Source organism: Colias eurytheme, chromosome 29 (genome assembly GCF_061535395.1).
Source record: "Colias eurytheme isolate Ceu_HAF_F1 chromosome 29, ilColEury1 Martin Lab GWU primary, whole genome shotgun sequence".
In the NCBI taxonomy this organism is placed as follows: domain Eukaryota; kingdom Metazoa; phylum Arthropoda; class Insecta; order Lepidoptera; family Pieridae; genus Colias; species Colias eurytheme.
In genome coordinates, this window is record NC_143008.1 from 3109874 (window position 1) to 3353978 (window position 244105).

At 35.1% G+C, this 244105-nt stretch overlaps 15 protein-coding genes, 1 long non-coding RNA gene and 1 other non-coding gene across 31 annotated transcripts; 7 read left to right on the plus strand and 10 right to left on the minus strand.

Annotated features, from left to right (window-relative positions):
* Positions 1 to 3237: 3237 nt before the first annotated feature.
* Positions 3238 to 14347, minus strand: LOC149896129 (uncharacterized). Its single transcript, XM_090118427.1, has 5 exons — positions 14039 to 14347; positions 9316 to 9768; positions 8680 to 8721; positions 5674 to 5850; positions 3238 to 3853 (listed from the first exon to the last, which is right to left on the minus strand). Exons 1-4 carry the CDS (start codon positions 14224 to 14226, stop codon positions 5682 to 5684), a joined length of 852 nt encoding a protein of 283 aa, XP_089974553.1. The 5' UTR covers positions 14227 to 14347; the 3' UTR covers positions 3238 to 3853; positions 5674 to 5681.
* Positions 14348 to 16288: 1941 nt separating this feature from the next.
* LOC149896130 (uncharacterized) lies at positions 16289 to 27311 on the plus strand. The gene is made up of 3 exons (XR_016458412.1): positions 16289 to 16344; positions 20392 to 20539; positions 27173 to 27311. It is a non-coding gene; the product is annotated as an uncharacterized LOC149896130 (long non-coding RNA).
* A 479-nt stretch (positions 27312 to 27790) lies between these two features.
* On the minus strand, positions 27791 to 48229 carry Pdcd4 (Programmed cell death 4). Its single transcript, XM_090117807.1, has 10 exons — positions 47766 to 48229; positions 42261 to 42421; positions 38865 to 38966; positions 37989 to 38106; positions 37275 to 37434; positions 36619 to 36708; positions 35725 to 35857; positions 33571 to 33681; positions 31723 to 31862; positions 27791 to 30659 (listed from the first exon to the last, which is right to left on the minus strand). Exons 1-10 carry the CDS (start codon positions 48211 to 48213, stop codon positions 30587 to 30589), a joined length of 1536 nt encoding a protein of 511 aa, XP_089973933.1. The 5' UTR covers positions 48214 to 48229; the 3' UTR covers positions 27791 to 30586.
* Positions 48230 to 48907: 678 nt separating this feature from the next.
* LOC149896132 (uncharacterized) lies at positions 48908 to 50232 on the plus strand. Its single transcript, XM_090118102.1, has one exon. It carries the CDS (start codon positions 48974 to 48976, stop codon positions 50213 to 50215), a length of 1242 nt encoding a protein of 413 aa, XP_089974228.1. The 5' UTR covers positions 48908 to 48973; the 3' UTR covers positions 50216 to 50232.
* Positions 50233 to 51216: 984 nt separating this feature from the next.
* Positions 51217 to 62576, plus strand: LOC149896133 (uncharacterized). Its single transcript, XM_090117996.1, has 5 exons — positions 51217 to 51428; positions 57924 to 57995; positions 59299 to 59475; positions 60111 to 60225; positions 62070 to 62576. The coding sequence occupies exons 2-5, from the start codon at positions 57929 to 57931 to the stop codon at positions 62185 to 62187; spliced, it is 477 nt and encodes a 158-aa protein (XP_089974122.1). The 5' UTR covers positions 51217 to 51428; positions 57924 to 57928; the 3' UTR covers positions 62188 to 62576.
* Positions 62577 to 68161: 5585 nt separating this feature from the next.
* On the minus strand, positions 68162 to 92688 carry LOC149896134 (cilia- and flagella-associated protein 91-like). The gene is made up of 24 exons (XM_090118408.1): positions 92590 to 92688; positions 91852 to 91928; positions 91385 to 91448; positions 90187 to 90319; positions 87312 to 87425; positions 86691 to 86791; positions 86373 to 86439; positions 85730 to 85850; positions 85226 to 85394; positions 83981 to 84178; positions 81648 to 81821; positions 80372 to 80556; positions 79918 to 80064; positions 77413 to 77542; positions 76482 to 76573; positions 75459 to 75607; positions 74421 to 74590; positions 73506 to 73625; positions 72852 to 72938; positions 70802 to 70918; positions 70176 to 70298; positions 69665 to 69766; positions 68984 to 69097; positions 68162 to 68244 (listed from the first exon to the last, which is right to left on the minus strand). The coding sequence occupies exons 1-24, from the start codon at positions 92663 to 92665 to the stop codon at positions 68162 to 68164; spliced, it is 2913 nt and encodes a 970-aa protein (XP_089974534.1). The 5' UTR covers positions 92666 to 92688.
* On the minus strand, positions 81048 to 81123 carry TRNAS-GGA (transfer RNA serine (anticodon GGA)). Its single transcript has one exon. It is a non-coding gene; the product is annotated as a tRNA-Ser (tRNA).
* A 1057-nt stretch (positions 92689 to 93745) lies between the features above and the next one.
* On the minus strand, positions 93746 to 103723 carry LOC149896136 (uncharacterized). The gene is made up of 11 exons (XM_090117999.1): positions 103547 to 103723; positions 101881 to 101970; positions 101160 to 101294; positions 100479 to 100610; positions 99678 to 99788; positions 97899 to 98000; positions 96824 to 96968; positions 95877 to 95983; positions 95025 to 95141; positions 94373 to 94463; positions 93746 to 93942 (listed from the first exon to the last, which is right to left on the minus strand). The coding sequence occupies exons 1-11, from the start codon at positions 103589 to 103591 to the stop codon at positions 93770 to 93772; spliced, it is 1248 nt and encodes a 415-aa protein (XP_089974125.1). The 5' UTR covers positions 103592 to 103723; the 3' UTR covers positions 93746 to 93769.
* A 1554-nt stretch (positions 103724 to 105277) lies between these two features.
* LOC149896137 (uncharacterized) lies at positions 105278 to 111668 on the plus strand. Its single transcript, XM_090118409.1, has 11 exons — positions 105278 to 105982; positions 107000 to 107195; positions 107343 to 107511; positions 107810 to 108745; positions 108825 to 108888; positions 109038 to 109175; positions 109412 to 109898; positions 110194 to 110326; positions 110538 to 110643; positions 111092 to 111268; positions 111539 to 111668. The coding sequence occupies exons 1-11, from the start codon at positions 105278 to 105280 to the stop codon at positions 111641 to 111643; spliced, it is 3216 nt and encodes a 1071-aa protein (XP_089974535.1). The 3' UTR covers positions 111644 to 111668.
* Positions 111669 to 115437: 3769 nt separating this feature from the next.
* LOC149896138 (UDP-glucosyltransferase 2-like) lies at positions 115438 to 150574 on the plus strand. The gene is made up of 9 exons (XM_090118099.1): positions 115438 to 115580; positions 116207 to 116294; positions 117122 to 117290; positions 118200 to 118394; positions 119478 to 119697; positions 147515 to 147734; positions 148778 to 148997; positions 149697 to 149800; positions 150330 to 150574. Exons 1-9 carry the CDS (start codon positions 115440 to 115442, stop codon positions 150497 to 150499), a joined length of 1527 nt encoding a protein of 508 aa, XP_089974225.1. The 5' UTR covers positions 115438 to 115439; the 3' UTR covers positions 150500 to 150574.
* On the minus strand, positions 120049 to 125511 carry LOC149896139 (UDP-glycosyltransferase UGT5-like). Its single transcript, XM_090118094.1, has 4 exons — positions 124483 to 125511; positions 122368 to 122581; positions 121040 to 121259; positions 120049 to 120341 (listed from the first exon to the last, which is right to left on the minus strand). The coding sequence occupies exons 1-4, from the start codon at positions 125287 to 125289 to the stop codon at positions 120056 to 120058; spliced, it is 1527 nt and encodes a 508-aa protein (XP_089974220.1). The 5' UTR covers positions 125290 to 125511; the 3' UTR covers positions 120049 to 120055.
* On the minus strand, positions 128627 to 134566 carry LOC149896140 (UDP-glycosyltransferase UGT5-like). The gene is made up of 4 exons (XM_090118240.1): positions 133704 to 134566; positions 130579 to 130798; positions 129793 to 130012; positions 128627 to 128916 (listed from the first exon to the last, which is right to left on the minus strand). Exons 1-4 carry the CDS (start codon positions 134520 to 134522, stop codon positions 128646 to 128648), a joined length of 1530 nt encoding a protein of 509 aa, XP_089974366.1. The 5' UTR covers positions 134523 to 134566; the 3' UTR covers positions 128627 to 128645.
* Positions 150575 to 151480: 906 nt separating the features above from the next.
* On the minus strand, positions 151481 to 182991 carry LOC149896141 (UDP-glucosyltransferase 2-like). 7 transcript variants are annotated; one of them, XM_090118358.1, is made up of 10 exons: positions 182782 to 182991; positions 169344 to 169496; positions 168434 to 168521; positions 167442 to 167607; positions 166190 to 166384; positions 155404 to 155623; positions 154660 to 154879; positions 153993 to 154212; positions 153573 to 153676; positions 151481 to 153013 (listed from the first exon to the last, which is right to left on the minus strand). In XM_090118358.1, exons 2-10 carry the CDS (start codon positions 169488 to 169490, stop codon positions 152844 to 152846), a joined length of 1530 nt encoding a protein of 509 aa, XP_089974484.1. In that variant the 5' UTR covers positions 169491 to 169496; positions 182782 to 182991; the 3' UTR covers positions 151481 to 152843. The 7 variants fall into 7 exon arrangements, with proteins under 7 accessions (XP_089974484.1, XP_089974487.1, XP_089974486.1 ...); XM_090118361.1 differs by having other exon boundaries at positions 182778 to 182991; XM_090118360.1 differs by lacking the exon at positions 182782 to 182991 and adding an exon at positions 180095 to 180229.
* Positions 182992 to 186340: 3349 nt separating this feature from the next.
* Positions 186341 to 188283, plus strand: LOC149896142 (protein ZBED8-like). The gene has a single exon (XM_090118258.1). It carries the CDS (start codon positions 186458 to 186460, stop codon positions 188219 to 188221), a length of 1764 nt encoding a protein of 587 aa, XP_089974384.1. The 5' UTR covers positions 186341 to 186457; the 3' UTR covers positions 188222 to 188283.
* A 3976-nt stretch (positions 188284 to 192259) lies between these two features.
* Positions 192260 to 194228, minus strand: mRpL43 (mitochondrial ribosomal protein L43). Its single transcript, XM_090118162.1, has 3 exons — positions 194015 to 194228; positions 193481 to 193587; positions 192260 to 192660 (listed from the first exon to the last, which is right to left on the minus strand). The coding sequence occupies exons 1-3, from the start codon at positions 194149 to 194151 to the stop codon at positions 192353 to 192355; spliced, it is 552 nt and encodes a 183-aa protein (XP_089974288.1). The 5' UTR covers positions 194152 to 194228; the 3' UTR covers positions 192260 to 192352.
* A 1143-nt stretch (positions 194229 to 195371) lies between these two features.
* LOC149896144 (uncharacterized) lies at positions 195372 to 231578 on the minus strand. 8 transcript variants are annotated; one of them, XM_090118074.1, is made up of 16 exons: positions 231450 to 231578; positions 222988 to 224352; positions 212994 to 213145; positions 211216 to 211350; positions 210313 to 210455; positions 208840 to 209001; positions 207925 to 208158; positions 207228 to 207437; positions 206659 to 206836; positions 205689 to 205853; positions 204770 to 204895; positions 203759 to 203861; positions 199854 to 199985; positions 199043 to 199174; positions 198519 to 198619; positions 195372 to 196563 (listed from the first exon to the last, which is right to left on the minus strand). In XM_090118074.1, the coding sequence occupies exons 2-16, from the start codon at positions 224202 to 224204 to the stop codon at positions 196373 to 196375; spliced, it is 3381 nt and encodes a 1126-aa protein (XP_089974200.1). In that variant the 5' UTR covers positions 224205 to 224352; positions 231450 to 231578; the 3' UTR covers positions 195372 to 196372. The 8 variants fall into 8 exon arrangements, with proteins under 8 accessions (XP_089974200.1, XP_089974199.1, XP_089974195.1 ...); XM_090118073.1 differs by having other exon boundaries at positions 231331 to 231512; XM_090118069.1 differs by having other exon boundaries at positions 231319 to 231512.
* Positions 231579 to 234596: 3018 nt separating this feature from the next.
* Positions 234597 to 236321, plus strand: LOC149896145 (uncharacterized). 2 transcript variants are annotated; one of them, XM_090118078.1, is made up of 2 exons: positions 234597 to 234658; positions 235966 to 236321. In XM_090118078.1, exons 1-2 carry the CDS (start codon positions 234653 to 234655, stop codon positions 236206 to 236208), a joined length of 249 nt encoding a protein of 82 aa, XP_089974204.1. In that variant the 5' UTR covers positions 234597 to 234652; the 3' UTR covers positions 236209 to 236321. The 2 variants fall into 2 exon arrangements, with proteins under 2 accessions (XP_089974204.1, XP_089974203.1); XM_090118077.1 differs by lacking the exon at positions 234597 to 234658 and adding an exon at positions 235310 to 235474.
* Positions 236322 to 244105: the final 7784 nt, after the last annotated feature.

Consider the following 244105-nt stretch of genomic DNA (forward strand, 5'->3'; position numbering starts at 1 on the left):
CTAAAACCTTCCTCTTGAATTACTCTATCTAAAAAAAAACCGCATCAAAATCCGTTGCGTAGTTTTAAAGATTTAAGTATACAAAGAAAGGGACATAGGGAAATAGGGACAGAGAAAGCGACTTTGTTTTATACTATAGTAGTGATATTATATTGATTAATATAATATCCGCGTAACTAGACGAATAATTATTTTCCCAAAATTTTGATTTTCGTACATGTCAATCATTAGTTGTCAATCCTGTCAAATAAAATTTATTTTGTGTAAAACAATTAAAAAGGGTGAATAAACTATTGTCTGTAGGTATATTTTTTTTAAATCAATTATTGAAAAGTGCCATTAGAGCAGATACATAAAAATTCCTCAAATATTTGTGTTTACGCGTGCTTTCAGAAATTGATAAGGTATTTTTGGTGAGGAAACTAACCAAGAAGGTTAGTTTGATTAATTATTAAAAAGAAATTCTATAAAATGTAAAAATTCTGACAGTTATTTGTTGCGATTTCGTGGACTGTGTCAACAATATTGCATTGACTATTATTCAAAGAGTATAATGTATAATATATAACGTTGAAATTGAATCGGAGCCCCCTCATTCGGTTGAACCAAGCTTAATTGCGTTTTGAAGATTACATCCATTTACGTGATGCAATTAGCACACACAAGAAGATGCAGAAAATGTTGGTCTATTTACTATTTTACCGGCGACATACACGTCAGGTAGCCCAAGTCATACGCATGAATATGCGCAAGATGCAATGACATAATATTATGGTCGGCCAGATCTATTTTATTTTTATTTTATTTTATTTTATTCATAAAAGGCACCTTACAGCTGTTTATCTATTCTTTACATTTAAATGTAATCCGAAATGGATGGAAATTATTCAACTGCTGCTTTTTCCGGACAAATATCAAGTGACGGGTCGACATTACCACACGTGTTTTCCAGCAAAAAAAACCGGTCACTGTTGAGTTACATTAACGCAACATATCTTTGGGATTATTCAATGATGGATATGTATTCAATTGAATGACAAAAATCAGGCTTGCAGCATGCACACATTTTAATTTCAGGTTAGTCGAAAGAATTCAGGCAGATAAAATAGATGATTGTAACTATGTGTATTTGTAATACAGAAACCGATCCAGACCGACATTATGTTGTAATCACGAATATGATTCTTGGACCATGTGGCATTACAACCGCCAATCACCATGCATGGTTGACATCGAGTGTTTCAAAAGGTATCCACGAAAATTGACGGCAAAGACCATCAAAGACAACGATGGTTACCCAGTACCCGTGTATTAACGTGGATCGCCCGATGATAGTGGACACGTGTATGAAGTTGTCATAGAGTAATTATTGTTTTTTTGAAGTTATACTTTTTTTGGCGCGATGGAGAAAATGATGAGAGTGAACGCGCACACCGACACCTAACAGCATGCAGCATTCTCTTTAATCTGGTTTTGTTGTATTTCTCATAGACAACTATTAAAGTGACTAATCCCTGGTTTAAAGTTAAAAAAAATTGACGGCTGTATCCTTTGATTGCGTTGGCTTAATACGTTTGATTTTATCTGTCTGGAACGCGTAGAGTATCAAGCTGAAATTTATATCGAATACCTACTCAAGTCTACGGCCCCTAAATGCTGTGAAGAAATTAACCTTATAAGCCAACGCAATCCAAAGATACAGACGTAAATGCTGAAAATTTTCGCAAATTTCGACATTCGCAAGGGAATCAAAACCTACAGGGTGCTTCCTATAAACACAGAGTCTTGAAATTTGGTACAAAGTAACGTCTTATAACACAGATATTCCTATATAATTACGAAAAATATTATGAATTTTTAATTACATTATATAAAACAAAAATATTTTCAATAATTTTAAACTTAAAAAGGGAGTTGCCCTTTACTCATTCAGAACGCTTACATGTATTAAATTAAGTCAAGTATAATATAATATCTATAAGCTGTAATAAAATCAAACTCCTGTCTTATCTTAATGTCAATACAGCCGTAAACGCTGAAAATGTTCGTAAAATATAAAAAAAAAATATGTATGTATTATAAATTGTATTGACTACGATTTTTGAAGAGTAGGTATGATTTGGAGGGGAGGGGGTTGCTACATTTTCAGCCGCGTGACCCCCCCCCCCCAAAATGTCAGGCTAGGACCGCGCCTGTCTATACTCCCAAACAAGTTTTCTAAGTAAGTGTGCTATGCTACGTGCAAAGTACATCTCTAGTGGAAAAGCACCCTTACTCTCATAGGAGGCCTGTCTATATCTGTAATACATATTATGATTATGTAATACATATTATGAGTAATACACAGTAAGCTTAATTTTACTTACTGTGTATTATTCTGATGTAGAACCAACGCAAAGTTTAAAAATTTTCTGTATAATTTTATCCAAATCCAACCTGTGCTTTTTGAGTCTACTCTTTAAAAACATACACACAAATTTCCTCTTTATAATATTGGTATTTGGTATAGTGAAGTCCCGTGTCCCCAAGTGGGGTAATGCATTATGCATACATCTGTTTCATTGATCGATTTTCTTTAGGGACTATGTGATCAGCCTTCTGTGTCCTACCAGACTGAGACATTTTTTTCCTTCACCGGAAATCGAACCCAGGGCCCCTCGGTTCTACGCTCACGCGTGAACCACTGTAACCAGGGAGGCGGTCTGATATTGGTATAGATGTAACAAATTAATGTTCTATATTTATTCTTGTAAAGGTTGGTAATAATAAAACAATTCTTTCAAAATCTATATCATTTATTCAATAGCTATAACATATTATTTACAATTCAAATTCACTAATTTCTAGTTGATACAATAAGAAACCATATATTGCTAAGATCACAGCATTTTTGATATTCAAACTTTTATAAGTCACATCTAGAAAAAACTCTTTGCCTAATAAAGATGAAGTCAAGTAACAGTATTAGTAAGAAAGGAATGAGGATTATTAATGATTAAAGTACATATATTATGCTGATACAGAGAGCACAGAAAAAACGTTGAATATTAAATAGAAATAAATTAATAAATGTAAAGAAACAAGTTAGTAATTAATAAAAAAACAAACACAAAGCAAAGGTAACTTTTCAAACAGCAAAAACTTTGATCACTCTTAAACTAACAGGATTTTAATATTTTCAGCTACTTATTGGTACTACATTTTTATAAGTGCCTCATTATCTTACTTATAAAAACATTTTTTTTTATATTATTATTGCATATTTATTTAACGACATAACGCATAACACAATATAATTTCGCGCCAAACTATTTGACATCTTGACTTTGACATTTAATCACAGATTAAAAAAACATGAATAAATTAAAGACATCATTTTAAAATATAATTTGATGCGTTACAATTTTTTTTATGTAAATTATTTAAATAACAGGTTCAAATTACAAACATTATAATTTTCCTCAAAAAAAGAGTTTCTAAAATCCTTATTTATGCGATTTAATACTAATAACATCTAAATAGAAAAAATAACTACAATGCTAGTGGCGGTATACAAAGATTTATTTAAAAAAAAATCATTGAAAAAAATTATTAGTTCATTTCATATATAATTTTGTGATAATAATAATCCATACAATAAGTCTCTAAATCAATTGTATAGTAAATAGTTGATTCAATTAATTTTTTATACATTATGAAATACATATTTAGTCTCATTATGATGAATATACCCAAAAAAAAAAAATATTGTGTCTTCTTCCCTCCATTTTTGGGTTAAGGTGCAATTTCGTAAAAAAATCTTTAATTCCCGCCATAATTCGAATTCAGATCCTGCTGATTTCTACCTTCAAATCTGAAAAGAAAAAAAAGTTATTTTAATATGCTGTCATTTTTGAAAATATTTAAGGGTGGTGGTTTTGAAGTTACATATACATAATATATAAACATAGATCTATTAATACATAAGATTTTGTTGACTACTGGTCCGAATAAGAAAATTACTAAACATTGGATAGTAAATTATCATTTTTTATTTTATCCTTTCTACTAATCACAGAACAGTAAAAACAAATAGAAATGTGATGTGGGCGTGGCCCACGTGTCAATGATAAGTTTAGATCACCTAACTTGCTCTCAGTTGTGCGCAGAAAAATATTCGAGTCGGTTGTCAGCTGTCAAACCTTTTTTCCATATTTATTCATTAATTAGGACGTTGTTCGATAATAGAGTGCAAAAATGATAGCAGACGAATTAATATCATCATTTCATACCATCGGTAAGTCTTATTTTTATTTATTTTACATATATTTTATATTATAACTTCGCTTGTCGTAATTTGTCAAAATTGTATACAAATATCTAGTCAAAATGAACCTTAATCCGTAAGAAATAAAATATACCTAGGGATGTTATCTATACTTATAATAAATCTGTAGAGAGGCCAATTCTGTACATGAAATATATTTAAAAAAAAACTATGAAGGGGTGATAAGGGATCGCTACTGATGCCAAAAATGCAATCAGTAAAATTTTTGTCTGTCTGTCTGTCTGTCTGTCTGTCTGTCTGTATATTCGTTATAGAAACAAAAACTACACGACGGATTTTAACCAAATTTGGCACAATTATTCTTCATACTCCTGGGCAGGTTATAGTAAAAGAATCATGTAAATCGGTGTAGAAACACCAAAGTTATACATGAAATACGCTATAAGTCATCGCGCGTGAATACAGAATCATGCCATAAGGATTATTTTTGTGTATCAGTTGCCGCGTTCGACGCGCTTCGCGGCGGGAGCTATAAAAAGGCGGCGGGTCTGCACCCGTTTCGCGTTGTCATGGCATCACGTGTGAACGGCTGAACCGATTTCGATAATTCTTTTCTATTATATTCCTTGAAGTACGAGGATGGTTTTTATGTAGAGAAAACGTAAATATGTACCACGGGCGAAGCCGGGGCGGACCGCTAGTACTAAAATAAAACGTAACATGGTGCGTTAGGGTACATATTGAAATGCTGAATTTATAACCTAAGTCAGTTTTTACTCAAATTAAGCTGTCCAATCAAAGGCATAGTTAACTTGTAGTGTACTGTATAACTATCGGTTTAAATGTGTGGGTTTGGCGACACTGGTTTTCATACTAATTATGACATTATAGCACTTCTATTTGTTTTTAATGTTCTGTGCTACTAATACATATTATAAATGCGAAAGTTTGTGAGGATGTGTGTGTGTTTGTTACTCTTTCACGCAAATACTACTGAACCGATTACCATGAAATTTAGCACACACTAAGATTAACACATAGGATAGGTTTTATTCCGGAAATCCCACTATGCGGGTTTTCCTTTGAAAACGCGGGCGAAGCCGCGGGCGATAATCTAGTTTATTATAATTATAATAACTACAAGGTTTTTACTTTTTTAATGAAAAATTACGATTTTGTTTTGTTTATTTGAACCTTCAAAATTTTATTGGCAATTGGGCGTTGTCACAGTACTTAGTGGACAATTTTTCTTTTTTTAAAAATATATACTGGTGACAGACGGACGATCAGACATACTGACTGCAAAGACTCAAAAATAGGGATACGTTACACTTTCATAAACTTTATCATATAATTTAAAAAATGACCAAAAATCCCATAAAATATATACCTATAACAATACCTACCAAGGAGATCAATTGACGCTGGTCCGACAGTTGGGGCAAGTCTGCTGCTGCTGAAGCCACGGCATGATGCACGCCGAGTGAAAGTTGTGAGTACACGGCAGTGACATCACCTCCTGGTTCTTGAGGATCACCTCGTAACAGATGGTGCACTCTTCGAGGGTCCAAGAACGTTCGCGGCTGGAACACCAAACACTAGTATCATTAACCATTTCTTGAAGTGAAAGGGCGGCCGTACACGGACTGCTCTAGCAGTCGGTGGTTGACTGCTCGAGCTGTCGCTACAAACCGCGCAGTTGACGGCTTGAAGCGGTCGCGACTGCTGAAGCAGTCCGTGTACGGCACTGAATGAATGTCTATAGTTCACCGCGCGGTCGCGGCTGCATGCCGTCAGTCTCAACTGCTTGAAGCGGTCAGTGTAAGGCAAGAAGCTTCTATCTAATACACTGGAGATTGCACTATGACCATTAAATTGGCAAGTTGGTGTGAAAGAGATAAAAAAACATACAGGCGTCATTCAACGTCATATTTTCTTGTTACAAGTTAATGGTCATAGTGCAATCTCCAGTGTATTAGATAATATAAGCTTCTTGGTGTAAGGCCACCAAAACTTCTTTAGGCGCGTTGGGAGTAAAATTTCAAGGTCACGTCATTGCAATACCGTCAAGTCGTGGAGTAAGGCGGCGATTTTGGTATCTTTGAATGTTGCCAAAGACACAAGCTCTTTTTTTTGTAGGAGGATTCGACTGATTATTCGTATCATCATTATATCATCACATACAGTGTGTAGAAATATACAATTGGCCCTGGAGGGAAAGTACTTCAAATACTGGATAGCAAATTTTACGGAAAGGAAATATTCCTTTATTTTTAAAAAGAAATGGAACTACATTTAAAGATTTTAGAAAATTCACTTGCCGCGATTGGGAATCGAACTTGTTAAAAAGTGCTGGGCTGTCAAGAGTTTCTCCTCCAGGATCCATTAAAAATTTCCAACCTGCATATTTTTTTTTCAACTTATTAAGGCTAGGCAATGATGTTAGTTTCGCGGAAGAATTCCAACCAATACCCGCGGCCCCATCATTAAAGCGGCTCGACGGAACACAGTGGGTAGTCGGTAAGAATTCGACATAACCCACGGCTCCTTCTCCGTGGCTATCTATGCAAGATTTCCCTACTTAAAAAAAAGGCAGTGATATAAGTAAAAAGGTAGGTAGTTATAAGTAAAAATAATTAAATGACAGATCTGTGAAACATCTGAAAGGCATCGGTATCCCGTCACTGCATGCATCTGAACCGCGTCATGGTAATCTCTTCTTAGTCAAAACGCAACTGCCATCGAACTTCTTACCAAGATACTAAAGGCAGTCAAATGTTAGTTAAAATTATAATACACATAACAACAAAAAATTAAGGTACACAAACAGATCAATTATATCAATTTTTGTCAAAGTTATTAAATACAAACCATTTAGAAGGGAACCACCAGTCTAAAAACAACATGCCTGTTAGTCCACCATTGCATTTTGTACACAAAAACAATATGGCCACACAATTCACACACCAGTCAATAAATTAATGATTAAATAAATAATTAATACAACAGAGAAATCATACAGTTATCTATAAACTGTTAGCTTACGGTTACGTTTAGAAAGAGAGGGAATATGCTTGTACTCTATGCAGAGGCGGCTCGTGACAAAATTTTATGGGTGTTCACTTGAAATAAAACACTGAAAATACATGGTGTAAAGCAGTACATTTATCAAAAAAATTACTTATAAAGGAAATACATACGTCTTTCTTTTTGGTGTGCAAAAATATCTATAACTTAATGCGACAAGACATTCGTAAATGTCTGTTGTTGCTTTCATCACAACCACACAACCACGGTGTTTTCACATAATATTGTTCGGATTTAAACACACGCGTATATGTTTACGTTTTTGTCGTACATTTTTGCGTAAGGTCAAGTTCAGGCCGTGGCAGTCCCTTAGCTTTCAATTCAAGCCGAATTTGTAACGTTTTAACTTTTAACACACTTTTTAATGAACGCCACATTATAATTGTTCATTTTCACACTCACAAGTACCTAATACTGATAACTACAGACTATTTCAACACGTATCTTATGATTTTAATTAGAAAATTCCCGAATTTGCATTCGCGCGCGTGCATTGAAGTTAACTCGAGAGTCGAGTGTTTGTTTTATGTTTATAACTAAGGTTTATAATATCGCTGTCCTGTGTACGGGCGCCCAGGCGCGGCGGTAAAAACGAACCGGCAACGTTTGCGGGAGCGGCGCTCCGAATTTTGCTATTTTTCCATAGAAAATCTTCTGTTTCACGCGCGCAGGGCACTGGCAAACCCTCTCTTTCACTCCTATTGGATTTCGTATTAGGAAATGTACTAAATATTTTTTCATTGGAGCGCAATCGTGAGCGCTCCGCTTCGCGCGTTACTGTATAATACAGTATTATTCAGGTGTATGGAATGATGGAATGATAGATATATTCATTGGTATTGACACTAGTTTTTTACGATTACGATTGATTTAAATAGTAATAATTAACATTAATAATGAAATTAAGGAGTATGATTTTATTATAATTATTTATGGGAGTTCACTGCACCAGCGCTCCTTAGGGCGAGCCGCCTCTGACTCTATGTCTCTCTCATATTTTAAGTTGGCCATCGCCAATGCCCGTGAACATTTGCAGAGGGCCTCTAAATATTATTTCCAAATTTAAAAGTCAGGTGTGAGTAGTTTAAAAAAACACAAATAACAACAGAACTATTAAATGCCAATCTAACAGACAATGTGCTCAAAGTTTCTTTTATATATGTAGTTAAAACAAACGTTTTTTTACATGTCCACACCATTCTGGACACAAATTGATTTATTTCTAATTATTTGAAAGTATAAAATGTAGAACATAGGTGTTCAGAGTTATCTGTTAGATCGCATTATGTTAGTATCAAATCAAACTTAAAATAAAAAATTCTTACAACGCCTCATTTCTTCGAGATTTTCTAATGGATTCTTCAACTCTGAAATATTATTTTGAAAATTAGACTTGAACGTATTAAAAATGAAAAAAATCCACGTTTTAAAAAATAGTTTCTAAGAAGAGAAAGTATGTATGTAATCATTTACATTGGACTTTCAATCGGCATGAACTTTTAATGACCATTTTATCATATTTATCAATTTCAAGTGTTCGATCCGCAAATGGTACATATCGTCGTTCCCGTATCACAATGCGGGTGTCGAATGTGTGTTTCATCGCGATACGCGCACTGGGAAGCGGAAGAGATGGTCGAGTTTCGACCGTCATGCATAGTTTCACTTAAATGTATGTTATGATCATGATGTTGAAGAATATGATGGTTATGAGCAGACATTTTCAAGCTAATATAACCTAATTTTCAAGATCTTAATCCCTCTTGGTAAGTTTTTATTATATAACATAGAAAAAAGGAAATATAGCGTCCTTCTAATAAATTATGAATAACAACATTTCTAGAACGCCGTCATAAATCTGACTGAGAATTCTGTCAGGTCAGGACTGACTGACAGGAGCCATGATATGTAACCGGGCTCTTGGCAACAAAAAATAAAATAAAAATAAAAAAATGACTTACGGTCGTCGCGATCTACGTCTAAGCGATCCGATTAAATCTGTGAACCTGTTGAGCCCCGGAAATACATTGGGACGCACGTACGAAAACCTACGGGACAGATCATCTGACGTCATCTCCTCCCAGTCACTATTATCAGCGTCACCGTCAGAGCCACTGTCAGTCAGGTAGCCGATTTCATCGACCTCTGAGTACGATCCGGACGTGTTATATGATGATTCTGTATTCGAACTGTACTCGCTGACATATTCGTCCCGATAGTACGAGTCACTGTCCGACTCGTTGTCGTCAAAACCGTTGCTGTCACTTGCACCGTCACTGTCAGACATGTCGTTGTTACTGGATGCGTCAGACGCGGTTGAGATTATGCTCGTGTCGGTCGTCGTGTGTTCCGATATCGTGACGCAGTCGTCGCTGTCATAACAATTACGTGATGTGCCCGATGAATCCATGTTGCTGTGCGTAGTGTGAAAAAAGCCATGCATGAAAATGATGATATTAAGCAGTACAGGAAAAAGCATAAATAACATAAAAGACGTGCTCTTTTTTAACCGACTCCTTATAGATACTATTTTAGTATGTTTAATACATAAATAGTATTAGTACACATTTTTTTTTATAAGAGAAATGTTTTGAAAAAAAAAACAGAAAAAAGAACACGTAATTTAACTTTTAAAAGCATTAATTGAAACACAATGATATTACAAGTAAAAGGTGTAGATAGGTATGACCGCATCACGAAAGGCACGTCAAAATGTGTGGCTAAATTAGCCACATATTACTTCGGTTGTCTCTCTTTCTCTCACGAGTTGAATCATGCCATCTCACTTTGACATCTAAATCGCGTATAAGGTGGTTATTGTTGAAGATCGATTGTAGTGTTTGTAGCCTATCTATACCTTTTTAGTTTTTACTTACAATATCATTTTGGTAACAGACTTATTGAAGTGAAAGCTTTGCGCCTACTTAGGTGACAGAAAGCTATACAAGTTTTAAAAGTGTTTATTGAATCCATATGTTAGTGTTACATATAATGTGTGAACGACGTTAAAAAAACGACTTCAAAAACGGAATAATGAGAATAACTACGTTAAAAAAAAACGATTTCAAAAACGGAAAAGTAAAAAATAAAAAAGATTTGATATTATTAATTACTACATATTATTTAGTTGTGCTATTTACTAAATAGGTTTGATGTTGGTGCCAAGCCAATGCAAAACTTATGTTGTAGTAGATTTGATTTCATAATGCCTACTAAGTGCTTAGTGCCTCCTCCTTTTTAGAAAGTCGGTTAAAATGAATATTTTTAAGATTAAAAAAATAAGTGGGCGCGTCAAAGCGTGTCAGAGTGTATGAATACATAATTATTAACTGAATTATGATGTATAAAAACTATCTGGTAAATTATCATTAAAAGTTACAATAATACAATTGAAAACCTGTTTTTTTCAATTACGGTAGTAAAAAAAGCGTAAAAAACACAATTAAACTCGTAAAATTATTTTTTATCACCAATCTATACTAATATTATAAAGCTGAAGAGTTTGTTTGTTTGTTTGTTTGCTTGAACGCACTAATCTCGGGAACTACTGGTCCGATTTGAAAAATTCTTTCGGTGCCATTTATCGAGGAAGGTTATAGGCTATATTTCATCACGCTACGGGCAACAGGAGTGGAGCCACGGGGGTGAAACCGCGCGGAGCAGCTAGTCCTTGATAAGAGTACAAGGAGACAAAATCAAGTCTAAAGGAGTCGTTTACATAAATGTGAAGCTGATACTTAAAAGCGTATTAAAAGTAGCCTATGTGAACTCGTTTTCGACTTTTCTCTCTAATTCGATTTTGAAACTATACTTTCTTTAATACATTTATCACTACATCCATACTTAATATTATAAATGCGAAAGTAACTCTGTCTGTCTGTCTGTTACTCAATCACGCCTAAACTACTGAACCAATTTTCATGAAATTTGGTATGGAGATATTTTTATACCCGAGAAAGGACATAGGCTACTTTTTATCCCGGGAAAATGACGCAATCCCGGAATTCCCACGGGAACGGGAACTATGCGGGTTTTTCTTTGACTGCGCGGGCGAAGCCGCGGGCGGAAACCTAGTAGTATATAAAACAAAGTCGCTTTTCCTGTACCGATGTGTGCTTAAATCTTTAAAACTACGCAACGGATTTTGATGCGGTTTTTTTTAATAGATAAAGTGATTCAAGGGGAAGGTTTTAGTATATAATTTATTAGGTTTTAGACAAAGCGGGCGAAGCCGCGGGCGGAAAGCTAGTAAATTATAATTCACATTCTTATATATTATATTCATAATAAATATATTATCCTACTAATATCATGCGAAAGTTTGTGAGGATGGATGTATGTGTATATATTTCAGGTCAATTTTCACACACGGCACAATCTGAACCCATACTAAGCTTTCGCTTGTGTTATGGAAACCAGATGGCTGATAAACATACATATATAATTTTAAATAAATACTTATATCTAGATATTTAACACCCAGTCACGGAGCAAACATCTATGTTCATCACACAAATATTTGCCCCAAGTGGGAATCAAACCCACAACCTCTGGCTTGGAAGGCAGGGCCACTACCAACCAAGCCAACCATTCAGTCAAAAGTGTGCGTGTATGTTACTTTTTCACGCAAATACTGAACCGATTCTAGTAGGTTTAGGGTAGGTTCTTTGTAGGAACCTATATCAACCTTATTCCTTTTCAATAGCTGTGTTGGGTGGGCAGGGCGCCGTGACAAAAAACTGAACATGAAACTGCGCCGTGAAATGAAAAAGATTGGCAAGGGGGCGTCACGCAATATATTAATTACTATTTTTAACTAGTCGTAAACAAAAGCACGAAGCAATTTTTTTTTCTTTTTACTATGACAAATAAACAAAAGAAACTCATATTTTGAAAAATCTCACGTGAGATAGGGGGATGGGGGAGGGGGTTCAATAAAATCTCATGATATCTCACCAGAGGGGGAGGGAAGGTCAAAAAATGGACAAAAACACCTCACGTAATTTATGGACGCTCCCCAAGAAGTTATAAATTTTGTTAAAAGACATACTGATATTACTTTGAAACTATATTTCCTACTGTCCTTTTTAGTCCTTCATTTAATATTTTTCATTGCATCATGTAAAGGTTAATGACCTTTGTTTATTAAAATCATACTTCCTACTTGTATTATATTTTAATATCTCAAAAGTATATGATTGATGTTTGTAATTCTTTAAAGTAGAAATGGATAATCAGTTCAGTATGAAATCTTAATTCTTAATACTATTATAAAGGCGAAAGTTTGTATGGATGTATGGATGTATGGATGTTTGTTACTCTTTCACGTAAAAACTACTGAGCCGATTACAATGAAATTTAGCACACATATAGAGGGTAACTTGGATTAACACATAGGATAGGTTTTATCCCGGAAATCCCACGGGAACGGGAACTATGCGGGTTTTCCTTTGAAAACGCGGGCGAAGCCGCGGGCTGAATGCTCTAGTATTGATATAATATCTGGGTATGATTAATATGTTTTAACTAGAATTCCGCCCGCGGCTTCGCCCGCGTTTTCAAAGGAAAACCCGCATAGTTCCCGTTCCCGTGGGATTTCCGGGATAAAACCTATCCTATGTGTTAATCCAAGTTACCCTCTATATGTGTGCTAAATTTCATTGTAATCGGCTCAGTAGTTTTTACGTGAAAGAGTAACAAACACGCACACACACATCCTCACAAACTTTCGCATTTATAATATTAGTAGGATTAAGTATGGATATGATAATGAATATTATATGAAACTAGCTTTCCGCCCGCGGCTTCGCCTGCTTTGTCTAAAACATAATAAATGATATACATACTTAAACCTTCCTCTTGAATCACTCTATCTATTAAAAAAACCGCATCAAAATCTGTTGCGTAGTTTTAAAGATTTAAGCAAATATTGGGACATAGGGACAGAGAAAGCGACTTTGTTTTATACTATGTACTGATTTGGTACAGAGATAGGCTACATTGTCTGGATTGGCACACAGGCTACTTTTACCTAAGTTCTACACAAGAGAAGCAACATGTTGAAACATAAGATACAAGACAATGTGTGTAAATAAAAAAAATGTTGTGCGGTTTTATGAAACCACGGTAAAAGTGAAACTTAGGCACAAAACTATCGTATTTGTACGATAATTATCGTACGGTTCGGAACACTGCTTTATACCTACTCAGCAGCCGACCGTCACGCGACATGCGCTACACAGACCAAAAAGTTTGAGACGATGTAATAAAAGTTTCACTTTCAAAAATTCAGAATACCAATTTGTTTTACCTATGATAACAAAAATGACACAATTTTATAGATATCTCTTTTTCAGTAAATTTGCAAACTTGTAAATTCAGTAAATTTGCAAATTTGTTAACTGGAAACTGTGTCTTAGTTAATTACCTATCTCTTTTTTTTAAATCACTGCCAAGAGGGTAGGTTGCTAAAAAATGTCTGAAATCCGCTAAAAAGATTCAAACGAAATATAAAGTATGACGACACTTATTCATGTTTACGGTTAATGATTTGCTTAATTATAATTTCATAACAAACATTAATTTGTCGATATTATCTGGCACACGATGATTCTAAATTTACGAACTGTAAAATTAGAAACCACGCACCGAATAGCATGGAAAAATTAATAAAAAAACACTCACAACGCGTCTGGATGTTCTATTTCCCAATGGCTGGTTGATCCTGCGGAATCAGGGTTTTCGGGCCGCTTGCCAAAGAAGTAGTACAAGGCTGCGCCAACGCCAACACCAACGCCTATTGCAGCTGCTGCTAAGCCTAATCCTCGACTGGAGCTACTGTTTTTCGGGCCATCCTCTTGGCGAACACTCATTTTTGTCGATAACAAAGAAGGTAGATAAAAGATATTGCGTTCAAAATAAATACAGCCAGATGATAGGAAGAAAAGGCAGTGTTTTGAAAACGAATGAATTATGACATTGACGTATTCAGATGACAATTGAGTTTGACGGATGTTGGTAGTGGTTTACATAGTCTATGCTTGGTACTTCACAAAAGTTCACAATCATTGGCTGTTTTCCAATTACAGAGCATAGCATAATGCGACTCAGTGGCGCACAATGTCGACTTGCTGATGTAAGTGCTGATGCTTAATTGGAACGTGAATTAGTTTTCAAATGCACCAGCAGGTTGCGCTTAGTTCAGTGTTGAAAAAAAAAATATTCATAGAGTTAGCAATAACCTCATTAATGTGTAAATAAAGTGGTATACACTGTGGGTAGAGTCTGTCTAAAAAGTCAGTTTACATGGGTAATTTAAGTAGAAATTTAAAAACTTATACTGGTAACCCTGCAGGTGCTGTCAAAATTGTAAATTATAACCTAGCTTTTCTCAATTTTATTTAGATTTTCCTGTTTAATATTCGTATAAAATGCCAAAACCTTGAGCAGTAGTGCGAGGGAGATAATTTACAAGGTTATTAAGTTTTGTCAGCGTGAAAAAGCAGAACAAAGAGATTTGGTGAACAAAAACAAAGTTACAGAAAGAGTATCCGCCATGACCGGTCTGTAACACTAGTTGATACTTGTATTTATTTAATTTTTTTTTTCTTGTAATTTACATGTAATTAAGTACTAAAATGTGCAAAGGTGTGATCGTTTGTTTATTTGTTTCCTTACACAGAATATGATTTTTCAGGTGTTTCAAGAGTGACTTTGGCTCGTATTAAAAAAGAGGCTAGCGTAAATAACGGAGTATGGCGCACGCCTGGAAAAGGTCCTGGTTCAAAAAATGGACGCCCTTTGAAAATCAATTTGGATGACTGATAAATTCAATTCAATTTCTAATTGCATTGACTCTGCTTTGTTTTGTTTATGCAAGTCAAAGTTAATAAATGTATGTACATTATGCTCTGAAGGGTTTTTTTTATTTGTTGACTTTTCCTGTAATCCTATACCTACCTCAATTATTTTTTTAATCACTTATCATTTTTAATATTTTTATCAAATTTTAATATAAATATTTTTATTCTAAAGTATCTAGATTGTACGTATAAACCTCAGGTATAAACTCACAGATTAAGTATTAGTTACTACGTAATATAAACTATACATTATTTGCAGTGTTGCTAGGTTGAGTTTTAAAATTACCCTTTAAATTACCCATGTAAACTGACTTTTTAGACAGACTCTACATACATAATAATTGGTTGAAAACTATTTACGATTATTTTAAGTAATTTGGATTTTGACATTTTATTAACATTTTTTTCAATGTTTGTACCTTCATCCATACTTTTATATATTTTTTAACACAATTTGAATTAACTTTGATTATTTCGAAAAAACTACAATGAAACGAAAGCTTTAAAATTTTTTCTAATAATTATTAATATTACTAACGTTAAATCGATTGCACGCATCAATTCACGCTCGCTTATGAGTGCTCGATTGTGCGAAGCGTTGCTGTAGTTGAAACATTCAACGTTAAGCATTATGCCGCATAATGCGCTCTAGTGCTGTAATTGGAAAACGGGGATTATGTGCGAATAAAAATTTATATTTTCAAATAAATCATTAATATCACCTTAATTTGCTGCACGCCTTCATTTTAACGATATACTATTCATATAAATTAAGAGAAGTTTTTCTTTTATTATTTTTTTATTATGATGTCCATACGTGATATTCTATCGAAATATATTAATTACTATTCGTAAAAGTACTAAGTAATAAATTTTTGACATACAGTACATACATTTATTTCAATGTTTAAAAATGATTATAATATACTTGTACATTACACGTGTACATTGAAAAAGATGGTAATATTTTTAACATGTAGCAACATTGATATTTGTAATTACATTATATCGGGGGAATTACGCAGTTCTCACTTCCAGAATTCATCTAGTAGGTAACTTAAACTTAAACTTAAAGGTACAGTTAGCTGTTAGACCGTTATTTGGCTATAACAAAGAACTATAAAAGAGGTTAGTTTTAAAGATTATATACTTTTTTGTTCAATATTTTGTACCGTTTTATTCACAGGTTTTATTGATTAGTGCTAAAATAGTTAAGTACCAACTACCATATACATAGTTTTCAATTTTCATAAATCCATGTCACCGGTCACGATTAAGTTTTGTCTTATATGATATCACGAGGCTATAGTAAATCTGTAACATCATAATAATTTAGCATGTTGAATTCTGCATATTGAAGCATTTTTATTTAATCCGGATGCTCAGTTGATTTCAAAGTTCAAACGATACGTCGTATATTATCATGAAAAAAATTTGCCATTGGATACATTGTACCTATTACAAAATGGCCGATTCATGTTTAATAATGAATGTTAAAATTCTTAGCAAAGTCTTAATACGACCATGAATACATTTTTTAACAAGTATATGTAACAGACTCCTTTAAGACTCGATTTTGACTGATGGTCAGATTTTATTCAAATTTTTAATTTTGTACAGAATACAAAGTATCAAGAATCACTGATGGTACGGGAGCTATTAACGTTTTAAAAAAAGTCATTTTAGTATAGTTGGGTTTTTGATATACTGTTTCTCTTGCTATTTCGGTTAGAGTCCGGGCTGTCTGGCTGGCGGTAGTGGTTGCGTTTATTAGTGCGCACAGGAAAATATCCGTAATTTAAAGATTAATGCGTAATTTTTAATCTTTTGCCTTTAGATAGATCCATCAGACATAATTTTTTTATTGCAAGACGTTTTTTCGTTGTTAAATAGGTGCCATACGCAATTTTTTATTTCAAAGTAATTAAAATGTCATCGAAATAAGTGAAATTACATCAACATGAGTCCGCTTAAAAGGTAAACTGTAATAACTTTATTACTTACTTATATTATATTATCCTTTTTTAATACTTATATTGAATAATTAGTAAACTAATATTTTTAATAGATGGTTTCATATTTATTACACTTTTGGGTATTAATATGAATTTGATGGTTTTTATCAAGTTTACATTAACGTCCTATTTGAGGTTCGTTGGGAAAAGGAGGCACCATGGTAACGTAACGGCACCAGTCTTGTACAGATTAAGGAAAAAATTGAAGTTTTTTGCATATTTCTCGTAGGTTTTTTAACTTTATTGGATATTGTTAAGTTATACCTTTAGTTCAATGTTAGTTTAACGTAACCAATGTTAGAAAAAAGATTACAATGCATAAATAATGAAGTTATTTATAAATTAAAAAAACACTTTTTTGCACCAGTGATGGACAGTAAAAATCTAATGATGGACACCCAGTTTTGGACAACATCCAGTTATGAACACCCATTTATGGACTGTACCTAATGTTTTTTCTCCAGTTACTTACACTTGGAGAAGACTTATAGTTATCAATAGAATTTTGAAAATGATGATTGGAATATAATAAATCGGGGATGTATTTATAAAAAATAGTACTTATTAATTTTTTTGCATAGTTATAATATTTAAAACAGTCTTAATTTCCATTTTCTAGGCAAAAATTGGACAAATGCATCGTTAAATACGAGTTATGTCCGTTAAGAAACACCAATATGGGTTTTTTTTCTCAATAGGTAAGTCAGGGATGAAAAATATAACTAAAAAAAGTACTGCCATTCCATCCATTTTGGGACTTCTTCTTCTTCGTCATATCACTCTCGTCAGAGCGAACGTGGTCAACATGAGGTTTGGGGGGGTAGATGTTACCCGCTTCACGATATTCCGCCATATCTCTCTGTTTCCTGGCATTCCGCTACACTCGTGAAGTGAATCGCCAATCTGATTCCGCCAACAGCCTTAATCTGATCGGTCCATCGATATGGATTCCAAATTGTAGCACGAGGCAAAAAGCTTTTTTTAAACTTTTGTCAAGATGGTGTGGATGAAATTTAAGCGTGTGTGCTATATGGTGGTGGAATTTAGCAGCAGACAGCGATCCAAACAGTTCATCAGAGAACTCTCTATGATAGATGCGTTACAATACGCATAAGTATGCGACTTCTCTACGCAGTAATAGAGAATGAAGCCGAGAACGAGTCGCACAGCACATAATGACCCATTTTTCTAAAATATATTCTTCATGGGTAGATAGATATTATGTTGTTGGACCCATTAGTGTAATTTTAACAAAAAATGTCAATGTCCATTATAGGAACCAAAGCAAATCCAGTCATGGACAATTGTTGTACAATATTGGAACCCTTTGTTTGAAATGGTCGTGATAGGTATATTATTAATCAGAATAAAAAGACAATACAGAAAAGGGCATGTAATTAATACCTTTAAAAAAAGTTTATTTTCGACATATGTCCATAAATGGATATATCCATAGAATTAAATCCAGTTATGGACACTGAAGAATTTTATTTAAACAACATAACCTATCATGATACTAAATCGTGTAATATTTCATACAATTAACTACTTACTATAAATAAAAGTAATATCAAATTTTGCTAATATTTATACAAAAATTCTTATAACCAAAATTGTGTCCTCACTTCCTTAAGGATTTCCTTAGTAAAAACGGATTTCTTCGAAACGAGTCGCAGCAACTAAACATAACGTTCTGCCATCGTCTAACATTTTGGCCGAATAAGATGAAGTGTCGTATTTTGATAGCTTATGAACCAAACTTTTATTTTAAGTATTGCCAAATTATATAACGTTAATTTTGGTCTTAATATTTAAATTTAATATTTATTTTGTCCATTACTGGATGCTTGTCCACCACTGGTGCCGTTACCTTAGATTGTTGCTAAAAAATTGTAAATAGTAAAATGAATATTATACATAGTATATCCTTCACGAGGACTCATGTTGATGGAATTTCACTTATTTCGATGACATTTTAATGATCTAAAGGCAAAAGATTAAAAATTACGCGTAAATAAATGACTTTAAATTACGGATATTTTCCTGTGCAGATAAGATGCGCACTAATAAACGCAACCATTGCGACCAGCCAGACAGCCCGGACTCTAACCGAAATTGGAAGAGAAACAGTATATCAAAGAACCAACTATACTAAAATTCTCTCTTGTCAACGTTGGTAGATAGCTCCTATACCATGACAATACAATAATTTCAAGAGTTTTTAACTTAATTTTTTATGACTATATTTAATTATTTTTGCGTGATATAGTTAAGTCGATTAAAAAAAAATAACGTCTTACATCACGCGTAGGTATTTGGTTCGTAGGTAACCAAACTGACTATAAATTACTGGTCTGTGACCAAACTCCTTCGCAACGGCTTGGTCATTGAGGTACTATGTAATGGGCTTGGTCGATTTTTTAATTTTCTAAGTATATTCGGTGGGTTTGAGAATTATAGGTCGTATTATAAATATTTTTATTCCCCGTATTAGTTAATATTCAAAATAATTACCGAATCAGCTAGTGTTTGTAGGATTGGCAGAAAATTCATAAAGGCTGCTGCCTGCTTTACACGGGGAGAGAAAACTGTAGAGTAGAGTGGTAGAGTAGGTATTAACTATCCTACTTACTATACTAAGGTAGAAGAGAGTACTAAAATTAGCATATACAGCAGCCATATGTGTTATTTTGTATATTAAACACGCCATACTTTTCGTATTTTTTATGTAATATGATCACCTCGGCTACGTCCGGATAGTAAATAATACTTTTTTTGTTTTCGAAAATTCTATCCGTCATTACCAGGTCATTACTTATCATCATAATCCCAGTCGTTCTTCAGTTACAAGTTGTGTAATTAGCATAAAATATAAAATAAACGTTCTTTTTTGGAAGTGAAACTTCAAGGCGCGTTGAGAGTAAAATAGAATGTCGCGTCATGGCAATACATTATGGAGTAAAGTCGAATTTGGTATATTTGAATCTTGCCAAAGAAGTTTCACTTCTGACACGTGTGCTCGGCACACACGCTCTTTTTTATTGTTTTTCAAAATTTTACCAGTCATTACTTATCCTTATCCCAGCCGTTCTTCACTTACAGCACCTTACAGTGTAACTTAGCGATTTTCTTAAAATGGTCTATATCTCGAAAATGTCAGTTTTCAGAATGAATCACCTAGCACAAGGTCTTGTATTGGGTGTGTCGGCGCTAGTAGTAGCATTCGTGGTAATTTATGAAGTAATAAAGGAGCGAAATATGCCTCGAAATGAAAATGTACACGGCGAAAGAGCACGGAGGAGGAATTGGTGAGAATTTTTAGAGTATTTACATTTAATGGACCCTCTTCAGAATAGACAGCATTGGCCCAATAGACTACAGGCCCGTGTTGAAAAAATTATGGGTCATTTGACCCACCACCTGACCTATCTAGAATGATATAAGAGCATAAAATAATAAGATTCAGCACTATGACGTCACTTGTAAGCTGTCCACCTGAGTGCAGATGAGAATTCGAAGGTTCAGGTAGAGATTTTCTCCCCTTGTCTCCATGATTTTTGTACGGCGTTGCGGAATAATTGATTAAAAGTAGTATAGAAATAGTATGACACAGATGCCGTACAAAAATGGTGGTCCACAAAGTCGGAATTTATTTTTACAACAAGTCTACAACAAATGATCGTCAATGTTTGCCGCCATTACGGCGATTATGAATATGGCCGAACATAAACATTATGACCCACCACCACAGCCACTACACTATCGTGATTGCATCTACCTAATACCCCAGCCACACTACTCGACGAGTGGTATGGGAAGTGACGAGGAAAATAGGCAGAGGCATAGTGTGGCCACGTTATTCGTCATGCCACTCGTCGTGCTCATCGTCCTGCTCACTGCTCCCTATTTTGTCGGCTTTTGCGCGCGAGTCACAGGCAATACGAGTGCGAAATGAAGAGCGTCGCGATTAATCGCGCGAGTAGAGCAGTGTGTGGCCAGAGGGCAATGTCGCGGCGAACGGCAGCGCGATGAGCAGAACGAGGAGCGTAGTGTGGCTGCGGCATAAGGTATCTACTCGCATAATGCTGCCCATGGTGCGGATACGGTGCATTTTCATCAAACGAACATAGAAAGAGGCAGAGCAAGAGCATTCTTTGGTGATCTTTTGGGGTAAACTAAAACGCGTATTCGGTGTTGTTCAGTATTAGAACATTGCATAAAATCTTTTCGGACGCACTAAGAACAACGAAAGAATGCTCTACGCCTGTTTACACTAAGATAATTTGACATAGTGGGGTCAGAATGAACATTCGCTCGTTTGATCTAAATGCACCAATGCACCGCTAACACATTAAAGTTTGCCGCATGGTTGCCAACACAAAAAACTCCTTTATTTCAAAAAATTAAAAAAGGCGTCTGAAGGCCTAGTCAAGTGGCATACGCTTCATAGCGTTTCTCTTTCTACAAACTTTGACGTCAGAGAATGCTGAAATACGCTATACGACAGGTTGTTTTAGTTTTAAGAATATTAAATAAAACATGTATACATAATAGTAGTATATTTTATTCCTTAATTAGTTAAGTAGTTTATACCACCATTTATTTAATTCAGTACACACTTTTAAAAATACTAACAAAAAATACAATAATAAAAATTACAAACATAAAAATATAAAAGAACAGGTTGAGGCTGTAACGATGATCAATTTTTTCACCTATGACCTGCACTAAAATATGACCAGTTATCAGAAACTTTAAAAGGTTTAATATACTGTAACTAATGCAGTTTCATTATTTAAATCTGTGTAGGTAAATAAAATAATGTTTTGGGAGCGAAAAAATATTATACAAAACTACTTGGTCAGACACACTGCATTAGGTTTAAAAGTAATACACTTAAAAACTACACACAACACACTTTAAAAAATACACTGTAGGTTTAAAAGTAATACACTTAAAAACTACACACAACACACTTTAAAAAATACACTGTAGGTTTAAAAGTAATACCTACTGCACTTATGTACTTAATTTTAATTAGTCTTTATTTAGTAAGTAATTCAGTCTTCTAGCTTTTATAATAATATACTTAATTCAACAATTAACTAAATGACTACTTCAGTCTTTATAACCAAAATTATACCCGGCGCGGCCTAAGATGATCCCTATGACAGTTCGTCTTAGTGATTGCTCGTATGATGGATCGTGTCGATACTTTACTATTTTATAGGCTAAGGCGTGGTTTGCATTCAGCCACGTCGGTAAACATGTTTTTACAAATATTATAAAATGAATTTTTAACGTCTATTATGTAAACGAAACGGTAAGTAAAACGAAAGCTTTCCAAAACATAAAAATGCACCTTATCATTTTCTCGTAATCTTTAACCCGTTTAACACAGTGTATATTATTTTATCATGAAAATGGAATCCCCCATTTAATTTTTCTAAAAAACTTATATGTATTATCATAGGTAAGTAAATTAACGCGAACGGTAATTAATTAATTAATTATGCTGCGATCTTCTGTTCCATTCAATAGAGAATAAACTATAGCTTAAGCATGGAAAAAATGTGAACTCGTTTCCATTATCGAAATTTGTTTATCGATACTTTCCGCACTAGTCGATAAATGCCAACGATGTAAGTTTTGAAGGACGTAAACGTAAAGTCAGATTGATATAATTTCTCGTAAATGTTAAGAATTGTTATAATTCCAACGGAATATCATTGTAATGGCATAAAGCTACGTAAAAATTAATAAATGCCATTTTTAGACGCCTCCAATACGTTTATAATTTAATGGTGACGCCATTACAAGTTTGTCTCTTGAGAATAACTATCAGTGTCATAGGGATCATCTTAGGCCGCGCCGGGTATACATAATTTTGTTTTAAAAAATTAAACAATGGTTAATTATCAAACTTATTTGTCAATAAAATAATGCTCCCGTGAATCAGGAGTGCAGTGCTGGCAGTGCCAGGTGCTGTTCCAGTTAGTTGGACCAGGGAACCACTAGTTCATACATACTACACGCCATTACCATAGAGATACAAAAATAACCTATAAAAATAATCTATTAACTGAATTATTTAGCACTAGCTTTCCGCCCGCGGCTTCGCCCGCGTTTTCAAAGAAAACGTTCCCGTAGGATTTCCGGGATAAAACCTACCCTATGTCCTTTCTCGGGTATCAAAATATCTCCATACCAAATTTCATGCAAATTGGTTCAGTAGTTTAAGAGTGATTGAGTAACAGACAGACAGACAGAGTTACTTTCGCATTTATAATATTAGTATGGATTATTCTGCCACTCATCAGCTCATCTTAGTTGCTGGAAATGGGTCCAACCGCCACACTCGGTTCATCACCATCCTCTTGTTGCTCAGCCATATTAGGGGGAGGTAATTGAGCATCCTGTGCAATATTGTGCAGAACACAACATGCAATAGTCACCTTACTGGCAACACGAGGATGGTAATGTAGTGTATGATCCTTCAGCAAGCATCTCCAGCGAGCCTTCAGTATACCAATACATCGTTCAATACAATTGAGTGCCTGTAAATGGCGTGTAGTGTACACCGCTGTTCCAGAACCTGCTTCGGCATTTAAAATTGGTACCATTAGCCACGCTCTCTGTGAGTATCCAGAATCACCTAAAACAAATAATGTAGTTAAAGAGCTTTATAACTTCAATATTTTTATGATAAACTAGATTTCCGCCCGCGTTTTCAAAGGAAAACCCGCATAGTTCCCGTTCCCGTGGGATTTCCGGGATAAAACCTATCCTATGTGTTAATCCAAGTTACCCTCTATATGTGTGCTAAATTTCATTGTAATCGGTTCAGTAGTTTTTACGTGAAAGAGTAACAAACATCCATACATCCTTACAAAGTTTCGCCTTTATTATATATATTAGATATTAGATATATATAAGTAGGTAGGAATTATTTGATTTACCTAATAGCCACGTCAATTCACCATTTTCATGAAGTCCACGCATGTATGGTTCCACTTCACTGGATGACCATATGAAGAAATCAGGAGTGGCTCCACCATATTTCGCATTAACATTGATAATTTTTAAATTATCATCACATATCTGAAAAAAAAGTATAAAAAATATTCTATTTGCAGTTGCTTTGTTATTTTGTTTTAATGTAACATGATTAAAAACAATGCTTACTAACTAATAATACATATGCAAAGAAATATAGCTTACCATTTGCACATTTAAGGAATGGTATCCTTTTCTGTTCAAATAATTCTGTTCATCAATGTGGGGTTTTACGATAGATATATGAGTGCAAGCTATGCATCCTATTACCCCTGACAATTGAAATTTCTTTTGAAACCTGTAATTAGGTATCACATTTTATAATCAAAGACAATTACCTACATAATATATTAAAAAATATATTAAATTGTTAAAAAGACTTTCAAATGGATTTGTCATAATATTTTGTAAACCTTTAAAACATTTAGAATTCAACAGAAACAAACATTTTGTATTTGAATTTCTTTTAATACATATGGACTACTAGCTTTCCACCCGCGGCTTCGCCCGCGCAGTCAAAGAAAAACCCGCATAGTTCCCGTTCCCGTGGGATTTCTGGGATAAAACCTATCTTATTTTCCGGGATAAAAAGTAGCCTATGTCCTTTCTCGGGTATCAAAATATCTCTATACCAAATTTCATGCAAATTGGTTCAGTAGTTAAGGCGTGATTGAGTAACAGACAGACAGACAGAGTTACTTTCGCATTTATAATATTATATAGTATGGATAAGTACTTAATTGTTGAATAATCAATATGTGGTACTTATAATATAATTGTTTGTGACTACAATAGCAGCGACCATCTTCAATGCGAAGGATTAAGTTATTTATTAAAATTGTACAAAACATTGAATGTTACAAATAAATTAATAAAAACACTTACTCTTGTCGAATTCTTTCTCTTTCTTGGTGTGTTTGCGGGAAAACTATCCATTTGTTCACTATCAGAGGACTGTTGAGTGCCTCCACAACTTGCCTAATGCATCTACTTGCAGTGCGTTGTGGCAAATGTTGTGTGACACCCACAATTCTCTGATAGGATCCCGTTGCGAAGAAACTCAGAGCGCAAAGAACCTACGATAATAAGTAGAATTAGGATACGTAATATTTTTTTTATTTTTTACTAACAAATGGATCTGCGATATCCGAATTTTTATGCTAAAAAAAAAATAGATACATGTGCACAACACATGCCTTTCATTGGGCATTTAAAATATCGGACATCACTTATAAACAATCGCAGTGAAGAAACTGTGGATTACCTTTACTTCCAAAGGAATTTCTTTAGTCCCCCGTATTTTTGTTTCGTTACGTAGGCTGCAGCAAAGCTCTCTAAAAGTTTTTTTACTTAGCCTAAAACGCTCCTGAAACAATTGTTCCGGCATTTCATCGATTGTCTCCAATTGTCTCCGTCTGGACGTATATCTTTTTTGGCGCCTGAGCCAAACTTCTTCATCGTGCGCAGCTTTTAAAAGTCTCAAAGCGTGCATTATATGAAAACTTATTAAAATTTTATAATCACCAGGAAACACAACACGCAACTTCAACAGCTGATTATAAAATCGCCATTTTGTTTCGATTTCTACAAGATGGCGTGGCGTGCGCTAGTTATCGAAGTACCTACAAACGCCCCACAGAACGCCCACAAAGCGTTTCTCCTGTCAAAAGTGCCACTTGGCTAAACATTGGTGGCGCCCCGCGCCTGTCGTATGACTTTACGTTCCGTTTCATGGAATAGAAAAACAATGCCACTTGTCTACCAATTTTAGTTTCGTTACGCTAGGTCACGTGACGTATCTTCAGCTTATGTCAATCTCATACATTCTTTTATCTATTCTAATATACTTTACGCTAATAGAAAGCCTCTTGTCTAGGGGGGCTGATCTTATTAGTGCATGAGCGATGAAGTTACGATTGCTATATTATAAATTAATATGGATAGTTTGAGTTATTGAAATGGGACAAATAAAATTATTGTAAGCAGGGAAAATTATAATCATACCCAACAACACATTTAACCCAAAAACCGTACCCATATTAAAATATCATTAACTTTACCCTGGGGTACGAGTGTACCCCTATGAAAAAAAATAAGATTACAAAAATATTATTAACTTTTATTAAATGTTCATTTATTAAGGTCATTTTAACATTCATTTATGTCTTAATAATTTATTTTATTACGGCATTTTTATATTTTTTCTACAATTTACACACACTTAACGTTGGTGATCAAAATTTATGAAAAACTAGCTGCTCCGCGCGGTTTCACCCCCGTGGCTCCACTCCTGTTGGCCGTAGCGTGATGATATATAGCCTAAAGCCTTCCTCGATAAATGAGCTATCTAACACCGAAATAATTTTTCAAATCGGACCAGTAGTTCCCGAGATTAGCGCGTTCAAACAAACAAACAAACAAACAAACTCTTCAGCTTTATAATATTAGTATAGATTTAAACTTAGTGCACTATTTGCGTGACTGACGGACTTTTAACGTGGATATTCAAGTTACATCTCAGATTTTGAAACAGCAGTGGTCCCTGCGATAATAAATGCAGAAAGAAAGCTGGAAACTTATAAGCGCTTGTCAGCGCTGGTAACCCGCGTAGGAAAATATATGAACACGCGCCGATAAGCGCTGAACGGCGCCGACAAGTTCCGACAAACTTCAACACGCGCTGGTCTGCGCTGGGCGCTGCCATATACAATTTGTTTTGGTCTGCTTCAACTTGCTTCCTTTGTGTAGAACGAACCAGCGCTGACAAGCGCCGGGAAGCGCTTATAAGGTTCCAGCTTTCTTTCTGCATACGCCACGCCACCCGCCTAATATTCCGTGTAACACTATAATATAAAATATTGTAGTAATAATACTATTTGTTTCAGATTTTGAATGCAGTCAATATTAATTATCAATGAAAAAATGTAATTGGGATATTGGTGTTGGAATTGATATCTCTTAATATGTATCAAATATACTTGAATAAAACAATTTCATGTCAATTCAATAAATATTTTATTTTATGATTGTGTTTTAATTTCTATTTAAACTGTCAACTTAATTTTAATATAATAATATATACTTAAAAACCCTATTTCCTGTAAATTGTGCCTATATTTTGTTTTGTTTTGTTACCTATGTACCACAAAAAAATTTTAAACACGGTTTATCTTACAACAGCATAATAATTCTAATTCTAGTGCTGCTTGTAATTGAACTGGTCAAAGACCTAACCTAACATATTGTTGTTCTAACAAAAAACTTACACTCTGGGGAAGAAAAATAAAACAATAATTTCATTTATTGGTATATTTATTTGCTCAAGATATTTACACGCAGTCAACAATTTCGGCGGATAATTTCAAATGCATATATCTATATTTTATGTGTTTTTTACTGTGCAAATTGATTTTATTTGATCTCTTTGTCTATGGTACAAAGCTTAAGCCATTTCTTTTAATTTAAAAAATACATTCTTTCGCTCTCACACTTCTTTTTTTAAATACATAGTTTTGTTCTAAAAATGACTTTTTTCTTTTATAAGGGGCGTTTTTTCAATCTTTGCTTAAATTATAAAGAAACCATTTCAGAAATGTCTTCTAACTAGATGATCTAGAGGTTTTATATTTGAAAAATCAAGAAATATTGAAAAATCACCCCAAAATGGAATAAAAAATATCATATGTGCACAAAATTAAAGAAAATCATATTCATAAATGCATTTAATTCAGAAAATAATACAGCATTTTTTTCACAGAGAAACATAACTGTACTTGTACAACATATTTTTTACAAACAAGGTATTTTGGTATAACCAAGTATTCGTTTTTGTATTATTGCTAACAGAGAGAAATATCGCCGTCTCGCTCTCACTCATAAGCGACCACGTTAATGTCGTAAATGAAAATTTTAATTTAACTCAAGAAAAAGACTAGATTTTCCGTTTTTCATAATAAATATGCAGTTAAAAATTAAACACGCTTTATGATAAATACATTGAGTTACTATGTACTACTTACTAGAGAGGACATCGCTACTACACTATTTGAAACACGAGTTAGAGCCAATCGTCTCAAACAAATTTTTTTGTTACATTGATTGGTTTTAATTTCTAAGTAATATGAGGCAGAATATCTATCCACCACGCGCCGCGCACATATTTTGTTCGTGGTGCCCTCTCTATAATAATACCTCAATGTGTATAGAAGTTTAAAATGAGTCCATTTAAAGTCAAAATCAAGTCTAAAAGAGACACACAAACATACAGGTGAAACTAATAAATGCGTGTTAAAAAGATATTGTGTTAATTTCGCGGCATTTAGGAATTATACTTGTTATAAAGGCGGTTTTTCATATACGACATCAACGCAACAATATCTATGAAGAATTTTAAAAACACCTAATCTAACGTCCCTAGACGTATAATAAAAATATCGCCCACTGAACAGTGAATATACGATACAACTTAAATATACATTTAATATAGTAATTATATAGAAAAAAAACATCCGTGGCTGTCTGACGATCACTTGTCTACGTACTAGAAAAAAAAATGGCACATCGTTCAAACAGCCACAGATTAAACAGTCCATTTACGCGCCAAAAACACGTCACAGACAACGCGCGGCAGACCATAGCTAATAGACAATAAAACACAAAAAGGTTTTATATTTATTGTAAAATCCTTTTATTGTTTTTAATTATTATTGTACACTTATTGTACATATCATTTTTATAAGTTAAATGATATTTTTCGCGATGAAAATAAATGCTTGCTTAATTGCAATGATGAATTTGGTATTTTAGTTGCCAGTATGTATTGTACAAAAAAATATATTTTTCTTAAGCTTTCCTTCGTATTGATAGATTTTTTACTATAATATATTGATATCCATCAATTTTTACTATAATATATGATGTAGTGGGAATTTAGATGTTCCAGGACAATTTTCCAGGGATTAATAATGTTTTCCTTTTAATATTATTAAATGAGAATTCATACAGTTTAAAAAAATTACTTATACGAAAACGAAACAAAAACACAGCATAGCAGATATACTTTCTTAACATAGGTAAATGCAAAATTTGAAAAAAAAAATAGTGGGGTTAGGTGCAGATGCATTATACATCTGTTTCACTGATCGATTTTCTTTAGGGACAAGTAGGTGATCAGCCTTCTGTGTCCTGCCAGACGGAAACATTTTTGAAGTGAAAACTTCTTTAGCGGCGTTGAGCACTTTTTCTGTAATGGGTATAAAATCTTAAACTCGCGTCAGGACACGTGACCTGATCGAATAAGCGTAAGACAGATGGATATCAAACATGCTCAACGTTAATAATCAAGTATTCACTTCTGCCGGAACTCCCGGAGTGCAACCCGTCTTTTTTTCCTTCGTCTCCACCGGGAATCGAACCCAGGACCCCTCGGTGTTATGCTCACGCGTCAACCGTACCAAGGAGGCGGTCAATCGAATCAAATTTTCGAGTAGTTTTAATTAATTATTTAACACTATATTTCACTTTGTACTATAATTACTAAAAAATATCGATTCAGTCAACATTTAATGTGAAAATAAGTTATGTCTACGCATGTACTAAGTTACATCAAGTTTGATTATATGACTATCTGACAATCTTAATTGGCTGGACACATTTAGATGAATTCGACAAAAAAGATAGCTGGGTAATTTTTAGTTATTACGTCGTTAACTAAGTAAATGCTTAACGCTAACCTAAATACATAGTTACAACAAAAACAGTTTAATGTGGCCAATTATCATAATAAATTTACTAACTTACAATTTTTAATTGGAAGAAACACAAATTCGCGCGTTTTTTTGTATAATATATATTTACGGAGGTTAAAAATTATAATATTTTTTTATTGAACTTTTGTCTGTTTGTCTATATGTATGTCTGGGCTTAACTCAAAAACTACTGGATGGATTTACTTCAAAGGTACCGAGATAGCTTGAGACCCGAGGAAGGCCATAGGATAGGTTTTATCCCGGAAATCCCACGGGAACGGGAACTATGCGGGTTTTACTTCGAGAACGCGGGCGGAAAGCTAAAAATATATACATAATATATTACTAGCTTTGCCCTGCGGTTTCACCCGCATTGCTCCGCTCCTGTTGGTCTTAGCGTGATGATATATATCCTTCCTCGATAAATGGGCTAACACCGAAATTTTCAAATCCGACCAGTAGTTCCTGAGATTGGCGCGTTCAAACAAACTCTTCATATTTATAATACTAGTATAGACACACCGGTCTGTCTGTGCGTGCGCGCGTAACGATTTACTCTCTCAGTTTTAGCGCGTGATCTTTGATCGCACCACCGTCGCCCTCGGAGACGAAACGTTTGCGGCCCCTGGAAATAAAATTAAAAAAAATTAGTTTAAGGGCTGATTTTTCAATCCTTGGTTAAAACTTATTCGTCGAATAATGTGTATACAACTACCATTTTAAAAACGTATTCTAATTGCCCGTATTTGACAGTTTACGTGACATTTTAATATTATCGTGTAATACTTTATTGGACGGATAAGTTTTATCCAAGCATTGAAAAATCGGCCCTAAATTAACTAAAAAAAAAAAACAGGCCAAGTGCCCTTTCTATTATGTTGAAACGATAAATGTATGTTTTAACTATATTTCTACATTTTAAATGGTTTTGTTTTATGTACTTTCATTTTAATATGTTGTACAATAAAGAGTAAATAAATAAATAAAAATAAATATGTTTGTGCTATAGGGCTTGTTAAAAATAAATACCTAAACAATTTTTTTAAGACATTGGTTTAACCAAATTTCAAACTGTGTTCCCTGTGATTTTGATTTCCTTGCGAATGGCGAAAATTGCAAAAATTTCTAGCATATAGTACAGCTGTATCTTGACGAAAAAAAAGTCTCGGTCTGGTAGGACACAGAAGGCTGATCACCTACTTGTCCCTAAAGAAAATCGACCAGTGAAACAGATCTATAATGCATCTGCCCCTTACCCCACTAGGGGGCATGGAAAGAAAGAAAGAAACAAAAAATATTTATTGTCACATGTTACACACACTTAATAACTAAGTACTTATATTACTAAAAAAAATTAAAAATAGTTTACATGGCAATCGGGTCAGATTCAGCCATGCTTTGCCATGTCGGGCTTTAACACCTGAACAGCGCTGATTTTCAGTCTACTTTTGTCTGATTTTTTTAAAGTGAAACTTTTATTACATCGTCTCAAACTTTTTTGTCTGTGTAGCGCATGTCGCGTGTATCGCGACTGCCGAGTAGGTATACCTACTCGGCAGCCGACCGTCACGCGACATGCGCTACACAAAGCAGTGTTCGGAACCGTCCGAACAGTTTCACTTTTACCGTGGTTTCATAAAACCACACAACATTTTTTCAGTCTGATTTTCAGACCGGCAGACACTCACCGCGTGGGCATCCGCTTGAGCACCGGCTCCCCGAGCCGGAACCGCTGCTGGCAGCGCTCCACGAACCGGTCGAGCATTATGTACGCGAGCGGCACGTCCAGCACTATGTCCGACATGTCCTCCAGCACGCGCAGGAAGCCCTAACGATACGACCAATTCTATTCTAATATATATTATAAAGGCGAAAGTTTGTAAGGATGTATGGATGTATGGATGTATGGATGTTTGTTACTCTTTCAGGTAAAAACTACTGAACCGATTACAATGAAATTTAGCACACATATAGAGGGTAACTTGGATTAACACATAGGATAGTTTTTATCCCGGAAATCCCACGGGAACGGGAACTATGCGGGTTTTCCTTTGCAAACGCGGGCGAAGCCGCGGGCGGAAATCTAGTAATCAATAAAATAATAAAAAAATGTGTGCATGTAGGTACTAGTAGTAATCGTAATTGAAAAAAGTTAAGCAAAAGTGCAGTTTTATCAAAACGAAATATCATGTTATTCTATGTCGTCGTTACTAGGTTACATTGTTGAATTTCGTTGAACTGTCAAATGTTGCCTATTAAAATGGCTCTACTATAACTTCCGAACCGCCATTAAGTTTGAATCGAACTGTAAGTATAATAACAAAGTTGTTTTCATCACATGCACGTATGCTTGGGCAGGCGCAGCGCATTTCATTATCAAACTATTATCGACATTGTCCTAATTAAAATAAGATTCAAAATCAAATAACAACAATTTATTCGTCGCCACCAACACGCTCGCGCGGCACGCAAATCTCGTCAACCAAAAATCATCCGTTTTTTTTTCTCTTCTCTTGATTATTTCCTCTCATTCTTTTACAAGTAATGTAATCAATAACATGTCCCAATCATTGAGGTATTATTACTACGTATAGAGAGGAGACCACTAACAAATTCTGTGCGCGGCGCGGGGCGGCTAGTGAGTCATACACTTTGTAGATATTCTGCCTCTTATTACTTATAAATGTAACCAATCAATGTAACATATAAATATTGTTTATCTTATTAAAAAATATGAATAAACTTATCAATTAAAACCAATCAACGTAACAAAAAAAAAAATCGGTTTGAGACGATTGACTCTTAATCGTGTTACAAATAGTGTAGTAGCGATGTCCTCTCTAGTACGTAGTACATAGTAATTAATGGTCCCAATCCATCATTTTATTCGCGAATGTACACGTGTATCTCTCGAAAAATTTATTACATAAAGAATGACGATAAGTGTGTCGAGTAAACTCAGGTAGTGTGTCATGTATTGCGGGAATGCGCTGCGTTGCCCTTCGCTATATCTGCGCCAGCCCTTTATAACCTCATCCTTCTACAAATAGAGCAATAATTGAAAATGCAGGTGAAGCCACGGGCAAAAAGCTAGTATCAATATAAAAACAAATTTATAAGGACTTAGATACATAAAACTGAAAGAATAGAATAAATTCGATCGCTCTGGCGAATCACGAGTGGCCGAGTTGGTCAGGCATCCGCCCCGGATTGGTTCGAAAGGATGCGGGTTCGAGTCCCGCCTGGTGATAGAATTTTTTCTATTCTTTATAAATTTATATTTATAAAGCATTTGAATGCCATATAACCAAAAATATCAAATCTATACTAATATTATAAAGCTGAAGAGTTTGTTTGTTTGTTTGAACGCGCCAATCTCAGGAACTACTGGTCCGATTTCAAAAATTCTTTCGGTGTTAGAGAGCCCATTTATCGAGGCAGGTTATAGGCTATATATCATCACGCTAAGACCAACAGGAGCGGAGCAATGCGGGTGAAACCGCGCGGCACAGCTAGTTCAATATAAAAACACTCACTCTATCCATCTGATCGGGTGTGACGATGACACTCCGCCTCAACTCAGCGAGGAAGGTGCACAGTTGGTCTTCCACGCTTGAGTTTATAGCCTCCACCGCTAGTAGTACCGTCTGAAAAAGCAATATTATAATCTATATATGCTTAATATATATAAAACTCGTGTCACAATGTTTGTCCTCAATGGACTCCTAAACCACTTAACCGATTATAATAAAATTCGCACACCATGATCGATCCAACTTGAGAGATAGGATAGTTTAAACATGTAGGTACCACGGGCGAAGCCGGGGCGGACCGCTAGTATGTAATATATAAAATTGAAACCCGTTTCGCGTTGTCACGGCATCACGTGTGAACGGCTGAACCGATTTCGATAATTCTTATTATATTCCTTGAAGTACGAGGAGGGTTCTTATGTAGAGAAAACGTAAATATGTACCACGGGCGAAGCCGGGGCGGACCGCTAGTTGTCATATAAATAGCTACTTAGAGAAATACATATATTTTGAAATGGTGGCTCATCATCATGGTTTATGAGATACAGCCTGGTGAGAGATAGACAGACAACAAAGTTTGAATAATAGAGTCCCGTTTGACCCTGTCCATACGGAACCCTAAAAATAAAATCTATGGGCATGGGAAGGGGGCGTCGCGTCGTACTTTCGATAATGAATAGAACATAGACTTAAAAACAAGAAAAAGGATCCGCACATACAGACACACGGACGTCCAAGACAGAACTTTTTTAAACTGTTTTTTAACTAGTTTAAATAACAAAAATGACATCAAAAATATCATGAATGTTAAAAATAGTGTTTTTTCTTAATATGTGTGTGTATGTATTATCTTACAAGTGCAATGTATGATACATAAAGACATTTTAAGTTTGAAAAATCAGATGTTTTGCGCGAAGTGACAGTAGTACCCACCTCAACGCTTCGCTTATGAGGCGTGCAAAATGTTAGGAGAGTACAATAAAAGCTTAAAAAATCGTTTAAAAATAATTTATTGCGTTATGCCAATAGTCGTAGAACAAATGTTGTTACTTATGATGTAAACTATCTTGTCCTGCGAGGTTGCTGATGTTTTACAAGTAACCCTGTATATGTAGACAGAGTGATGTAAATTTTGACGCATTTTTGTTATTTATGTATTTCAATATTACCACACAGACCAACTCATATTAAAAGAGCTTTAATACTATAGGCCCATCTAGTACTACCAGATGGACTAGATTTTCAGACCTAGTCCAAGACCTCAATCATTGAAGACACAAAATCACATGGAATGCGGACTTACTTCAAAGATCACCTTGTCGTAATAAAATTGCCCGAATCAAATATTTTACAAACCAATATTTATAAACCACAGGACAGTTCTTTGGCATATTACTATAATATATAATGTTATACTATAACTAGCGGTCCGCCCCGGCTTCGCCCGTGGTACACGTTTACGTTTTCTCTACATAAGAACCATCCTCGTACTTCAAGGAATATAATAAAAAAAGAATTATCGAAATCGGTTCAGCCGTTCTCGAGTTATGCGCTTACCAACACATTTTGCGATTCATTTTTATATATAAGAAGATATAGATGTTAAATATGTAATTTGTAAAATTAAATTGTAAAACTGACATGATTAAAAAGAGCAACTATGTACTTTCTTGCCGGTTCTTCTCCGTAGATACTGCTTTCCGAATCGGTGGTAAATGTTAAAAATTTGTACCTAATGACGTTTCAAAAGTGCTTCTAGAAGAAGTCTTATTAAATAAATAAATGAATGAATGAATGAAAATAATTTATTTGCACCAAAAACAAGGAAACAATACGAAAAAAACACATACAAACAAACACGTACAAAAAGGCGGCCTTATCGCTAAAGCAGCGATCTCTTCCAGGCAACCTTTAGTCGAGGATCATGAGAATTACGTTTTATGATGAGGTTGATGGTGCAGAACACAAAAATCATTAAATAAATAAGTATAAGACTACACATAGTATACATACATATACATACATACGGATATTATAAAGATAAAAAGTAAATATTTAGTTGCTTTTTAAACTCATTCAATTCAATAAATGTTTGAGTTTGAGTTTAATCTACAGCACCATGTAGCAGCTAGCAGTTAGCAGCTCGTCCAGGGTTACCTCGTACACCAGCTCGTGGTGGAAGTGCGGCACCTCCAGGTCTCGCACGCAGCGCATCGCCTCCGCCAGGTCCCTGGAGGTGAGGTACTCCTTGAGGAGCAGCTGGATCTGACGAATGAGGGACTTCACTGGCCTGGGGGTGGAAACGAGCTTGTAGTCACTACATAGTATTAAACAAATTCGCTTTTTCTGTCCCTATATCCCTATACATGCTTAAATCTTTAAAACTACGCAATGTATTTTGATGCAGTTTTTTTTACTAGATATTAGGTTTTAGACAAAGCGGGCGAAGCCGCGGGCGGTAAGCTGGTGATAAATAAATAATAAAAATCTTTATTGACATAATAATACAGGTAAAAATATTCGTCTCTAATTCTTCCCTTCGTCTCCTAAACTAGCCAGAATAAATTTTAATTTAGCAAACATATTTGTAGCTACATTGTTTGTAGTATATTTGCTACAAATAATATAAGTAAGTAGTAGTAAATTTTCTGTAGGATTGCTAGTTTAGGAGGAAAAGCGTAAAACACTTAGCAAGATGGCGGCCGGGATAAAAATATTGTGACCTTGAATGTTTACACATTTATGCGTGTAACAAATATGTTAATCATACCCAATTATGTATATGAAAATGTCAAGAGACGTGCGTACGATTTATTATTGATAGCTTTTTCATTGGTTAACAATGATTGAAAAATCTGCCTAATTGGAGAAATTTTTAACAGTAAAATGTATCATGAAACAGGATTCGAAATCCCGCCTTTTACCTAATGTAGTAAACCGTTACATTTTTGCTTTTTGAAAACAAAATTTTGAGAGGAATATTTTGAAATTTGAGAAATACATGCATTTATTTTAAAATTCAAAAAATCTAAATAAACTACTAAAACCCACCTGATACCACCGCCAACGCCCCATATATTGTCCAATCGCACGAGCCCATGCTTCATGGACAACAACGTTTCCGCCCTGTGTATCGCTTGTCTGAAAGAAAAATATAATATTTTATAAGTAAACAGCTAAAAGTGAGCAATTTTTATCTTAAATTGTAGTTAAAACTATATTTTCTTGCATTTTAGATATTATTTTGGTTGGAGAATCTGTCGGGATCGCTTCATCAATAGCTAATGTTATTAAATTTCAAATTTACATCTTGAAATTTTTAGTTGTCACTTTTTGGTCTGTTTTTGTACTAGCCACCTAGCGGGCATAGTTGGTTGTGTGTACTAAATGCATTTACAAGTGTGTGTGTGTGTTTTGTCATACGGATATTTATGTGCGTGTTTGTGTGAGTTACGTTGTTTGCGCGCGTATAGGTGTATTTACTAGCGTGCCTGTGGATGTGTGTGTTTAAGAACGTGCATGCGTTTAGGTCTTTGCTTGCGATCGGTGTGTTCAAGTGTGTTTTTGAGTGCTTGCATGTGCATGCGCTTAACAGTGTGTATTTATGAGCGTGTGTATGTGTTTAAGTGTATATGTAAGTGCGTGCGTGCTTTTGGGTCTTTTCTGTGTGTGTTGTGTATATTTGTGTGTATGTCTGTATATCTCACCTGGCCGGTGCGTTCAACGGCAACTCGGCCATGTTCTGCAGGAAGCGCGGCGGCAGACAGTCGTCGGCGACGCATCGCGCTATAAAGTTGGACAGCAACACCGCCGCGTCGGGCGTGTCCAGTATTAGATCTGGCGCCTTTTCTAGGAGACGTTCGAACGCTAGAAGAATAAAGAAACAAAAAATTATTAAAATAAAAGACGTGTAGCACTCGGGGACTGCCGCGGTAAAGCTATTGCATGCTATGCCTTCAAGCCACACCTCCGTGTCCGTCGGAGTGGGGAGCGTGAGGTTTTTCGTAACTAAATTTCTGGATTCGGTCCCCAAGGCTGCGATAGAAGCTATGCAATAGCTTAAAAAAAATGGAATGAATAGCGAAAGAATTATGTAAATGTAAGAGGACTACAGCGCTGTAGAAAATAATTTAGATTTTTACATAAAAACCCTGTCAAGTGTGAGTCGTACTCGCACACGGAGTGATCTACACAAATTTGATTTTTATTGTTTGTAGTAAGTTTAAATTTCTATTGTTCGAGAAAGTTCTAATTTTAATACATATTAAAAATCCGAAACTGTCAGTCACTTTTACGCCTCATGGCCATAGAAGCAATTTAATTGTATAGTGGAAAACCCATCTATTATATTTTTCAAACTTTTAATTTTTTCATTGGTTATCAGTAGCTTTTAAAACAAAAACTATAATAAAGTGACTCACCATAACCAATATCCTTAACGGTAAAGATCCTTCCATAGAGATCAGATATGAGGACGGATGCCATCTCGCAGTGGGATGGTTTATGGTCCAGTGCTACTTCTATTATGGTCTCGCATACCTGTGAATATAATAATTATATTTATTGCAGGAAAAGCAAGTATTTTTTTAAACAACATTTATGATGACCCCGTGACCACGCTCGTTGTAAAGTGTTCGAAACGTCGGGAAAATAATATAATGAATACAATCGCGTTTAAAATCCGTTAAAAAGTCTTTAAATTTTTAAATGTATAATACTAGCGTAAAATCAAACACTAGAAAATACTAATACTTATGATGGTACATAGTATAAAATAAAGTCACTTTCTCTGTCCCTTTGTATGCTTAATTCTTTAAAACTACGCAACGGATTTTGATGCGGTTTTTTTTAATAGATAGTAATTGAAGAGGAAGGTTTTAGTATAAAATTTTTTAGGTTCTAGACAAAGCGGGCGAAGCCGCGGGCGGTAAGCTAGTTAAAAATAAAACTATTTTAAAAATTATTTCACGAATAGAAAACTACATAATTTCTTATTTACATAGGTAATAAATTTCATTTCCCTTATGTATAATTCAAATTTACACCATACAATATAAAAATCGTAGATAATATATCATTTTTTTTATATCTTAGTTTACATTAGGGCCGATTTTTCAATGCTTGGATAAAACTTATTCGTCGAATAATGTATATACCTACCATTTTAAAAACGTATTCTAATTGCCCGTATTCGACAGTTTACGTGACATTTTAATATTGTCGTGTAATACTTTATTGGACGGATAAGTTTTATCCAAGCATTGAAAATCGGCCCTTAATACAATAAAATCGCTTACCAAATGACTCTGCTTCGAGGGAACAAATTCAAGGAAATCCTCAGCCGCCGCGTTGGTGTCACCATGCTCAAAGTACTCCAGTATCACCGGTTCTGATTTACGCTGGAACAAACATACAAACAAATTATTTACCACTAAAGCAAGCCAATTTTGAAGTATTATATCTTTTGATCACTGACTAACTTTTTGGACAAATCGGTTGCAATGAGCAAATAAACGCGAGTCACACCGCGTGTTACAGCTAGTTTAGCGTAATTTCCTAAGAATATATATGTTATAGTCAAAGTCCGATACACAGTCTCTTCGCGGAAGGACTGGTTTATCCTAGGTTTGGCCAAAGCCATCAGGCAATCCCCGAAATACATTTCAATTTCGCCCTTTGCCTGAAGTATTTTTAGTCAAACCCAGGAGCTCCTAACTTTTCAGTCAAACGTCGAAAGTAAATTATTCTGTTTCGGTTTTGGCCTAGTCAATCCTAGAAGCGACTGCAATTCTCGGTCAAACGTTGATCTGAACATGTTTCAACAGGTTCATAATGTCTCTCGCGGACCGCGGTGTAGGTAGGTGTTCTATAAAGATTAATTTTTCATTTTAATTACCTAAGAAATTATTAAAACAATTAACATTAATGCCTCACCATGTCAGAAAAATGATTAATTTGTCACTTTAATTACCTAAGAAATTATTAAAACAATTAACATTAAAGTTAATGCCTCACCATGTCAGAAAAATGATTAATTTTTCATTTTAATTACTTAAGAAATTATTAAAACAATAAACATCAAAATTTTAAAAATGTTATTTTATTATACTTAATCTTATACAAACTAACCTCCGTATATTCCAAAGCATTTATTTATTTATTTTATACTTTATTGCACATCGTACAAAAGGCGGGCCTGATGCCACACGGCATTCTCTCAAAGCATCTCAAATATAAAAGTGAAAATCACGTAAGCTGACCAATGTCAGAACTGGCAGAGTTAAGCGGTTCTTAAGACTTGAAAGCTGCTTAAATGATAAAATGCTTCCAAATATACGAAGATAAGACACTTCATACCTATATCGGAGTTTGACTCGTCAAACCCCGATTTAATAAAATTGTGTTTTGACGTTTGCCTGACCAAATTAGTCTCTCCCAGGTTTGACGAAAATTGTTTAGTCAAAGGCCGAAAATTTACATTTGTTTGGGCTTTGACTAAGTCATTCAGTCTGACCTGAGGATTGACCAGTCCAACCTAGGAGCGCCGGAGCTTCGGAGTTTGCCTATAACATATATACATAATAATATATTGGACTAGATGCGCTCCGCGGATTTACCCGCTCCTATTAGTCTTAGCGTGTTGATATATAGCCTTAAATAGACTTAATCGACAAATGGACTATATAACAGTGAAATCATGTTTCAAATCGGAGATCCTGAGTTTATCGCGTTCAAACATACAAACTCTTGAGCTTTATAATATTAGTATAGATTTATCGATCCTGCATACATAAGTATGAAGGATCGATAAATCGGTATGTAACAATGAATAGACAATTTGCCAAGTGTTGAATTAAAATTCTGTACGAAGTTTTTGTACAAGCTCGTAATATTTGTTTTTTTTTTGTTATAAAATTGTATTTAGTGTTTCTTTGTGTTTTGTTTTAATTTTTGATACTTGGTGACCGTGTAATAATAATTTCGTTGTGTTTTAACTCGCTTTTATTAGCTTCGCCTATAATTATATTAAATTCAAACTTTTTCATTGTATTATTTGTTTGCTTTGTAATAGATAATTCAAAACAAAATCAAACTTTTATCTCTAACTAATTATGTACATACCCTGACAAATTTTTTATTAAAAAATACACACTTATATATGCAAAGGCGAAAAACTATGTCAAACTACAATAAAAATTCTCAACAATCAGACGTCTTTCTCTAACGCGTTATATGGCATATATATCTATCTCTAGTTGTGACACGATTATTCGAAAACCACTCGAGTGATAAGAAATCGGCGATAATATATTATCAGCATTATTCTTCCACTATTCTTATTCTTACTAATATTATAATTTGGTTTAAAAAACTAAAATAAATCTGAAGAAATTATTGTAATGTCACTGATCCTTTTAAGTGTACAAAGATTGAATAAAATCTGTCCGTTTAAAGTGGGTGAATATCGAATCAAAAGGAGTCGGTTACGACGAAGCTATTATAAAGTGGTGTTTGTTTGTTTGTCTGCCTTTCACGTCGCAATGGAGCAATTTTTAGATATTATTTTTCTTCTGGAAATATTTAGGATGCTAGAGATTGATAAAGGCTTTTTACCGCGATGAAAAATCTCATTTCAGTGGGAATTAGCTTTGTAACTCGTGGACGAAGCCGCGGACGGTAAGCTAGTATACTACATACATTAGTTTATTTGTAACTTAAAAAATTTACCAATTTTAACAGTTTAAGCCCTGAGGATTATCGATATAAAACACTTGATAAAAATTTAACATATATTAGGATTAAGATTACGATAAAAAAAACCTAACTTTAGTATAAATGCGACCGTACGTTTGTTTATCTTTAACGTACCAACGGGGCATTTTTAGGGTTCCGTACCCCAAAGGTAAAACGGGACCCTAATGCTTGACGTTGGGCGGTTCAAATTAACTTCATATTACTGTGATATATTCTATACTAATTATATTAAAATTATAAAGCTGAAGAGTTTGTTTGTTTGTTTGAACGCGCTAATCTCAGGAACTACTGGTCCGATTTGAAAAATTATTTCGGTGTTGGATAGCCTATTTATCGAGGAAGGCTATAAGCTATATATCATCACGCTAAGCCCAATAGGAGCAGAGCACTGCGGGTAAAACCGCGGAGCACAGCTAGTTCAATTATAAATTACAACCAAATCGCTACCGCTTATATTTGCACCACACGCCATCTATACGGGTCAACGACCTAACGCCGCGGCCAAGTGTGAGTCGCCAAATAATCACGCGTAAATATGGGACGAGCGAGATTAAGATAACGTCTTATAAACAGTATCGATAAATCTATAAATGTAAAACTGTAAATAAAATTGAAAATGTTATTTTAAAATAACTTTTGCTCATGTTAGTACTAATTATTATTGAATTGAAAGTCAACTGAAAAAGGTTTTTTGTTTGTCTTTGTTCCAACATGGTATTCATATCAGGAACGGCTAAAGCCTTTTAAATGGGACTTTGACTAGAAGAACGCTATAACACTTTAAATTTTTACTTTCATCAATGCGTGTGTGCCGAGCACACGTGTCAAAAGTGAAACTTCTTTTGCAAGATTCAAAGATACCAAAATAGTCCTCTACTACATGACGTGACGGTATTGAAGAATTACTTCAAAATTTTATTAGATTTTCAATCACTCACCACAATCTCCTCAGGGTCAGCTTCCACAATCACCTGCTTGAACTCAATGTCGCCGTTCGTGACGGCCTCCGAGTCGTAGTTGGGGTCGTTCTCGTCTTCAGCGTATTCCTCCAGCATCTCGGACCCTGGGAGACCCCAGACGCCCTTGCCACCAGCACCACCTGGAACGAATTGGTATTGGTATCGAAGAGGTTTGACTCAATGATGTACAATGTAGACTCACACCTATTAAAACGTCGATAGAAAATGACGGAAGTGCGTTGTATAAAACATTCATTAGCACCTTATTACATGACAGTAGGTAATATTAAAAGTATATATGCTCATTAGAAAACTCTGCCCTACAGACGAGAAGGCATAGTTTTTCTTCGGACAACTTTTGATTGCGATTGTGAGGCTAAATTTTTATTGTCCGTCAATGCGATGACAATTTCATTTTGTAAGGATAACAACACAATTTACAAAAAGTACTTGGAGAAGAATAAACTTAGGTTCACATGTCTGACAAAACACAACTCAGCCGGGTTGATATGGCCTATACGAAAGTTTGGTGGACCTGTCGTGGTAATAGAAATTATAAGTGATTTTGATTCTTCAAGTCTGTATCCGTGGCGAAGAAAACATGTTGATAATGACATACATAGCGAAGATTCATAAGAATTGCGTCTTTGCAATGGAAACAAAAAAAAAATATTCTAAAGATACTGATAATCTAGTCAAAAAATTCTTCAAGATTCAGACAATTACCACATTGATTTTGAGTCCCTGCAGTGGTTATAAGAACCACAATAAATATTAGTTTAAAATTAGCTCAATGGTATTTACGAAGCGAGCCAAGCCCTACGCTTAAACCGGGTCAATCGTTTGCAGCAAACGACATTGTTTTGAAGCGTCACTGATAAGACTCTAGTCGCTACACATAACAACAAAACAAAGATAACACATTAGCTAGCGTACGTGACTATCCGCCTTATTACCAAACACGGACTAAGGGTCGTTGCATATATGGCAGAGCACAGCACAGCGCATTTTTCATTGTCAAACTATTATTTTGTCCACATGATGACAATGTTTCCTAATCAATTAAACATCGGTATATATAAGTAGTTTAAATACTAAAAAATACGCTCCTTGAGTGTGTGACGTGTACAAACTACAAAGTTTGAATTAAATCAGTCCTTTTAAAGTGGGTCAAAATTGAGTCTAAAGGAGTCGGTTACATACAAATTACAAACATACAGGTGAAGCTAATAAAAGCGTGTTAAAAATAAACTAACCATTCCATTAGAGTTCATTAGAGAAAAAAAAAATTGTGATTACAATAATCGTAAACAATAAAAAAAAATTGATTCGCGTAAAAATAATAATTTTGATCCGTTGCCAAAAATCACGACGATAAGGAAATATTTAGAAAAAAACACCGTCTATCTCTAACCAATTCACAGCTTTTATCAAACTACGCAGTAGAATTAAGTCACGAAACTAGAAGTGCACACACTTTTTTATTTTTTAGGACACGTTTAAAATTACCATTTTACCATATAGATGTTTTCTAATCAATAGTGATCAACCATAAGTAATAATTATAAAGATAAATTACTATAAATATTTTTTTAAGTGAAACTTCTTTAGTCGCGTTAGGAGTAAAATTTCAAGGTCGCGTCATGGCAATACCGTCACGTCATGGAGTAAGGCAACGATTTTAGTATCTTTGAATCTTGCCAAAGAAGTTTCACTCCTGACACGTGTGCTCGGCACACATGCTCAACATAAAGTGCAATAAGTAAATAAATTGAAGTTATATTATGAGAATATACGGCACAGAAGGTGGCAACAACATAACTAAAACGGAGTTAGGAAATTTCCTAAATTAAATTTAACATTATTTTAAGATACATACAAATATATAAACAAATCTTGATTGTAATAGTTTGGCCCTTGCCCTAGGAACATACTATAGTGTCTCTAATTATTACATAAAACCCAATTTCCATAAAAACGATGGTCACCCTACAAAACTATAAAAACATACCATTTCACCTTGGCAAGATCGTAATATTATGTCACACTTGTTTACATCTAGTTATCAAGTTTGTAATAAATGTATCATTAATGGTTGTTTGTTTTCGTTTTAATATTAAGCTACATTTTTGATAAAGTTTATAATAAACACGCTTGTTATCTATACTAATATTATCCATACTAATATTATAAATGCAAAAGTAACTCTGTCTGTCTGTCTGTTACTCAATCACGCCTAAACTACTGAACCAATTTGCATGAAATTTGGTATGGCGATATTTTGATACCCGAGAAAGGACATAGGCTACTTTTTATTGCGAAATATGTTACCACGGGCGAAGCCGGGGCATTCCGCTAGTAATGTATATTTGTTAAAATATAACTCAGTGTGTAGCTTTATAAATATTTTTACTATTTAAAAGTAAGTTAAGTGAAGTCCCATGTCCCCAAGTGGGGTAAGGGGCAGATACATTAAGCATACACTGTTTCACTGATCGATTTTCTTTAGGGACAAGTTTGTGATCGGCATCTTTTGGCAAAAGCATGTCTTTCTATAGGTTATGTTATGGTAATGTATGGTACAGGTACATAAACTACATCACAGCCAAGTATCATCCAAAGCCGTTCAGTGATTTATTTCCACAGTGAAGCACAAAATATAGTCATAATATTATATTATATAAGCCTGTGCGTTAAATATGACCATCTTTCCGCCCGCAGCTTCGTACTTTGTGTCTAAAACATAATCTTCTTATCTTCTTCTTCTCTTATATATAAAAATGAATCGCAAAATGTGTTGGTAAGCGCATAACTCGAGAACGGCTGAACTGATTTCGATAATTCTTTTTTTATTATATTCCTTGAAGTACGAGGATGGTTTTTATGTAGAAAACCATCCTCGTACTTAGAAAACGTCAATATGTACCACGGGCGAAGCCGGGGCGGACCGCTAGTATACTATACTTAAAAAAACCCATCAAAATCTGTTGAGTAATTTTATAGATCTAAGTCTACAGACATACAGATGTTGGAAAGCAACATTGTATTATACTATGAAGTGAATTAGGATGAGCAAGATTCTACCAAAATATATATATGTATTTTTTGTATGACTTTGGTAAGTTTGAATATACAAGGAAGATTTAATAATGCCTTCTGTGCTGTTTTTCTTTTAGAAAAGTTTTGTTTGTATTTTTAACAGCACAATAAAGAGTATAAATAAATAAATAAATAAATAAACCCAAGCTATAAACGCAGAATTCTACTCTGTTGAAAGCTCCAGGTGACCTTGGCATGCTCAGGTGTGTTCCCCTTTATAATTACATACATTCTTACTAACAAGTCAAGGTATGCCTATAATAAATTTAAACTTCATGATAGAACTATTCTCTTGTGAATTTTATATTATTTTGAATGTTATTTCTAACAAAAATATTGGAAAACTTTAGAGATGTCAAGGGACATCCGGATGGAGCGCAGTTACTAAAATAACTGGTTTGTTTTCTAAGAGAGATAGAGGATACAGACAGGAAAACACATGCACGCCGCATATTACAACTATAGCAAAGTGTTGTTACATCTTTTGGTCTTAATTCCGCCTAGCCCCCTATTAGCAACACACAATAAGGAACTTCATTCCAATTACCATTAAAACACGGTACAATTAAAGTACAAAATTACTGACTATTATAAAATTACTAGTTGTCCGCCCCGGCTTCGCCCGTGGTACCTACATGTTTAAACTATCCTATCTCTCAAGTTGGATCGAACTGCACATGGTGTGCGAATTTTATTATAATCGGTTAAGTGGTTTAGGAGTCCATTGAGGACAAACATTGTGACACGAGATTTATATATATATTAAGATATATCTTTAAGACAAGTCTACCAAAATATTCCACAACTTCAAGCAAATAATATATTTCACTTGAGCGAGACAAAGATTAGAATATATTATGTAAGTTGGAATAAATTTACATATTTATAACTTAAACATACTAAAATATAACCCTCATTCTGTTGTAGACAGGTAAATAAGGCGATCTTTATCTATGTATGGTAATATAAAATTTGTATGTAAGGTATTACTTTTGATGTAATAAATTCCAAATGTGTTTTTGATAATGTATTCCTATTTCCAATATAATGAATTAATGGGTAACTAGTAAGTTAGGCATGTGACTATCACTACATAGTACAAAACAAAGTCGCTTTCTCTGTTTGTGTGTATGCTTAAATCTTAAAAACTATGCAACGGATTTTGGTGCATTTTTTTAATAGATAGACTTATTCAAGAGGAAGGTTTTAGTGTATAATTTATTAGGTTTTAGACAAAGCAGGTGAGGCTGGGGAGGGGAAGCTAGATTGTTTATATTATGTACTAGCTCTCCTCCTGCGGCTTCGCCCGCTTTGCCAAAAACCTAATAAAATATATACTAAAACATGCTAAAACGGTCTTCCTCTTGAATCACTCTATCTATTACAAAAAAACGCATCAAAATCCGTTGCATAGTTTTAAAGATTTAAACATACATACAAACAGAGAAAGCGACTTTGTTTTTACTATGTAGTGACATAAAAACACATGCCTAACTTACTAGTTACCCATTAATTCATTATATTGGAAGTATAAAATCCGTTGCGTAGTTTTAAATATTTAAGCATGCATAGGGACATAGGGACAGAAAAAGCGACTTTGTTTTATACTATGTAGTGATGTGTACATTGGTTTAAAGATATTAAGTTAATTCTGACAACTTTTAAGTGATTGGTTGATAATGATTTTACAGATTTTCTTACAAAACTAAAATGTTGAAATGTATAATCAAACTAAAATCAATTCAATCATCAGATGTGTTTTTATACGTATATTAAATAAGAATTTAGAATCGAGGAAACGTGCCATGACCGAAAAATACGACGTAGTTTCGTTCGGAAAAATGTTGCAAAACAAAAACACGATTAACCTTGATTTTATTAGACGAATAAACCAGTCAACCAAAACATTAACCACATGTTAAAATAATACGTACTTAAATAAAGTATTTTAAGCATAATCAGAACCTTTATTCTGTTTTAAGATTAATATCTATTTATAGTTATGTACGAGATATAAACAAGCGTGATTAGAAAAACAACCTTCGATTAGATGTCGAAAGTTGTTATTGCGTAATTTATAATGTCATTCAACTATGAATGACCTACGCCAATCTATCGATAGGGGAATATAAATATAATATCGTTGCAGCTTGTATCTGCGCACCGCTTCTGCGCTTCGACCTTGAAACCTTAAAATGTCGCAACCCAATACAAAACATCATACGATATGCCGGCAGTCGGCACGTAGTAAACAAAAATTATGTAAACACCCCAATTGCGACTCTATTCACACTAAAGAATAGCTTCCAGAACGTTCCTTTGTGGATGTTGAATTAATAAACTGTATATTTATACAAAATATTCGAATAATTTGTTTTATTTTACCTTTCTTGGGCAAGCCCCTGCCATGACCGTTGCGCGGCCTGCGGCTATTCTTCCAACTACGATATTTCGGCAAAGGAGTGGCGACATTGTTCACGGCGCCCTCCTTGCTGTTCGTGCGTGCAAATTTCTTATTTTTACGACGTAACCGCCCCGAATGAGACGCAGCTGCGTCCCCGGCGCCTTGCTCAACGACCGTTTTCGCATTTTCATCCACCGCCACGTTTTCAGAATCGGAAGCGACGCGTTCCACTTCCATGGTGGCGATGGCAACCGGCTTCGGTTGGGAAAACGAAAGTAAAGAATGCGCAATCGGGTTTAGGGAATCTATTAAGATTCTAGTAGGAACTTGTTCAAAATCTTTATGGGAACAGAGAAACGAATCGAACGAATTGATCACACGTATCCGCGGACGAAGTACTGCGTATTTGTTTTGAGAGCACATGGACATGAAGTTAGCAAAATAACATAGGAAATGCTATTGCAATGCTGCCAACATACAGATACGAAATGCGGAATGTCGTCATTTAAGTTTTGTCTACACGATTCCTAAAAACAGAACGGATCATTTTTTTAAAGGAAATTAAATATATATAATTATTATCACTGTAATTGAATTACTTAAATTAATGACAAATTCAATTTTTTTTCAAAACCTTGTGAAAAAAATGTTGTGTGGTTTTATGAAACCACGGTAAAAGTGAAACTGTTCGAACGGTTCCGAACACTGCTTTGTGTAGCGCATGTCGCGTGGCGGTCGGCTGCCGAGTAGGTATACCTACTCGGCAGCCGCGATACACGCGACATGCGCTACACAGATCAAAAAGTTTGAGACGATGTAATAAAAGTTTCACTTTAAAAAATATTATTTATCATTGTCTATTACCTTAAAACTCAAGAAAAGCTCGACTACTTAGTTATTTGTACGATTTTGTTAAGCCACACTGGAGCCACTTTTGTTCTTATCGAGAGAAAAAACGTAAAACGGGCAATAGGGCAGAACGACGCCTGTCGGGGCAGTTAGTATTCTATATTTTTTGGAAATTTTATTATGTTGGTAGTATGTGATCATAGACAAAGACAACTCTCAAGTCACAGCATTACTTGCTCTGTGGTCACAGCTGTATTATGACATTTCTTTCTTTGGACAATTAACTTTTTTTGAATACCTAATGTTTATTTAATGTAAATTGTAAATATCTTTCAATACTATGAAGAATGAAATTGATTTTAAAACAAAATTCCGTTTACTAAATTCACAAGAAAACAACGAAGAAATTATTTGGTCCTGTAGTGATTCAAGTGACTACGAAAACAGTATCAGTGAAAAAAATTATAACTTTACAAGAAAACACAATTATAGGAAAAGAAAACGTAAACCTAGTAAGAAGGCTCTGAAAAATATTTCTAATTTAGATATTACTATAGTAGATAGCACTCAGGAACAGTCCAAAGAAGATGGTAAGAAATCACCCATACTTGTGCCTAGAAATTTAATAAAAAAAGAGAGTAGTCATGGAAAAAGTAGTATTCAACTGTCAAATATCAAGGAAAAACGATCCACTTCTCCTATACTTGGCTTAAAGAACAGTAAAAATGGCAGTAAACTATGTAAAAGTCCTATTTTACTTCCAAAATCAATAAGTAGTCCTGGCGTCAGTAAAAAATTGTTTAAAGATGAATTTAAAGAGAGCACTAAAAAGAGATGCATATCACCAATTCTGAAAAGTATATCTAGTACAATAAGTGTGTGCGAAAAACAAGATATTTCAATAAAAAGTGAACCCTTGGATGAATCGTCAGAGAACTCAAATGATCTGGTCATTAAAAACAACTGTGATGACGATTTACCATTAAAAAACTCAGATCTAATTGCAAAAGTTAAAAATTATTTTTCAAGTAACTTTAGTTCAGATTCTCTATCCCAACTATCTATAAGTGAATATGCCACACCTAAAAACAGTTCAAAAACGAGCGATGAAATTGAAATTTCTGAAATATCACAAAAATCTTTGCCCATCAAGAATGAAAACTCCTCTATAAATTCAAATGTTGAATTAGAAACCATAGACAAAAACAAAAAAAGTAAATATAAAAAGGATGGACTGGCACATCGCTTGAATGACTTATTAAAAAAACAAAACGCAAATATTTGTCTATGGCAGCATGAAAAGTTTTTGGCGGCAAACTCCAATTTTTTAATTCCTAAGGGTGCATTCATATTATTAAGAGTAAAGAATGTTCACAATAAATTTGGATGTTTCTTACTAAATGCTATAAATGAGAAAGACGAGGAATTTCTTATTTTAATCAATCATCTGTATTGTAAAGATAAAATAGAAACAAATGTGATATTAAAACTGTATGAACCTTTTAAAGTATTACCATTCAATGATCTGTATAAACTAATTGTTAATGTCTGTAAATATGAATGCTTGTCGTTTTTAACTTAAATAAATTTAGTAATTCTGATGTATTTTTTTAATCTTCCTCAAAGTAAGTAAGTAATCTATACCAATCTATACTTAATATTATAAAGAGGAAAGGTTTGTATGTATCATGTATGTATGTATGGTTTTCACGCATAAACTACTGGACCGATTTTGATGAAATTTGGCACAGATAATCTTTAGATCCTGAGAAAGAGCATAGGCTACCTTTTATTGCGAAACTAATTTTTTTGGGAATAGAGAAATAAAAAAAATATGTTCCATTTCTAAGTTTTATGACTGCTACAGGATAAGAGAGTTAAGAATACATTTCTCGTTTCCGTGGGATTTTCGGGATAAATGCAAGCTATCTTTGTACAAAATTTAATCTAAATCGGTTCAGTGTCCAGTCGTTTAGCCGTAAAGAAAAGGCAGACTAACTGAGTAGGTAATTACTTTCGCATTTTTTAAATATTAGCTAGGATTCCTACTGTAAGTAAATACTAAATTTCTTTTTCTGAGATTTCGTTGGTAAAACAAGAATGAAAAAGTAATTTATTGAGAAATGGTGTCGTTGCTTAAAATATTTTTCAATTTAAAGCCTTAGAAAGCTTCCACCAACGCATGAACATCACAGCAACATGAAAAAAAAAACAATGTTCCGACTTTAAGAATTAATTTAATAAAATCTTCTTTAAATTTAATCGATTGTTTTCTATAAAAATAAGCTTTAACGTCATGAAATAATGAATCTTCACTCAAAGAGTAGATAATGTTAATTTTATTTATTTATTCTTAGACCTTAATATTTTTACAAACAAAGTCGCGAGCAAAAGCTAGTTTAAATATATCTACTAAATTAGTCGTACATTAAAAAAATTCATAAATATTTTATTACACTACCAATTAAATTCCCAACTAACTAGGTATGTCAATTTTCTACCAAATTTCATGACATCGGAAAAGCTCTACGCATGGCAATAACGAAGAACGACCGTGTTTCAGTCGTCACTCGTCAGTTCACACCTACGCAAAGCTTCTTACTTCAGTCAATAATTATCTCCCTTGCATCGTTCAACTGATGCGAATTTTATAACAATTTACATGTAGATAATAGTATTTAAGTGTATTGTGGTTATGTATAAAGTATTTGTTATGTTTTGGACGTTTTAACGGCATCATTTGTGAATTATTGATTGGCGGTTAGGACGTTTTGGTAACGGAACCTTTCAATCAGGTAAGAGCGAGCTTTCAATTATTTAATTCATGTTAATTTTATTGAAATTCGAATGCGTGTTTCGTTTAGTTAATTATTTAAATGTTGTTTAAATAAACAATAATAATAAGAGTACCTAAATAAATAACTATAATAAAAATGCATTAATGAAAAAATAAAAATATTTAAATTCAAATGAAGAACGTGTAGGTATATTTTTTTTAAATAAGTGGTTGTAGTTAGTTGACGAAATAATTTACAAATTAAAAAATAATAATAAATTAACTACTTACCCATACTTAAATATTACTGAAATAAAAAATAAAAGAAATAATTGAACTCATTTTCATAGGTAGTTACCTATATCAAATAGTAATTTATACATAAGTTTAATTTTTTTTAAATTAACTACGAATAATGAAGGTACCATAATCTATTTTTAGAATCTCCCTACTTAGTTGTTTGGTTGCTACGTAACCAAAAAAGTAATGTAGCTAAGTACCTAAGGTAACGGCACCAGTCGTGGACAAGCATCCAGTAATGGACAAAATAAATATTAAATTTAAATATTAAGACCAAAATGAACGTTATATAATTTGGCAATACTTAAAATAAAAGTTTGGTTCATAAGCTATCAAAATACGACATTTCATCTTATTCGGCCAAAATGTTTGAAGATGGCAGAACGTTATGTTTAGATGCTGCGACTCGTTTCGAAGAAATCCGTTTTTACTAAGAAAATCCTTAAGGAAGTGAGGACACAATTTTGGTTATAAGAATTTTTGTATAAATGTCAGCAACTTTTATTTATAGTAGTTAAGTGTACGAAATATTACACGATTTAGTATCATGATAGGTTATGTTGTTTAAATAAAATTCATCAGTGTCCATAACTGGATTTAATTCTATGGATATTTGTCGAAAATAAACTTTTTTCAAAGGTATTAATTACATGCGCTTTTCTGTATTGTCTTTTCTTTCTGATTAATAATATACCTAGCACGACCATTTCAAACAAAGGATTCCAATATTGTACAACAATTGTCCATGACTGGATTTGCTTTGGTTCCTATAATGGACATTGATATTTTTTGTTAAAATTACACTAATGGGTCCAACAACATAATATCTAATAGAGAGATCTAGAGAGTTCTCTGATGAACTGTTTGGATCGTTGTCTGCTGCTAAATTCCACCACCATATAGCACACACGCTTAAATTTCATCCACACCATCTTGACAACAGTTTAAAAAAAGCTTTTTGCCTCGTGCTACAATTTGGAATCCATATCGATGGACCGATCAGATTAAGGCTGCTGGCGGATTCAGATTGGCGATTCACTTCACGAGTGTAGCGGAATGCCAGGAAACAGAGAGATACGGCGGAACATCGTGACGCGGGTAACATCTACCCCCCTAGAGTGATATGACGAAGAAGAAGTCCCAAAATGGATGGAATGGCAGTACTTTTTTTAGTTATATTTTTCATCCCTGACTTAAAAAAAACCATATTGGTGTTTCTTAACGGACATAACTCGTATTTAACGATGCATTTGTGCAATTTGTGCCTAGAAAATAGAAATTAAGTCTGTTTTAAATAATATAAGTATGCAAAATAATTAATAAGTACTATTTTTTATAAATACATCCCCGATTTATTGTATTCCAATCATCATTTTCAAGATTCTATTGATAACTATAAGTCTTCTCCAATTGTAAATAACTGGAGAAACGACATTAGGTACAGTCCATAAATGGGTGTTCATAACTGGATGTTGTCCAAAACTGGGTGTCCATCATTAGATTTTTCACTGTCCAACACTGGTGTAAAAAAGTGGTTTTTTAATTTATAAATAACTTCATCATTTATGCATTGTAATCTTTTTTCTAACATTGGTTACGTTAAACTAATATTGAACTAAAGGTATAACTAAACAATATCCAATAAAGTTAAAAAACCTACGAGAAATTTGCAAAAAACTTCAATTTTTTCCTTAATCTGTACAAGACTGGTGCCGTTACGTTACCTAAAGCAGTGTTGGAATATTTTTCGTTGAACTCTACTCACATAATATTTTTTAAACCGACTTCAAATAAAGGAGGTTCTCAATTTGACTGTATTTTTTTGTTTATTACCTCTGAACTGTTGACTGGGTTAACCGATTTTGATGATTACCCGTTCCCAAAAACGACAGAGGTTTTAATTCGTGCAGTATTTTTTAAATATATAGATACACCTATTATTATTTTATGTTCATCAATAAAATTGAATAACACAGACTTATTTCTATGTTTATAAAAGTAAAGGGAATGCACGCTACTGCACTAATAAGTAGCATAGAAAACGGCTCGCTATATAATAGCTTTTAACGTACTTACATAAATAAAATGAAACAATTTATTTCACCAATTTTTTTCCACTGGCGGCTTCGACGCGCCTTCGACCGCGTAGTCAAAGAAAACCACGCATAGTTCCCGCTTCCGTTCACAAACAGTACCTACATACCTACAGACAGACATACTTACAGAGTTACTTTCGCATTTATAATACCTTATTTTACGATTTTCATAGTTTTCATTGATCAGGAACTCAGGCGTGAAAACATGCACGTGATAACAGATAGGCAGAATTATAATACTTACCTATAAGTAACTAGGTATTTTCGTCTGAATCACTCATGCATTCATTTGTACCTACGATCGCAAATTATTACTATCTAATCAATAATCATCATCATCATCGATCATCATCATCATCAGCCCATTATGTTCACACTGCTGGGTCACTACGCTGGCCAACTGCCAAGTGCGGATTGGCAGATGTCACTACTCACTTGTCGATCTTTTGATTCTTCGACATGTCGGTTTCTTTCCGATAGTCTCCTTCACCGTTCAGTGTTATTAACATTGTATTTTTATGTGCATAAATAGTCTATCTCGATAATACACGGGCTCCATAATGGCGGTAGCCATAAGGAAGTTAACCGGTCCTTTGAAAGGCTTACGTGGGGACACAAGTCCAACACACAGAGGCCCTTTAGAGAAAATTCTCTGTTGTGGGACATCAATATCTATTATTATTGTACATATTAGAATTTTATTTTAAAATCCTAATCCTCCCCGTAAAATTGGTCCAGTCATTTCGGAACTAAACGTAAAACCAAGCGAAGTGATGGACAAAAATATAAATCAGTCTGTTTTATTACACGTTCTTTCTATAAATATAAAGATAGAGGTAACAGGCCTTCCGTACATAAATCAAACTATTCTGTCTTATTTCTCAGTATATTAATAATACCATGACTTAAAATAATTATTTCTTCAACAAGGAAAATTATCTATGGATAGTTAATTTTTCGCCTATGATGAATTCGCGCTCCTTCATAATTCAATTTTGATATTAAAACAAAACAATTTACGCGAAATGAAGCCATGACAAATGAGATACATTTATCTAGTGTAGTTGTTAATCTATCACATCGTTGATGATGTCAGAATTTGCGTGAACGGTTTCTGAACGCATGTTTGGGGCGCGGGAAATAAACAACATGGCCTCTTCTTGACATATTAAGGTCTATTAACTATGCTTTGTAAACATTTTGCAAAAATATGCATGACCTTATAAGATCAAGTCCTAATCACTACATAGTATAAAACAAAGTCGCTTTCTCTGTACCTATATCCCTATGCCTCTGTGTGTGTTATATCTTTATAGCTGCGCAACGGATTTTATATATTTTTTTTAATAGTTAGAGTGATTATACTTAGAGGAAGGTTTTACTATATAATTTATTAGGTTTTAGACAAAGCAGGCGAAGCCGCGGGCGGAAAGCTATTTATATATATATACCTATAATAAAACGAATGAATGAATGAAAGCTTTATTGTACACACCAAAATAAAAATAAAACTATAAGTAACTGTGCCCCGCGGTTTTACCGCATTGCTCCGCTCCTATTGGTCTTAGCGTGATGATATATATAGCTTACTAGATTTCCGCCCGCGGCTTCGCCAGCGTTTTCAAAGGAAAACCCGCATAGTTCCCGTTCCCGTGGGATTTCCGGGATAAAACCTATCCTATGTGTTAATCCAAGTTACCCTCTATATGTGTGCTAAATTTCATTTTAATCGGATCAGTAGGTAGTTTTTACGTGAAAGAGTAACAAACATCCATACATCCATACATCCATACATCCATACAAACTTTCGCCTTTATAATAGTATTAAGATTAAGATAGCCTTCCTCGATAAATGGACTATCTAGCTGAGAAATAATTTTTAACTATGGAGCATATTCCTACCATAGCTTTCCACCCGTGGCTTCCGACTAGAAAGAGATGTTTCAGGTTTCACCGCGTTAAAAAGTAGCTTATGTCATTACTGCATCTTCTTTTTGAATTTAGATCTTGCGAAAAAAAAAACAGAGAAAAACTTTTTCTAAGTTTATTTCGGTAATGAACTGCAACAATATTTTTTCCTTATAATGTATCTATAAATGCTTATAAATGTATTATTATTATTTTTTTGACAATGTTTGTTCAAACTCATCAAAATAGCTTAAAGCAAATGAATGTAATTTTACTCAGAGACAGATTAATATCTCAAATAGCATATTATGTACTAGCTTTCCGCCTGCGGCTTCGCCCGCGTTTTCAAAGAAAAACCCGCATAGTTCCCGTTCCTGTGGGATTTCCGGGATAAAACCTAGCCTATGTTACTCGTGGATAATGTAGCTTTCGAATGGTGAAAGAATTTTTAAAATCGGTCCAGTAGTTTATGAGCCTATTCATTACAATCAAACAAACAAACAAAGTTTTCCTCTTTATAATATTAGTGTAGATAATAAATAGTACACACTTAAGTACACACTATTTCTCCAAATGAACCTCAACATAACAAGCACAAACCTAGTTACTATAATAGTAATAAAATAAACTTACAATGTAATAAAATGAAGATTTATGTAATAAGTAATAGGTAACTATAATTTCGTATTTGCTCATGCACATCAAATGATCCAAATATAAATTATGAAGTGATCTAAAGTAAACACATTACGGTTATAACTTTCGAGGTCGGTATCTCAAACAGTGATACGTTGCATTTGATTTTAATAATGATAGTTTAGTGAATATATTCTTTTGAATTAAAGTTATGTAGCTGATTTTAGACGCGATTTATTCATATTTCATTATATTATTTACTAGCTGCGCTTCGAGTTTTCACCCGCAATGCTCCGCTTCTGTTGGTCTTAGCGTGATGATAACCTATTAGCCTTCCTCGATAAATGGGCTATCCAACACCAAAACAATTTTTCAAATCGGACCAGTTTGAGATTAGCGCGTTCAATCAAACAAACAAAGAAAGAAAGAAACAAACATTCTTCAGCTTTATAATATGTATTAGTATAGATATTATTTATACAAAATACGGCGGTTATACAAAAATAATAATATACAAACGTGGTTTTTGTATTTGTAAGACATGTAACTTTTAGACTCCCTGTAACCACGCTCGTTGAACAACATAGTAGTTAGGTATAAAACAAAGTCGCTTTCTCTGTCCCTATGTCCCTATGTATGCTTAAATCTTTAAAACTACGCAACGGATTTTGATGCGGTTTTTTTAATAGATTGAGTGATGCAAGAGGAAGGTTTTAGTATATGTTGCTGTTTTATACTATGTAGTGATATGTATAGATTTTAATATTTGAAACGTTGTAGAAGAATAAAATAATCAAGATATTTGGACGTCGTTGGTACCACGGCCAATTACGAAAAGAGAACCATATAGATTTGGCGCCTAACTTTATTGTAACAATATTTTCATTTTTTTGTACTGTAATAGCCAATAAACTGTGGCTTTTTGCCAGAAATTCTAAATATTTCGTCTTTATAACACAAGTTGATTAATAACGAGTGAACAAAAAACATTTCGGTTTTGAACTACTCGTAAAATTACTCGGTAATGATGATATAACAGCCCCCCTATGCAAGTGGCTTTCTGTTAGCGTAGCGTTCAATAGAATAGACTACGAATGTAGAAAGCCACTTGCATAGGGGGGCAGACTGAGATAACAACGTTCAAACGTTCGAACTATGGAAGGTAAAAGTAAGGAAAGTCATCTCATATGATAAAGCTGTAAGCTGTAAATAACAGTTCAAAAACCTTCCAGAATGGTAGACAAAGGGTAGCAAATGTAAACGAATTAAAGTACGCCCTGTTAAAAAGTTTATTGTCGTAATAGTAGTTACTAATTATTGTAAATTTTGACTACATGCGTGTAGTACAAGATAATTGCAAGATAATGTATTGAAATAACCTTAAAAATTTAGCCTGACGCTAATGTGGCGCCACCCTAATTTAATGCATTTTGAAGTACACATTTTCATTTATACAGATGATTCGTAGTTCAAACGACAAGCCAGCAAGCATACTAGAAAGCAGAGGATCTACTCTATGGTCACAACATATTTAATTGAATTGATATACATTGACTGTTTTGTGTTTGTTTCAGTTACAATGGATGTAATGAGCAGTCGATGGATTGCGTGTGCAACTTTAGTATTATGTTCCTGTATATCAGTAGGTAAGTGTATTTAGTTTATATTATTTAAATTTCAAGTTTGTAAACAACCTACACTGATGTACAAATGATCTGCATCTGAATACAGATAATAAATTATCAAATTGGTATTTTTTTATTATTCGGTTGGAATTTACTTAGTAAAATAATTTATAACTAGTATTTTCTAGTGTTAGATTTTACGCGAGTATTATACATTTAGAAATTAAAGATTTTTAACGGATTTTAAACGCGATTTATTCATTATATTAGAGACGGGCAGAGGTGTCTCCCCGTGACCACGCTTGCTGTAAAGTGTTCGAAACGTCGGAAAAATTATATTATAATGATAATATTGAATCGCGTTTAAAATCCGTTAAAAATCTTTAATTTCTAAAAATAATTTATTGTTCTGAGCATTTTTAGAAAAGCACCTAAAACATTTTCTTCTAAGGACTGTTTAAAAGGTCTCCAGCCCCCCTAGTCAAGTGGCTTTTTGTTAGCGTAGCGTTCAATAGAATAGACTACGAATGTATGAGATTGACGTAGGCTGTAGATACGTTTATCTACAGCCTACGTCAATCTCATACATTCGTAGTCTATTCTATTGAACGCTACGCTAACAAAAAGCCACTTGACTAGGGGGGCTGTTTCTGTCCTGTTTTCGGCTAATAAATCACATTCACATACGACACACCACAATAGTCTACATTTTCTGATTCCAGCAAATATCATAGACTCTACAATCTTTGTCCATTTCCCTACCAGCAGATATAGTACGATTCAAACTTAATGGCGGCTCGGAACATCGTACGATCCGATGCGGCCACAGATCACAGAAACTAAAGGGAGATATGGTTAGGGGGCGGGGCCGGTGTCGCAGCAATATATACAAAAAGAGAACAAACTGTAGCGGTGCTGTATACATACGTCACTTACAATCTAGTGTGCGAACGAATAGTCGCTCTCATATTTTTGTGTGATGACACGCACATAACGCGAAGTATTGTTTTGATTTTGTTTACTGCAGTTGTGTGCGTAAATTTTTTATGAGACACGGTTTCGTACTCAGCGCAAGCGATTGGAATCTCTCTAGATCTCTATGGATGCGGCGAAAACAATTTTAGATATCAGCGAGACGTTAAGAGACGGATATCTGCGCGCACATGCATTCGCAGCTAACTTCCGAACCGCCATTAAGTTTGAATCGAACTGTACTCTATACCATAACTCTGCAATCTATGCCCATTTCGCTACCGCTACCAGCCACCAAAAACAATATCTTTAAATACCATAGTTTATAACTCTATATTCTATACCCTTTCAGTGCACACCATAGACTGCTTCAAATGCGTGTCCATGAACGGCCGGTTCCCAGCCTGCGACGATCCGTTCCACAACAACCACTCGCTACAAATGCTGGAGTCGCCCTGTATGGGCGGACGGAAGGGGAGGGATGGCTTGTTCCCAGCAACTTCTTGTATCAAGATTGCCGGTGTTTTTGGTGAGATTTTGTTTAGCTGTCCATTAATTGAATAATTAAGTAACAAAGTATGCATGTGTAAGTCAAATTCAAAAATTTATTTAACAATGCTTCTTTTAGTAGCACTTTTCAATTGTGATACATCATAATAGAACAAAATATGACTGGCTCGAAAAGCAATTGGAGAGTTTGGTAAATTAGATAAATGAAGGTGTTACAACTAATTTAAAACTACTTAATGACTAGAAAAACGTTTTCTTGTCTTCATGTTTGGACGCATGTTCTCTGATGCTCTTTGTGAGAAATTTAAATGTGGTTGAAAATTTTAATAGTCGTGAATTTTTCTGAAACTTTTAGAAATAATTATATTGATAAAAAGAGCGTGTGAGCCGAGCACACGTATCCAAAGTGAAACTTCTTTGGCAAGATTCATAGATACCAAAATCTCGCCACTCCAAGTGACGGTATTGCCATGACACGACCTTGAAATTTTACCCACAACGCGCCTAAAGAAGTTTCACTTCAAAAATATCAATGAAAATGTTATTATAATACCGTCGTCTTAGAAATATTGGTACAATAGAATATTCCATATAAGCTTTGCTTAGTTTAACAATAGATGGCGCTGTCTTCAATATTTTTTATTTGTTTTCCAGATGACACAGGCGAATCCATAACAGTGCGTGGTTGTGGTCTAGACTCAGGCACAGCCACTACAGACACGGAGATTATAAGGATGTCGCATTGTGGAAGATTTTATTATAATGACAGGTAAATATAAGGAGTGAGGGTAGTTTGAACATGTAGAATTTTAGCAAAAAAGTTTTAATTAACTATCTCTTAACTTTCTATTTTCCTCGCCTATTTTTAAGGCTCTGTATTTGTTCATGAAATAAGAATTGATTGGAATAAACAAGTACACTGTACAAAGTACAAGGGTAAAGTGAAGATATCATACAGCATAAGTGAAAATCATTAGAAAATTGCTAAGATAGCTAGAGTGTAAACAAACAGAAGCTAACAGATCGAAAGACAACTTTTATTTATTTGTTAAAAGTATAGAACACTAGCTTTCCGCCTGCGGCTTCGCCCGCGTTTTCAAAGAAAAACCCGCATAGTTCCCGTTCTCGTGGGATTTCCGGGATAAAACCTAGCCTATGTTAATCGTGGATAATGTAGCTTTCGAATGGTGAAAGAATTTTTAAAATCGGTCCAGTAGTTTATGAGCCTATTCATTACAATCAAACAAACAAACAAACAAACAAACAAAGTTTTCCTCTTTATAATATTAGTGTAGATAGTGCATAGTGCTTAGAACTGAGGATTCCTGGGTTAAAAAAGTACAGTACAAAGACGGTTATCCGAACTGATTGGGACCGGGGTCGATTCGGATATTCAGATATCCCTACTAATATTATAAATGCGAAAGTAACTCTGTCTGTCTGTCTGTTACGCTTTCCAGCTTAAACCTCTCAACCGATTTTGATGAAATTGGGCACAGACAATCTTTAGACCCTGAGAAAGAACATAGGCTACCTTTTATCAAAACACCACTAGCTATTTGGTAATAAAGAAAAAAACAGTGTAGGGACACAGAAGACTACCTACTTGTCGGAATTTCAACATCCATTGTATTCAGAACCTTTTTATTTGTGACTATAACGACGATATAGTTTCGTTCAATATTAATCACAAAGATAAAATATCAATTTCTATTCAGCTTATCGAATTATTAATTTCCTTTCGATGGTTTTATCTATTAGCTACAGTAATTATATTAGTAGGATAGGATAAGAGAGTCGAGAGGCGTAAAAACTCATACATGTATATTGAATAAAATATAAGAAACTAGTTGTGTCGCGCGGTTTGACCCTCGGATAAAACCTCGGATACAAAAAGCATTTCTGCGAATTATAATCAAAATCCATTGTGTTTGATTGAAAGAGTAACAAACATCCATCCTAACAATTTTTTTAATATAATATTTGGTCTATTACACTTATTCCTACACGAATCTTATATATAAAAATGAATCGCAAAATGTGTTGGTAAGCGCATAACTCGAGAACGGCTGAACCGATTTCGATAATTCTTTTTTTATTATTTTCCTTGAAGTACGAGGATGGTTTTTATGTATAGAAAACGTAAATATGTACCACGGGCGAAGCCGGGGCGGACCGCTAGTTCTTTATAAAATAGATACTATTGTGCACCCCGGATTCGTCTGTGGTTTCAGTCGAAGATTGGTCGGAACATTTCCATAAAGTACCACATACAGACAAACATTATTTTATGCATATTATGAACAAAATTTCTACCGACTTGAAAAAAGGAAGAATTTTTAAATTTAGACTGTTTTTTTTGAGTTCGTTATCTCGGAACTTTCGATTAGGTAAACTGATTTTTATGATTATAAGAGCTAGCGCGCACGAGCAACTTTGTCTCCGCAACTATTTTGTCTCTCCACCCATGGGCTAGTATGAAAGTGCGCGCACGTAGCGACGCAACTCCCCATACAAATTGATGGGAGAGACAAAATAGTTGCGGAGACAAAGTTGCTCGTGCGCGCTCGCTCTAAAGATTCCACTTATGTATAAGGAAATATTTTTTCACAGATACGTCCACGGCTGCCTACAAAGTTGCAATGACGCCGACGCCTGCAATACTGCATTTAAAATAACATCACCCGTCTCTCTCTTACTTATAGTTTTACTAATTGCCATGAAGAGCTAACAGATGTAAATAGCAATGTTCTACTCCAATTGACATATACAGATAAAAAATTGGCCATATTGTTGTGGTTTTAGCTACAAGTAGTGCTCTCTTTCGCACGTATGTATAGACGCAGTGGTAGATAGAGATAGATAGCTAAAATTGCGTCCATGATTAAAGAGGAATTTTTAGCTTTTAGTAAAAAAATATTTATGTTAAAAATGTAAAAGTCGATGTAGAAGCTTTAAAAGCTTGTAAACGGATGCTCTCGAAATATAAATTATTGATACATTGAATATTTTTCTTTCAAGGATGTCATATTGGAAATTAATAACATTTATGAAAAGATAATGAATAAAAATGTTTCTATGTTTTTTATTCTCAACAAAGTTACGGAAATTGTACTTGTTATACAGGGTGTCCCAAAAAGTAGTGATGAACGGAAGCTGGGAGGTAGAGGACCAAGAGGGCTATCCGAATCACCCCCATGTGTGTTATGCGATTTTTCGTATTTTCGGAGTTATTACATTTTTTTCAATTTTTCATCTATCGCCGAGTACGATGCGATTTTTATTTATGGTGACGTGAATTATTGCGCTAGATGCTTGATTTTTTTTGTGTGCTAAGCTGAAAGATAGGCCAATTCAGTATGGTAACATTTACTATCGTTAGATCTTCGAATGGAATAAAAAAAAGAATTAAATGCCGAGAAAGATAAAATTACCCAGTATGTTCATAACTTCAAGAGCCCATAAAAAAATAAAATCACATAAAAAAGGTTTTCCATTTGGCTTTTAAAAACTTGCTCTATCGATCAGGTAGCTACTCCAAAAATTTCATTTTATTATTCAGAAGGCTTCAATCGAAAAATTGAAATCTAAATGTGGTAAGTGCAAAATTTTTATTAACATGATGATCATTAAAACCAATAAATAGGTGTTAAATTACCAGAATTTTTTTAAAATAGCCCCGCTGTTGCTCAATGCAAGTGCGAAATCACCGTAAAAAGTTGTCTTTTTAATGTCTAAATGCTCTTTTATCATTTCTAATGGTTTCTTCTGATACTATGAATTTCCGGGTTATTTCGTCCAAATTGTGGCATTCTCTCAAGTAGCCGAGGTCTTTTTAGTATCCCCATTGAAACAAATCAATGGGGTTTAGGTCGAGGGACCGTGGAGGCCAGGCTTTAAAGCAGGCGTCACCGGCGCATGCGCAGGCTGCAACGACCAATCCATCTTTCAGGGTATTTTTGCCCTTTAGCCTGGCCTCCACGGTCTCCGGACATAAACCCTATTGATTTTTTTCTGTGGGGATACTACAAAGACGAGAGACTGCCACAATTTGGACGAAATAACCCGGAAATTCATAGTAGCAGAAGAAACCATTAAAAATGATAAAAGAGCATTCAGACATTTAAAAGACAACTTTTTACGGTGATGTCGCACTTGCATTGAGCAACGGCGGGGCTATTTTAAAAAAATTCTGGTAATTAAACACCTATTTATTGGTTTTAATGATCATCATGTTAATAAAAATTTTGCACTTACCACATTTAGATTTCAATTTTTCGATTGAAGCCTTCTGAATAATAAAATGAAATTTTTAGGGTAGCTATCTGATCGATAGAGCAAGTTTTTAAAAGCCAAATGGAAAACCTTTTTTATGTGATTTTATTTTTTTATGAGCCCTTGAAGTTATGAACATACTGGGTAATTTTATCTTTCTTGGCATTTAATTCTTTTTTTTATTCTATTCGAAGATCTAACGATAGTAAATGTTACCATACTGAATTGGCCTATCTTTCAGCTTAGCACACAAAAAAAATCAAGCATCTAGCGCAATAATTCACGTCACCATAAATAAAAATCTCATCGTACTCGGCGATAGATGAAAAATTGAAAAAAACGTCATAACTCCGAAATCACGAAAAATCGCATAACATAAATGGGGGTGATTCGGATAGCCCTCTAAGTCCTCTACCTCCCAGGTTCAGTATATCACTACTTTTTGGGACACCCTGTATAGTTTTAAATAAGTTAGTGATCTATCTAATTCAATTGCATTTAACTCTGTGCCTCTTATTAATTATCATTTTTGTAACGATAGCAAAGAAATAAAGTACAATATTATGGCAGTAAAAACTAATTCGACAGCTATTAAGTTTATTTCAAATGAATTTGATAAAATATGTTTGAAAACTGCTCTTAAACATTTGGTGTTCCACAAGGGTCTATTTTGGAGCCGTATTTATTTATAATTTATATTAATGACCCAACATCGAATTTCAAAGATATTTGTGACGATTTCAATTACTTTTGTAACAGTATTATTGTAGTAATATATAATTTAAAATAAAATATGCCATTTGTATAATCAATTGGAGTTTAGAATACAGTAAGTATATTTAAGTATAGAGTAGGTACATAGAATAGTTCAATTAACCCCATAGGGCTGTCGTATCATTTCGGTGCTTGTAACATAGTTTTGTTTAGAAGTTTCAAAATATTATTAACCATAGACTATGCTTTGCTTCAAGCATTGTCTGTAGTCTATTGTGAGATCTTATAAAGTGCGTTTTGTGTTTTATATTGTTATATTCTTTTCTTTTTGCCAGAGATTTTTTAATCTGTTTTTTTTTTATTTATTTTATAGTTACGTTAATACTGTAAACTAGCATCATACATTTTAATAGGTATATAATAGATTTTCATCATCATTAGTAATAGATAAATGGTTCCCGACTCTATTGAGAAGAGGAATATTGTGTTTAATGTTTTTCTGAAATTTGCTGCACTAACACGTTATTATTGGTATTTAAGTATTCTTCAAGTATTGTTATTGTATAATTTATTTAACTTTATTTTTAGTTGATTATCGATAACAAAAAAATTAGTAAATTCATTAAATACATCGCTAGAATTCGGAATTCCACCGGTATCTATGTTAGGTCCAATGATAATATACGATATATAATTTTAGTTTTCTGAAAATTGATTCGACCTCTGCAGACTGGAGTTTATATCTGATGTTTTTTTTTATTTATTTTTAACGCTTTATTGTACATTAAATTAAATACTAAGGAAAGAAACAGTGAGATGTATTAATAACATCGGATAAGCTTATCACTATGCAGTGATTTCTACCAGGCAACTATGTTCTTCTCGTAATAACATGAAAAAACTGTATGTATTTTGAAAAATATGAAGAATTTATAGGTACTACAAGCTATGCTTTATTGTACTAGATAGAGTTGCGTAAAATGACTGGGACTATTTTTATAATAATAATATTTTCCTTCCCGATTCAAAACTTCCAATAATAAGTACTTATATTTTAGTTAATTCATAATGTAATAAAGCTTTAATGTTATTTTACACAATACCTAAGAATTAATTTTATATGAATACTATTAAGGCTTTTCGTTTGCCTCAAATGTCACAATAATTAATAAAAAATATTTCAAAAAGTCTGGTAGCTATGGTTGTAACAGTGCATTTACATCAAACGAGCGAATGCTCATTCTAATCCCACTATGTCAAATTCTTTTAGTGTAAACAGGCGTAGAGCATTCTTTCGTTGTTCTTAGTGCGTTCGAAAAGATTCTATGCAGCCTGATACTGAACAACACTGAATTCGAGTTTTCGGTTACACTAAAAGACCACGAAATAATGCTCTTGCTCTAGCTCTATGAAAAAGCTATCATCTATTTCAATATCGGTGTAGTAGTTTAAAACGAGCTTGTACCACGTAAACAAAATACGAACGGTAGCGAAACTCCGTAAAAAACGTACCGCTAAGTATCCTTAGATATCTCGTCAATGCTGTTTGTGATTCAGCCCGGCTGAATCAGCCGCTTCGAACGTTTTATATGGAGTTCCCCTACTGTTTGTATTCTGTTTACTGTGTTTGTACCTTCTACTTTCACACATCGTCGAGGATTTTATTGTAAAGAAAAAATATAATAACGATAGTTCAACGGACTTTTTGAGATTAAATATTATGTATCTCTATGTCTTTACACTTAATATTTCTATATGAACTGCATTTTGGTATAACCAATTCACTCAACTAGTCATTTTTTAATTTTAGTGGAACTAATAATGCATTTTTACACAATTTAAGTTTATATGCCAAAGATTTAGGTTTATTTTAAGCTAAATAATATAGGAAATCAATGTTTGCTACTAGATTTAAATATTATGTTCTTTATTGTATTATTTATAAGGGTCAGTTTCCATTGAAGGAACGAGCGTACAACTATTATTTTGTTTTATATAAAAAGTATTCAGTATTGTCATAGATGTTTTCATAATCGACTTAAAAAAAGAAAGAGGTTGTCAAGTCATCTGTATTTTGTTTGTTACCTCCACTTTTTACTTGAAAGCTAGTACCTTCTGGTCTATAAAATAATGGAAATTCACCCTTAAATTTCATGTATTACAAACTATTAGCCCACATTATAATTTAAATTGCATTTATTATATGCACTTCACTTTCACAATTATATTGTCATAAAATAAAATACATAAATAGTTATATTAAAAAAAATGCTTAGCACTAAGGCAAATGTACAAAATAAAAAACCAGTATGTATTAAGCAAATTTATTCAACATTTGTACACAGTTCTTTAAAAAATGTATATATATGGATGTAAAATATACACTTGAACAATTTATCGTGTTTTATTTCATCACTACATAGTATAAAATATCTCTGTCTCTTGTCCCTTTGTATGCTTAGTTAAATCTTTAAAACTACGCAACGCGGTTTTTTTAATAGATAGAGTGATTCAAGAGGAAGATTTAGTATTTAGTTTATTAGGTTTTAGACAAAGCAGGCAAAGCCGCGGGCGGAAAGCTAGTTAAAATATATAGAGTAAGAAAAATCTGTTGAAAAAGACAGTATTTGGATCTTCTAAACTGGCGATATAAAATCGACGAAAATTGAAAAAAAAAATGTCCGCCGAGCACACGTATCAGAAGTGAAACATCTTTGGCAAGATTCAGAGATACCAAAATCGTCGCATACGGGCCGGCGCAGACATATGAAGCGCAGCGCAGCGCATTTTTCACTGTCAAACTATTATCGACATTGTCCTCATAAAAATAAAATGTAAAAGAAAGAAAGAAAGAAAGAAAAGATATTTATTTCTAGATATAAATGTCTTTTCTTTCTTTCTTTCTTTCTTTTACAATGCAATAACAACAATTTATTTTGGGTACACGAAAAGTAGCGCGCTGCGCTTTTTTGAATGTTATTTCCACTGAGGACAATGTCGATAATAGTTTGACAATGAAAAGTGTGCTGTGATTTTGGTATCGCTGAATCAAAAAATTTTTGCTTTTTAGTTGCTAATTAATTGCTAAAACAACGATTTTGTTGCTCAAAACGATCGCTGAAAATCAGCAACAGTTCTAGTTTCATTAAGGTGGCGTGTAAAAACCGGTAAAAATAATGACTCGTAGGATAAATGTAGGTGAATTAGTTGCTGCAAAATTATTGTAGATTTTTTTAATAGTGCCAAAATGAAAACTGGCCATTCTAGCATTTTTTTTTCAATTTTAGCCTTTTCTATATCGCCAGTTTTACAGACCTCAATATTATAGATATTTAATATTTTACTTGCGGTCAAAACCAACTTTCAACACTTAATAATTATGATATATGAGACTAGCTGTGCTCCGCGGTTTCACCCGCATATTGCTCCGCTCATGTTGGTCTTAGCGTGATTATATAATAAAGCTTTTCCTTCCTCGATAAATAGGCTATCTAACACTGAAACATTTTTTTCAAATTCACCTAGCAAAATCTAGATGTACTACAGGTAAATGAAACTCCGGAGTAGGATAAAGTACATTATGTATATATTTTTCACAAAAACATAATTTAAACAGAGGAAAATAAGGCATGTACTATGTATTTTTATATGAAAACGAAGTACAGTGAAGTGAATTAAAAATAAGAACAATTATATAAAGCAAAGTTAAAAATATTTTAATTTATCTGGTCATCATCAGGTTCAGTTGTAGGATCAAAAGAAGTGTCCGTGTAAGCGTAATCTTCCGTTGTTGGACTATCTGAAATGAAATAAGAAAAATAATATTGTTATTAAATATGTAATTAAAATACTAATATAAGTAGTTAATAAATAATAGATTTTATGTTTTGTGTTTGTATAAATTTTTGTGTGCTATGAATATTATACCAGTTATCTATCTTAAAAAAAAATCTAAACAAATGCTTTAAAAAAAGAGCTTGTCTGCCGAGCACACGTGTCAGAAGTGAAACTTGTTTGGCAAGATTCAAATATACCAAAATCGTGGCCTTACTTTATGACGTGTTGTTATTGCCATGACACGACCTGAATGAATGAATTTTGCTCTCAACGCGTCTAAAGAAGTTTCACTAAAAAAATATAATTAACTAACTGCACTCCGCGGTTTCACTCGCAATGCTCCGCTCCTTGGTCTTAGCGTGATAATATATATAGCCTATAACATTCGTCGATAAATGGGCTATCTAACACCTAGAGATTTTTTCAAATCGGACCAGTAGTTCCCGAGATTAGCGCGTTCAAACAAACAAACTCTTCAGCTTTATACTAGTGGTCCGCCCCGACTTCGCCCGTGGTACCTACATTTTATTTTATTTTTATTTACTACATGTTTAAACTATCCTATCTCTCAAGTTGGATCGAACTGCACATGGCGTGCGAATTTTATTATAATCGGTTAAGTGGTTTAGGAGTCCATTGAGGACGAACATTGTTACACGAGATTTATATATACATATATTAAGATTAGTGTAGATGTATACCCATAGTCCTAGCGCTTGGTGAAGGTTCAGTGTCACACTTGCAGCGTCGCATTTCTTCCAAAAGACGTAGTTCTGAAGGAAGCAGTTTCGATTTCTCTTCCGATTTTTCGGTATCTAAAAAAGGGAATTCCATTTGTGATTGAGTAAAATTAATTTTTAATTTTTATTAAGGAACAATTTTTTTAAATCTTAATAGATTTAATGGGGTATAATGTTTTAAATCATGAAATATTTATCTAATTCTAGAAGAAATATTAAATTGTGCAAATAATTAAACACAGAAAACTGTAGACATTCATGTTTATGATTATTGTCTATGTCCTACTAATATTATAAATTGCGAAAGTTTGTGTATGTGTGTGTTTATTACTCTTTCACGCAAATTCTACTGAACCGATTGCAATGAAATTTAGCACACATATAGAGGGTGACTTGGATTAACACATAGGCTAGGTTTTATCCCGGAAATCCCGCGGGAACGGGAATTATGCGGGTTTTTCTTCGAAAACGCGGGCGAAGCCGCGGGTGGAAAGCTTGGATTGTATAAAATGGATAATATTCACTCACATTCAGAATCTAAGTACATATATTAATAATTTTAAATGTACTGTAATCAAGAATAAAAGTTCGACAACATAAATTATTATGACAATGACAAAAATTATAATAATAATGACATACCAAATTTAAGCTGTTTCACTTGACCACATTTGCAAGAAGGATCCGCTTTTGCCGCTTCTTCTTCCGCCCTTTGACGTATTTCTGAAGGTAATTCTTTAGGACCTAGAGACAATATTTATTTATTTATTTGTACAAATACATATTATAAATATTTATTATAATTTACATTAAATTGAGTATTTTGCAGAAGAAGAATTTAAGTACCTAACCTTTTTTTGAAAGTGCAAAATAAAAACTCGTGGAACAAACAGAAAATCTTTTTTTTAATATCACAAAAAAAATCTCGTGGAATAGACATTAAAACGGGTTTCTTTAATAAAAAAATGTGTTTTTTTAATCAATAATAAAGCGGAAGAGTTTGTTTGTTTGAACGCGCTAATCTCAGTAACGACTGATCCGATTTGAAAAATTCTATCGGTGTTAGATAGCCCATTTATCGAGGAAGGCTATAGACTAACAGGAGCGGAGAAATGCGGGTAAAACCGCGGGGCACAGCTAGTAATATACTTACAAGTACATTTAGGTTGGAACGGTTCGCTTCTCTGTAGAGCGTCACCAACGAAACGTGTCATCAAATGGCGGTAGTCAGCCATTTTTATTGGCCGAGTGTATTCTCCTGTCGCTATGGCTATCACTGGTAAACAAATACATATAAATCACTACATAGTATAAAACAAAGTCGCTCTCTCTGTCCCTATGTCCCTTTGTATGCTTAAATCTTTAAAACTACGCAACGGATTTTGATGCGGTTTCTTTTTAATAGATAGTATTGGATAGTAGTGATTCAAGAGGAAGGTTTTAGTACATAATTTATTAGGTTTTAGACAAAGCGGGCGAAGCCGCGGGCGGTAAGCTAGTATTAATTAAATGGTTCACTCTTAAATATGCTAGTGTATAATTTATATTAATTTCAAAAGGGATTTTCTCAAATATTCAAAAATAAAAAAAAGACGTGTGGCACTCGGGGACTACCGCGGTAAAGCTATTGCATGCTATGCCTTCAAGCCACACCTCCGCCCGTCCCCGTGGGGAGCGTGAGGTTTTTTCGTTACGGAATTTCTCGATTCGCTCGCTCTCAAGGCTCGCGATAGAAGCTATGCAATAGCTTAAAAAATAAAAAATCGTAAAAAATCTTACTCTCGTCAATAGTTTCTCTAACTTCCACAGTGATATCCGCCCGTTTACGCAAAATGTCTGCCACTTCGCGTTCGACGCTCGTCCGTTCGTATGTTTGTCTCCTTGATCTTATCACCACTGAAAATAGAAAATAATAAACACTAATAATAGACAATAATTTTATTTTTTTACAAATATTATTATACAGTGTGTGTTTTTTATGAAAAATTGTCTGGTAATTAATGGATAACCTTCAAATTCCTTAAAATAGTTGGCGTATGATATTATATTACAAAAAAAATGTGTGCGTGTACTAGTGTACACACGTAAGAAGTGAAACTTCTTTATGACCTTATTTTTTCAAAAAATAATTTACTATACTAGGGCTTCCCAAACTTATTTGTACTGTGACGCCCTTGGGATTTTACTATTTTTCTACGACGCCCCTCAACCCAGCCCCCAAAAATACTAAGCAATTTTAGTAATCAGTCGCCTCATCTAATTGAATGGCAAATAAACCGGAAAGGTTTCCCACAATTTGCTCATTAATATCTTCTGCTATGTCACAGTATTACCATTATTTCCTACAGTAGTGCGACGAATGTACTTGTGCAGAGAAACGGAGGGGAACTGGCGGGGGTCGGGCGACGCGGGCCGCGTAAAGCAAACACGCTTAGTTTGCTTTACCTAGCGCGAAAGGATGACGCAGTCGTATTTTTTGTTTAATAATTTTATTATACATAGGTACTTACATATTCTATTATGGCGCGCACAAACTGTTCGGTTTACGGATGTAAATCTACATTGAAATCCCAGAAGGAAACAATATTTCAGAGAGATTGTATTAATTGTATCTGTTGAATTAAAATCAAAGCTATGTATATGTTGTCCTCATTATTTTCTAATCAGATTGTACATCTCAATGCGAATGCATTACTTAGTTAAATGTTATAATATACAATTAAGAACATCCAAAAATAAAGTGTCCACGTAAATAATATTTAGCAGTGCAATATCTGTAATTATATATTTATGAACAAATAATTACATCAGATTTAATAATCGCAATTATTTTGAATGTACATATGAATAAAGATTTCATCATAATATTAATAATCACAATTGTTTTATTTCCCATTTGTTGCAACCCTAGCGTATTTTCGTGTGGCAGCGTAATTACCTACGCTGGCGGCGGCATCGCGCGACATCAAAGGCGATTCCTTACTGTAGGAAATAATATTGTAATACTGTGGCTATGTCGTGAATACGGCGACTTATCGTATTATTTGAAAGAGGTACATTTTTTATTTCTTTAGCTGCCGATTCTCCAATCATCATGGATTCATATCAACCGCTGCAGGTAAAATCAATTCCTCAGCAATCGTGTGTAGTTTCTTACATTTGGCAACACGGTGAGCTACCATGTAAGAGGCGAGTAAAGCTGTAGTAGGAACTGATGCTCTTGAAAACCGTGGACTGATGTTTCACTTTTCAGTTCTCGCAATTTTCTTACAAAAGTCTCTCGGCTTACCTTGTTAATGACTGTGAGTTGATTCCAAATGCAGTTTTAGTTTTTTAGGAAGCATAGGCTATTTCTTCTATTTTTTTTGAATAATATCCAATGTCAATATTAAAATTCTGCGTGCGTAATTAAACAAAACAAAAGCTTGACTGAACGAAATGAACACGCAGGACCGCATCCCGCGCCGCTCGCTGCCCGGGATGTACCGGGATGTATGAATGACAAAATGTACGTGCCCGGCGCTCACTCGATATGGTTGCGTCGACATGCGACGCCCCTGGGACAATGTGCGACGCACAGTTTGGGAAGCCCTGTACTATACAGAAATACGAGCAACTTTACAGAAATACGAATCACGTGCGGTAGGGATAAGAAAAAGACGGCGCGTAACGGAAAAATGTTACGCGTAACGAAAAAATGTTACACTAAATTTTTTCCAACCCCGATAAAGAAGTTTCACTTCAAAAACTGAAAAAGGTTGTGCATATTTTCGAAGTCTTCAAAATAAATTTTATAAAAATACTACAGTTTATCAATAAAATATCTCACCATCATTGAGTAGATCGTTGAGCCAACATCTTATATCGTGAGACGGCGGGAATCTCTCGTCCCGACTCTTCGTTACAGATGGCCGACCTGTTTACATGAAAATTATTTTTTATAAAATAAATCAGGGGATTTATTTTGTTAAAAATAATTTATAAGTATTAAATATTGCTTCGGACATCTTTTCAGTGTGACTGTGAGTTGGTCGTTGTTGATTATGTTAATGACTATCCTTGCTAATATTATAAATGCGAAAGTTTGTGAGGATGTGTGTGTGTTTGTTACTCTTTGACGCAAATTCTACTGAACCGATTACAATGAAATTTAGCACACATATAGAGGGTAACTTGAATTAACACATATAGGTTTTATCCCGGAAATCCCACGGGAACGGGAACTATGCGGGTTTTTCTTTGAAAACGCGGGCGAAGCCGCGGGCGGAAATCTAGTAAATAATAAATAAATCTGTTAATCGATATGTCATGTCCTTTTGGTGTCTGTAATTTTTTTTTTTGTATTTCTTTATTCTGTTATAATTTGAGTGAAAAATAAAAAGTTATGGTTCAACGCACATTTTTTTCATTTCCTGGATAATTTTTCGCTATGTATTCTGAAAATCCCTACATTTTCCTCCCAAAAACAATACAATCAACTCACTCCTAGTATACTTCCACCGCTTGTCGTCCCTCCCACTTGTAGCTGTGGGTGTATGTTCGTCCGTGCAAACCTCGCAACGGCATGTATCGCCGATCGGTTCACCACAACGTGTGCATGTATCTGTAGTAAATATTATATATCTGAATATTATATTCAGAAACAGAAAAGTCAAATAAACAGAATAAAAACAGATTTTTTTATCGAATAAATTCGTAGAGAAGTTGTTATTAAACAGCAAAAAGCCTCCAAAATAATTAGATTTAGCAAAAATAATTCATAAATAATCTGAAAGATTTGGGCTCATCGAAATGATGCAAAGGAAAAATTCATTCTTTAATTTACGAATATTCCCAATTTCAAAAATTAACACTGAACCAATACCCACAAGATTGTGCATTATTTCTTATAAATACTAATACTATAAAGCTTAAGAGTTTGTTTGTATGCTTGCTAATCTCAGGAACCACGAGTCCGATTTGAAAAATTCTTACAGTGTTAGATAGTCCATTTATTGAGGAAGGCTATAGGCTATATTATATCATCGTGCCAATAGCCCGGTTTACACGCACGCTCTTTCGCGCGCGATTCGGCTTTCACGCGGGAAAGAGCGAGCATTAAAACGATGACAGAGAGAACGAGATTGCGCGTCCACTCCGCACACACTCCAACGCGCCATGCTTTCCTTCAATCAATCGCGCGCGATTATCGTTTACACGCACAATCTTTCCTCTTTCCTCAGCGCGCGTGCTTTTCCGCGTTCAATCCCGCGCACTCAATCACGCGGTAAAGAGTGTGCGTGTAAACCGGGCTAATGAGAGCGGAGCAATGTGGATAAAACTACGAGGCACAGGCAGTTCCATATAAAAACCTATAAATAAAAGATCTACTGCAGGTCTACCATCAGCCCCTACTCACCAGATGTCATCTCCCGCTCGTACAGCATCCCAAACACGCTGCATCTGGCAGCTTCCATTCTGCTCTGCTGTACAGCAGCCAGGTGCAGTCTGGATGAAGATCTGTGCACTTCTGGGAGCAAAAACTGCTGGACCAACTCGGCTACTAGCTCGTTCTGTTCTGCTGTTGACCTGGGTTGGAAAAAATTGGTTGTTTGTAAAGTAGGTTTACGATCGAGATGTTTACGTGATAACGTCTTATTGGTGGCAGCGCTCGAGATGAGACGGGAGATCGGTCCGTCTCTCTCTCGTTATACCTGCGATCGCGCTCGTGAGGTTTTGGTGTGACACAAGTTTCTGAACATGCCACCCGACTAAAACTATTTTAAAAACGTTATCACGTTAAAAAATGTTTTTTTTAGCTATATTTCTTCTGAAGAGTTTGTTTGTTTGAACGCGATAATCTCAGGAACTACTGGTCCGATTTGAAAAAATTTTTCGCTGTTAGATAGCCCATTTATCGAGGAAGGCTATAGGTTATAATATATCATCACGCTAAGACCAACAAGAGCGGAGCAACGCGGGTGAAACCGCGGAGCATAGCTAGTAAGATATATTTATGAATTATAACTGTCCATTAATAGTGTCCGGATCAAAATGTAGTCTTACTGACTTGTCTGTCAAAATTATAATCAGCATTATACCTACACACACTGCGAAAAATTTCGTACAATATTTGTGAGTTAAATTCGGTTTTCAACCAAGAAACACGCGGATTTTCTCAATAGCACCGTTGAAACGCTCCAATTTTAGGGTGCTTTTTTGTAAATAACCAATCATATCGCTTCATTCAGTTTGAAATTGAAGCGTTTAGCGTTTGAAGCGATACTATTGCTTATTTACAAACACATTCCTCGCACACAAACATACAGGCGAAGCTAATACTAGCGTGTTAAACTCTCTATTCGACCGCATTTTTTGTTTTACTACTCCACAACTCTCAACTGGCTGAACCGATTTTGATGATTTCTGCGTGCTAAAATTCCCATTCCACACTCACATGGACCCATGTTCCTTCAAGCTACCCTCGATCCTGTCAGCATCAGCCATCGCTTTGCTGACCGCATCTTCTTCTGCAGCCAATTCCACTCCTTGCTGGAGTATCTCTTGGAGGTATATGTCCACTGTATCCTGGGTAACGCCAAGAATCTAAAGAAAAAAAATGCAATGATATTATAAGTTAAAGGCTTAGCATACATAATATAAACTGACTGAGTTAAAGCCGTTCCGTATTAGACAAATATAGAATACATAGCTTTACGCCCGCGGCTTCGCCCGCGCAGTCAAAGAAAATCCCGCATAGTTCCCGTTCCCGTGGGATTTCCGGGATAAAACTTATCCTATGTCCCGGGGTAAAAAGTAGCCTATGTCCATTCTCGGGTATCAAAATATCTCTATACCAAATTTCATTCAAATTGGTTCAGTAGTTAAGGCGTGATTGAGTAACAGACAGACAGACAGAGTTACTTTCGCATTTATAATATTAGTATGGATACATTCAAATTATAAGCCGAAAAGAGTTAGCAACATGACCGACTAAACTCAGGCCGGTTGCAGAGCTTCCGACCATCAGTGCGTGGAAATTCGCGTGCGTATGGCTATGAACAGTTTTATGAAGGTCTGACCTTTAGATTTTACAACATGACATGTAACATAATTGTTATTCATGACTGAACAGTGAACATTTTTAAAAATGTTCTTAAAAGTTGTAAAGACTAAAAAATTGTAAGTGTTAAAAGAGCGAGTTCGAGATTTTTTTTTAAAACAATGAATGAGTTAGTGGGTAAATTCTACTAATATTATAAACGCGAAAGTTTGTGAAGATGGATGGATGTTTGTTATTCTTTCACGAAAAATCAACTGAACCGATTACAATGAAATTTGGTATAGCTGAAGACCCAGAATAAGACATAGGCTACTTTTTATCCCGGAAATCTCACAGAAACGAGAACTATGCGGGTTAAAATTTGAAAACGCGAGCGAAGCCAAGGCGAAAATTTAGTCCTATATATTTTTAACCTACCTGTTTAAACATTTCATCATGCTCTCTTCTTCTTTGTTCTTCTTTCTGTCTTCTCCCAGCTTCTGCCGCTTCCCGCATCGTTTTCTCTCGTACTGTAAAATAATACAAAAAAAATTGGTTGTCTGTAAAGTCGGTTTACTGACGATAGTTGAACGTGACAACGTCCGATTGTGCTTCTTTGTCGCTCGTTCTGCGCTCTCGCTCGCACTTCAAGCCTTACATGGAACGCCTCAGAGCGAGGTAACGCCGCATGAGTCATGTTGTTTCGTGCGTGCAGCCGGCTCTATCGAATTAAAAGACGTTGTCACGTCAATAATAATTTGAAAATATTTACATGGACAACCCTGGGTATTCCATCATTTAGGAGGAGATTTATTGAAAAAAAAAAAAAAAGAATTATGAAGCGACAATCCTGAAGTATCACTAACATATGTCATTATTTTTTTTAATCTTAATACTATTATAAAGGCGAAAGTTTGTATGGATGTATGGATGTATGGATGTATGGATGTATGGATGTTTGTTACTCTTTCACGTAAAAACTACTGAACCGATTACAATGAAATTTAGCACACATATAGAGGGTAACTTGGATTAACAGATAGGATAGGTTTTATCCCGGAAATCCCACGGGAACGGGAACTATGCGGGTTTTCCTTTGAAAACGCGGGCGAAGCCGCGGGCGGAAATCTAGTTATACATATTATTAATCAGCACAGTGTAATGGGAATATAAAACCGAGTTAAGAGTTTGTCAAATTTCGACCACCAAGTACAATTTCCGGAAAAACCTAATAAAATATATACTAAAATCTTCCTCTTGAATCTATTATAAAAACCTCATCAAAATCAGTTGCAAAGTTTTTAAGATTTAAGCATACATAGAAATACAGAGAAAGCGACTTTGTTTTATACTATGTAGTGATACAAACAAGCAATGAGTATGAACGCGTGATGTCGTCTCTCTTCTTTAAGCCTTCTCAGTTCTTTCTCCAAAAAGTCCAAAGCAGCAGACACGGCACCACCGCATAATTCTTCGACCAATGCTGTAATGGCGTCTTCCTAAAATAATAAATAAATAATTATGTAGTTATAAAAAAATAAATGACACGCTTATGAAATTAAGGTATTATCACCGATCCTTGATAAGTGTACAAAGTTTGAATTAAATCTGTCCGGTAAGGTGGGTAAAACTCAACTCTAAAGGAGTCGGTTACATACAAACAGGTGACGCTAATATAAGCGTGTTAATAATAAATAAATATTTTTTTTTACATCGACGTGCCTAAAAAAATTTCCCTTCAAGATTATACCTCAGTAGTAGTTTTTAACAAATTGACGTAGTTACCATAAATAACCAGACTCAATCGTCTATTCAAAGTTCGCCAAAAAGTTCGAGATGCGACGTATAGAACATTCATTGAAGTTAACACCTTATTTCGTGGCAGAAATGTTCAAAGTCTATTGCATCGCTCATAAGAAAACTCTGCCTAACGCAGAGTTTGGCGAAGGCAGAGTTTTGCTTCAGGGAATTTTGAGTGTGATTGTGAGGTTAGTTGTTTATTGTACGTCGATATTTCAAAATAAAAAATAGCCTCTATTTAGTATCAGTGGCGTGCATTCCATAAAGACATAAAGACACTGCCTACCCTACCATTTATCAAACTCTGATCAATATTTAATATCCATAAATGAAATTCACAACGTCATTATAATTTATTAATTACGCCATGTAGTAATGAAACAAAATATTTCAAATATATTTCAGATCCATCTATCGGTATTTTGGTGGCATTATTATCTAATTTCTATATGTACACAATACACATGCGCTGCACTAGCGCCGCCACAGGACTCAGTACGTCACGGGACGGCAAAGACACAAACTATCCGTGTCTAAGTTTTTATATGTGTGCTCTGCGTGTCTACGCATATTTTATATGTGTGGGTGCCTATAAACACGGCACACTGATGTTTAAAAACAACGCACACCAACATGCAAGGTAGGCAGTGTCTTTTTACGAAGGTATACGAATTAGGTACGAACCGAATTCGGAACCACATCGAAATTCGAAACTGAAGTTGACTATAAAAATAAAAAAAAAATAAAATAAATTAAATAAAAATAAAATAAAATGCGACTATGCGACCAATTTAAGGAGTGTGATAATTTATACATTTTTGTAGCGGTAAAGACCATCCGCAAATAGTATCATTATTCGTTTGTTTTGTTTTGGAATTATTAATTATAAATTTATAACAAACGATATTTAATATTTTACTTTGAGGTTAAATTTGTTTTTTGAGAAAATTAATAATGTTATCTACGATAATTTGCAAGTGAAGTGTTTTGAGAGTACCTAACTAAATAGATTATGTATATCATGAGTGTATTTTGTAAGATAATAAGTAGTGATGCAACGAATACGAATACGAATATTCGTATTCGCCGAATACTAGACATTTACCGAATATTCGTATTCGGCGAATATACGAATATTTAAAAACGAATATTTTTGTACATGAAAAATCGCGCGTTAAAATATGACGTGTGCAGAGACTGCTGATCCACTGGCCTTTTGGCGAGAAGATGTCAATTTTCAAAGTCAGAAAAAACTCGCCCAAAAATATTTTTCACTGAAGCCATGTACAGTCGCTTCGGAAAGACTTTTTTCAACGGCTGGAAACATCCATACTGAAAAAGAAAATCGCCTACAACCAGAAAATCTACGAATTTTATGTTTATTAAATAAAAATTTGCCTATTGTAAATTTTAATTATTAGAAGAGAGAATTTTAATCATTCATTAAATAAATAAGTCTTTTATTACCAAGGCGAGATATTCGTATTCGTATTCGTATTCGCCGAATAGTAGGTTTGATATTCGTATTCGTATTCGTATTCGTAAAAGTAGTATTCGTTGCATCACTAATAATAAGGTATAATTTAACGAAAAATTCTTATTTTTGTTTTATGAATAAACTTTTATCAAACAGAGACTTGTGATAGGAAAAAGGCCGATTTATACCGGAATTTGTAATACACAACGGTAAAGTTAATCAATAATCATTCATTTCATAATATAGAACACTAGTTAGGTATCACTGGAATATGAAATAAACATTGCAGTATTAGTTTTTATGACTTAATATCATTACAATATTTCTGCCTACCCTGTCGAAAAGCTCTGTGCACGCCCCTGTTTAGTATGTACATTGTTATATCCCAAATTTAGTAGTGTGTGCTTAATTTTACTTCACGCAATACCAAATTATAATTGTAATAAAGTATCTTCGTTCATTAATAACAACACAAGTGGCAAAAAATTATCCCCACGTTTAGAATTTTTGGCTTTACGAATCGATTTTATTTTGGCTTTACCAGTTGTTAATGTTAATGATCGAATTTACACATAATATTGTTTTTTGTATGTATACCTTTTGTTCAGCCTCCGTTCTCAAGGCATTATGATCTCTCGCTTTTGTTTCCTCTCTTGCTATACGAGCTCTATCTTCCTTTTGTAACCCGTGTGTTGTTTTTAGTTCTTCCGTCAATTCTGCCGCCCTGGTACGTCCCTCGTACATCTAGGAAAATTATTATTATTATATTTTGAAGTGAAACTTAAAAGTTACTTGCTTGACTAAAGACAATTATTTTTTAAGTGAAACTTCTTTAGGTGCGTTGAGAGTAAAATTTCTAGGTCGCGTAATGGCAATACCGTCACGTCATGGAGTAAGGTGACGATTTTGGCATCTTTGAATCTTGCCAATGAAGTTTCACTTTTGACACGTGTGCTCGGCACACACGCTTTTTTATATTTGTTTTGCGTCTATTAAAGTCAGTTAAGAGGCTACAATGACAAGCTCCAAAACTTACAACTCCAAAACTCACCAAATTCTGCACAGCTCTTCCCCTCACGATCCTCTGCAGCGTCAGGGCGGCTTGGTGGGCTTGTTCCTCATCATCAGGCACAGCTTCCACTTCTGGTGTTGGGGGTCGAGGGGTTTGTACTAAGCGACGGGGTTTGAGCACTTTTAGGGGCCCTGCGCTGTGACCTTGTGCACCTAGACGGGCCTCTGGAATAGATTTTCTATAATTTTTGATAGATTCTCTATAACAAAGAATGTCGATGTTTTAGTATGGATGAATAATCTATACTAATATTATTAAGCTGAAGAGTTTGTTTGTTTGTTTGAACGGTAATCTCAGGAACTACTGGTCTCGATTTGAAAATTTTTGCGGTTATAGATAGCCCATTTATCGAGGAAGGCTATAGGCTATATGTCATCACGCTAAGACCAACAGGAGCTGAGCAATGCGGGTAAAACCGCGGGGCACAGAAGCTAGTAATAAATGTTTGTGAATTAAGAGGCTGTGTGGACTTCGAACTTCAAATCCGAAAAAAATAATTGTTCGTAACAACACGGGTAAGACGAGCGAAATGCTGGACCAGGTTCAAGGAAATTAATTGAATTTTTGATACAAAGATTAATTGAATTTATATTTTTGGTTTTATGGCATTCAAATGCTTTATAAATATAAATTTATAAAGAATAGAAAAAAATCGATCACGAGGCGGGACTCGAACCCGCATCCTTCGCGCCATTCCGGGGCGGATGCCTTACCAACTCAGCCACTCGTGACCCGCCAGAGCAATCGAATTTATTCTATTCTTTCAGTTTTATGTGTCTGAAGGGACACACCGCGCGCCATCTATTGAGATGATTAACAACCATTTCAACCAATATGAAGCACTTTTCAGTGAATACAATATTGTAACGATGGAACACGACCTTTTTTGTTGAATTTATATTTTTGGTTTTATGGCATTCAAATGCTTTATAAATATAAATTTATAAAGAATAGAAAAAAACTTTTCCCATGCATGCACGCGCGGTGTGTCCCTTCAGACACATAAAACTGAAAGAATAGAATAAATTCGATTGCTCTGGCGGGTCACGAGAAGAGAGACGAATGGCGCGAAGGATGCGGGTTCGAGTCCCGCCTCGTGATCGAATTTTTTCTATTCTTTATAAATTTATACAAAGATTAATTATCAAACAAATACAGTTTCGCATATACAATTTTAGACAATATTAGAGGTATATGTTTAAGGATAGATTTTATCCTGAAAATTTACATAGTCTAGTACATCAAAAGTACTAACTCTTCAAATCACTATGCAGATTCTCTAGAAACTGTTCGCTCCACTTGGTCTCTCGCTCGCACAGCTGTGTGACGTCACGCGGCAGGTGATGGCCTGAACAGCTTTTGGTGAGATTCTGCCCGCATTGGTCAAGCCATGGGGGCGGTTCCGATATTATCTTGTGATCTTCGAGGGCTGTGAATAAATAACATGTTATAAATCGCATTCCTAACTTATAAATGCGAAAGTAACGCTGGGTTACTTTCGCATTAGTAAATTCTTCAGGCCTCAACCACTGAACCGATTTGAATGAAATTTGGTACTTGAGAAAGGATATAGGTTTTATTACGAAAATATCACGGGAATGGGAACTATGCGGGTTTTTCTTTACTACGCGGGCCAAGCCGCGTGCGGAAAGCTAGTCACTTATAAAAAGGTAGTCAAGAACGTTCGAGTCATGTAATTGAAATCAGCACCTTATTTCGTGGCAGTAATGTTCAAAGTCTTTTCTATCGGTCATTATAAAACTCTGCCTAATATGTACGTAAGCAGAGTTATGTTTCGGACTATGTATAAGCGTGATTGTGAGTCTAGTTTTGTTGCATATTTTTCAAAAAATAATAATTTACTATATGCAACTTTACAGAAATGCGTCAATCACGCGTGGTAGGGATAAAAACAAGATGGCGCGTAACGAAAAAATGCCACGCGTAACGAAAAAATGTTACACTAAATTTTTTTCCAACCCCGATAAAGAAGTTTGTTAGTTGTCAAGTTGCATAATATATAAAAAATATTTTTTGAAAAATAAGGTCATAAAGAAGTTTCACTTCTTACGTGTGTACACGCACACATTTTTTTATTTATTTATTAATTATACTCACCCAGTAACGAGGGGTCGTACACAATCTCCGCGTGCCTCCTGCTCGCCTGGTAGCCGTGCCTCGCTCTCGGCGCGTGTGTGTCAGCTGTGCGGTCACGCTACTCACCCAGTAACGAGGGGTCGTACACAATCTCCGCGTGCCTCCTGCTCGCCTGGTAGCCGTGCCTCGCTCTCGGCGCGTGTGTGTCAGCTGTGCGGTCACGCTACTCACCCAGTAACGAGGGGTCGTACACAATCTCCGCGTGCCTCCTGCTCGCCTGGTAGCCGTGCCTCGCTCTCGGCGCGTGTGTGTCAGCTGTGCGGTCACGCTACTCACCCAGTAACGAGGGGTCGTACACAATCTCCGCGTGCCTCCTGCTCGCCTGGTAGCCGTGCCTCGCTCTCGGCGCGTGTGTGTCAGCTGTGCGGTCACGCTACTCACCCAGTAACGAGGGGTCGTACACAATCTCCGCGTGCCTCCTGCTCGCCTGGTAGCCGTGCCTCGCTCTCGGCGCGTGTGTGTCAGCTGTGCGGTCACGCTACTCACCCAGTAACGAGGGGTCGTACACAATCTCCGCGTGCCTCCTGCTCGCCTGGTAGCCGTGCCTCGCTCTCGGCGCGTGTGTGTCAGCTGTGCGGTCACGCTACTCACCCAGTAACGAGGGGTCGTACACAATCTCCGCGTGCCTCCTGCTCGCCTGGTAGCCGTGCCTCGCTCTCGGCGCGTGTGTGTCAGCTGTGCGGTCACGCTACTCACCCAGTAACGAGGGGTCGTACACAATCTCCGCGTGCCTCCTGCTCGCCTGGTAGCCGTGCCTCGCTCTCGGCGCGTGTGTGTCAGCTGTGCGGTCACGCTACTCACCCAGTAACGAGGGGTCGTACACAATCTCCGCGTGCCTCCTGCTCGCCTGGTAGCCGTGCCTCGCTCTCGGCGCGTGTGTGTCAGCTGTGCGGTCACGCTACTCACCCAGTAACGAGGGGTCGTACACAATCTCCGCGTGCCTCCTGCTCGCCTGGTAGCCGTGCCTCGCTCTCGGCGCGTGTGTGTCAGCTGTGCGGTCACGCTACTCACCCAGTAACGAGGGGTCGTACACAATCTCCGCGTGCCTCCTGCTCGCCTGGTAGCCGTGCCTCGCTCTCGGCGCGTGTGTGTCAGCTGTGCGGTCACGCTACTCACCCAGTAACGAGGGGTCGTACACAATCTCCGCGTGCCTCCTGCTCGCCTGGTAGCCGTGCCTCGCTCTCGGCGCGTGTGTGTCAGCTGTGCGGTCACGCTACTCACCCAGTAACGAGGGGTCGTACACAATCTCCGCGTGCCTCCTGCTCGCCTGGTAGCCGTGCCTCGCTCTCGGCGCGTGTGTGTCAGCTGTGCGGTCACGCTACTCACCCAGTAACGAGGGGTCGTACACAATCTCCGCGTGCCTCCTGCTCGCCTGGTAGCCGTGCCTCGCTCTCGGCGCGTGTGTGTCAGCTGTGCGGTCACGCTACTCACCCAGTAACGAGGGGTCGTACACAATCTCCGCGTGCCTCCTGCTCGCCTGGTAGCCGTGCCTCGCTCTCGGCGCGTGTGTGTCAGCTGTGCGGTCAGCAGCCGCAGTTGTTACACTACCACAGCCTCTTGAAGCTCGCTGTGCTTCTACAAGGCCGGTACGACCGCCCACCGCGTGGAGGGCGGTTAGCTTACGTAGTTCTGCAGAAATATATTCGCTTTTTTTTCTCGTCTGATAATTTATCCTACTAATATAATAAACTAGCTGTGCCGCGCGGTTTCACCCGCGTGGCTCCGCTCCTGTTGGTCTTAGCGTGATAATATATAGCTTATATCACTCGTGGATAATGTAGCTTTCGAATGGTGAAAGAATTTTTAAAAACGGTCCAGTAGTTTATGAGCCTATTCATTACAATCAAACAAACAAAGTTTTCCTCTTTATAATATTATTATAGTGAAGATTATCTTAATTGTTGTTGAGGATGGATGTTTGTTATTACTATATAGTGAACTGATTACAATGAAAGGTAGCTGAAGACCCAGAATAAGAAATAGGCTACTTTTTATCCCGGAAATTCCACAGGAACGGGAATTATGCGTGTTTTTCTTTAAAAACGCGGGCAAAGCGATGGGTGGAAATTTAGTAAGTAATAATCTATCTGGTATTTTATCGTATTTCCGAACAAAATGCATGGGAAAAGTTTTTGACAATTTCTACCATATCTAGTACTCAAACCTTAAATGGTCTTTTTCCCACATTAATAGGATCGATAACGACCAAAAAAAAAATGGCCTCTGCTGACTGTATTTTTTTCCAAAATCTGTGAATACAGTTCAGAATATCTAAAGTTATGGATGTCTGAGGAACATTTTCCTGTAGCTGTAATAGTCAAGGTCTTGATCTTAAGACGGGCCAGCCGTCTTAAAAATCCACCCTGTATACGAGTTCAAGTAGTATCTTACTTTGTTAAACTCAAACTCAAAACTCAAACATTTATTTATTCAATTAGACTTCTTCTTTACGCACTTTTCAATCGTCATAACGTAATTTTTAACATTTACCACCGATTTGGAAAGCAGTATGAAGAAGAACCGGCAAGAAACTCCATAGTTGCTCTTACCTTTTACCAATGGAGTTATGGTATATTTAAAAAATATGTAATGACGATTCGAAAGTGCTTCTAAAAAAATCTAATTGAATAAATGTTTGAGTTTTTACGATATACGATATCCATTTACAAAACTTACCCCTATCCCTAGTCCGTCGTATATGCTCAATCTTCCTCTCCATGTCCATTTTCTTACAAGCCCATAACTTGGCCAGTTTTTTGCCGACACGAGTCGTTTGCTTTTGTCGCTTCTCACTTTGCAACTTGTGCAAGAGAGATAGACGAATGTCTTGGAGTTCGTCTATCTCCTGAAAAAAGTTAAATTGAATTAAAACTACAACTTCAAAATGAAGATATCAAGATGATTAAAAATAATAATGATAAAATAGGAGCAACTGGTTGTTCAAATAAAAAAAGAATCATTATAATCAGTTCACCCAATCGAAAGTTCTGAGGTAACAACCAAAAAAAATACAGTTGAATTGTGAATATTTCCCTTTTTTTAAAGTCGGTTGAAAAGAGTCAATATATCCTTAAACGATCGACAAAGTACTGCAAAATAATTTAATTAAAACTTAAACATTTTACATTCTGATTTACAATAAATTCTAATATAAACCAGCCAATTTAAAAGAGCTCTTACCGCCTCTCTGAATATCCAGTCTTTCGTCTCAATATCAGTGATAATGGCGTCTTGCTTCTTCATCCATCGCGGAAATTGTCCCTTTTCGACTAATTCCGTCCATTTTCTCGCGTGACGCATCCTGAAAATAATTAATTTTTGGGGCGTACCATAAAAAAATATGGAAAAAAGTACACAATGACAATATAAAATTCCTTTAATGAGAATTGTATGACAATTGACAATGTATTTTTTTTTTCAAGAAATAATTACTTTTTAACAAAAACTAAATCCCATTAAAATAGTCATAACTGGACAAATTTTAATGCAACTAACCGGGAGGCACTAGCTTTCAAATAAAAAAAGAATCATCAAAATCGGTTTACCTGGACGAAATTTATGAGGTAACACTAACAAAGCCGAAAAAAATAAATAAAGTCGAATTGAGAACCTTCTCCTTTTTTGAAGTCAGTAAAATTATTACCACAACGCTTCGTATCAAATAGTATATCGTATACAAGAATTTCGCGTCGTGGATCTTTACTGTGACCATGACGCGTTGTGAGCTAATTTCCAACCGACTTAAAAAAATAGAACCCAGGTTTTATGTGTTTAATGAGCCATTTCTGATTTTGAGCGTAATATGTATAATATATATACGAACTTGTTAATAATCTCCGTTGTGTGGAAGTCAGCTGGAAGATCACCTGTCCTATATGGGCATCCGGGACCTGGACAAATGATTGTTAATATTACCTTCATCTTTATTCTATAAGGGGCCCTCTTCACAATGGGCAGCGTTGGATGAGTAGAGGCAATCATGATAGTCAGGCCTAAATGTTTAAGATCGGCCATCATTGTATTCAAAATCGCCGTAATGGGGGCAAACATGGACGATCATTTGTTGGGCCAACGCTGCCAATTGTGAAGAGGGCCCATAAGAATACAGAATGTATTTTATTATTCAACGTCATGGTCTAACCCCACTGTAAGTTATCCAAGTATAGTACTTCAGGCTTCTGTTCGCAGGTGTCTGCTTGTTTTCCGTCTGGTTGCCACGGGGTTGTCTGCGCTGAAGATTCTCTGGAAAAAAGAAAAAAAAAATTAAAAAGGCATAGCTATTATGTATATCTTTTTTTAAAGTATAGTAGTGCCTAAAAACTAAAAAACAGTCCATCGCTGCGTCTGTCTGTCTGTTTAAAAAAAACTACTGCCCCTAATATCGTTCAGTTTTCACTTTAAAACAACTTTGAAACTGCGGGTGTAGCCACGGGATCAAGATAGTTCATAAGAAATATAAATTGTTAACTACATATTAGCATTTATCTAATCAAGAGAGATGTTTTCAACTTTAAAAAAATAATTGTGTTAAATTTTATTGAATTCAATACTCGATAATGCAGATGAAATAAGAAAAAATACGTGTGTCACTCGAGGACTGCCGCGGTAAAGCTATTGCATAGCATCGCATCGCTGTGCCGGTTGGAGTGGGGGGTGTTAGGTTTTTTTGTTACGGAATTTTTACATTCGGTCGCCGCGCTCAAAGACAATAAAAGCTATGCAATAGCTTAATAAAATAAATGGTTATAATTTATATACTTACCTGTACAAACTCTGAGTGCCTCTATTCCTGGGTTTGGTTGGAACAGGTCCATAATTTGGTGTGGGCGGGTGGAAATCTGGAGTCGCGCTTGGCACTGGCAATAATTTCTTTGGGCTAAAATAGAGAAGAGGAGGAGACTTTTAAATTATTTATATTTAGGGCCGATTTTTCAATCCTTGGTTAAAGGAGATTGCCCAAGTTACTATGGCACTTGGTATCGCAATCAAACTTTTTGTGTCAAGATGAAATATAGCTCAATTTAAAGCTTGATGTTAGTACTTTAGACTAGAGTAGATAATTTTTGAAACAAAAAAAAAATCGCAGTCGGATGAAACCCATTAGAAAAGGAGGGGAATATGATGAAAATTAAAGGAAAAATAAATTACGGTCAATCCGAGTTCGGGAAAAGGGAGGGGGGAGCTTTTAAGAGAAAAAAATGGTTTCTCTTGATTTCCGACAAAACTACAAGTCCTACGGAAAAAAGTTCAATGGCAAAGTTGTAGATAATAAATAGATCTACAACTTTTGTATTGACAATTTTTTCACATAACCTCAAAATTTAGGTGAAAAATTCGAAAAACCAAGTTTTTGGTTTTTTATTTTTATCTACTTCAAAATTTATGTTTTTTCTACGAAATTTGGTGGAAACTTGCTTTATTATGTCCCAAATACACTGTAATTTATTTGACTGAAAATATTTATTTTTTCGCCTTATTTTGAATTAATACCAAAAAAACAACCTAATTTTCAATCGAAAAGTCACCCGTCAAAATATCAGCTTTTTTCAAAAACTTGGGGAGCCTTTTATTCATTGAAATCTCTACTTTCATATGGTGTAAAAAAAAATAAACATCACCATAGTAAACGTTCTCAGAAAATGCATACAAACAGTGTGAAAATGAGCTTTTACTAAATCAGGCACACTTCTCAAACTACCTGAAATGTTTTTATCGACATCATTTTGCTTTTGAATATGCTGTAAAATATTATACTTAGAACAGATAATTTTTTTTCTTTTGAAATATTACCGAAAAGCCGATACAAGAGAAGATATAGAGTTCGAGAAGTGTGCCTGATTTAGTAAAAGCTAATTATGACACTGTTTGTAAGCATTTCCTGAGAACATTTACTATGGTAAGGTTTGTTTTTTTTACACCATATAAAAGTAGAGATTTTGATGAATAAAAGGCTCCCAAAGTTTTTGAAAAAAGCTGATATTTTGACGGGTGACTTTTCGATTGAAAATTAGGTTGTTTTTTTGGTATTAATTCAAAATAAGGCGAAAAAATAAATATTTTCAGTCAAATAAATTACAGTGTATTTGGGACATAATAAAGCAAGTTTCCACCAAATTTCGTAGAAAAAACATAAATTTTGAAGTAGATAAATATAAAAAACCAAAAACTTGGTTTTTTGAATTTTTCACCTAAATTTTGAGGTTATGTGAAAAAATTGTCAATACAAAAGTTGTAGATCTTTTTATTATCTACAACTTTGCCATTGAACTTTTTTCCGTAGGACTTGTAGTTTTGTCGGAAATCAAGAGAAACCATTTTTTTCTCTTAAAAGCTCCCCCCTCCCTTTTCCCGAACTCGGATTGACCGTAATTTATTTTTCCTTTAATTTTCATCATATTCCCCTCCTTTTCTAATGGGTTTCATCCGACTGCGATTTTTTTGCACTTTTTATTATTTTTAAAGGGATCTACCCCAGTGTACTTTTATAAACGATTAAAGTTTTTATGTAAATAAGCCGCAGTTCGCGACAATAAAAATAAAACAAAAGTGTTATTCAACACTTTAAAAAATACTTTATCGAGTTTAAACTAACGATGAACATTAAGTTTTACATTTTTTACATAGGTAATATTTTAATTTACAAGACAAATGTGAAAACTTGAAAAGTAAATCGTAATAAACATTATTTCAAAATAAATAACGTCGAACAATGCGTCGAACACAATGACAGATGACGCAGGACGCTTGCAAGAGAGATAGATATATGTGTCAAAACAAAAACTTTTACTTTTATTTCTATTTATTCGGTATAATTACGACTTAATAGTGATAAATATGATCATTATAAATACAAATAGGAATTAACAATATCACAAATATGTGACACAACTAGTATTTTACCGATTCCATACGTGGTCATACATGTTTCAAAACACAAACTTTTACTATTATTTCAATTTATCCGGTATAATTAAAACTTAATAGTGATACATATGATCATTATAAATACAAATAGGAATTAACAATATCACGAATACATGGCACAACTAAAATTTTACCGATACCACCCGTGGTCATTCTCCTTTATTCGTCGAATAATGTATAAAACTACCATTTTAAAAAGGTATTATAATTGCCCGTATTTGACAGTTTACGTGACATTTTAATATTATCGTGTAATACTTTACTGGACGGATAACTTTTATCCAAGCATTGAAAATCGGCCCTTAGTAGAGTTATAAATTTATACACAAGAAAATAATGCTTTTGTTTTACTCAAAGATCGAAAACGCTCATTGAACGAAAAATATAGCATTGTAGTAATAAAAGATTTATAACGCGAAATAGATAATGAAGGTGAACTCTCTGGCAAGGTTTTTATTTTAAAATATTATGTAAAATGTTACATTGTTAGGATTTTAAAGGAGCAACTATTGAGTTTATTGCCGAGAAGAAACTGCTTTCCGAACCGGTGGTAGTTAAATTATTATTATTTTTTAATTATGACAATTCAAAAGCGCTTCTAAACGAAGTCAAGTGTATGTGAGTGAATAACTGTATAAATGTTTCAGTTTCAAACGCTATCAACGGGTTAACCGTTAAACCAAGGAGTAAATTAATAACAAATTTAAACTCACGTAGCACAAAACTTGAAGCGATCTTTCCCCGCCAGTTCGGGCGCGGGCACGTGTCTCGATTCCCGTACGCGCCGTACGTACGCGCCGTACGAGCGGTCCACGTGGTGGGGGAGACGACAGTTTGGGTGGTACACTGAGTATTGGGAGATTACACTTTTATAGTAAAAAAGCAATCTAATCTAATATATATATATGTATATATATACACACTAGCGGTCCGCCCCGGCTTCGCCCGTGGTACATGTTTACGTTTTCTCTACATAAGAACCATCCTCGTACTTCAAGGAATATAATAAAAAAAGAATTATCGAAATCGGTTCAGCCGTTCTCGAGTTATGCGCTTACCAACACATTTTGCGATTCATTTTTATATATAAAGATTAGATATGTATGGATATATGGATGTTTGTTACTCTTTCACGTAAAAACTACTGAACCGATTACAATGAAATTTAGCACACATATAGAGGGTAACTTGGATTAACACATAGGAAAGTTTTTATCCCGGAAATCCCACAGGAACGGGAAATATGCGGGTTTTCCTTTGCAAACGCCGGCGAAGCCGCGGGCGGATATCTAGTGATATTATAAGTAACAAAAGGTGTAGCCACTATAGATACTAACACAACAGGTTACAATACAGGTTACTAACACAAAATTTGTTTATCATAAGATGCGCAAAAGAAATTTCTTTGCCTTTGACTTTAGGATGTTAAAATATGGATTTATACAAATTTTTTGCCGGTTATCTTTAACTAGTTGCGCTCTGCTTTTTCACCCGCTTCGCTTCTAATGGTCTTAGCGGTATGATATAATATACACTTCCTCGATAAATAGGCTATCCAACGCCATCGGACCAGTAGTTCTTGAGATTAGCGCGTTCATACAAACAAACAAACTCTTTAGCTTAATAATATTAAGCTTTATAATATTAGTGTATATTCCAAGCCCCAAGGTGAAAGATGTAGTTAATTATACACCGATATATTATGTCGTAGAAACCATAAACAATAATGATTGAAATATGACATCTATCAACCCTCACTGATTGTAGGTATTTTAATTTACAATATACATAAGGAAATCACTTAGATATATTTTGTATCTGCTTTTAGGAGAACAATTTGCAATATATACCTATTATTTATTATATTCTCGTACTGTTAAATATTATTATCGCAATATAGTAGGTACTAACCAACTTGCATTCTTGGGAATTTTCGCAGTTCCGAAAACATTGTCTTGTAGACTGGTTGAATAACCTGCAAACAGAAATAAGCATAAAAACATAAACATTAAGGTTTATTTTGCTGGAGCAGAAAAATTTAAACGACAAAAACAATACGCAACAGATTTAGATGCCTTTTTTTCAATAGAATATAGAGTGGTTCTCCAGAAAGGTTTTAAATCTATACTAATATTATAAAGCTGAAGAGTTTGTTTGTTTGAACGCGCTAATCTCGGGAACTACTGGTCCGATTTAAAACAATATTTTGGTGTTAGATAGCTCATTTATCGAGGAAGGTTATAGGCTATATATCATCACGATACGACCAACAGGAATGGAGCCACGGGGGTGAAACCGCGAGGAGCAGCTAGTATAGTATATAATTTGTTAAGTTTTAGACTAAGGGGGCGAAAAGCTACATTACAATAAATACTGACCACTTGCGCAGACGCCATGGCTGCTTTGAAGGCTGTTCTAGCATAGTCTCTAGCCCCAGACACGATATACGCTGAATCTATTAGAAAAAAATAATTAATTTTTACTGCTAATATTTAACATGCAAAAGGAACTCAATTTATTTGTTTGTTACTCTCACGTCTTCGCTAATGAACCAATCATTCCAAAAGTGATAATGCGCATAGAAATCTTCATCACAGTTCGGTAACTGTCATATTCCCGGAGCGTCCGAACTCCGAAGACTATATCTATATAGAGTGGTTAAATGCATTTTCGTCATGTACGTACTGCCGCTCCAATCGCTTCAGAGAGGGGCCACTGAAAATCAGCGTTGCAACTATATTGCAGCTTATGCTGAGTGGCTACCTGACTTGGCTCCACTTTTCGGCTTCATTTTATTTTATTTTACTATTATACTTGTATTGTTTTGTTTCATGTTGTGTTGTTTTAATTTTAATTAAGTATTGTATTCTGTGTCAATTGAGTTTGTTATTATTGTGGAGTCAAATAAATGATCTTTCTTTCTTTCTTTCTTTCATGCATACTTAATTTAGTAAAATTTGTTTAGTCAAATGAAATACATTTTGCAAATACGACAATTAGCGAAGATTTGCATGAGCATTATTAATTTTGGAGTACCTACTTTGAATAATTAATTACTATACCTTGAGGTGGACACAATATAAAGAGGGTAAAAACATAAATAATTTAAAACTTACCATATAGATAGTCATGTACTCGCATCGGAGCTACATTGTACCGTCTCGGTTGTTCGTATATCGTCTCGCCACTCATTTTTAAAGATTTGTAGTGATCTCATAAACATAATCTGATCGACATTCCTCATACATTCCTTCACGATTATTGAATAAACAATCTCGTTGCTAAGCAACGGCTTAAACAATGGCCACAGACAATGTATGAAATAGTTGATATAAAATAAAAAATGAATTATTAAAAAAAACAATGCTCTAAGAGCTATTACGCACTGTCGACCAGTCGCCGGCGACTGGACTTACTCCTGGACGACTGACGACTGTGCGCAAGCCCCTATTTAAACTCTAGTAAGTCACAGTCACCGGCGACTGGTCGACAGTGCGTAATAGCTCGAATAGACTACTTACGTCAATAAAATAAAATCCACTTAAAATATTATTGTTTGTTAAATATTTATATGGTAGTGTTGGTAGTGACTGAAAGACAACTGCGTTTTATAAAAATAGTAGGTAGTTTAGAAGTTATTATTATCATAAAATAACATAGAGCTAACCAAGCTGACTACTTTTTACCGCAAAGAAATATCCACTCTTGACCACTCAGGCAAAGCCGCGTGTAAATCTTGTTACTAATAAACATAGGTAAATAAAAAACATCTTTAATCATATACTATATATCATAATCACGAAGCCTTCAAAGTAGCGTCTAGTTCAGCAAGTGTCGCAGTCGCCTTTCTCAGCTGCTCAGCTTGCTGCTTCCCGCTGTGAGTCAGTGCTGATAAACTCTCCAAAGTCTGTTATCCTTTATAAGTAATTTATAGGCTTTTTGAAGTGTTATACTACTTTTTTTAAATACGAAAGTATGTTTGTCTTTCTGTTTCGTCGCAATAGAGCGTTATTTGGATATTTTAAAGTGAAACTTTTATTACATCGTCTCAAACTGTTTGGTCTGTGTAGCGCATGTCGCGTGTATCGCGGCAGTAGGTATACCTACTCGGCAGCCGACCGTCACGCGACATGCGCTACACAAAGCAGTGTTCGGAACCGTTCGAACAGTTTCACTTTTACCGTGGTTTCATAAAACCGCACAACATTTTTTTTGGCTGATTATAGTTAGTGACTGAAAAACCTCATTCACATGAGAATTTCACAGAAAAAAACATTTTTATTGATATATATTTAATCACGAAGCCTTCAAAGTGGCGTCTAGTTCAGCAAGTGTCGCAGTCGCCTTTCTCAGCTGTTCAGCTTGCTGCTTCCCGCTGTTAGTCAGCGCTGATAAACTCTCTCGGAGGTACGCTATCCGCGCTGCGACTTTTTCCTTTTCCTCGGTCAGTAATTTGTGAGCTTTTGAACCTGTAAAATATTTATGAAAATATTGAGTACACTTGCCCGTGAACAATTAAAAAAAAAACTTCTTTTGCAAGTTTCAAAGATACCAAAATCGTCGCCTTACTCCATGGACCATGACGTGACGGTATTGCCATGACGCGACCTTGAAATTTTACTCTCAACGCGCCTAAAGAAGCTTCACTTCAAAAAAATTTAAAATATTACACTAGCTGTGCCCCGCGGTTTCACCCGCATTGCTCCGCTCCTGTTGGTCGTAGCGTGATGATATATAGCCTATAACTTTCCTCGATAAATGGGCTATCTAACACCGAAATATATTTTCAAATCGGACCAGTAGTTCCTGAGATTAACGCGTTCAAACAAGCAAACCCTTCAGCTTTATAATTCAAACAAGTATAGATTAGGTACAGAAAAAAAATATACATATACATACCTAATAAAGGTATATAATCTCCAGCCCTTTCGTCTCTTATGTCCAAAGTGAACCACTCGTCCATATCATCAGAATCAGATGATGGGAAGTCCTGGAAATGGGAACATCATCAAAAACGGTACAGTATTTTATTTAAAGAGAGATATACTATGTTATGGAGTTTCTTGCCGATTCTTCTCCATAGATACTGCTTTCCGAATCGGTGGTAAATGTTAAAAATATGTAATGACGTTTCAAAAGTGCTTCTCGAAGAAGTCTAATTGAATAAATAAATGTTTGAGTTTGAGTTTTATGTAACCAAATGATATTGTGTATTGTGTTCCAGCCTCATTTTATTTTCCATTTAGTAATCAAAAAGTTTCTTTGACATTGGTACCTACTTTAACTAAATTTCTACTGGATTCATTTGATTCTTTACATTTTTTTTGGTTCAGTAAAAAATACTAAAACAAAAAATTACCAGTATCTCTAAGAAATAATAAAGCATTCAACTTTTGAAAAAAAAAATCATTTTAAAACAAGCAGTGTCAGTGTATTACATCATTCAAACTCTTCACTCCGAAAAACAAATTTAAACTTTAAGAAAAGCAATATTCAAGAACAGCCAAGCCATTTCCAAGCTCAACCCAAACATACAAACAAAAATACATACATCATACAAAGAATCATCGTCTGAATTAGAATCACAATCGGACGGCACTTCTTCGTCCATTTCCTCTGGCTTCATAATGTCTTGTTTATTTTCTTTCATCGCTTCCATAACTGTTTCCTGAAAATATAATGTATATTAAACTAGGTTTCCGCCCGCGGATTCGACCGCGCAGTCAAAAAAAACCCGCATAGTTCCCGTTCCCGTGGGATTTCCGGGAATGCGTCATTTTCCCGGGATAAAAAGTAGCCTATGTCCTTTCTCGGGTATCAAAATATCTCCATACCAAATTTCATGAAAATTGGTTCAGTAGTTTAGGCGTGATTGAGTAAAAGACAGACAAACAGAGTTACTTTCGCATTTATAATATTAGTATGGACTAGCTTTATCTAAAACCTAATAAATAATATACTAAAACCTTCCGCGAGAACCACTCTATCTATTAAAACAAACCGCATCAAAATCCGTTGCGGAGTTTTAAAGATTTACATAGGGACATAGGGACAGAGAAAGCGACTTTGTTTTATACTATGTAGTGATGATTAGGTTTTAGACAAAGCGGGCGAAGCCGCGGGCGGAATGTTAATATCTTTATAAAAATATGCTATAATAACTTATAAGGAAGCTCAATAAATAACTTTTATTTTATACTAGCTTCCGCCCACGACTTTGTATGTGCATCCCCGTTTTTCCCCGTTCCCGCAAGAATTTCGGGAAATCCTTTCTTAGCGGATGCCTACGTCCTAACATCTACCTGCATGCCAAATTTCAGCCCGATACGTCCAGTGGTTTGGGCTGTGCGTTGATAGATCACTATATAGAGATTTTTATTATTAAAGGAAATAATCTATTTACCTCATCAAAATCTTCGTCCAGGAATTCTTCATAGAACTGTTCAACGTCTTCCGTTTTCACGTGTGTCTCTGGTGCCTCTTGCTTTATGCTCTTCAATTCGGGTTTGTCTGTAAAATAAATAAATATAAATTATATTTTTATTAAACATAAATCGCAAAATGGTGTTGGTAAGCGCATAACTCAAGAACGGCTGAACCGATTTCGTGAATTCTTTTTTTATAATATTCCTTGAAGTACGAGGATGGTTTTTATGGATAGAAAACGTAAACATGTACCACGGGCGAAGCCGGGGCGGACCGCTAGTTTTTAATAAGAGACTTACAAGGCACCTTCAAATTTTCAGAACTGCAAATTGGCATCTCTCTTTCATTCTTACCTCCATATCTACCAACAAAAAGTGAAGTCCCATGTCCCCTAGTGGGGTAAGGGGCAGATGCATTATACATACATCTGTTTCACTGATCGATTTTCTTTAGGGACAAGTAGGTGATCAGCCTTCTGTGTCCTGCCAGACCGAGACATGTTTTTTTTCTTCGTCTCCACCGGGAATCGAACACATGACCCCTCGGTGTTACGTTCACGCGTCACTATACCAAGGAGGCAGTCATATCTACCAACAAGGGCAGCCTTATTTTTTACACTACTAACATATATTCTTTCTTTATTATTCAAGTGAAATTTGTTAAGGCGCGTTTAGAGTAAAATTTCAAGGTCGCGTTATGGCAATACCGTCACGTCACCGTGGCCACGATTATGGTAGCTTTGAATCTTGTCAAAGTTTCACTTCTGACACGTAGGCTTGGCCTCACGCTCTTTTTTATACTAAAAAAAGACTTAATTTCTTTCTTACCTGCAGATCTATCAACGTAACTACTTTCTTTTACTACTTACGAAATATCATCTTTCCTATCTTTTTTATACCAACAAATATTATCTTTCTTTCTTACCTCCCGATCTATCAACGGTGACGACTTTCTTAGTGACGGTTATAGTTGGTCTGATGACTCCAGATTTCGTCGTACTTTTAGACGCGACATTATTAAGCCTGTTCACACCGAATATTCTTTTAACTGTCGCCGCTTCGTCTGAAGACTGAAATAATAAATACATACTAATATTATAAATGCGAAAGTAACTCTGTCTGTCTGTTACTCAATCACGCCTTAACTACTGAACCAATTTGCATGAAATTTGGTATAGATATAATTATTTTGATACCCGAGAAAGGACATAGGATAGGTTTTATCCCGGAAATCCTACGGGAACGGGTTTTTCTCTGAAAACGCGGGCGAAGCCGCGGGCGGAAAGCTAGTAAATAATAAATAAATAAATATTTCGGACAAATTTCACACACGTCACGATCTGATCCCATACTAAGCTTTCGCTTGCGTTATAGAAACCAGATGGCTGATAAACATACATATATAATTATAATATATAATTTTAAATAAATACTTATATAGATAATTAACACCCAGACACAGAACAAACATCTATGTTCATCACACAAATAGTGCCCTGGGTGGGAATCGAACCCATTACCTCTTGGAAGGCAGTGCCACTACCAACCAAGCCAACCGGCCAGTCAGTCAATACAATAAATAAATATTTTATTTCATTTACTAGCTTTGCGCCAGCGGCTTTGCCTGCATAGTCAAAGAAAAACCCGCACAATTCCCATACCTATCCTATGTCCTTTCTTAGGTTTCAAGCTATTTCTGTACAAAATTTGAAGTAAATGCAAGTAGTAATTTTTGAGTTTACCCCGGTCATACAGGCAAAATCTATATATATAAAACAAAGTCGTGTTAGTTACTCCACTTATAACTCAAGAACGGCTGAACCGATTTAGCTGAAAATTGGCAGGGATATAGTTTAAAGCCAGGAGAAGAACATAGGATACTAAAAATGTACCACGTGCGAAGCCGGGGCGGAACACTAGTTTTACATAAGAAAAAAACAAAAACACTAGTATGAACATGACATATTATGTTTTGTCTCCCTCACTCTCATGGAACTCACCATAAAGCTATCCTCGTCACTCATGTCTTCGGGCTCCGCTTTCGTTGGCGGCTTTTTCATTAGTACATTCTTGGCAACTTTTAATTTTCTTATGTTCGCACCCTGGAAACAAGTAAATAATTTATAAAAACTATTTTATTTAATAGACATCTATACTAATATTATAAAGAGGAAAAGTTTGTAAGTATGTATGTATGTATGGTTTTCACGCAAAAACTACTGGACCGATTTCAAAAATTCTTTCACCATTAGAAAGCTGCATCTTTACTGAGCAACATAGGCTATATTGCATTTTCAAAAAAATTAGAGATCCTTACCAAAAATGCAATAATATAACCCAAGGTGTAAAAAAATCCTCAATAAAAATGCTGTCATCGCGTGCGCTGCGGAATCTATTGAAGATAGAACAAAAAAATGTTCTACGGTATTATAGAATGGATCAATATCTACAAGAAAGTCCGCGATACCATATGTCCATCTTCAGTAGTTATGTTACTACAACAACTTTTTTACGTTTTCAAAGTAAATAGAAGTGCCGACAGTAATCAAACCATGTTACCCATACACATATTATATTAATCCTTATCCCATTAAATGATGTTTTATTATAGACTGTTTCAATACCAGCAAAATACTTTTTAAATGAAAAGAATTGGATATTCCATTCAAAAGATATAACGAATTTTTAAAAGTGTCAATCTACAGAAAATAGTAGGTATACTGTTCAATACAATGAGCAGGCCGTAGTGCGGTCACGGAGGAATTCTACCAATATGCGTCTTGATGGAACACAGTGGGGTTTTGGTTGGTAGGAATCCGACATAACCCACGGTGATTTTCATGTGATTAAAAATTAAACCTATAGTCCGACCTATAGTAGACTTTTCACTGTAACGATATCGCTATCTATGCGGGTGAAACCGCAGGGCATTGCTAGTGTATAAATAAATAAAAAATATAGACGACGTATGTTTTTTCTCAATAATAATCTAGAATTATTTAAACTAGCTTTCCGTCCGCGGCTTCGCCCGCGTTTTCAGAGAAAACCTCGCATAGTTCCCGTTCCCGTGCGATTAGAGTTCCCGGGATAAAACCTATCCTATGTGTTAATTCAAGTTATCCTCTATATGTGTGCTTAATTTCATTGTAATCGGTTCAGTAGTATTTGCGTGAAAGAGTAACAAACACAAACACATCCTCACAAACTTTCGCATTTATAATATTAGTAGGATAGGAAATAGGAAATTCCTACAAAAAATATCTATACTAATATTATAAAGGAGGTTTGTAATTATGTATGTATGTATGTATAGTTTTCACGCATAAACTACTGGACCGATTTCAAAAATTATTTCACCATTAGAAAGCTGCATCTTCACTGAGCAACATAGGCTAGGTTGCCCGGAAATCCCACGGGAACGGGAACTATGCGGGTTTTTCTTTGAAAACGCGGGCGAAGCCGCAGGCGGAAAGCTAGTAAGTAAATAAACTTTTTCAATACACAAGTATTTGACGACGCGGTTGGCGCAGTGGTAAAGTAACTACCTACTGAGCCGACGGTCCCGGGTTCGATCCCCGGTCAGGGCAAATATTTGTGTGATGAACTCAATTATTTGTTCTTGGGTCTGGGTGTTATCTATATATGTATTTATAAAATATTATATTTATCGTCGTCTAGTACCCACAACACAAGCCTTAATTGCTTACTGTGGGACTAGGTCGATTTGTGTAATAATGTCCTATAATATTTATTTATTTATTTTATTTGCTAAAACTTACACGGAACATTTGTTCTTCATCATCATCAGTCGATTCTTCCTTCTTTAGAATCTCCATTTTTTTCTTCACCGCTTTAACTTTACCGTTGTGATCGTCTTCGCCGAGCATTCTCTGAAAATTTGATGAAATAATAAAATATTACATTGTATATGAACTAGCTTTCCACCCGCGGCTTCGCCCGCTGTATCTATGACGTAATAAATTATACTTATAAACCTTCCTCTTCAATCTCTATCTATTAAAAAAAACCGCATTGAAATCCGTTGCGTACTTTAAAATATTTAAGCATACAAAATACAGAATCTCACTTGTATGGCATTTGGAGCAATTTCAACTGTTCTCTAAATTGCCCCTGCTTGCCTATACACAATACACATCACATTTAAGGAGCCAATTTAGGGGCCAATTCTAATATTGCCCCTGCAGAATCTCGGTTGCACGGAGGTAGGAGCAATTTCAGTTGTTCTTGCCCCTACTTGCCTATACACATCACAATTAAGGAGTCAATTCCAATATTGCCCCTTTGGCAGGTAGGTTTAAGACCAATAGGAGCGGAGCAATGCGGGTAAAACCGTGGGTAACAAACAGATTTTTTATAATACCTAAATACAACAGTATTATAAAAAAAGAGCGTGTATGCTGGGCACACGTGTCAGAAGTGAAACTTTTTTGACAAGATACAAAGATAAAAAAATCGCCGCCTTACTCCATGACGTGACGGTATTGCCACTTATTGCCATGCAACGTGACGTTGAAATTTTACTCTCAACGCGCCTAAAGAAGTTTCCCTTCAAAACATACCAATAATTCATCAGTATCATGTCCATCATCGTCCGACTGTTTCATAGACTCGTCCAATTCACTTTCCCCTTTCGCGTCTTCATTGTTCGTCTTTCCCGCGAAAAATGTATCGGCGCCATTTTGTTGTTCTGTCTGAAAAAAATAATACAAGGAATATAAACAATGAACATAAAAGTGATTTCCCGTATCCCCTAGTGGGGTAAGGGGCAGATGCATTACGCATACATCTGTTTCACTGATCGATTTTTCTGTATCCTGCCAGACCGAGACAGTTTTTTCTTCATCACCACCAGGAATCGAACCCAGGACCTCATCTCAGTTCTATGCTTACGAATTCTTATAATCTCTAAAATTATTCACACATCTAATCAAGAAGATATAGGACAAAGGTGTTTTTCTTTCATGTAACAAGTTATGAGTTCGAAAAATTTTCTGTTGTCAAGTATTTGAAGATGATATTATATCACATAAGTAAGAAAAAATTAAAAAAATATAAGACGTGTGTCACTCGGGGACTGCCGCGGTAAAGCTATTGCATGCTATGCCTTCAAGCCACACCTCCGAGCCCGTCGGAGTGGGGAGCGTGAGGTTTTTTCGTTACGGAATTTCTGGATTCGGTCCCCGCGCTCAAGGCCCGCGATAGAAGCTATGCAATAGCTTAAAAAGCAAAATTAATCTCACCATACTATTCTCCATATCCCCTAGAGCCTGTTCGATATCCTCCGTCTGATGCTGCTCCTCATCAGCCACGTGGTCTGCGTCCAGACTCGACAATGTACCGTCGTGGCTCGCCGTGTTGTCTAGACGTTCTTCTTGCTGTGTAAATATAATTTTAATTAAACGTTACAAGCAAAAGATTAAAAGGTAAAAAGGACTATTTATTATAACTTTTTCTTTGCGATAAACAAACAATAAAATTATTTTCCATTGTGCTTTTAAATATGGATCAGATGTTCATCACCAAATCATTAAAATTCATCAGATCATTAAAAATGAAGAAAAAATACTACATAAAGAGAAACTCCAGTAATATAGTAGTGTATCATTTAAACATTCTTATGAACACACACAGTGTAATAATCATGAATAACCCAGTTTAGATTAATCCAATTAAGTGATAGGATCCATCCAAAAACATTTGCATTTAAATGTTATAACTGCAACGCGTATATAAGTGTATGAATTTAATCATTAGACTGGAAAAATGTGAACCAGGCATTTAATTAAAGATTTCTTAATAAAGGTCAAAACTAGGAGTTGGGGGAGGCCACGAAACAAATTAGAGATTTAATTTAATAATTCTGTCATATGTACCTAGGTATATACTTTGTTGAAAATATTTATTTGGTAAAATAGTAGGCTAAATAAATAAAATAAATAAATAAAGGCATATTGCACTTACCATATTACCATCATCGTCAGTAAGCAAGCCTTCACTTAACCATTCTTCCTGACCCTCATCTAACTCTTCTTCAATACCAGGCTCTGTACCCTGAAATAACACATCCATTCATATCATAAACATTTTGTATATATTTGGCTTATATTTTCTTAAAGATAAACTCAAATCATGACGTCTACAGTTGAAGGCCCAAAAAAAAACAAATTAACTTTAAAACTACATTTAATTATTAAAAATAAACTTTAGATCCATGTCTGCTCGATGCAGACTGGAGTTATGGAATAACTATACAACTTGGACCCTTATTCAGAGAAGCCACGCCCATACTATATTCCCTTGCAAACTGCATATTCGGCACTTTAGTAATTCTCAACAGATATTAAATTATACTGTGTATTTTTGAAGTGAAACTTCTTTATCGGGGTTGGAAAAAAATTTAGTGTAACATTTTTCTGTTACGCGCCATCTTTTTCTTATCCCTACCACGCGTGATTCGACGTATTTCTGTAAAGTTGCATATAGTAAATTATTTTTTGAAAAATAAGGTCCTAAAGAAGTTTCACTTCTTACGTGTGTACACTAGTACCTACACGCACACATTTTTTAAATAGATTGATCGTTCACTTTAATAGATGAAAACGATGTTCATATGAAGACATGAAACAAATAATATGTGCAATGGTTAAAACTTAAAATCTAATGCATGCAGTATCTTACATAACTATATTTACATGACATACAAATTAATTCACAGTAACAACATGGTCATTATTATTTTATTAAGGGCTGATTTTTCAATCCTTGGTTAAAACTTATTCATCGAATAACATATTAATCCATCAGGCCCCGGAATCACAGATAAAATAGAAAATCTATTGAGTTGCGGTCGGATCTGGCCGTTCGGGCCTCAATGGGTTAAACTACCATTTCAAAAATGTATTCTAATTGTCCGTATATGACAGTTTACAGGTGACATTTTTTTTTTCGTGTAATACTTTATTGGACGGATAAATTATAAGCAAGGATTGAAAAATCGGCCCTAAGTAAAAAGAACACAAGGTATTTACTATTTTTCATATAACTTATATATTAACATGTAATAGTTCATGGAACCACTAGAGTTTACTGATTAAAAGAGCTACTACAGAGTTCTTAAAAACTCTACTAATCGATGTATAATTTGTTTAAAATGGTAAATAATTTGTATTTATTACAAAGTCGAAGTTGTTCAGTTTGTAAAAAATTGTGAAAAATAAATTAATTTTGAATTTGACTTTGGAATTTCAAAAGTGCTTCTAAAACTAGATTAGTTGGAGAAATAAAAATTTGAGTTTGATACAGAAATGTACTCCAAATTCTTTAAGTTCTTTGCTACTAGGTTGAACAATTTGAAAATAATAGCATTTGGAAACATTTTCGTCCATAATTCAATAATTAAAGGAATAACAGCCTCTAGTATTATTCAAAGGACACAGAAGGCTACTTGTTCTTTAAGAAAAATCGATCAGTGAAACACATGTATGAATAATGCATCAGCCATATCCCAATAGCCAAGAAACTTTACTTTTTTAGTATTATTTGAAATCATAATATTTATCAATTTAATATAACTATTTTAAACTTAATCGATAAATGATGGAATGTATAAAATGTTATTAAAACATACGTCTAGTTTCGACATCTTTGCTGCTGGTTCCTCGATGTCCGACATTATTGCACTTAAATCCTTTTATTAATTCACGATTATGTTTTAAAATTATATTCTTTACAAAGATCTTCAATATTAACCTATTTTTGCGGCGTCTATTGATTGTTTTTGAATTTGTTGACAACTCAGGTTGACAATGACTACTGACATTAGATAATATAATGACATGCGTGTTTAGCTTGCGAACCATAAAATCTAACGGTGAATTTACACAAATACTCTATGTTGTTCGCATATTCTTCTTCCCTTTGATTACGTTCAAAAACCGAATATGAATACGCGAATATCAAGGCAAATAGCGAGTGCACTGTTTATACAATCATGCTTGTTCGTTATTCGCATCGTTAATCATAAATCACCTTGCTATTCGCGAGAATGTGTAAATGCACCACAGTTTTGCTGCAAATTGCTCATTGGATACGCCAATCGCCAATGTATATGCACTTGGAAAAATGATGAAAATAAGCCGTTCATCAAGTTTATATTATGTTCAAAATAATTTCTGCATTAATCGATATTTACACAATATTACTTTTTAATGTGTTTGATCAGTTCTATGCTAGTGGCACGGATGCGTAAATTTTCAGTTATTTTCGTACGTTTGATTTTCGCAAATGAAAAAACAGAGAAAAAGGTTTTGAACACCTGTATTTGGGTCAAGGCGTTGCCCTAGCAACGGTATGGTGACAAAAATGCTTTGGATATTGTACATGTCAAAGAATTATATAAATTATTGCAACATGTTTTAAGTGACTTGAAGTTTAATTTTATTTTATTAGAAAGTTAAGAATTTATTATAGTAAATGTGGATCAAAACTGAGGGTATATTGGAAGTAAGTTAATAAATTTATTTTTGTATATGGTCGTTTCACGAAATTTAACTAGTTAAGACCAGAATATAATTCATCCATTTCGTCCAGTAATGTAGAATAGGTACTCTTTTATGGAATGCGACCGACCTGAACAATATACCTACTTAGTCTATATTATTTTGTGGAGTACCTATATTATTTTAACCCGTAATTATACATAACGTAAAAAGTAGGTATTAATTTAGTAAACATACCCTGACTACCCATAATATTTAAATATTAAGCGCCCTAATTCTTTGGTAGTGAAGGGTGTACCTACTTACTCCGTGGTACTTAATAGCAAATTTAAAATGCATTTACGCGATTCCCATTACATAATATTATATATAAAAATATATAAGTAGGTAGGTAATAAAGTGAAAAATTTAAATTCTTCACAAAAATTGAGAAAATTTAAGCATACGAAAATACTAGACAATATGCACCACAATTTCTAAAGTCATGAACTCAATGAAAAACCCTCGTAGTTCCCATTCCCCCAATAAAAATTATCTTAAGTTTTACTTTCATGAAAATCTGTTCAGCAGTTTTTGCGTGAAAGAGTAACAAACAAACACACTAGTAATATGTATAAATGCGAAAATGGATTGTTTACGGTGCATAATGTGTTATAAATTATAATTGTGGTGGTTACCACTTAAATTAACCTAGTTCTTGTTCTGACAAAAAAAATAGACTTTGTCACGATAGGCTAAATAATCTAGTTAGGTACCCAACGTAGGTACCCTTGTAATAAGGCCTAGCTTAATAGGGCCTGTAATATTAATTATTCTATTTCGTAAATAATCGACGAAAACTCTGTTTTTTAGGCCCAAACATGCACACCGCACGAAAATCGTCCGATATTAAAAGTAAAACAAAAGAGAAATCAAAGGATGATATACCATCGAAAAAAGAAAACGAGAAACTCAAAAAGAGCGTGTACAGTGTATCTACACCGAGGCCATATCTTCAGCAATCCACCACAGCAGATATTTATTCAAGACAAAACAGTGCTTTGAAAGCACCAAAGAAGTCTACACAACCTACTACTAAAAACAGCGTATCACCAATGAAGAATTTATTAAAAGCTTCACCCTCGTTGACACAGATTAAAAAAACAAGCGCGAAAAAAACAGAACCTGTCAATACTAAGGCTGTTCCAGATACAGCCAGATCGAATAAAACTCCGCGCTCGTCGAAAAGTTTGCCATTCACGAATGTTACTGTAAATTCTCCAGCTGTTAAGAGAAAACTTGTTTCTGAATTTGAAACAAAATTGGAAGATACCAAAAATAACCGTGAATCAAGAAATAAAGCACTGGAAGGTACGAAAGTATCTTCGATTAAGGCTAAAGTTGTTGCAAAAGAAACAGAAAGTAAAGAAAGACAAAGAACTAAAACTAGAACGTTAGATGAAGGTGAAGTGAAGATATTGATTCCTGATGCGGTTGATAATAATGCTGAAATGTTGAATTTGGCTCAGAAACTAAAAGCTCAGCCGAAAGCGTTTTTTGTTGACTTGAATGGAGAGCAATCACAGGTAATGTATGAGATCCTCTGTTTCTATAATTTTATGATGAAAGAATTTATTTTATGAAGAAAATTTCTATACATTTCAATGCTGTCTTGTTTATATTCATGAAATAGTTTTGATTAGTAAAAACGCTTGAACGCTACGCTAACAGAAAGCCACTTGACTAGGGGGGCAGAACTAGCTACTCATCCCAGCTTAGCCTGTAAATAAAATAAAATACCCTCAGACCATTGTAATTTTTTATTGGTAACGGTCGCTTTTAGGATAGCGCGCTCCATCTTAGGCCACATGTCAGCTTACCATTAGACGATATCGTGGCCAAGCGCTCCCCTACTCCCTAGTGTACAATAAAAAATGTTTTTTTTTAAATTCGTTAGGAATCGTTTTTTAACTATTATGGAAAATTTATTATACAAATGGAAAATTTATTGTGAGCTAAATATAGATAATAGTGTAGATAATAACATTATATTATCAGTTTTATTATCACGTTATTTTAAAAGAAGACGATCTCAAGATTAAAATGACTCATCGATACTATTACAGTACGATACAAACTTAATGGCGGCTCGGAACATCGAATGATCAGATTCGCAGAAAACAATTTAAGATGTTACCGGAACGTTAAGGGTCGGATATCTGTGCGCTCCTGCATTCGCAGCTAACTTCCGAACCGCGATTAAGTTTGAATCGAACTGTACAATTTCGTATACCATATGGGTCCTCTTCACAATGGCCAGCGTTGGCCCAACAAATAATCGACGATGTTTGCCGCCAACACCGCGATTATGAATAAACATTTACAATTACGGCGATCGTAATTTTACTCGCCCAACGCTGACCATTGTGAAGAGAGCCCATTACAGAAACCGTGGAACGGGGAGACTCTCACTAGTATAAAATCGGCTAAAGTCTTATTTTCTAATTGTATAATACTCTATCGATTGAAGACTACGCATCAAAAGCAAGATAATACCACATAATACTATGTACCTATTGTTTCTAACATACATTTTCTTCCAGGCACAAAAAGATAAACAATCAAGTGAAGAAGACATCAGCTATGAAGACGACTTCGAGAGTTACGAGTCAGATTTCGATTCGTACCACAGTTCGTCGTCAAGTAAGGTAGATAACGATGCCTCCAGTGAGGTATCGGATACAAAAAATCATGTTGAAGATGATGGGAATACGAAAGAGGAGAAAATGCTGGATTCAGGTAAGAACAAACTTTATAAATTTTTAGATTTGAAACACGATGCGTGTTGTTGTCCTTGTTTTATTTATCTGTAAAACTTGACAAAAACGAACACGACCTTTTTGTTAAATTTTAAATTATTGGGTAGTTAAAATTCTGTTTTTTCAGGAACCTTCGAACTCCGCGATCGTTCAGCGACCAAAACGAAGCCCATGGAGTTTATACTCGAAGACACCAACGACAAGAAGGTGTCCCTCACAGACGAGGGGTTCCAGGAGATGTCCAGTTCAAGCGCTGTGTCAAGCATGAAGACTGTGCACGTGGAAGTGCTGGAAAGGTAAGTTTGGTTGAGCTCTGCTTCACTTAAGACACCATAGCGACGTTGCCGGCTGTGTATAAAATAAGCAGTTTATTAGAAATGTCCAAATTGGCGACGTTGCCAAATCGTCGCCAAGTGAGGTAAGTAGTATACTTTTCAATATTAACGTATTTGGTACGTAATACGTAGTCAGCGATGTACGTCGCCATAGTGTTTTAATGAGAGAGCTTTAATATAGTTCATAAGCAGAAGTTAGCTGACACGTGTGCATGAAACAAATTAAAAATAACATTAATTGTATTTATTGATATTACAGACCATTATTTATCGATTTCACAAAGTCAAAAGAGAATAGAAAAAAGCGGCGGGTATTTGAGAAACTTAAACAGCGAGCGAAAGATATTTTGAGCATGGTAACACTGCATGAAATGTCATTTACTCTTTTCGAGATGAAACCAATACCGTACGACTTGTATATGGCCACGTTTGGAAAAGCTAATTATACGCAAGTCTCAGTACAAACTTTTGATGATGGTATCTCGCAAGAAGTTCAAACTGAAGATATAGAATTAAATAATAAATGGACACAATATCCAGTCGATTTTACTAATGAAATTATTTGCGTGACACTTAAAGAAAAAAATGAGAAAGTACATAAAATCAATGATGATGTTTTAACAAAAGTTACAAATTTAATCAACTTTGACAATAAGCCGCGAAACTCTGGAATAGATGACAGTTACAGAACAAATCATTTGCGAGCATATTTGGAACAAAAAGATGGTGCTGGAAGCGATGAAACATTACCTTTGGACATATATGAATCAAAGATTAAAAAGACAGACTTTAGTGTTATTAATTTAAGGAAGTTTCTAAAGAAGGTTGAAGGAAGACTAAGTAATATTTTAAGCACAAACACTGGCAGCACTCAAATGTCAAATTTGGTGAGCACATCCAAGTTTCCGTTCAGTAAAGATTATGTATCTATATCGATGAAAAATTATAAGAATAACAATAATTTCATGCACGATACGAAAATAATCGGAATTGTTTTTTCCGAGACGAAGAGTAATTTGATATTTACGATACATGTAAAAAGTAAAACTGATACACATAAAAGTGTGCTTTGTCTATGGGATCTCAGTATTGCCATGTTAGAACCGATTAAATTATTAATAGCCACAGATAACATAGAGATAGGTAAATACAGGGGAAGTACAGATGGCATATTTGTTGCAGCTTTAAGAGATGGGTAAGCTTTTTTAAAAATTATACCTAATAAATTAGATTTTTTTTTCTAAAATGTTAGTTTATAATATTGTATTTTGCAGCACAGTTCATTTATGGGACTTATCTGAAGAAACTAATTGTTTTGATAACGAGTTTACTGAGGAGGTAACAGATACAAGTGAAAATTTAGGTCGTCAAAGTATTAAAACAAATCAGGTATAAAAACATGATTAATGTTATAAAACACATTCGAGATAAACTCATATAAATTGGTACATATTGTATGAAAATATAAGTTCACAATTTTTTTTCAGTCAGTCCCTAAAAGATCTTGTGCCTACACAAGCAGTGCTTCAAACATGAATCTGATGCAGCCAATAGACAGAATTGTAGGCTTAGAATTTACAACTAGCAACACTGTTGATATGGAAAATGGTAAAGTTATTGGGCAGGTGAGAAAACTTCGTAGCATAACTATTTTTGAATTATTTTGATAGCTTTTCGTATTTATGAATATTAAAGTTTGATTATGGTAACGTAGTCCGTAACTATAAATTGAAATGTAGGTACTATCAAGTAATAATATATGTAACACATGTTTAACGTAATCATTCGGTTAAAAAAAACATTGATTAAAGAATGAAGTTCTTAGGTTTTGAAATGACTAACTAAATAGTGATTATTTTAGGTATGCTCATTACAAAAACGAGGAATACTAACGCTATATTCAATTGTTCAAGAAAAGCATAAAAACAATACTCACGACATTGGAAAGGCGTTTTGGTCAAAAATGCGTTTAGAAAAGTATCAATATATTGATTTAGTTGAACATTATGTGCCAATGAACAATTTAACAGATAATATAACAGATTTTAATTTAAATAAAGCTAAGAAAAGATTAACGAATAAACGAAATGAAAAAGATTTGACAGCTAATATTTCCCGCCCAAAATCGTCTTTGAGAAGAATTGACAGTGACAGGCCTAAAAGTGCTGCCAGATTTAAAAGTGTAATTGCAAAAGATTCTAATTGGGAAAGTGGTGTTGTTTGTAGCGCATTGAAAATAATTAATTTAAACAATCTAGATAATTATTTAATAGCCAAGAATTGTGGAGAAGTTTTAAATTGCAAGAGAATGGCGGGAATATTTAAAGTTTTCAGATTTAATGTTACAAGTAAGTATGTGTATATTTAGTAGGATTAGAAACGAAATAAACAAATAAATAATTTAAGTAGAGTCATTTTAATAGGTAACATTTGACAGTTCATCAACATTCAGCAACGTAACCTTGTAACTAAGGACGTTCATAAAATTATATATTTTTCGTTTTTTTAACTAGCAGCTACTACACGAAAGTTTGAACCTATTAACCCTTAATAAGCCATGGGGAAGCTTGTTATAAGAAATTATTATAAGTATAAATTAATTTACTAATATAATTGTAATTTAATTATTATATTTTCTTGCAGACGACGCATCTGTAATAACGTTTCTAGAAGCATCTCCAAATGGTCTACCATATTTCTTAGCGGCCACTGATTCTGGAACTATACATCTATGTTCCCTATTAACTTCGAGGGTTCTTCTTACATTGGACAGTCGGTAAGTTAAACTGTATTTTATATTATTATGTAGAAATGATTTGTTGTACCTGTGACGTCATCGAAATTTTTGAAGTGATACTTTTTTAGGCGCGTTGAGAGTAAAGTTTCAAGGTCGCGTCATGGTATGTGGAAATACCGTTATTACTCTAAACGTGCATAAAGAAGTTTCACTTCAAAATAAAGTGAGATTATTTTCTTCTTTTTCATAGAAAAACACCGTCAATATTGGCCGAAAAATATAATGTGGACAGCAAGGGAAGGTTCGTCGGTACTGTAGCTAAATCTGAAGTCGATAATAGTGGTTTAGAAACAAACGTAAGTAATTTATCTGAAGGTTTTCAAAGTAAATCACACATTTCACAATCTATATTCTATACTAATATTATAAAGCTGAAGAGTTTGTTTGTTTAAAACGCACTAATCTCAGGAACTACGGTCCGATTTGAAAAATTATTTCGGTGTTAGATAGCCCATTTAGCGAGGAAGGCTATATATAACATTACGCTAAGACCAACAGGTTACAGGAGCGGAGGCAAGCGGGTGAAACCGCGAAGCGCAGCTAGTTTAAAATAACAGGCTTGCTTTCTATGAGAGAGAAAGAGACAGACACAGAAACACGCGTACGCCGCACGGCTTACAACTATAGCAAAAAGTGTCGTTACAACTTTTGGTCCTAATTCCGTCTAGCCCCCTTTCGGAACGCGCGATAAGGAACTTCGTTCAAAAAACATAAAAATTTGTGTACATTTAATGTTTTAAATGTTTTTTTTTGCAGCTGTCAGTTATATCACTAGCATGGTCGCAAACGGATCCGTTCTACATCACTAGTTTGATGGCGAACGGACGGATGGATGTGTGGATGTTGACACATAGTGACATACATCCATACAGAGTGTATGAAAGAACAGCGGTAGTGTGTACAGCGAGGGATAGGAACTTGGTAAGTTATTGAAGTGAAACTTCTTTATCGGGGTTGGAAAAAAAATTAGTGTAACATTTTTTCGTTACGCGTGACATTTTTCCGTTACGCGCCATCTTTTTCTTATCCCTACCACGCGTGATTCGACGTATTTCTGTAGTTGCATATTATAGTAAATTATTTTTTTGAAAAATAAGGTCATAAAGAAGTTTCACTTCTTACGTGTGTAAAAATGTGTGTGTGTAATCGCGTACCGTGGTATACACGAAAATCATAACTTTTCTTTTACAGGCTCTTCTCAACACAGAAGGCGATGTTGATATCTACAGAATAAATACAAATAAAGAAGAATCTAGCAATTTAGAAGTTTTTAAGAAATATGTATCTCTTTTATAAAACTTTGGACACTTGCAGTTTAGTATAGAATAAATTATAAAAACATTTAAATGTATTATTATTTTTCGTCCATCTAACATGATATTTTTTATCATTTACTAGCTTTCCGCCTGCGGCTTCGCCCGCGTTTTCAAAAAAAAACCCGCATAGTTCCCGTTCCCGTGGGATTTCCGGGATAAAACCTAGCCTATGTCACTCAGAAATGATGTAGCTTTCCAACAGTGAAAGAATTTTTCAAATCTGCCAAGTAGTTTCGGAGCCTATTCAATTCATACAAACAAACAAACAAAAAATCAAACCTTTCCTCTTTATAATATTTGTATAGATTAGATTATAGTACTAGCTTTCCACCCGCGGCTTGTTCCGTGTTATGAAAGGAAATCACGAATAGTTTTCGTTTTCGTGGGATTTCCGGGATAAAAACTATCCTATATATTGTTCTTTCTTGTTCTTTCTCGGGTCTCACATTATTATTTGTACCAAATTTTATCCAAATAGGCTCAGTCGTTTAGGCGTGAAGAAGAGAAAGACAGACAGACTATGTTCATTGTAATGTAAATTGATAATTTGTAGTTTAATTAATGTTCGTAAGAATCCTTATTAAGTCTTTTCTTTTTCATAATTTTATCAGTTATAGTTGTATACGTAGTATATTATTATTAGTCTGTGGTTATAGTTATCATGTGTTTATCAAGTCTTTTTACGATCTTATATCTGGGGGCACGGTAGTGCCCCCGCCAAGACAAGCCAAGCGAGGCGCACGGGCACTACCTACCTTTTCTCGAAGCGCTTCGACGTTTTTTTGAACCCTCATAACTTGGGTTTGGATTATGCTAGATCAACAAAATTTTCGGGATATATTGTCAATAGCGGACTTATTGAACATATTAAGTTTTAATTACATTAGCTTTTATACTTCAGATTTTATTTATATCTAAAAAACGCTAATTTCGTCACTGACTCACTGATGATCATCAAAATTCTTAAGGTATTTCCTAATGTCCTAGAAAGCTGAAATTTTGTATGTAAGCTAGTATTAGCACACAAACAACAAAAAAATTATAAAACTTGTAACTTTCATCCCCCAACCCCTTAAACTAGGGGATGGGAGTTTGTATGAGACCTGTAATTTTAAATTAAATTTTGATGACGCTAGAGGTCTAATCTAATAATCTAAAACTTGGTTCCCCTAGATATATATATGTATAGGTACTCCTTGTTAAAAAAAAATTGTTACAAACAACCTACAAAAAGAAATGAAATCCCACCAAAAACATTTTCATGTAAAATGTTGCCAAGACGAGCCCATATGACTCGCACTGTCAAAAAGTTATCAGATCTCATGTAGAGCCAAGCTTCTAACACTACACGCCCTAACTCTACAAGGCCTAACTTCACAAACTCTACACCTTAGTCAAAATATGTGGCTTGGCCGTTCGTTACTACAAGAACTATTGTATAACACAAAAGTAATGAACAGTGAATTAATTTTTCACCTTACGCCGATGTGAATGTAGCGAAATGGCCAAGCCACATATTTTGACTAACGTGTAGAGTTTGTGAAGTTAGGCCTTGTAGAGTTAGGGCGTGTAGTGTTAGAAGCTTGGCTCTACATGAGATCTGATAACTTTTTGACAGTGCGAGTCATATGGGCTCGTCTTGGCAACATTTTACATGAAAATGTTTTTGGTGGGATAATAATTGCAGGATATTATAGTAAACACTTATTATCGTATACAATCTATAAATAAAAATAGATAGGTACTTATAACTTATTTATGGAATTATTTTGATAAAGATTGCATTTTCAAAGTTGTTGACTTCGTTTATTTGGAGATAAGGCTATGGTTTTTTCCGTGCGAAATATTTTATGCATATTCAAGCTCTGCCACAGACTTAGAACTATTTTCCTCATAATAAGTATAACAAGAATAATAGAAATACGTAGAAGAAATCAAAACTCTAAAAACTTCTTCAAAAAGAGCCCACGGCCGCCCGAACGCTTGACGTGCGTCTGACGCAACGTTGCCGTTCGAACGACGAACAGTTTGTGCGAAGCTGATGAGACGTTGCCGCACCACAATTCGAACGTGTGACTAGCGGTGCCGCTCTGCATGACGAGAAGCTGACACGATATTGCCACATATTGCCATACGCTTAACAAGCTGCTGACGCTACGTTGCCCTCACACGCTGAACGCATAACGCGCAGCTGACGCTACGTTGCCGCCCCGCACGCCGAACACAACGCGCGGCTGACGCTACGTTGCCGCCCCGCCACACAGTACTGCCACAGTATTACCATATTTCCTACAGTAGTGCGACGAATGTACTTGTGCAGAGAAACGGAGGGGAACTGGCGGGGGTCGGGCGACGCGGGCCGCGTAAGGCAAACACGCTTAGTTTGCCTTACCTAGCGCGAAAGGACGACGCAGTCGTATTTTTTGTGTAATAATTTTATTATACATAGGTACTTACATATTCTATTATGGCGAGCACAAACTGTTCCGTTTACGGATGTAAATCTACATTGAAATCCCAGAAGGAAACAATATTTCAGAAAGATTGTATTAATTGTATAGCTGTTGAATTAAAATCAAAGCTATGTATATGTTGTCCTCATTATTTTCTAATCAGATTGTACATCCCAATGCGAATGCATTACTTAGTTAAATGTTATAATATACAATTAAGAACATCCAAAAATAAAGTGTCCACGTAAATAATATTTAGCAGTGCAATATCTGTAATTATATATTTATGAACAAATAATTACATCAGATTTAATAATCGCAATTATTTTGAATGTACATATGAATAAATGATTTCATCATAATAATATTAATAATCACAATTGTTTTATTTCCCATTTGTTGCAACCCTAGCGTATTTTCGTGTGGCAGCGTAAGTACCTACGCTGGCGGCGGCATCGCGTGACATCAAAGGCGATTCCTTACTGTAGGAAATAATATTGTAATACTGTGGTACTGCTTCAAGACATCGTAGGCAGGCAGTTTCTACTATAATACTTCGATTTGCGTAGGAATGACTCGTCAAATTTATTTCAATTACTTATCAAAATGATGAGAGATAATTTTGGCTCTGCTAGACGGGTGTATGATAAAAAATATGGAAACAGACAAGGGCTTTATTTCTGAGGAAGATACGAAATGAAATTGTTGTATTCAGTGATAAGTTTAATAAGTTAGTGTTTTTGTAATAATTGAGGTAAGTACATTTTTTTATTTTCTAGTAAAATAAATTGTCGATTTAGTTACTTAATTTTTAATTGTTAATTTTATTTTTATTCAAGAATTTGTTATAAACAGTCAGTAAAATGTATAATAATTTATCAATAATTATGTTAATTTATTACTGCAATGGTTTTATTGTTCAATTTCTAAATATTATTACAAATCAAAACCGCTACTACAATTAGGTAAGGCTGTATAGAGAAAGAAAGCTGGAAACTTATAAGCGCTTACCGGCGCTTGTAAGTTCTACACAAAGGAAGCAGGTTGAAGCAGACCAAGACAAATTTTATTGACCAGCGCGTGTTGAAGCTTGTCGGAACTTGTCAGCGCCGTTCAGCGCTTATCGGCGCGTGTTCATATAATAATATAATATATTATATTCCTGCGCGGGTTACCAGCGCTGACAAGCGCCGGTAGGAGCTTATAAGTTTCCAGCTTTCTTTCTGCATACGCCCTAAGTCTAGTTAACGATATAAATGTTTGCATTCGAGTATAAACCCAATCCAAAAAAATAGGCTGATGGTGATGTTCTTCCAGTTCACAATGAAGATTCTTCTACTCACCATTTTGACGATAGGCTCAGCTCTAGGGTACAATATTCTTTGCATCCAAAAGGCCCCAACGAAGAGTCATTACCACCTTTTAAAAGGATTTGTACAGCCGTTGTTGAAATCTGGCCATCAGGTAAGATTATTAACACGTTTTTATTAACTTCACCTGTATGTTTGTATGTAACGGACTCCTTTAAACTCGATTACGATCCAGTTTTAAAGTGGAGATTGAATTCAAATTTTGTACACATAAAAAGGTTCGGTGGCAAATGGCAATACAATCAACTTATCTTATTAAAGTGATTTGTAGATCTTTTTAAACTAGGTATGGGTATTTATTATTTAAGTAAGTGAGAAAACATTATTTATCAATTATTTATCCTGGAAATGTCACAGGAACGGGAACAATGCGGGTTTTTCTTTGACTACGCGAGTGAAGCCGCTGGCGGAAAGCTTGTATTACATTAAAACTATCCATTTCCAGCAATCTCTGTATCACATTTTATCGAGATCAATTTTAAGAAGAGATACGTATATATTACCGTCGCCGCACACGAGCCACGGGCCACAACCAGAAACGCCGCCACGAGAGTCGAGAAGCTATAAGCGTGTAGCGTGTGGCCGCCACAGGCGTCAACCGAGTGCGGCGAGTCCATATAAAATGTATGAAAAGTGCAGGATATATGCCGGTGGCGGCGTTTTGTGGCCGGTGGACGGTGGTCCGTGTACGGTAGCCCTTATGCTTGTGTCTTATTCCAGGTGACATTCATCACTGCGTTTCCCGAATCCAAACCCACCGCGAATCTCACCTATATTGATGTCAGCTCCACTATAAAATTGTTAGAAGGTATATATTTTACTATGCGGTTCCATCGTTTCAATCTTAATATATATAAATCTCGTGTCACAATGTTTGTCCTCAATGGATTCCTAAACCACTTAACCGATTATAAAAAAATTCGCATGTGCAGTTCGATCCAACTTGAGAGATAGGATAGTTTAAACATGTAGGTACCACGGGCGAAGCCGGGGCGGACCACTAGTACATATTATAATAGATTTAGGTACGTAAAACTGAAAAAGTAGCATAAATTCGATTGCTCTGACGCGGACGTGATAACGGGTTGCCGATTTGTTCGTATCCTGCCTCCGATCGTTTGATTATTTATTTATCAATCCTTTATTGCACTTAAAGAAGAAATATAAAAACACTTAAAGATAGCTTAAACTAAGTACAAATGGCGGTCTTATCGCTTTAGAAAGGTTTCTTCCAGACAACCTTTGGTACAGTAGAGTAATAAATCCATACTGATATTATAAATGCGAAAGTAACTCTGTCTGTCTGTCTGTCTGTTACTCAATCACGCCTAAACTACTGAACCAATTTGCATGAAATTTGGTATGGAGATATTTTGATACCCGAGAAAGGACATAGGCTACCTTTTATTGCGAAACATGTACCACGGGCGAAGCCGGGGCGGACCTCTAGTTATCTATATATTTGTATAGGATACATCTTGCTACAGACGGACTACAACAGCTCTTGAAGCAAATACTTATGATAATAATTTCTAGTATAAAATAAAATAAATGGGTACTTAGTGCAATTGTTTTTATTATTTAGAAAATTCTAAGCCTCCTTTTTTGAAGTCGGTTAAAACCATTTTATTTCAGATATATTCAGTAACAATCCAACCCCAGATACGAGTCTTGCCAATGTTATGGATTTTGGCAGGATTTTAACAGAAAGAATAGCGGAGATGCCAGCTGTTAAAGATATTATTGTGAAGGGAAGATTTGACGCAGTTGTTACCGAGTTCTTTTTCTCTGATCTTGATTCTGGGTGAGAAGTTATTAGCTTTAAAACTGGCTACTCACCTACCTGCTGCAGGGGCAATATTGGAATTGCAGCCTTAATTGGATCCTTAATAATTGTGATGTGTATAAGCAAGCAGGGGCAATTTAGAGAACAACTGAAATTGTTCAAACAACAAACTGAAACTGGAACGCGCTGTGCAACCGAGATTGTTCCAATATTGCCCCTGCAGCAGACACGTGAGTAGCCACCCTTAAATGTTTGAGTTTACTAGGTACAATAAAATAATGTCTCTTCCTGCTGTCTGTTTATGCGTAGCGTAATTATAAACTGTGCAACAGATTTTGATGCAGTTTTTTTTAATAGATAAAGTGTTTAAAGAGAAATGTTTATATGCAGCTGTGGAAATCTGGGGCGGTTGGTAGTAATATTATATGTAGTTAACAGTTACAACAGGCATGGAAACAGACAGGTAGATGTCTTGACCTTTTTTTTAAGTGGGAAAATCTTGCACAGATAACCCACGGCACGGAAAAAGCCGTGGGTTATGTCGGATACTTACTGACTAAATCCTCACTATGTTCCGTCAAGCCACTTTAATGATGGGGCTGCGGGTATTGGTTGGAATTCTTCCGCGTGACCTACCGGTTATTGTACTTCCACATGTCGTTATTGGTTGATAGGGATTAATATAAATAACTAGCTGACCCGACAGACGTTGTCCTAGCTTCTCTTTTTTCGTTTTAAGAGCAAGTTTCTGAAAATTTTCTTTTATAAGAGCTCAATCTCCTGACAACAACGAATACATAAAAAAATACTGAAATCGGTCTTGCCATGACTAAATGACATAGGGATACATATTTATATATTGAGATGCCGCATAAGTATAAGTCACATTTGAATCCGTTAAAAGTTTTTTCTTTACAAATATTTTAGATTCGCCGCAGTACTTCAAGTACCCTGGATTCTCCTGTGCAGTACTATCGTGGACCCACATCTGGAACACATGGTGGACACTGTCAGATCTATTCCCGTGGTCCCCTTGCCTCTGAGCCTGTTACCCATGCCCATGAACACTTGGGAGAGGATGCAGAACCTATTTGGGCACTTGTTCCTGAGTTATACTACGTGGTAAGTTATGAAGTGAAGTCCCATGTCCCCTAGTGGGGTAAGGGGCAGATGCATTATACATCTGTTTCACTGATCGATTTTCTTTAGGGACAAGTAGGTGATCAGCCTTCTGTGTCCTGCCAGACCGAGACATTTTTTTTTCTTCGTCTGCACCGGGAATCGAACCCAGGACCCCTCAGTGTTACGCTCACGCGTCAACCACTGTACCAAGGAGGCGGTCCAGTACGACATATAGTTACATAGTAAGAAGGTAAGTTATGAGGTTGGACTTAAATTTGTGATCATTCAGACTATAAGTTCTGTGTTAAAATTGGTTCAGATACGATCGGCCGTTGGTATCAGATCAGGCGTAATAGAGTAACTAAAAATATCCAGTTTCATAAACCTTTGCGTTCATGAATTTGTTTTAAAAATGAATACACGTTAACTTGAAAATGAAATTTTTTCAGGAATGAACTAAAAAAAATCCTTTAAATGAAATTAGCACGGATTATACTCCATTATAGCACATACGCTTTTATCCGGCAACCAAATGAATTTAACCATTTCTTTTCTACACTTATAATTTATTAACTTGTTACCAATTATTAATATTGTGTGAACGCGGTAAACTTGGATTTCTACTTGATCCATTTAATATAGCCTATATATAATATAATATGTACTACGGGAAAGTACCCGAGGCAGACCGCAAAAAAATGAAATTATAACCACTTTACTACTATATAACTTTATAAAGAATAGAAAAAATTCGATCACGAGGCGGGACTTGAACCCGCATCCTTCGCGCCATTCCGGGGCGGATGCCTCACCAACTCAGCCACTCGTGACCCGCCCGAGTGATCGAATTTATTCTATTCTTTCAGTTTTATGTGTCTGAAGGGACACACCGCGCGCCATCTATTGAGATGATTAACAACCATTTCAACCAATATGAAGCACTTTTCAGTGAATACAATATTGTAACGATGGAACACGACCTTTTTTGTTGAATTTATATTTTTGGTTTTATGGCATTCAAAATGCTTTATAAATATAAATTTATAAAGAATAGAAAAAATTATTACACTTTACCACTTTCAGGAGAAACTTCCCAATCCAAGAAGAGTCATATAACAGACTCTTCAGTCCGCTAGCCAAAGCCCGAGGCAATACCCTACCTTCATTTGAAGAAGCCTACACCAATGTATCCATATTATTCGTAAATTCACATCCCACCTTCGTACCGGTGAAGAGTCTACCACCAAATGTGATTGATATTGCTGGATACCATATTGGAACTACAGTACCACCATTGCCAAAGGTAAGTTAATTAATTACCTTTGTTTGATATATAGGAAATTTGGTGATATCGGAAATACATTTTTGTGTGAATGATTTATGAAAAATGATGCGTATGTTCCGAGCACACGTGTCAGAAGTGAAACTTCTTTGGCAAGATTCAAAGATACCAAAATCGTCGCCTTTCTCCATGACGTTAGGGTATCGCCATGACGCGACCATGAAATTTTATTCTCAACGCGCCTAAAAAAGTTTCAATTCAAAAATAACGCATGTTTATATTACGATTCAGTGGTACCTTTTTTTTATTTTGATTAAGAATTTATAAACTATGTTAATATATAGGTAGGTTCCAGATAAGGCAAAACACAAATAAATATTTACTCAAGTTTAATTTTCCCAAAAATATTCAAATACTTCAACAATTTAAAGCAAAACGACAAAATCATCATTACCGTCAAAAATATTGCCACACTGACAGCTACCATAGATAATATAAACGTCATTTCATAATAATCTGTGAGGCTCATTTCGAAGGCGGGAGTTTTTAAATGTTTCGCGCCTTTATTACGTATGACGTATTCGGTCCACCACACGGCGCGTTCAAGTGACGTTTGTGGCTGATCGTGAATGGTGGCTTTATATTTTTTAACGTTTTCACGGTAGCTGAAAAAAAAATTAAGTGTTTTATTATTATTATTGTATGGACCATCTTCACAATGGGCAGCGTTGGATGAGTAGAGACAATCACGATAGTGTAGAGGATCTTAATGTCTATGATCAGCTGTAGATGTTTATATTCATAATCGCCGTAATGACGGCAAACATTGATGATCATTAATTGTTGGGCAAACGCTGCCTATTGTGAAGAAGGCCCATTATTAAAGCTTGAGTAAGAAAGTAAGGTGATTACTTATTTGCTTTCTTAACTTTGTTACATAAATAATGACAACTATTCAAAACAAATGCTTCAGTTGACTGACCGGTTGGCTTGGTTGGTAGTGGCCCTGCCTTCCAAGCTAGAGGTCGTAGGTTCGATTCCCACCCGGGGCAAATATTTGTGTGATGAACATAGATATTTGCTCTGTATCTGGGTGTTAATTATCTATATATGTATTTAATTAAAAATTATATATGTGTGTTTATCAGCCATCTGGTTTCCATAACACAAGCGAAAGCTTAGTATTGGATCAGATTGTGCCGTGTGTGAAAATTGTCCTGAAATTATTATTTATTTTATTTATTTAGTTATAAGTGATGTAACTAATACCGAGGTTTTTATGTCATAAATTTTTATATCCTTAATTGTAACAAACTTCTTATTCCTTTTATTTTTATATCATAAAGAAACATTAATATCTCACCTCATATTAGACAGCACCTCTTCAATCGCTTTTCTGAAATCATCTCTACTAATAGTCTTTATGTTACACATTGCACCCAACTTCAGTTCTACAATTTTATGAGCGTTGTAGAATTGGTCCCATAGTATTGGTATCGCTAGCATTGGTACTTCTGCTTCTACAGCTTCGTCAATTGATTGCAGACCAGCTTGAGTTATGAACAGTTTTATGTTTGGATGTCCTGGAAGATTTAATTGTGTCAGTGCTTTGAAAGAAAGAAGACAATATTTCCAACACACACACAACAATCTATACTAATATTATAAAGCTGAAGAGTTTGTTTGTTTGTTTGAACGCGCTAATCTCGGGAACTACTGGTCCGATTTAAAAAATTCTTTCGGTGTTAGATAGCCCATTTATCGAGGAAAGTTATAGGTTATATATCATCGCGCTACGACCAACAGGGGTAGAGCCACGGGGGTGAAACCGCGTGGAGCAGCTAGTAGCATTATAAATTAATAGCTTTCCGCTTGCGGTTTCGCCCGCGTTTTCAAAGAAAAACCAGCATAGTTCCCGTAACCGTGGGATATCCGGGATAAAACCTATCCATTGTGTTAATCCAAGTTAGCCGTTAATCCGTGCGGTGCCGAGCGAAACGCATAAATTGAAAGCACCATAGATTCTTTAAAAACGAGTAAAATGAACCGCTTTCTTATCTAGGCTGATACTTTTTATTTGACGTAGGTTTTCTCGACTCTAAACACATATTTACTGTACATGGGTAGCAGCTGTTATCTTAATTGATAGTAAATGTTATAAAATATAATTATATTAGTATTTACGTGTTAGTTTAACGTCATTTAGCAAGAATAGCGTATTATAATGGTGACTTGATAATTATTCTAATTTTTGAATGTCATCTAAATATATTTTAGAGATTTTGGCTTTGGTCTTAGCGTGATGATATATAGCCTTCCTCGATAAATAGGCTACCTAACACCGAAATAATTTTTCAAATCTGACCAGTAGTTCCCGAGATTAGCGCGTCAAAACGTTATTAGTATCAGGCGCGGTCCCAGGGGGGTGGTCACGGGGGACATGACCCCCCCCAAAATCGTACTCGATAAATTAGAAAAAAATCTTATACTGTACAAAATATTTAAAAAAAAACTGGCCAAATGCGTATCGGAGTCACTTGCACACCTAAAGTTCCGTTTAAAACTGTTATTAATCCCTTGCGAATTATGAATCCATGGGGGGGTGGGGTAGCATACCTTTCCAGCCTCGTGACCCCCCCAAAATTTCAGACTGGGACCGCGCCTGATTAGTATAGATTAATTGAAACTTACTAAGTAAATCAGCTTGCGGATACCATTTTCTCACAACAATATTGTGGGATACGTCAATATTGGTGTCCCATTTGAAGAATATTGTATATGGCAATGTAGACAGGACATCCAGGAGTATTTGTAACTTCTTCTGGTCGAATAGAGATGGCCGTATTGTACTCCCGAAGCTCATGTATATGGAATTGGGAGATTTATCTAGCAGAGATTGTAGATCCTGAAATATAAATAATAAATAAATAATAAATACACTTTATTTAGCACCAAATAAAAACAGACAATATAACAAAAGAAAAAAGACAATATAATATATAGCCAAAAAGGCGGCCTTATCGCTACTGAGCGATTTCTACCAGGCAACCTATGGGTAGGATTTTGAATTAAAAAGGGGAAAAACAATAGGTGGTGCAGTAATGAAAAATTTAATTATAATACATTTAAACCAAATAACTACATAAATTATAAATATATACATAATGAATATGATTTAAAAAAATACATACTTATATAATTTATATAATATACGTCTTTCTCAAGATTTTATGGGTAGTAAAACAAACAAAATATGTTCACTACCAATGAATTGATAATTTAGAACGCAGATTATAATCCTGGAATAGCATAGAGTTACGGAATTAATGTTACTATAGTCCTTTCCACCTAAGATGATTTGAAAGAAAGAAAGAAAGAAAGACACACTGTGACACATGGATTTTTGACACGTGTAGAGATGTCTTTACTGAAATCATATCAATTGTTTTCGATAATCGATAATATTTTATATGGAAATGAAATCGATTTGAATAAAGTACCAAAATTAGTTGTTTCGGCATTTCGCCAACAATTAACCAAGGAAACTTAGCAAACAACAGCAACAAAAAGTCAACAATAACAATTAGTAACAATAACAGAATACCACGTATCATTATAAAAATGCAACTTGTATGCACTCGTACAGACGATTGACTCGATTGACAAACGATCACAAGATGGGCGCCGATTATATGATTTTCCAACTCTATGATTTTTCAACGATCCATTTCATGTACACAATTTGCGTAGGTATTATATTTTTGTGTTATTTTATTTTATTTTTCATTATATTAAATTAAACAATACTGTTTTCGATTTATAAGTCTAAGATGTTTTATTTTTATATTTTTGGCAATAATTCCGCCATAAAATAAAAATATTATGCACTAAAATTATTTTGGCGTTTTAAACATAAAATACGTAATTCGGAACACGATGAAGTGTCACAGGAATCATCATAGGTGAAAAGGACTATAGTAAATAATTTGCCTACTTACTAGTAAGCTAAAAATTCAGGATTAGGCTGATGATTTCGGCTATGCAATTAATATAAATAATAATAATTTTACAATTATAGTAGAGCCATTTTAATAGGCAACATTTGACAGTTCAATAAAATTCAACAATGTAACCTAGTAACGACGACATAGAATAACATGATATTTCGTTTTGTTAGAACTGCACATTTGCTTAACTTTTTTCAATTACGATTGCATATTTATAATAATAATGACCGATACAAGTAATTTTAAGATTTCATTTTACTGATAAACCATTCTAAACATAATAAACAATTTCCGAATTAAAGAACTGACGTCGCTACAATTTTGTGTCAATAAACTTTTTTACTTTTTAAATACCAGAGACGTTACTCTAAAAATCGAAATATGACATCTAGAGTCGAATGCATTGATTACTTGACAATAAAAATCATCATAAATTAAAAAATGTGTTTCAAGTTCGATTGACAAATGTTTCAAGTCCGTATCGATTAATTCACTTCAATCGATGTTTTTAAGCAGGTTACCTCTTTTCGAAGATAGAATTGATATACGTCAAATGTTGCCTATTAAATTGGCTCTATATGTACATACTTTATCAGTATTCGAAAAGTCACGTGTCACAAAGTGTCACATTCTCCACAGCCTAGCTGTTTTTGCTATGTATTTTTACGTTACACTATTTGCACAAATAAACTAGGTACAAATGGCGATCTCTAAAGGGTATTATTATCTAGTAGTCGTTAAAGCGCGGTTTTCGTTTCTGGCTTTTTCTTGTTTTATAAAATGGCTCAAACATACTCACGTCTGGAAGTTGTTTCGGCGGTTGTAAATGAAGACCACCCAAATGTACTACATTAGGTGGTACCGGTCGATTGGTATCCCACAAATGATGCATATTTATAAAGATCATATCAACGTTCTGGCGCAATTCTAATGAGCTTGGAAAATCAGGCCCCAAATGTTTCCTGACCAGTTTGTCATCTATCAATTCACCCTGCCGCGTAATTTCAAACATTCTGTATCTATCAAAGAGTATCCAAGCCTTATCTAGTATAGATAAATCAGTAAACTTGTCGCCAACAGCCGTGGGGTATATAAATGGGTGATCCAGACCTCCTGCTCTGTGGAAAGTATCAAAGAAACCGCCCAATGAGCTGATCTGTATGAACGGAGCTTTGTAAATGTGAGAGAATATCAACGTCATTCTTGCGCACATTTCGCCTAAGATTATATCGTACTGTTCGTTCTTCTTGAAGAAATCCTTCAATTCATTCTCGAATAAACCTTCGAAGATCTTGTACAACGTAAAAAGGCTCACTTTGTGTTGTACTGTCACTTCGTCTTTCGCCATTCTTACCATTGTACCGAGGTCTTTGGTCACTATTTTGCTTATCGTGTTGCCGATGTTGATCTCTGTTAGGTTCTGTATCGTGGTATTAGGGTAGGCAGGGAAGGGGGTGATGACTGTGACGTCATGGCCTCGTCTAACTAGTTCCAAAGTAAGAGCGCGGAAGACAAATTGGTGGCTATGGCAGGGTGCAGGGAATACACCCAAAATCTTCGCACCGTCACAAAGGACAGGTGCTAATATGAACACGTAAAACAACATTGTTAACGTGGGATGTATAATTAGGTATTTATATGTCGTTTAATTGTATCGTAATGTTATTATTTGAATTTGCATATGAATAATGTAAGGGGTGCGATATACGGACGGTTTGTAAACGCTTTAAGCGTTATAGTATTTTCTGGTGACTAGGTACTACTTTTAAGCACCTAATTGTTTGTGAATACTTTCAAAATATTATGTAATATTATATTATGTTGACTATGAAGGTTGTTTTACTAATTACATATTTAATTCCGAAATGGTGACTGCAAGTACGAAGAGCAAGGGATAAGCAACCCTCGTTGCTATGGTTACGCTAAAAAACCAAGCAAGTGTGAGTCGGATTAAAAGGTTTCCTATCCAATAATAAGTGGTAGCAGTTAGGCCAATTAATTATCCGACCTCTTCCATTCTTCTATGAACAATTTATTTTTGTTTTCTTGTTCCATTTACTGTTGTTGTAAATTTTAACACACTGTTAACTTTAAATCTAATATTTGTACTAAAAATCTTTTGTTTACTTATAATAAGTAGACAAATAGATTCACAGTAGAAAATTGATATTACTGATAAAATCTCGTGTGTAAATTGAGATTGCAAGTCACTATGACCAAGCTAACATCGCATATTGTTTTTTGTTTGTCAACTGTATTGAGACAATGGCAATTCCTTTGAATTTTTCAACACTTCAAAGATATTTCTGATCATTTGTTAAGAAAAAGAACAACATCCGTATCAGACAGATGTTATTTTATTTTGTAATAAACATGGACGTATAAAAAAAGACGGACACCGTATTACGAACAAACAACGTGAAGCCACCATAGTAAGCTAGCGATCGTGTAAAGACAATAAACACGCACACACTCTCACCATAGTAAGCTAGTCGGCCGCCATTACGTCGTGAACTACCGACTGATTAACTGCGTCACTGTTTCACAAAAAATATTTAAAATGCCGTCTTGCGTGGTAAATGGTGTCGCAACAGTACAATTTTAAATAACAAAACACAAGGGATTACATTCCACTGGGAAGCAAGTTATTCCTTTTATGTTTTAATGACAAAATTATTACGGCAAAATTTATAGAAAAAAATACAGCCGCCATTGTCATCAACACAGCTGTTGCCATGGCAACATGGCACACACACATGGATGTTTCGCCGCCATTACTAGGCTTCACTCAATGTTTAGGCGATATACCGTCCGTCTTTTTTTATACGTCCATGGTAATAAACATGTGCGTGTTAATTTTTTCTTGTGTCTCGCTCTTACATTTCAATATATTCTTGGTAGTCATTCTTGGGAAAAAAACAACGAAAAAGTTTTAAACTTTGCGTACAAGTTAAGTTATGACTTTTTAGTCCAGTTTTAAACCAGATTTATTTAAGTTTTGGAACGAAGTTCCATGCCTCGCGTTGCGAAAGAGGGTTAGACGGAATTAAGACCAAAAGTTGCAACGACACTTTTTGCTAGCTGTTGTAAGCCGTGCGGCCGCGGCGCGCCGTATTTCGTATTTCGCGCGTATTTCTCTATCTCTCTCTCTCATAGAAAGCAATCCAGTCGTTTTAGTAACTTCGTTCCATCTCATCTACACTAATATTATAAAGAGGAAAACTTTGTTTGTTTGTTTGATTGTAATGAATAGGCTCATAAACTACTGGACCGATTTTAAAAATTCTTTCACCATTCGAAAGCTACATTATCCACGAGTAACATAGGCTAGGTTTTATCCCGGAAATCCCACGGGAACGGGAACTATGCGGGTTTTTCTTTGAAAACGCGGGCGAAGCCGCAGGCGGAAAGCTAGTTTTTTATAAGATGATTAATGTGAAACAAAAGCGTTCAAAAACACGCTGTGTAAAAATTATTAAGGATACAAATAACAAAGTTCAGTTACACTGATAACGGTTAATTGTAATTAAGTCAATATCCCGATAATTATATTTGAATAAACGTGACAAAATTTATTCAATATTAAATGTCATTCAGACGATAAATTAGATAAACCATTCGTACTTAAATAACAGAACTTATTATCTAGTAGGTAAACGTATTTTTATATTTCGTCAAAGTATTTGTGAGTAATATTATAAAGAGGAAAGGTTTGTATGTATGTATGGTTTTCACGCATAAACTACTGGACTAATTTTGATGAAATTTGGCACAGGTAATCTTTAGACCCTGAGAAAGAACATAGGCTACCTTTTATTGCGGAAAATGTACCACGGGCGAAGCCGGGGCGGACCGCTAGTATAAATTAATAGAGTCGCTTTCTCTGTCCCTATGTCACTTTCACTATTAGATAGACCCTTTATCGAGGAAGGTTATAGGTTATACAGGGTGTAATCGTTAAGTGTGCACAGGCGATTATTTCGTAACTATTACAGATATCAAAAAACTTTAAACTGATATTGAAAGTACTATACCTAATGAGTAAAATGACAATAATAACTTTTTAAAAATAAAACGAGAAATATCCAAAAATGTTACATGAAACGCTCCCATTTTTACTAAGTATTAAGTACTAGTAATAAGGAGGTATGCAATTGTCCCCAGAGGATATTATAATATAGAATTTTTGGTACCTTGCATTAAGTTTATTGAAGTGAAACTTCTTTATCGGGGTTGGATAAAAATTGCGCGCGTGACATTTTTCCGTTACGCGCCATCTTTTTCTTATCCCTACCACGCGTGATTCGACGTAGATATTTCTGTAAAGTTGCATAAGTATATTATTTTTTGACAAATAAGTTCATAAAGAAGTTTCACTTCTTACGTGTGTACCTACACTAGTACACGCAAACATTTTTTTTTAATATTTGTGGGTTAGTTGTAGTTATTTATTTATTTAGTAGTTATAGCGCTTGTTAGGAACAATCTAAGAGCGTATACGCACTATGCGGGTAGCCGCATTGCGGGTAGCCGTCCGGCTGACCCCGCAAGCACAATTATGTACGTAATATTCATTTCTATGCGCACTGTGCGGTCTGCGGTTACGTACATAATTATTGTGCTTGCGGTCAGCCGGACGGCTACCCGCAATGCGGCTACCCGCATGGTGCGTATACGCTCTAACAGAATTTGATCAGAATAGTAGGTACTTAATAAAATAATAGAAACAAAAACGAAGTAATGTGTGAATATTTATCATACCTTTATCTATAGCAAATTAATTTAATTACAGTCGTTTAGTAGGTACTAAAAACCATGAAAGAAGAGATATAAAAATTATTTGGAGAATTCAGTTTAATTAAAAAATGTTTTACTTAAAGGCATGTAACTAATAACAAAAACACTGTTTACGACAAAAAAAAAGAGTTAATAAAAACAAAAAGCTTTTTTTCAATTATATAATTATTCTACCTTAGTTTTCCTTTTAAATATTGATAACACTATCACACACAGCTTATAAATTAAACCTAAAACGAGTGAACAAACTAAAATTACAGATAATATAAGTTTAATTTCATAATAGTCTTTCGCTGACATGTCGAAGGCGGGAGATCTTAAATGTTTCGCGCCTTTGTGACGTATGACGTATTCCGTCCACCACACGGCGCGTTCTAGTGCAGTCTGTGGTTGGTCGTTGATGACAGTTCGTAGGTTGTCTATGTTCTCTTTGTATCTGTAATAAAAAAGCAAAATAAGTATGGAGTGTTGAAAAAGGATGAAAATCTGTACGAGAACCGATCATAGTGGTTTTGGAGAGCGAACTGCGAAGAATTCCATAAAGGTATTATGAATAGGTCATAGGTGTGAAGTTAGCACGACAAGACAGAGTGAAGGGGCTTGATTAAAAGCTATTGGAGTTTACCTAAAAGGATTAACACTTTTGCGATAGTGGCGCCATCCTTATTTGATAAATTTTAGCGAACACTTGTAGATAGAATGTAAATGTTACTCGATTAAGCGGTTTTTTTTAGTTAAACTTCATGCTCAAGACAGAAAAATTATACATATAGAGTATTATCTAGATAAGAATAATACCATAGAATGAAATTAATATCTTCAATTATATTTACCGTCTATCCTTTAGCACAGTATCTATAGCCGCTCTAAAGCTGTCCTCTGTGACGTCACGAATGTTACACATGACACCGATGCCCAGTTCTACAATCTTGTCCACATTTATCTACTAGTCCCACAGTATTCCATCCCTATTAGAATATAGATTGATTGCATTTACCTTCTATTCTTAAGAACAGTCTGAACAGTATATAGGTAGAGCCCTCCTCTGTGACGTCACGTATGTTGCACATGACACCAATTCCCAGCTCCACAATCTTGTCCACATTGATCCACAGCTGGTCCTACATTTACTTTCTACCCTTAAGAATGGTATTTATAGCTCCTCTAAAGCTGTCCTCTGTGACGTCATCATGTCCACATTGAGCAGAGGCTCAATGTGGACATGATACGATACTATGGGACTAGAGAGTCCCATAGTATCGTATCCCTATTAGTATACATTGAATATCTTCAATAAAATTATACTATTTACCTTCTGTCCTTTAGCACAGTATCTATAGCCGCTCTAAAGCTGTCCTCTGTGACGTCACGAATGTTACACATGACACCGATGCCCAGTTCTACAATCTTGTCCACGTTCAACCACTGGTCCCATAGTATGGGCACGCCCACTAGTGGGACGCCAGCGTCGATAGCTTCGTCGGTTGATTGGAGACCGCCTTGCGTGATAAATAACTTGATGGAGGGGTGTTCTGGAACATTTTCGAGGACTTTCAGATGATTTAGAGGTTGTTTTGATACGATTTGTATTTTTAAGCAGTCTAGTTCTTGTGGAGTTTTACGATTTTGTTGGCCAGTTACTTTCAATAAAGAAAAGGCATATACAACATAATAATAACTACATTCTTTAATTGTTTGTGTTTGTCAACAACTTGACTTTACTACACTGCTTGTAGAAAAGTATTGATGATAAGAGAGGATATAATAAATAATATTTTTATTAAAATCAAAAGTTTTAAGTGTTTTCACAAAGTATTATTCAGATTTTAATCAGTAACCAATTTATAATTCATAATTTATAATTTACCTGCAGTGTTAGCAAGCATGTTATCAATATCTTTTTATTTATTGTCTTCAAACCTCAGAAGCACATAGAACATGAGCCTTGCATTTCAACCGACTCCAAAAAAGGGGAGGTTCTTAATTCGACTTAATCTTGCTTTTATCTCAGAACTTTCGACTTTCGTAATTTTATCCTCCGAAGGGACTTTAGAAGTACAGGTACTTACATTAAAAATATATACCTTCAAATACTCACTAAGAAGATCGCGTTGAGGAAACCATTTTCCCACTACCACATTTTCCGGTACATTGTCCACATCGGCATCCCATTTTAAGAACACAGTATATGGCAGTTTGGAGACCACTCGCAGGAACATATTTAACTTCGCCATGTTGAACATTGAGGAGCTGATTGTGCTGCCAAAGCTCATGTATATAGCGCCGTTTTTAGCGGCGTCGAGCTTGGCTTTTAAATCCTGGTAATAAATAAATAAAATTATACAAAATCGGTCAAACGTGTGTCGAACTCGCGTTATTATGGGAAACGTTAGATACAAACTGGTGACACGCAGGACAGACAGACAGAAGGACAGCAAAGTCTTAGTAATGGGGTCCCGTTTTACCCCTTTAAGTACGGAACCTTAATACCTTATTTCAACGAAAAACACAATGTATACAGAATCTTATATATAAAAATGAATCGCAAAATGTGTTGGTAAGCGCATAACTCGAGAACGGCTGAACCGATTTCGATAATTCTTTTTTTATTATATTCCTTGAAGTACGAGGATGGTTTTTATGTAGAGAAAACGTAAATATGTACCACGGGCGAAGCCGGGGCAGACCGCTAGTCTATGATAATAACAGCAGGTTCAGCAAAAGCTGACCACTCAAATGCAGTACGCTGATTTTCAGCCAGCGATATAATGGACGGTGATGACTTTAAATAAATTGGTTAAAACTTTACTGTCTTACCACAAAAAACTTTAGACAGGGTTTATCGTTAAGCGCGGGTTCTCTTAATCTGGTTTTGTGATATTTCACATAGACAATTATTAAAGTGATAGATCCCTGGTTTAAAGTTAGACTGTGTTTAAATAGTTGTGTGGTAATACCATTAAAGTTTTACTAACTAGACGCTTGCTCTAGTTTCACTCAAGTTGACCTATGATAAAAAGATATAAGGTGACCTAATGGTAAAGAAAAATATAGGTATGTTTTACTAATGGTAAAATTACTTCTAAAAATTTATATTTTGTTATGTTGAATGATTAATGTTTTTCAATTAAATCGTAATAAAACAAATTAATGTAATCTCTCCTCTTCATAATATTAGCACAGACAATACAATATTCGTTAATTATTATCGAACTAGCTTCCGCCCACGACTTTGTATGTGCATCCCCGTTTTTCCCCGTTCCCGCAAGAATTTCGGGAAATCCTTTCTTAGCGGATGCCTACGTCCTAACATCTACCTGCATGCCAAATTTCAGCCCGATACGTCCAGTGGTTTGGGCTGTGCGTTGATAGATCAATATATCAGTCACCTTTGAGTTTTATACATATAGATTTCACTATTTACTCTTGTCGACGACCCACTGCACGTATCGCGATGAAACACACATTCTACACAACATTTGACCCACATTATCATTGTGATACGGGAACAACGATATATTTAGCCAAGCGTCACAGGGAGAGAACATATTAATATCATACTAATAGGCCCTCTTCACAATAGGCAGCGCTGGGCATTACTTAGCATAAACCAACATCTCTAAGGGCGATTAAAAACAATATCATTGTGGAGGAAGGAAGAACATCATGGGTGGACAGGAGTTGTGAACTGTCAGGGGTCACCACTGTGGAGGAAGGAAGGTGGTATTCTTCCATCGAAAAAAGGGAGGATCATCGACCAGTATACTCGACGGATCGGCCGTTAAGACCCCGATGAATGATGTCCGAAAGTTGTATGTAATATGCTCTGTAGCAAAAACATTTCGTTTGGGCGATTCAGAGCGAATAAATGTCTAGATGTCTATGATCGGCCGTCATTGTAGATGTTTATTTAATCGCCGTAATGACAAACATCGACGATCATTTGTTGGGCCAACGCTGCCCATTGTGAAAAGTGCTCAGCATATTATAAACGCGAAAGTTTGTAAGTAACTATGGATGGATGGATGTATATGTAGATGTGAATACCGTCACGTCATGGAGAAAGGCGATTTTTTTCGTCACTGCCCTATTCTTTATTTTATTACTACACTAGCTGCGCTTCGTGGTTGGTTCCACTCGCGTGGCTCCGCTCATGTTGGTCTTAGCGTAATGATATGATATAGCCTTCCTCGATAAATGGGCTACCGGCTACTAACACCAAAATAATTTTTCAAATCGGACGAGTAGTTCCTGAGATTAGCTTTATGATATTAGTATAGATATACGTGAAAACGATTCAAACAGATAATGATAATTTACTAATTAAGTAATATACTAATTAAGTAATTCTATTTAATTAGTTTTATTATTATTTTTAATCATTATTATTAAAGTTTACAATAAATTACAACAAAACCATATCAAAATGAGTGCAGTAATCAGTATGTAAACATAATTATATATTATCTAACATTTATTACGTAATACCGTAATAAATAGAGTCAATGAATTATAATAATTATATTAAACTAGCTTTCCGCAAGCGGCTTCGCCCGCGTTTTCAAAGAAATACCCGCATAGTTCCCCTTCCCTTGGGATTTCCGGGATAAAACCTATCCAATGTCTTGATCCAAGTTACCCTCTATATGTGTGCTAAATTTCATTGTAATCGGTTCAGTAGTATTTGCGTGAAAGAGTAACAAACATACATACACATTCACATACATCCATCTTCACAAACTTTCGCATTTTTAATATTGTATATTACACTTACATAAACTTTCGCATTTATATATTATGTTCGCATATATTATAAACGTGACTGTTTTAGATTTAGAAAATACTAAGTAAATATTTTCATTCACTTTTTGATAAAAATGCGAATGGCGCTTACGATTTTTAGTTTCGAGCACGTTGATTCCATACTAAACGCGGACCCCCTCACCGCTTACCTCAGGCCCGAATAGCTGAATTTTCGCTGACCGCCTAACTCCCCTTAAACCTTCCTCTTGAATTACTCTATCTATTAAAAAAACCGCATCAAAATTCGTTGCGTACTTTTAAAGATTTAAGCATACAAAGGGACATAGGGACAGAGAAAGCGACTTTGTTTTATACTATGTAGTGATTAGACGATTATGACATGACAGTATTACAATGACACGACCTTGTACTCTCAACGCGTCCAAAGAAGTTCACTTCAAAAATATTATATTTTCTTACCTTAGGAAGTTCCTTTACTTTTCTCAAATGTAGACCTCCTAAATAAACGACATTAGGCGGTACAGGTCTGTTAGAGTCCCAAATCGGATACACATTTAGAAAAACCATATCAACATTTTGTTTCAAGTCCTTCAAACTGGGAAAATCAGATCCCAAATGTTTCTTCAGCAAATCATCTTCTGGCTTTTCGCAGTCCTCATAAACTTTTACTACATCGTAAAGTCCTACTACTTCATGTATTTTATCAACATAAGTTAGATTCTTGAATTTTTCGCGTATAGCCAACGGGTATAACAGGGGGTGTGTGGCAGCTCCCACCATCTCAAAAGTATCAAACACTCCACCGAAGGAACTCACTTGAATAACTGGCGCTTTGAATATATGGCCGAACATGAGGTTCAACCGAACACAAGCCTCTACTAACACTATATCAAACTTTTCCTTGCTATTTACGAAGTCTTTTAAATCATTCCCCAATATTCTATCAAACGTTTTGTATATTGCTCTAAACGCGACTTTCTGCTGTGACACCATATCGTCGGCGTCTTTCAATTCATCTTTTAGAGCGGCAAATTTAATATCTTCAATGCTAGCTTGTATTGAGATCTGCTTCAAGTTCTGTACACTTTCTTGCATGGGATGCGGTGTAATAAAAGTGACTTCGTGTCCCCGTCGCGCCAATTCTTCAACGAACGGTCGAAACACTATTTGGTGACTGTACACTGGTGCAGGGAATACACATAAAATCTTAGCTGATTTACACACGGTTGTTGTTAAAGCTAAACACGTGACGTACAGTAGTACACGCATGTTGACCATCTGTCTGAACGTCGAGTGAACTACTGTTTTTTAGACTCGTTGTTTTGTAATGTAGTTACTAGTTAACATTGAGATAATGAAGTGTGTACTGCGTCCCGAATGATAAATGATACCTAATTAATAGAGGATTCTATGAATAGTGATCATAGTTTTTTTTAAGAACTTTAAAACAAGAGATCTGTTATTTTATAGTTAAAAGGTTTGTGACGCAAATAGGCGAGTTTTATAAATAGATGTGTACCGCTAAGTGAGGTTAAAAGTTATGTCCGCTTAAAAGAACTTGTAACACATACAAAAGCTAATGCAATGCATAATATATATTATGTAATTTATAATACACTAGCCGTGCCGCGCGGTTTCACCCGCATTGCTCCGCTCTTTTTAGTCCTAACGAGAACGTGATGATAACCTATAACCTTCCTAGATAAATGGGCTATCTAACACCGAAAGAATTTTTCAAATTAGACCAGTAGTAGGATAATACATAATATTAGTAGGGTATTTATTGTAGGTGTTTTGTTTATTTGCATGACAGCATTTAGTTATTTACTTTTAAAAGCGCTATTTTTAGCTTCATCTATAGTCCTTTCCACCTAAGATGATTTCTGTGACACATGGATTTTTGACACGTGTAGAGATGTCTTTACTGAAATCATATCAATTGTTTTCGATAATCGATAATATTTTATATAGAAATGAAATCGATTTGAATAAAGTACCAAAATTAGTTTTTTCGGCATTTCGCCAACAATTAACTAAGGAAACTTAGCAAACAACAGCAACAAAAAGTCAACAATAACAATTAGTAACAATAACAGAATACCACGTAAAGTATCATTATAAAAATGCAACTTGTATGCATTCGTACAGACGATTGACTCGATTGACAAACGATCACAAGATGGGCGCCGATTATATGATTTTCCAACTCTATGATTTTTCAACGATCCATTTCATGTACACAAATTGCGTAGGTATTATATTTTTGTGTTATTTTATTTTATTTTTCATTATATTAAACTAAACAATACTGTTTTCGATTTATAAGTTTAAGATGTTTTATTTTTATATTTTTGGCAATAATTCCGCCATAAAATAAAAATATTATGCACTAAAATTATTTTGGCGTTTTAAACATAAACTACGTAATTCGGAACACGATGAAGTGTCACAGGAATCATCATAGGTGAAAAGGACTATAATTAATGTATTGTAGAGCCATTTTAATAGGCAACATTTGACAGTTCAACAAAATTCAACAACGTAACCTAGTAACGACAACATAGAATAACATGATATTTCGTTTTGTTAGAACTGCACATTTGTTTAACTTTTTTCAATTACGATTACATATTTATAATAATAATGACCGATAGAAGTAATTTTAGGACTTGATTTTACTGATAAACCATTCTAAACATAATGAACAATTTCTGATTTAAAGAACTGACGTCGCTACAATTTTGTGTCAATAAACCTTTTTTCTTTTTAAATACCAGAGACGTTACTCTAAAAATCGAAATCTGACATCTAGAATCGAATGCATTGATTACTTGGGAATAAAAATTATCATAAATTATTGACATGTGTTTCAAGTTCGATTGACAAATGTTTCAAGTCCGTATCGAATAATTCACTTTAATCGATGTTTTTAAGCAGGTTACCACCCTATGGGAGTATTCAGAGAGAAAGCTTGAAACTTATAAGCGCCTATCGGCGCCTGTCATGTTCATATATTTTCCTGCGCGGGTTGACAGCACTGACAGGAAAATATATGAACATGACAAGCGCCGACAAGCGCCTACAAGTTTCAAGCTTTCTTTCTGAATACGCCCTATGAAGATAAAATTGATAGACGTCAAATGTTGCCTATTAAATTGGCTCTACTATAACTATGTTAAGGACACGTCCACTGGCCTTGATTTTGACCCACTTTAAACGGACAGATTTAATTCAAACTTTGTAAACTTATCAAGGTTCGATGACAGCATATTATTTTATGAGCCAGAATTCTAACCTTTGTTAACTTCTTCAATACTAGCTTCCGCCCGCGGCTTCGCCCGCGTGGTGTTTTGATAAAAGGTAGCCTATGTTCTTTCTCACGGTCTAAAGATTGTCTGTGCCAAATTTCATCAAAATCGGATACTTTCGCATTTATACCTAATATTAGTAGGGATAGGTAATATTTTCAAGAAATCATATTCAAATAAGTTCAGCCGTTTGGGGATACGATTACACAAGCAGACACATACTTTATCATGATAAAAATTTAGAAAGAAAGAAAGAAACATTTATTTATCAAGGACAGCACAACACACACACACATAAAATGATAAAACATAAAGAACCGTAAGAGATAAATAAGAAAGCACCACGACAAGAAAATAGCAACAATAACACTAAAATTAATAACATAAAAAAAAAGCACGTAGAGAAAATAAAATTGACAATCAGTATTATTATTAAGGTTTGTCATACGATCCTGACAAAAAGGAGACAGCTCAGCATATGCTGCAACGTTCTGGAACATTGCCAGCGCTGTTTTTCAGTGCCCCCCTTTATAATTATGAAGGCTTCGAGTTGGGACGAAAGGAGTAACTTAGGTTTACATATATACATAAATACACAAAAAAAATAAAATAAATGAGATATATGTAATAACTTATAGATAGGTACGACGATACAACGCGACTAACGACGAATATAAATACATAATAAATACACAAATAATGAATATTTCAGGACAATTATCACGTAAATTTAATATATATAAATACCACTAAAACTGGATTTGGTGAGCTAATAATATACTTTTAAATTTAGATTTAAAAGTATATAGTGTTCGTAGATTCCGTAACGGTGGTGGCAAGTTGTTCCAGCATTTAGTGGCGTTATATTTAAAGCTACCCTTAAAACAAGCGGAATGGTGTTTGGGTACGAGGAGTTTATGTGCAGCATCCCTGGTGTTGTATTTGGTGTTTTGTTCACTCCTCCAGATAAGTTTTTCGAACAGATAGTGAGGCGATTCTGTTTTGACAACACCAAAGAGAAGGGATGCAAAGTGCAATTGCCTGCGGTGCTCCATGTTTAGACATCGCGCATTATTAAGATAGGGCGTGATGTGATCCCTCGGTGGGACATTCCAGCAGAACCGTGCACATGCGTTCTGCATTCGCTGGATTACACGTTTTGTGCGACCTAATAACCGGTGTCCATACATAACATCCATATAATTGAACTTTGATAGAACTAGACTATCACATAATTTGAGTCTGAGACTGGGTTCAATATATTGTCTGATGCGATATAAAACCTTAAGTCTATAGAAACAATTAGCTGCTGTAATGCTAATGTACTTCTCAAATCTCAGATTCTCATCAAAAATGATGCCCAGGTTTCTAACCTCCTCAACACGCTGTATAGGTACCCCGTCTATGCATAAAAATACTGATGGCAGCTTATTTTTTATTATTTTGACAGTAGAGGGGGTTCCGAGTATCATATATTTGGTCTTATTACATCTGTTTGTGTTCACTTTTATAACCAACTAGCAAACCCGGCGAACTCCGTTTCGCCACCAGAGACACCTTTTCTTTGCTATAAACCTCACGGAGCCCGAGACCTTTCCAACGAATGCAAAACCGTGGAAATCGGTTCGTGCGTTCTGGAGTTATAGCGTCAGGAAGGAAAACTCGACTTATTTTTATATACTTAGTAGAAAGATAAATACTATTATCAAAAATGAAATAAAGTGCCGTTAAATATTATAAGTAGGTATACTTATAGGTCAACTAGCAATGCCCTGCGGTTTTACCCACATAGCGATAGTGATGTCGTGACAGTGAAAAGTCTACTATAGGTCGGACTATAGGTTTAATTTTTAATCACATGAAAATCACCTTTACCCCGTCCCGCACTACGGCCTGCTCATTGTATTGAACAGTATACCTACTATTTTCTGTAGATTGACACTTTTAAAAATTCGTTATATCTTTTGAATGGAATATCCAATTTTTTTCATTTAAAAAGTATTTTGCTGGTATTGAAACAGTCTATAATAAAACATCATTTAATGGGATAAGGATTAATATATGTGTATGGGTAACATGGTTTGATTACTGTCGGCACTTCTATTTACTTTGAAAACGTAAAAAAGTTGTTGTAGTAACATAACTACTGAAGATGGATATATGGTATCGCGGACTTTCTTGTAGATATTGATCCATTCTATAATACCGTAGAACATTTTTTTGTTCTATCTTCAATAGATTCCGCAGCGCACGCGATGACAGAAGTTTTATTGAGGAATTTTTTACACCTTGGGTTACATTATTGCATTTTTGGTAAGGATCTTTTTTTTTCAAAATGCAATATAGCCTATGTTGCTCAGTGAAGATGCAGCTTTCTAATGGTGAAAGAATTTTTGAAATCGGTCCAGTAGTTTATGCGTGAAAACCATACATACATACATACTTACATAATTACAAACTTTTCCTCTTTATAATATTAGTATAGATTATATTATGTAGAAGTATAGCTGATGTTGGACAATTATAGCAGGCAAAAATTAAGCAATACACCTACCAAAACATTTTTTTTAATAAAATCACACTTTGTTTTTTTTTATTTTGATTATCGATTGATTAATGAATAAAATTTTATTTTTAAATTATTCCTTTTCGCTTTGAACCATGTATTAAATTCTGTGATTAAATTCATGACACAGATAGCACAGAACTTTGAAATTAAAAAATAGAATAAACAGTGAATGACGATGGATGATCTTCACTTTGACGATGGTGCCGACCTGCGGGTCTATGGGCGGCGGCGGCCGCGGCGACTCGCTCCTCTCTCTGGTCGCGTTCGCGTTCAACCCCGTCTGTTGGCGCGCCAAGCAGCCGCTCCTTCATCTCGTGGATGTTTAAGCCGGGTATCCACTTAGGTTCGCCGTGGATTGCGAACACTGTGTGCTCCGCGAACGTGAACGTGTACAGTGTACACACTTAGCTGCAACATCAGTGCTCCTGTCGGAGCGCTAAATTCCGCGCTCCGGTCTCCAATCGACACACGACAGACGGTCGGTGCAAACATGCCGCCTCCAGAATTAGTAGGAAGTGCAGCTTTTATTTTTTACATTATATTGTGATGGAATACAAACGACCTCATCGATTTTGGCAAGCTAATATGTATAAGGGAAGAAAAAATAATGAAATAATGCATATATTCATCATTTCACCGGACCACTCCATGTTCGCGAACTTAACAAACACACGCTCGCGTCCACGAACAAACTGCGCTCCCCTTTGAGTTCGCGCAAAAAACCGCTTCCGGAGCGCTCCGCCGTGCTCCGATCGTGCTCCAGTCGCGCTCCGCGATCACGACGTATCCATTATGTTTGGTTTGCGGAGCGGGCGCATTCGCAAACCACGGCGAACCTAAGTGGATACCCGGCTTTAACAAACACACGCTCGCGTCCACGAACAATCTGCGCTCCCCTTTGAGTTCGCGCAAAAAACCGCTTCCGGAGCGCTCCGCCGCGGCCGTGCTCCGATCGTGCTCCAGTCGCGCTCCGCGATCACGACGTATCCATTATGTTTGGTTTGCGGAGCGGGCGCATTCGCAAACCACGGCGAACCTAAGTGGATACCCGGCTTAAGGGCAACGCTGCATCGCGATGTAGAACTCGCGGACGCGCACCTGGATATATTTATTTATTTACTAGCTTCCGCCCGCGACTCCGTCCGCGCGGATTTCGGTCTTCGCGTGGATGGTTTATTTCTCCATTTTGTGTAACTCTGACAATAACATCTTATAAATATCTATTGGACTTAAATACGGCTAGGCCTATAATAATACCCAACGTGTGTTCGCTGTTCTACAGAACAACGTCTATGGATAAAACTGAAAAATTAAGATTATTTTTTTTCTTCGTATTTTTTCAGGATAAAAAGTATCCTATTTTACGCCCAGGATAATAAGGTATAATTATACCAAGTTTCATCGAAATCGAACCGTTAGTTTTCACGTGATGTCTTCACATACAGACAGACAGACAGACAGACAAAAATTTTTTTAATCACATATTTGGGTTTGGTATCGATCCAGTAACACCCCCTGCTATTTATTTTTTCAATATTTTCAATGTACAGAATTGACCCTTCTACAGATTTATTATATGTACCTATAGATTTATACCTACTCTTTATTGTGCTACCAAAATACATAAAATACAAACAAAACTTATTCTAAAAGAAAAACAGCACAGAAGGCGGCCTTATCACTTAAGAGTGATCTCTTCCAGGCAACCAACTGATAGAAGGATAAATAATAAACTAGAAATAGGAGGTAGGTAGGTAGAAACTAGAAAGTATACGCAAAGATAAATAATTAGTAATGTTATACAAGGATAACAAAAATATTATTAAATAAAGATTATAAATTTAATAAACTAAATACTATAAAACAAACAATATATATATACATTTAAGAACACTTTTATTTAAAGAAAAATAAAAATCATCTCAGAGAAAAATGCCATGTCGAGTATCAAGTAGCTTCGGTCAGTGAATATAGATGTCGCTACTACACGCTATTGAGAAGAATTGAATCGCGCTAGCAAAGTTTTTTGTTGTATAATGATATAATTTTCGAAGAATGAAGGACGCAGTGGTTCCGTTCGGTTCCGTTCAGGTTAGGGCCTCGGTCAGCGGTCGGTGGACATCGCTTCTCGGTCTTTTGGTCTTGTCGTTTGTTCTTGGTCGTTTGGTCTCTCGTTCTCAGCGTTCTGCTCGCTGATCAATAAATAATTAATTAATTGATTAATTAAAATCAATTAATTAATTGAATAATTTGGTAATTCAGATATAAATAATTTATTTGTTTATTTCTGAATTATGAAATTTTAAAAGTTGCGATTGCAACCCCGGATGTAAATAAACACATCCTAAAGTCATGCCGCCGCCGAGCGTGCCGCCGCTGCCGCAGCGACGCGCGACTCGTCCGCGCGCACTGGGCCGCAGGGTCTATAGTCGGTCGGTTGCCGCACTTGAAATGGGCCTGGACGCCATTGCCGCTTCCGGCCAGGCCGCAATTGTGGCCCGTTCAACTGCAACCGGCCGGCTTCCTGTGTTGGTGTCGGAACCTCAGTCAGGAGCTGGCGATGAATCGTTCCTGGCGAGTCCACTGACGTTATCGCCGGCCCGATCCACCGAATCTATCACATCAAGTGCTCGCTCGATCACACCGAGTCGTCGACAGGCCCCGGCATGCGACGCCACTCTAATGCCGGGCACTTTGAAGCGCGCCGCACAGGCACCACTGCCGCGCACCCCGCGCTTCCCCGCCCCTTTACCGGGTATTCCGGTGGGACGCTTTCCCTCCCCTCCACATAGAGTAGGAGAAAAAGCCATCACAGCATCCTCGTCTCCGCCTACGCTGAATATGCCGATGATGTCACCGGGTTCTCCTATGGAGACCGGGACAACTGGCCCCTCTTACGCGGCCATGGCCGCGTCTCCTAAATCTCCAGCGCCCACACCCTCCACCTCCTCCGCCGTCGTTGCGCCCGCCGCGACCAGCAAGACTATGACTGCGACCGATACTGCTGCTTCTGTTTCCCCCTCTGCTGCTGCCGGCACTGCAAACGCCGCGCCACCTACCAAACAGCCCAACCGCTACCCCCCTCTTATAGTGGAGACACTGCCCGACTGGCCGACCCACTTTAGGGAGCTAAAAAAGGTCCTCGGGCACACTCCTAATGGACGTCCATTTGGCAAGGGTGTCCGTTTTATACCAAAGACAGACCAGGAGTTCCGACTCATCCAGCGCTATCTTACGCAGCTGGAGAGCAGCACCGGAATCTCTTGGTTCTGCTACTCGCTGCCCGCTGAGAGAAGCGTGAAAGTAGCGATCCGTGGTCTGCCGGCTAACACAGAACCGGCACTAGTGGAGACAGAGCTGCGCGAGCTCGGGTTTATTCCGGAACACGTGCGTGCAATCCCTGCTCGTCCAGGTAGGCCGGGCTGTCTGATGTTCGCGCAACTGCAGCGGACTCCGGACCTCATCCCAGGCATTTATGAGGTGAGCGAACTGCTCTGTATGCCTGGGATCACAATTGAGGCATGGCGCGGCAGAAAGGGGCCAGCGCAATGCCATCGATGCCAGCAATTCAGGCATTCCTCCCAAAATTGCCACCGGCCAATAGCCTGTGTGCGTTGCGGTGACAACCACCCGGCAAAGGAATGCCAGCGTCCGCGCGAGGAACCACCAACGTGCGCCAACTGCGGCGGCGCCCACACGGCTAATAACGCGACCTGTCCGATATTCCGGAAGGAGACGCGCAACCGCCGAGCGGGCACCGTCGCACGCACTGCTACAAATGCGCGCGCGCCCGCAACTGAAGCCGATGCACCTGGCTCGCTCATGGCTGCTGCCAACCAGCCAGGTCCGACAGCTAAACGCCGCCGTAAGCGTGGCAAACGCACCCAAACGCGGCCGCCAGCAGCACAGCCTGCGGCGCCACATTCGGCAGCGCCAACCACTGCTCCACCTACTGTTCTGCCGGTAGCATCTACCTCTAGGCCGCGCTCTGCACCACCAGTTGCGCCGCAGCCTACGCAGCGTAGCAAGAAGTCCAAGCCCTCCGTGGTCGCCGCCCCCATACAGGGGACGAAGGCGAAGCGTGTGATGCCGCTGGACCCCAGACTGACTAAGGTTATCAGCACTCTTAATCAGGTGCTGGTGGCTATCCAAGAACAGCGTGACCCAATACCGCTGATCTTGGGCTGCATCGCGGAGCTCTGTGCCTCTTATGTCTGAGCTCCGCATCGCATTTTGGAACGCCGACGGGCTCTCAGCGCAAAAAGCCCGTCTCTTCAAAACCTTGCTCTGTCAACGTCAAGTGGATATCGGCCTGGTTAACGAAACACACCTCCGACCGGTAGGCAAGTTGAAGGTCTCCGGATACTATGTCTACCGGGAGGACCACACCTCGCCGATCGGGACTGCTTACAGGGGATTAGCAGTCCTGGTCCGTCGGAATGTCATTCACCAACTACTTCCAGTACCTCAGTTACAGTCGTCGTACGCCCTCGGCGTAGAAATCTGTGTAGACCGCCAGCCCACTCGTGTGTTCGCCTTTTACAAGCCGCCGCAGAATCGACTCGCAGTGGCTGATGTCCGAACCTTGCTGGACTCGCCGCTGCCCACGATCCTCGCTGGCGACTTCAATGCGAAACACACGGCGTGGAACTCCAACACCGTAAGCCCGGACGGCAGACGCCTCCTGGACGACGCAGACCGCCACGGCTACGAAGTGCTAGGACCAGAGGTCCCAACGCACTACCCGTACTGTGCAGCCCACACACCGGACGTCATCGACATAGCAGTTGCTCGTGGCCTCGCCGCCGCGCCGTCGCTTGACGTCCTGGATGACCACCTCATTTCAGACCACCAAGCCGTCCTCATGACGCTGACACTGTCTCCGATGACAACATCAATGCCCTCTCCGAAACATCGCCAGGACTGGAGAATCTTCGCCGAACACATGGCTGAACATTCTCCGTCCTTTAGAGTCGAGAGCCCTGCAGACGTCGACCGACTCGCCACGGACTTCAGCGCAGTCTTGTCCAATGCGCTTCGCGAGTCCAGACTCGATGCTGCATCCACTCGCAAGAAACCCCAGCTCCCTGCCTATATACAAGCGATGTTAGAGGAGAAGAGGAAGCTGCGAAGACTATGGCAAAATCTGCGATGCCCGACCATGAAGACGCGGCTAAACGCTCTGGCAGCCAAGATTTCAGACGCACTGGAAACGGTAGCAGTCGAATCTTGGCACACCGCCATCGAGCGAGCCGGCGATGACTGGTCCGGCATGCACCGCCTTTGCCGCCAGCTCTCCAGGAAGCCCCCTCCGATTAGACCCCTCATGGCCGGTGACGGAACCCCACGTTACCGCGCCGAGGATCGAGCGGAGATTTTTGCAGACTTCCTGGAGACGCAGTTTACGCCTAATCCGACCGCGAATGTGCAGCACGTAGAGACCATCGAGCGACAGGTGAAGGATTACTTCGAACCGCCGATACCACCGACAGAAGACCCCGTCGTGTTCTCTCCTGGACGAGTCCAAAGGATGATTCGACGAACTAAACTACGCAAAGCCCCCGGCCCGGACCGAGTCACCAATGAAGCCCTGCGTCACCTTCCTCCGCGAGCCATCGCGACGCTGACGCGGCTCTTTAACGGAATCCTCCGTACCGGGCACTTTCCATCTCCGTGGAAGCTCGGCCGAGTCATCCTAATTCCCAAACAAGGTAAAAATATCTTGCTACCCGAGAGCTACCGTCCCATCACCCTTCTGTCGTCAACCTCGAAAGTCTTCGAGAAGCTACTGCTGCTGCACATGACGCCCCACCTTCAGCCACGCGACGAACAGTTCGGTTTCCGCGCCGAACACTCCACCACTCTACAAGTGGCGAGAGTACTGCACCACCTCGCTGCCGCCTACAACAAGCGAGAACAATCGGTTGCAGTACTCCTCGATATGGAGAAAGCGTTCGACCGCGTATGGCACACCGGACTCATCTACAAGCTGTCCACGTCTACTACTCCGCGTCGAGTAGTTAAGACTGTGGCCACCTTCCTGCAAGACAGACGTTTTCAAGTGGCGGTTGAAAATGCTCTGTCCACAGAGCGCCCCATCCGAGCCGGTGTGCCCCAGGGAAGCTGCCTGTCGCCCGTCTGCTATAGCAGATACACGGACGACATCCCAGTCGCTGGCGGAGCCATCCTAGCGTTGTATGCCGACGACGCTGCGCTTATTACCACTTCGCTGAACGCCAAGCATGCATCGGTAAAGATGCAGCGAGCACTGGATGCACTTCCCTCATGGCTGGAGGACTGGAGACTCAAGGTCAACGTGGGGAAAACTCAGGCGATTTCCATCGGACGGGCGCGCCTCCTGCCGCCCCCGGTGTCTCTCATGGGCGAGAATGTCGAATGGTCACCGACGGCCAAGTACCTTGGTGTGACCATTGACAAGACACTCTCGATGCGGCCCCATGTGAAGAACGTGGTTGCCCAGACGCGCGCCGTGCGGAACATACTCCGCCCCATGCTGGCGTCTCACCTGCCTCTCCGTACGAAGCTGTGCATTTACAAAGCCTACGTTCGCACGCGACTCACCTATGCGGCCCCTGCGTGGTTCGCGCTGACCAATGAGACGGACCGCAAGTCGCTGCGAGCGCAGCAGTCGCTAGCGCTCCGCACCATCTCCGGAGCACCACGCTTCGTACGGAATCAGGTCATCTCCAGGGACCTGCGCATGGAGAGCCTGGACGATTTCGTTCGTCGCCTGAGTTCCTCTATGTTCGCGCGCGCCGACGGAGCGCGATCCCAGCATTTGCAGGGCATCGCGCCATACCATCGGAGACCGCCGGACATAAGAGGCCTACCACGTGACCTAGTCTCCTAGGACACGACCGCTTCCTCGCCGCTGGCTGATGGGCGCCCCCCGGCACCTTGCCGGCGGGCTCGACCTCGCTAAGTGGCGGGTGGCTTCACCCACGGACATTCCTCCCTGCAGCAGCTAGCAGATCGCCCGCGATAACACGCGGGCTCGATCGCACTGCAGCAGGACACCTCCCGGACACGACACCTCGGACCATTAGGTCCCACCCAGTGCCCCGCCTGTAGTTGCAGGCGGCGTTGCTACCACTGAAAGGGGCCGTCGCCCCGAACAGTTACCCCGAGGCCTGTGAAGGCCTGCGTGGAAGACCCCGCGATCGAAGGACGCAGTTATCTTTATATACCCCTAATGAAAATTTTTGAAAAATCTGACATTTAGTCAGATTTTATTTATTTATCTACCTACAGTCTACACGTTTCTATAAGTATGTACTATGTATATTGTATGTAATATAATATTTACTTAAAAATATATGAAGTATATATTTAATTACTATTTGTATTCGTTTGTAGTTTTCATTTAACTGCATACGATTTTCGCATAATAATTTATTTTCATATTAGCTTTCCGCCCGCGGCTTCGCCCGCGTTTTCAAAGAAAAACCCGTTCCCGTAGGATTTCCGGGATAAAACCTATCCTATGTCCTTTCTCGGGTATCAAAATATCTCTATACCGAATTTCATGCAAATTGGTTCAGTAGTTAAGGCGTGATTGAGTAACAGACAGACAGACAGAGTTACTTTCGCATTTATAATATTATATAGTATGGAAGTATCAATCAATTTGTTGTTTTATTTACTACTTGCTTTCCGCCCGCGGCTTCGCCCGCTTCGTCTAAAACATAATAAATTATATACTAAAACCTTCCTCTGGAATCACTCTATCTATTAAAAAAACCGTATCAAAATCCGTTGCGTAGTTTTAAAGATTTAACCATACATGTCCCTAACATAGGGACAGAGAAAGCGACTTTGTTTTATACTACCTATGTAGTGATGATCATGTCGTAATTAGTAAGTATGTAGGTATTTATTAATACATTACATAGTTTACTTTGCTGTTTTGTTTGATATCAATAACTAGCTGTGCCCTGCGGTTTTACCCGCGTGGCTCCGCTCCTGTTGGTCTTAGCGTGATGATATTATTTATGTAGTCTATAGCCTTCCTCGATGAATGGGCTATCTAACACCGAAAGAATTTTTCAAATGGGACCAGTAGTTCCTGAGATTAGCGCGTTCAAACAAACAAACAACAAACAAACTCTTCAGCTTTATAATATTAGTATAGATAAGGATGTACTGCGTACATAGCAACAGACAGATATCGAAAAACGTCTTTGTTTTATACGTCTCGGTTTATTCAGCTCATATTGTTCTTAGCGTGATGATATTAAGCCTATAGACTTCCTCGATAATTAATGGTCTATCCTTAATTTTTCTGATATTAACGTATTCAACGAAACTAACAAACTTTTCAGCCTTATAACATTGGTACAGCTATGTAGTGATTAAGAAATTCTTCCTTCCAGGACCTTCAAGACCTCCTGGATTCTTCCACTCAAGGCTTTATCTACTTCAGCATGGGCTCCGTAGTCAAGTCTTCTCAAGTCAACGAGAAGACCAGGAAAGACCTAATAGAACTATTCGGCAGCTTAAAGCAGATAGTTCTTTGGAAATTTGACGAGGATATTAAAGGGTTGCCAAAGAACGTCCATATACGAAATTGGTTGCCGCAGTCTAGTATACTTGGTGAGATGGAGTAGTTTCTAACTCGCTATTATCAGCTTCACCTGTATGTGTGTATCCGACTCCTTTAGATTTTGAACCACTCTAAACGCACAGATTTAGTTTAGACTTATCAAGGATCGGTGATACAATTTTAATAAACCATTTTTTATCTCGCTTTTATTAGCTTCACCCGTATGTTTGTAAACGACTCCTTTTTTTAGACTCGATTTTAAACCGCTTTAAACACAGATTTAGTTTAAACTTTGTAGACTTATCAAGGATCGGTGACAATACAATAATTTCATGTAGTAAACCATATTATTATGTCTAATGGCATACTTACTATTAGGTTTTGTGTTACATGCTTATTAAGTTATAATAGGTATTATGTCGAAGGCAAAGAACAGAACAAGTCAAAAATATCTTTACTGTAAGTAAGGCACAAATATCTTTACGAAATAGCCAGAATAAATTTGATAAACTTTATCACTAGATCTAAAGCAACATAATAAAACTATAGTACTTATGTTTAAATTTCTAATCGTACACGAGTAATATAAACCTTCATAAGCAAAACAAATACGATACTAATATGGTATTTCCGTCATGTGAATGTCGGTTTAAATGCGTTGTTTCACACTATTATCTATATTAGCAATGATATTATATAAGTAAAAAGACTTAGAAAAAGGTAACCAACATAATATACGCGCTTCAAAAGATTAGATGTCAAAGTGAGATGGCATGTTTCAACTGTAATGAGTGAAAATGAGCCAAGAAAAATGAGCCAATTATGTATTAACCATATTTTTTTTTGTCCTAGTTCTAGTTCTTTGTTCCGTGGAATTTTTTCAGGTCCCTGACTTTATTTTAACCAACATCCAAAGAGAATTTGACTTTTATTCATTATTTTACAATTTAGAAACTCCTTTTTGAGATCTTTTAAAAAATACAACGTAACGCCGTACCGCGGCAAAATCTAAAGACGCTCGTTCGAAGCCCGCCTCATGATTGAATCTTCATAATTTATAATGCTACCAAAGTAAAAATCCCCCTTTTTACAGCGCACCCCAACATAAAAGTCTTCATAACCCATGGTGGGTTGCTCAGTGTTATAGAATCCCTAGAATATGGGGTGCCGTTACTAGCTATACCTGTGTTCGGAGACCAGCCGGGCAATGTGCAACGCAGTGTGGCCGCTGGTCACGCTCTGAAGGTGGACTTCTCTCCAGATATGACTCCAGCATTGAAGACGGCGTTGGACGAAATGTTGACCAATGATAAGTATGTAGTTTTTATCTTTGTCAATCCTATCCTATCCTACTAATATTATAAATGCGATAGTTTGTGAGGATGTGTATGTGTGTGTTTGTTACTCTTTCACGCAAATACTACTGAACCGATTACAATGAAATTAAGCACACATATAGAGGGTAACTTGTATTTACACATAGGATAGGTTTTATCCCGGAAATCCCACGGGAACGGGAACAATGCGGGTTTTTCTTTGAAAACGCGGGCGAAGCCTCGGGCGGAAAACTAGTGTCTCATAATATATATAGAGGTAGTGTAAGGAGTGACAGTTTGAAGGCAGGATTTTTTAGACAAGCAGTTTAGAAAATCTACGCCGCACAATAGAAAGAACTCCGCCAAAATCTTAAACAGGAATGTCGGAATAAAGAAAAAGGATCTACATTTATATGCGCTAGACACGGCACATAATATTATTATAGGTTTATGATGAAATAATTCGTACAAATTGGTTTCCAATATAGTCATTTATTTGAAAGAAAGAAAGAAAGAAAGAAAAAACATTTATTTCTAGATAATATTTGTATTGCAAAAATTGTAATCACTGTGTTATAATAAAAAAAATTATGAAAATTATTGAGAGGTGGTCAAGGACATCCGGATGGAACGAATTTCCTTTCTCTATGAGAGTGAGAGATAGATATGAGATATATAGATTTTTTCGTTTTTCAGGTATTACAAAAAGGCGAAATTCCTCTCAAACGTGTTTTTGAAACGGCCGACACATCCATCAGAGCTGATAACGTATTACATCGAAATAGCCATTGAGAGTAAAGGTAAGCACAATTAATTGGTGAAAACAGAATTAAAATCGGTGCAGTAATTTTTGAGGTTTCGACGAACAGACTGATAGGCAGACGCGACGGACCCGCGGCTCCGCATGCATTGACAAAGGAAAACTAGTATAGTACCCGTTCTCATGGGTTTTCTGGGATAAATGTTAAGCCATTTTTTAGTCTTCAAACTATCCTTGTACCAAATTTCATCGTAATCGGTTCAGTAGTTAAGGCGTGAAGAAGAGACAGGTAAACAGAGGGAAAGACGGAATAGTTTCACATTTATACTATTACTTAGGATTTGGATAACTACTATCAAACTAATTTAAAGACTTGTACCACGCTTTCAAAGCTTCACCTGTATGTTTGTATGTAACCGACTCCTTTAGACTCCATTTTGACCTACTTTAAACGGATAGATTTAATTCAAACTTTGTACTTATCAAGGATCGGTAACAATACAATAATTGTATAAGATTAAAGCGTAATTTTATTATTTAACTATATCAATTATTTTATATTGTTCTAGGTGCCTACCATCTTCGTTCGCCCGTCAAACTATACAAGTGGTACGAATTATGGATGCTGGATATAGCCTTAGTTATTTTAATTATTTTATACATAGTTTACTTTGTAATTAAAACGATTATCAAGTTCCTGAAACAAAAACTTAGTTCTAGTAAGAAGAAAACTCAGTAATTGTACTTGGATAGATATATTTAGTACCTAAATATGTATAAAGTGATAATAATTGTAATAAAATAATATATAAAATATATATAGTGTATTTTTTTTGGTTTCCTTTTATATATTTTTGATAAAAATGAAAATCTGATTTTAATTCATTATTGTGTATATTATTGTTCTACGCCTAACATAAAATTATAGCAAATCAACTAGGAGTGTTTATTTGTTATAATTTAAGCATAGGCGACTATTAAACATAAATATACGTACTACGACAAAATTGCCGGGACATCTACTCTACTCTATTTAATAATTGAGAGAAAAGTATGAGAGTCAAAATCTGTAGTTACATTGAAGATATTTGGAATACCATTTCGGAAGGCTAAACTGAAACATGACCCAACCATAACCAACGAACACAACTAGGTATAGATTGTCTAATCTAAAAATGAACGCCCCTCCACTAAACTTAATTGTTTCAATGTGTGAGGACAAATAATTATTGAACCACTTTATATGTGTGCGCGCGTCGATTCTACTGCAAACTTTGACACTCGCGCACTGATTTGTCAACTAATCGGGCGATCAGTTCAGGTGCCTAGCATTGTATGGCGGGGAGAGCGCGCTATGTACGGAATGACACGTCCGTTCTGTCGTGCATCGCGTCATTTATGCACTAGTTGGCCAACTGGTCCTGTCGTTCGGGCATGGACGGGACTGGAGGACTGAACGACCAATGAGGCAGACCAATTTGTGTGTATTGCGTCTATACACGTACTTTGAATGTGAGCGTAAACACAGTGGAGGGGCGATCATTTTTAGATTCGACAATCTCTACAAATATTTTGATTTTGTTCATCCTAAGTACTAAGGTTCAATTGTTTTACTTGACATTTGAGTCTTCGGTCAAAATAGGTTCAATTTTAAAATTATGTAAGTGAAATTACGGAACATTCAAGAAGAAATAAAACACAAAAATACAGTACCTAACTAATTAGTTATGTTTATTTCGTTATTATTACAACAATTATAAATAACACAACTCCATACACTCCTCATATAAAATGTTATTTACTTACATCACATTATACCAAATTCCAGATATTTTATCACATTCGTATTTTCATAAAATCCATTTGAAAAATTAAATTATTATCCTTTTATTTTGTAATTTAAGATTATTATGTAGGTACATTCACATTAAATGCTGCAATATTAGGTAAGTAACTATGTAATTATATTGTATTTTATTTATTTTTGAAACAGAGGAAAAAACAGATAATCATAAACATTTACATGCCATGATTATAGATAAAAATTATTGTTATAATAATTATTATTGTTTTATTATAAAATAATAAAATTTTGCGCGTCAAAACAATAATAATTATTGTTCGAAAAAAAATGTGCGATTTATCAAATTAACATAGAATTAATAACGTTTAATAATTTTTGCATATTCTCTGATCTAGGTTTAATTCACTTAATATCTAATTATTGTGTTCGTAAAATTTTTAATTAAAGATCTAATCAAATTATCTACCTACAAAAACAAGGCAAATAACATATGATAAAAACATTTCAAATTATCTCTTGGCTGTAAATCTAGTGCAAAGTCTTTTATTTAGAAATCTCAAATAGTTATATCTTTTAAACCATATTATCAAAACTTCATACTTTGGAAATTACTTAGGAATTACTGTATTTTTTAAAGGTATCTATTTCACTGGCTTTGTTATTAGTAATAAATATAAAAATTGCTCTATACATATTATAAATATTTAAATGCAGATAACTAGTAAAAATCTGTTTAAAACGTACAAGATATCTTTTGAATTTACTAAGATTATGTTGTGCTTTATCTAAGAATTATTTAATTGGATTATCTAATTAATTAATTGGATTATCTATTGGTTCGACAGCAAAACCCAATTTTGTATTTTTAAAAGTTCAACTGTCACTGTCAAAATGACATTTCACGCATGTAAAAAATGTGTTACTCTCTTCCGTGATTTTTCCTCAGCACAGAGTATTAAGTTGCTGCATTATAATCGTAGTCATTGAAATTAAAGATCAATTTTGATTTGTGCATACATGACACTGGACACTGGCAGAATCGGTCTCTACTGGGGTCGGGAAGGTCATAAACAAAAAGAAGAAGAAGAAATGTATTACAGACGAAATGTTTTCTGTCTAAAGATAGATATACTAATTGGCACATCGAATTATATGTTTCCTATATCCTTTTAATAAAATTTATTCTAAAATATGAATACCTATTTAGTATTGCATCAATACGTCATTTTTTTAGATTGTGTGGTTGTTCTTTGACGAACTGTAGCTTATAAATAAACATTTAATTCTTCTTCTGTTTCTTACTCTTGTCTTTGCTCATAAACGATGTTATAACTTTCTTGATAGTAAAGAAAATAACGAACAATACAGCTAGAATTACAAATATTATGTCTAACATCCAGTTTTCATACCACGTGTACTGATTCACTGATGATCGGAGATGGTAAGCACCTGAAAATATTAAAGAATAAATTAGTTCTTCATAAAAAAATGTGTGTTCTGACTTCTGAGTAATATTTGTCTGGACATTTCTAATTAAGTATATCAGGAAATTGTCAAATTAACGAAAAATAGATAAAACCATTTTCAAAGCGGTCGTTACCGCGTGTTCAATTTTTGCTGAAAAGATCGCCTCCAAAACTTTTTACTTTTGGAAGCGTTCACAAACCAACCGCATTTATTTAGGCAATCCCAAACGGGATACCAAAATGATTAGTCTATTTTACTTGGTAAAAAGTAGTTTATTCCAAAACTGTATAAAAAATTAAATTCGGTCCAGTAGTTTAAAAAAAGATAACATCGTTATTATTTTAAAGTGACAAAAGAAAAAAACCTAACGTCTATAATAAAAATAATAAAATAATAAAAATCTTTATTGACATAATAATTGTACAGGTCTAGATAATGAATCCTTCGACTCCTGAACTAGTTAAAACTGTGTCTATACATTGTTCTTTTCAATAATAGGTATATGTACTTATAATAATTTATTTAAACTATAAGTACTTACCCTTGCTTTCAATTGCCAATTCAATGTAATATGTGATCAGGTCGGCGGGCTTTGTAGGCCGGTTGCGGAATAACTTCGAAAGGAATTTCGCCTTGTTGTAATAACTGTAAGAAAAACGAAATATTGAGAATTCATCAGTTAGTGACCTAACCTAAAAGTGAAGTCCCAGTAGTGAGGTAAGGGGCAGATGCATTATACATCTGTTTCACTGATCGATTTTCTTTAGGGACAAGTAGGTGATCAGCCTTCTGTGTCCTACCAGACCGAGACATTTTTTTTTCTTCGTCTCCACCGGGAATTGAACTCAGGACCCCTCGGTGCTACGCTCACGCGTCACCACTGTACCAAGGAGGCGGTCAACCTAACCAAACCAACACGTAAAATATCTCACAATCACTTCCTGCAAAATCTTCAACTCACCTATCATTGCTCATCATTTCATTCAAAGCGGTCTTCAGTTCCGGACCCATATCCTCAGAGAACTCAACCTTCAGACCATGACCGGCTACCAAAGTGCGGTGGGCGTTAGCTGGCTGGTCTCCAAACACCGGTATCGATAGTAAGGGTACCCCATATTGTAAGGATTCCAGGGTACTGAGAAGACCACCGTGGGTTATGAATAACTTGACGTTAGGGTGGGCTAAAAAGTTAAAAATGGATAAGATTAATACAGACTCTAATCATAGGTAATGTAATATAGAATTTCAGGATAACACGATGATTCCTGAAAATGAGAGCATTTATTTTGGGTAATAGAGTTTTTTTGACATGATTTTTGATTTGAACTAAGTGCGGAAGTTTCGAATCAAAAATAAATACCTATTTATGGCCCAATTATTTTAAACGCGACGTTATTAGAACACGTTTTATAATAATAATCTCAAGAAATGGTGATTTAGTTATAAGTTTAAATTAATAACACCACTACAGGCTTTCCAAAAATTTTCTTGCTCTTCTTTGAAGAAACTTGTATAAAAACCAGTCGAAATTAATTCTACATAATATGTCCATTCAAAAATGTATATCTAAAAAATGTCTGCTTTAATAAATCAACATATCAACATAAGTTATCCAAGAAATTACTTACCAAGTATACTAGACTGTGGCATCCAAGATCTCAGATGAATATTCTTCGGTAGACCCTCGATTTTCTCCTCGAACTTCCAGAGAACAGTCTGTTTCAGTTCACCGAACATTTTGACCAGGTCTCTTCTGATTTTTTCTTTTATTTGTGACGCTTTCAATACGGATCCCATGCTGAAGTAGATGACGCCTTGTGGGGAAGCATCTAGGAGTTCTTGCAGATCCTGGATATAGGTAAGGTAAGGTAACGATAAAAAATATTTAGTAAAAAATCGTATCTTTGTAGTTATGTAATCTATAGAAGTACATCTAAATATGAAAATTCTTTCGGTACCAGAAAGCTGTACTATTCAAAAGTGTCTTACACTATCTTTTAAGCCCGGTGAAACTATAGCAAACGATTTTTTTTATTAATAAAATTACAGTCTATGACCAACTTTTTAATAATATGCCCCCATATTATCATGATGCAGTATTGCTTCCAGTGTGGAAGAAGGACAACACTATATAGGTCGTCACTGTCTTACTGCTTTAAGACATTATACAAAACTAGCTGTGCTCCACGGTTTTACCCGCAGTGCTCCGCTCCTGTTGGTCATAGCATAATGGTATATAGCTATAACCTTCCTCGATGAATAGGCTATCTAACACTGAAAGAATTTTTCAAATCGGACCAGTAGTTCCCGAGATAAGAGCGTTCAAACAAACAAACTCTTCAGCTTTAAAATATTAGTATAGATAAACTCACCTTTGGTAGAGGAGGTGTATTAGCATCAATATGATACCCGGCTATATCAATCACATTTGGTGGTAAGCTCCTAGTGGGTGCAAAAGAGGGGTGCGAGTTGACGAGCAAGATGGATACATTCCTGTGAGCCTCCTCAAAGGGGGGGAGAGCCACGTTCCTAGCTTTGGCTATGGGACCGAATTTGGACTCGTAAATGGCCTTTTGGGCGGGAAAGTTTCTCCTAAAAATGGAAGTTGTTGTTAGTGACAGAAAAAATATAAAAATACAGTGAATTGACACAGTTAGAATTCTGAGACTGGTGGCTCAATAGCGTAAATCTTAATATATATAAATCTCGTGTCACAATGTTTGTCCTCAATGGACTCCTAAACCACTTAACCGATGTGCAGTTCGATCCAACTTGAGAGATAGGATAGTTTAAGGTGATTGCAACGATCTGTTCCCAGCCAATATCCCGCTAGATGGCGCTGAATTCTACATTTCTAGTTTATTTGAGTTTTTGCGTAATTGGAATAGTCATCAAACCTAGGAATAGTCATGGCGGTTACTGAATATTATATTTTATTGAAATATGTTATATCATTGCCTTAAAATCCACCCAATTCGGTAAAATTATGCGTTTTAACATCTGTCATTGCATACAGGGTCGTTTACACACACAGACGTATACAAAAATGATAAAGATTTAACTCTAGATGGCGTGAATGTAAAGCGCGTCACACACGGTGAAGATACTACCTATAATATTTTATCTAATCTAGTAATATTTTATATTACAGTATCTTAAGGTATCCGGTATCAGCGTTCTGACCATCATTTTTCTTTTTTCGCTGTAGAACCGCCATCCTGTTACAAATGACCCACAAAGGAGAATGACCACGGGTGGTATCGGTAAAATTTTAGTTGTGCCACGTATTCGTTATATTGTTAATTCCTATTTGTATTTATAATGATCATATGTATCAATATTAAGTCTTAATTAAACCGGATAAATTGAAATAATAGTAAAAGTAAAAGTTTTTCTTTTGAAACATGTATGAACTTTCGCATTAGTAGGAAGTAGGATTGTTATAAAAATAAAAGTTATATTTGTTGGCGTAAACTATTTTATTGTAATTTTGGGAAATAAATAATGTCAAAATTGATTACCTACAATAAAACGCAGTTTTATTTTATTACCTACATTACACTATTGTTTTTTTTTTATCAAAACATGTATTTGAAGTAGCAAATATGATATTATGCTGATCCAAGCATTTTCACTCAAAACTAATATCACTAATGATTTGTAAAAGTAAATTATTTCAAAATACATTTCATAACCAACAAGTAAGAATAATTATTCATACAACAACAAATCAAAAACACTATTTACTATGGAAAAAAAACCAGGAAGGTGAAAAACATATTTACGATTTCGATGCACTCGACTTTTAGTAAAATAATAGGTAAAAATATTATTATGGTTTTGATCACAGACATATCTGTGGTTTTGATTTTAGCTACTAGTATCAGAAAGCTGCGTGTTCAATGCACGTCGGGGTCCCACAACTGTGGAGGAATGAAGGTAGAATACCTCCATCGAATAAGTGAAGTTTCTCGACATACTCGATTTGCCGGCCGGCCTCAATGAAGATTGTCCGAAAGTTGTATATGTGCTCTGTAACGAAAAAATTTCGCTAGCGCGATTCAGAGTGAGGTGTCGTACAATATACCTAATGAAGTTTTTCATCTTTTTATTTTACTACAAATACAAAATAAAAATTAAACAATGGTAATGTAAATTCTAAACAAACTACTACCAAAATACAATTAGAACAAAAATCATTTGACTTGTTTATTTCACCCAGAGGCCAGAGGCGGCTCGTGACAAAATTGTATAGGTGTTCACTTGAAATAAAACAACGAAAATACAATAGCGTTCGGGATGATTTATTACAAAAAAACCGGCCAAGTGCGAGTCGGGCTCGCGCACAAAGGGTTCCGTAGCAGCAAATATAATAAATTACAGTTAAATCAACCTATCTCAAAAACTATAAGAGATACTTTGATCAAACCAAAAATCGTTGAAAGAGTTAATTAGCATGCATCACCTCTATTTTTTTTAGAATTTTATACCCCGTAGTTATAAAAATAGAGGGGGGGGGACATACTTTTTACGACTTTGAGAGCTGATATCTCAAAAACCGTTCACTTTAAGAAAAATGTTTTTTAGAAAACTTTATATCATTTTAAAAGACCTTTCCATTGATACCCCACACGGGTATGTACATCGAAAAAAAAAATTTCATCCCTCAGTTACATGTATGGGGGGCCCCACCCCCAATTCTTTTTTTTACTATTTAGTGTCATATTTTTGTAGCGGTTCATACAACACATATTCCCATCAAATTTCATCACTGTAGTACTTATAGTTTCCGAGTAAATCGGCTGTGACAGACGGACAGACGGACAGACGGACAGACGGACATGACGAAACTATAAGGGTTCCGTTTTTGCCATTTTGGCTACGGAACCCTAAAAATGAGCACCACATTTTATAAATGTCTATAACACTAAAAATTACAAAGTACAGGCTATTTCAAAACGAATTCAATGACTAGGTATCAATAATTAGTAAATCACCGAATTTGCATTCGCGAGCGTAGGTATCCATAGTGTTTGTCACTGACGGTCACTGACCTCTATAACTTATAGTTATAGAGGTCAGTGGTGTTTGTTGTGTAAACATGTATGTATTTGAGTAGTTAGTAGCATATTATATTCTGAATTTCTGATCCATGCCTATTCACTCAAAACTAATAACACTAATGATTTGTAACAGTAAATTATTTCAATAGGTAGGTATTTGAACATTTCCCAACAAGACGTAAGAATAATTATTCGTAGGTATACAAGATACAATAACAAATCTAATACACTATTTATTATTTTATTATTTACTAGCGGTCCGCCCCGGCTTCGCCCGTGGTACATGTTTACGTTTTCTCTCCATAAGAAGTAATAGCTAGAGAGCTAGCGCAAAGCTACCTGTATGTATTTGACCAGACCTGGATTTTTGTGTGTTGATTCCCCTATACCTACTATACATGAGATGAGGAGTCACTAAGCCCAGAGTGGTGGACGGGGCGCGCGCTTAGGTAAGACAGGTGGAAATTTTTGGCGAACTTTGAAACTAGGGATGTAACGATACATGATTTTGCCGATACGATACCGATACCGATATTTTTAGTAATGTATCGGCGATACCGATACCGATACCGATATCGATGGCTTGGTAGAAAAATAAATATGTAGTGAATTATGCATAAAAAGTTACCAACATTTAACAGAGACAACTGTTAATCGTATTCTTTTAAATAAAAATGCCAAATCAAAAAACAACAAAACCATTTATTTTAGTATTATTATTTTACGAAGTCAGTTAAACTTTAAGTAATACACATACAATCAGTACCTAATAAAAGTTTACTATTCTGCCATCCTTTAACTAGAAAGCCGTTAAGCCCACGAAGTGAGTTTCGAGTAAATGGCAAAAAACACGGAAATCGTTATTTCTTAAAAATTATGACACTTACAATAATTATTGTGAGATACATCGATCGACATTTAATTATATATAAATATTAGTTTTTACCCAGATACTGTTATAATTTATTTTTAAATTCACTTTTTCTCGTTTAGTTCAGCATATAATCTGAAAATTTTAACTATTTACTGGACAAGCGTAACCATAGCGACTTTTTAGCTAAGTAATTTAGTATTTTTATTTTCATTTTGTGATTTATTTTATTTAGTAATAAAATGCTTACCTAAAACGTCGTTAAGCTACTATAACTACTTTTAAGCTATGACTTTCGTTTTAATTTAAATTTCAAAAACTTTATAATCAGCGTTTAAGGGTTTTTGGATGACTAAATTACTCTTTTAAGTTTTCGATAAAATTAACCTTTATTTCTCGTCATGTTCACGTTTATTTCATTACAGTGGCTCATTAAGGGGTTAAGATTGAGATAAATCTTCTCCCTTTCTTTTTTGGAACCGTATATTCATTTAGAACTGCAATTTTAACGTTATTTTATAAATATTCTTCTGCGAAGCCATCATATGAGTCACGGATATGTGAGTACATATAGAACCACAAACAATGTAAACATAAATCGTTTCCTGAAAAAAAAAATTAAGACTTGTGCACAAGGTTTTTGAAAAAATACACCCTGGTTTCAATAGGGCTTCAAGCTCTTAAATGTGGGATGCTCTTAATAAATAATGTAGAACCGCTTATCAAATGATTAGAAGACTCTTTCATCCACATTCAGAAAATATAATATACCAGAATATGTGGAAAATAGCAGGAGGTAGAAAACTTTTTATTTGCTACAATGTAAAAAATACAAATCTTAATAATCTAATACATATAAAGATAAGAAAAAATAGCAATAGTTGCAAAATGGACTCCCCGTCAGCGGGTCAAAGGTAGTGTACTCCTAACAATTTTTGTATCACCATCTCTAGTACATTGCTTGACAGTCGATTACTAATTCCACCCAAGGGGTAAATTACATAATTAATAAATAGTTTTAAAAATTAAATAGTACAGACTGTCTTTCTTCTCTTTCTCGGTTACAGAGACAAATCAGAGTCTAAACAGAGAAGTACGATTGAAAGTTCGCACTGTCGTAACCATTACCTACCAAATTTTCGTAACTTTAACTTGTTATATTTTCCGTAATTTAGCTGCTAGATTGTTTAAAACTTAGTAAACCTGATCAGAAACAATACGTTTTGTAAAAGAAAATCAAAAACAATCGGTACTCTGCTTGGGAGCGACATTATTTCATCATCACTCTCATCCCCAAAACTGATGCATCACCAGAATCGGATAACTGCCTTTTAGCTAAAAAATGAGGGTTAGCTGCTTTGTAGCTAAGCAAAAAAGTGTTATTAGAATTTTTCCTAAATAAAATTACTTAACTAAAAAAGCGTTAAGGGCGAGTAACTGCAAATAAGGTAAGGATTTCCATTGGAATCGTTATATGAAAGCATATCATATTTAAAAACGTTATCACGTTAAAAATTAAAAAAATTCAAAATTATTTATTTCTTTCCTTTACATAGACAAATTTGTGATTGGAACACTCCTAGTAAGCAAATAAAATGCTTGTGTCAGGAGGTTCCGCTCTTCCTTAAAAAAATATCGGTATCGGTTGATTTATTATCGGCGATACCGATATATCGGCTTGCCGATATATCGGCCGATATATCGGCATCGGTATCGGTATCGTTACATCCCTATTTGAAACCATTTGACCACGTCTGCCATTTTGATATTTGAAAATAGATTATTATTACTATCGGAAAATAACAATGGCAGACCATTATCACGCGGATAACATTCTGGCAGACACTTATGAAAGTGCTGAAAAAAATACAATTTTGAAAGTATTTGACCAGATCTGCCATTCATATATTTTATTTATTAGGGTCTTAAAAACTTATTTTCGAAACGGCAGACATTTTCATTGCGTACAGACTTCAGCAGACAACAAAACTTTACAGACTTGACGCATGCATTTATGTTGAAATGTTCATTCATCATCACTATCGTATGGCGTTGTGTGACTCGTCTTCATAATCCATTGAATCGGATTCTGTAAAAGTAAAACGTAAATTATATAATAAAAGAAATGAGTCATTATAAACTTACCTAGTAAGGCAATGCCTTTGATGTCGCACGATGCCGCCGCGCCGCCAGTGTAGGTACTTCTGCTGCTACATGAAAATATGCTAGGGTTGCAACAAATGGGAAATAAAACAATTGTGATTATTACTATTATGATGTAATCATTTATTCATATTATGTACATTCAAAACAATTGCTATTATTAAATCTGATGTAATTATTTTTTCATAAATATATAATTATTATTAATTACATAATATATTGCACTGTGAAATATTTACGTATCACTTTATTTTTGATGTTCTTAATTGTCTTTTATAAAATTTAAGTGACGCATTCGCATTGGGATCAACAATCCGATAAGAAAAGAATGGAGACAACATATACATAGCTTTGATTTCAATTCTACAGATACAAAATATACAATCTATCTAAAATGATACAACGGATGTTTCCTGCGTTTTCTCGTCAAAATACCGAAACAACGTAATTATTGTATAGTAGTTGGGCGTGAAAGTAAAAAAACAAATGAAAAGTGTTTTCCATATGATTATTTATTAAATTTACGCGATTAAGAATAATTTCAACGATACAATTTAGTAACCGAGAATTCAGAGAATTAAAGAAAATACCTGCCTGATCATTTTATCAAACTCTAAAAGAATTATGGTTATTTCGCATCACTCGGTTTATTAGTTTGGTAATAATTATTAAAGGTAGTTACAACCCTAGCCATTGAGTCGAACGGTAGGCAACACAATATCGACTTTGTGCGGGTACATATGGTACATTTCTTCTTGCTGTGAAGCGTAATTATTATTATTAAGATTTTTTAGGCTATTTTGAATCAGCTGTTCTAATTTAATTCTAGAAATTTATTAAAACGTGATTTTTTTAAAAGTATATTATGAGTTTATAAATACCTCAACCAATAGTTATTGTGTCCTATCCTCATTTCTTTATATCTTGGTAGTTAACTAAAGTGTTAAATTTACATAACCTCAACAACAACATTTACACTGCCACTGCACTAAAACTAAACTAACTAGCTCTCTAGCTATAAGAACCATCCTCGTACTTCAAGGGATATAATAAAAAAAGAATTATCGAAATCGGTTCAGCCGTTCTCGAGTTATGCGCTTACCAACACATTTTGCGATTCATTTTTATATTAGACTAGCGGTCCGCCCCGGCTTCGCCCGTGGTACATATTTACGTTTTCTCTACATAAAAACCATCCTCGTACTTCAAGGAATATAATAAAAAAAGAATTATCTAAATCGGTTCAGCCGTGCTCGAGTTATGCGCTTACCAACACATTTTGCGATTCATTTTTATATATAAAGACTAGCGCAGCGGTCCGCCCCGGCTTCGCCCGTGGTACATGTTTACGTTTTCTCTACATAAGAACCATCCTCGTACTTCAAGGAATATAATAAAAAAAGAATTATCGAAATCGGTTCAGCCGTTCTCGAGTTATGCGCTTACCAACACTGCACATTTTGCGATTCATTTATATATATATACTAGCGGTCCGCCCCGGCTTCGCCCGTGGTACATAATATTTACGTTTTCTCTACATAAAAACCATCCTCGTACTTCAAGGAATATAATAAAAAAAGAATGATCGAAATCGGTTCAGCCGTTCTCGAGTTATGCGCTTACCAACACATTTTGCGATTCATTTTTATATATAAGATAAGATTATGTGAAAATAACCAGGAAGGTGAAAAACATATTTACGAAAACATAGTAACATAATATGGCTGTCGCTACAATAATTATATTTCAATTTTATCTTTTTATACCTAGTAGAACTGGCCGACGAATAAAAAAAATCGTATTAGAATAAATACAATAAATTACGGAACAAAAAAAGGATTGTAACTGAATTAGGTATGTTTGTTTCTGGGCGCACCGTTTTCGACGACGCGACGCGCGACGTAAGCGTATAGGTATAGGTACCTACTTTGCTAAAACAAACTAATAAAATTGTGTGTCTGTCTGAAAATTCGGAAAAGCATATTTTGCAAGTTTGTAATTACTTTGATAGTTTACCGATTTATAATAATTGTAATTGTAATTGTATAATATATAATTTGCAATGTGGTGAAATTTCATAAAAATCACGGGCCAATTTTTTGTTTTGAATCCCACCGAAAATATAATTGCGTTATTAGAATAATTAATTACTATACCTACCCACGATCAATTATTACAATATAGTCTCAAATGCATACTAGAGAAATATTGCAATTTGATTCAATTAAAATGCATAGCATACAAAAATAAATTCACAACACAAGAAATTCCGCGCGCAAATCATAGCGCGTGTCAATGAAATCAAGAATGTTTTATATCAAGCCGACGCGGACGACGACGCGACGCCGAACAAAAGTACCTACGACGGACGACCACGCTTCGAGTTGCCAAACAACATGAGTAATAAATTGTTTACAAAAAAAACAAGTTTTCCATTTTTCTGTATGAGTAGACAGAACTTCAAAACGCCACCTGCTACGGTTTATATTATGAACGATTGTTATAAAAATAAAAGTTATATTTGTTGGTGTAAACTATTTTATTGATCAATAATTTTGGAATTTAAAATTGTCAACATTGATTACAATAAAACGCAGTTTTATTTTATTACACTATTGTTTTTTTTATCAAAACATGTATTTGAAGTACCATATAATATTATGCTGATCCAAGCATTTTCACTCAAAACTTATATCACTAATGATTTGTAAAAGTAAATTATTTCAATATACATTTCATAACCAACATGTAAGAATAATTATTATTATTCCTACCTACAACAACAAACCTAAAACACTATTTACTATGGGAAAATAACCAGGAAGGTGAAAAACATATTATTATTTACGATTTCGACGCACTCGACTTTTAGTAAAATATAGTAGGGAAACATAATATTATGGTTTTGATTTTTGCTACTAGTATAAGAAAACTGCGTGTTCAAACTACTTGTTTGTCTGTCTGAAAATTCGGAAGTACTTTGGTAGTTTACCGATTTATAATAATATTGTATATATCGTTGTTTAAAAAATATTCAAACACAATAAAATATGATATATGTACTGATTTATCACTGGTTTCAGTGATGAACTGATGAGTCAATTATAGCCACTATACTTTCGTCATACGTGTGTATGATTGATGTGATTTGCAACGTGGTGATATTTCAGAAAAATCACGGGTCAAATTGTCCCACCGAAAATATAACTGCGTTATAAGAATAACTATACCTACGATAAATTATACATAATACAATATAGTCTCAAATGCATACTAGTGAAATATTTTATTTGAATCAATAAAATAAAAAAATAAATAAAAAATAATAATAATACAAAAATAAATTCACAACACAAGAAAATCCGCGCGCAAATCATAGCGCGTGACAATGAAATCAAGAACTTTCGAGCCGACGCGGACGACGAAGGAGCCTAACAAAAGTACCTACAATCATAGGCGGCTCGTGACAAAATTGTATGGCCGTGTTCACTTGAAATAAAACAACGAAAATAGGTACCTACAATAGCGTTAGCAGTACAAAAAAAATGAGCACCACATTATAAATGTCTATTTATACACTAAAAATTATAGAGTATTTCAAAACGAATTCAATTATTATTTAGCAATAATTAGAAAATCCCCGAATTTGCATTCGTGATCGTATTCATAGTGTTTGTCTACACTAATATTATAAAGAGGAAAACTTTGTTTGTTTGTTTGATTGTAATGAATAGGCTCATAAACTACTGGACATTTTACCAATGTTTGCAAGTTTGTGATTACTTTGATAGTTTACCGATTTATAATAATTGTATACTTATATCATTGTTTAAAAATATTCAAACACAATATGATATAGGTACTGATTTATCACTGGTTTCAGTGATGAACTGATGAGTCAATGTTAGCCACAATACTAATCACTTTCGTCATACATGTGTATGAACTATGATTGATGTGATTTGCAATGTGGTGAAATTTCATAAAAATCACGGGCCAATTTTTTGTTTTGAATCCCACCGAAAATACATATATTACTAATTGCGTTATTAGAATAATTAATTACTATACCCACGATCAATTATTACAATTTACAATATAGTCTCAAATGCATACTAGAGAAACATTGCAATTTGAATCAATTAAAATGCATAGCATACAAAAATAAATTCACAACACAAGAAATTCCGCGCGCAAATCATAGCGCGTGTCAATGAAATCAAGAATGTAATTTTATATCAAGCCGACGAGCGACGACGCCGAACTAAAGTACCTACAGTACCATTTACCTTCAGTGTACAATACAGTTTACAGACCTACGACGGACGAACAATAATGAGTAATAAATAAAAAAAAAACATAGTTTCTAAGGTCATTAGTTTTATTTTATTTTATTGTTATTTTCTTTGAACGATTGGAAATGAAATTACTCAATTTTTACACAGAACTTTGATTTATTAGAATTATGCTCATTATGCATAAGATAACGAACGCGAATGCACGACATCTAGCGCGTCAATGTCTAAACATCGCCTTTCGTTTAGACATTGACGCGCTAGATCTGTAATAAGTATATAGTCTATGCGCTAGATGTCGTGCTTTATGTCGTGTTTCGCTTGGCAAAAGTCACGCACACTACTGTAGAAGTGTCAAATTTTTCCGGTATTTTACTGTTGTTTTTCTAAGTAAATATTGTAAATTATTGATTAAAAAGGTCGAACGCGCACACATTTCATTATAGAGAAGTGATAAAATGATTAGTTTTAAAGAAATAGTGTCTGTGTTAAGTGTTTAGAGGTAATCAAAAATGTATGGAGGGACGGTCGGAACATCAACCTTAAACATGTAGGTACCACGGGCGAAGCCGGGGCGGGCCGCTAGTACATATATAATTTTTAGAGAATTGAAAATAATACGAGATATATGTATATGTAAGTGCACAAAAATTAAAAGACCAACTTATCTACAGTAATAAGATACAACTTAATAACTCATAATAATTGCGAAATTTTCACATTTAATGAAATAAACATAATTTAGTCTTTATCAATAACAACTTACCAATAATCAATTTGCGACATAACATAAATGAACGCATTCATGAACCGCTGCCCAAAGGTCATGGGAACAGAGTAATTATCCACAAAGCTGGGTACATTGGGGATAGACCGGACTGTATCGATAGTGTACTCCAAGTGAGGGTACATCACTGTACCACTGAGGAGGATCCAGGGCACTTGGAGTACTGCGGCGTAGCTGGAATTTAAGAAAACACTTTTTTTTACAGACTATACCGATGCAATGCCTCACAGAGATCGCCTAAAAGCGATAAGGCCATACGTATCAATAATTTGCTTTTCTTTTGATTTATCTGTGTATTTTGCGTGTTTAACGCGTACTGTATTGTATTGTAAGACATTTTATTGTATGGTATTGGATCGTATTGCATTGTATAGTACTGTAGTCTGTATTGTATAGTTGTATTGTATTGTAGTAAGTATACAGACTATGAATTAAATACCCAGCCTCAAAATCCAAAAAGAACCACCCAGCGCATATAAAGCGCATTGTATTGTATTGTATTTCATTAAATTGTAATGTATGGTATTGTAATTCATTGTATAGTACTATATTGCATTGTATTGTAGTATGCAACAATTGTATTGTAGTACATGCCTCAACATCCGAAGAGAACCACTCAGTGACGACAGCATCGTAATTCCTCCTGGTTATTGCGTCCCACACAGTGCGGCGGGAGTGTCAAAGAGGCTTTTTAGTTTATTTCATTATGAATTATTGCGTGTTTAATAAAGTGTTTGTTGTTAATAAAGTTATTTAACGTGTTATATAGTTTATTTGTTTGGTCTGTGTAGGTATTAGTGTCTGTTAAATTGCATTATATTATACTAGATTTCCGCCCGCGGCTTCGCCCGCGTTTTCAAAGGAAAACCCGCATAATTCCCGTTCCCGTGGGATTTCCGGGATAAAAGTGAATCCTATGTGTTAATCCAAGTTACCCTCTATATGTGTGCTAAATTTCATTGTAATCGGTTCAGTAGTTTTTACGTGAAAGAGTAACAAACATCCATACATCCATACATCCATACAAACTTTCGCCTTTATAATAGTATTAAGAGTATATTATTAAGAGTATTAAGATTAAGATTGTGATGTGTCGTATTATATTGTACTATTTTGCATTGTATTTTATTGTATGGTATTGTTTTTTCTTGTATTATATTGTGCTGTACTGTTTTTTATTGCATTGTAATCTATTTAACTGTACTACAATCCTGTCATATGTATTACTTACCCAGCCTCAACATCCGAAAAGAACCATTCAGTGACGACAGCATCATATTTTCTCTTGGTTATTGCGTCCCTCAAAGCGGGAGTATCAATGAGGGCGATAGTGAGATTCGTTCCGAAATCTTGGACTAGTTTTTGCGTAAATCGCTTCTTATCAGTCACGTCTACATCTGGAATATGAATTATAAAATAAATATTCCAGAACAATTTTCACACACGGCACGATCTGATCCCATACTAAATACACATACACATAAGCGAAAGCTTCGCTTGTGTTATGTAAGTCAGATGGCTGATAAACTTACATTTATGTAATTTTAAATAAATATTTATATAGATAATTAACACCCAGACACAGAGCGAACATCTATGTTCATCACACAAATATTTGCCCTGGGTGAGAGTCGAACCCACGACCACTGGCTTGGAAAGCAGGGTCACTACCAACCAAGCCAACCGGTAAGTCTATACTATATATATATTTATAAAAATAATATTGTAAAGCTGAAGTTTGCTTATCTGGTTGGTTTATAGAGAGAGGCTATATTATATCATCACACTAAGAAGTAAGACTTGATATTTATAGCTTGACCGCAACCGCTGTACCGCGCCCTATAAGTATGTGCGGTGAGGCGGGAACCGGGTAGGAAAGAGCACGAGTTAGAAGTTAGAAAGAAACGGAACGGTTAGTACTCTCCCCCGCCTCGCCGCGCACATAAGTCAAAAGATTGTTTAAAAAAATCTAATATCATTTTATTATTATACTAGTGGTCCGCCCCGGCTTCGCCCGTGGTACCTACATGTTTAAACTATCCTATCTCTCAAGTTGGATCGAACTGCACATGGTGTGCGAATTTTATTATAATCGGTTAAGTGGTTTAGGAGTCCATTGAGGACAAACATTGTGACACGAGATTTATATATATTAAGATTAAGATAAGTAGGTACTTAATAAATAAGTACTTTACTTATATTCTTATATTAAAAAAAAATTACTTTTTTTCAATTTCTCGAGATGACCAACATCGATTATATTGAGATTCTTCACAACTTTTCCATCTGGATAATGTGTAACGAATGTTACCTGAAATCAACAATAAAATATATTATCATAAATTTTTCATAACATAATTCACTACATAGTATAAAACAAAGTCGCTTACTCTGTCCCTCTTTCTTTCTCAACGAAGGTTTTAGTATGTATTTTATTAGGTTTAAGACAAAGCGGGCGAAGCCGCGAGCGGGAAACTATGTAGTTTAATGTGCAAACTTTCAATTAAACATGTCCGTTTAATTAAGTGGGCCAAAATCGAATCAAAAGAAATCTGTTACATACGAACATACAAGTGAAGCTAACAAAGCTGTTATCAGCTGTCTGTATACTGAACAAGCTTTCGCCCACATAGGTCCCCTTCGGCTAGACTCGGCGATTGAATCCCAACGTTGAATAAACCGCGACACCGCACACACCACAGCAGAAAGCGTTTACACCGTCTTCGCCGGCGAACGCGGTCCCTTGTTCCGCGTTCCCGCGCCCACCCGGGTGAGCGCCCGTCCGACTAGGACCCTTCCGGCCTCCTCCACTCAAGCGACAGCCCAAGCCGAGGTTCGAGATCCCCGTCAAGGGGGGACGCTCTTGCGCATGTCGCTACCAGGCTGAATCTTCAGTTCACCCACGCGTCCGCGTTAAAATGTAGAAGTCCTTCTGGCTAATATTGAGAAACACCACACAAAAAAAATAGGTCCCCTTCCCGTTTACCGGGATAAAAATTGAAAACCCTACACACCTACATACTAAATTTCAATGTAGTCGCTTCAGTAGTACATATTTACGTGAAAGAGTAACTAACATCCATCCATCCATCCTCACTAACTTTCGCATTTAAAACATTAATAGCTTACATACCTCATGACCAGCTTTCAGCAACGGATCCACGATACCCTTAATCAGGTGGTTATGGCTCTTCGATGGAACCTTCTGGATGCATAGAATGTGGTATCCAGCTGCTGTGGATATCGCCAGGAGACAGAAGAATAGTAGTCGTGACTTCATGGTGGACTGGAATCGATAAGACTAATCAAAAATGGTCCCATGAGGATTAAAAATATATCTGAAATTAACGTTATAAGGATAATGTTAATTTATCTAATCTTTTTTTATCCCTACCACGCGTGATTCGACGTATTTCTGTAAAGTTGCATATAGTAAATTATTTTTTGAAAAATCCATACTAATATTATAAATGCGAAAGTAACTCTGTCTGTTGAATATTGTACTTTATTGCGTAAACTTAGTCACTATGGGATTAAAGGACAAGCTCAGAACCTCATAGCCTCATACCTGCATGATAGGATACAAACTGTAGTTGTTAATGGAGAACGTTCTAGCGGTGCGTCAATTAACATTGGTGTTCCACAGGGATCTATTTTAGGACCCTTCTTGTTCTTGGTATATATCAATGATCTACCTTATTATTTACATGATAGGTGTGAAATAGTTCTGTTTGCAGATGATATCTCATTAATATTTAATGTGGATAGGCATGACCCAAATGTTGACGAAGTGAACAGTGCTCTTTTACACATATCGTAATTAATAATTCGTATCGGATATTAATAATTTATTATAAAAAAGAAAATTCAGCTATTCGGGCCTGAGGTAAGTGGTGAGGGGGTCCGCGTTTAGTATGGAATCAACGTGCTCGAAACTGAAAATCGTAAGCGCCATTCACATTTTTATCAAAAAGTGAATGAAAATATTTAGTATTTTCTAAATCTAAAACAGTCACGAAATCGAGAAGGTAAATGTACCTATGTATTTGTGATTTTATACGAATTATTATCGTAAAATACAGTTGTAATGAGAATTTATATGATATTTTAGAGGTAACTTCAGGATTTTTTTTATCGAGCAAAATTTTTCCAATCGTGTTTTGGAAACAGTCATCCCATCACACATATACGTTCTGTAATACATATTAGAAATTTCAGTGCGAAAAAACTTCAAAACGTATTTTCAATTAAGGTGATTGCAACGATCTGTTCCCAGCCAATTTCCCGCTAGATGGCGCTGAATTCTACATTTCTAGTTTATTTGAGTTTTTGCGTAATTGGAATAGTCATCAAACCTAGGAATAGTCATGGCGGTTACTGAATATTATATTTTATTGAAATATGTTATATCATTGCCTTAAAATCCACCCAATTCGGTAAAATTATGCGTTTTAACATCTGTCATTGCATACAGGGTCGTTTACACACACAGACGTATACAAAAATGATAAAGATTTAACTCTAGATGGCGTGAATGTAAAGCGCGTCACACACGGTGAAGATACTACCTATAATATTTTATCTAATCTAGTAATATTTTATATTACAGTATCTTAAGGTATCCGGTATCAGCGTTCTGACCATCATTTTTCTTTTTTCGCTGTAGAACCGCCATCCTGTTACAAATGACCCACAAAGGAGAATGACCACGGGTGGTATCGGTAAAATTTTAGTTGTGCCACGTATTCGTTATATTGTTAATTCCTATTTGTATTTATAATGATCATATGTATCAATATTAAGTCTTAATTAAACCGGATAAATTGAAATAATAGTAAAAGTAAAAGTTTTTCTTTTGAAACATGTATGAACTTTCGCATTAGTAGGAAGTAGGATTGTTATAAAAATAAAAGTTATATTTGTTGGCGTAAACTATTTTATTGTAATTTTGGGAAATAAATAATGTCAAAATTGATTACCTACAATAAAACGCAGTTTTATTTTATTACCTACATTACATTATTGTTTTTTTTTATCAAAACATGTATTTGAAGTAGCAAATATGATATTATGCTGATCCAAGCATTTTCACTCAAAACTAATATCACTAATGATTTGTAAAAGTAAATTATTTCAAAATACATTTCATAACCAACAAGTAAGAATAATTATTCATACAACAACAAATCAAAAACACTATTTACTATGGAAAAAAAACCAGGAAGGTGAAAAACATATTTACGATTTCGATGCACTCGACTTTTAGTAAAATAATAGGTAAAAATATTATTATGGTTTTGATCACAGACATATCTGTGGTTTTGATTTTAGCTACTAGTATCAGAAAGCTGCGTGTTCAATGCACGTCGGGGTCCCACAACTGTGGAGGAAGGAAGGTAGAATACCTCCATCGAATAAGTGAAGTTTCTCGACATACTCGATTTGCCGGCCGGCCTCAATGAAGATTGTCCGAAAGTTGTATATGTGCTCTGTAACGAAAAAATTTCGCTAGCGCGATTCAGAGTGAGGTGTCGTACAATATACCTAATGAAGTTTTTCATCTTTTTATTTTACTGCAAATACAAAATAAAAATTAAACAATGGTAATGTAAATTCTAAACAAACTACTACCAAAATACAATTAGAACAAAAATCATTTGACTTGTTTATTTCACCCAGAGGCCAGAGGCGGCTCGTGACAAAATTGTATAGGTGTTCACTTGAAATAAAACAACGAAAATACAATAGCGTTCGGGATGATTTATTACAAAAAAATGAGCACCACATTTTATAAATGTCTATAACACTAAAAATTACAAAGTACAGGCTATTTCAAAACGAATTCAATGACTAGGTATCAATAATTAGTAAATCACCGAATTTGCATTCGCGAGCGTAGGTATCCATAGTGTTTGTCACTGACGGTCACTGACCTCTATAACTTATAGTTATAGAGGTCAGTGGTGTTTGTTGTGTAAACATGTATGTATTTGAGTAGTTAGTAGCATATTATATTCTGAATTTCTGATCCATGCCTATTCACTCAAAACTAATAACACTAATGATTTGTAACAGTAAATTATTTCAATAGGTAGGTATTTGAACATTTCCCAACAAGACGTAAGAATAATTATTCGTAGGTATACAAGATACAATAACAAATCTAATACACTATTTATTATTTTATTATTTACTAGCGGTCCGCCCCGGCTTCGCCCGTGGTACATGTTTACGTTTTCTCTCCATAAGAAGTAATAGCTAGAGAGCTAGCGCAAAGCTACCTGTATGTATTTGACCAGACCTGGATTTTTGTGTGTTGATTCCCCTATACCTACTATACATGAGATGAGGAGTCACTAAGCCCAGAGTGGTGGACGGGGCGCGCGCTTAGGTAAGACAGGTGGAAATTTTTGGCGAACTTTGAAACCATTTGACCACGTCTGCCATTTTGATATTTGAAAATAGATTATTATTACTATCGGAAAATAACAATGGCAGACCCATGGACGTATAAAAAAAGACGGACGGTATATCGCCTAAACATTGAGTGAAGCCTAGTAATGGCGGCGAAACATCCATGTGTGTGTGCCATGTTGCCATGGCAACAGCTGTGTTGATGACAATGGCGGCTGTATTTTTTTCTATAAATTTTGCCGTAATAATTTTGTCATTAAAACATAAAAGAAATAACTTGCTTCCCTGTGGAATGTAATCCCTTGTGTTTTGTTATTTAAAATTGTACTGTTGCGACACCATTTAACAACGCAAGACGGCATTTTAAATATTTTTTGTGAAACAGTGACGCAGTTAATCAGTCGGTAGTTCACGACGTAATGGCGGCCGACTAGCTTACTATGGTGAGAGTGTGTGCGTGTTTATTGTCTTTACGCGATCGCTAGCTTACTATGGTGGCTTCACGTTGTTTGTTCGTAATACGGCGTCCGTCTTTTTTTATACGTCCATGGGCAGACCATTATCACGCGGATAACATTCTGGCAGACACTTATGAAAGTGCTGAAAAAAATACAATTTTGAAAGTATTTGACCAGATCTGCCATTCATATATTTTATTTATTAGGGTCTTAAAAACTTATTTTCGAAACAGCAGACATTTTCATTGCGTACAGACTTCAGCAGACAACAAAACTTTACAGACTTCAGCAGTCAACAAGACTTAGCTTCTACATGGTCAGATGTATATATGTATTACGTTCCCTGACCTTACATCAATGATTTACTTTATTAATGTTTTTATGGTCATTTACATTTAATTTTGAAAACTATGGAATAAAATTTATAAATTTGATGATACAAAACTAAATATACATTTGTAAAGAATCTCAAATATAAAGTTGTGTTGCAAATAACAAATCATCATTTAAATATTTAGTTTATTTCTTTATTTAAGAAACAATTAACAATTACAAAACAACATAAAAAAACACGCATGCATTTATTGAAATGTTCATTCATCATCACTATCGTATGGCGTTGTGTGACTCGTCTTCATAATCCATTGAATCGGATTCTGTAAAAGTAAAACGTAAATTATATAATAAAAGAAATGAGTCATTATAAACTTACCTAGTAAGGCAATGCCTTTGATGTCGCACGATGCCGCCGCGCCGCCAGTGTAGGTACTTCTGCTGCTACATGAAAATATGCTAGGGTTGCAACAAATGGGAAATAAAACAATTGTGATTATTACTATTATGATGTAATCATTTATTCATATTATGTACATTCAAAACAATTGCTATTATTAAATCTGATGTAATTATTTTTTCATAAATATATAATTATTATTAATTACATAATATATTGCACTGTGAAATATTTACGTATCACTTTATTTTTGATGTTCTTAATTGTCTTTTATAAAATTTAAGTGACGCATTCGCATTGGGATCAACAATCCGATAAGAAAAGAATGGAGACAACATATACATAGCTTTGATTTCAATTCTACAGATACAAAATATACAATCTATCTAAAATGATACAACGGATGTTTCCTGCGTTTTCTCGTCAAAATACCGAAACAACGTAATTATTGTATAGTAGTTGGGCGTGAAAGTAAAAAAACAAATGAAAAGTGTTTTCCATATGATTATTTATTAAATTTACGCGATTAAGAATAATTTCAACGATACAATTTAGTAACCGAGAATTCAGAGGATTAAAGAAAATACCTGCCTGATCACTTTATCAAACTCTAAAAGAATTATGGTTATTTCGCATCACTCGGTTTATTAGTTTGGTAATAATTATTAAAGGTAGTTACAACCCTAGCCATTGAGTCGAACGGTAGGCAACACAATATCGACTTTGTGCGGGTACATATGGTACATTTCTTCTTGCTGTGAAGCGTAATTATTATTATTAAGATTTTTTAGGCTATTTTGAATCAGCTGTTCTAATTTAATTCTAGAAATTTATTAAAACGTGATTTTTTTAAAAGTATATTATGAGTTTATAAATACCTCAACCAATAGTTATTGTGTCCTATCCTCATTTCTTTATATCTTGGTAGTTAACTAAAGTGTTAAATTTACATAACCTCAACAACAACATTTACACTGCCACTGCACTAAAACTAAACTAACTAGCTCTCTAGCTATAAGAACCATCCTCGTACTTCAAGGGATATAATAAAAAAAGAATTATCGAAATCGGTTCAGCCGTTCTCGAGTTATGCGCTTACCAACACATTTTGCGATTCATTTTTATATATAAGACTAGCGGTCCGCCCCGGCTTCGCCCGTGGTACATGTTTACGTTTTCTCTACATAAGAACCATCCTCGTACTTCAAGGAATATAATAAAAAAAGAATTATCGAAATCGGTTCAGCCGTTCTCGAGTTATGCGCTTACCAACACATTTTGCGATTCATTTATATATATATACTAGCGGTCCGCCCCGGCTTCGCCCGTGGTACATAATATTTACGTTTTCTCTACATAAAAACCATCCTCGTACTTCAAGGAATATAATAAAAAAAGAATGATCGAAATCGGTTCAGCCGTTCTCGAGTTATGCGCTTACCAACACATTTTGCGATTCATTTTTATATATAAGATAAGATTATGTGAAAATAACCAGGAAGGTGAAAAACATATTTACGAAAACATAGTAACATAATATGGCTGTCGCTACAATAATTATATTTCAATTTTATCTTTTTATACCTAGTAGAACTGGCCGACGAATAAAAAAAATCGTATTAGAATAAATACAATAAATTACGGAACAAAAAAAGGATTGTAACTGAATTAGGTATGTTTGTTTCTGGGCGCACCGTTTTCGACGACGCGACGCGCGACGTAAGCGTATAGGTATAGGTACCTACTTTGCTAAAACAAACTAATAAAATTGTGTGTCTGTCTGAAAATTCGGAAAAGCATATTTTGCAAGTTTGTAATTACTTTGATAGTTTACCGATTTATAATAATTGTAATTGTAATTGTATAATATATAATTTGCAATGTGGTGAAATTTCATAAAAATCACGGGCCAATTTTTTGTTTTGAATCCCACCGAAAATATAATTGCGTTATTAGAATAATTAATTACTATACCTACCCACGATCAATTATTACAATATAGTCTCAAATGCATACTAGAGAAATATTGCAATTTGATTCAATTAAAATGCATAGCATACAAAAATAAATTCACAACACAAGAAATTCCGCGCGCAAATCATAGCGCGTGTCAATGAAATCAAGAATGTTTTATATCAAGCCGACGCGGACGACGACGCGACGCCGAACAAAAGTACCTACGACGGACGACCACGCTTCGAGTTGCCAAACAACATGAGTAATAAATTGTTTACAAAAAAAACAAGTTTTCCATTTTTCTGTATGAGTAGACAGAACTTCAAAACGCCACCTGCTACGGTTTATATTATGAACGATTGTTATAAAAATAAAAGTTATATTTGTTGGTGTAAACTATTTTATTGATCAATAATTTTGGAATTTAAAATTGTCAACATTGATTACAATAAAACGCAGTTTTATTTTATTACACTATTGTTTTTTTTATCAAAACATGTATTTGAAGTACCATATAATATTATGCTGATCCAAGCATTTTCACTCAAAACTTATATCACTAATGATTTGTAAAAGTAAATTATTTCAATATACATTTCATAACCAACATGTAAGAATAATTATTATTATTCCTACCTACAACAACAAACCTAAAACACTATTTACTATGGGAAAATAACCAGGAAGGTGAAAAACATATTATTATTTACGATTTCGACGCACTCGACTTTTAGTAAAATATAGTAGGGAAACATAATATTATGGTTTTGATTTTTGCTACTAGTATAAGAAAACTGCGTGTTCAAACTACTTGTTTGTCTGTCTGAAAATTCGGAAGTACTTTGGTAGTTTACCGATTTATAATAATATTGTATATATCGTTGTTTAAAAAATATTCAAACACAATAAAATATGATATATGTACTGATTTATCACTGGTTTCAGTGATGAACTGATGAGTCAATTATAGCCACTATACTTTCGTCATACGTGTGTATGATTGATGTGATTTGCAACGTGGTGATATTTCAGAAAAATCACGGGTCAAATTGTCCCACCGAAAATATAACTGCGTTATAAGAATAACTATACCTACGATAAATTATACATAATACAATATAGTCTCAAATGCATACTAGTGAAATATTTTATTTGAATCAATAAAATAAAAAAATAAATAAAAAATAATAATAATACAAAAATAAATTCACAACACAAGAAAATCCGCGCGCAAATCATAGCGCGTGACAATGAAATCAAGAACTTTCGAGCCGACGCGGACGACGAAGGAGCCTAACAAAAGTACCTACAATCATAGGCGGCTCGTGACAAAATTGTATGGCCGTGTTCACTTGAAATAAAACAACGAAAATAGGTACCTACAATAGCGTTAGCAGTACAAAAAAAATGAGCACCACATTATAAATGTCTATTTATACACTAAAAATTATAGAGTATTTCAAAACGAATTCAATTATTATTTAGCAATAATTAGAAAATCCCCGAATTTGCATTCGTGATCGTATTCATAGTGTTTGTCTACACTAATATTATAAAGAGGAAAACTTTGTTTGTTTGTTTGATTGTAATGAATAGGCTCATAAACTACTGGACATTTTACCAATGTTTGCAAGTTTGTGATTACTTTGATAGTTTACCGATTTATAATAATTGTATACTTATATCATTGTTTAAAAATATTCAAACACAATATGATATAGGTACTGATTTATCACTGGTTTCAGTGATGAACTGATGAGTCAATGTTAGCCACAATACTAATCACTTTCGTCATACATGTGTATGAACTATGATTGATGTGATTTGCAATGTGGTGAAATTTCATAAAAATCACGGGCCAATTTTTTGTTTTGAATCCCACCGAAAATACATATATTACTAATTGCGTTATTAGAATAATTAATTACTATACCCACGATCAATTATTACAATTTACAATATAGTCTCAAATGCATACTAGAGAAACATTGCAATTTGAATCAATTAAAATGCATAGCATACAAAAATAAATTCACAACACAAGAAATTCCGCGCGCAAATCATAGCGCGTGTCAATGAAATCAAGAATGTAATTTTATATCAAACCGACGAGCGACGACGCCGAACTAAAGTACCTACAGTACCATTTACCTTCAGTGTACAATACAGTTTACAGACCTACGACGGACGAACAATAATGAGTAATAAATAAAAAAAAACATAGTTTCTAAGGTCATTAGTTTTATTTTATTTTATTGTTATTTTCTTTGAACGATTGGAAATGAAATTACTCAATTTTTACACAGAACTTTGATTTATTAGAATTATGCTCATTATGCATAAGATAACGAACGCGAATGCACGACATCTAGCGCGTCAATGTCTAAACATCGCCTTTCGTTTAGACATTGACGCGCTAGATCTGTAATAAGTATATAGTCTATGCGCTAGATGTCGTGCTTTATGTCGTGTTTCGCTTGGCAAAAGTCACGCACACTACTGTAGAAGTGTCAAATTTTTCCGGTATTTTACTGTTGTTTTTCTAAGTAAATATTGTAAATTATTGATTAAAAAGGTCGAACGCGCACACATTTCATTATAGAGAAGTGATAAAATGATTAGTTTTAAAGAAATAGTGTCTGTGTTAAGTGTTTAGAGGTAATCAAAAATGTATGGAGGGACGGTCGGAACATCAACCTTAAGTATAGCTCATAGAAAACAGTCCATTTTTCCGTTTTCACCTACTAAGGGCCCTTAAGCGGGAAAGCGTAACAGGCAGACAGACAGATAGAGTTACTTTCGCATTTATAATATTAGTAGTGAATAAAGCTGAAGAGTTTGTTTGTTTGAACGCGCTACTCTTAGTAACTACGGGTCCGATTTGAAAAACTGTTTCACAGTTAAATAGTCTATTTATCGTAGGCGTACAAAGTGGTGGTCCAAAAAGTCGGAATTTATTTTTATTTTCCGACAGTTGCCGGGGTAAATTTGGTCATTTGATTTTGTATGGCATCTGTGTCATACTATTTCTATACTGCTTTTAATCCATTATTCCGCAAAGCCGTACAAAAATCATGGGAAAAAATCTCTACCTGTACTTTCGAATTCTCATCTACACTCAGTTGGACAGCTTAAAAATGAGAGCATAGTGCTGAATCTTATTATTTTATGCTCTTATATCGTTCTAGATAAGTCACCTGGTGGTTCAAATGACCCATAAATTTTTCAACATGGGCCTTTAGTCTATTACCAATCAGTCAAACATGTTATATCAATTAATCTAATTCGCATACAGAGTATCTCTGCAAACAATACAAAACCTTGACCATACTCACACAAGGACAAACATACATGTACGCTGTCAATAAATTAGTGTATGTACTATTATTAGCCGGCGTATTAACCAACGTTTACAAAAAAAACAACGGAAGTTTTTGCTACTCGTTGCGCTTTTTAACTGACTTAAAAATATAGGGATTTTTAATCAAAATTGTTTTAATATTTTCGTTTTTTATAGCGTTCAAATGCTTTACAAAAGATAAATTAAAAAATATAAATAGCTTTTTTTGTAATATTTTTTGGAAGTTGTGTAGGTACGTAAATTACTTTAATAATAGATACATAATAAAATAAGTAAATATTATTAATTGTGATTTTCCACAAAACGTTTAATTCTGTGCGTTTATATTTTCAAAACAAATAAAAAAAAATATAATAACTATATATTAAATATTAGAATAACATGCTAAATACAAGGCACAGATATTACAATATTTCAATATACCGCAAAATGTCGCAACGTCAATGTGATAAAAACTAAAATTATGAGTAACACCACAAGAAGGTCAATCAAACATTCAAAATTACGTAACTATCATACATAACTTACATACTCACACTTGCATTCGATTTATCATTCCACAGATAACAAATTAAAAATGCACTTAAAAAAACAACACGATTTTTTTTTAATTTGCGTAGCGACTCGCGTCTCCTATCAACGAATACAGACTGTCTTGGCAGAGCAAGTAATATAGGACTGGCCTGAAATTTATGCTAATATTATAAAGCTGAAGAGTTTGTTTGTTTGTTTGAACGCGCTAATCTCGGGAACCACTGGTCCGATTGGAAAAATTATTTCGGTGTTAGATAGCCCATTTATCGAGGAAGGCTATGGCTATATATCATCACCCTAAGACCAACAGGAGCGGAGCAATGCGGGTAAAACCGCGTAGCACAGCTAGTAAAAACTAAAATTAGTAATCGCACCACGAGAACGTCAATCAAATATTAAAACTTACATAACTATCATTACTCACATACATTCAGTTTATCATCTATAGTAAATTTTTGCCACAGATAGCAAATTGAAAAATTCACAAAACAAAAACACTATTTTTTTTCTATTTCGTAGCGACCCGCGTCTCCTAACATCAAAAACCGACTGGCTTCGCAGAGCAAGTAATATAGGACTGGCTTGAAATAAGAAATATGTATACTGTATACTGATAGGATATGATGTGTAATCCATTGAATGACATATATATTTAACGTAATTTTGACCTTAATTCTTAGTAAATAGGGTGTAGAGTTGTATCAGATCACGCGTAGAGTTTGGAATAGATGCCCATAATTAAATGTCAATGATCCTATAACTTGCAACAAAAAATCTATGAAGATAAAATATGTGCAGCTATTATATTATTTACAATTTGTCTAGGTAACGATTAATCTGCGATGACATGGGACAAGAATCTCTGCGTTTAGTTTTGGTTTAGTTCATTGAAAAGTTACATTTGGGGTTGCATTTTTAGAGGACGCAATTTTATTTTTTTGATATGTAGGAGGGGTCAGTGTGAAGCTAAAACCAAGTTTGTGGGGTCGCCGCCCTTGTCCCACGGCCGCCATGTTGAAAATAGCGGTTGAAATGGTTTTTACGATATATCTCTTAAACTATTTATCAGTTATCTGATAAAAAAATATCGTTAACATTATTTGTTGCAAATTAAATTCTCTACAACTTTGATTCAGTAACTTTTCGTCGTAGAACTATAAATAAAAAAGTTATAAGCGAAAATGTTCATCCGCTATTTTCAACATGGCGGCCGTGGGACAAGGGTGGCGACCCCACAAACTTGGTTTTAGCTTCACACTGACCCCTCCTACATATCAAAAAAACAAAATTGCGTCCTCTAAAAAACGCAAGGTTAGGCCTAAAAAATGTAACTTTTCAATGGACTTGTTGATTTCATATATAATTTAGATTATTACTAGCGGTCCGCCCCGGCTTCGCCCGTGGTACATATGAAAAATAGATGTTGGCCGATTCTCAGACTTACCCGATATGCACAGAAAATTTCATGAGAATCGGTCCACCCGTTTCGGAGGAGTATGCAGACTAACATTGTGACACGAGAATTTTATATATAAGATGTATGACAAAATATACATTCAAATATCCAGACTCCATTGATTATCCATGTCAAACCAGAATTTTCATGAATCTCTCACTCAAAATATGATTATAACAAGGCAGAGATTTGAACCTTCTTGGAAGTATGAAAAATCGTCATTTTCAAGGTCTTAAAACAACTGATTGACCACAAAAAATGATTAACGTCACTTCCCTTAAGTTTGAACAAATTTATTGAGATGACTGCGCAAATTTAAATTGAATAACTAAATCAATATTTTGTTTAACTCTATTATATATGCAAGATAACTTCAAAATCATGGACACGATTTGATGGTTTTTGAAGTGAAATTTCTTTATCGGGGTTTCACTTCTTACGTGTGTACACTAGTAGGTACACGCACACATTTTTATTTTTATAGTTGAACTAGCTGTGCTCGCGGTTTTACCCGTAGTGCTCAGCTCTTGTTATGATATTTATAGCTTATAGCACAGACTAATAATATTATATTACGACTTATAGCCTTCCTCGATAAATGGGCTATTCTAACACCGAAATAATTTTTCAAATCGGACCAGTAGTTCCTGAGGTTAGCGTGTTCATGTAAATAAACAAAAAAACTATAGATTAATTGGTACCGTCTTGTAGATAACATTAATTTTGTTACATAATTCCAGAACAAATATTTTTATCATTTTATCAAAAGTCCTAATGACATCACCTATCAATTCGTGGTATTCCTATTAATATCTGTCCAGCCATTCCTGATATCAATCATGTACATGAATACCGTAAAAGATCTAGCTTAATTATCGCGTATTTATCAAGATAGTTTAACAGTTTAATAAAAAAACTTACAAAAATTAAAAATATTTATATGTTCACATAAATGAAAAAAATTAAATTAGGTACATAGGTAAACGAATGTGATTTTAAGAAGAATAATATAAATATAAGAATAATATATATAAATATAATTATGTAAAATTACTAGCTTTCCGCCCGCGGGCCGCGGCTTCGGTTTTCTAAGAAAAACCGGGCGATGTTCCCGTTCCCGTGGGATTTCCGGGATAAAACCTATCCTATGTGTTAATCCAAGTTTCCTTATACCTATGTGTGCTAAATTTTCTTGTAATCGGTTCAGTAGTATTTGCGTGAAAGAGTAACAAACATACATACATACATACAAATACATTCATCCACATTTCGCATATTTTATAATATTATTTTAGTAGGAAGGATATTTGTAAAATTAGGCAAATCTTAGGCATTTACAATTTCTGTATAAAAACCTGCATTCGATAATAAAAGTATAAAATCCATAGTCGTGATTTAAAATTGTAGTAAATTAATAAAAAACCTGCAATCTATATATGTATGTATATATTATATATATTAACTAGTAAATTATTGCCACACACAACATAAATTATAACATACTAACAATTATTCACCATTAAAAAAAATAAGTACAAGCGTAAATATTACTATCAAGCTAAATATTTACTCTTTACGATAGCACTATTTAATATTTATTTAACAAAAGCACAGATCCAAAATACAACATTTAGGAAACAAACTACAGACAACACTTACTTTTTATTTAGTTCTCGTTTTTAACACATTCGAATAAAACTACGCGGTATTTTACAAAAATGTCTCACTGACTCTAGCTGTCTGACAACGACTAATTTTTATCACACGAATTATTTATTAATAAATACTATGTGATGTTTTTATCTAACGAGTCACACATAAGGACTAAAATTGCGTCACTATTATCTGCATGTGTACGCCATAACAGCTCTTCGGAGAGTATATTTAAGAATGCCTCAAATGAATAGATTATTGCAACACATTGAGTCACAGGTTTTTAAATGTTTTAATACAGCCTTTTCCAACCTTTTCCAGTGGCGGGCCCCTAGAGCCACCTTCACATGATCCACGGACCCCTATCCGCGGAACCCCAAAAAAGTTATTCGCGTCAATCTATATATTATGTACTAGCGGTTCGCCCCGGCTTCGCCCGTGGTACATGTTTACGTTTTCTCTACATAAAAACCATCCTCGTACTTCAAGGAATATAATAAAAAAATAATTATAGAAATCAGTTCAGCCGTTCTCGAGTTATGCGCTTACCAACACATTTTGCGATTCATTTTATAAGATTAAAAAAATTTATTGATTTCTTGCCGTGTTTTTGTATGAAATAGCATATAGCCACCCACCCTACAATGGACAGATTATTCCATCTTAAAACTAAAAAATACAAAGTCCGGCCATCAGAATAGTCTAGTCACTAAGGCTTTCATAATTTTCTTGATTTGTCTGCGGAACCCCTGGGATATGCTCGCAGACCCCTAGGGGTATTACTTATTTAGGTATTCCAACCAATACCTGCGGCCCCATCATTAAAGCGGCTCGACGGATCACAGTGGGGTTTTAGTCGGCAAGAATCCGACATAACCCACGGCTCCTTCCCCGGGAAACGTGGGTATCTTTGGAAGATTTCCCCACTTAAAAAAAGGGGGGTCCGCGTACCCCAAGTTGGGAAACGCTGTTTTAATATATAATTGAGCAGGCAATGATGTCAATCTATAAGTACCTAATTGTAAGTACTGATTTTAGTGACTTCGCGTTATTTCAATGGAATTTAATTTAATTCAAATATAAATTATAAAGAGAACAAAAATCCATACTAATATTATAAATGCGAAAGTAACTCTGTCTGTCTGTCTGTTACCTACGTAATCACGCCTAAACTACTGAACCAATTTTCATGAAATTTGGTATGGAGATAATTTGATATCCGAGAAAGGACATAAGCTACTTTTTATCCCGGGAAAATGACGCAATCCCGGAAATCCCACGGGAACGGGAACTATGCGGGTTTTTCTTTGACTGCGGGGCGAAGCCGCGGGCGGAAACCTAGTATAAATATAAGGTTCCTTTTATATAAATTTCTGGGCAGGCTACATGTACTGTATATCTATAATACAATATGTACAACATATCTACAGGAACGTGGAATACTGTTCGAATTTAATTAATTGATTATCTTATTTTCAGAATTATATAGCTTCCCAAGTTATTTAAATAAAAGTTTGCCACCCTATTACGTGACAGCTTTTTTAACGTTCATTTTCTCTTACGTCCTAAATTTCGGGATCGAGAAATACAGCACAACAATAAGAATATCCTAAAACGGCTTACTTATAGCGAAAAAAAACGAACAATTCGTAACTTCGGCTTAGCCGCACAAATCACAAATTTCGATAACTCTTAAAAATATAAAAAGTGGTAAAAGTCATTAAGTTTTAGAGTACTAAAACTTAATGTTGTCTTAACTTAAAAAAACTAAATGTCTTAACCTATCTTCATACAAGAAAATCATAAAATACACTTCAAACTTTTTTATCGGCTTTATAAGTGGCCAAAAATCCGTGCCGGTGAGTGACCTATAGATCCTATACATTATATTTCAGAATTCTGATTCATCGCTTGCCAGGTTTTGAGAATCATCATCATCATCATCATCATCAGCCCATATACGTTCCCACTGCTGGGACACGGGCCTCCTATGAGGGTACAGGCCATAATCCACCACGCTGGCCAAGTGCGGGTTGGCGGATGACACATATCGTCGAACTTTTGATTCTTCGACATGTCGGTTTCCTCACGATGTTTTCCTTCACCGTTCGAGCAGTGGTGATGTTATAACATGCGCAGATAAATTGAAAAATCAATTTATTTCCTGCGCGCTCGCCCGGTCTCGAACCCCGGACTTATCGATTCGAAGTCCGAGGTCTCACCACTGAGCCCCAACTGCTCGGTTTTGAGAATATATGTGTTTTATTATTTTTACGGCATCTGTGTCATACCATTTCTAGATATACTGCATTATTCCGCAACGCCGTACAAGTATCATGGAGGCAAGGGGAAAAAATCTCTACCTGTACTTTCGAATTCTCATCTGCACTCAGTTGGACAGCTTACAAGTGACGGCATATAGTGCGGAATATTATTATTTTATGCTTTTATATCGTTCTAACTTCTAGCAGGTCATGGTGGTTCAAATGATCCATAATTTTTTCAACATGGGCCTGTAGCCGAATACATTTTTTAATTGCAGATATTACATGAGCTACTATTACGTCTACTATTAAATGTCAAACTGCAGACTACCTATATTTAGTGTCTTTTCGTTTTTATAATCACTCGATTCTGTTTAACCTGTTATTTTTAAGTATTAATATAGTTATTGTTTTATTCCAACAATGTTCTCGTTATAATTATAATATTTGGTATCTTATCGTGAAATTTAGGCGTGGCATGGCCTGTATAGTTAAAAACAAGAACCTAACCTAACCCATCTCCTTATCCAAACCAACGACTATGCTTAAATAACGTTCAGTCAATTCTTGGTTATATTCAACAACTTGACAAGTTGTTCTTTAGTGATGAGATTAAATGTCACCATTCAATGAACACGCTCATTTGATCAGGTAGCAGAATAAACCGACATAAATATATCGAGTTTTTCATGCCGATTTTTCTCGGTAGCAGCGACACTCATCAACGCTCACAGTCGCCTGATTTGTGAATTATCAGTCTATTCAGTCATAGATAAAAAACCGGCCAAGTGCGAGTCGGGCTCGCGCACAAAGGGTTCCGTAGCAGCAAATATAATAAATTACAGTTAAATCAACCTATCTCAAAAACTATAAGACAGTCTTTCCCAACGTGGGCGATAACGCCCCCTTGTGGGCGCTGCAGGCCTAAAGGGGGGCGGTAAGAGACCCAGAAAAAAAAGGGGGCGTTGTGTAGGGCTTTGGGGTCGATTTATAATTTCATCTACCTAGCTAGGAAGACTCTTAGACACCGACTGAGCTCTCGACTTCGAGAGTCGACATCTTATGAACTAATATTATCAACTAATATATTAAGATATAGCTCAAACTCGGTTGGATATAATAGACCGCGGGCAATCATGTTTTAACAAGTTTTTGTTAAATAATCCGATTTGTACATTCCTGTATCAATCGGCTGGTCGGCTGGTTCTATAATACTTGTTCTTGCTTGTCGAGTACGATTGGGCGTCGAATGAGATAAACGAGTTTATGCACGTTTGATGTCTTATTCATGTTGGTGCGTGCTGCTTATGCAATCCTATATAAACGACGTAAATTTATTTTATTTTCATTTGCGGTTTCGCGCATAATAGATAAGCAGTACTTGATTTCAACACTTACGTATTTCTCAAAACAAAACAATGTCGGAAGTAAAAAAGAAGAGACGGCAATACTCTGCGGAATATATTAAATTCGGATTTATTGAAAATCCCACAAACCCGTCGTCGCCTTTGTGTCTATGTCTAAAAACATTTTCGAACGAAGCAATGAAGCCTTCAAGACTGCAAGATCATTTGAATAAAATGCATCCAGATAAGAAAGACAAGAATGTAGCATATTTTCAAGACCTAGAGAAGAAGCATAATACTCAGCCAAGTGTATCAAAACTATTTTCGGCGGCTGCTAAGCAAGATGACGACGGACTTCGAGCTTCGTACAATATCTCTTTGTTAATTGCTCAAAAAGGCAAACCACACAACATCGGAGAAGAGTTAATTTTGCCAGCAATAAAGGAAGTAATAACTACTGTGCTTCATAAACCGGCCGCAGATATTATCCGAAAAATTCCTTTGAGTAATAATTCTGTGCAAAGAAGAATTGATGAAATGGCTGAAAACATTGAAGAATCATTGTGCAATCATCTGAGGACTAGTCAATTCTCAATTCAGCTCGATGAGTCCACTTTACCAACTAATGAAGCGTTGTTGCTATCTTACGGGAGGTTTATTAAAGATGAGAAAATACGTGAAGAACTATTGTTTGCCAGAAATTTGGAGACAGATACAAAAGGCGAAACCATATTCAATACATTGGAAAAGTTTTGTGAAGAGAAAGAGATTCCTTTGAAAAATATTATATCAGTTGCTACGGATGGCGCTCCGGCTATGACAGGGCGCCATAAAGGCTTCATAGCGTACTTAAAGAATAAAATTCCAGATGTCTTTGCTATACATTGCGTTATTCATAGACAACATTTGGTTGCTAGAAACTTAAGTGAACGACTATTTCAATCACTGCAATATGTCATCAAAGCAGTCAATAAAATCCGTAGCAGCTCTTTGAATGATAGATTATTTCATCAGCTTTGTGCTACTAATGACGAAGATTTCAACCGTTTGTTGCTTCATACTGAAGTTCGTTGGCTGTCAAGAGGCAATTGTCTGATTCGATTTTACAACCTGTTTGACTCTGTGATAGAGTTCTTGGAAACTAAAGATACAGAACTGCGCAACAAGCTCATAACATCAAAGAATGATATAGCTTACATGACAGACCTGTATAAATTGTTCAACGACATGAACCTCCAACTGCAAGGCGATGAACTAAATTTAATTAAAACAAAAAATGTCGTTGCTGCTTTTGCAGCTAAACTGCTTCTGCACAAAAAGAATATGGGCAGACGTGAGTTTCACAATTTTCCGAATTTATCAGTATTCTGCAGTAACGACGACTTGTTTGCCTACTGCCAACATTTGGAAAACCTCCACATTGACTTCACCGAACGATACCAGGACATTTTAAACTTGGAAATACCAGACTGGGTGTTGGATCCGTTTTCAAATGTCAACACAGCAATGTCACCTCAGCTGGAAGAAGAACTTATAGAATTGACAACAAACGAAGAAACAAAAATCAAGTTCAAAAATGGATATCAAGAATTTTGGCTACAAAAACCGATCCCGCAATTGTACCCTGGATTGTGGTCAATTGTTCAACGATTCTTGATAGCATTCCCATCGTCATATTTGTGTGAACGTGGATTTAGTGCTGTGGCAACGCTGCTTACTAAAAAGAGAAATCGTTTGCGTTTTACCGAACGTGGCGACTTGCGGCTGTTTTTGAGTAAATTGGAACCTGATATCAACAAACTTATTGAACAGCATCAGATTCAACCTTCACATTAGTTTTTATATAAGAATTGATTATGTTTGTTTTATTTTCAATAAAAGATACTCTGTCTGTTTTATTTGTTTGTTTTATTTTCAATAAAAGATACTATAAAGTTGTGTTTCAATAATCAGTTATAAGTACTTAGCGGTTTTTAAGTAGGTATGTTTAAAAAGGGGGGCGTTAAAAAATAATTTATTCTTAAAGTGGGCAGTAGACAAAAAAAGGTTGGGAACCCCTGCTATAAGAGATACTTTGATCAAACCAAAAATCGTTGAAAGAGTTAATTAGCATGCATCACCTCTATTTTTTTTAGAATTTTATACCCCGTAGTTATAAAAATAGAGGGGGGGGGACATACTTTTTACGACTTTGAGAGCTGATATCTCAAAAACCGTTCACTTTAAGAAAAATGTTTTTTAGAAAACTTTATATCATTTTAAAAGACCTTTCCATTGATACCCCACACGGGTATGTACATCGAAAAAAAAAATTTCATCCCTCAGTTACATGTATGGGGGGCCCCACCCCCAATTCTTTTTTTTACTATTTAGTGTCATATTTTTGTAGCGGTTCATACAACACATATTCCCATCAAATTTCATCACTGTAGTACTTATAGTTTCCGAGTAAATCGGCTGTGACAGACGGACAGACGGACAGACGGACAGACGGACATGACGAAACTATAAGGGTTCCGTTTTTGCCATTTTGGCTACGGAACCCTAAAAACGTGAATTTCGTAATATTGTGCAAGTATTTTTGTAAGTATTAGAAATCCAACAAGATAAGCTTATTTGATATTTATTATCGAGCATGCTGTGATACCCGACTCCATCCATCACTATCGAAGATTGGTCGTACTAACTCAGAAACCTTCGTGGGTTCATGCACAATACTTTGCTGAAGATGTTCAAATATTTACTATGGTATAAGGACATACAGACAAACATTTTTTGGAACGAAGTTTCTTATCGCACGTTGCGAAAGGGGACTAGACGAAAAAATTAAGAAGAAAAGTTGTAACAACACTTTGCTATAGTTGTAATAGACTACAGGCCCATGTTGAAAAAGTTATGGGTCATTTGAACCACCAGGTGAAACTACGTTTGTACGGTATCTGTGTCATACTATTTCTATACTGATTTTAATCCATTATTCCGCAACGCCGTACAAAAATCATGGAGACAAGGGGAAAAAATCTCTACTGTACTTTCTAATTCTCATCTGCACTTAGTTGGACAGCTTACAAGTGACGGCATAGTGCTGAATCTTATTATTTTATGCTCTTATATCGTTCTAGATAGGTCACCTGGTGGTTCAAATGCATGGTGGTCTATAAGCCGTGCTCATGTTTCTCTGTCTGTCTCTCTCTCTCATAGAAAGCAAGCTCTTTTTAGTAACTTCGCTGTCTTCGTTCCATCCGGCCTCCGGGTATTCTTTGACATCTCTCAAGTTTTTTCTTTTTACTTAGTTACTGATGATTTTTATTTATTTATTATTTATAAGTAGGTACTTATAGCTTGATAGATGTGACAATAATCGATTTTGGAGTTATATTTAATTTGTGGAGATAATTAAAAAATTCAACGTAAGCTATTATCTAGAGATTTTCAAAAAACTAAACTGATATAAAGATTTTGTTTCTAAAATAACTCGCTTTCTACGAAATCATATTAATATATCTTTCTATCAGCTAAGACCGTGACAATATTTTATAAATGGGTTCCTTAGAAAATGTATCTTACAAATATAAATAATCTGTAATATAAATAAAATAAAAATAAAAAATAAAAATAGCCTTTATTACTGATAACATCATTACATTATACATAGTTCTATCTCTCTTGTAATAAATAATTTTCAATATACATATTACAATGGCTGTAATATAATAACATACAAATATATGAGGACCACATAAAACTTATTTAAAACACACCAAGGGACCAATTTGTAACGGAACAAGAACGGAAAAAGTACCACACCCCCACAGAAGATCGCGACATGAAATAGATGCATAGAAATATGTTTTGTTCCTTATGGAACGGAAGGAAACTAACATAAAGACATAAGTCGAGGAGCCGAAGAAGTTTCCTTTTCTTCTTGACGACGCGGTTGGCGCAGTGGTAATGTAACTGCCTACTGAGCCGACGGTCCCGGGTTCGATCCCCGGTCAGGGCAAATATTTGTGTGATGAGCTCAATTATTTGTTCTTGGGTCTGGGTGTTCTTATCTATATATATGTATTTATTAAATATTATATTTATCGTCGCCTAGTACCCACAACACAAGCCTTAATTGAGCTTACTGTGGGACTAGGTCGATTTGTGTAATAATGTCCTATAATATTTATTATTTATTTTATTTATATTTATTCTCCCTTTCCAGTCCTTTCCTTTATTTCCGTAGCGTAGTCAATTTCTTTTATCTCTTTAAAAGTTAAAATGCAAGCTACCTATTTGCTACTTCTGCAAGTGTTCATGAGCGGTGGTGACTGCTTTCTATCAAGTATCAGATCAAACACCAACAGTTAAATAATAATAATAAATGTAGTTTAAAAAGATACAATAACACAAACTCATGGAATTATTGTATTGTCACCGATCCTTGATAACACAGACCAAAGTACCTACTTGATATTTGTGCACTGTTTGAATTAGAACCGTCCGTTAAAAGTGGTTCAAAATGGATTCTAAAAGTGACGATTACATACAGATGAACTATGAAGCCTAATAAAAACGAGTTCTATTCTAATCCAATGACCTATCTATACAATTTATTATCTGCCCTATTAAAAAACATATGGATAAATTAAAACCATTTTCTACCAGACCTCTTGCTAACATGAAACATCAATCATAAAAGCAAGACAGGTTATTGCAATAACTTATCCATTGCAAAGCGAAAAATAACATTTTATTAGTAAGACCGTTAATCTTTTACGTCTTTGATCATGGTACCCTAAATTATTCATGTCCAAACGCATCAATGCTTGTAGATGCTATCTCTACTAATCTTATTTTCCAAGTACCAAAGTTTGATAGTGATACGTATTATGTATACGTAGTATATTATTATTAGTCTGTGGTATTATGTATCCATACCTCAGAGGATAGGTTTATTGCTCTGAGATCCATACTAATATTATAAATGCGAAAGTAACTCTGTCTGTCTGTCTGTTACTCAATCACGCCTAAACTACTGAACAAATTTTCAGGAAATTTGGTATGGAGATATTTTGATACCCGAGAAAGGACATAGGCTACTTTTTATCCCGGGAAAATGACGCAATCCCGGAAATCCCACGGGAACAGGAACTATGCGGGTTTTTCTTTGACTGCGCGGGCGAAGCTGCGGGTGGAAAGCTAGTATTACATATAATGTATATTACATCTTTGGCATAACCAACGACCAACGTCGTTGAGTGCAAACCAAGAAGGTGTAAACATATCTATGTGTGTCGTTAACCCTTGAATGAAAGTCTACGTAGGAAATGATATTACTTACTACATATTATGTATTAGATTTCCGCCCGCGGTTTCAAAGAAAAACTAGGTAACTTCCCGGGTGATCACAGAGTCTTAAAATTTAGTTTTAAGTAAGGTCTTCTAGTACAGATAAAAGAAAAATTGCCAAAAATATAAATCTGAAAGATACAACCACACAACGCAATTAAAAATGGACAAAAGCGAGTACAGTGGTTCTCGCGGGAATTAAGGATAATTTAACATTAATACATATATAATTACAAATGTTCGTGTGCAATTTGGTATAGAGATCTTAAACTAATATTATAATTAATGCAAGAGTAACTCTGTCTGCCTGAATATAATAAACAAATAAACTACTCCTTAATATTATCAACAATTAATCTCCTTCCAGCAACATTGCTAAATTTTTCTAGCAGGCGTTCTTATATTTTAAATATAATATTGCGAAAGGCACCTTTCAATTAAATACAGAAATAGATTTTACTCTGGAAATTCTGGAATAATTTCCTTCTGCGTGTGTACCATTTAAAAGAGCTTAAACTAAACAAATAAAACACCCAATAATATCATCACTAATTTTAATCAAACTAAAATCAAACACAATACAATATTCACAATATATTTCCTAAACTACACCTAAAACTATAAAAAAAATTATTCCGCCGTTTCCACGTCTTTCAAATTCTGTTTCTCAAACATTATTCGTAACTCCTCTGTGGCTGTTAAAGGTAGTCTATTATTAGAACCGAATTTAGGGTCCGGTAAAGTTGCAATGTTCAATTCAGGGTCCTTGAACGTGAACGGGGTCCAGGGACCCTGTATAGAGGGGTGGTCTGTGTATTGGTATTTTCGTAATCTCGTTGAGGCTATGTCCCCTTGCTGTGTGCGGAGGTTTTCGATCCATTTTGTTATTTCTGAGTGCGTTTTTTGATGCACGCTCATCCATACTCTATCTCCATTTACTGGAATTTGAAGAAGTATGGTTATAATATCATAAGCTTAATAAATATGTTAAATATGTGTTTGATGAAAACATAAATACATTTCACTATAACTTTTTTTTTATTTATATAAAAGTAACCTGTGAACACTTTAGTTTAAGAAAAACATTGAAAATGAAACTTCCAATTGGTAATCATTTTGAAATTTTTTGTTTATTTATAAACTAGCTTTCCGCCCGCGGCTTCACCCGCTTTGTCTAAAACCTAATAAATTATAATATACTAAATCCTTCCTCTTGAATCACTCTATCTATTACAAAAAACCGCATAAAAATCCGTTGCATAGTTTTAAACATTTAAGCATACATAGGGACAGAAAAAGCGACTTTGTTTTATACTATGTAGTGATACTTGTAAAAATCAACATGAATAGAAAAGGTTTCAGCTTATTCACAATGGAATAATTCTTAACTCCAAGGTGTTTCAAAGTTTGCCAAGTAACTATAGCTTGACCGCAATGGCTGTACCGCACCCTAGGTATGTGCGGTTTCGGCAGGGACCGGGTAAGAAAGAGCACAGGTTATCAGTTAGAAAAATGAAGAAAAGACTTTTTGGTTTTGCATAACCAGTATTTACAACATTACACAAATTATTTTACCATAAAATATTATTTTGTCTTAAGTCTTTTCTTCTTGAGTGTATGTGCGCAGACAGCCGCCAATGTGTGGTCATCTTTCATGAATCGTACTATACTCTCCCCCGCCTCGCCGCGCACATCCCTATACAGCAGTACAGCTACTGCGGTCAAGCTATAGAAAATAGTAATTAACAATAAACTTACAGTATTCAGCCACAACTACTGGGGACCTGTGTCGCCGAGGCTTCAAGTAGACCACCACACCTGGGTTCTGTTTTGCAAAGTCCACTAGATCTTGTTCAATGAAATCTCTGTAACAATGGTAATTTGCATAAATATAGGAAAATCAGGACTAAAAACTTTGTATCAACTGTAAAATCGATTACATATCTCCAATATATTATCATGACTGTTATGAGTTATTGCTTTCAATTCATTTTATGATATACTAGCTGTGTTATACTAGTATTGCCCTGCTCTTACTGATCTTTGTGTAATGATATATAACCTTAAGCCTTTCTTGATAAATGGTCTATTTAATACTGAAAGAATTTTTCAAATCGGACCCGAAGTTGCTGAGAGTTCAAGCAAACAATCAAACAAACTCTTCAGCTTTATAATATTAGTATTTTTTTTTGCATATTTAGTTACATAATCATTTGAAAAAAATTTAGTAGATGTGTTTATAATGGATAAAAAAGTACATCCTCCTAATTGATATTGGTTTATTCTACCAACCTAATACCGCGACTGCCTCCATGACTTTTGCAGAATTTCAACACAATTCGTTGTAATTGACACACGTAACGGCCCACACCATTCTGTAAAGGGGCTCTTACAAAACCAGACTTCAAGAATAAATGACTATTAGACATTTCTAGTCAATATTTTATGAGATATATTTTTAGGTATAATATGAATTTTTAGGTTAGAATTAAAGATGACACCAAAAATCAAAATATGTCAGTTGTCATGTGCCATATGTCAAGTTGACACAATATTATAATGTTCTGCGTTCACAATATTACTTGGTTTCATAAAATAATAAAGTTGACGTGGTATGAACGCAACGGTATGAAGAAGTGAGGAAAACGGGAAAAATTATTTTTGATGTTGAAACTGTTTACGATTCAATTAACTATATGTGATTTGTGATCGTAATTAAACTTTACATCCTTCCACTACTTATATAGTCAGGCTTTCCACTTGTATATTTTTGAATATATATATATTGTTTTACTCTAGACAAACGGATTCGGGTTGAAAATTCTAATTCTAAATACGATCAAGGGTCTCAGAGGCCAGCGCTTTATGAGGGTATTATTACACAAGTCCCCATAAATGATGTTTATACAAAATAGTGTACCATCGAGAAATACATATTATATCTCATGCCTTACATAGTAGTTAAATGCCTCCAGATTTACTTGGTCAGCATATTTTATATAGTAAATCCAATCCAATCTATATGGTAAATCCAAAGGTAAAATGAAAGAGCGACTATGATTTTAAAGATTATTTCATATACAGTGTGTCCGGACATGACATACCGATATTTGAAGGGGCTATTCTCCAGGTATTTTTATCGACAATTCAACCCCTCTACAGTCCCCTACCTCACCCCCCTCAAAATGGTTTTCGAATTTTTTAAAGTATGTTTCATCACTCTTATCAATTAAATTTGTTTAGTGGTCCCTAGAATAACTTGTTATTGTTCAAATAAAACCAAATTTAGTATTTTGCGACACTCACTTTCGAAGTTATTACAATTTTCATAAATTCACTATCCGAATTGATAGGTTTGCCATTTTGAGGGGGGTGAGGTAAGGGACTGTAGAGGGGTTGAATTGTCGATAAAAATACCTGGAGAATAGCCCCTTCTAATATCGGTATGTCATGTCCGGACACACTGTATTTTGATCGATTTTTTTTATTGACTAATTCATTTACGAATATATAAGATTCACAATACATTATTTTGATGTTAGTTATCTTGGTTATATGGTATTTTACAAAAAAAATAAGGTCAGTGTTATCGAAATAAAACAATATATTGTCGTTTTCATGTTTTATTACAAAAACATAATATTTACACGTGAATGAGTAAATACAACTTTAGCTTAAAATTAAATCAGGCAGGTTTTTAAATTCATTCTATATAATATTTTTTCTTGTATATTTTCTTATATTGTGAGACACGACACAATAAAAAAGGTTCTTAAAAATAGAATTATAGATATTTCAAAGAAAATAAATGTATCTTCTTGTAATTTCTTTGGATATTGACATAATAATATTATATCTACATAATTAGTATTGATTAAGTCAGTCAGAATAGTTTAAAATCGTATCTGGAGAATAAAAAATGTTGTGTGGTTTTATGAAACCACGGTAAAAGTGAAACTGTTCGAACGGTTCCGAACACTGCTTTGTGTAGCGCATGTCGCGTGACGGTCGGCTGCCGAGTAGGTATACCTACTCGGCAGCCGCGATACACGCGACATGCGCTACACAGACCAAACAGTTTGAGACGATGTAATAAAAGTTTCACTTTAAAAAGCACATTATAAAAGTAGAAATAATATCAGTTTATTCCTGGAACTTAGAATTGGTTTTTAATTTTTTTTCGATGGAATAAAATATAATTGAATATAATATTTGAATGTAACGTAAAACGTGACAGAATACAACAGATAAAAAAGATATTTAAGTAAGTACAATATAGTGAAGTAATTAATGTTGATTTGTTTAATTGTATACCTTCTATTATTATTACAAAATATCAATTACACAACAAAGGTAACCTTTAAAACATCGAAATCACATAACAATACAAAATCATTGAGAAAACACTTGAATACCCTTTCTTCTTCGATATATATCACTTGAATAACAAAGAGTATTAAGTGTTGCCAGTAAAATAAATAAATGTATTAAAAAACACGCTTTTACGAGATAAGCTCGAAAATTATATTGTCCGATCCTTGATAAGTGTACAAAGTTTGAATTAAATCTGTTTAATACGAGTCAAAATTTAAAGGAGTCGGTTACAAACAGACAGGTGAAGCTAATAAAAGCGTGTTAAAAGAGATCTATTTATTCTTTATTCCGTTCCTCCAGTTGTTTTATTCTGACGGGCACTTGAACAGCTGGAAGATCGACGCTTTTCGCGCGTCGGCGGCCATTTTGAACATCGTTGACAGATGGACGTAGTTCTGGCGGGAGAGGTTCTAACTCTGGTAATGTCGGCCGCTTGCGGGCGAGTTCTGGAGTTTTTAGTACTCCACCTTTGGGAATAATGTTTTTATAATGAGGAGAAATACTAATAATTATTAGCATGAATGGTTTGTACTTGAGAATTTGGTAGTGAGTTGAAAAGAAAGAATATCAGTCAAGTGGAATATTGATTTGTATGTAAATATGTGGCGAAGATTCGCTTTTCATGTCGAATATTGAATTTAAAGAAAAGAGATTTATTTTTCAAATAAAATAAAATGCTTCATAAAGTTGGCAACACTTACTTATGGTCGGGGTTTACAAAATGAGTTTAGTGTATATTCTTTAATCACTTATAGTATCAGACTTTAAAATTTTACACCAATGAAAAGAAGAAGATAAGAAGTTCTTCGACAACAGACTAATAACAATAATTATTTATCTTATAATATAACATTAATTATGAAAGCGATGGCCAATGTAAATTTGACTGAATGATAGCAATTTATCATTTGTGTAATGTTATCATGTATGAATATGTTCTCACATAACATTAATTTTGATACCAAAAGAATTAAAACAATTCTACCAATGAAAATAATGATGATAGACAGCCAATTAACCTCAAAAATATCTTGTACTTAAAGATTTTGATCAAAACCCGTCATATTGCGATTCGTGCAACGGCGCCATTCGTCTTAGATCATTAAGTAATGGATAACACTCGCAGGCGTTTCCCCTTTTGCCGAGGTATAAGATTATTCGAATCGAAAAATCTTATGCTTTCATAAAAACTACTTGCGTAATCGATTACAAACACTCTGCGTATTTGTAAAACATCGAAAGGACGTCTGCGAGTGCTCCGCTAAAAATGCCGTTTTGCACTGTCAAGTCTTGCAGAAGCAATTCAAACATGTCGAATATTAAAAAAGATGGAATAACCTTTAATTTGTGTATATTTTTTTATTTTTTAACGTACATTTCTAATTAAATGCAATTTCTAATAATCGTCGATGTATCGTTTAGCGATATGATCAAGACAAATAATCGAGTCATGTTTCGAGAGAGAAAGAGACGAGACTATCATGGAAAGAAAATATACAAATTTAATCTTTATCTACTAAGAGATAAAGTTGAATTTTAAACGCGATAATGAACCGCATTCCTTACGAGACTATCTTTTAAAGAAATACAAATTTAATCTTTATGGTATAAGTTATAAAGTTGAATTTAGAACGCGATATTGAACCACACTCCCCACGAGACAACTTGGAATGAAATTCAAATTTAATCTTTATGAACTTATAGATAGAGTTGAATTTAAAAACTCGTCGCTTAAAAGGTCGTAAATTTTTACGACTTTCGTGACACAAATTATTTTTGTGAATGTGTGATTGTGTTTCAATAGTGTGAGTTACCCTCCCCGCACCAAAATCAGCAGAAAGTTTAGTTAGAACATTTGCCAGCGTACTCCATCCATTACTTAATGATCTAAGCCATTCGTGCATATTCCGCGCCAACTTTGACAGATGCAATACAGATGAACAGACACACAATTATAGTGTTACATGGATCTTTTGGCACGTGGCAAAATTCGAAACATCATTTGATGACATCTGTGGATGACATTCATTGAGTGTGTTGTTATAAGTTGTTAAGTTTTCCATATCCTAACTTCTTCATAATCACACCTCAATCAGTGAACCGATTGGGATGAAATTATAGCTTGAGACCTAAGAAGCATATAGGATAGGTTTAACCCCTGAAATCTCAAGGGAACGGAAACTATACGGGCTTTGCTTTGACTAAGCTAGTTAAGAAAGCTAGATTAAAACAATTTTATATTTCCGATAACTTGAACTATATTGCCTAGAAATTTGTGTCATCCAAGTGCCAAAAGATCCTTGTTCCAATAAGTCGAAAATGCGAAAACGGGCACAGATAACAAAACCGTCACTCGCAGACCTGTCACTGTCAATACAAACCTACATTTGTTCGTGTGGTGTGTAATTACATAACTATGTACCCTTTCTCCGCGGCGCCGCTTGTATTTCTTGTTCTTTTTCGTCCATTTTCATTGATGTTTCACAACCGTCCGCCCGAGTGCGCATGCCGAGTTTTGGCGCACTGTAATTTTGTAAAATAATCTTTTAAAAAAATATCTATGTATCATAAGCTAGCTGTACCCCGCCGTTTTACTTGCGTTGCTCCTAAGTATTGATTATTTTTAAACTCTTTTTCTTGTTTTAACTAATTTTCCTAAGATAAAAACAACTAAAGTAGAAATCTACGTTAATAATTTCACCATATAAAACTGCGCATGCGCGTTGCATAGCGCGAACAAATAGACTAATTATGAAAAGTACTGAAATTTTATATAATAACAGAATTTTTACAGGTTAAAAATGAACCTAAATTAGAAAACAAATTTTCACATTAAACTAGAAATAATAAATGAGTCAAAACACTCAGTTTGATGTATTTAAAAACTTATTGTCGCATCTAGCAACCCGGTCTCAAATCTGTCACAATCCAAAACCATAGACAAACCTCTGTTCCACAAGAATCTTAGTTAATCTGGCAACTTCAGTCCTCAAGTGATGCAATTCCTTATCTTTCGCTTTCGACTCCGCTTCAGCCGCGCGCTCGCGGGCCGCGAGGCGGGCGCGCATGTCGTCAAAACTGTAAAATAATATTATTATATTATTAAGTTTCTCATTTCCATAATACTCGGGTACCACCCGAAGGACAGTACCCGGATCTTTGGAAGGCTTACGTGGGGACACTGATCCAACACGCAGAGGCCCTTTCGAGAATTTTAATGTGTTATGGGACACCAGCCGCAGCCTGCCCATGACTGCACTATAGAGATACAGCCCTAGGCAGTCCGCGGCCGATGTAGGTCTATTGCAGGGTATGGAAATTTAATAATTGGGCTATGGATTGGGATTAATAAATATGATTAAAAATATGAAGTCCGAAATATGAAAAAAAAGAAAAAATAAGAAGAAAAAACGACGTGTGTGCCGGCTGCCGAGCAAACGTGTCAGAAGTGAAACTTCTTTGGCAAGATTCAAGGATACCGAAATTGTCGTCTTACTTCACTTACTGACGTGACGGTATTGTCATGACGAGACCTTGAAATTTTACTCTCAACGCGCCAAATACAGACACAAACATTAAAATGTATGCTTTGTATATTTTTTGCTACCCCTAGAATGGACTGTAAAACTCTAATGTACATCTCTATAACTTCAAATATAATGAATTCAAAAGTACACTACCAGTATATTGCCGAACGGCGGAACCTACAAATATAAATATTAAAAAAGAAATAACCCTAATAAAAAATAATACTTACAGTTTTCTCAAACATGCACATTTCCTCGTCAAATGCTCAATTTGATCCCTCGAACCGTTCTCAGCCTCCTTAATCTTCACAGCATCATCGCTCCTCTTCTGACGCAAATCTCTCTCTCGCTCTAGTGCCTCTCTATGTTAGTAAGGGACAGTTAATAGTTTATTGTGGCTGTATAGATTGCGACCGTTGCCTTGTTTCGCTTCGTAAAAAAATATGTGGCGGGAAAGTTTGACAGTTCCACAGAGTATAGATTGAATTGTCTGTGGTTTTTGCAATTTGAAAATAATGTAAAGTGAATATTTTTTGACATGAAACTTTTAAGATTTTAATAAAAATAAAACAAATATGTAGGTAACTGATAAAAATTTATTAATAACCATAATACAAAATTGCTAAAACAATTAATTGAATTATTGAAGCTTATAGCTTGTATAGTTAATGAAATTGCAATAAAGCTATCAAAGACTAGAAATTTGAGTATGTTTCTTATGAAATAAAAGTAAAATTTAAAACTTAAAACTGAAATCTTAAGCATAAATGATTTTTTATTACAATATTATGTTGCTACAATATGTATTAGCGATAAATGTATTGATTTCACGACTTAGTTCACAATTTGGCAAATTTTTATACTAGCTACATCATATATCATACAGCCAACTTAAGAGATTTTTTTTTTAATAATTATAAAAAAAAGAACAAACAAAAAAAAATTTGATAGAACAATGAAGAACAGCGAACAGTTAGTTGATAGAGCCAAAAAAGTGCAAAAAATTAATTTCCCCCGCCAACTTAAAGAGAGCCCAATTTGGCCAGGGATTTGATTTCTAATGTCATAGACACTGAGCAGTATCCATTCATGGTGTAGCTAGTATTAAAATTTATTTTAATTTTGACACGATGATGTTGATAAAACTCTTTAAGTAGAAAACTAACAGTTTAATGGGTGTATAAACTGCATTCTAATAATTATTAGATCGATTGCAATAGTTGCAAATTGCAATAGCATTCTGTCATCATGATATGTGATGCAATAGTGAACATTTATCACAATTAAAAGTGAGCAACAAGTGACAATAATTGTGTCCAATTGAGATATCAATCTAAAACACAGATGAAACAATATAAATTCGTATCTTTTTTAATAAGGCCTCTATCCGTTTTAATTAATCTATGGCAGAAATAGCATGGCAGCTTAAGTTCTGAGTGCTGACAATAATTTATATAATTTGTAGATTTAATAAATATAAATATGAAATAACTAAGTCGTGAAATCTTATATTATAATACCTGAGTATGTATTATGTTGTTATGAGTAAATGACTTATAATACAAGTAATAATTATAAATTTTTTCACTCAGTCCAAATGGCAGTCAGTTTAAATTACTTAAAATACACACAATTAATTGAAATATTTAAAAACTATAGTTAACATACCGTAAAATACATAAAACTTTGTGAAAAATATAAAAATAGTACATTAATAATACAAACATTCAAATATAAGGTTCTTTACAAAAATTTCTCAATATCTTCGAAAAAGAAAACATTTTTTTCAAAAACAATTATTTTCTAGATATCTCGTTATTTTTAAACAGTCGTAAAGGCTAACAAGCCATCAAATCGATAAATTATTTGGTAATAAAACCTCAAAACACCACATACTCTTTGGTCGCGTCTTAAAAAGAATACAATTTTGTCTATGTTATCATGCCATAAAAAATTGTCTATGACATTTAAACCTTTGCTCGTATTCGCGTGTAAAAAAAGAAAGCTGCTAGAACGAGAAAGGTGACTAGAGCGAGACGGAACGATCCAGTGATGACGCACGTGATACAAGCTGTGAGTAGCGCTCCAACCCAGCCGAGACTGTTCAAAATTGTTTCAATTATTTCTACCCTCATTTTTGTGATATACTTATATGCAAAAATAATATGTCAAATAATGATATTTTTTTTGTGTTTTTTTTTTTGTAATTCATTATTATTCAATTACGTAAGTTCATTCATAAGGGAGTGGATTTCAATTACTTAACTAAAAAAAAATAATGAGGAAAATATCACAGCAACGACTGAATAATGTCTTCTTAATAATATAATTTCTTTTTTTAAATTGGTAAAAATATTGAAAACAACATTACATTAAATTTTACCAATCCAACTCTAACTTTTAAATTTTATCAGCTACTAGCAAACCCGGCGAACTCCGTTTCGCCACCAGAGACACCTTTTCTTTGCTATAAACCTCACGGAGCCCGAGACCTTTCCAACGAATGCAAAACCGTGGAAATCGGTTCGTGCGTTCTGGAGTTATAGCGTCAGGAAGGAAAACCCGACTTATTTTTATATAGTAGAAAGTCATTAAGTACATAATTAAACATCACACTTCTCTTTATTTTTTATATCACAGCAACTATATTAATTCGCATTAATAAAAAAAAATATAATCAATAATCTCTATTCAATATGGTACTTAGGTACTTATGTTAAAAATTAATTAAATTGTGCGCATTATGAAACATACTGCCTTTTGGACGTAAAGTGAAAATTTTGTATAAATAAATAAATGAAATAAATAATATATTTTCATGAATAATATCTGAAGGTCTGTTAATCTGAATAGTGAAGAGTATTTATTGGTTAAATTATTTACGATTTTGTATATTTATGTTATTTACTATTTACATGCTGTGGTAGCCAAATTCGTCCAAAAGGCAATATATTTAATAAAAATAATAATTAGTTGAAAATCGTGAAAAATAAGGACTAATTTCGCTACCAATTTTATTTGGATGTGTGTTAAGGATTATGGAAAATAATGTTATTTTTGTTAATATAGATTGATTTTGATTGCACACAAAAAACAGATTAGTAAAACAATATTATAAGTAGTGAAATTATTTAAAAAAAAGATCCCGACTGCGTAAAATAATCTAAGCTCTATTAATTTGAAAACCTTTGAAAACCACTATTTATCGAAATCTCCAATAAACTTAAACTTAAAAAAATGAAAAAAGAAATTTTTTTGGCGCCAAACATCTGACACTTTCTTTTTTTTAATCTGACTTATAGCATCTACAGACGCTCCGATTTGGTTGGTGCCAACCAAATCGGAACCGACAAGGCAACCATTCCAACATTGCTACAGATTGTCCGACGGTTGGCCTTCCAGCTGTCAGTTGACCATAGAGTAATATGTCAGTTGACCATAGTACGAAGAGAATGGGCTAAATTCTACTATAGAAATAGAGAAAATTACAGTCATATGCGGCTCTTACAACTTATTTTTTAAGGTTTTTAATGTAGCCGCACTGTCAATTTTTTTAATACTTCTAACATAATAAAATACGCTTGATTTCTGGCATCTCTATTTGCGTAATCTTTGTTACTTAAGTCCCACAAACAGGGAAAGTCTTTATATAGTTCCAGCAATTTTATTAATATGTCACGTTCGGTGACCGTAACTCCCTCGGCGTTCATGTTGACGTCCTACACCGGCGGCGTTGCGAATGTGAATGAGCCAATTACCTATATTACTCTATGGAATGAGCCGATTTGGTCGGAACAAAGCTTCCAAACGTTCCAATTTGGTTGGATCGGATAGGAAGTTGGTTTGGTCGGTATCGCCGGCGCATCCGACCACGTCAAACCAATATTAATAATAATTATGTCGGACCGACCGCTCTCTACACTTTCCGATTTGGTCGTGGTCGGATGGTTGGCACCAACCAAATCGGAGCGTCTATAGATGCAATTAGTATGCAACGTCACTGTCACAATAAAGTCAAATTGAATACTCAATTTTAAATTAGATTAAAAAAAACTAACGCGGTCGGGCATATTTTAACATTTATGCATGCAATGGATTTTGATTTCTATTTCTTTAACTATAAAACATATTTTACCTTAATTCCTGCTCAGTGACAGCTAACGTTCGACCACAAGCCGCCGCTTTTACCGCCAAATCCTCAAATTCAACTGATTTCGACTGAACTTGGGATTTCAATGCTGTAAAAGATTTTATTTATTTTTATAGACTTAAATATAAATAATAATGGAGAGTGTTGTTACAAAATAAGCTCTTAAAATATTTTAAATATGGAAAGAAAGTTTTTATCTTTGCTTTTGTCCGCGTAAAACAAGTTATAATAAGTATTTATTAAACCAATTTTAAAGTGGAATTGCCGAAGCTAGAAGTATTTCAAAACCTTATTCAAAACTATACAGGGTGTCCCGCTTTCGGTATACTAAGCGCGAAGGGACTTGTAGTTTTGCATACACTGATCACATAAAAAATACTTAAATAACAAAATTACGCGAAAAAATTTTTGCTAAATTTTTCCTTAAAATCCATGTATTCGTCTCTAGCTTCGCGCAGCCGGCATATACCGCTTCGCTAATGTGAGTATTTTGTCTATGAAAACATAATCTTAAACGATAGCTCACATGCGGGTGGCAAAGTTGGGCGGTTTGCTTGTTGGGGGTGTACACATAGAATTTTAAGAATTCCTCTATTTAAAAAAAAAATGCATCTGGAATTTTATAATTATTTTTTACGTACTCAGCGTATGCAAAACTACAAGTCCCTTTGCGCTTAGTATACCGAAAGTGGGACACCCTGTATAATACAACGAAAAATTATTTTAATAAAAATCACTAAAAAATTCAAAAAGCCGGCCAAGTGTGACACGACTCGCGCACGAAGGGTTCTGTACTATGGGGACCCCCCCATAATATTTTACATTTTTAATTTTTAGTGTTTGTTGTTATAGCGGCAACGGAAATACATCATTTGTGAAAATTTCATCTTCCTAGCTATCACGTTTTATGAGATACGGCCTGGAGACAGACAGACAGACGACGAAGTCTCCTGGAACCCTAAAAAACGGCAAAAAAAATCAAATATTTTTTTTAACCTGCAATCTCCTCCAAAAGCTCCTTCTCCCTTCTCACTCTCTCCTCGTCTCCCTCTTGCCGACATTCAGATTTCATTCGTTCAAGACAATTCTCTTTGTCTGTCATAAATTGTTCCCATTGCTCGTCTGTGGACAAAGAGTTATTTATTTAATAAATTAATACAAAAAAAAAATAAAAACACGATTTAATGATAGAATCGATAGAAATGAAAGTAAAAAGCCTGTTTTTTATCATTTTTTGAGGTACTTCTTTAGGTACGTTGATAGTAAAAATTTCAAGGTCGCGTCATGACAATACCGCCACGTCATGGAGTAAGGCGACGATTTTGGTACCTTTGAATCTTATAAATTTATAAAGAATAGAAAAAATTCGATCACGAGGCGGGACTCGAACCCGCATCCTTTCACACCAACCGAAATTTATGCCATATATATGCCATAAAACCAAAAATATCAAATTCATCTTTGAATCTTGTCAAAGAAGTTTCACTTCTGACACGTGTGCTCAGCCCACACGCTATTTTTTATTCAGAATAATAAGACAAACTCATGAAATTGTATTGTCACCGATCCTTGATAAGTGGACAAAGTTTGAATTAAATCTGTCCGTTTAAAGTCAAAATCGAGTCTAAAGGAGTCGGTTATAAACATACTAGCTTTCCGCCCACGGCTTCACCCGCATTTTCTAAGAAAAATCCGCATAATTCCCGTTCCCATGGGATTTACGGGATAAAACCTATCCTATGTGCTAATCCAAGTTACTCTCTATATGTGTGCTTAATTTCATTGTAATCGGTTCAGTAGTTTTTACGTGAAAGATTAACAAACACACACACACACACACACACACATCCTCACAAACTTTCGCATTTATAATATTAGTAGGACAGGTGAAGCTAATACATATTATGTTAATTACCCATTTCCTGTCGGTGTTGTTCTTTAAGTTTATTTATTTGATCATTTTTCTCAGCTATTAGTTTGGCCCTTGTTGTATCTAATAGTTTTTTAGATTCTTCTGCATCTAATGTGGCTTGTTCTTCCACAAGGCGAAGTTTCGTCGACCATTCTTCTATTAATATCTCTGAAAACAATTTTTTATATTATTTTTTGAAAAAATTGGTTTAGGCGCACAAAAATTAAACAGATTTTTTGATACATCGACATATTAAATCAAAAGTTTACTATTAAAATCGACGAAAAAAAATCAGATTAAAATACTTATAACTATAACAATGATAAAGATCAAATGAAGATATGTACATATAATTATGAAGATAATAAAATTGATTATGATTTTTTAATTTTCAAGGAAGTTCTATTTATCTACTCAAATAAAACAAAATTCACGTTGAAATTGGTGCCCAGGTAAAGTAAATGTTTATTTAAGAAGAAAATAACTGAAGCACCAAATTTGATATTCTATCATTTTTACGGGTTTACAAACTATTTCTGGCCAAAACCAAAATATTTTTCATTTTTTTTAAAACTATTGCATAGCTTTTATCTCAGACTTTAAGCGCGGCGACCGAATGTAAAAATTCCGTAACGAAAAAACCTAACACCCCCCACTACAACCGGTACAGCGATGCGATGCTATGCAATAGCTTTACCGCGGCAGTCCTCGAGTGACACACGCATTTTTTTTTTCAAAGCATTTTTTGACGTGACAACGTCTTATAATTCGATAGAGCCGGCTGCACACACGAAAAAACATGACTCATGCGGCGTTACCTCGCTCTGAGGCGTTCCATGTAAGGCTTGAAGTGCAAGCGAGAGCGCGGAACGAGCGACAAAGAAGCACAATCGGACGTTGTCACGTTCAACTATAGGTAAACCGACTTTACAGACAACCAATTTTTTTTCTTTTTTTATCACTTATCACATACCTTTCTCCTTCTCAAATCTCTCGTTCAAACTCTCAACATTATTAGCATAGTTGATATCAGCTTTGTCCAGTAAATGTCGTAATTGCATTATGTCCCAATCCGCTTTACTGTGTGCTTCAGCGATCGCATGTTCGAATTGAGCTTCTTTCGATGCTAGCACTTCTTTGAGATTCTCAAACTGGAAGGGAGATTTATTTATAATTATAGGTACTTTATTACAAACATAATTTTACTGTCTTTCTATATACAGGGTTACTTGTAAAACACCAGCAACCTCGCAGGACAAGATATCTAACATCATAAGTAACAACATTTGTTCTACGACTTTTGATAATTTGTTAGATTTTATTTTCATACAAAAATAAATATTCATTTAATTTTCCGTTTGAATATTATAAAGCATCCCAAAAATTACGTAAACAAGAAGCGAACGAGAGGGGGAAGGGGGCGTCGCGTCGTCCTTTCGATAATGAATAGAACATAGACTTACAATAAAAGCTTAAAAAATCATTTAAAATAAATTATTGCGTTATGGCAATAGTCTTATTTATGTCAATAGTACAACTTACCCTAGTAGTAACCTCTCTCAGCTTTCTCTCAGCGTTCCTAGCATCTTTCTCAGCCTCAGCCCTTAAATTGGACAGCGCTGTCCTCGTTTTCTCAGCATGAGCCCGTTCCATCATGGATCGTGCGCTGGCCGCACTTGCAAGTGCTTCAGCGTGTTCCGCTTTTATTGAGTCTATGTGGTGTGCGTGTTGTTGGTTGAGGCGGTCTATTGCCTGGTGAATAAATGTGTAATAAAATAAATAATTTAAGGTAGAATTAGGTGCCGAATTTTAATAAAGACACATGGGATTAGAGCAAAATAATGCAAACGGTTCTTTTTATCTGACCCCTAAATGAGTGATTCTTGTATAAAAACGAAACTACAACATTTTACAGGAAAATTTTACAACAGCCTAAAGTCAAATAGGATTATTGTAATTTGATATTGATATTTTTTATACTCGATAAACCTGGATAAACATCCTTATTATAAATGCATCTCTTTTGACGAATGTTTTATCACTGTATATTATACTTTCATATCTAATCGACAACCACATTGTATGGAGATAGATAAAACCATCAGAAAAAACTACTCTACTTCTAACAAAAAAAGGAAACAAAATCACAGATGATATAATACTAAGTATATCGCAAATTAAAATAAAACATGTATGCTACTTCTCATCACAAGAACTTTAAGCTACAAAGAAAACCCACCATAGCATGTTGTTCCTCCTTCTCCTTAACCAACCTCCCCTCCCTTTCCAACAAATCCTTCAGTCTATGAACCTCCAGTTTCAAGGTCTCCTCCCTTGTTTCAACCCTTTGTAATTGCAAAGTAAGGGATTGCACTGAACGTTGTTGTTCTGACAATAGTCCTCGAAGTTGTTGTAACTCTGCGACGTGGGAAGGGGGTGGGGCTGCTTTTAGTTCTTCTACTGTTTCTGATAACTGTAATTGATATAAAAGGATATTAAAATAAATACAAGATATCGCACTAGACAATTTCCATCCACTGTGGGGCACTTTTTATGTGGTGCTTAATCCGAATGCTGAGTAAAAGAAGCCTAAGCATTTACAACACAAAAAGAATAATAAAACTTTTTTACAAACTACATAATATAATGTCACTGATTTTCTTGCCAACTTAAAAAGAAAAATTTACACATGATAATTCGTAATGCTTTTATATTTTACTAGCGGTCTGCCCCGGCTTCGCCCGTGGTACATTTTTACGTTTTCTCTACATAAAAACCATCCTCGTACTTCAAGGAATATAATAAAAAAAGAATTATCGAAATCGGTTCAGCCGTTCTCGAGTTATGCGCTTACCAACACATTTTGCGATTCATTTTTATATATAAAGATAAATGTCGCCGTCATCTGGTTAAATCTGCTATTTGACTTAATGACTAGTACGTTCATTGAATGACGACATTCAATTGAATAACTAGGCCGAATGTTGATTTAACAAACGTCACTCAACGTCCAAGTTAGTGGATTGTAATAAAGCCGTTTGAACAGAGCAGATTTAACCACCCGGCATATTGTTGAATGACTAGCGCGTTCATTGAATGACGACAGAATTTATTTTTTCGAAACGCCCACAAGAAGATCCCTCCCCTCCCTTACCTCCTTCCTCTCCCTCTCCGCGTCCCTCGCCCGCTTCTCCAACTCCCTCATCTTCCACTCGCAGTCCGACAATATCCTCTCCGCTCGAGCAGCGGCTTGAGACCGAGCTGCTTCGTGCGCCGTCCGCCATTTTGTTATGTTCGCTTCTGCTGCTGATAACGCCTGGAAATTGTGTCAATTTGTTGGTTTTTAGTATGAGATACACTAATATTATAAAGAGCAAACATTAATTGTTTGGTTGAATTGAATAGGCTCCAAAACTACTAGACTGAAAATTATTTTACCACTAGCTGTGCCGCTCGGTTTCACCCGCATTCCTCCTGTTGGTCTTAGCGCGAGCGTGATGATATATAGCCTATTATAGCCTTCCTCGATAAATGAGCTATCTAACACCGAAATAATTTTTCAAATCGAACCAGTAGTTCCTGAGATTAGCGCGTTAAAACAAACTCTAAAGCTTTATAATATTAAGTACCTATAGTTTAGAATCGACTGCATTATCCCTGACCTGATGAACGCGGATGGAGCCGGGACGAACGGCTAGTATTAAATAAAGAGGTCTATAGCTTTGTTCGTTTATTTTACCAAGCGATAAATTTATAGAAACGTTTAGTAGAACTTTAAAAATAAACTGTAAATTAGCGCTGCATGATATTACGGTGACATAAAATATAATATTAGGCCCTTATCTTATCTTAGCATTCCATAGAATACAACATAATTATAACCCACTGGAATTAATATGTGTCGATGTAAAAAGAACTGCATATTTCAAAAAGAAATATATCTATTGTTTACAAAAATAAAAATTAGTCACAGCACAGCTATTTGCCATACTGCCAACTTCGTGGGCTGGTTCCACGTGATTCTCAATACCAGCCCCCCTAGACAAGTGGTTTTCTGTTAGCGTAGCGTTCAATAGAATAGACTACGAATGTATGAGATTGACGTAACCTGTAGATATTGTATAGGAAATTGAAAAGCGCCCCTGCCGTACGTAAATGGAACTTTTTATATGATTAAGGAATGTTACACATGAAAATTACATATAAAAAAATTGTTCCTTTTAAGCACATTGGAAAACGTGCTCCGTCTGTTTGTCTAGGCCAAATTTTCTCATGAACACGTGGACCAAGGTGAAAATAATATCAAATACTTTGATCTTCTAATGTTATTGGACATTCAGAAGATACAGCTGTTTATGTTGCAAAATTTCGACATTCGCAAGGGAATCAAAACCTACAGGGTACTTTCCGTGAACACACAACACAGCGAAGTAACTTGGCTGGTTTTGAAGTGAAACTTCTTAAAAGCGCGTTTAGAGTAAAATTTCAAGGTCGCGTCATGGCAATACCGTCACGTCATGGCGACGATGTTGGTATCTATTAATCTTACCAAAGAAGTTTCACTTCTGACACGCGTGCTCGGCACACGCTCTTTTTCTTGTATTTTATTTAATTAATAAAACCTCACCTCTTGCGCCTTCTGTTCCTGTATAAGTTTCTCCTGCTCTAACCTGTCTTTGTCTCGCTCTAGCAATTGGACTTTGGACTCAAGTTCCGCGCATCGATTGTGCGAATCTTCTAATTCTGCTCGGATTTGTCTTATTGCTTCGTCTGAAAGTTAAATAGCATTTATTTATAAAGGATTTTTAAGAATATAAATTTATAAATACATAATAGAAAAAATTTGATCACGAGGCGGGACTCGAACCCGCATCCTTTCGCGCCAATCCGGGGCAACTCGGCCACTCGTGACCCGCCAGAGCGATGGAATTTATTCTATTCTTTCAGGTTTATGTGTCTAAGGGACACACCGCAAAAGTAAATTTCAAGGTCACGGTATGGAGTAAGGCGACGATTTTAAAAGTTTCACTTCTGACACGTGTGCTGTACACACGCTCTTTTTTTCATGCATTGATTATAACATTAAGTCAATTCTGCTGTGAGTAAATTATGATTGAAACATTTTTACAAGAATATGGAGTGTCCAAATAGTACACTTAAAAACTTCAGTTCTTCTTTCTTATAATATGTAACAGGAAATTCATTCATCATTGGAAGTAGGTATACTTAACTAGTATTAACTAGAGGTTCAAATAAAATATAATACTATGTTTAAAAACAAAATAATTAAGTACTTAGTTATAAAACAGTTATGTATTAGAAAAATAGTAAAAAATCCCCAAATTAACGACCCTTGAGTCGAGAGTTGTCTCTATCCGACTTCTCATCCTATAAAATAAATATCTCAACGACCTTTTACGTATTAATTTAACTATACAGAAAGTGATCTTAAAAGTAAACTCATTATTGTCATAACAGTTTGAGTTTGAGTATGGTTTTGAGTTTGTGTAACATAAAAGAGAAATAATACCATTCCGCCTATTCAACTGGTCAGCTAAATCTGCAGAACAGCTCCTAGCAGCTGATAGTTCTTCCTCCAACGACCTGCTTCTTTGCCGAATGAGTTCCGACTCTTTGTAAGCGGCTGCAAGGTCGCTTTTTAGTTCTGGAATATAAAATGTTTAGAGTTTAGACTATGAATTTTATAATGCCTTACTTCTGGACCTTGGAGATTTGGTCAACGAATTAGTATGTAAGTATATTATTTTTATATCATTGTATTCATTGGCAACCTTCTTGAAGTAACGTTTTTATTAATTGAGGAGTATTTGATGGCAAGTATACTTGAAGCCATTGAGCCAATCTAAAAGGTGTGAATAATAGCTCCAGGAGTGCACAAAATGTGGCTATTTAGCCACGTATTCAGTTGTCTCTTTTCGCTAACGATAGTTGAATCATGCTATCTCGCTTTGACGTCTAATCGTGTGTGCGTTAGTGTGCCGTTTTTGAAGATAGAATTTTTTTTTATGTATGATAGGGAAGCGCTTGACCACGATCTCGCCTGATGGTAAGCTGAGATGTGGCCTATGAATATGATGGAGCGCGCTTAAATGATGAATGTTAAGTTATATGATGAACCATTGCACAGATCCGATGAAAATTTGCTTTCAAACAGACCAGTAAATAAATTTATAGATAATATTGTCAACGAAAAGTCTTTCTCATTAAAGTATAGCAGTTTCCATTACAACAAAGAAAATTTCTTAATAAAATCTTCCACAAGTTTACAAGGTAAACAAAAATCAAGAAACCACACCCGATCACTCACAAAAAAACATTCTTAAAATACTCCTTATTTCAATTGAACGTGTCTCAATGATTGAATTTAGGAATTTTATTATTTCCTGAACAACGAACTCATGAATATACAAAGAAAGTGCATTAACTCTCATCTTATTGGATAGCCGCCAAAATTCGTTTCCTTGTCTTCAAAATAAATAAGACCTTCGAATACATAGTGGGAAGACAATAACAGTTTATGAATAACTAATTATATCCCGCGGTTGCACCTAAGGGGATAAAAAGAGCTCATGTAACTATCATTCAGTCTCTGTAAAGTATTTAGATTTTGTTTACGATGGGATTCTTCAAAATATATTTTGGGTTTATAGGTAATAGATCCCTACTAATATCATAAATGCGAAAGTAACTCTGTCTGTCTGTTACGCTTTCCCGCTTAAACCTCTCAATTGATTTTGATGAAATTTGGCACAGACAATCCCTACTAATATTATAAATGCGAAAGTAACTCTGTCTGTCTGTTACGCTTTCCCGCTTAAACCTCTCAACCGATTTTGATGAAATTTGGCACAGACAATCTTTAGACCCTGAGAAAGAACATAGGCTACCTTTTATCAAAACATCACGCGGGCGAAGCCGCGGGCGGAAGCCAGTAGAATATTAATACCTAAACATCACACTACGATTAAAAGAATCCTTTCGTGTAATATAAAATTAGTAACTACAGAGTTCCTTGCCGGCCATTCTCTGTAGAAACTGCTGTCGAAGTGGAATAGTTTGAACGCGCTAATTTCAAGAAGTACCTACGAGTCTCATTGTAAAAATTCCTACAGTATTAGATAGCCGATCTATCGAGGAAGGCTTATAGGCTATAATATATATATCACATCACTCTTAAGACCAATAGGAGCAGAGTTATGCGGGGTACCGGGTACCGCTAGTTAAATAAATAATTGTTTTAGATAGAGTCAGAAATTTTAAATACTAGAATAGGACAAACAGACTCACGTTCAATCTCCTGGTCCTTAGCATCGATCTCTTTCCTGAAGGACGCTATAATATCCCTTGCTCTTTCTATCTCATCGCATCGGTTATCCGCGAGCTCGGTCAGTGCGGCCACTTGTGCTTGGAACTTGCTCTCTTGGTTGACTAGGGTTTTCCTGAAATTAATAAAAAATAGTGATTAAGTAATTGCTTAAAATTTCCAATGTTTTTCTTTCTTTCTTCTTTCAATGTCTACTGAAATTCAGAGGGGAATCAAAGTTGCTTGAATGCGCTTAGATCCTCATGTATCCCTGAATAGGTATTACATATACATATATACAATATACATATTTGATAACTGGCTTAATTTTATTTCTTTTCTTATTACAAAAACTGTGTGATAAACGGTATAAATTAATGTATTTTCTTTCTTTCCTTCCGTAAATGTAAATTTTTAATTGTTTGCATTGCTCTTGATAAGGTTTTAATGATGACACGATTTACGATTAAAATCCTGTAAAAATATTGTTTTTGTAAAATTTTCCGTAAAGGCATCGCCACCGTACTAATAATAGTTACAACGCTAGAAATTAATAATATTGTAACAGGCGGATGCCTTAACATTATAACATACTTAATACAAAGAAGTTAAACCGAAAGACGCAGTTTAAAACCTTACATATTCTAAAACATTACCACCTAAATACTAACAGCCGTACAAATAAAAACTTGCTTATTCAAACCTTATGCAATGCATAGATATGATAAGAATAAATAAAGAATAAGGATGTCATAATTTCTTACAAATAAATTTGGAATAACGTCGATGTATCTATGCTCACGCTATGCAATAAGCGCGAAGCGGCAACGTCGCAATTCATTCACAAAATTATGAAAAACATTGAAATTGTCTACGGTTAAGCCTTGGTGCTGTCATTTTGCTGACGCTCGTTTGACTTCGTCGAATTTGTTGTGAAGTTTCATCATACGATGTTCTGTTTATTTATTTTTTAAATATTTATTGGAAATAATTTAAATATATCATTAAATATGCAAGCAAATGATAGATAACGCTATCAAATATCTGGAGAACAGAAGATAAACCCACCTTGAGATAGAGAGTTGCCAAATAACTGGTACTCAAAACATACAACTCCAGGCTTAGAAGATTTATATTTTCAACGAAAGTGTATATTATTGTGATAAGTTTAGAAATAAGTTTTATGTATGTATGGTTTGGCGCATGTTGTAAATAAATAAATCATTATAAATATCAAAAGGGTTTTTCATAATTTCGTATATTTTGACATTTCATACAAAATTTTCCATTTCAATAGGTACGTAATGAAATTATTAATTTGCTCAACTTTTTCTACTTCTCGTATTACTCTCATTGCTATTATCTCAAATTTAGATTGAAAATTGCTTCTAAAACTTGTAAAACACAGCACAATGTACTAAAAGATATGTTATAACTCGGTTATGTCAGACTTATACTAGGGTGGTAGCCGTAATAAGGACGGAATAGCATTAGTATGAATACTTATTACGAAGTTATACTAGGTTACATTTATTTCGTGTTTATTTGTATGATTTTTCCTTATTCTTAGTTTATTCTTTGCATAAAATATTATAACTCGTTTATTTGTACGGCTGTAAGTCTAAAACATTCTTGTTTTTTAAACCTACACATTACTCCTAAACCATGCAAATCCATTAACAAGACCATTTGTAGTGGTTAGGAATTATACAAACACTAGTAATATATTATCCAGTCTGTACGTATTATCTGGTATAGAGGCTCATCTAGATTGACGTATATACTAAACAGATGTAGCTCTTAAAGAAGTTTCGGACTATTGATAGACATTCGGTTCAATAAATATTGTAGAGAAATCGTAGAGTATGTATTTTATTGGTGAAAGTTTATGGGTTAGGAAAATTCTTGTGAAATGCTAATAATAAACGTATTTTATTTTAGGAATTGTCTTGGAATTGTTGTTGTCTTGTTACCGATCATTGGTTAGTACACACAGTTTGAATTACATCAGCTGTCCGTTTGAAATGGGTCAAAATTGAGTCTATCAGAATCAAGAATTGGGAAAATCCGTCCTCACTGGGATCGAGAGTTGCAATAAAAAAAAAGGAGAGTAAGAGTCTTTAGGAATCGGTTACATACAAACATACAGATGAAGCTAATATAAGCGTTTAACAAAATATTGCTGATCATCAAAGGATAGCTATTTGATTAACACGTTCATGTATATTCATAAATCTTTATGTTATTTTTTCTCTTACTTGTAAACAACTGAAAAAAATACAAAACATTTGTATTAATAATATTTATGATTTCATTGATTCGGTACTCCTATGCATACTCGTAAACGCACGCACACTTTTTATATATTCACAGTATGTATGTACTGCGTGGGATTTCTGGGATAAAACCTATCCTATTTCCCGGGATAAAAAGTAGCCTATGTCCTTTCTCGGGTATCAAAATATATCTATACCAAATTTCATGCAAATTGGTTCAGTAGTTAAGGCGTGATTGAGTAACAGACAGACAGACAGAGTTACTTTCGCATTTATAATATTAGTATGGATTTCTCACAGGGATCGAAACCAAAACCAAAGGTCCTACGGTGATACGTGGACCACTATGCCAAGGCAAAAATACTAACGTAAAAATAATGTAATACAATATACTATATTATAATAGATTATATATTTTGGGATTTCTTCACAATGGGTAGCGTTGAGCGAGTAGAGGCAATTACGATAGTGTAGACTGTAGAGGGTCTAAACATCGTCTAAATGTCTATGATCGGGATTCATTGTGGATGTGTGGTCGCCGTAACGGCGGCAAACATCGACGATCATTTGTTGGGCCAACCCCTTCCCATTGTGAAGAGGGCCCATGATGGTTAATCAATCAGGCAAGCCACAAGCCATGTTGTTGGAATGAAAGAAAATAGATTGGCTCGCCTTTAAAGTCCTTAAAAGTTTCCTTGAATTATTTTTTGATAGATTACAAGAATATTGGCTGAAATCCAGTACTAAGTGCATATTGTAAACACAGAGAATATTTACATTACGATTTCTGTTTGAAAACATTTCTTAGTATTGAAAATATGTTCAGGAAAAGAGAAATCAACAACGTTTGTAGTATTGTAAACAGTAATTTTGCTCATGTTTAATAATGCTTGTTAGTTGTTACTTTGTCTTTCAAATTAAAACATTTATTTATTCAATTAGACTTCTAGAAACACTTTTGAATGATGATGATTGATGAACATGGCGAACATTCATTTTTTCATAAAGTTAGTACTTAGTATGTTATGGCTGCAACGACGTATTGAAAAGAGATTCAAATTCGAAAAACTATTGTAAATTTAAAATTCAATTCATTTTTCCTCTTGGAAAACGTTTACTCACATTTTGTTCGAGTTTCTAATATAAGTTCTAATACTATATAGTTATAAATAAATCTCCTACATACGTGATTCAATTTTCTAAGGATATCATTGTACAGGAATCCAACATGAAAACATTAATAAATCTAAAAATAATCCATGAACTACGTCTGACGTCAACGGATGGTCGTTAAGAAAAAATCGACAACATGATCTGTAAGGATGCATATAGATATGCGTAGTCATTCCTCGCATTTCAGTTATAAAGTAATGTATACGAATATTATAAGCTGAAGAGTTTGTTTGTTTGAACGCGCTATTCTCAGGAACAACTGTAGTAATTCATAAAAATTGTATAAAAAAAACATAAGTAAGTACGTTCAAGATTACCAACATGTACAAATTTGAAACCGTAAACGAAACAACGTAATCTGTGTTTTATTTTAATTAATCAAAAGCGCTGAAAACATCAGGTTAAATGTATTTTTAAGCGAATTGAGTATAAATTAAACATTTGAACAAAAAAGTAAAAAAAAGAAATCAAATCATGAACACACAGTTGTATTGATAACCTACTTCCCCTGCAATGAAGAGAAAAGAACATTTTTGTTATTCTATTGATCTTCGATAAATGGGCTATCCAAAATAGAAATAATTTTTCGAATCGAATCGTAGTTCCTGAGATTAGCGAGTTCAAACAAACAAACTCTTAAGCTTTAATAAACTCTATCTCTTCCTCTATTCTCTATTTAAATAAAATTCTCGTGTCTTAATTTTAGTTACCATACTCCTACGAAACGGTTTGACCGATTCTCATAAATTGTGCCTATTGGGTAGATATCAGAATCGGCCAACATCTAATTTTCATACCCCGTGATAAGAGTAACGCAGAAGGTTTTCCTGGCCAGCTAGTATTAGTATTTAGTATACAATACAAAATTCTTTACTTAACACACACATACAGAAGAAAAGAAAAAAACATACATATACAGGGTGTCCCACTATTGGTATATTAAGCGCGAAGAGATAGACTAGAGTAGATAATTTTTGAAACAAAAAAAAATCGCAGTCGGATGAAACCCATTAGAAAAGGAGGGGAATATGATAAAAATGTAAGGAAAAATAAATTACGGTCAATCCGAGTTCGGGAAGCGGGAGGGGGGAGCTTTAAAGAGAAAAAAATGGTTTCTCTCGATTTTCGACAAAACTACAAGTCCTATAGAAAAAAGTTCAATGGCAAAGTTGTAGGTAATTAAAAGTTCTACAACTTTTGTATTTACAATTTTTTCACATAACCTAAAAATTTAGGAGAAAAATTCAAAAAACCAAGTTTTTGGTCTTTTATTTCTATCTACTTCAAAATTTATTTTTTTTCTACGAAATTTGGTGGAAACTTACTTTATTATGTCCCAAATACACTGTAATTTATTTGATTGAAAATAATTATTTTTTCGCCTTATTTTGAATTAATACCAAAAAAACAACCTAATTTTCAATCGAAAAGTCACCCGTCAAAATATCAGCTTTTTTCAAAAACTTGGGGTGCCTTTTATTCATTGTAATCTCTACTTTCATATGGTGTAAAAAAAATAAACACCACCATAGTAAATGTTCTCAGGAAATGCATACAAACAGTCTGAAAATAAGCTTTTACTAAATCAGGCACACTTCTCAATTCAATTTAACTTTTTTCTATAGGACTTGTAGTTTTGTCGGAAATCAAGAGAAACCATTTTTTTCTCTTTAAAGCTCCCCCCTCCCGCTTCCCGAACTCGGATTGACCGTAATTTATTTTTCCTTACATTTTTATCATATTCCCCTCCTTTTCTAATGGGTTTCATCCGACTGCGATTTTTTTTATCTTTTCATTATTTTCAAAGGCTTCTACCCCAGTCTAAGACTTGTAGTTTAGCATACACTGATCACGTAAAAATACTTAAACAATAAAATTACGTCAAAATTTTTTTGCTATTTTTTTCCTAAAAATCCATGTTTTCTTCTCTGGCTCAGCCGGCATTTACCGCTTCGCTAATGTGAGCATTTTGTCTATGAAAACAAGCTCACGTGCTGGTGGAAAAGTTGGGCGGGTTGCTTGTTAGGGGTGTACACTGTACAGTGTACACATAGAGTTTTAAGAATTCATCTGTTTGAAAAAAAAATGCGTCTGGAATTTTATAAGTATTTTTTACGAACTCAGCGTATGCAAAACTATAATCTCCTTTGAGCTTAGTATACCAACAGTATCCCCCTGTAATACACATACATACATTCATAATCTTCTTCTATAATATAAAAATGAATCGCAAAATGTGTTGGTAAGCGCATAACTCGAGAACGGGTGGACCGATTTCGATAATTCTTTTTTATTATATTCCTTGAAGTACCGGGATGGTTCTTATGTAGAGAAAACATAAATATGTACCACGGGCGAAGCCGGGGCGGACCGCTAGTCTTCTTTCTTTCTTATATATAAAAATGAATCGCAAAATGTGTTGGTAAGCGCATAACTCGAGAACGGCTGAACCGATTTCGATAATTCTTTTTTTATTATATTCCTTGAAGTACGAGGATGGTTCTTATGTAGAGAAAACGTAAATATTATGTACCACGGGCGAAGCCGGGGCGGACCGCTAGTATGTATATACATATATACATAATACAAAGTACATAAGTAAGTATAAATACCTATTCTATCACCTTTAACTCGACCTGAAAGAGCTTCAGTTTTACAATAGGCTTACTGTCTTACCCTGTCGATTGTGTTTGTCCCTATTAATCTCACAAACGTTTCTAAACAAGATCTTTGCCAAAGACATTTCGTAAATATAGGTCAACGTAACACGTTATATTTAAACGTTAAAATGATACGATTTGATATCAAGCTTCCGAAAACCCGGTTAGAGTGCTCTAATGTATACAATTTCTAGATTCCTAGGAAACTAAACTCCTAGAATATACAAAAGTTGAAATGTGTAATTCGCAGTTTAGGATTTAGTACTAAGACGTAAATTAAACATAAACTTTAGATGAAATGATTTTTGGAAATGGTAATTACATGAGGAAATAAATAAATAAATAATTACTTAGAGCGAGCGCCCACGAGCAACTTTGTCTCCGCAACTATTTTGTCTCCGCAACAATTTTGTCTCTCCCACCTATGGGCTAGTATGAAAGTGCGCGCACGTAGCGACGCAACTCCCGGGAGACTTTTTTGTCCGCGGGTTCGGAGACAAGCCCGCGACGCAACTGTCGCCCTATCTATTGGTTTCAATGCAAGTGCGCGCACGGCGACAAAAATGTTGCCGGACGGAGGCCGCCAGCCAGTTGCCGCGTAACCGGCGTAGCGATAGTACGTATTTATGTCAACGTATTTAGTCTCGTACACGGTAGTTTTTAACCGACTTCAAAAAAAAAGGAGGAGGTTATCAATTCTGCCGGTATATTTTTTTATGTATGTACACCGATTACTCCGAGGTTTCTGAACCGGTTTACGTGATTCTTTTTCTTTTTTTGATGCGGAATGGTGTGGAATTGGTCCCATAAATTTTATTCGGATAAGCCCAGTAGTTTTTATTTTATGAGCATTTTTGTCTGGTCTCGATGACTTAATTGAAATGTAGTAAGTAACTTTGATTCATTTCCAGGTAACCGATTGAGCTGAAATTTTGTATACGCATGTAAATTGGATAGCGATGAAACATTATTATGAGATAGAGCTGATTTGATGATGGAATCGGAAGGTGGCCATAGGAACTTAGTAATAATATATTGACTCAACTTTATCGAGTTTGAGCTCGTTTGATTCGTGTTGAAAAATACACTAAAAAGTATTAAATAAAAACTACTTTACTTTTTACAATTACGATTACATATCTATACTAATATTATAAAGAGGAAAGGTTTGTAGGTATGTAGATATGGTTTTCAGTTTTCACGCATAAACTACTGAACCGATTACAATGAAATTAAGCACACATATAGAGAGTAACTTGGATTAACACATAGGATAGGTTTTATCCCGGAAATCCCACGGGAATGGGAACTATGCGGGACAAGAGCACAGACCACAACCGTTTCTTCGAAAGCCATGTTGATAAATGCAGAAAATTTTAAAGAAAAAGTTGCGTTGCTGTCGCTTTCGTGTGCGCATCGTTCAAAACTTTGCGAGGAGACAGCGACAGAGACAAAATAGTTGCCGGGCAACTAAGTTGCTCGTGCGCGCTCGCTCTAAGACCTAAATCTATTTTTAAAGTGAAACTTTTATTACATCGTCTCAAACTTTTTGGTCTGTGTAGCGCATGTCGCGTGTATCGCGGCTGCCGAGTAGGTATACCTACTCGGCAGCCGACCGACACGCGACATGCGCTACACAAAGCAGTGTTCGGAACCGTTCGAACAGTTTCACTTTTACCGTGGTTTCATAAAACCACACAACATTTTTTTAACAATCCATACTAATATTATAAATGCGAAAGTAACTCTGTCTGTCTGTTACTCACGCCTAAACTACTGAACCAATTTTCATGAAATTTGGTGTAGAGATATTTTGATGCCCGAGAAAGGACCCATCCCAGGAAAATGACGCAATCCCGGAAATCCCACGGGAACGGGAAATATGCGGGTTTTTCTTTGACTGCGCGGGCGAAGCCGCGGGCGGAAACCTAGTAGGTACGTTATAGTTCTGGCAATTGTTACCATGAATTGAACTGACTGGGAAATTCATATTATTATCGCAATAACCAGCCATGGTTAATTATTATTATGGTAGAATATGAATTGCCAGTCAGTTCAATTCACGGCGTAAACTGTCTGGAATATAATATACGCAGAAATAAACACGTTATAAAAAATATTTTTTCTAAGAAAATAATAATATCAAATATGAGGTCTATATTCCTCTGAATAATTATTTAAATGGTATGAGATTTTTTATTAAGCTATTGCATAGCTTCTATCGCGGACCTTGAGCGCGGGGACCGAATCCAGAAATTCCGTAACGAAAAAACCTCACGCTCCCCACTCCGATGGGCACGGAGGTGTGGCTTGAGCCTTGAAGGCATGCTATGCAATAGCTTTACCGCGGCAGTCCGAGTGTCACATGTCTTTTTTTATTATTAAATATTATCTATACTCAAAACAGCCGTACAAATAAAAACTTGCTTATTCAAACCTTATGCAATGCATAGATATGATAAGAATAAATAAAGAATAAGGATGTCATAATTTCTTACAAATAAATTTGGAATAACGTCGATGTATCTATGCTCACGCTATGCAATAGGCGCGAAGCGGCAACGTCGCAATTCATTCACAAAATTATGAAAAACATTGAAATTGTCTACGGTTAAGCCTTGGTGCTGTCATTTTGCTGACGCTCGTTTGACTTCGTCGAATTTGTTGTGAAGTTTCATCATACGATGTTCTGTTTATTTATTTTTTAAATATTTATTGGAAATAATTTAAATATATCATAAAATATGCAAGCAAATGATAGATAACGCTATCCAATATCTGGAGAACAGAAGATAAACCCACTTTGAGATAGAGAGTTGCCAAATAACTGGTACTCAAAACATACAACTCCAGGCTTAGAAGATTTATATTTTCAACGAAAGTGTATATTATTGTGATAAGTTTAGAAATAAGTTTTATGTATGTATGGTTTGGCGCATGTTGTAAATAAATAAATCATTATAAATATCAAAAGGGTTTTTCATAATTTCGTATATTTTGACATTTCATACAAAATTTTCCATTTCAATAGGTACGTAATGAAATTATTAATTTGCTCAACTTTTCCTACTTCTCGTATTACTCTCATTGCTATTATCTCAAATTGCTTCTAAAACTTGTAAAACACAGCACAATGTACTAAAAGATATGTTATAACTCGGTTATGTCAGACTTATACTAGGGTGGTAGCCGTAATAAGGACGGAATAGCATTAGTATGAATACTTATTACGAAGTTATACTAGGTTACATTTATTTCGTGTTTATTTGTATGATTTTTCCTTATTCTTAGTTTATTCTTTGCATAAAATGTTATAACTCGTTTATTTGTACGGCTGACAGTCAATAATATTATCGGAGTATTTTAACTTCTGTAGTCTATGCTACAATGCCGCCGTTATAATTATATTCAAAATATCGGTCAAATAATATTATAACACTGAATAAATTATTTTCGCATTTTTATGCTGTTCAAATCGTAAAAAGTTAAAGTTATTTTTATCTTATTGCATTCAACAAAAAATGCTATACATAGAATAAAGTTCGTTACCTAATAAAATAACAATAAAATGCAACATTGGCATTGAATGCTTTAAATGGCTAAACCGATTTGGGAATTCTTTCGTTAGAGTCGAGCGTTTATGGAAACAGAAAAATTCCTCAGATCGAATTCTTCAAATCGAAATTCGACATAACCATAAATATTGATACGGAATCTATAGAACTAAAAACTTCTTAGGTATACCTACTCATAAATAAATTACTCCAAATACTTTTGAAAAGCTAATTAAAAGGCGTGTTAATTGTCATTCCCTAAATTAATTAAAAATTCCTATGAAACCTTTTTTCAATCCTTAAAAAAATACTTACGTATCCGGTTCCGCTTCCACGACCACCATATCGCTGTCCTCTTCCATCTCGTCTTGCATATCCTCCATGATTTCTTCCTCACTCTCACTCTCTATTATACTTTTCACATCACTAGTCTCATCACCGGACTCTTTATCACACTCCAGAAAACCACTATCACTGTTGTCACTTGTTATACGCTTAAGATCGCTCACACAGTCTATCCTTATCAAGGGCTGGCTATTTATACTAATAACTGTTTTATTATCATTCCCATAACCTTCATCTTCTGGAACATCTTCTAAATATTCATTTTCCTCTGAAGTAAGGGATTCGAATGATGAATCCGCTTCTTCATCAGTCTGCTGTTCACCATCATCGAAGACTATATGCTTCCGAAACGTCACCCGTTTCTTGCCATTATCCGAACGGTCGTCATCTGAACAGCCTTCATTATCCGACCGTGGAGGCTTCAGATTCGACTTCTTTATAAATGCAGAGGATTCTAACCCTTCGCTGTCTATTTTATCGCCACAATCATTGTTCTCGTCTTGTAGTAACTTCTCCAGTTCCCCTTTAAGGTCATTTTTGTATGCGTCAATCTGTTTGTCCTCAACCGTCTCGTAGTGCGGCTCGTGGGGCTTGCTATTTGGCTTGCTATTTTCGGTTCCCATTTGTTTATCATTTATGTCAATATTACAGTCTATGCTCTTCGCGATCTCTCGCAGCAGTGCCTCGGCATGTCGTTTTTCGTCCAAATTCGGTTCGTTCACGTACACGAGGGACACGTGTTGTTGTTTGGGCTCGGTTTTTGCGTACTTTTGCAGTACGAGAGCTTTGACGAAGTCGGCTGGATCGTCTGACGTTCGTGGCGCGTCTTGTGTATTTTTGGCAAGAGTGGGCGCATTCGTTTCGACTCGATCTAGCGAGTTGCGCTTTGGATTTTGCTCTTGCGCGCGAAACGAGTCGCGTTTCCTTTTATTACGTTTCTTTCGACCCATGATTTGGAGGAACGCGCCGACGCCGGTCTTCTGGTTGTAGTCTGTGTCTGGTAGCAGGAGGTTAACTACATCTTTCCGTATTGTGCCAGTTTTTTCGTTCGTTACCTCATTGTCGTCGGGCAGCGCGCGCGGTGCGACTGAGTCTAGCTGCGCGACAGCCGCGCTCGCCTGTTTTCGAGCGGCCTCGGGCGTTCCCGCGCTTTCGGCCTTGGTCTTTCTTTTGAAAAAGTTGAACATTGTTATGTCAAATGGAGATTCGTTCGGGAACCATGTCCGTTGCGGCTGGAGTGTGTTTGTGGACTGTGGTATAAATAAATCCACTTGAAACGGAATGGAAGTCGATATTTATGCGTCCATCAATCAAGCCTGGAGTTTAATCTTGATGCTATTTTGTTTTATTGTATTTGAACGTTTCAGATTAATTCGTTATTGGTTTTGTTGAATGTTTGCGATGTTTGTTAATACAATAATTTCAGATACAGTTCAGGTGAAGAAACAATAGCATGCCAGTTCTATTTATAAGCCCAAGATAAACCCGAATATAATTTCATTTATAATTAGTCAATGTATATTTTATAAATTATGACTATATTGTCCATTCAATGGCTGTTATATTATAGCATAGGACTTTATTAAGCAATTGGTATTTTCAAATAAAGTGTCACGATTATTAAAACTAAAATAAAAGCTGAAGAGATTGATTGTTTGAACGCGCTAATCTCAGGAACTACTAGTCCAATTTGAAAAATTCTTTCGATGTTAGATATCGAATTTATCGAGGATGGCTATAGGCTATTATACATAATATATCATCACGCTAAGACCAACAGGAGCGGAGTAATACGGGTAAAACCGCGTAGCACAGCTAATGTTTGATAAACGACTAACATTTTATTTTTATTATGTTATTTAAAATAAAAACATACACATCATTATTGCCATATAAAATGGAAAGAACGCAGCTTGTTGAAATCATAAAATAGACATCAAATAGATGAAAGATATGATGAGATGATATTTTATGAGCTGCGGTCACTTTCATACCATACATATAAAAATTTAATAATATTTTTAATAGGAACTTAAATTGGAATTGAATACTTTATAACTTAGGGCGGGAATTCGTAAGACAATTCGTACTATTGAATGCTATTTATTTTATAAATTATAATATCCAACTAGCTTTACGCCCGCGGCTTCGCCCGCTATGTCTAACTTAACAAATTTACTGCCTTCTTCGAGATCCAATATAATATGGTCTAAAAATCCTACATCAAAAGTCGTAGCAGTCGTACATAGGGTCAGACTTCCCGCTAAAGCGACTCTGTTTTATACCTACTATGTAGGTAAAAAAGCACGCTTAAGCTCATGGTATTATTGTATTATCAACGATCCTTGATAAGTGCAAAAAGTTTAAAACAAATACGTATCCATTTCATAATCATAATCGAGTAAAGGAGTCGGTTACATACAAATGTCAAATATACAGGCGAAGATAAAATTAGCGTGTAAAAAAATAATTCAAAATACTCCGGCCTATTTCATACGTCAATTCAATGCTACACTTGCTATTATTCAAAGATTGTTGAACGAAAAAAAATATTGCCAGTGCAAAAAACAATTTTCCCACATCATTCAATTCATCCTTGATTCTATATCCTCAAACAATTTAATTTTATAACCAGATATTACAAGTTGAACAGTTGCCAATTCTAAATTTCTCTATGGAAATCTATAGTATTTATTGAGTCACGTTAACAGTGTATTATTTTACAAAATATATACTTCAATAACTTTATTTACTTTTGCGTTTTGGCGCCAAATGTTTTTGTTTTTTTTAATTCGAATAAATTGTCTATGGATGTTACTAGATAAAAGAAATAGGTTTTCAAAATCGTGACTACCATGATCACACAAAATGTACAATACAAAATGAATTATTTCGAACTTTGACATGAAAACAAAATAAAATCTTGAAAATCTAATAAAAGGTCTATGATAGAACGAAATGCACGAAAACTCAATACATAAGGACACTATAGTTAATACTTATTTTTGTTTTAAGAGCATTATATTGTAGAACCAGAAAACTACCACTAAATAATATTTTTTACAAAAATATCAAAACAATATGACAGTCTACGAAAGGCGGCATTTTAGCTAAAAGCAATCCCTTCCATGCAACATATAATGCTCAATTAACTGAATTAATACATCCATACTAATATTATAAATGAGAGAGTAACTCTGTCTGTTACTCAATCACGCCTAAACTACTGAACCAATTTGCATGAAATTTGGTATGGAGATATTTTGATACCCGAGAAAGGACATAGGCTACCTTTTATTGCGAAATATGTACCACGGGCGAAGCCGGGGCGGACCTCTAGTAATAAATAAAATGTCCGTCGCAGAACAATATTTCAATGTCAATTACCTATTTATAAATATCAATGAACCGGCACATGTGGATTTCTTTTGTTTTAATGGACTGTATATCCGTTCACAAGGCTTAGTGTTGTGTGTTTTATATAAAAAATATCGATAATCGATAGAATTACGTGACTGCTAGTGTTTTCTTTGAATCACTGCATTGTTTAAATAAGGATTAAAAAAACGAATGTAAGATTGTAATTTGTAGTATTTCACAGGACTTATGATGATTGGGTATAAATTATTCTCAAATGGAAGGCCTAAACGGAAGGTTTGTCACAAACACTATGGTCTGTCAATAATTTAATGCGTTTGTTAATAAAGTTTAGAGGTAATAAATTATTTATAACTCTCACTAATGTTGAGGGGCGTTCCATCCCTTTCCATCCAAACAGCAATAGAATCCTTACGGCGCATGTCATTAATTCATTTTTTATTATATGTATTTCATTTTTGGATTTGTGTTTAAACGTATAATTTTTATAAATAAATAGTAATATAAATAGTAGTAATATAAATAAATAATTTTTAAAATAACAGCATGATCTGGAAAAAAATAACGGCTTTGTATGTACACCGCATAACTTATTATTACTTTTGTTTGTCTGTCTATATCTTGAACACACACATCACGTAGGAGTAAACAAATACAGCAAATTAAACAGCTATCGTATCACCACATGAGTAGAAAAATCACATCAAATATAGTTGTTTTCCAAATAACCATCAACTAACACGCATTAAAAATCTACAATCATTCACCCTTCAAGCGATAATCAATCCAATTACAATATACAGTGAAACCTGGTTAAGTGAGACATCAAGGGACCTGCAATGTCGTTTCACTTATAGAGGTATTCCACTTACCCAGTGTCTCAGATATACAGGTATAAATAAACATCTGTCTCATTTACAGAGGGGTGATAACGATTGTAGCTTTCGTTTTGACATTTTTCAAATAAACATCTGTATGATAGTAAAACGAAACTAAAACTGAAGGTAATTGAAGCTCAAAATTTGTACTTACGTACTTGGAATTACGTGTGGAATTTGTGGGTTGAATAAGAATGAGTAAACAAACAATGTTATCTCAGTTACAGAGGTTTATGCATATAAAATTTACTCGCAGTCTCAGTTATAGAGGTAACTATGATGATAAATCGAAAGAACAAATCCCAGATATAGAGGTTTACCTCGTCCCACTAACAGAGGTAATTCAGTGCCAAAGTGTTGGGACCTCAGCATGAGTTCCAGTTATGGAGGTTTCTCACTTATCCAGGTCCCACTTAACCAAGTTTCACTGTATATAAATCAATCGCCAACTCTGCGCATCCAGTTATGGCACGCATCTGGCAAGTGACACTATTGACTCACGCGCAGCGAAATATGGACACGTGGTAATGACAGATTGTGGTGAAATTGTGTAATCATGTGATGGGGTTGAACATTGTTCTTGCTTAGATTATTGTGTTGGTTTGTCTTTCACGTCGCATTGGAGCAATTTTATATTATGATTTTTATGTCTCTAGATAGTAAATAGACTAGAGACTTTTTAGAAATAGACTAGAGATTTATTAAGACTACTTTACTATTGTGAAACTCAATCTTGCGAAGATTCATTATGATAGGTATATAACTACGAATAAACCACTGTCAATTAGCTTTAACATGACGTGATGTATCTCAAAAACTATTCAATTGTTTAAAAAAATCCCCTTAGATAACAGAGACTATTTTTTATCCCGGGTTAAACAGCGAAGCCGGGGCTAACAGAAAGTTTATTATGAAGAAATCTGAGTGTATTTAAAGATGGATCAGGATTTCAGTGTCAAAGTCAAATTGTACGCATATATTGAAACGCATATATAATGTCAATTCATAAATCACAAGCTTGTTTATAAAAACATGTGGGTAATTGTATTGCGCGTTGTTGTTAAAATGTATCTATCATGCGGACTATAAATAGTTATTTATTGTTCATTTATTATTAGATAATAAATTTCACTAAACATATAGATTGAAAACGTAATATAATCCACGCTAGAAACATATAACTCCTCTAAAAGATTCGGGAGACTCTTACGATTTAATTTTATTAGGAAACTTATATTATAAGAAAATTTTTATTAATTATGAAATTTGCGAATCCTTGATATTATTTCATATATTAATGAGTCAACGTCTAATAAGCTTCTCTTACTTTTCCCACTATAAAATAAAATGTTTATATTTGTATTTTAATTAATTTAAATACAACTTTATTACCCACGTTAGACTGACGTGCAACGATTAATGTCCAATAAGACAGATCGGCATCGACATCAAGCTATAACTGTCAGCTTGGAATGTAAATTATCGATAATTCAACGGTCACGGGTGCAGCACTATTGCCGCGTTTATCTAAATTTAGAGGTGTCCAAAGAAAGTCGAATTTATCTTTGTCTGTAAATGTTATAAATTTACATTTAAAATCATTTAAGTACACACCTATAAAGGAATTAAATGAATGTATATATTGAATGAATGAATGAATGAATAATATTTAATTCCTATACAGGTATTTAAAGACAAAAAAATAATGTTGAAGTTCTTGTCAGTTTTAATAAATTTAATATTTAGGTAACTTACACAATTAAATACACATACCTACTAGGTACCTACCTAATGGAACCTTATAAAGTATCAACAAATAAAAAGCACTGAAATTTATATTAAGATAAAAAAAAATATGGTTCACACTGTGTACCTAATACTCCAAAGTCCAATTTCAGTAGGTACTTGTGAAAGATAATTAATATTGTCAGTAATTCTATGTTTTCGTGTAGTTTTATGAATTTATGCGAAGAGTGATTCTCCATTATAATTTTTAACTGTCTTTTCAACTCATAACACGCGCATATTTTCTTTTTGAAGTGAAACTTCTTTATCGGGGTTGGAAAAAAATTTAGTGTAACATTTTTCCGTTACGCGCCATCTTGTTCTTATCCCGACCACGCGTGATTGACGTATTTCTGAAAAGTTGCGTATAGAAAATTATTTTTTGAAAAATAAGGACATAAAGAAGTTTCACTTCTTACGTGTGTACACTAGTACACGCACACATTTTTTTTTTATTTAGGAACAAAAGCTTCGCTTATTTTCCATCTAAATTAGTACTGTTTAGAACGTTTATTTATTTTGTACAAGTTCTAATAAAATTAATTACCAGTTTTCATTACCCGCCTACACGAAAACAAAAATAATTATGACATAATTAACTAATAGAGACACGCCTTGCGATAATCTGTGAAATTAATTCCGCGGAAAATTCGCCGGAAGTGACGTCAATCAAGATGGCCGTCACTGACATTGAACGGAGGGAAAATAAACTTGTTTTCGATATAATGTTTGAGGTGGGTGGGAACAAGGATATGATGATTTCTGGAAGGACTTTCATAATGGAAAAGTTGAGAAAATTCATAAACCATTTGAATGCTATAATAATATAGAAATTATAGATTTTAAACGCGATTTATTAATTATACATATTATTGTCCCGACGCGGACGTTTCGCGAGCGTTGTCACGGGGAGACGTGTTTCCGTGAATAAATCGCGTTTAATATCCGTTAAAAATCTTTAATTTCTAAAACTAGGTATAATACTCGCGTAAAATCAAACACTAGAAAATGCTATAATAATATTAAGGAACCGACTTCAGTAAAAGGAGGTTCTTAATTCAGCTGGTATACATATATTTTTCTTAAACTTATTTCCTAGACTTGTGAAATGACTGTTGTCCTGCCAGAATGTAACATTATCTGATAGTATCCACCAAGAATCAAACTCTAAACATGTTATTTATTTGAAGACTTTCCTTAAAAGCTCTTTTGAATCGTCATAACTCGTCTGACGTCACTACATAGTATAAAACAAAGTCGCGTCCTGCCGTCTGTCCCTATGCTCTGATCTTTTATACTACGCAACGGTTTTTGACATCATGTACACGTACATAAACATGCACATAACATAAAATGACAGACAGACATGCATAATTGCATCGTGTGAAGCCGGGGCGACTCGCTAGTTATTAAATTTAGCACCGGAATCAATCTTAGGACCTCTTTTCACTCACGCATTAAAACGACCAAAGAAGGCATATTAAATAACGTTAATTTACCGAATTCCTTAAAACCATCCCGACATTAGATTTTTCTGGAAAAAGTCCCATCTATTAAAGCACATCCGTTTCGAACTAACGAGAACACAAAAGGAAGTTGTCGCGCCGATTTTATATATCCTGCCTTTGATGTCAGAAATGGACAATTCGGAAAAATTTAATTATTTTTGTCATAATTTTTAAGAAATAAGTAACGATTTCCGTGTTTTTTACCATTTACTCGAAACTCACTTCGTGGACTTAACGGCTTTCTAGTTAAAGGACGGCAGAATAATGAACTATTAAATGCTCCTGAAAGTAGAGAAACAACATCGTCTAGGATCCAGTTGTTCCTAAGAGATCTGAACCTAGACTTCATTTCTCATTTCCAGTAAATGTTAATAAATAACATTATTTTTTCTGATATCAATAATTATCGACAAACGTACAAATATGATGAAATTATCATTCTTTTGGGTCGTGTTATCTTCCTTTTTGGGTTGTTAAAATTATATTATTTTAAAGCAAGCAAAGAGAATGCCGATAGGAGTCAAAAGTTATAGCTTAGGTAGTATTTTTGTAAGTTCTTATTAGAATTTGAAAATTCCACACAGCATGCCAACAAGAACTCATATAAGATTTTCTTCTAGTAGAAAGTGCCCTAAAAATATCTTCAAAATATAATATTTAATTAAGAAATGGCATTTATTTACATATCAATTGATCCATACAAGAAAAAAAATTCTACATCAAACATCGCAAACATTGATGAACCAAAATACCACGAAACAGACGTAAAAAAATCACATCACAATCACAAACGTATTTGTTGACACATAAAAACGCGCGAAATGTGACAACTGTCACGAATTTGCCGCCAAAAGTGACAGCTGTCAGATTTTTTTTTTCTTACACGGTAGCTGGCCGCGTATTTTTTTTATTTCAGTGTCGCGTCCGCGCGTGAGAAAGTCGCATAGAGACTGGTTAATGTTACCGTATGTAAATAGATGTGTTATTCGCGATGCGTTCTTTTCCTTTTTGCTTGAGTCACATTCTTTGTTGGCGATAATTTTAGGAGCTTAGAGTGCAAAGGCCTTTGATTATGAACTTTAGAGGGTGTGCAAGAGTACATATAAAGAAGTCATATAAAAGCTCGTTTACTTTTTAATGAAGCGATTTCACTTCTTCTGCAATTAGTGATAACTTTTATTGCTAGAATGAAGGCAATTCCAACGATACCTTTACAACAATTTATTTACCTCAATCTGTTTTTGAACTTAGGCACAGAATAAATATGTACTTTAGGTGAAAAACCTTTTATACCTACATACAAATATATGTAGTTTGTACACTATACAGGGTGTAATCGTTAAGTGTGCACAGGCGATTTTTCCGTAACTATTACAGATAACAAAAAACTTTAAACTGAAATCGAAAGTACTTAAAACCTAATGAGTGAAATGGCCGTAATAAATTTTTAAAAATAAAACGAGAAATATCAAAAAAATTATCTTTTTTAAACCCTCCCATACATTTAGTATGAGATATGAATATCCCATCCCATGTACATTTAATATGAAAGATTTTAGCTTTCTCTTTCTTTTTTTGGTCTTCTGCTTTAATTACTTCGCAAATTTGAATGGAAGTTCATTTAGAAACTTTAAATAGAGCTCCTCATTGTATTGCACAATGAGGGCGTTATTTCGAAAATCTGCTATGAATACAAAATGTATGGGAGCGATTAATGTAACATTTTTGGATATTTCTCGTTTTATTTTTAAAAAATTTATTATGGCCATTTTACTCATTAGGTTAAGTACTTTCGATATCAGTTGAAAGTTTTTTGATATCTGCAATAGTTACGGAATAATCGCCTGTGCACACTTAACGATTACACCCTGTATAGTTATTAGATATACTAGCTGTACTCAGTCTTATGTGCTGTTTGAGCACCCTTATCTATTAGGGACATTAAACAATAACTTTAAAATGCAAAAAAATACTAAAATAAACGAAAAATATACTATTTCCTGGTTTTATTCCCGGAGTACTCGTATGAAATGTATATCTTCTTATATATAAAAATGAATCGCAAAATGTGTTGGTAAGCGCATAACTCGAGAACGGCTGAACCGATTTCGATAATTCTTTTTTTATTATATTCCTTGAAGTACGAGGATGGTTCTTATGTAGAGAAAACGTAATTATATACCACGGGCGAAGCCGGGGCGGACCGCTAGTACTAAATATTATAAATTTTGATCAGTTTTATTGATTTAGCGTAAGTTACAATTTAGAAGAACCTACCTAAAGCCGGCTACTCACACACCTGCTGCAGTAGACAATCTCTGTTGCACGCGCGGCGGTCGGAAAAATGTCAGCTGTTCCCTAAATTGCCCCTGCTCATCTATACACATCACAATTAAGGCGCCAATTAAGAGTGCAAATTGCAATTCCAAAATTTTCCCTGCTGCGGGTTGGTAAGTAGCCGGTCTAAGGAGCCAGTTAAGGGTTCAATTCCAATATTTTCCCTGCTGCAGGTATGTGAGTAGCCCGCATAATCAATACACGTGAGCTTTAGCCTATAGACCAAAGAGTTTACACTTCATTCTCCAGAAATATAAACCTCCATAGATAATAGGCATAATATGCCTATCTGGTACATAATATATGCCTATTGCCGATCCAGTTTGTTAAAAACAAAATATAATTTTCATTTCATATTCAACGGAAAAGGCCAGTTAAAATCGAACGCATCAAAGTGAAAGTTAATATCGACGCATAAAGTAAACACATTAATATTTATATGCATTTCCTTAAAAGTCAATTTTACCAACGCGACTGCATTCCACAATGACAGTGCTTGAGTTAACCGACTTCGAATGAGAGGTTTGACAAGTTAAGTAATTTGATTATAATTTACATGATAACACATCGAAAAAAAAGAGTGTGTGCCGAGCACACGTGTCAGAAGTGAAACTAAACACATCCTTTTAAACATTTAAAATGCTTGTTTCAGAATTAATGAGATTGTGAAGACCATTTTTATGGACATAGACTTGCCAAAAAGGGAATAAAAAGCTAATTGTTTTGATAGTTTTCTCATACATATTATATACTTTGTACGGACAACAAACAAAATATTAGTTAGGTAAGTACTTATTGTTTTTACAAGTCTAATTCATTGTCCTACATCAGAACAAGATTAGTAACGCATGCACGAATACGATAAAGTATTAATATGCGAATACATAATAATATATTACAATAAATAAATAATTATTTGAATGGATAATAATTATAATGTAACATAAACTACATAATACGTCGATTATTAACAAATCGAATTATTTGTACGTAATACTTTGAAAGAAAGATAACAAAATTATATAAACTTATAAATTATATCTCTTTTGACATAGACTAACTAAAAACTATTTAATTTTAAATATTTTGGAATTTAAGCGAACCCTTGAACATAATAAAGTGAAGTCCCGTGTCCCCTAGTGGGGTAAGGGGCAGATGCATTATTCATACATCTTCATTTCTTTAGGGACAAGTAGGTGATCAGCCTTCTGTGTCCTGCCAGACCGAGACATATTTTTTTTTCTTCGTCTCCACCGGGAATCGAACTCAGTACCCCCCGGTTCTACGCTCACGCGTCAACCACTGTACCAAGGAGGCGGTCAACCTAACTAAGTTGAACATAATAAGACGTGTTAGGTATATAGTTTTGAGGAGGCAAATGCTACCTTGCCCTTTCTCTTAATATGAGTACTAAATGAAATGAAAATGATAATCCATTTCATCAATAATTTAGACTATGCAAGATGAACATGTTTAAAATAATAACGCCTGTCGTATCTTCATAGCAATGTACGGGAACGCGGGTTTTGCTATTTTGTTCTTTTCATTATTACATCTTTTTAATAATGATTTTTGAATCATAATCTATGAGATAATAAATAAAGTTTTACAATAACTTGGGACAGTGTTAAATCAAAATCGAATGAAATCTCAATATATAAAACTCAAAGGCTGGCTGACATAGTGATTAGTGATCTATAAACGCACAGCCTAAACCACTGGACGGAACGCGTCGGGCTGAAATTTTGCATGCAGGTAGATGTTAGAACGTAGTGGACAATTCTACCACCAAGGGGATAAAATAGGGGACTATGTACCGTGAACATTTATCTTTTCCACGCAAGCGAAGCTGCGGGCATTAGCTAGCTAAACGAATATAATTGACGTGTGTATGATGTTATCTAATTATCTATCGGAAATTATTTTCTAAAAATTCGATAGTACCTCTATATTATCAACAACGTAGAATGTAGGTACATATATAAAATATTCGCATTTGATATCAAATTTCTCCGAAAGCATTTGATCGATTTTATTATTGTTGATTTGATTTTTAGAGTTTCGTACACAAAGGGTAAAATAGGATCCTAGTAGTTCCAATACTGAGACTTGAGACTTCGCTGTCCGTTTGTCAATCTATCCATCCATGAGTCACAAGACTATAATATTCAAATTTTGTTAAAGATTTTCTAATTCTGCTTTAAGAAAAAAAAGATCGAGGTTAAGCAACGGTTGGCACGGTCATTTATTTGATTTTTTTGCAGTTGATTTTTATATTATTCTACAATATTTTTACAGAACCCGTAACGTCGTGATTTCGACTCGCATTTGACCGATTATTATATCCATAACTGACAAGGTAGTCTTGGCAGAACAGCGTGCTCGGTATATTAATGCAATACATGTTTTTTTTTATTATTATCTAAAAATCACGGAAACGATTACAAACACATGGACAGTAATCTTATCTTACCGATAGGCTAGTTTATGAAAAGTATGTCATAGCCGTCAGTATTGTGTGAGAAACAAAATTAATTAAATATGAGTGGTGTTTATGTTGTTGATTCTGATGTAAGTACAATTTTTATTGAGAAATAGGTAATTTATTTAAGAAAATCAGAGGTAGATGTGTATTTAAAACATTTTATTTATTTACTTGACGCGTCGAAGATTACAGAACGCTTTTGTAAGCATAAGCACAGAATAATAACTATAGTAGCTAGGCATGAGCGAGTCATGTTGAAAATCTATTGAAAAAATAAAATTTAGAATTTTTGTTTTACGATTAAACTAAACATATTTTATTAGGATTTATTGACAATTCAAAAAAAGTAGGTATTATATTATCTTTGGAAAGCTACATATTTTTTTAATTGTGTCTTATAATATATCGATCATTGTGGCTATATTTTTATTATTTTTTTATAAAACATTGTAGTTACCTACGACAAAATTTTACTGTATGTGTGATAGAATTTCTTCAGCAGTGGCAATATTATATTAATGCTAAGAAAAAGGCCATACTAGTATTTTTCTACTTTTCAACAATCTTAACATTTCAGGACGCGATTCAAGTAGCCGGTGGCGATGGCGGTGGAGGGGTCATGGTAGCTGACAGCAACGGTGGAGGGGTCATGGTTGCTGACAGCAACGACGGAGGGGTTATGGTAGCTGATAACAACAACGGAGGGGTCATGGTTTCTGACAACAATTACGGTGGAGGCGTCATGGTAGCTGATAGCAGCGACGGGGGGGTCATGGTAGCTGATAACAACGACGGAGGGGTTATGGTAGCTGACAACTAGGGTCATGATTATGAATTCAAAAGTCATATGGATTAATGCTGAGAGTGGAGTCAGGAGTGTGATAGTGAAAATTGCTTTTAATTTTTTTTGTTCAATAAAGTGCTACTTCATATCGTTATGTTATTATTAGCATTACCTTATTGTAGCATTGTTTGTATTTATTTTTGTGTTTCATGAAAACTATAATAATTATTATATGCAACTCTAAAAACTTAGGATCAGCTAAGATGGTTATTTCAATCTCGTTTTATTAAAAGTAAAGTACGGTATTGCACGCCTCATAAGCGAAGCGTTGAGGTGGGTACTACTGTCACTTCGCGCAAAACATCTGATTTTTCAAACTTAAAATGTCTTTATGTATCATACATTGCACTTGTAAGATAATACATACACACACATATTAAGAAAAAACACTATTTTTAACGTTCATGATATTTTTTATGTCATTTTTGTTATTTAAACTAGTTAAAAAACAGTTTAAAAAAGTTCTGTCTTGGACGTCCGTGTGTCTGTATGTGCGGATCCTTTTTCTTGTTAACACGATAGCGACCGAAATACTTTACTAATCGAGTCTTTTTTTTTCTCTTACGCTTGAGTAACTATGCTCAGGAATAGAACCCTTTCATTTTTCAGGGTCTGATTCGATGTGGTTTAATTGTTATTAAATAAACAAAAATAATTTGGAAAATCCAAAAGTGCACGCCTCATAATTTTTTTTTAATAAATATTTATTAATTATTATTTTTGTTTATTTAATAACAATTAAACCACATCGAATCAGACCCTGAAAAATGAAAGGGTTCTATTCCTGAGCATACTCAAGCGTAAAAGAAAAAAAAAGACTCGATTAGTAAAGTATTTCGGTCGCTATCGTGTTAACAAGAAAAAGGATCCGCACATACAGACACACGGACGTCCAAGACAGAACTTTTTTAAACTGTTTTTTAACTAGTTTAAATAACAAAAATGACATCAAAAATATCATGAACGTTAAAAATAGTGTTTTTTTCTTAATATGTGTGTGTATGTATTATCTTACAAGTGCAATGTATGATACATAAAGACATTTTAAGTTTGAAAAATCAGATGTTTTGCGCGAAGTGACAGTAGTACCCACCTCAACGCTTCGCTTATGAGGCGTGCAATAATCTTATATATAAAAATGAATCGCAAAATGTGTTGGTAAGCGCATAACTCGAGAACGGCTGAACCGATTTCGATAATTCTTTTTTTATTATATTCCTTGAAGTACGAGGATGGTTTTTATGTAGAGAAAACGTAAATATGTACCACGGGCGAAGCCGGGGCGGACCGCTAGTAATTAATAAATATTTATTAAAAAAAAATTATGAGGCGTGCACTTTTGGATTTTCCAAATTATTTCCATACTTACGTCAGTTCCGTAAAGAAATAATAATACATATATTCGATACAGAAAGTCTATGTCTGCACTCATTATTGGTACTTCAGCAATTTATAAAGTTCTTTCATCTCACTACTAACTTAGGCTTTTTTTAAACTTACCAATAGCTGAAGAATTCTGACAGATCCATGCAGTCGATATCCCTTCGCGTAGTTGCAGATTCGTCAGCGATCCCAGAGTCAACGTCCTCTTCACTCGAACAATCCGAGTCGGTTTCTGAACGAACGTCGCTCATCGCAAAAGAGCGGGAAACTTGACACTACGAGTTTGACATTGACAGTTGGAAGTGGCGGTTGAATTCCTTTTCGATACTAAATTTAAAAAGAAGAGAATTGAGTAGGTATACATTTTTTTATTGTTAAAAATAATAATTCCAGTGTTGTCACTTTGTGTTTTAATTTCCCAGAATTAACTCACTTCAAATAAAATAACTATCGTTAATATAAGTAGATTAGCAATATGTTAGTTTTACAAGTATGTATTTGTCACGTATTTGTAATTTGAACACGTCGCTTTAAGTACCTATGCTGACTCGAGTATCAACTTTAAAGTTTTAATAGTATGTACGCATCTGTATTGTCTTTTTTTTAATTTATCGGTATTTTAGTCTACTATAAAGGGAATGGGGATTTATTGAAATAAATACATATTAAAAAAATGGTTTTCATTCATTCAACTACATATAATTGAAAATCTAGCGATACATCTATAACTGCTGGTGCACAAATTACTAAACAAAGGTTAGTACACAATAATGCTAACAATGAGGAACTGATTGATTAAATCGACCCAAAAAACCAGTATTTGGGTCAGTGTGCACCCGATACAAGCTACGTTGGCGGGCTTTAAATGTCAGGCGGTGTTGCCAGATCTAATAATTAGAATTTAGACTAGACTAGCTCAAGATTCATCGTGATTTTGTGCAGAATAGCTGAACTTTGTAATGGATTGTGACCTACTGGCTGCTTATGATGTTTGTGGGTGGAATATCAAACGTTAATCTGAATAGTTCAGATGTTCCAACAATATTGCTCAACACCATGTAATTTTAAACTTGGTTAAACGAATATGATATTTAAAGAGGCAAGATTGATGTCTGTTATTTTTGTAACAAATATAAAGGTTGATACATTTACTTATCAATAAATTGTTATATGTGTGTGTTACTAGGAAATATGCACATATTATTCTTACTTTTACGATGAAAAACTAGATGTAAAGCCTATGCTCTTCCAGGGATTATAGATATGAATGATATGATTAAGTTATAGATATGATGTTTCAGGTACAATTCCAATTCAAATAGGCATAGATTATCTAATATTATGTTCTGTATTCGTAATAATAACATTAATATTTTCGAATCCAATCTCCAATTGGGGAAAATAATTTGAACAAATTCATATCGTATTACAAATTTTGAGTGTTTAATAAACAATTAACGGTCACGCATACGTTTAGTGCGATAATTTTCTATTTACAAGCCCATATATTTGACATACTGCCAATTTTACAGCTGGTAGATGAAAGATGTACGCGGTCATTGGGGCTTAAAAATATGTCAGGATGACTAATGACGTCAGAACGCTTTGTCTCATGCAGTGTATTGACATTGAAGAAGGTATTTAATGGATTACTTGGAATTAATTGCATTGGAATCGTATTTTGTAAGACTTGATTACACAGCGCCATCTAGTTCTGAACTATGAAAGACAGACGGTTACAAATAGTTAAATGTAGTAGAATATTATACATCCAAGCCTTTATTTGCCTGATATTTAGTATGTTCTGTATTTATTCCAAAATAGAGAGCAATAGCAGGGAAGCTGGTCTGGGAGTAACTAAAGATAGAACAATAAGATACTTAGAGCAGTTTAGGGCCTTAACTGAGTGAAGTTTCCAACAGACAGAACGAGTACAAGAAAATTTAATATGTACACGTCTTATTTTTTGTAAAACATCTGCTTCACTAATAAATATAGTATTATATAAATATAGTATTATATTATCTGTGCTAATACTATCGCCTTCACAGGGAGTAACCAAAATGCTTATAGATAGCAAAATGCTCAAACAGGTGTGCTCTAAATATCTTCAAGCTCAAGATCCATTATATAAACATACTGTATATTGTCAAACTTTCAGTAAACTTAAAAAATTTTTTTAAAGAAAGGTTGATGTAATCTAGCGCCTTATTAGCTAACTATGTACCTATATTACAAAAGCTCCAAAAATATCAATTCAGGTGTACTTAAAAAAAATACCACGGGCACAATCTATAGCTTATGTGTTATTCTGACGTATAACCTATATTACTGTAAAGTTTCATCCAAATCCTTCCTTTCGTGAAAGACATACAAACATAATCAATCAATCCATCCATCCTCACTGACTTTCGCATTCTCAATATTAGTAGGATTGAGTGATTGACAAACGATTTGCATAATCAAGCTGAACAAAATAGGTACACCTTTAAAGGTAAACCCCGGTTACTATAGAAGTAAAGATTAGTTTATTTTAATTAAAATGTATCATAATTGAAGTTAGCAACAAACTTACTTAAAAAGCTATCGTAAATACCATCACTCGTCAAGCATGTAAAATATATTTCCACCCTCAGCTTCACCCGCGTTTACAAAGCATATACCCACATTGTTCCCGTTCCTGTGGGATTTTCGGGATAAACCCTATCCTATGAGTTAATCCATGTTACCCTCTATACGTGTGCTAAATTTCATTGTAATCGGTTCAGTAGTATTTGCGTGATCTTTCACGAAAAACAAACATATGTACTTACTCATACACAACAACCATCCACGCAAACTTTCGCATTTAAAATATTAGTAGCAAGGATAGGCTAGGATTATGTTACAAAAAAAAAAATGTTAATCAAGAAAACATATAATAATAGCATATCGATATATGCCTTCATGGTATAAACCTTACTTAGCTTTTAAAACTGTAGAAAAACGCAACTTTTTAAAAGATCAATAAGTTCTTAATTTTAAACACACTTTCTGGGAAACATTTTTGAAGTGACAACACTGGCTAGAATTCGTAAAATTTTCATCCGCCTAAACGAAATTCGGTAATTCAAATTTGGAGTACTGTCAACTATTTATTTTAAATTAAAGTTATGTAACCAGCTAGTAATAATTGTATCACTTTTTTTAAGTTTAAAAAGGAGGTTTAATTGTTTAAACTATTATCCTTATTTGCACTATATTTTTTGTTTCCGTCTCACAAGCAATCGATTTTGTTTGCGGACAGATATACACTGCTGCGTTTTATTCGTTCTACGCGGACTAGTGTAAAAACAGAATGAATGGAGCTGCTCTATATTTAGGGACGATTTTTCAATGCTTGGATAAAACGCATTATTCTTCGAATCCATACTAATATTATAAATGCGAAAGTAACTCTGTCTGTCTGTCTGTTACTCAATCACGCCTTAACTACTGAACCAATTTGCATGAAATTTGGTATAGAGATATTTTGATACCCGAGAAAGGACATAGGCTACTTTTTACCCCGGGACATAGGATAAGTTTTATCACCGAAATCCCACGGGAACGGGAACTATGCGGGTTTTTCTTTGACTGCGCGGGCGAAGCCGCGGGCGGAAAGCTAGTAATGTATAAAACTACCATTTTAAAAACGTATTCTTATTGCCCGTATTTGACAGTTTACGTGAAATTTTAATATTATCGTGTAACTTATTGGACGGATAAGTTTAATCCAAGCATTGAAAAATAGGCCCTAAAGATAAATAAACATGAAATAAAAAAGTATTAATTTATATTAAAATCTATTGGGCTTGGTTTCTGAATCAAATTGTGTATTCACATATTTTAAAGCAAACATTTCATCCGCGTGCCCCGTCCGAGCCACTTTGAAGTTTGAAGCATGATAATCACTTCATACAAAAAGTATACAATAATAATGTTCGGTCAAGCCCCGGACGGGGCACGGCCCAGTCGCTACACGGTGAAGCGTAAATCATGTTTTATAGTAGATACTAGCGGTCCGCCCCGGCTTCGCCCGTGGTACATGTTTACGTTTTCTCTACATAAGAACCATCCTCGTACTTCAAGGAATATAATAAAAAAAGAATTATCGAAATCGGTTCAGCCGTTCTCGAGTTATGCGCTTACCAACACATTTTGCGATTCATTTTTATATATAAGAAGATTATATCTACACTTTAAGTAAAAATAATACATTACCGACTCCACAGCTTTCCTATTCCACGCGCCGCCAAAGATTATTTTTGTGCGGGTTCAACGGTGCATCTCAAATGCATCTATTATACAACTATAAACATCCGATACTTTGATGTAGACACTATTTTGATAACCATTTTTAGCTGGTCGAATTAGATAATACTCGGTCAAGTAGAAGAATTTTATGATTAAAAAATGAAACAATTGGTAATACCACTGCTACTATTATTAATAGAGAAATAATTTTTGAATAAATCGTTCGATTCTAATTTTTTAAATTCTTGTTGCCATCTTGCCAAATTCCCTCCATCACAGCTGTACATTATTATTTTTCTATTATAAGTTTATAAATAACGGTCAAAAATCAACAGTTGAATTATTCAGATATTATTAATTATTGTAGGTATATGATAAACACATGATATTTTAAAAGTGCAATGAGGTGAGGTGAGGATCTAATATGTATCTACAAAAGACCGACGAGGACGACGAAAGACCTCAAGACTTCGGGCGAAATTTTAACCAAATGCAGCATAGACCAATGTATATAGACTAGGCAAAAATACATAAATAATGTTTTCCAGTAGCATAATATAATCTTAAAATTGGTATAATTAATATTAAAGCATATACCTATTAATCAGTTGTCTACTAATCATTATCTAAAAGTTTGAACTAGACAACAACTGTGCCAAATTTATCATGTTATTTCTTAACATTTAAAATCTATAGGTACTATTACTATAAATTTGAAGAGTTTGTTTGTTTGTTTGAACGCGTAATCTCAGGAACTACTGGTCCGATTCTTTCGGTGTTAGATAGCCCATATAACGAGGAAGGCTATATATTATCATCACGCTAAGTCCAACAGGAGCGGAGCAGTATGGGTGAAACCGCGGGGCACAGCTAGTAGGTAGGTAATATTAATTTAAATAACAACGCAACATTACCTACTTATCCAACTTAACTTGTACTGTCGTAACCTATTTGGCGTCCACACATTTGCGCACAATTTACATCGACGTGGCTAAAAATAATAAAAATTATTAGCACTTTGGCTTCCTTTGTTGTTATATTTAGAGCTTATGTAAGCAAGATGTTAGACTGTATGTCGCATTTAATTAATGACATAAATTAGTGTTGCGACGTCCGTGTGTCAACATCTTAACTTTAAAATGACCACGTAAAAAACTTTTAACAATAACAACAATTGCTTTTATTTTTAACCGCAACCATATTATATTTTATTTATTCGATAAAGTTTCTTTGTTATTTACGTAATGGCGTATAGTTCGGCTACCACATCAAGTCGTCCTACCTGCGAGATACAGTTCCAAATATTATTCTAATATATTATTTATTAGGCACTAGCTGGATGCGGGATCTACTCGCCGGGGCCGTATTATCTCTTATTTCCAGACAGTTTACACCGTGAATTGAACTGACTGGCAAATTAATATTATGATCGCAATAACCAGTCATTGTTAATTATTGTGGTATAATTTGAATTTGCCAGTCAGTTAAATTCACGGCGTAAACTGTCTGGAAATAAGAGGTCATAATACAGCCCCTGGTACGAGAATAAAAAAAAATTATACGCTAATCCAGACCTATTTCTTTCAAATTTCATAGGGATCCGATATAAAAATAAAGCTATTGCGTGAAAGAGTAAGAACGTCCATACATTCACAATCTTTCACGATTTCAATAGGATAGGTACCTACATTACAACTTATTATTGGTTATTAATACATAATGTAAATCCATACTAATATTATAAATGCGAAAGTAACTCTGTCTGTCTGTTACTCAATCACGCCTAAACTACTGAACCAATTTGCATGAAATTTGGTATGGAGATATTTTGATACCCGAGAAAGGACATAGGCTACCTTTTATTGCGAAATATGTACCACGGGCGAAGCTGGGGCGGACCTCTAGTAAAAAATAAAACAGTTTTTCAAAATAAATATGGCAAGTTATGGTGAACTTATAAATTCGCGCGAAAAATATCTATGACCACAGACACTATCCGAACCATAGCCAATTTTTAACATATTGATAGAAAGTGACGATAGATCGTTATTGCCTTGCCAACAAAATTATATGTAAACTTGGAACACACCCTTGTGTTATGTAACTTGTAAGACATATTATATGTATGGCTTTTCAATTAAAGGTGTGCAAATGTGAACATGAGTCACGGGTCACCTGATTACAATATATTGACTATTGTCTTTATATCGTAGAT

Excerpts from the sequence above, each read along its gene's own strand:
- LOC149896129 (XM_090118427.1), bottom strand. The coding sequence starts at position 14,226 with ATGAGTGTTCGCCAAGAGGATGGCCCGAAAAACAGTAGCTCCAGTCGA. Across the intron at positions 9,769-14,038 it reads ATAGAACATCCAGACGCGTT|CAACATGGATTCATCGGGCA; the intron begins GTGAGTGTTTTT and ends CACTACGCACAG. Across the intron at positions 8,722-9,315 it reads AGACGTAGATCGCGACGACC|AGTTGAAGAATCCATTAGAA; the intron begins GTAAGTCATTTT and ends ATAATATTTCAG.
- Pdcd4 (XM_090117807.1), bottom strand. The coding sequence starts at position 48,213 with ATGTCCATGTGCTCTCAAAACAAATACGCAGTACTTCGTCCGCGGATA. Across the intron at positions 42,422-47,765 it reads CAGGGGCTTGCCCAAGAAAG|GTGGTGCTGGTGGCAAGGGC; the intron begins GTAAAATAAAAC and ends AATTCGTTCCAG. Across the intron at positions 36,709-37,274 it reads CCGTTGAACGCACCGGCCAG|ACAAGCGATACACAGGGCGG; the intron begins GTGAGATATACA and ends TTTTTCTTTCAG.
- LOC149896132 (XM_090118102.1), top strand. The coding sequence starts at position 48,974 with ATGAAGAATGAAATTGATTTTAAAACAAAATTCCGTTTACTAAATTCA.
- LOC149896133 (XM_090117996.1), top strand. The coding sequence starts at position 57,929 with ATGGATGTAATGAGCAGTCGATGGATTGCGTGTGCAACTTTAGTATTA. Across the intron at positions 59,476-60,110 it reads CAAGATTGCCGGTGTTTTTG|ATGACACAGGCGAATCCATA; the intron begins GTGAGATTTTGT and ends TTTGTTTTCCAG. Across the intron at positions 60,226-62,069 it reads AGATTTTATTATAATGACAG|ATACGTCCACGGCTGCCTAC; the intron begins GTAAATATAAGG and ends ATTTTTTCACAG.
- LOC149896134 (XM_090118408.1), bottom strand. The coding sequence starts at position 92,665 with ATGAGTGGCGAGACGATATACGAACAACCGAGACGGTACAATGTAGCT. Across the intron at positions 87,426-90,186 it reads CGCTTCAAGTTTTGTGCTAC|CCCAAAGAAATTATTGCCAG; the intron begins GTGAGTTTAAAT and ends TCTCTATTTTAG. Across the intron at positions 69,767-70,175 it reads GTTCCAACCTAAATGTACTT|GTCCTAAAGAATTACCTTCA; the intron begins GTAAGTATATTA and ends TATTGTCTCTAG.
- LOC149896136 (XM_090117999.1), bottom strand. The coding sequence starts at position 103,591 with ATGTCGGACATCGAGGAACCAGCAGCAAAGATGTCGAAACTAGAC. Across the intron at positions 98,001-99,677 it reads ATGAAGAACAAATGTTCCGT|GGTGCGAACATAAGAAAATT; the intron begins GTAAGTTTTAGC and ends ACTTGTTTCCAG. Across the intron at positions 95,984-96,823 it reads CACCGTTGATAGATCGGGAG|ACAAACCCGAATTGAAGAGC; the intron begins GTAAGAAAGAAA and ends TTTATTTTACAG.
- LOC149896137 (XM_090118409.1), top strand. The coding sequence starts at position 105,278 with ATGCACACCGCACGAAAATCGTCCGATATTAAAAGTAAAACAAAAGAG. Across the intron at positions 105,983-106,999 it reads TGAATGGAGAGCAATCACAG|GCACAAAAAGATAAACAATC; the intron begins GTAATGTATGAG and ends ATTTTCTTCCAG. Across the intron at positions 111,269-111,538 it reads CAGCGAGGGATAGGAACTTG|GCTCTTCTCAACACAGAAGG; the intron begins GTAAGTTATTGA and ends TTTCTTTTACAG.
- LOC149896138 (XM_090118099.1), top strand. The coding sequence starts at position 115,440 with ATGAAGATTCTTCTACTCACCATTTTGACGATAGGCTCAGCTCTAGGG. Across the intron at positions 119,698-147,514 it reads CAGTACCACCATTGCCAAAG|GACCTTCAAGACCTCCTGGA; the intron begins GTAAGTTAATTA and ends TCTTCCTTCCAG. Across the intron at positions 147,735-148,777 it reads GCCGCAGTCTAGTATACTTG|CGCACCCCAACATAAAAGTC; the intron begins GTGAGATGGAGT and ends CCCTTTTTACAG.
- LOC149896139 (XM_090118094.1), bottom strand. The coding sequence starts at position 125,289 with ATGTTGTTTTACGTGTTCATATTAGCACCTGTCCTTTGTGACGGTGCG. Across the intron at positions 121,260-122,367 it reads TCCGCAAGCTGATTTACTTA|GACATCCAAACATAAAACTG; the intron begins GTAAGTTTCAAT and ends TAAATCTTCCAG. Across the intron at positions 120,342-121,039 it reads GAGGTGCTGTCTAATATGAG|CTACCGTGAAAACGTTAAAA; the intron begins GTGAGATATTAA and ends TTTTTTTTTCAG.
- LOC149896140 (XM_090118240.1), bottom strand. The coding sequence starts at position 134,522 with ATGGTCAACATGCGTGTACTACTGTACGTCACGTGTTTAGCTTTAACA. Across the intron at positions 130,013-130,578 it reads TCCTCAACGCGATCTTCTTA|AACACCCCTCCATCAAGTTA; the intron begins GTGAGTATTTGA and ends AAAATGTTCCAG. Across the intron at positions 128,917-129,792 it reads ACTGTGCTAAAGGACAGAAG|ATACAAAGAGAACATAGACA; the intron begins GTAAATAGTATA and ends TTTTTATTACAG.
- LOC149896141 (XM_090118355.1), bottom strand. The coding sequence starts at position 180,096 with ATGTATGTGAGTAATGATAGTTAT. Across the intron at positions 154,880-155,403 it reads ATACACCTCCTCTACCAAAG|GATCTGCAAGAACTCCTAGA; the intron begins GTGAGTTTATCT and ends ACCTATATCCAG. Across the intron at positions 153,014-153,572 it reads ATTGGCAATTGAAAGCAAGG|GTGCTTACCATCTCCGATCA; the intron begins GTAAGTACTTAT and ends TAATATTTTCAG.
- LOC149896142 (XM_090118258.1), top strand. The coding sequence starts at position 186,458 with ATGTCGGAAGTAAAAAAGAAGAGACGGCAATACTCTGCGGAATATATT.
- mRpL43 (XM_090118162.1), bottom strand. The coding sequence starts at position 194,151 with ATGTCTAATAGTCATTTATTCTTGAAGTCTGGTTTTGTAAGAGCCCCT. Across the intron at positions 193,588-194,014 it reads GGAGGCAGTCGCGGTATTAG|AGATTTCATTGAACAAGATC; the intron begins GTTGGTAGAATA and ends CCATTGTTACAG. Across the intron at positions 192,661-193,480 it reads AGTAGTTGTGGCTGAATACT|TAAATGGAGATAGAGTATGG; the intron begins GTAAGTTTATTG and ends TTCAAATTCCAG.
- LOC149896144 (XM_090118074.1), bottom strand. The coding sequence starts at position 224,204 with ATGTTCAACTTTTTCAAAAGAAAGACCAAGGCCGAAAGCGCGGGAACG. Across the intron at positions 206,837-207,227 it reads TGAGAGAGGTTACTACTAGG|TTTGAGAATCTCAAAGAAGT; the intron begins GTAAGTTGTACT and ends TCTCCCTTCCAG. Across the intron at positions 204,896-205,688 it reads ACAACACCGACAGGAAATGG|ACGAGCAATGGGAACAATTT; the intron begins GTAATTAACATA and ends CTTTGTCCACAG.
- LOC149896145 (XM_090118077.1), top strand. The coding sequence starts at position 235,445 with ATGAGTGGTGTTTATGTTGTTGATTCTGAT. Across the intron at positions 235,475-235,965 it reads TTTATGTTGTTGATTCTGAT|GACGCGATTCAAGTAGCCGG; the intron begins GTAAGTACAATT and ends TTAACATTTCAG.